We start from the raw sequence: 288,358 nt of genomic DNA, 5'->3' as shown, positions 1-288,358 counted from the left end.
GGCGGCTCCAGTTTTTCCGGGGTCCTGTGGCGGAGGAAGCCGTGTGGTTCGGGTCTTACCTTGGAGAGGCGTCTCCTATCTTCGAGCCTGCCCACACGACACTTTTGTGAATTGACTGTTGTCCATTTCGTGATTGGTTGTATTCGTTGTGCACGTTCACAACAGTAAAGCCTTGTTATTTGACTTTCTCCATTGTCCGTTCATTTGCGCCCCCTGTTGTGGGTCCGTGTACTGACACTTTCCCAACACCTTAGACAAGTTAGACGTTGGACATGTTTTGGTTCTAATGGTGGCCACCATGGGGTTAAGTCACTGAAACCTATTGGACATGATAATGCCACAAGGATTTTGTGAGGAATCTTGCTGCTGTAGATTATACGTTTTTAGGATTTTACCCAAGGTCAAGGCTAAGCTCGTACAGGTTTAGGTCAATATTGCCCTCGTTCTAGTTGTTTCCAAAATGAGTGGCAAAATGTGCACGCCAGCTTGAATGCTTGCAGTTATCTGGCCCACTTGTAGTCTCTTTTTGTTGACTTGCTGTTGTGTGGGCGTGTCCCCCGTTGACCTCAGCGGTAATGAAGTGCTCGTTGCTGATTAAATGTGGTTGTGGTTACATGGGTTGTCTTAACTTTTTCGCTCCTTGCCAGCTGCTTTTCACTGAATCCCACAGACCTATTAGCAAATTCCTCTGCTGGCTGAGCATCACTTCTGATCAGTATGTGCACACATGATCGCTCACATTCGGGCATTTTTCCAAGTACTTGAAGTAAAATATTAGTGTGTATACTGCTGCTTTGGCAGGATAATCCTGATTTAATTTTGCCTGGCTGACTAACATTATATCTTGATATCAGTGCAATCGAGGTTCCTCATGGCGCGGGGGGGAAGTAGTTGTCGTTTTAGGTACGGTGAAGGTAGGAGGCGACATTAATGTGAAACTGATCTGATTTCTCTCGAAGCCTTCACAGGGAGGAATCTGAGCAGGATGATTTGTTTTGCACACTCCACAGTGATGACACAAAGCAGATTAAAGTTACACGGGTAGTTAAATTTTTGGGTTGACTTGCTGAAAGACATCCAGGAAGGGGTGTAATTTTATCTGACTAACAAATAAAGAAATATAATGCTGGAAAACTGCGGGTAGTTCCTGAAATAGCTGAAATGTTTATGTGTGGTAATGTGCACCATGTGTTCTGAGATGTTCCATGTTGTCCATTTGCTGGTGTGATGCCCCATGTGAGCTGTGCTGCCGTGGCATTCAGCAGAAATGCATCTTCTGCACTCAAACATAAAACATGAAGCCATGAGTGCAGTCTGACTCTGTCCCATCTTATCCCGCTGTCAAACAGTGGATCAGAGGCTTTGAGCAGGTTACACGGAGTCTGAAAGACGACCCCCATGCACACAGCCCTGCAGCTGCAGCGTCAGAGGAAAATCTGAGCAACATCGTAAACACATGGTCCATCTGTGCTGCTGAGGTAGAGCAGAGAGCCGGCCTGGCACATGGATCTACTGAAAATACACTCCATCGTCATTTAAAAATATTCAAGGTCTGTGCATGATGAATCGCGCAAATGTTGCTAGAAAAAACAAGAAATATCTCTTTTGATGGGGTGTAATCATCTGTGTGGTGGCGTGTAGGAAAGAAGTATTTGATCTATAAAAAGTATTATATTAGTGTCATGGCACACAGGTGACATTCAGTACTTTGCAAAAAGTCAAGTGCTGGGATATACTGAAAGTCATTAATGCTGCAGTTACATTAGGAAGTGACAACACCCACCAGGAGGCTTCTTCTCAAAGACAAGTGAAGCAGTTTTTCACCAATGTGTCACTCTCCAGAAACCTCACAACAATTATGATTTCTTTCTTGCTGAAACACAGCAAATATAGTTGTTATCCTGGAGAGTTTTATTTTTTATTCATTTGCAAAAAAAAACCAAAACAAAACAAAAAAACACTTTTTTTCATGTTGTCATTATGGGGTGTTGTGAGTAGAATTTTGAGGGGAAAAAATAATTTCCTCCATTTTGGAATAAGGCTGTAACATAAGATGTGGAAAAAGTGAAGCACTGTGAATACTTTCTGGATACATGATACACTGAGTGACAACTATATGTATGTATGTGTGTGTATATGTCCCTCTCCTGTCCAAATGACTCCTCAGAATTGAGCTAAACGTGGCACACATGTACTTCGACATACAGGGAGTGATATAGGCTATTGAGTAGTAGTAGTAGCAGTAGTAGTACCAGTAGTTGTTGTAGTTAAGGGGAGACACACTTTTGTGCTGCAGAAGTGAACCAAACTTGGCACACATGTATTTTGTAATATGGGGAGTGAGATAAGCAATTGATGACTTTAGTAGTAGTAGAGGAGAGAGACTTATGTTGCACCATCATCATCAGCAAGTGTGCTACGAAGTTGGTGTCATACTTTTCTTTTCTGTTCTTTATCCTTTGAACTTTTTACCTCTTCATTTTTACAAGTAGCAGCAGCAGCAGTAGTAGTAGTAGTAGTAGTAGTAGTAGAAGTAGTAGTAGCAACAGCTGTCTCTTCTTGAGGCAACTTTAGTCATGCCCTAAGAGTTCTCTGGAATCCGAGATAGGTTGCAGGTGATAACTTTGTTGGTGAAGATGAAGTTTTCATTTCAGTCTCTGAATCTTTTCATTTCAGTGTCTGAATCAAACCCACCCGAGTAATCGGCTAGTTTGAAATATTGAGGTAACAAGAGCTCACAAACAGCAGTTCATAAATGTTCATCTAAGCTATTAGTATCAGGCTGGATGGTCAGGAATTGCAGGACACAAATGTAAGGCTCGTATAAACAGCTCTGGTTTTTAAAAGGCTTCACTGATGTGGTTAGCAGAGGTCCGTACACGAGTAGGCAGTCCAGAAAAAGCAACACCGGAACTGGAATTTACTGGTTTGACGTGACTGGTGTGGAAGGTAGGGTGGACGCAGAGTGACCTAGGAGATGGAGACAAACAGATACTGGGTTAACAATTTTGGATATCAGAAATGGACCAATACACCTGGGAGCCAATTTACGAGGCGGGCCCTTTAATTGGAGGTGCCTGGTGGAGAGGCAGACTTCTGGCTGGGCTTTTATGCTGGCGCAGAGGACCTCTTCCGGTCAGCAGCCACTTTGTAGGCTTGAGAGGTATGAATCAGGGTTCTTTTGGCCCGCTTCCAGGTTCGATGGCAACAGAGAATAAGCCGGAGTGCTGAGGTCACCGAGGAGTCAAGATCTGTAACGGGAAACAGAGAAGGTTGATGACCATAGACAACATGGAAGGGGCAATAACCAGTGGAAACAGATGGCAATTGATTGTGAGCCAATTCAATCCATGATAGTTGTGACGACCAGGTGGCAGGCAGGTGGCACGCCTAAAATGCGTAATCCCTTTTCTAACTCCTGATTTAATCACTCGGTATGCCCATTGGCCTGGGGATGGTAGCCCAATGTTAAACTAGCTGAGACCCCACATAGACGGCAGAATTCCCTCCAAAAATTTGAAACAAACTGGGGCCCTCGGTCTGACACAATATCCTGAGGGAACCTGTGTAGCCTAAACACTTGGTTAAGCATAACTTCTGCTGTTTCCTTGGCAGAGGGAAGTTTAGGAAGGGGAACAAAATGCACCATCTTAGATAGTCTGTCTACCACTGTCAGCACTACCGTATTACACTTCGAGGGTGGAAGACCGGTTACAAAATCCAAAGTAATATGTAAGTAATATTAACAACCCAGTAGGCGGGTGATTGGACGACTTATGCATAGCACACATTTGACAGGTGTTAATATATTCTGAGACATCGTTAATTAAGCCTTGCCACCAAAATTGCTGTTGAATTACGAACCCGGTTTTCTTTATACTCGGGTGACAAGCAAAATGACTATCGTGCCCCTGTATGATTACGTCCCCCCTGAGTGTGACCGGAAAAAACAGCTTGCCAGTGGGACAACCGGGAGGAACTGGGACCCCATCAGCCACTAACCGGACCTTAGATTCGATTTCCCAAATGAGAGCCAAGACAAGGCAGGATGCTGGCAGTATAGTTTCCAGGTCAGACGGAGTGTCGACTGGTTCCCCCTGAAGGGACAAAGCATCTGGTTTCCCATTCTATGTACCTGTTCAGCATGACAGTACGAAGTTGAACCGACTGAAAAAGATTGCCCACCTCGCTTGTCAGGCATTCAGACATTTGGCAGATTGCAAAATGATTAGTGTAAACCAGGAATGGCGCTTGTGCCATTCCTGGTTTACACTGATCATTAAGAAACCAGTGGCGCCACTCCTCCAAGGCCACTTTCACTGCCAACAGTTCGCGTTCTCTGATGCTGTAATTACGCTCTGCAGTGGTCAGCTTCTTGGACAGATAGGTGCATGGTTACGCTGCGAGAGGACTGCACCCACACCAGTATCGGAAGCTCAACCTCAACCACAAACTGTCGAGCAGGGTCAGGGAAGAGCAGCACAGGGGCTGTCGTAAAGATTTTTTTTTTAGAACCCTGAAGATGTCATTGCACTCCAGTGTCCAAACGGCCGGAGGGACGACATGATGCCATGTAGCGGAGCTGCAACAGAACTGAAATTATGTATGAATTTGCAATAAAAATTGGTAAAGCCCAGGAATCTTTGTATCTCCTTCCTCGTGGATGGAGCAGCCCAGTCACGCACAGCAGCCACCTTATCAGGATCCATCTGAATCTCACCCTCTGCACTAACAAACCCCAAAAATGAAACCGTAGTTTGATGAAATTCACACTTTTCAGCTTTTTTTTTTTTTTTTTGCAGGCTGAACCCCATGAAACAATTTTTCCCTTAGACCAATTAAAGTTCGGACTGTGTGCCCCAGAATGAGCGGATGTGGTATTTTGCCAAAAACGTGAAAACTACTTGATTCATGGTGGCACCCCTGGCTTGACAATTGGTTATCATGTGACCAGAATGTCCACAGTAAAAACAAAGTCCGTCTTTTCAATGTCTCTGCCTCTCGGCGGAAGAGAGACAAGTGCGGCCCAGTTACATGGGCTCCTCTCCTCTGCGCTGCGGTGTGGAGGATCCGTGCTGACATGACTGGAGGAGAACGTGTGGACGGGAGGTGCGGTGGAGCGTCGGTCAGGTAACTGGGCGGCTCGGCATGGATGTTCCTGAAGCCACCAGTTGGTCCGGATGGCGAGTGCGATGAGCTGATCAAGGTCTTTGGGAAGTTTAACGGCCACAAGCTGATCCTGAATATTTTCAGCAAGCCCCTGGAAAAAGATGTCATGGAGCACCACGGGATTCCTATCGCTCTTGCCTGCCAGAATGCGGAAGTCCACGGCGTAGTCAATGACTCGACGTCCGCCCTGCCTCAGCCTCATCAGGGTACAGGCTGCTTCTCGCCCCAAAGAGGTGTTTTGGAAAACCAATGGCAGAGCAGCTGTGAATGCCCGAAGAGAGGCACAGATGTCAGATTGGCGACCCCACTCAGCTGTTGCCCACGCCAAAGCACAACCAGTCAGGTGAGAGATTATGTAAACTATACAATGCTGCTGGAACCTCAATTTCCCTGAGGGAGTCTTGCCAAGGGATCAGTAAAGTTCTATCTAATCTAATCTACAAAATAAATGCAAAATCAAGTCATACTGTGTGACACAGTTTTTCCGGCCGATCCTTCTTTCTGGTGTCGAGGTAAAGGAAAATCTGGGAACTCCTTCAAGGAATGAAAGCAGTTTAGTGATGCACAAGGAAAACCACACAGGAGGCGGGAGGAGAGAGGCTGACTCATGAGGAAGGGAGAGAGCTGTCCCTGCCCCACACTGTTTATATCAGGAAATGACACAAAGAGGCTGCCAGAGACAGCAGAGGATGCAGTGAAGGAGTCAAGGACACTGCTGCAGAGGAAACATTCATACGCTGCACCATTTGAGCTTAGGTGAAGGATTTTTCGGTTTGTCTCTGGTCCCTGAGGCACAGCAGAAATCAGCTGATGTCTGCACAAACACAATAACAGCGCGTCTGGTGCGTTTTCAACCCGGCCCACAAAGGCATAATGGAGAGAGCAGAAAAGGACAAAGTCGCCAGGAAACTTTAAAAGCACTCAAGGTGCAGCAATGCTGCACTCACTGATGTCGCATTTCTACACGGCAGCCAAATCGCCAAGGGCTCCTGAAGAATAATAATCTGACCGCTCATTAAAATAAACTCCCAGCATGCATTTCACAAATCAAGTATTACAGGGCAAAGAGGTGTAAAAACAAATGATCACACTGCCAGTGTGTCAAAAAGAACACTCTAATCTAGAGCAAGCTTCTTTTTTAGAATTCTAAGTGAAGTGTGTCTTTATTTTATCAGCTAAATGGCAGAGATGGCTCACAGGTCCGTGCACTCACCTTGATGTCACCTCCCATTTGGGTCAGAAAGGGTTTGATATACCTGCAGAACTGGTCACTAACCGTGAACAACTAGTTCGTGTGTACCTCCAAGACTGTGCACCGACTATTTTACAGAATAAAACAGACTGCCAGAACTGCATCTGGTCCCACTCCAAACAGTGTCAAATAAACTCTATCAAAGTGTAAAATCAAGTTGTTTAACTCTAATATGTGTAATTTACACTATGACAGAGTTGATTTTGCACAATGGTATAGAAATGACTTTACACTGTAATAGAGTTGATTTAACACTGCGATAGAGCTGATTTAACACTACAGTAGAGTTGATTTAACACTACGATAGTTAATTTATCACAATGATCAAGGTGATTTAATGCTATGATAGAGCTGATTTAATAATACAATAGAGATGATTTAACACTACGATAAAATTAATTTATCACAATGTTTGAGGTGATTTAACACTACGATAGAGCTGATTTAACACTGACAGAGTTGATTTAACCCTACAAGAAAGTTAAATTGTCACAATGATTGAGGTGATTTAACACTACAGTATAGCTGATTTAGCACTATGATAGAGTTGATTTAACACTACGATAAAGTTAATTTATCACAATGTTCAAGGTGATTTAACACTACGATAGAGTTGATTTAACAATATGACAGAGCTGATTTAACCCTACAATAAAGTTAATTTGTCACAATGATCGAGGTGATTTAACACTACAATAGAGCTGATTTAGCACTATGATAGAGATGATTTAACACTACAATAAAGTTAATTTATCACAATGTTCAAGGCGATTTAACACTACAATAGAGTTGATTTAACACTACGATAAAGTTAATTTATCACAATGACCAAGGTGATTTAACACTACAATAGCTAATTTAACACTACAATAGAGCTGATTTAACACTATGTTAGAGCTGATTTAATATGATGATCGACTTGATTTAATGCTATGATAGTAGATCCTTGTCATTTGTTTGGTGCCTTGTATGTCACATGACATGGATTATTCATTCCATTTACTGTGCAAATTTGGTTCCATACATTTTGTACCATTGTACACTGTAAACCCCACCCACGCACACACTAGTGGGGGCGGTGTTTAGCTAAACATGGCAGAGTTTGTTTTGTTGATGGACGAGGGTTTGAACAAGCTAATTGACGGTGCTAATTCTTTTAACACACACACACACACACACACACACACACACACACACACACACACACACACACACACACACACACACACACACAAATCCACAGTGCTGTAACCTGTCTGGAGGCATGAAGAGCTATTAGGATGAAGAGGATAAATCAACAGCTGGACAAATTTCTGACTTGATTTTTCGCTGGTGTGAGGACGTAAACAAAGTCTTTTTTTTTTTTTTTTTTTTTTTTTTGGAAGTACATGAAGTCAGTGCACCACATCGCGGACTACATCATCAAAATTATTTAAAGTTCGTGTTGGACTGTTAAGCACCAGTGAGGTGAACCAAAATGATAAGTCCCTTTTCTGTTGTTTATCAATTAATACAGTTGTATGTAAAAGGTTGGGCACCCCTGATGATTTCCATGATTTTCCTTTATAAATCATTGGTTGTTTGGATCAGCAATTTCAGTTAAATATATCATATAGCAGACAAACACAGTGATATTTGAGAAGTGAAATGAAGTTTATAGGATTTACAGAAAGTGAGCAATAATTCTTTAAACAAAATTAGGCAGGTGCATAAATTTGGGCACCCCAACAGAAAAAATACATCAATATTTAGTAGATCCTCCGTTTGCTTCCTGTAGCTTCCAGTGAGAGTCTGGATTCTGGTTGAAGGTTTTTTGGACCATTCTTCTTTATAAAACATCTCAGGTTTGTTGGTTTCCGAGCATGGACAGCCAGCTTAAAATCAAACCACAGATGTTCAATAACATTCAGGTCTGTGGGCTGAGATGGCCATTCCAGAACGTTGTACTTGTTCCTCTGCATGAATGCCTTAGGAGATTCTGAACACTGTTTAGGGTCGTTGTCTTGTTGAAAGATCCAGCCCCGGCACAACTTCAACTTTGTCACTGATTCATGAACATTGTTCTCAAGAATCAGCTGATATTGACTGGAATCCATGTGACCCTCAGCTTTAACAAGATTCCCAGTACCTGCACTGGCCACACACTCCCACAGCATGATGGAACCACCTCCAAATTTTACTGTAGGTAGCAAGTGTTTTTCTTGGAATGCTGTGTTCTTTTTCAGCCATGCATACCGCCCCTTGTTATGTCCAAATAACTCAATTTTAGTTTCATCAGTCCACAGCACCTTATTCCAAAATGAAGCTGGCTTGTCCAAACGTGCTTTAGCATACCTCAAGCGACTCTGTTTGTGGCGTGTATGCAGAAAAGGCTTCCTCTGCATTACAGCATCATACAGCATCTCTTTGTGCAAGTGCGCTGTATCACTGAACGATGCATAGAGACACTATCTGCAGCAAGATCATGTTGTAGGTCTTTGGAGCAGGTCTGTGGGTTGACTATGACTGTTCCCACCATCCTCTGCTTCAGCTTATCTGAGATTTTTCTTGGCCTGCCACTTCGGGCCTTAACTAGTACTGTGCCTGTGGTCTTCCATTTCCTCAGTATGTTCCTCACAGTGGAAACTGACAGCTGAAATCTCTGAGATAGTGTTTTGTATCCTTCCCCTAAACCATGATGTTGAACAATCTTTGTTTTCAGGACATTTGAGAGTTGTTTGGAGGCTCCCATGTTGCCACTCATTAGAAGAGATGCAAAGAGGGGGAACATTTGCAGATGGCCACCTTAAATACCCCTTCTTATGATTGGATTCATCTGTGTAAGGAGATCAAGGGTCAGTGAGCTTATCAAACCAGTTTTGTGTTCCAATAATTAGTACTAAATGTATTCAAATCAATAAAATTACAAGGGTACCCAAATTTATGCACCTGCCTAATTTTGTTTAAATAATTATTGCATACTTTCTGTAAATAGTAGAAACTTTATTTCACTTCTCAAATATCTCTTTGTTCATCTGCTATATGATATATTTAACTGACATTTCTGATCCAGACAACCAGTGATTTATAAAGGAAAATCCTGAAAATTATCAGGGGTGCCCAAACTTTTGCATACAACTGTAATAAAGCACTCGACACCCAACAGAGAAGTCCTTATTGTTTCAGACTTTTTGCCAAAAGCCAAAATATTTTCTCATAGAGGGCAAGTGAAACCAAAGAGAGACACTGTTATTTCGTAAGTGGTTGATGTGCACCCAGACAAAGAAGATTGGTAGAATCAAGATGGTCAGTCAGCAGCAGGTTCTCACAGCAGAGTTAACAGTGCAGGTCATAGAATTCTCTGAGCACGTAGTCCAGCATGCTGCTGGATTGCAAACGGTGACAAACAAACCTGGATCTGTCTCCACGTCCATGCTGAAAAGGTGTCACTAAGTCCTCCTGTTAGAAGACTTAATCCCAAACACGGACAGATTTAGCTCATCCTTATTCACCTGAGTCCAGAGCTGACATCTTCAGGAGACTCATTTTGCCAGCTGAGTTAGGTCAAGAACAGCTTTCACACCTGCTGGGCCAAACCAAAGATCTGATGCCATTACAGGAGGTGGAGGACGTTAATGGCTCTTTTCTCACCACCAAAGAGCATCAGGAAGATTTGGAGCAGGTCACCATCAAGATAGTCAGACAGTAGCAGGAGGGCTTTGTTGTTGATGAGGAGATCTGAAGCGCCTTCAGAGCTCTGACCTGTTGCCCCTCCCTACATAAAACCCCCTGTGGTGCCCTGCGGCACCGTCACCCAGCAGACCATGCGCAATGACTCTTTAAGCTGTTCGTTCCCAAGCACAATTACCTTCACTCTTTAGTACAACATATGGTATTACAATAACGTGTGGAATGGTCAGTGTGTGTGTGTGTTTGTATGTGTGTGTGTGTTTCTGAGGCAGTAACACGACCTTTACCCTCCTAAAACACTGTGATCAAAGATGCTTTGAAGCGCTCATCTTATGGAGGATGGTAAAATAATCAAGGAGTCCTGCATGTTGTTATTTGGAAACCTAACTTAGTGTTACTGTGTAAGAACAATTTGACAAAAATAAAAACTAGAAGGAATTCAGAAAGTTATCCTGCATCTATCTGGATCAGGCTCTGAATCCACTCATCACCTAATTTTACTGAAATTTATTCATGTATTTTTTGAGATATCCTTCAGATGATTTAGGGTGTCAACCAATAAACGAGGGGAATTACCGAGTGTCAGTCCATGTGGGCATTTGCACATAAAACAGCACATCAGACCCTTAACACACTCCCAGCGGGTGGTGAGCCCACATGAAGATGACACTGTGTTGTTTTTTCAGGCTGAACCAAGTCCCACGGCCACCGAGTGCTTGGTTGCGAGCTCTCCACCCTGGGCTCCAGGAGGACATCCATTTCCCTAATCTGGGTGAGGTGACTCCATCCTTATGTTTGTCCATCATAAAAAGTCTATTAAATCGCCCTTTGTCTGTGTCCTCACATCGGACCAATTTGGCAAGTGTGACCCTACCGGGAGTTAATGCTCCAGGACAAGGGCGCAATTTAGAACTAGAAATTGGGGGGGCAAAGTCCGAGTCCCGCAGGGCCGAAGCCCATAGGCTGGGGGTCTGGGGGCCACTTTAGGCTCCCAGAAGCCAATGGTTTTCAGATAAGCTCAGATGCATTCTGAGCATCCAGAACAGTAATTTTAATGTTTTGAGAAGACCATAAAGTGGACACCATTTGACTTATGCAATTTGAAACTGTGGGTATAAGTACTTTATTCTGAGAATAGCCAGCATTGATTTTATTAACATCCTGGTGTAAATAAGGTATCACCACATGTGTAGAACTCAAAAAGAATGATAGGTTGAGTTTTCATTAAAAAACAACTGCAATGTGGTAAAATGTATTCATAAATATGAAAGAACAGGCTCTTAATAATTATTAACTATCGCATACTGTATTTTTTTCTCAAGATTTGTTTTTGCATAAGTTTGATAAAACAACAGATCATAAGTTTAGGATAAATTACTTATCATGAATTTAATTTTCAAAGTGGCACTAATGACAACACTCATACTGAACATAATTTCACTTGCATAGACTGATTTTGGAGATCAAGCAATAATTACAGATGGGCTTTCTGAGGTCCCAGATAGCTTTTCTGATTTCCTTTTCTTACTTTCAGAATTTAGTAAATTAGCATATGGTCCGTTGATACTTATGTGTAGACACTAGTCCCTAGAGGCAACTATTTTTGGTTTCAAATCTGGGCAAATGCAGTCCCAGAAAATTCAGAATGTGACAAACAAGAAACAGGTGTTGTAAACAAGTCAATGCTGCAAAAAATACAAACTTGCAGAAACAAAGATACTATTCTGACATGGTTTGCACATAAGACTGACATAGCATGTTTCAAGTACACACATATATGTCAGAAGGTGGGGGGGCATACCATATTCGGTCCCCCCTGGTTGAAAAGGTTGGGGGGGCATGTCCCCCCCATCCCCCACCAAATTGCACCCATGCTCCAGGATCACTTGATCACACAAACCCTCCACCATGATAAGGTGGTGTTCCAGGGATCTCCTGGGAAGAGTTACAGGACTTAGCCAAGGATAGGAAAGTGTGAGATGATGAGCTGCTTTGTCTGCTGTCACTGTGACCCAGACTCAAATAAGCAGCAGAAAATGAATGAATGAATGAACATTATACAAGCAGTGGAGCCTTGGTGGCAAGCAGTCCTATGATTTGGAAATAAAAGAGTAAAAAACATGTTCATTTCAGTCTACATGCACCTTTGAATCCACACATACGCTGAGAAGCACTGAATGAAGACGTGTCTGCTTTGTCTATAGTCATTAAATCCTTTCTGCAGGGTTGTGGTTCTGTTATTACAGTTTTTCAATGCAGTCACTATTAATCAGAACATAAGGGTTTATTTGTCTGATTTAGTGCATTTCTATCCTGACACAGACTCTCTCTCTCTCTCTCTCTCTCACAGACCCCATTCACTCTATGCCTTACTTGGCCATCTCCCTCAGTCTTTCTTTATTGAATAGATTTCTACAGAATTCTTTTGGCAGGGTTGTGTGCAGGTATCACCATGATACTCTTGTTTTACAAAATAACTGTAGCAAAACATTTATAAAGTAAGGGCTTGTATCTGTCTATTATCTATTTATTTTACCTGTCTATTTTAGTACATTTTTATGAAGAAAAAGTCTCCTTGCTTGACCATCTGCATCATGGTTAAATTCATACATCATTCTTTCCACAGGGTTCTGTGGAGGTATGACCAGGGTAATTGAGTTTTAGAACATGACAGCAAAGAAACAATATGAAAGTAACTGTTTATTTTGTCTGATTTAATACATTTATGTGTCTCTCTAGATAGTAACCACACCTGCTCCGAATCCACCATCAATCCAGCATACATAGGCAAAAGAAAGTTGCTTTTTCAATTGATCTGGTGCATCAAGTTCACCAAATTTTAGAAGGTTTATCTTTATATCAGTACCCTTTAATGTAGTGAGATATGAGATGATCACATTTATTGTTTTTCAGTTATGGCTTTAACAAACCTGTTTGTCTGTCTGTCTATCTATGATTCATTGTCATATGACCAAAGTAAGTTTCAAACTTGCAGCTATACTTCAGCTGTCAGAGTTGCAGCAGTCAAAAGAATCGATCAAAGATAAATCACACAGCAGGGGGTGGCAGCTGAAATGGAGACGTGTGGCTGTGAACTGCGACCTGGTGACCTTTACTCGCCGGATTGGACTCTGTCTGACTTCTACCTTCTTCTCTACCTGAGGATGTTTTTTTAAGCTGCAGAGGCGTCTATGCTCAAGATTTGACCTTTTTCCACAAACCGAGTCCAGATTTTCTTTTTCGTGATGAGAATAATTTTCCAAGAAGGTTTGTGGATCTAAAATCAAACCCTTCATCAACATTTAACTGATTTTCTTCTTAATAAGATCAATCATCACAGTTGATTCCATAGTTCAAATTTTTCATTATTTTTTCATGCATAAAAGGATAAATAGTAGAAGAAATAAGAATTTACAAAATGCATAATGTCGTTCATGCATCATCTATGAGGTTGTGTTGGCTTTGCATTCATGCAGGTTCTCCACGTGCGCTTCCTCTGAGAGCTACATGCACAGCTTGGTACTGTCAATTGTTCAGGAAGTTGAAGTGATTAATTTATGTGTCAGGTCTACGGCTGATTGGACAAGTCTTTGGGGAGAGCTGGATTGATTGGATGTTTCCTGTTTCTCTTTAGTGGTGTAGTGGTGCCCCCCCAACAGGAGCTCTACAGCAAATTAATACAAATCAGACTCCTCTCCTGTGGCCGAGCCTCATCACTCACCTTCCCCCCAGGTAGGAAGAAGAAAGGACAGAGGATGGAGCAGGTGCAGCCGGGTGTGGAGCAATCAGAAGAGAAATGATTGAAATATGAGTGAGTCCTTCACATACTGTGTGTGTGTGTGTGTGTGTGTGTGTGTGTGTGTGTGTGTGTGTGTGTGTGTGTGTGTGTGTGTGTAAGCCTCAGATAGAGCGGAAATCTATTATCATAAAACCTTGCAAAGAATACGGTGCTTTATTTTTGCTCTGCTGACACGTGTTCCTATAAATCTTTACTGTGTGTCTTGGTCAAACAGCTGGTAAGAGGTTTGAATTTTTGAAGTTGTCGCTTTGACCTAAACCCAGTCGTATAATGTGGACAGGCTGAGGGACGCACTAGGAAAATGTTTGCAGGCTAAACGTACAACCATAAACCTATTCTTTTTATGTGGAAGGTAATAATAATAATAATAATAATAATAACCACAAACACATTAAATATGTGAACATAAATTATTCAGAAAAGGAGAAGAAAGGGGTCAGTGATGGTGGCAGAGTGACCCCTTCTGGTCTGAAGTCCATGGTGAATATAAACTGCAACGTCACAGACAAAACAGGATCATCACTGGAGGAAAACACAGATCTTAAGCAAGGTTTTGCACAATTCTGTCTTTCTCTGTGCATAACATTTAGACTTTTCATTGTCTGCTCCACTAGTAGGCACATTGGAGAAATGAGGCTACATCTGACATGTTTTCTTGTATGGCAATCCTTCTCTGTTCCATTCCATCATGAAGCTGTGTAACTGGTGGTACCATAGACAGAAGTTACACTGTGTTTAATATTTTCTCAAATCACACCCACAGGAGCCTAGAATTCGTTTAAAGTTGTCATGGGTGTCTTGCAGGCTTCCCTCACTAGTCTCTTTCTTGCATGGTCATTCAGTTTCAATTCAATTTATTTCTTTCATATGACACCATATCACAACAAAGTTGCCTCAAGGCGCTTCACACAAGTAAAGTCTAACCTTACCAACCCCTAGAGCAAGCACACAGGCGACAGTGGTAAGGAAAAACTCCCTCTGATGATTTGAGGAAGAAACCTCAAGCAGACCAGACAAAGGGGTGACCCTCTGCTTGGGCCATGCTACCGACACACTTGACAATACAAACATACAGGAAATTTGTGAGCCGATGCTGGTGTCCAGGACGGGAGGTTGGCTGGGCAGGGAAAGGGGGTTTGGGTCCACAGACTCCATTTATTTCATGACCATTACCTCTCAGTTTTGACCATTCAGTTTTTGAGAACATCTTCCTCCAGACAGATTTACCACAGAGTACCACACTGTTTGTATTTCTTAATGATGGATGTAAATGAGGTCCAAGACACATTCAGTGACTTGGAAATCTCCATGTGTCCAACCCCTGATTTGTGTCAAGAACACTGGCTGCAAAAGTGATTATTCATGTTAACAATAATAAATGGATCCCCTATGTATAAAATTGCTGTAATTCCTAAATGGATAGTGTGATATTTTTGTTAATCTCCTCAAATGAAAAGTGAAAGTCTGGACTTGGAGCACATTTTGAATGTTTCATTTCAACTCCATTGTGGTGGTGTTTTGAAGCCAAATCTTAAAAACTGCAACACTCTCCAAATACTTATGGGCCTGACTGTTTTTGAACCTTGGACAATATAATAAATGAGCAGGTACTCTGAGGTCACTGAGATTTTCAAAATATCTGTATTGATCAAAGCCAACCCTTGAGTGGGTTTTGTCTTTCTTTTTCCAGCATCATCACTGTGATTTTAGTGAGCAGCGTTTTATTGATTGTCGTAACGTGATCAATAAATTCCCCCCATGCTGCCTCATCAACAGTCTCTCTTACAGTCTCGCTACATTAGAAATCCGGGGTGGGGTTCTTTATTGAAAGTGATGTCATACAGACTTTGTAATGCACAGGGGAAGATCCTGATACTTCAGACTGACAGATCCCTTTGATCCCCCTGGTATCCACTCTGGTATCTAAGTCTAAGACATATACCAAAAAATCACATGCTCATAATAATAAGAATAATAATAACTGTGGACGATGTGGTTCTGTTGGAGCAGATTTGTGGCCAAGTGTGAAACGACTGGGTCCAAACCTGAGACCATGGTCCTCTGTTGGAAAATGGTGGATTGTCCCCTTGGGGTCAGGGGAGAGTTATTGTCCCAAGTGGAGGACTTTAAGTAACTCGAGGTCTTGTTCACAAGTGGGTGTAAGTTGGAGCGTGAGCTGGATAGATGAATTGGAGCGGTGTCTGAAATTTTACAAACATTGTACCAGACCGTCATGGTGAAGAAGTTTACCAGTTGATTTATGCTCCCATCTTCACCTATGGTCATGGTTTTGGGTAATGACTGAAAGAACAAGATTACACATACAAGCAGCAGAAATGAGATTCCTCCATTGGGTATCTGGGCTTACACAACCTGGACAGGGTGAGAAGCTCAGCTATCCGGGAGGGACTCAGAGTAGAGCCACTGCTTCTTCTAATACAGTTTTTGCTACACACGTTTTGCAAAATTTGGTTCACTGTGTCAAAACTCTACATACAAGCAAGATAAGACACAACAATTGTTGCAAAACCCCTCACAGCTCTGTCAAAATGAAACCCTATAGTCAAAACCTAACAATCTCTTCTAAAAATGTAATTCTAGCAACAAAATGATACACACATCAATCAACAGCAACACACTGATGTGTATTACACAAAACACTAAAGTCAATATATTTTTATTTACTTTTTCTCAAACAAGAGCTGAAAGCTACAGTAGTTAACAACAAGCGTTATTTCTGTCATGTTTTGTCCCCAGTCTGGCCCGGTCATGTTTTGTCCCTGTTTGTTTTTATCTGGTCATTATATTTTAGTAATTTCTCTCGTCTCATCATAGTTTGGTTCTAATTATCTCACTCATGTGTGTAATACTTTTGTCAGTGGTTTTATTTTCTGTTTATCAGTTATTTCTTGTTTATCTTACTTTCGTCATGGTCTAGTTTCAGCCCTGCCATTATGTAATCATTAGTTTTAATTCCTGTTTGCTGTTCTTTTGTCTTATGTTGAAATATCTGTTTGTTGTTGCACACGAGTTCCATTCTGGTTTAGTCTTAGCCTTCATTTTCTGGTTTAGCTCTTTTCAATTCTTACATTTCTTTCATGGTTTAATTTTTCATTCCTTCATGTTGGGTTTTCTTTATTTTATTTCTTATGTATTAGGACTTGGGTTTTGTTCATTTTTTGTTTTGGGTATTTTATTTTGATCACTGTGGTTAGGGTCATCATCTTGTGAGGTCTTGTTCACTTTGCATTTGTCTAACTGCATGAGCTTCTCTCACCTTCACTCCAGTTCTGTCTGCTTTGTCTCACTGCACTCTCTTGACTCCTGCCTCACCTCTGTCTTGCCTGACCACACCCCTTCCAGAACATTCCCTGACACCTGTGCCTTATTTCCCTAATTACTGCACCTGTTATTTAAGCCCCTCACTTTCTCCACTTCCTTCCAGTTTGTTGTGATTTTTTTTTTTTTTTTTTTTTGTACATGTTCCACCCTTTGTTATTTGCTCTGTTTTGCCTTGCCATTTTTGACTGTGTTTTGTTTTGACCTCGCTCTTGCCTCAGCTCCTGTATTTTGTCTTCTGGTGTTTTGGAAATGTGCTCATTTGTTGACCACGCCTCTGCTTGACTTCTGCATGTACTGCTGCCTTTCTGACATCCTTCCTGTATACCGTACCCCAGCCTGAGTTTTTGAGATAAAGCCTTTTACTCCTACTGCTTATGTCTGCTTATGTGTTCAACCACATTCTGTGCCACGGCACCTCAGGCTTTTTTTGTTTGTTTTATGTTTTTGCAAAGAAATAGAAATTTATTACAAATACCTAAAGAAAGACCGAGTACTGTACAATTCAAATTCAAAACACTAATCAAAACAATGAAAACAAGTGTTTACAGTACTGTACTTTACATAAATGGTACAGGGACATCAGAATGATATTGTACTTGACAGTACTACCCACTGTGTGGCAGCTGAGGTTTGAGTGGACCCTTTGTCCACACTCAAAAAAATGAACTGTCAATGAGGAAAAAGTGATGTAACAATTTGCATAGATTTTCTTAAGTTATTTTACTGTAACTTCACTATGTAAAGTTATTTCAACTTATGTAACTAGAGAGGTCTTGTGGCATTATGAAATAACTAAATTGAAACAACAAAAGAAAAAAAAAATGCAAATTGTTCCGTCATTTTTTTTCTCATTGAGACAGCACCTTTTTTTTTAGAGTGCAGCTTCCCTCAGGCCGTGGTTGATCACATCATGGTCCACCAAAGTTGCTTGAATTTCATTTGAAACATTTCTCCTTCTTGCTCTTCTTTGTCTTTGTCCTTGTCCATGTATCTGTCTTTGTCTTCCTTGTCCTCTTCCTCTTTCTGTGGGTCTTATCGCCTCCATGATTGCAGATTTGACAAAATGTCTTCCGTGAGCTCTATTTTTAGTGCTGAAGGTCAGACTGATTGGTGGTGAGTTTTCAGTGTGAGTGTTTTCAGATGTGTGCATAAGTATTTCCAATGACCAGATGTGTTTTCCCAATGATAACAAGGTATTTTATCTTTGAGTTCAGTGTCAAATGAGGGAAACTGTGTGTAATGTTCTGCAACAACTGTGGTGAAGAATTTCAAGTAAAGTGCAAAGCAGAAAATGTGTTTAAGGTATTGTCGCATTGTGTTTTAGCTATTGTTACAAGAAGTTTGGGATTTGAAGTTTTATTTTAAGCATTCACTTTTTGGATGTAAGCAGCTGGCAAAAACTGTAATAAAAATAATAAAAATTCTTATAAAAGCAAAAAAGCAACAAACTAATTGAAAAATATTTTTATTTGCATGTTTTGACAAATGAAGAAATATTGTGTTTCTGTCAGGAATGTTACTACTACAAGTGTATTTGTGCTGCCAAACCTAACCACCAATTTTCCAGAGCTTATAAAGAACCCAGTCATCTACTCTGTAAAATGTGTTCGTTAATGCTTAGTGAATGCTGGATGGGTGATGGATTAGGAGCAGGTGTAGCTGTCAGTGGGAGAGATGGATTGTCTCTGCACAAAATCAGAGAAGTAATTATTTTCTGACTGTTTCACATCATTTTTGTTCTAAAACATAAATAACAGTCATACTTACACACACCCTTGCAGAAAGGATTATATATCAATTTAGCCACTAAATAAAAAGAAAGCAATGGAGGTGGTCAAGTGAGGAGTGAATGGGGTCTGTGTGAGAGAGAGACACATTTTCACACATTTACTAAATCAGAGCAGTACGCTATTATTTTCTGATTAGTTAACAGTAGTTCTGTTCCAAAAGTTGGAAGATTGTGACAATTCCACACAATCCAGTGGAAAGGATTTTGTATGAATGTTTATTGTCGAAGCCTTGGTCTGGTGGCCATCAAGGTGTAGTGTAAATGGATATATGAGCACTGATAACAGTCAGTGTTGGTTGTAGCTTTGTCCCTCCTGCTTCATATATGGAATAATTTAGATAAGTGAACACTTTATTGTTTTTGTGTTGTGCATTATTTTTTCCATAATGTCTCAAAAATGAGCCGGTAAATTATTTTTTGAGTAATGAACCTTACCTTTGGCCGATACAACTGAACCTTAATCTTTATTCAGCCTTCGAAACAGACTGATAAGCCAAACGACATATCAGCCAGTGGAAACGGACGTTTCACCCACAATTTAATAATCAAATCATCCACATTTCATCTAAAAAGGCTCACTGGACCTTCTTGAGCTAATTATACCAAAGAGTGAATGGACATAGAAATGAACCATGTAGGTCAACCACATGGACCCAGTGGAGACTAATTGGGCCCCATTAGAGCCCACATGGGCAGACATACTAGGTATGGTTCATGTCAACTTTTTTTTAATAGGTCCAAGGCCCCAAAGCTATCCGGACTCTCACAGGGACTTGACACCCAGTTATTCCTTTCAAGTGTTGGTACACGTGACTTTTCTTAAACTCTGGTAAAAATAACACATGAATGCAAGCATTGTACTAAGGACCAAGTGTACTGAAAAAAAAAGTCTGTTGAATTGATGTGATTGTAATATGTACGTTGGCTGCACATGATTGGAATGTGTCCAAACAACATAATTTCCTTATCTTTCTAAATGAGAAAGATAAAAAAAAATGTTATCTGAACACATTCTGATCATGTGCAGCCGATGTACATATTAAAGTCATATTTCTGTTTTTTCACTGTGGAAAATACTGATTTTCTTTATAACTATTGTTAATAAAATAGTCCCCACTGACAATAATTATTTACTCAGACAACTAGAAAGACATTAGTGCATCCCTGTGCCAAAGTTAAACAGTCCCTTGTGCACATCATTGTTGGCTTTTTTCCTTTTTATTGCTTCCTTTTGCACTGAGTGAGTCAGTCCTTTGTTCTTTAACTTCTCAAACCCTGACCCCGCATCTTTGATCCTGGTCTTTGATTGTGACATTTGATCCTAGTCTCTAAACTTTGATCCTGAATGCAAAAGTAGCAAAAGATTAAAAACCTGATAACAAGAGCAAAGGAATCAGAATCAGAGTTCAAAGATGAAAAGCAAATTCAAGATCAAAGGAACCTTATGTTTCTGTCACTAATGGCCTACCTATCTTGCTTCAATTATGTAATCAGGATAAGGGGATAAATTCTGGCATAATTAGATATGATTCTTACATAATTTTAATTAATGCTCAAAGACAGGATCACAGTAAAAGAAATCAGGTTCAAAGATGCAGGATAAGATCCGCACCTTGATCAAGAGCCCCACTAAAATTAAATGAATTCTTCTTAGATACAAGTCCTTCCTATCACCAGACTTTCCTAAAATCCTTTCATGTGGTGCTGATAATCATTGCATGGAGCAAAGGCAGGATCTTGCTTATAAGTGAGTCTGTTTGTATTTGTTTTTGTAGCTTGTTTTAAAATGATGTCTGAAAGTGGAGGCTTCCAGGGCTACAATGGACACTTTGTCCTGTTTTTCGTCTTGTGCGTCCTCTCCTGTTCTGTCATCAGCCACACCTGAGTGTGTCTTTATTATTTGTGTCTTTAGTGAAACACTTCATTGTGTGTCAGTCTGTGAGCTCACCAGCTGCCTCCAGGACATCAACATGGGAGCGCCGGCTTGGTTAAGACTACGCCAGATTCCAGTGACTTTTTTCAACTCAGTGCAATGAATCATTTAAAAGCGGCCTTGTGTTTGGATTTTAAGGCTGTCGGGAGTCAAAGCCGTCTGTCCTGACCACAACTGCCTTTATCTCAAACTGGATTAAATATGGCTTCAAATCTTCCCCTGTGGCTGTTCTCTGCTTGTAAAACCAGTACATCCACAGGGTGGAACAGCACACGGTCCCTTTTCCCAAGGCGTTGCTAATCACCTTTAAATCAGTCACATTCAGCAGTGACACAGACAACAGCATCGCCACTGTGAGGCCCCGAGGCACATCACCGCACTGAGCCAGACACGAGGTGGCTCCAACAAAACTGGAACACCATATGGTTCTCAGGATTTATTTATTTTTTACAATAATTCCTCTGATATGAAGAGAACAAGACAAGGAGGAGGAGACACTGTGGCCTGAAGTAGTAGAAAAATACAGAAAGCTCATTGTTCAGGTGCATTATTCTGTCTGAGTCACATTACACAATCCTGCCAAATCAAAATTTTATAAATCATAAGAATTTTACAAAGAATATTTAAGTCATGATGCCAAGCTGATGTTAACAGGCTATAGATCTGACTGCTTGGGGCAGCTGGTTAATGAACAAGGAGTCCTATAACTCCTACCTGAGGCAAAGCAGCACACAGTGCAGAGCATGTGTCATTGTTAGTGTCCACCTGATGTGACTGTCACGCACAGCACGCACGCGATTTAAGTCACAACTGCATACGTATGTACTTATTTATGTGGCCATGGGTGCGTAGGGATAAAAAAGAGAGAGAGGAGTTATCAGGCACAGGGTTTGGAGCATTTGCACCATAAACCAACAAAATCCTGGTCTAAAGTCGAGCACCGTGTTTTTCTGGTATTTATACAGTGCAATAGGCAGATACGGGTGGCAAGGTAGCGTAGTGGTTAGCACTGTTGCCTCACAGCAAAACAGTCCTGGGATCAGTTCCCGTCTGTGGCTTTTCTGTGTGGAGTTTACATGCTCTTCCCGTGTTCACATGGGTTTCCTCTGGGGGATCTGGTTTCCTCCCACTTACAAAGACATGCAGGTTCAGTGAATTGGTGACTATACTGACTATCTGTGTGAGTGAGAGTGTGAATGAGTTTGTCTGTCTGTATGTGGCACCGCAATAGACTGGCATCTTGTCCAGGGTGTATCCCGCCTTACGCCCTGTGACTGCTGGGATAGACTCCAGTAGCACCGACCCCAGATACACCTTACATAGTCAGGTTCACAACATGCACGTTCACACAACAAAACTCAATTGAAAACAGCAGTTAAAGGAAATAAAATAAATCACTCATGAATAAATAGAGAAAATGATCCCCTTATGCCCTGTACTTCATGTAGTGCTCAGATTATGTGCCCTGTAAATATGAAAGTAGAGTTGAACAAGTCCCACATGCAGTGGTGGGCACAGTTCCGCTAACCACTAATTAGCAAAGCAAATTTTTTGTTAGCTGATTAGCTTGTCAGCTAACTTTGAAAACCATCAGTGGACCATGGAAAACCAACACATACATTACAGGAACTTGTGTGTTGGTTTTTATAAACCGAACAACCACTGATGACAGGAAGCTCCATTTTCCCATAATGCCTTTTGGCATGTGTGTCTATAAATGCTAAAACCTCCAAAATTAGTGCATTACTTTAAAACTAAAACATACTGTATAGCTGATATTTTCACTTTGTAAAAACAACAAAGGTGACATTAATTTCTGCCTGGAATTAGTTTACAGTTTTAACCATAAGTCAAAACTGCCTTGCTGTGCATGACTCCTCTGACACGTCTACATGACCGTATGGCCATGAAAATAAATTATCTTTTTTCCTCTCCCTCTTTCTCTCTCTCTCTCCCCCTCCCTCCCTCCTTTCTTCCTTTCTGGTCACCAGGTCTTTTTTGCTGAGTTAAGACTGATCTTAGACAGAAGCACTGGCTCGTTGTTTGTGACTGCCTTTGATTTTACTCAGAAGTATCAGTAGTTGCCAGTAGGGCTGAAACGATTAGTCGAGTAATTCGAGTAATTCGAATAATTCGATTACAAAAAATGTTCAAGGCAAATTCTGTGCCTCGAAGCTTCGTTTAACATTGTAGTACATATGCCAGGCCTGTATGTGGCGCTGTAATGTCCCCAGAAAAACAAACAGAAGAAGAAGTAGAGCAAGCGCTAATCAAATTAGCACAAAAGCTACAGCTTTCCAATGCGACAAACAGAGTGAAATAAAGCCTTTTAGGGAAAAGACGGTCCACACTGATCATCTGAAATAGCTTACTGTGCATTTAAAGCAAAGTAATGTGTTTTTTCTTTTTAAAAAAAAAAAACAGTTTCGTCCGCTGGCCGCTCTACACGCGGCGGCCGGCTGCTGCCTCTCTCTGCCCGGTGTGAGCGGCTCAGCTCTGCCCTCACACAACTCCGTCCCGGCCACAGGCTCTGGAAGAAGTCCACTCTTTCTTTTGTGTGACTCGCAGTGTGTTTTGCTTTTTAATTTTCACTTTTTTGGGCAACACACAATGCTTCACAAACACGGGAACTCAAATAAAATAATAATATAAAAAACCAGTGACTGCGAGGCTGCATGTTCAACCTCCAGCTGAAAATGAAATGCATTGGCTGAATCGCAGAGAGAGAGTTAAAAAGAAATTCATGCAGGGACCCAGTCCACCACCTTAATAAATAAATAAAAATGGTTAAATTTTACAAGTTGGGGAAAACAAAAACAGAAAGCCACACATCACCATTTCAGCAAAATGTCAAGACTTTGGCTGCGCTCCTGACACCAGGAAAGATCCAAAACTTGTAAAGATGTGAAAAAATAAATAATTACCAGGAAAACAGAAAGGGACACACTAAATTTGACAATCTCCATGATGACGCAGTGACATTGTGCCATCGCTTAGGGAGAGCCCTGGACTGTTAATGTTTTACAACGCAAAAGTACTTTTTATCCGATTACTCGATTGATCGCCAGAATAATCGATAGAATACTCGATTACTAAAATGATAGCTGCAGCCCTAGTTGCCAGTGTACTGGAGTCAATAGTGAAAGTTATCGGTTTAGCTTTTAGCTGTAACTTCCGCAAATTTTTTTTTAGGGGTTTATCGGTTTAGCTTTATAAAAGTTAACTTTTCAGTTAGCGGATTAACGGTTATCGAAGCTAACTTTTTGGTTAGCTCTGCCCACCATTGCTCAAATGACAACAGCAACAGCAAGCGACAGAAGCAAATTGGTGACTTGCTGTTCATTTATAGTCAGAGTGGGTATTGGTAGCAGCAACCAACTAGGCGGGGCCAAAATAGACGAGAAGTCTATTTCACTGGTCAACACAATTTTTTTGCATGGAGTTTTTCAGTGGATTTTGGGTAATTTGGGGGCTTTGAATCTGAATCTGTTGTTAGTTTTTGCCAATCACATCACATTTTTGAGATATGAAAACATATTTCTCGTATCAAGCATTGAAGCAAAAACTGTAGTCTCACACATCTCTTCGGCGCCATGAATGATATTACAGTTCTTTTGCAAACCTGGTTTAAAAACTATGCTTTTGAAACTGCTTTTGTGGATGATTAGTGGCGTAAAACCCATGAGTGAATGAGCAACTTTTGCGTAATCCATCAATACAGAACATGCAGATTGCAAAAAAACATGATGTGATGGAGGAAATCTGAGCTCAGATTCTGATTCATTTTCTTTTTTTAGCCAGTGTTTTCCACAAATGCTGAGCAACGCAACATCCCAATCCAAGTGAACAGACAATGTGATGTCAGCTGGTTGTTTGCTCAAACAAAATGATCTAAGATGGCGGAATACTCTCCAAAGCAACTGTGTTTCTGTATAAATCTGTTTCTCCCATATCTTGTAAGCGTTAACAAGGAACAAAGACTAAATCTAACAATGCTGTTTTTGAAACCAGATAACACCTCTGAAGTGATTTACAATACATCAGGGGTGCCATTGACATGACCATTTTTTTAAATGTTTTCTTCCATCTTCATAACATAGTGAGGATTCGTCCCATCCTGTCTATCGGTGATGCAGAGACTCTGATCCTTGCATTTGTCTCTTCTAGACTGGATTATTGCAATATCCTGCTCTCTGTCTCACCACAGTCCAGCATTAGGGGTCTCCAATTGGTTCAAAATGCTGCCGCTAGTATTTTGTCAAGAAGCAAAAAGCCTGACCACATTACACCAACTTTGGCCTCTCTTCGTTGGCTTCCTGTCTCTGTGAGGTCTGATTTTAAGGTTCTGTTACTAACTCATAAAATTATTTATGGATTAGGACCGCCCTACCTAGCTGACCTAATTACACCCTACATACCGGTCCGGGCTCTGCATTTTCAGGGCGTAGGACTACTTTGTGTCCCTAAGGTTAAAAAAAAATTCGGCAGGCCACAGAGCCTTCTCTTGTCGTGCACCTCCCTTGTAGAATGATCTACCCGCAGAGATAAAATATTCAGATTTCATTGAGACAATTAAATCCAGACTAAAAATGCATCTGTTCTCCCTTCTGTATGGTTAGCATGCCAGTGTAGTATGGAGCTATGCTTCCTGTCATTTTAATTCTTATTATTGGCAACAGGACAGACCCTCAGCCTCACTACATCTAAATTCTTGGTTTGTTAGTGAAGCACAGGGCTAGCTGCGAATGGCCACTTTAGTAATCTCTCTGCTTCCCTGCTGGTGAACTAATGCCTCAGGTGCAGTTATTTCTGGCTGCCTGATTCTGCTCTTTTTCTCTCTGTATGAGGCACTGACAAGACCTTCTGACAGATCCTGGCCCTATGCCCCAGGGTGCCGGACTGATCTCAGAAGGTCCTGCTAGTTGTGCCAATGACTGGAAGTTGTACCTCTTTGGGACCAACCATTACTGAACATGGACACACATAGTTTACAGACCCAAGATGGACTGCTTTTTAATTTCAGTTGAGGGCTCTGTGTTTGTTGCTCTTCTGTTTTTGTTTTTTGTTTTTTCCTGTTACTGTTTCTTCTGTGTGTTAATAAATGCTAATAAGATTTGTAAAAACCTTGTAAATGTTAGAATGGATGAAGCATTGGGTCACCACACTGGTCTGGTCTGCTTGAGGTTTATTCCTCATTATCACCAGAGGAAGTTTTTCCTTACCATTGTCACCTGTGTGCTTGCTCGGGGGGGTTGGGGTTGGTAAGGTTAGACCTTACTTGTGTGAAGCACCTTGAGGCAGCATTGTGATTTGGTGCTATACAACTAAAATAAATTGAAATTGAACTGACTTTAAAATAGCCTTTATTATGGAGGTGCAATCTCTTGTGGCGGCAGTGCGTCACTTATTTTAGTTTTAGCAGCAAAATATGTGACAGACATTCTCAAGGCCCCCTTCACACATAACACACAAGACGCAGAAACCGGAAGAAAATCCACAAACCAAAAACGAGATGGGGAACCATGAAACATTCCACCTGCTGTTGGGAGGGACGCACAGTCGCACAGGCATGCACGAACACAATGCGAGCACGTGGAACGTCGGGCACACAGCAGCGGAGCAAAAATTAATAGAACACCACAATAATATAATGTTAGAATTATAATACTTCCTGTTATAAAGAGCAGATTTAGCCTCTAGCTAGACATCCCGTGAGGTGATTGCCTGCATGGCATTCGCCATCGTTGCAGTGCGCTGCTGCGCCTGTCAGCTGAAACAATATGTACTGTAATTTATTCCCACATGAGGATTGCATGCCGACATCCGCGCCTAACAGTACAGTTATGTGAGGTTGTATCCTACATGCCAGTACAGGTGTTCTGCAGATATGACTAACGTGCACAGACAGTGGCGGTCCTAGCGTGATTTACTCCCCGGGCGAAACCCCCTGCGTGCCCCCCTGCGTGCCCCCCTGCGCACACTAACATGGTCACCACCTCCGCCTCACCACCCATGAAAACACTAACTTCATCCAGAACACCCACAATTCCACAAATTAACTCACAACAGCTATTTTCAAGAACAAATTTCCAGTTTTAATGACTACTGCAGTAACAAACACAAAGAAATTGGCATAGTCTAATGTGTCATCATTCATGGACTTATCTGCAATGATCATCTCAAAAGTTTGCAGGAGGGCATCATAATTGTTTGCCACAGTGCTCACTATCCGTGATGTGAAATTCCATCGAGTAGGAGCATTTCTGGGCAACCTTGAGCAGCCTGCAGACTCAAGACAAGACATCCTCTTTGTGGATTTTGAGAAAAATGTGGCAAACCCAGAGAGTGATGCAAAAAATATTCTGCACTCAGATAAGCATTTAGTCCCCTGAGACAGAACCAGATTCAGTCTGTGTGCATAGCAATGCACAAACATTGCACTGGGGGCTGTTGCTTTAACTTTGGCCTGCAAACCATTGAGAGTTGAAGTCATGACAGCAGCCATGGCTTCTTCGTGAGGAAGACTATCAGATGGCTTCCCAAAATCCGGTCCACAACATTCAAATTGTCTGCCATTATGTGCAGCTTGCTACCTAGCTAGCTCGCTAGCTGGGACTGGCGCGAGGCTAGTGTGAAGTTTGTCCGCCTGTGAGTGCTTTGTGACGATGGAGGAGCTCAGCAGCATCCGCTGCTCGGTAGGGACAGAAACTGCGATAGAAGTCAGAAAGAGTGATAGAAGTCAGTCTCCAAACACAAGCAGCTACAAAAAAAAAACAGAAATAGAAGCTCGATTTGTCGCTAGTCGTTTTTAACAAAGAAAATGCCGCTAAGAGGATTAGGAAAGTCTCCGGTTCAACTCAGAACAGAATGAAAATTAAAAAATGCTCCCATGGATGTTTACACCAAAAGATCGGTGATTCGCTCATTTCGCTGTCAATCAAAAAGGGATTCGGCCTCAGACAGATCATCCAATCATCATGCAGAAGCTGAGCGTCCGGACCAGCTGAGGCCAGCCCACTGCCCCATAGACCCCCAGACACGCTGAGCGTCCGATGGGCGGGACAAAGCCCAGCATTTATCCAATGACTCGTCTCGTTTCGCTGCATGCTTTGTGTCGCTATTGAACTCTGTGGACAATCAGCGTCCACACTGTTTAAAGCACTGTGAAGCTGCGGGAATGAGTGAGGGGAAAGCCGCGTCGTTACCAGTGATAAGAAGCTGATTCTGAACAAAAATTGAGTGCGTTGTAACCACGACACCCCCCCCCCCCCCCGTTTTGTTTTTTGTTTTTTGGGACAGGGGTTTTGTTTGTTTTTTTTTCTCGCAAGGTCGTGCCCCCCCCCCCCCCCCCCCCCCGCGATGCTGCCCCGGGTGGCTGCCTGGTCGGCCCGCCTCTGTGCACAGATATCTGAATAGCTGCATGTCGCAGGGGGACACTCCCACCTCTGTCAGCGGACCTCAGCAGCTCACAAAACAAAAACTCACTCTCTGTACCTTCATTCTGTGATTTTTATTCTGTGTATATATTAGTATGTGTTTTTCCTGCATCTGTCTGATGTCTGTGTTTGTAATGTAGCAGTGTGCACTGAGTCGTCATTTCCAGCTGTCAGTGAGTCACTGGCTGACGATCAAATGAGAGGCACTTTGCCGTGCTGTGTGCACTGAGACGTGGCTGAACGGTCTCCATGTGATCATGTCTGTACATACATAGCAGCATTTCATGCAAGTGTGCCCCCCCCCCGCACGCCAAATGTGTTGCGGGGGTGTGCAACAGACACAAATACCACATGTGTTGCGGGGGAGGGGTGGCACGACAGACGCTCACAGGTGCAATACACATGCAGGCCACATGTGTTGAGGTGAGAGACGACATTCCAGCACGCCACGTGTTGCTTGGCGACACCACAATCATGGGGTACTTTGACAGTTGTCACAGACAGCTCCAATTTGGTTGGCTGCTCTCTGCTCTTGTACCAGGAGCATGAATAGCCCCGCCTTTTCTAAGTTTCCCGTGAGCGATGTTAGATGTTCGTGTGTGGCACTTGCAATTTGGCCGACACCTGCCGAGAGGGGGATCGAATGAGCACTCGCAGGGCACTCGCTGTCTTTCAGCCGCTGATGTGTGCGTGAATGGTTGTGGCGACAGGTGCACGAGGTGTTTGAGGTGGCTCCATTTTTTCACAAATGGCATGCAATTCCTCCTTCGTGCGCTCGTCGGCTTCAATCGTATTATGTGTGAAGGGGCCCTAATGATGGTTGAGTCGCAACATTATTAACCCGACCTGTCAATAATAAACATGCTTCACTCCTTAATGGTCAGTTACAAGGTGAAAATATAATGCAGTGTTTATTTTAAAAAAAATTCACAAACTGAATAAATGACACACATGGGTTCAAAAGGGGTGGGGTATATTTAATGGTTGAACTTGCCTGTGTAGGTCAATAAAAAAGTAAGATACGTATACCCTACCATCCCTGGTTCTCAAGACCAGGCACCTAAGTGGCTCGGCTCTGCTCCATTCTACTCTTCTGTTTTACTCTTTCTTTTTAGATATTTAAATATACCTTAGTATACTAACATAGTTACACCTTAGAATTGGAATATAATATGTAAAATATACCTTACTGAATTTTCATATAGTAAGTCCCTTCAGCTGCTCCCTTGTTCGCACTCAGGGTCGCCACAGCAAATCCAAGGTCATAGAGGGGCGCATCAGTCATGTGCAGACAGCCGCAGCACTGGGGACCTCTGGTTTCTGCTGAGGAGGAGAAAGTCTCCAGGATCTCCTTCCAGCAGTTGGGTGTGTGTTATCAGGGCAGAGGCAATTAGGCCAACTATAATCCGCCATCTGCTTTCCTCCACCACTGTCTCATCAGGCACGAACAAGGCTACCTCTCAAACCCAGAAGATCAGGCACCTACCGTAGCAAGAAAAACCCTGACAGAGCAAAGCTTAAACAAACTCCCTCAGCTACTTTTCCTGTTAATTGCACACTTTTTGTTCCACCCCTTTTTCATCATCTGCACCTGCTTCCTTTCAGGTTATCCCTCCCTCAACACTTTCTTCATTTCTACACTTTTTTTTCAGGATAAATTATCCATTAGCATCTACTTTTATACACACACGTGTATCTTGGGAATAATACAGAATCAGCACCCATATACTTCAGGAGTCCTCTCACCATTAAGATAAACTCCTATAAAATTCTGTGTTACATCTCTGAGTGGAATATTTTAGAGCTCGTGGAAGTGTTACATCCACAGAAAACAAACGGGAACCTGTGTGAGCTGTTGTCTTGAGCCTAACACAGCGGAAACACAAATCAGCAGCAGATAGGAGTGAAGAGAAGATGCAGGCATTTCCTGCAATTACTGTTTGTCCCAAACTCCTGATTGTCTTCCTGATATTTCCTAGTGGACACTTCACACAGACAGTCAGATGTGGAAAGATGATTCTATGTTCGAAGCTATGAAAGACAGCCGTAGATGTTTCAGGTGTGCTGCCACCATGCTGCCGGATGATGGCGCTATACAGAAATATAACATTTCTCTAAATGCCATTATCATAGGAAAGATAAGATTAACCTTTGTCATCGTTTTTGCTGTTTTTACCCTGTAACTCCACAACATGTAGTCAAGGATACTCTAACTATACCTTTTTGGAATCATTATGATCAGACAAATAATATGGTATGCCTTTCAAAATGATTGGAACATTTTTTAATTTTGACCCCTGTGTAATTCTTCATTGACCCCTGTTGGTCATTAGAGGTCAGCTCCAGGATACCTCCACATCTGAAAATGGACTTTACTTAATTTAGAATATGTGTACCAAATTTGGTGCTTTTTATGGCCCAGTCACATAGCAAAGACGATTCCTGAATGAAGGGGAAAAAAACCACAAAGTCACAATTCGTCGAGAAAACGTTGACGAATGAGCTGATGAATTGTCATCACCGAATAGCCTGCGAATCAAGAGCGCAAAAGGAACGAAGGAGGAACGAGACGAAACCGAAGCTAACGTTGACCTTGACACTGTAGATGAACGTTCACTATCATGTGAATGACAGCTAAAAAAAAAATAGCGATCACTCACCAGCTCTGTAGGTGGCAGGTAAATGGTGCAGGTGAGCCACAAACATATGAAACGTCTGTACATAGTTGATGAAATGTTCTTAACACTATTGTTACTGTATGTAAACAACCTGTTTATTTGATCCTATACCAACAAAACTGTTTAAGGACCTGTGGCCCACTCTTGGACCGACTGTGCTGGAAATGATAAATCTCTCATTAACTTCTGGATCTGTTCCTAAATGTTTCAAGTCTGCAGTGATGAAACCATTACTTAAGAAATCCAATCTCGACCCTAGTGTATTGAAGAATTATAGACTGATATCTAATCTATCATTTTATTCTAAAATCCTGGGAAAGGTGGTTTCGCGACAGCTCGTGGACTACCTCACTGAGAATAATCTTTTTGAGCCACTGCAGTCTGCTTTTAGAAAATATCACTCCACAGAGACAGCACTTACTAAAGTAGTGAATGACCTTTTGCGAGCAAAGGACTCAGATACCACCACAGTCTTGGTGCTGCTGGATCTTAGTGCTGAGTTTGATACTGTGGATCATCATATTTTACTCAATAGGCTGGAAAATCACTTTGGGATTACTGGAACTCCTCTTGCCTGGTTGACGTCATACCTGTCCAGTCGCTCTTACTGCGTATTGTGTAATGGCATCTCCTCTGATTGTAGGGACATGAAGTTTGGGGTTCCTCAGGGATCCGTTTTAGGCCCCCTGCTTTTTTCCCTTTATGTAGCACCTCTTGGGAATATACTGCGGCATTTTGGGATTTCCTTTCATTGCTATGCTGATGACACTCAATTGTACATGCCAATAACTGCTGGTAATCTCACTCACATAAAATCTTTGGAAGATTGCCTTGCATCAGTAAGAAGTTGGATGTCTAATAACTTCCTACTTTTAAATTCTGATAAGACTGAAGTTATGGTTCTTGGTCCAGCGAGGTATCAGCATAAATTTGATCAGCTAGCACTTAGCTTAGGTCCGTGTGTTGTACATCATATGGGCAAAGTGAGGAACCTTGGAGTAATTTTTGATCCTACGTTGTTCTTTGATCTCCACATTAGAGACATTAGGAGGACTGCTTTCTTCCATTTGGGAAATATAGCGAAGATTCGTCCCATCCTGTCTATGGCTGATGCTGAGACTTTGATTCATGCATTTGTCTCTTCTAGATTGGACTATTGTAATGGTCTATTTTCTGTCTTACCGCAGTCCAGGATTAGGGGTCTTCAGCTGGTTCAAAATGCTGCTGCCAGACTCTTGACACAAAGCAGAAAGTTTGACCACATTAAACCCGTTTTGGTGTCCCTGCACTGGCTTCCTGTTCCTGCAAGATCAGATTTTAAAGTACTGTTATTAGTTTATAAAATCGTTCATGGACTTGCACCTCCCTATCTGGCTGACCTGGTAAGCCCCTATGTACCAGCTCGGGCCCTGCGTTCTCAGGGTGCAGGACTTCTGTGTGTTCCCAGGGTGAATAAAAAGTCTGCCGGTCACAGAGCTTTTTCCTACCATACTCCAGCTCTGTGGAATGATCTCCCGGCACACATTCGACAGTCGGACACTGATTTTTAAGTCATTTGTTTTCTCTGTTTTATCATTAGTATTATGAAGTGTTTTTAGTCTTGTATTCTTTTATGGTTGTCTTTCTTTTATGGTCTTTTTTTTTATTGTGTTTTAAATTTTTAATTGTTTTTTGTGTGAAGCGCCTTGAGACGATTTTATCACGAATTGGCGCTATATAAATTAATAAATTTGAATTTAAATTTGAATCAGACAGTAACCTGTTTGGGAAGGTTTGAGGTAGAATGTGAAGTGACTGGGATGAGGATCAGTATCTCCAAATCTAAGACCATGGTCCTATGTCAGAAAAGGGTGGATTGTCCCCATTGGAACATTAATACGGTCTCTGTCTGAGGTCCTGTGGATGCTATACCAGACTATCATGGTGAAGAAAGAGCTGAGCCAGAAGGTAAGACTCTTGATTAACCATTTGATTTATGATTTGGGTAATGACAGAAAGATCAAGTTCATGGATACAATCAGTAGAAATGAGGTTCTTCCATCGGGTATCTGGGCTTACACTCAAGGTCAGGATGAGAAGCTCGAATATCCGGGAAGGACTTAGAGTAGAGCCGCTGCATAATTGCATCAAAAGGAACCAGTTGAGGTGGATCAGGCACCTGGTGCCAGGTCTTCCAGGAATATACAATTGAGAGGAGGCTCTGGACACATTGGAGAAATATATGTCCCATTTGTCTTGACAATCCCGTGGGATCCCCCAGGAAGATTTACAGGACTTGGCTGAGGAATAATATTAAAATCAACAAGCCCATACATGAATCAGTTTAAAAAAGAGATGTTTCATTGTTTGATGTGTCATTGTTTCATTCATGTTTCGGGTTTTTTTTTTTCCTGTCACACATATTTTAACTGTTTTTTTTTTTAAGTGAAAAAGTGGCGCCATAAATGTTCAGTACTGCCATAAAAATTTAACATAAGAGTGTATTCAGAGGAAAATAACAGGTAACACAGAGTGGAAATAATATAATAAATAACAAATAATATTTGACAGGATCAGAGCCACAACGTCGCTCATGACAGTCAAATGTTTATTTCTGCTGAACCTTAGGACATTTAAACATGGGCTTCTTTGGAGTTTGGCTCACTTTTGGAGTCAGCCTCAAGTGGCCATTCAAGAAACTAGAGCTTTTGGCACTGCCACATTGGCTTCATTTTTCAGCACTGGACGTTGCCACTTGGATACAAAGTATGTTTTCTAAACCCACTTATTCCAGTTCAGGGACAGAGGGGACTGGAGCCTACCCAGTTGGTCATCGGGTGTCGAAGGCTGTTGAAGAGCCGACACACATATTCACACCTATGCTCAATTTTTATTTCCAGCTCACCTAATCTGCATGTCTTTGGAAGTGGAGGAAGCTGGAGCACCCAGAGGGAACCCATGCTAAACAAAGCGAGAACATGCAAGCTCCACACAGAAAGAACCGGGTCGGAACTGAACCTGGGACCTTCTTGCTGTGAGGTAACAGTGCTAACCTCTACCCCACTGTGCCATCACAACTGTGATCACTGGGATTTAAAAGCTACCCATTTGCTTCCCATTGTGAGAGTGAGACATAAAATCAGCACTTTTACACAGTTTTTGGTTTTGCATGAATACCTCCTTGCACATTTTGACATTCTGCAGCCGTGCTGACTGTGCACGTGTGAGACCATCTGCTAAAATCTTTGCTCTGCCTGCTTCATTTCAGCTGTCACTTTTAAGTTTTCATGACCAGCAAATTCTGTCCTGTTGTCTGTTGTCTTTGTCAGTAAAGATTAAGGGGATTATGATAAAGATTTAGGGAAGTTTATTTATCCCAAAACAGGTCCTTAAATTCAAAGGCCTTCTCAAATCACATAGTAAAATCACTTAAAAAGTCAATGCATGGGTCCTATTCATTCACTATATACATTATCGCAGCTCATTTCGTCATCTTCTACAGAATCAGTGTTAAAGCCAAACAGTAAAGAAATATTTGACAAGAACAACATTCTTTATCATGGGACAAACATCCTTTGTTCTCTGCAACACTGGATGGTCTATATATCATCCAGCTGCTTTCTCCACACCTACAGGCCCTGAGGGAGCATACAACAATAATATGGAAGGGTTGCCACAGCCACCAGTGGTGCACTGACCTTCTGCAAAGTTAACAAGTCATGCATTGAACACATCCCGCCTCAGGACGAGTCCACCATCTCTAACCAGCTGTAAAGGATGTACCAAACATTCATGTCAGTCCTATGGACCGCACCCTATTTGTGATGCTGATTAGAGCCTGTTATTGAACCAGTGTGCATGTCTGAAACCCATTTAATCTTGATTCACCAGAATCAACACATCCCAGGTATTCATCCAGTGAATAGAAAACATGTTTTAAAACTTTGTGGAGGTTTGTTGTGTCTTGGTCTCTGTCTTCTGAATGTCAGTCACCACCAGCAGATGTGCAGGTTGAGGGGTCGGCACATTAGCAGCACAAACAAAGCAAAGAAGTAAGTCAGATAACATTTAGAAGGTAACATTCACGCGGACAACCATTATACCAGATTTCAATGAGTACATTATAAGAGAACAGAAAATGCAAAAGCAAAACTGTTTTGTCCTCACAGATGTGAGGATTTCATATAAAAGCCCGGTGACACATTTGTGGTAGAAAGAATCAGCTAAGAAATAATAGGGGTTTTTTTTTTATCTGAATTGATTACACACAAAGCCATTTGGCATTGGAGAAATATATGTCGGCTAATCAGTGAACCCTGGCTGAGGATGATGAAAGGCTTTCAGAAAAGGCCACCTCTTCACATTTTTAAGATTCGCTGCCTATTAACTTCTTATTTTTGTCCTGTCATCTCTGAATCATTAAATTCTAGAAGTACAACAGTCGCTGATATCCTCCTGGCTGCAGAAGTCTCCAGGACAGCACAAATCATTTTTAATAAATGCTACAATGAACTGAGTCACATTAAAGAGGAACTAGCTTAAAAATAATTCTTATTTTTTTCTGCTAAAACAGACTAAAATCATGCATTTCCCACCCTTCTTATGAGGTTTTTTTTTTTTGATAATTAATAAATTATTAAAATAAAAAATGAGAAAGAACACATCTGATTGGTCAGAAATTTTATGACGTATGTGTGTGGGGATCAACCTCCTGTGTGTGTATTTGGCACTGTGGGAGACGGCTGTCTCTACAGTTTTATCTCTTTTTTAGCTATTTTTTCTGGCCTTCTACCCTCCTGCTCTTCTCACAAAGACATTGTGTGCTTTATACATATCCCATCAATATTTTTTAACCTTCTAACGCTACCAGGAGTCAGCTTTTTCACTTATTCAAGAGAGGAACAGCTGGGTCTGAAAACAAAGGGACGAGTCGGGATACAACACCCCATCCTGGCAGAGCTGAGCAGGACATCCAGGGGCTGTGAGGCCAGGGCTAAGCTAAAAGCTAGGCTAGCAGACAACCGGAGGCACTACAAATCATCAATTCCCTCTGTGATCGTGGGAAATGTGACCTCGCTGAACTCAAATAAGATTGATGAGCTGTCCGCACTAAAAAACCAGCACTTATACCGTGAGGGCAGCTTGTTTATCTTTACAGCAACGTGGCTAACCCACCTCATACTAGACGCTAAGGTGGGACTGCTGTGAGAGCCGACAGAGACACTAAAGCATGCGGGAAAAGCAAAGGTGGGAGTCGTCATTTAGGCTAACAACCGCTGGTGTAACCCAGGACATATTACTGTAAAGACAGTCTTGTGTTGCCGGGACCTCAAGCTGCTAGCCGTTAGCCTGCGGCCATATTATCTACTGTGGAAGCTTAGCCACGTCAAGTGCAGTTATGTAAACCAAAACCAGCTGTTGCTGTGAGACCAAAGGCAGCTGAAAACAGAAGAAGTCTTTGCAGGAGGTGAGTTTCAAAAGTAAACCATTTATTTATGTTGGGAAAGTGTAAGTACACGGACCCACAACAGGGGGCGCAAATGAACGGACAATGGAATAGGTCAAATAACAACACTTTACTGTTGCGAACGTGCACAACAAACACAACAGATTACACAATAGATCAGAGGTCAAATTACAAGGTGTCGTGTGGGCAGGCTCGAAGATAGGAGACGCCTGTCCAAAGCAGAACCGGAACCACACGATTTCCTCCGCCACCAGACCCCGGGAATACTGGAGCCGCCAAGTCCCGAACTCCCAGGTGGCCACTGCCTCCGCGTGTCGGACCTGGTACTGCTGGCGAGGAACAAAAACACAATTAAACGTGGGTGTGTCTGCACCCAGCAATCTGCACGGCAGGGAAGCTACCTCCACCTCTCGTTGGAGAAAAAGTCTGTTATCACTCACAAAAATCACAAAAAGGGCTTTCTATCAAGCAGTCAGGCTGAGGATATTACCTTTCAGGTAGAACGATATCTCGGCAAAGAGGTGGAGATGACGTCTTGCTGATATACCGATGCAGATCAGATGAGTGGTGACAGCTGTCACAGGTGATGAGTGTCAGCTGTCACCCCGGCTGCTCCTGTGAGGCGGCAGCGCCCTCTGGTGCCTGGAGCCCGCACTCCAGGCAGGGTGCCCTCTGGTGGTGGTGGGCCAGCAGTACCTCCTCTTCAGCGGCCCACACAACAATTTATCAGTCTAGCTGAGGACATGATATAAATTCTAAATGGCGAACCAGTGCAGAGCTAAACACATTACACATACGCTCATGTCACACTTCTGGTTTTAATACAGCACCTCCAGCAATGATTTATTTTTAGCAAATTTGTTTAACATGATAATTATTAATAGAACATGCAAGCTTTGAAAATATTTGGAATGACACTATTATCCAAAAAAATAACAAGAGGTCCCTTTTAAAGCCAACTTTAAAGGGGGGGGTTAACAGGAGAATTCGGTGGCAATAGGCCAGTCAAAGGTGGACATACACACTTACATACCCACATCTAACTTTTATATACATACTGTAAGAGACTTCCTTGCTATTGATTATTGCTTTCCTCAGATCAGACCAGGACCACCTCTCAGATAGTGACTGGTGACTGCAGTTCATTGTCGTAACTGATTTAACTGGTCAAATGATCACGTTTGATGGCATGTGGCACTTTGGAGAAGGTTTCTCTTCAGGAATGTATCTGAGTGTGCACTCTATTGGGCAGATGGCAGACAATGTTTGTGGTCTTGTGTAGGTGAGCAGTTTGGTTTGAACGGGCACTAGCTGTAGACAGTGAACATAGGTGCATTTTACTGACAGTAGTTTGCATGGACAGAGATACTGTGAGGAAATCCTGAGGCCTATTGTCATGCTGTTCATCTTCCACTGTCACCTCACGTTGCAGCATAACGCAGGACCCCAGGTTGAGGGTGTAATGAAAGCCTTTATGAAAGATCAACTGCACATTTTAGAGTGAGCTTTTACTGGCTTCATTCAAAGACATGCCTGTGCAATAATCATGCTGTTTGATCAGCATTTTGATCTGCACCACCACAGCTGGATAGATTATCTTGGCGAAGGTGAAGTGCACATTAACACGCATTCTGTTACGTTAACTTGTGAAAAAGTGTAGGGAAAAACAAAAGTGGTGAGTCAAAGAATAAATGGTGGCTTGCACGGTTCCTCACATCATGAATTGTGGATGGATTTAGCTGGAACAGGCTGATAAGAGTCCTGCAGTCTGTTATTTGAAACTGACTCCATTCAGACTGTGTGGGTGAAATGTGTAAGTGGCACAATGACTGCAGTGTGCAAATTATAAGTGTGAAAGAAAACCAACAGTCCGCTGAGCATATTGAGCAAACAGCAGCCTGTAGTCTGTTGTAGTTTTAATGATCAAACAAAAAAACTGATAGTACCACTGTTACTGTGGTTGTGTAAGTGCAGTAAGTATTCTCATTTTATTTAAGCTGTGACAGCAGTGTGTGTGTGTGTGTGTGTGTGTGTGTGTGTGTGTGTGTGTGTGTGTGTGTGTGTGTGTGTGTGTGTGTGTGTGTGTGTGTGTGTGTGTGTGTGTGTGTGTGCCCTTGCAAACACTGTATGCAGCATTCAGCTGTAAATGTTTTTAATGCTGGTGATAGACACTATTCGTACCCGGGTGATTCTTAGACTACGGGCACTTATGTCCTTTGATCATATTGTATGAAAAACAGAAAAAAGGGGAAATTTCACACTTTTATAGTTATCTTTACAATGAAAGTGTGTTAAAAAATTTGTTCTAGTAGTCTATGATGACTTTTTCACCTTTTTTCAGCATCATTATATGTAAATATTGCCGTTTTGTGCTTGTCCCACACCCAGACTTTTGATCTTCAATGATAAAAATGAATGGTAAAGAAACATTTTTTCTAATGTTTTAAAATATCTCTGAATAAAATATCAGTAAAATAATCAAAACATAATTGGGGTATTCAATGTCATACAACTGTTGTGATTTTTTTAAACAAAATGTAGTTGTCCCACACTATTGCCGTAATTTCCACCACAACACTGTAATGTCCCTTTAAACAGTTTGTATGAAAGATTGTTTGGGTAGTTTCTATGGAGATAAACAGTGACATCAGAGCACATGTATATAGCGCCAAATCACAACAAACAGTTGCCCCAAGGTGCTTTATATTGTAAAGCAATGGTGTGGTGGAAATTACATTTACAAGGCCAATAGGGCCCGTAGTTAAAGAATCACCCACCCGCGGTCCATGAAGACAGTAACGGCTACAGCAGTGTGACCCCAATGACCTGGACCTCCACCCACATGATTGAGCTTTGGCTGACTTTGCCAGGCCATTCCTCAAACCCACTCAAGTGTGTGTCACATTTGCCCCAAATCGGTTTGCAAATCAAATTCCATGACCTTTGCCAAAATTAATACTTTAACGGCAGTTTCGAGGCCAAGCTTCATCTACACAAGTGTGGTATAATTCAGCAGAAGGATCTGGGAAGAGGCCCGCAAACACACAGGCAGACATTTTGACTGCCTACTTTGACTGCAATGACTGACCTACAAGAAATGTGACTTCTCTGGACAATTTCAGAATGAGCCTCCACATGTGTGCCAGGTTTGGTGGACATTGAATTGAGTTCATTTCAGTTTATTTGTATAGCACCAAATCCCAAAGTATGTCACCTCAGTTCATTTCACAAGAACAAGGTCCAATAATTTGACTTTGCCTAGGTGCAGTGATATGACATGCTATCACCTATTTATCATCATTCACTTGAGTCTCATGAATGTCACAAATTGCTCTATGAAAATTAATGATGATGACATACATACAATACAATGCAACTTACTACTGTCAGGTTCTGTAAACAAGAATGACTGGACACACACGCAGAACACAGATACCAGGGTTTGACCTTCAAAAGGCTTTAGTGAGTTAACAAGCAAAGGTCGGTACACAAAAGGTAGTCCAAAAATAGCTACAGCGTCAAGATCATTGGGCTAAAGGCAGGCAGGCAGGCAGGGTGGGTGGTCACAAAACACAGCAAGGCAATCAAACCAAGTTCTATGAAACAGACTGGAAGCAAAGCAGGTGAAGCACAGTGATCTGGCAGAGAAGAGAGAAAAGAGAGAGGTGTAAATACCAAGAGTGAGGAGCAGGTGATGGGAAACAGGTATGAGGGAAGAAACCAGTGTGTGGTGTTATGTGTCGGACGCAGCTCGGAGAACCGACCAGCGTTTGAAGGACCCAGTATGAAATAAGCAGAGCACGGTACAAAGGCTAACTGAATTTAATACATAACAGTGATACAAAAAATAACGAAAGTGCGGTCTGGCGTGGTGCGCTCCCAGCAGCGCTAACGGTCCGGAGCCAGAAACTGTTCGGACCCAAGGACCCCGCCGACACCTCCCAGGTGGCCGCAACAAACCGAGTCTGTGAAAGAAGGAACCATTATGTGAGTCCACACTCTACACACAGAGAGAACACTTAAAGGTGTACAAACAGCAAACACTTCCTGGCTTGATTACTAATCAGCTTCCCAACCTGCAGGCATGGAACATCCAGTTCACAAAACTCCACTGCAGTGGAAGCCGATACATGACTAACGTACAGCTCAATATAATAAAGGTGTGAGGGACACCACATTTACTGACTGTATAAATGTTAGTCACAAAATCTAACGTACCTCAGGAAGTGTGCTGACGAGCGTGAGACCTCACCCCCTCCTCTTTCACAGACCGTGCATCAAACCCTGGACGTTCTCTGCATCCACTGATGATGAGATGGCTCCCGAGACGACGATCTCACCCGTCTGGTCACAAGGTCGAGTCTCTGGCAAATACACACTGTATACTCCAGTCTTAAATGCCACCATGTTCCAATCCATATAGATGCACCTCAGCTGTGAGTCCTGACGAGCCGCAGGTGATCAGGGTGAGGTCCTGATAACCTCAGCAACACAGCCACTCAGTCCCAAATGCAAGCCACCTGGAAGGAAAAACAAAGACAGAAACAAAAAGGCAGCCAGGCCCCCCAGCCATACAACATGTGGGAGTGGAAAGCAAAGGGACCCGCCCACCAGCAAGAACCAAAGTGACATACAAGAAAAGCAGTGACATAAACCCTAAATCAGAAAAAAATAACACATACACATAACATAATCCAAACCCTGACAACTGCACCTTAACTAAAGTGACATGAAATATACAATGACATGGCTAAAATTATTTTCTGTTACCCATGCGTAGAATGGGTAACTCAGCTAGTACAACATAATTACCTCCGCCAACTTATGTTATTTGGACATTCTGATCATGTGCCACTGATGTACATATTTAAGTTGTGTTTCTTTTTCAGTGAAGAACACATGGTGTTTTTCCTGTAAAACCAATTCACATGAGTTCTTGATCACATTGTGTAAGCTCAGCTTTGATCATACTTGATCTGTGATCTGTGATCCTTTAGATCTTTGATGCTGTACACTTGGAACATGAACACTGATCTCTCATCCTGATGTTTGTCCATTGATCCTGATCAATTGTTTTTTTTTATAAAGGCCTTATGAAAAGATTTATGGTCATATGAAGTGTCTTGGCACAGACAGGTAGTGTGACCAGGAATCAAACCCAGGTCTATACACTGGTAGGCAGTACGCTTGGCATGTTGAAGTCATGCTGCTTGAGTTGAGAAATGTTGTGGAGTTTCAATTCTGGTTTCTAGATGGATACAAAAGGTATGATTCAGTGCTAGGATCATCCACACTGGGCAGGTCTGTGTATGTGTGTCACAGAAAGAATTTCCATTCCTAAGCATGGCAGCCATCTTGGAAAATGACTACAATTTTGAAAATTTGAGAATCCCGTGAACATTTTCAAACAAGTACAGGAGTACGAGTGCGTTTAGTCTACAGAACACTCTTGTCAGTCTCACATTGAGCATATTTCTGAATAGAATTCAGTCCAGAGCCATGGAAACTAAGAAAGAGTTAAGCCCAGTTTATACTACTCCGTATCCTCAAATGCGTAGCCATGCAAGCACCCTCTGTGTCGTTGTGAGCCCCCTCTAAGCCTCACGTGTACTTTCAAAAACTGTAACAACACATCGAGATGATGGAGACTGCAAGAGCTGAAATTGGTCCGCGAACTACAGCATTGTAGGGGGCCCACTGACGGTGTGGACGACTCCTGCCTGTGGTGCTGACTCCTGTGCGGTGTTGTTAAAAACGTTTTGTATTAGTATGACCTAAGCAGTGGGTCACCCCTTTGTGTCTGGTCTGCTTGAGGTTTCTTCCTCAATATCATCAGAGGGAGTTTTTCCTTACCACTGTCAGCTGTGTGCTTGCTCTAGGGGTTGGTAAGGTTAGACCTTACTTGTGTGAAGCACCTTGTTGCAGCTTTGCTGTGGTTTAGTGTTATATAAAATGAAATGAAATGAAAATTTCCAGAATGTCACTTTTCCAGTTTCAGAATCAATGACTTTCATGACCATAGACGTCACGGGATAGTAAACTGGTCTTCATGAAAAACATCGTCTCTCCTACTTTTCTGGCGGTGAATTGCATTGCAACACCCACCAACACATGTACTCCAACAGAGACCTTTGAAAGGTTCACAACAGCGTTGAAACAAATGAGTTACAGAGCAGCAGAAGCATAAAAAGGCCTTTAGAATCACAACAAAACCAATGTTTGCAGGAACTGAATGAGATCCAAGCTTTTTGTGCTGCAACAACACTCTGTACACAGTGTATTTTTAATAAAACTGCAGATTTCACTGTCATGAAGAAAAAAAATCCAGAGCGCACGTGGTCACGTTTAAGTTACTGTAGTTGTCAAACAGCATCCTGTGGGAATGTGCCTGCTGTGCTTCCGGCAAAACCTCAATTGGTAGCAGCTAATGTAGCATGGAGAGCTTGTGAGACGTTCCGTGCGCACTGTCATTCATTTTCATAACGGCACTGTGCAAATGGAGGAATCAGTCAGTCTGAGTGCTCAAACTGAAGCTGTCAGGTGATGCCACACTGGAAGGAATGCTGACAAAGACGGATGACACCTGGACCATCTTTAACAGCAGAATAATTAGAGAACGGAAGCCAAGCAAGACTCCAAGTTGGATGATTTCAGGTGCCATGCTGCACACAGTCCAGTCGGCATGATTTCTAGATGTTACAGGTTGTCACTCGTGCTGGGCACATCACATACCGAAAAAACACCTGAGGCAATTGCTGCACACCGTGCAGGATTACACCCTGTCAGTGGAGCACCGCAGCTTGGACGGAGCAGCGTCAGGTGTCTTTTCAAAAGATTTATAAATAGCTGCTCTCCAAGCTGCAGAACTGCCTCCCTCTCTGTGTTATTAAGCCCAATTGGAGCGGTAATTGCTTATAGGGAAGCAGTCAACCACATCGGTGATGGATGGATAGAGACGGCAAGACTATTTTTGGCAAAGCTGCAATAGCTGTGGATGGCACCTTTATAGCTGCAAAAACTCTTCTCACAGAAACCCAAATGTTATAGCCTCATAATGGAATTTAATGGATTCATATTAGGTGCTCTGGAATAAAATGTGAACTATTAGTGGGGTTTTCTCAGTAGATGCAAAAGGAATCTTAGATTCCTTAGAATTTAGACTTCCTGACCTTTGACACCATGGGTGCAGATGTTTGTGCATGACCCAAGGGTTACAGGGAAGTAAAACTGGGGAAGAAAAAACTGATAAAATTTAGTGTAGCTCTCCTAAAGACACTTCTGTGCTTTTAAAGGTTTATATAAAACAATGTGTAAGAAAGCTTGAGAGAACATTTTCCACTTTGTCAATACACCTTTATAGTGCAGCAGATAACAGAATATTTGCAGAGAAATCCTTCAAATCCGGTTACAAGCATCAAAGTTTGACTGTGTATACCTTTTGGTACATATTTTAGAAAAATAACGTTAGCCATTTTAATTTTCAATAGGGGGCCAAGTAGGGGTCAATTGAAGAACTGCGTAGGGGTAAAAAAAAAAAAAGTTCCAATCATATTGAAAGCTATAACACATTGTGTGTCTGATCACAAAGATTCCAACAATGTGTAGTTTGGATTATCTGTGACTGAATGTTCTGGAGTTATGGGGTAAAAACAGCAAGCATGGCGACAAAGGTCACTTTTAGTTTGTACAGGGGTCAAAAGTTAAACATGATGCAAATTATTGGTTGAGTTAGTAGGATTTTAAATAGGAATAGTTTGCACCATGTGTCATGCTTAGTTATCATGTTACGGGGTAACATGCCACATGTCATAGAATCCAGTGGACGTCGACATTGTTTGAGCTTTACTTTGGAGACCAAACATTCAACACAGTCAGAACTAGTCCTTTGTTAATCCTATTAGTTCAACCAATAATTGCACCATGTTTTACCAAAACTGGAGCAACTTTATCTTTTGACCCCTGTACAAACTGAAACTGACCTTTTTCACTATTCTTGCTGTTTTTACCCCATAACTCCAGAACATTCAGTTATAGATAGTCCAAACTATACCTTTGTGGAATCACAGTCATCAGATACATAATGTGGTATCACTTTCAGTATGAGTGGAACGTTTTTTAATTTTGACCCTGTGCAATTCTTCAATTGACCCCGACTTGGCCCCCTATTGAAAATTCAAATGGCTAAAGTTATTTTTCTACAATATGTACCAAAAGGTCTACGCAGTTAAATTTCGGTGCTTGTAACCGGATCTGAACGATTCTTACAGTTATCTGCTGTACTATTATTTTTAAAGCAGGCAAAAGGTGACAAAACTTTTCAGACATTCTTCACTTTTGAAGAAGTTATTAAGTCTTACAGTATACTGACCCTGATGTTCATTGGCAGTGACAGTCTATGACTCCCCCTGGATGAGATGCCAGTCTCACACAGGCTTACTGAGATGCGTTGGGCATGTACAGAGGAAGAATGTGGGCTATATAGGGAGAATGATGCTGAGGATGGAGCTGACAGGCAAGAGGAGAAGAGGGAGGCCAAAAAGGGAGGTTATGGATGTATCACAGGAAGACATGCAGGCGGCTGGTGTAACAGAGGAAGATACAGAGGACAGGGTGAGATGGACACAGATGACCTGCTCTTGGGAACCCTAACAGGAGAAGCCAAAAAAAAAAGAAGAAGAAAGATTTGTAAATATGCTTGCCCAGTATGTGTCCATTACAAGACAATTGGACCCATTGTAACTAATTCCCACATCAGAAACATCTTACAGTAGAAATAAAAAACTAATTAGATTCTTGCAGACTATTGAACTATAATAATGTGTATCAAGCTTGTACACGTTTCGTTCAAACAGACTCCCCACTTTGTTCTAAATAAAACCCAGTGGAGAACATTCAGCCCAAAGGACTGAAAAACAAAACCAAGCAAAATCAAATGAACAACCTACAAATAAATAGCTTCAACGTCTATAGCCTCCAAGAGCTCTGAGTTGGGCAAACAGAATCTACCAGGAGTTCACAAAGGGCTCCTCAAGTTCACATTGTACATGATGTGGGGACGGTAGCACTCACAATCCTCCAGAGGGGAAAACAAAGTGACCATGGCTCTGCTGAACAGGACGTGCAGGCCGTGCACTGCATTAATATACCAGCTGTATATGAATAATCCCCAGAGATCTCTATGCGGGCAGAGATGTTTGCTGCATGTTTTGCCCTTTTGCCATGACCTTAATTCATAATGAGGGATATTTTTCACAGTAAGTCAGAAGATATTAGGAAAACTCACAATTTGCATTTTATTTCCACTGCATTAGACAGAAAAATTTTTCTGTTAATGCATTTTCAAAAATCTAGCATGTTGGAACCAGAGAGGCTATGAAAAGGATTAACTTACAGCACCTGAAAATGCATGTGCAGTGACACCTAAGGGACATTTAACTGATCCAATTAATTATACATACATATATATATATTATACTTGTTTTATAACATTTGTGGTGGAATGATAATTTTGTACACTTTGTTTATTTAAGAAAAATCCAGAAAAGAAGTGCAATGAAGGGAGAAATTTTATTTAATTTTGTCTTTTAGCTTCTGAAGTCTTTACCTTTTAAAAAAATGAATTTAATTTGTTCTCGAATGAAAATTTTGTGCACTTTGTTTATATAAGAAAAAAAAATCCAGACAATGTATGGTGAAAATTGTTTTGTTACTGTTCTACTGTTTCTGAACAAAAACCTTGCTCTGAGTTGACTCAAAGTTCTTGTTCGACCAGGTGGCAACACATACTGTACATGGACAGCCACCTGTAAGTCTCTCACCTTTTACAGCACAAGATTTCTTGCATTACTACGAGAAGAAAATAGATGACATTAGATTAAACATATCCCAGCATGCCTTAACCCAGCAACTACACCCAGCTATTGTGGTAGGTGCCATTACTGACCTAGATTTACAGAATTTGATAGTATCTCACTAGGTGTGCTGACAAAACTCGTAACGTCTACAAAAAGCACAACCTGCTTATTTGATCTTATACCACCAAAAGTTTTTTAAGGATCTGTGGCTCACTCTTGGGCCGACTGTGCTGGAAATTATTAATCTCTCATTAGCCTCTGGATCTGTTCCTAAATGTGTCAAATCTGCAGTGATTAAACCATTACTTAAGAAATCTAATGTTGACCCTAGTGTATTGCAAAACTAGGCTGATATCAAATCTATCATATTGCTCTAAAATTTTGGAAAAGGTGGTTTCACAGCATTTTGTGGACTATCTTACTGAGAATAATCTCTTTGAGACACTGCAGTCTGCTTTTAGAAAATATCATTCCACAGAGACAGCTCTCACTAAAGTGTTGAATGATCTTCTGCTTGCAATGGACTTGGACACCACTATGGTTCTGGTGCTGTTAGATCTTAGTGCTGTGTTTGATACCGTGGATCATCATATTCTACTCGATAGGCCGGAAAATAATTGTGGGATTACTGGGAGTGCCCTTGCATGGTTGATGTCATACTTGACCAGTCGTTCTCACTGTTTTGTACAGTAACACTACCTCCAACCTTCGTTGCATGTCTTAGGCCCCCTGCTTTTCTCTCTTTATATAGCACCCCTTGAGCACATATTGTGGCATTTGGGGATTACCTTTCATTGCTATACTGATGATACTCAGTTATATATACTGATAACTGCTGGTAATCTCGTTCACATAAAATCCTTAGAACATTGCCTTGCATCAGTGAAAAGCTGGATGTCTAGTAATTTCCTACTTTTACATTCTGATAAGACTGAAATGGTGGTTCTTGGTCCGGTGAGACATTGCCATCAATTTGACCAGTTAACACTTACCCTAGGCTCATGTCTCATACATCACATTGACAAAGTGAGGAACCTTGGGGTAGTTTTTGATCCTACATTGTCCTTTGACCTCCACATTACCGATATTACAAGGACTGCTTTGTCCCACCTGCGAAATATAGCAAAGATTCGTCCCATCCTGTCTATGGCTGATGCTAAGACCCTGATTCATGCATTTGTCTCTTCTAGATTGGACTACTGCAGTGTTTTATTTTCTGGTTTACTGCAGTCCAGCATTAGGGGTCTCCAATTGCTTCAAAATGCTGCTGCCTGACTTTTGAAAGGAAGCAGGATGTTTCACCACATTATACCCATTCTGGCATCGCTTCACTGGCTTCCTGTCCCAGTGAGATCAGATTTTAACCCTCTGGGGTCCGAGGGCATTTTTTGGACAGTTCACTCGCCTGGCATAAATGTTTTATTATTGCTGTTAAAAGCTCACCCTGCATCCCACAGTCAAGTGGTATGTCTCTTTTTTTTCAGGACAACCTGTACTTTCAGAATATATATACTATAGTGGTATTTTATAAGTGTAATAAAGGTTTACAATCAGAAATAAGAAAGGAAAAAGATAAAGCAGAAAAATAATTTTTACACACATTTATTCAAAACACACAGCAAACTATAATAAACAACTATTTTGACACTTTATAAAGGTAGTGTGGGTCTTGTAAAAAAGAATGTTCAAAGTAAATGTTCTAACAATAAACACAAATGCACATTTTGAACAATATATACAGAATGGTCTATGCGTTTTGTTGGGCTTTATCTCAAAGCAATTTCTGTCTGCTATTACACAAAGGTCACATCACAAACTTCTACTTCTATGAAGGTGACTGTGTTTTTGGAGTGCCTGAACTGAAAACAAGCTTTCACACTTACAGAGGGCCCTCATCCCATTGATATGCGTACACGGTGGTTTACGCTGGAGGGAGAGAGCTTGCCACAGGCTTATTCAATAGCATTCACAGGCAAAGTAGTGAAGCATCCCCACTACTCACACACTCTTTTTCTGAGCATGTGAGATTGTATGAGGCCGTCTTTACTCTGATCACTTCCACTGATCACTAATGGCGCAGGGCGCATTGGAGCCAGCAGTCAGAGGGCTATTCAAAGGAGCCAACTCGTAAAGCCCCTTTCACACTGGCGTATTCGTAGAGCTGCTTATTGTAGCGTATCATCTACGCCGAGTTGAGCAGCTCCCCGCCCACTTTTAGCAGCTCTACGTTGAGTTTTGTCTCCCTACGCAGCAGTATGTTGAGGGCTACGCACGTAGGACGGAAGAAATTAAACGTGTTTAATTTTCTTCGGTGTAGAGCGCTGGACACAGTTTCAAGCAGATCTGCGCAGCACAGCGTTACTGCATGCAAGTCTGTGTAACACAGCGCTCCTGTACACAACCAAAAACAGAGTGCTGCATCCAGAATGATTCAGCTGGAGAACATGAGAACATGATCACACAGCTCACAGCGCCTGTTTTTGCTCAGAACAGGGAATCGAACCTCAACTCAGAAATCCAGAAACACAACAGAAACAGCAGGTCAGTCGCTCGCTCTCTCTCTCTCTGTGTGTGTGTGTGTGTGTGTGTGTGTGTGTGTGTGTGTGTGTGTGTGTGTGTGTGTGTGTGTGTGTGGGTGGGTGTGTGTGTGTCTGATCAAACAATAAGCGCTGTGACTTTAAAATAAAAGCCTCGTCACTGCATGTCGGTGCGATCATCAAACGATCTGATCGATCAGGTCTGATCAAATCAGTGGACCTGATCGGAGCAACCGGAGCTTTAAAAGTTTAACGAGTCACAGCGCTTCATTCACAGCAGCCTTTACCACAGCCAGACTCAGCACCTTCCAAGATGGCGCCACGTGAAGGCACCCTGGTATTCTGGTGCTCCCTGTTTTGTCTGTTTTTGTGCGTGAATCGTGTGTCATCGTGTCCCTACACCCGCGAGGAGCTTCTAAACATCAAATCATCAACACCCACGGACATTACGCCACTTTTTTAGTGCCTGCAGTGAAATGGTTCACTTTTTGGCCAAAAAAGTGAGACGACGGCGGAGAGGGAAACGAGCTGGAGCTCTCGTGCGCCTCAGACGGAGGGGCACGCGCACGCCCCTACCTGGGATATTTCTCTCCAACGTCTGCTCACTCCACAACAAGATGGATGAGCTGGCACTGCTGAAGAAGAAGAATAGAGATTTCTCCTCATCTTGTGTACTGTGCTTCACGGAGACGTGGTTAAATGCACAGACACCGGACTGCGCGCTCCAACTAGAGGGATTCCAACTCCTCCGCGCAGACAGAGACCGAGCACTCTCTGGTGGAAAAACTAGAGGGGGAGGACTCTGCTTCTACAACACCTGGTGCTCCGATGTGACTGTGATCTCCCAACACTGCTGTCCCTCTCTGGAATATCTCCTCATAAACTGCAGACCGTTCTACTCTCCACGTGAGTTTAACTCTTTCATACTTTGCTCTGTGTATATTCCACCGAGCGCGGACGTGCACGAGGCCGAGCGCGCACTCGCGGATCAGATTATGAGCATGGAGAGAGACTTTCCGGACTCTCTTGTTATAATTCTCGGTGATTTTAACAAAGGGAATCTCAGTCAGGAATTACCAAAATACAAACAGTTTGTTAAATGCCCGACCAGAGAAGGGAGCACATTAGATCATTGTTACACGACAGTGAGCGGCGCCTACCGCGCGGTGGCCCGTGCAGCTTTGGGACTCTCAGATCACGTGATGGTCCACTTGATCCCCACGTACAGACAGAGACTTAAACTCTCTAAACCTGTTGTGAGGACGTCTAAAGTGTGGAGCAATGAAGTTGTAGAGGAGCTATGCGCGTGCTTGGCCACCACGGATTGGGATATGTTTGAGGCTTCAACAGACAGTCTAGATGACTACACGGACACTGTGACGTCATATATTCATTTCTGTGAAGACAGCATCATCCCACAGCGTACCAGGGTGAGATATAACAATGACAAGCCCTGGTTCATACCTAAACTCCAGCAGCTCCGTCAGCAGAAAGAGGTGGCTTTCAGAGAAGGAGACAGAGACAGCTATAGAGGTGCAAAGTACAGATTTAGCAAGGAGGTGGCAAAGGCTAAATCCATGTACAGTTCACATCTGCAGCAAAGGTTCTCTGCCAACGACTTGGCCTCTGTGTGGAGGGGGTTGAAAGAGATCACCAACTACAAGCCCAAAGCACCTCGTTCTATTGACGACCTCAAGCTGGCCAGTGACCTGAACGTCTTCTATTCACGGTTTGAAGACAAGGACTCACACCTCCCCACCCCCCACACAACTGGATATTCAAACACTTTGGACCTCCCCCCTCTCACTGCTGCCCTCCCCACTCCCCCTGTTGCCCTCTTGGTCCAAGAGGAGGACGTGAGGAGACATTTCAAAAGGCTGAATCCATGTAAGGCTCAGGGCCCAGACTGTGTCTCTCCTGCCACCCTGAGACACTGCGCTGATGAGCTGGCCCCAGTCTTCACGGGGATCTTCAACACCTCCCTGGAGTCATGCCATGTTCCAGTCTGTTTCAAGTCCTCAATCATAGTTCCAGTCCCCAAGAAACCACGCATCACTGGACTTAATGACTACAGGCCTGTGGCTCTCACGTCTGTAGTCATGAAGACCTTCGAACGCCTGGTTTTATCCCACCTGAAGTCCATCACCGACCCCCTCCTGGACCCGCTGCAGTTTGCCTACAGAGCCAACAGGTCTGTAGATGACGCCATAAACCTGGCCCTGCACTCCATCCTGCAGCACCTGGACTCCCCAGGAACCTACGCTAGGATCCTGTTTGTGGACTTCAGCTCTGCATTCAACACCATCCTTCCAGCTTTGCTCCAGGACAAACTTTCTCTGCTCCACGTGCCCAACTCCACCTGCAGGTGGATCACAGACTTACTGACGGACCGGAGTCAGTGTGTGAGGCTGGGAAAAAATGTCTCGAACACTCGGGTTCTCAGTACAGGATCTCCACAGGGCTGTGTCCTTTCCCCTCTGCTCTTCTCCCTGTACACTAACTGCTGCACCTACAGCCACGACTCTGTAAAACTCATCAAGTTTGCGGATGACACCACCCTCATCGGACTCATTTCGGATGGGGATGAGTCTGCCTACAGGAGGGAGGTAGACCGGCTGGTGACCTGGTGCAGCAGCAACAACTTGGAGCTCAACGCCCAGAAAACAGTGGAGATGATCATGAACTTCAGGAAAGCCACAGCCCCCCCGCCCTCCCTCGCCCTCACCAACAGCCCCATCACCACTGTGGTCTGTCACCGCTTCCTCGGCACCACCATCACCCAGGACCTCAAGTGGGAGTCAACCATCAGCTCCCTCATCAAGAAGGCCCAGCAGAGGATGTACTTCCTGCGGCAGCTGAAGAAGGCCAAGCTGCCTGTCCAGCTGATGGTGCAGTTCTACACGGCCATCATCAAGTCCATCCTCTGCTCCTCCATCACGGTGTGGTACGCCGGGGCCACAGCCAGGGACAGACACAGACTGCAGCGCATTGTGGCCTCTGCTGAGAAGGTGATCGGCTGTAGCCTTCCATCTCTCCACGACCTACACGTCTCCAGGACTCTGGGCCGAGCAGGTCGGATCACAGCTGACCCTTCTCACCCTGCACACGGTCTGTTCAAACCACTCCCCTCGGGCAGGAGGCTACGGTCCATCCGGACCAGAACCTCCCACCATAAGAACAGTTTCTTCTCCTCTGTCGTTAGACTCATGAACACCTCATAACTCAGTCACCTTAAGCTTAACTCTGTCACTTTATCATTTTATCACGGGTCACTTTAGACAGTGTACTTTGGTTTTTAATTGCACTCCTCCCACTGCACTGTTTTTTCTGTTTCTCTGTTTTTCTGTTGCACACAGCCTTTCATATTTCACATTTCTTTTTTTTTCTTTTTTTTTTATCTTAGATTTTATCTTATTTTGACACATATGTTATATTTTATCTTAGCATTTTATCTCTTCTTAATGTTGCACCATTGTACCGAAGCAAATTCCTAGTCTGTGAATCCTGTTCACTGGCAATGGCAATAAACTTCTTCTGATTCTGATTCTGATCTGTACACAATGAAAATGATCCACCAAGACAAAAAAAAATAATAATAATAATAAAAAAAAATGTTAAATGACTCTGTTTCTGACCCACACCACACAGTGCAGTAGAGAACAGAGTGCACTTCCACAGAGGCAGAAAATAGCAGCTTCGGCTACATAACTGTAAAACCTCATGATACAGTCCACTGTTTTCCAAGTGCAGTGATGTGTTCTGCACAGCCGGCAGGAGTGAACTGGTTTTAAATAGCGGCAAGGTACACACGACTGTGTGCACACACTAAAAAGTGAACACACGCAGCTGCAAGCAGATCTACAAACACAGAAAAAGGCTGAGTACACACGCATTTCGGGCATATTTAAATGAAACACAACGCCACAATACGCAGCCCTACAAATACGCCAGTGTGAAAGGGGCTTAAGACATTGCTGCATTGCAATCTTTGGTTTACCACGTGAGGTAAATCTGCCCTACGATTGGATATTGGAAAACCATGTGACGGTGAACCAATTCCGATTGGACACTCATATTGCACATGTCATCACACAGTTTCTATGAGGAGTACAAACATGGTGGAAGGCTGGCAAAAAAAAAGCAAGTTTCTATCTTATATCATTAAAAAGTTATTTATAATTTAGTAAAAAAGTACTCAGCCGTCATATACGACAGCGTCGACCTCATAGGGTTAAGGTTCTGCTACTAACCTATAAAACTGTTCACGGACTGGCACCTCCCTACTTAACTGACCTAATTAAACTCTATGTACCGGCCCGGGCTCTGCGTTCTCAGGGTGCAGGACTATTTTGTGTCCATAGGGTGAATAAAAAGTCTGCAGGTCATTGAGCTTTCTCTTATCATGCCCCTGTTTTGTGGAATCATCTCCCTGCATCAATAAAACAGTCCAATTCTGTAGAGACTTTCAAGTCCAGACTTAAGACGCACTTATTTTCCCTTTCATATGGCTAACATAGTGGCATAGTATCTGACTATGCTTTTCACCCTTTTAAATTCATTTAATTGGTAAACAGAGCAGGCCACGGCCCCAACTTTATCTAAAGTCTGGGTCGTTTAATGCTTAGGGTGAGTGGCCGGCGATATTTTTCTTTTGCTGACAAATTATACTGTATTTGTTGTCTTTCTGATGCCTGATTCTGTTTTTTCTCTCTGTTTGAGGTGCGGCTCCATCCAGAGATGGGTGTGGTGTCTTCTTCTGCAACCCTCCTGTCCTGTGCAACTGCAAAATTCTCTGTATATTTGTTTTGTAAATTGTTTTGTCAGTTGTGTCGTTAGCATGGCTGAAGCAGAGGGTCACCCCTTTGAGTCTGGTCTGCTTGAGGTTTCTTCCTCAAATCATCGGAGGGAGTTTTTCCTTACCACTGACCCCTATGTGCTTGCTCTAGGGGTTGGTTACTTGTGTGAATCACCTTGAGGCAACTTTGTTGTAATTTGGCGCTATATAAAATGAAAAATGAAAACGAGTGACACGCCTGCATCCTATTGGTTTGTGGCCATGACTAACAGTGGCATGTCTTTATGATTATATATGTGAATGGATTCAATTAGCTGATTGTGGGAGATTGTGTCTTTTGGCAGAATTTACCCTGCACTGCATTTCTAAGAATACAACTCTGAAGATAAAAGACTAAATATGTGTTGGGTATTTAAGATATCGTTGCAACATAGTGCACTGTGTTGATTATTTAGTAGATTAGTTAGTGAGCTAAAGGAATTATGTGATTAATACCTTATCATTTCACAAATCATAAAAAGTTAACTTTTTAAACAACCAACAGCGCTAAAGCTTCCTGTTTTAATATACGGCAGTGTGAAATATAAAAACTGTGTTGCATCTTTCCATTAAGTAAATTAAGTTCTCTCACTTGAACCTGGAAAAATAATTGTCATACATCATCATTTATCGCCTTGGCTGCAGATGACATGTCTGGTATGATGGTTTTTCTGCGGTCAACATGTGAATAAACACTTCTGGAGTATGTGTGGCAATACTTATGAACATAATAACTTTGTGTCCCAACATGGCACTTTGAGAGGATTGGATGTGGGGTTGGCTTCATTCAATGATTGACAAGGGAGCGCATTTGGGGTGCTGTGGTATATGACCAAGATGGCTACCGCTAGTGTTCAACGATATTTTTAACCTGGTTTTGTGTCAATATTAAATGACCTGGATCGAGTATTTTCCCTTAACGAAAACAAGCAACTGCACTTAAAGCCTTCATTGACAAGAATGACATGTTTATTATCTTTTTGACAAAATTAACCAATAAAATTCAGTTTATAGAATTGAGACATTACCCCTTGTTGCTCAGTTCTCATGGCTGTGTTGACGGTGATAATGAAAAAAAGTGATTGCAGTAAAATAAAGGAAAGAGAATTAAATTCAAGTCTGTTTGTAAATGCACTCAGTTTATAGATGCATATTTCTTCAACTGAACAGGATTCACATGTCACATTTTTAATAAAACATTGCTCAAAGTCCATTTTTTTCATGACCTTTTGGATTCCAGTGCTCACCTTTGAGGACTGGCACAAAATAATAGATGAAGAAAAACTGCAAGAGCCAAATATGATCATGATATTTGAACAAGAACTCAGAGGCTCTATTTTTAGATATTCATGGGTTCATCTTTTCACTCAGGGCAAAAATAACTTTAATCAGTCCAGTGTTGAGTTTGAAATAGCCACACCGTGTAATGTATGCTAAAAACACTCACAGTTTGGTAGCACAGAGAGGGTCCTTATGGTGGTAAACGTATGCATGTTTTCTTCAATGAATGCAAAGAAACCTTTTTAAAATGACTGGTTATATAATTAGCTGCCCACTAAAGCATCTCTCCCATTCAACAGAGCTGGGTTCTGTCGAGTCTTAGCAAGTCAGGTTCATCATGTTTTGTTTAGTGGTGACAAGAAGCAGTTTAATCTAGATGGTTCCAGCCTGCCTCACACCATAACGTTTTATATAACGGCTGAATAGATCCTTATTTGATTGGTGCTTTGTAATGTCACGTAACATGGATTATTCGTCCCATTTGTGTTGCGTTGCATTTATCATGCGAATATGGTTCCATTTACCGTGCAAATTTGGTTCCATACGTTTTGTACCATTGCATGCTGTGGACCCCACCCACGCACACACTAGTAAGGGCGGCATTTAGCTAAACATGGCGAAGTTTGTTTTGCTGATGGACGACGATTGGACGAGTTAATTGACGGTGGTAATTCTTATAACACATACACACAAAAACAAATCCACTACACCATAATCCATCTGGCGGTATGAAGAGCTGTTAGGATGAAAAGCTGGACAAATTTTTGATGGGATTTTTCACTGGACTGAGGAGGTCTTTTTTTTTTTTTTTTTTTTTTGAAGCATCACGGACTGTCTGTTTTTCCAAGTTGACAAAACAATTTTGGACTCCTATTTAAAGTTCGTGTTGGACTGTAGATGTCAAAGCACCACACCAAAATGTAAGTGCCTTTTCTGTTGTTAATATGTGTGAACCCCCCCACAGTCTGTTGTCAGACTGTGGGGGGGTTCCCATGATGCACTGTTTCTTTCTCTTTTTGCTCCGTATGCATCACTCTGCATTTAATCATTAGTGATTGATCTCTGCTCCCCTCCACAGCATGTCTTTTTCCTGGTTCTTTCCCTCAGCCCCAACCAGTCTCAGCAGAAGACTGCCCCTCCCTGAGCCTGGTTCTGCTGGAGGTTTCTTCCTGTTAAAAGGGAGTTTTTCCTTCCCACTGTAGCCAAGTGCTTGCTCATAGGGGGTCGTTTTGACCGTTGGGGTTTTTCATAATTATTGTATGGCCTTGCCTTACAATATAGAGCGCCTTGGGGCAGCTGTTTGTTGTGATTTGGCGCTATATAAAAAAAAGTTGATTGATTGATTGATTGAATATAATATCAAATAACAAGGATTTCGCTGTTATATAAAACAAACAATGAATGCTTTTACATTCTTTCAATGGAACGAATATTTAATTTGGTGAAAGCTGGAACGTACCATTCAAATATTCATACCATTGAACTCATAAACATTCATTATTTGTATACTATAGCTGTTTACTCATGATGGCATTCACGTTAAATCAGTATTGCACTGATTAAAATAATTTGCCCCAGAGTAATAACATCAACCCAAAAACATCTACAAAGAAACCAGGTTGAAAAATTCCACTGTTCTCCTTTAAGTTGTGCTGCACTAAATTAACCAAATGAACATAGTTTCAGAAGCCACGGATTTATGTGTTTTATAGGGGACTATTTTGTGTTACGTTCAGGTTTTGGCTACATTGACTGAGTTTTACCAGTTCTTACTGTGGTTTAGTTCATTCTATAGCCAGAAATGTTGTATTCGAGATTCATTTTAAGAGTTTGTCTCATTCCAAATGCAAAGTCCCAAAAAAAGACGTTTCTGTAAATGTACTGAGGCATCTTCCACACATCAGACAAGTCTGTAAAGTCAGTTTAACAAGTCCTCTGCTGGAAAACTCACTCAGGATCAAACTTTTTCTATGTGTCACAACACCATCTGAAGATATCTGGTGAGTATTGATATTTGTTTTCTTTTGTTTCATGGAGCTGTGTACTTCCATTTCTTTTGGATTATTTATGATTGTCATGCCGATGTGGGTTCCTGTAATTCCAAACATTTGTTTCAGTATAATGTGATTAATAATACATCAAGGAACAAGTGTTCCAGTGAAACAGCAAATACATTTCAGAGCCACTTTGTGTTTCCAGTGAAGAAGCTCTGTGCTTTACAGCCAACATTTTTTCTCATTATCCATCCTTCCCTTCAGGGATTCTCAATCCCTCTCTGTTTTCTTCTGTCAGTCCACATTTCTTGTGCTCTTTCTTCATCTTGTTTCCAAGTTTAATCCCAAGTGGCACTAATGTCCGTTGGCAGCTCTTCATCATTTGTTTGTTGTGTTAGTGTGCAAAAGGGTTATAAAGTTTAAGAAGACCCATAGCTGTTCTTGACATATTTATAAAAAAGTTTTACATCTTGTGGCTAAGTTACTATAAATAATGTGCCGGTCTTCTGTGAAATATGCTGACACTGCTGTGAGCGTGCTTGCGTGATATTTTCAACAGTGCACCAAACAGGAGGAGCATAAATTACATTACAGTCTATAGGACTTATATCACTTGACAGAAACTGTACTCACTGAAAAGAGGATTGATCTGCACACATGAAAAACAAAACAGCAGCTTAAAAATCTTATGGTGAGTAAAAAAATAACTTGTTGAGTCGTAAATATGACTCATAAGATAAGATGAAAGAAGATAGACTTTATTGATTCCATGTTGGGGAAATTTGCTTGTTGCAGCAGCATAATCAAGAAAGATGTGAACAGGAGGAATACAAATAAACAAAGTATTTGCAAATATGACAAGATATTTCCGAGGCTCTTTTACTTAAGATTTAATGATAAGTAATTATATCTTAGTGAAATTTTACTTAAGTGATTTCGTCTTATATTAAGGACAATTAGATATTTTGTACTAGAGATTCATCATTTTTGCAGTGTTGGTCTTTTTAGTATAAATGTACTATCTAATGCTTTCTCTGGAAAATCCACTAACTTTAAATCAAGTAAATTTCAGTTGTTTTGTGTTAATAATAAGATCTGTCTTTCCTTTGCGGTGGAGTTCTTCTAGTTACACATCCACCATATTTCTCGTGTTACTCTTCACAGATCATTACTCAGTTTCTTGTACTGAGTTTGTCCTTCAGTTGTAATTACATTTTTCTACTATTTTGTAGTGTCAAAGTTTTTTTCTTTTATAGTCACATTGCATATTTCATCCTTGTTCTGTTTTGTATCTCATCTGATGTTCTCTTTAGATGTGACAACAAAAACAAAGACCCCTCAGAGGTTTATCTGGACATGTTGCTGGAGCTAAGAGAGCAGTGAGCATGTCTCAAACTGGAGCTGGACGCTGTTAAAAATCGTTTCAGAAATGAGATGGCAGCTATGAAGAAAGACAGACCTGCAAGACACATAGATGAAATACCAAATAATTTCAATTTCAATTTATTTTCATTTATATAGCGCCAAATCACAACAGAGTTGCCTCAAAGCGCTTCACACAGGTAAGGTCTAACCTTACCAACCCCCCAGAGCAACAGTGGTAAGGAAAAACTCACTCTGAGGAAGAAACCTCAAGCAGACCAGACTCAAAGGGGTGACCCTCTGCTTGGGCCATGCTACAAACATAAATTACAGAACAATTCACACAACAATTCACGGACGAATATACAAGAAATGCTATTGGCACACAGGACAGGAGGATCGCCAAAACAAATACAACTCCCATCTCTGGATGGAGCTGCACCTTAAACAGAGAGAAAAAACAGAATCAGGCATCAGAAAGACAAAAAATACTGTATAATTTGCCAGCATTAAACAACAAGAAAAGCAGAGAAATACTAAGGTGATCGCCAGCGACTAGCCCTAAACTTCACTAAAAGACCCCAGAATTTAGGTAAAGTTGAGGCCGCAGCCCGCTCCAATTACTAATAAATGAATTAAAAGAGTAAAAAGCGTAAAACAAAACTGTACCAGTATGCTAGCCATATGAAAGGGAAAATAAGTGCGTCTTAAGTCTGGACTTGAAAATCTCCACAGAATCTGACTGTTTTATTGACAAAGGGAGATCATTCCACAGAACAGGGGCACGATAAGAGAAAGCTCTGTGACCTGCAGACTTCTTATTCACCTTAGGGACACAAAGTAGTCCTGCACCCTGAGAACGTAAATCCCGGGCCGGTATGTAAGGTTTAATTAGGTCAGCTAGGTAGGGAGGTGCCAGTCCATGAATAATTTTATAGGTTAGTAGCAGAACCTTAAAATCTGAACTCATTGGGACAGGAAGCCAGTGAGGGGATGCCAAAATGGGTGTAATGTGGTCGAACTTACTGCTTCGTGTCAAAAGTCTGGCTGCAGCATTTTGAACCAATTGGAGACCCCTAATGCTAGACTGCGGTAAACCAGAAAATAGAACATTGCAGTAGTCCAATCTAGAAGAGATAAATGCATGGATCAGGGTCTCAGTATCAGCCATAGACAGGATGGGACAAATCTTCGCTATATTTCGCAGGTGGAAGAAAGCAGTCCTAGTAATATTTCTAATGTGGAGGCCAAAGGACAACGAAGGATCAAAAATTACCCCAAGGTTCCTCACTTTGTCAGTGTGATGTATGACACACGAGCCGAGGCTGAGCATTAACTGGTCAAATTGATGCTGATGTCTCACTGGACCAAGAACCATCATTTCAGTCTTATCAGAGTTTAAAAGTAGGAAGTTTCTAGACATTCAACTTCTCACTGCTGCAAGGCAATCTTCTAAGGATTTTATGTGAATGAGATTACCAGCAGTTATCAGCATGTATAACTGAGTATCATCTGCGTAGCAGTGAAAGGTAATCCCAAAATGCCGCAATATGTGCCCAAGGGGTGCTATATAAAAAGAGATAAGCAGGGGGCCTAAGACAAACCCCTGTGGAACCCCAAATTTCATGTCACTAAGGTTAGAGGTAGTGTTATTGTGCAAAACACAGTGAGAATGACTGGTCAAGTATGACGTCAGCCATGCAAGGGCACTCCCAGTAATCCCAAAATGATTTTCCAGCCTATCAAGTAGAATATGATGATCCACTATATCAAATGCAGCACTGAGATCTAACAGCAACAGAACCGTAGTGGTGTCCGAATCCCTTGTAAGCAGAAGATCATTCACCACTTTAGTGAGAGCCATCTCTGTGGAATGATATTTTATAAAAGCAGACTGCAGTGGCTCAAAGAGATTATTCTCAGTAAGATAGTCTATGAGCTGCCGTGACACCACTTTGACAACCACTGGGCCATCCTCAATTTCAACATCATCCAGTATAGTAATGGGTATTAAGTTTGGAAAGCATATCCCTCTATGATTTTTATGGACATGACTACGGAAGCAGGCCAGTCTCAACTTGTTGAAATTCCCTCCCTGGCAAATAAACTGCACTATCACCATAGTGGATTTTCTGCACTAAATTCCCCACTAAGCTAATGGATTCCACACCCACATTTGTCATAACCCTTGCAGGGTCTCTAATCACCTGCTCTGTGGCCTGCTGTAGATTCCTAATGTTACCCTCCCTGTAGAGCTCTATCTATGTTCGCAGACAAGATGACGGCGCCTTCCACAGTAGGGTGGAGGCCGTCCGGCATCAGCAAGCCATGGTGGCCCCAGAACGAAGGCCAGTTATCAATAAAGCTAAATCCTTGCTGTCTACAAAACTGCGCCAGCCACCAATTTAACGATGTCAGCCTGCTAAACGCCTCATCAGAACCCCGGGAGGGGAGGGGACCAGAGACTATTAATCGATGCCGACACATCTTTCTGGCAAGGTCACAAGTCCTCTCTATGTCCATTTTTGTGACCTCTGAGTGCTTCATCCTGATATCATTGGTGCCAACGTGAATAACTATGTGACTATATCTCATGTCATGTTCCTTTGTATGTCTTCCCTTCTGCAGCGTCAGCACCCTAAGATGAGATGCAATGTCAGGAGCTCTGGCCCCAGGAATACATTTAACGTCAGCCGGCGTCTGTAACCTGACTTTGTGGGTGATAGAATCCCCTATCACAAAAGTCCGGTGTTTAGGCCTGGAGACAGGAGTGGAAGTCACTTGTGGACTCAGAGAATTCACATCTGGCAAATCCAAGGGGGAGAACCAATTCACAGTTCGCACTGGCGAGTGTGATCGGGGTGCCACAACTGGGCACCAAGCCCTACAGGGCTTCCTCCGCCTAGCCACAGTCCAAAGGCCGTCCTCCACAGCCGGCTTTTCTAAGCTGATGCTAATGGGCTCGCTAGCCGGCCCAACACTAATCTCATCTGGAGTGCCCGTAACATCTAACTCCACTGAGCTAAGAAGCTGCTCTAACTTACGGACACGGCTCTCTAAGAGAGCCACCCTATCTTCCAACATCACGCAGGATTTGGGTGTAAAGTAGAATTAGTAGTGTACTTTGTGCACTAAGAAATTCAAGAATGTAGCCAAGCAAACACGAGCTAACCAATAATGGATAAGCTAACCACTCCTAAGGCTCACACAGACGCAAATAAATTTCTTAAAATTCACAGCAGTTACACTGAAAAACTAACAGAAGTATTAAATAGGTAAAAAAAGCAGCAGCTATAAAATACACTAAACAGTTAATTAACTAACAGGAGTGTAAAAAATGTAATGAAAAAATGATAATGGGGGTCCGAAATAGCTAACGCAAGCTAACCACTAGCGAAAATGCTAGCCGCTCCTAAGATTTTACACAGGAGTAAAATAATTACTTAAAATTCACAGCAGTTTGACTGAAAAACGAACATTCAAATAATGCTGGAAGCCCACAATAACAACTCAAGACAGGAAGGAGAATGTAGAAAGTAAAGCCTGATTTTGTTTTCAGTGGGAAGCCCAGAAGGTCACCTTTGAAAAGGAGAACACATCCAAGAAGGGAAATCCTGATATTATGTTTTTGGTGGAGTGTGTGTCGTTTTTATTTATTTATTTATTTATTTTGAAAAGTGTCTGACAAAGTAATTGACAGACCACTCTGAAATATTTGAAAAAAGTCAAGACGATTGCAATATTTAGAAAATACAATACGGTGCTAAAATACCCTCGGCCGTATGAGCATAGTCTTTTTTATCATGTGCAGTTGTTTAATTGGTATCCCAGTGCAAAGTATATATATATATATATATATACATTTATTGATTTTTACATTAATTACTGAGATCCTGTTGTCTTACTTACAATTTGTACATGTTTAATAAAGCCCCTAAAAATAAAACAACATTTATGAGCTTTTGACAAGAGCAGAAGTTACCCTTGAGTAAGCGGAAGTTAGCGTGCACACTGGCATCCGTGAAATGTCTTGTAAATCCTTCCAGAGGTGTTATCAGGATAAAAACAGCATTTTCTGTTTTAGAAGTGTTTATTTCTTGCTAACTTTTACATAATATAAGACAAAGAGGTTATACGAGGTCTGCGAGAAAAGAAATCGACAGTTTTATTTTTTTTAAAAACTATATGGATTTGAATCACGTGTGATTACATCAACCAAGCTTGAACCCTTGTGCGCATGCGTGAGTTTTTTCACGCCTGTCGGTGACGTCATTCGCCTGTGAGCACGCCTTGTGGAAGGAGTGGTCCAGCCCCCTCGTTGGAATTCCTTTGTCTGAGAAGTTGCTGAGAGACTGGCGCTGTGCTTGATCAAAATTTTTTCAAAAACTGTGAGGCACATCCGAGTGGACACCATTCGAGAAATTCAGCGGGTTTTTGGTGAAAATTTTAACGGCTGATGAGAGATTTTGGATTGTTTCTATCGCCTTAAGGACTTCCCACAGAGCGGGACGTCGCGCAGCGCTCCGAGGCGACGTCGTCATCCTGTTTCAAGCTGAAAACCTCCAAATTTAAGCCTCTGTTGACCCAGGATGTCGTGAGAGAACAGAGAACTTTCAGAAGAGGTCGGAATCAGCAGTTTCTCCGGACATTCCACTGTTAAAGGAGATTTTTTTAATGAAATACGTGCGGACGGATTGGCGCGCCGGCTCGCAGCCGACGCGGCGCGCCCGCCACAAGAAAAATACCTCCGTGTTGATAAACATTTGTAAAATCCAGGCGGCGTTTGGTGGCTTTCAGTTGAGTGAGTATCTGAGAAATTGTTTAACAGCAGGGCATGTTCCAACTTGTCCTTAAGGTTTCCAATGGAGGTGTTTTTCCTGTGGCGGGCGCATCGCGCCGGCTGCGAGCCGACGCGCCAATCCGTCCGCACGGCTTTCATTAAAAAAATCTCCTTTAACAGTGGAATGTACGGATAAACTGCTGATTCCGACCTCTTCTGAAAGTTCTCTGTTCTCTCACGACGTCCTGGGTCAACAGAGGCTTAAATTTGGAGGTTTTCAGCTTGAAACAGGATGACGACGTCGCCTCAGAGCGCTGCGCGACGTCCCGCTCCGTGGGAGGTCCTTAAGGCGATAGAAACAATCCAAAATCTCTCATCAGCCGTTAAAATTTTCACCGAAAACCAGCTGAATTTCTCGAATGGTGTCCACTCAGATGTGCCTCACAGTTTTTGAAAACATTTTGATCAAGCACAGCACCAGTCTCTCAGCAACTTCTCAGACAAAGGAATTCCGACGAGGGGGCTGGACCACTCCTTCCACAAGGCGTGCTCACAGGCGAATGACGTCACCGACAGGCGTGAAAAAACTCTTGCATGCCCACAAGGGTTCAAGCTTGGCTGATGTAATCACACGTGATTCAAATCCATATGGTTTTTAAAAAAAATAATAAGGTCGGATACTTTTCTCACAGACCTCGTATTTGCACACAAACAAAACAGTTTGCAGCTAGCCTGTGACATCACCATGCTAACATCTGCAAACTGTCTTGTAAATCACTTCAGAGGTGTTATTAGGTGTTATTTTCAGTTTTAGAAGTGTTTACAGCTTTTACAGAATATATGAGAGACATGTCATATAAACACATAAATGAAGCAGTTTTACAGAAATCTGAAACTGACATCACAGTGTCACTCTACTCTGATTGACTGTCAGCCCTGTCACCCCCCCCCCCCCCAAAAAAGGAACAGAATGAAACAGAATGTGACTTTTTAACTTTTTAAAATAGGCCAAGGTTAGCCATCATTGAACTTGCCCAAGGTCTGTGTCCCAAGAATGTTCCCTGTAAATTTGAAGACTCTGGCAGTAACAGAACTGGACTTACGCTGAGCACAGACAGCCCGGCGGATGGACGCAAAGTCTTTGCAATACCAGATGGCTATATTTGACGGCCTTGGGTAATATAAACATGGGCAATGTGGACCCACTTTTGCGTCTGAATATCTGAGTGATTATCTGTTCCTGTTTTGTGTTGTCACTGACCATGAAATTGTATCAAATGAATAAACGACGTGGCTTCATGGATAAAATCTGAGGCATACAATGTTCCTAAAAGCCAATAACATTATTCAGATTATGGAAGAATCATAAAATGACCATTATCACCGTGGGGTGGCACAAAGTAAGAGTCAGGCTTAGTGTTGTGATTGGGCAGTCAACACACTCAGCTTCCCATCAGTCCTTGAAGCAAGTCAGAACCTCAAGGACATACAAAACCAATGTCTCTAGAGACAGCAGCTCCCTTTCGACTCTGGCACAGCTCGTTTCCTTAACCACTGAGTCTCACCTTACAGAGCAGCACATGGCCCCAACTGAGTGCTGGCAGTTGCACCAGGCCCGATTCAAATCCGGCTGCGCTCAGTGCTTAGCACACAGAGCTCGCTGCCAGGGAGTGCGACTAAAGCTCTAAGCACCATGCCATGACAGAATGGCCGGTTTTGCTTTCCATCAGAGGGCTACCCATCCATGATAGACTGCAACTAAACTGCATCTCTCTAGCAGGAGCTAGAGCAAATAATGGTAAGCGAGCAAAGGTTTTATGAGCTAAATCTAACGGACCGTGAGCACCACAGCTAACAGCTGAGGAGACTGATCTGCGAACACAGGCCCAAATCCAAAGTCCCCACCAACCCCCAACCCCTAAACCCTCATAGACATATATGATATCACCTGGAAAGCGACTATCTGAAAGGGGCTGGAAGGGTTCAAAATAATATCAAAAGGAATGGAACATACTGTGCATCCAGAAAGTATTCACAGTGCTTAATTTTTTACATATTTTGTTATGTTACAGCCTTATTCAAAAATGGATTAAATGCATTTTTTTCTTGAAATTCTACACACAATACCCCATAATGACAATGTGAAAAAAGTTTTTTATTAAAATTATTATTATTATTATTATGCAAATTCATTAAAAATAAAGAAAAACCTAAGAAATCACATGTACATAAGTATTCACAGCCTTTGCCATGAAGCTCAAAATTGAGCCCAGGTACATCCTGTTTCTACTGATCATCCTTGAAGTCCACCTGGGGTACATTCAGTTGATTGGACATGATTTGGAAAGACACACACCTGTCTACATATAAGGTCAATGGTAAATGGTAAATCCCTAGACCTTGCCACCTGTCTAAACTGACTGATCGGGGAGAAGGGCCTTAGTAAGGGAGGTGACCAAGAACCCATTGGTAACTCTGTCAGAGCTCCAGCATTCCTCTGTGGAGAGAGGAGAACCTTCCAGAAGGACAACCATCTCAGCAGCCTTATACCAAAATGGATGAGATGTATTTTTTCTTTAAAATTCTACACACAATACCTCATAATAATGGTGTGAAAAAAGTTGTTTTTGTTGTTGCTGTTGTTGTTTTGTGTTTTAGATTTTTGAAACAAAAAAATTTTAAAAATAAACTAAGAAATCACATGTGCTTAAGTATTCACAGCCTTTGCCATGAAGCTCAAAATTAATAATAATAATAATAATACATTTTATTTGTATTGCACCTTACATTTCAAAGAAATCTCAAAGTGCTAAATTGAGCTCAGGTGTATCTTGTTTCCACTGATCATCCTTGAGATGATTCTCCAGCTTAATTGTAGTCCACCTGGGGTAAATTCAGTTGATTGGACATGATTTGGAAAGACACACACCTGTCTACATATAAGGTCCCACAGTTGACAGTGTATGTCAGAGCACAAACCAAGCATGAAGTCAAAGGAATTGTCTGTAGACCTCTGAGACAGTATTGTCTCGATGCACAAACATTTCTGTTGCTTTGAAGGTATCAATGAGCACAGAGACCTCCATCATCTGTAAATGGAAGAAGTTCTGATCCACAAGAACTCTTCCTAGAGCTGGCCGCCTGTCTAAACTGAGTGATCGGGGAGAAGGGTCTTAGTCAGGGAGGTGACCAAGAACCCAATGGTCACTCTGTCAGAGCTCAGCATTCCTCTGTGGAGAGAGGAGAACCTTCAGAAGGACAACCATCTCTGCAGCAATCCACCAATCGGGCCTGTATGCTAGAGTGGCCAGACGAAAGCCCCTCCTTAGTAAAGGACACATGGAAGCCCACAAGGAGTTTGCCAAAAGGCACCTGAAGGACTCTCAGATTACGAGAAACAAAATTCTCTGGTCTGATGAGACAAAGACTGAACTCCTTGGTGTGAATGTCAGGCATCATGTTTGGAGGAAACCAGGCACCATCCCTATAGTGAAGCATGTTGGTGGCAGTATCATGCTGTGGGGATGTTGTTCAGCAGCAGGAACTGGGAGACTCATCAGGATTGAGAGAAATCTGGATGAAAATCTGCTCCAGAGCGCAATTCACCTCAGACTTGGGTGACGGTTCATCTTTTAGCAGGACAATGACCCTAAGCACACAGCCAAGATATCAAAAGAGTGGCTTCAGGACAACTCTGTGATGTCCTTGAGTGGCCCAGACCTGAATCTGATTGAACATCTCTGGAGAGATCTGAAAGTGGCTGTGCACAGATGCTCCCCATCCAACCTGATGGAACTTGAGAGGTGCTACAAAGAGGAATGGACAAAACTGGCCAAAGATAGGTGCACTAAGCTTGTAGCATCATATTCTAGAAGAGTTGAGGCTGAAAATCTGAATTACTCGTATTCTGTTCAAATTTTGTACGCATCAGGAAGAATTCTCAGTCTTTTATCAAATCATGGTGAAATATCTTTGCTGAGCTTCTAAACGGGACCTAATTTCGTCCAGTATTACAAGAATTGTTGACAGTGTTGTCCATCAAATGTTAACAATAAAAGCATCCCTTGCTGTTCTGTGGACATCAGAGTCATGCGCATGACATCACTGTTGGGATCAATTCTCCTATAATTAATATACTATTCAAAAAACTGTCAATATGATATGGAAAAATGTACATAACTGATTTATGGACAAACTATGTGTAATATAGAATATGTTTGCATTCCTCTGATTTCATGTTTTTTTAAATTATATTTTTAATTGTTGTTTTGATTTATTTAGGCATCCCTGTGTGTTCTCAGTATGCCAAGTTTTCTTCAGTTTTGTGTGGTTTCCAGCGGCTCTGCGGCTGCCGCTGGACTCTGATAACCCAGTGTTTGTCATCACAACACTATGAATTCTGGGTAATTCTCATTCAAGTCTGCAGAAATAACCACTTATGGAAAGTGGAAAAAAGGACTCAACATGTCTGCCTGAGAGCCTTCCTGCACTTGCCGACTGGACAGTGGGACGGCACTAAAACCTCACTTAGCTAGAACACGCTTCAGAGTCTCTGACTCCATGAGGGTGGACATTGGGATTGAGCCACTCTCTTCAAAATCAGCACCACTTAACAGCTCTGTGAACATCTGTTGCCCTCGTCCCCTCTCAACCGCAAAACCTGAGCCAGCCTGTGTTGCTGAGTAAACTCAGTCATATGAAAAACACACGCACATTAGTATTTTACAAGTCAATACCTGAAAGACAGCTGTCACATGAATTGGCAGCCAGTGAAGAAACACTCACACTGGGGTAGTGGGAGCACTTTTTTAGGTTCCAGTCCAAATATGACCAACTGTATTTCTTGCCATTCTCTCTCTCTCTCTCACTCTCTCTCTCTCTCTCTCTCTCTCTGTGTGTGTGTGTGTATATATATATATATATATATATATATATATATATATATATACAGTCAAAAAAAGAAAACAGAAGATGCAGTCCGCATGGTGATCATTTCCCTGAGGAGCAAAACACAGAGGCAGTCCAAAAAAGCAGAAAGTAATTCAAAATGCAAGCGACAGCAACACCGGGCAAACAAATCCACTGGGAGCAGGCTGGAAAAACTAGAACACAGAGCCACTGTGAGTAAATGATCACAAGAAGGCTTAGCAAGGCTGAAGATGTTCTGGCACAGGAACAGGGAGGTGATTAACAAACTAATAAACAGGTGTGTGGGATGTTAGTCAGGTAAACAGGAATTAAACTGTAGTGTCTCAAAAACTTTACTTGTCAAGCAACCATCAGGATCAGAGCTTCCTGTTTTGAATAACTATCAGAGGTACCCAACCTTGCCCGAGTGAAGACTTTACCAAGTTGTAAACATTTTTCATAAAAGATTTATAAATTTAAGTACACTGCTGGAATCAGTGCATCATTGTGGTAGTTTTAGGCTATAAATTAATTACAGCACTCACACAGTGGTCTTGTTCATTCTTTTAAATGTACCATATAACTGTGTTAAATCTATCAAAATTGTGCTGTTAACTAATAGCAGTAAGATATTTATTGTATGTTATGATTGTTTTATTTTAGATTTTATAATTTCATGTTCTGTGTTGTATTTACATAAAATAATCAATGCTATGATTCCACAGCCTCCGTTACAGTAGGTGGCGGTATGCACCTCTAAAGCTGATTTGTAATCTGCCAGTCGAGCACTGTAGTCTCGTTTAAGGGTGGGCTCTTCATCCCCAAAACGTGAATCAGCTGTAAATCCTGAATTATCCACAAACCGTTAATTGCAATACGTGAATACTAAAAAAAAAAATCTCCCAAAACGTGAATCCGAATCTCACAAGACATGACTGCAAGTCTCGCAAAACATGAATATCATTCATGATGTGTGTGTGTGTGTGTGTGTGTGTGTGTGTGTGTGTGTGTGTGTGTGTGTGTGTGTGTGTGTGTGTGTGTGTGTGTGTGTGTGTGTGTGTGTGTGTGTGTGTTTTTACGGGTCAATTATTGCAGGAAATCTTGATCGCAAAACCTATCATCGCATTTTTTATATATTTATTTTTTGGAGGGGGTTACTACAGACTAAGGAGCAAGGTTGCATAGGGTTACTTTGAAAGAATACATGTGGATTACATGTATGTATGTACATACATTTGAATTACTTGTAATCTGATTACTTTTGGATTACATTTCAAAGTAAGGAGATGATCCCAGCAGCTCTCACTTCTGGTGTCAAGTGCCTGGTCCCACTGGGTGTGTCCGGGAACAGCATCAGGTGAGGAGTTTGACTGAGACGGTCCACCTGTCAAACTCAGAGAGCACAGAAACCTCTCCCTCTGGTAAACGGCTCAATAATCTTAAGAGAAACATTGCTGAAAAACAAAAGAAAAAAAAACAAAAAAACAACAATAGTTTCTACCCTCAGGAAAGTAGACAACAAGCTACAACCTTATTTTTATCCATATGAGCCGTCCTCTGAGCTGTAAAAACAATACTGCTCTGAACAGACAGCTGCGAAATGGAAGCTTAGGGACAGTCTACAAAGTGCAAAAATGAAAATAGATACCAGAAAAATATTCAGTAAATTCATGTGTGGTGTCACCAAAGTCACTGAGTGGTCTCTTACTGGTTATACTACAGCACTCAGTTTGGAAAAATGTGCAAAAATTGAATTTTAGTGAATTAGTGAATTTTATTGCTCATTTCTATGACTTATTTTGAAGATAAGAAAATCCCTAAAATTCAATTTTCGGTCATTGCAGCTGAAAACAAAACAGTCCACCATTTTTTCTATTAGAAGTGATGCTGTCTTTGTGCAGGTTCTCCACGGAAATGGTCAAATCCCACGATATCAAACGAGTTCAAACGACACTGCAGTTCCTTATTAACACAAAGAAAAAGTAGTTTTATTTTCTTTTAAGCCAAGCACAGCTCATTGTTTATGGATCAGGTTTATGGATCAGAGGTAAGAGAACACAAACACGGGCATATACAGTCTACAGGACACCCTTCATTTATTCCATTGAGTTATTTTAGTTTTTGTGCCAGTTTCTGGTGAATTATGCCAATCTGTGCTGTGTTAAGTGCAGTACACACAGTAGTTTTTGGCTGACCCAGAAGATAGATTAGTAACATCATGAAAGCAGTGTGGCATTACATTTAGCTGTAGCTCTGAAACTCTCTCAGCACACTTGTGCTGTTTCCTGATAGTGACGAGACTTTTTTTTTTTTTAAGTTTTGGTTTTTGTATTTTGTGTGTGTGTGTGTGGTGGGGGGAGGGAGGTTATTGTGTTGTTTCCCATTCCTGTTTCGTGGAAGTGCAGTAAACATCTTTGTTACCCATGTCACGCTGTGACAGGTTCATGGATGTCCAATTGTCACACTCTTGTGACCAAAGACAGCCTGGGTAAAATATCACACGTCTGAAATTCTACAGTTCATCCAGAATGTATTCACAGTGCTTCACTTCTTGCAAATTTATTCAAAATAAAAAAACTAAATCACATAAACATAAGTATTCACACCCTTTTCTCAATTCTTTGTTGATGCACCTTTGGCAGCAATTACAGCCTCAAATCTTCTTGAATATGATGCCACAAGCTTGGTGCACCTATCTTTGGCCAGTTTTGCCCATTCCTCTCAAGCTCCATCAGGTTGGATGGGGAGCGTCAGTGTACAGCCATTTTCAGATCTCTCCAGAGATTTTCAATCAAATTCAGGTCTTGCCTCTGGCTGGACCACTCAAGGACATTCACAGAGTTCTCCTGAAGACACTCCTTTGATATCTTGACTGTGTGCTTACGGCCACTGTCCTGCTCAAATCTTCTTGATTATGATGCCACAAGCTTGGTGCACCTATCTTTGGCCAGTTTTGCCCATTCCACTTTGAGGTGGGCTTCATAGATAATTGGCAAAGCTTCTGGGGAAAACCTGGTCTTGTTAGGAGAGACGGCATCCATCCCACTTTGGATGGAGCAGCTCTCATTTCTAGAAACCTGGCCAATTTTCTTAAATCCTCCAAACCGTGACTATCCAGGGTTGGGACCAGGAAGCAGAGTTGTAGTCTTACACACCTCTCTGCAGCTTCTCTCCCACTGCCATCCCCTCATTACCCCATCCCCGTAGAGACGGTGCCTGCTCCCAGACCACCAATAACCAGCAAAAATCTATTTAAGCATAAAATTCAAAAAGAAAAAATAATATAGCACCTTCAACTGCACCACAGACTAAAACAGTTAAATGTGGTCTATTAAACATTAGATCTCTCTCTTCTAAGTCCCTGTTAGTAAATGATATAATAATTGATCAACATATTGATTTATTCTGCCTTACAGAAACCTGGTTACAGCAGGATGAATATGTTAGTTTAAATGAGTCAACACCCCCGAGTCACACTAACTGCCAGAACGCTCGTAGCACGGGCCGAGGCGGAGGATTAGCAGCAATCTTCCATTCCAGCTTATTAATTAATCCAAAACCCAGACAGAGCTTTAATTCATTTGAAAGCTTGACTCTTAGTCTTTTCCATCCAAATTGGAAGTCCCAAAAACCAGTTTTATTTGTTATTATCTATCGTCCACCTGGTCGTTACTGTGAGTTTCTCTGTGAATTTTCAGACCTTCTGACTTAGTGCTTAGCTCAGATAAGATAATTATAGTGGGCGATTTTAACATCCACACAGATGAGTCCACCCACCACTTTAATCATATCTTAGATCTTGTTCTGACTTATGGTATGGAAATTGAAGACTTAACAGTATTTCCTGAAAACTCCCTTCTGTCTGATCATTTCTTAATAACATTTACATTTACTCTGATGGACTACCCAGCAGTGGGGAATAAGTTTCATTACAGTAGAAGTCTTTCAGAAAGCACTGTAACTAGGTTTAAGGATATGATTCCTTCTTTATGTTCTCCAATGCCATATACCAACACAGTGCAGAGTAGCTACCTAAACTCTGTGAGTGAGATAGAGTATCTCGTCAATAGTTTTACATCCTCACTGAAGACAACTTTGGATGCTGTAGCTCCTCTGAAAAAGAGAGCCTTAAATCAGAAGTGCCTGACTCCATGGTATAACTCACAAACTCGCAGCTTAAAGCAGATAACCCATAAGTTGGAGAGGAAATGGCGTCTCACTAATTTAGAAGATCTTCACTTAGCCTGGAAAAAGAGTCTGTTGCTCTATAAAAAAGCCCTCCATAAAGCTAGGACATCTTACTACTCATCACTAATTGAAGAAAATAAGAACAACCCCAGGTTTCTTTTCAGCACTGTAGCCAGGCTGACAAAGAGTCAGAGCTCTATTGAGCCGAGTATTCCTTTAACTTTAACTAGTAATGACTTCATGACTTTCTTTGCTAATAAAATTCTAACTATTAGAGAAAAAATTACTCATAACCATCCCAAAGACATATCGTTATCTTTGGCTGCTTTCAGTGATGCCGGTATTTGGTTAGACTCTTTCTCTCCGATTGTTCTGTCTGAGTTATTTTCATTAGTTACTTCATCCAAACCATCATCATGTCTATTAGACCCCATTCCTACCAGGCTGCTCAAGGAAGCCCTACCATTAATTAATGCTTCGATCTTAAATATGATCAATCTATCTTTATTAGTTGGCTATGTACCACAGGCTTTTAAGGTGGCAGTAATTAAACCATTACTTAAAAAGCCATCACTTGACCCAGCTATCTTAGCTAATTATAGGCCAATCTCCAACCTTCCTTTTCTCTCAGAAAATTCTTGAAAGGGTAGTTGTAAAACAGCTAACTGATCATCTGCAGAGGAATGGTCTATTTGAAGAGTTTCAGTCAGGTTTTAGAATCCATCATAGTACAGAAACAGCATTAGTGAAGGTTACAAATGATCTTCTTATGGCCTCAGACAGTGGACTCATCTCTGTGCTTGTTCTGTTAGACCTCAGTGCTGCTTTTGATACTATTGACCATAAAATTTTATTACAGAGATTAGAGCATGCCATAGGTATTAAAGGCACTGCGCTGCAGTGGTTTGAATCATATTTATCTAATAGATTACAATTTGTTCATGTAAATGGGGAATCTTCTTCACAGACTAAGGTTAATTATGGAGTTCCACAAGGTTCTGTGCTAGGACCAGTTTTATTCACTTTATACATGTTTCCCTTAGGCAGTATTATTAGACAGCATTGCTTAAATTTTCATTGTTACGCAGATGATACCCAGCTTTATCTATCCATGAAGCCAGAGGACACACACCAATTAGCTAAACTGCAGGATTGTCTTACAGACATAAAGACATGGATGACCTCTAATTTCCTGCTTTTAAACTCAGATAAAACTGAAGTTATGGTACTTGGCCCCACAAATCTTAGAAACATGGTGTCTAACCAGATCCTTACTCTGGATGGCATTACCCTGACCTCTAGTAATACTGTGAGAAATCTTGGAGTCATTTTTGATCAGGATATGTCATTCAATGCGCATATTAAACAAATATGTAGGACTGCTTTTTTGCATTTGTGCAATATCTCTAAAATTAGAAAGGTCTTGTCTCAGAGTGATGCTGAAAAACTAATTCATGCATTTATTTCCTCTAGGCTGGACTATTGTAATTCATTATTATCAGGTTGTCCTAAAAGTTCCCTGAAAAGCCTTCAGTTAATTCAAAATGCTGCAGCTAGAGCACTGACAGGGACTAGAAGGAGAGAGCATATCTCACCCATATTGGCCTCTCTTCATTGGCTTCCTGTTAATTCTAGAATAGAATTTAAAATTCTTCTTCTTACTTATAAGGTTTTGAATAATCAGGTCCCATCTTATCTTAGGGACCTCGTAGTACCATATCACCCCAATAGAGCGCTTCGCTCTCAGACTGCAGGCTTACTTGTAGTTCCTAGGGTTTGTAAGAGTAGAATGGGAGGCAGAGCCTTTAGCTTTCAGGCTCCTCTCCTGTGGAACCAGCTCCCAATTCAGATCAGGGAGACAGACACCCTCTCTACTTTTAAGATTAGGCTTAAAACTTTCCTTTTTGCTAAAGCTTATAGTTAGGGCTGGATCAGGTGACCCTGAATCATCCCTTAGTTATGCTGCTATAGACTTAGACTGCTGGGGGGTTTCCCATGATGCACTGAGTGTTTCTTTCTCTTTTTGCTCTGTATGCACCACTCTGCATTTAATCATTAGTGATTGATCTCTGCTCTCTTCCACAGCATGTCTTTTTCCTGGTTCTCTCCCTCAGCCCCAACCAGTCCCAGCAGAAGACTGCCCCTCCCTGAGCCTGGTTCTGCTGGAGGTTTCTTCCTGTTAAAAGGGAGTTTTTCCTTCCCACTGTCGCCAATGCTTGCTCACAGGGGGTCGTTTTGACCGTTGGGGTTTTTCCGTAATTATTGTATGGCCTTGCCTTACAATATAAAGCGCCTTGGGGCAACTGTTTGTTGTGATTTGGCGCTTAATAAATAAAAGTGATTTGATTTGATTTAATCCCACATCTGAGTCATGTGTGCCCACCTGCCTGCCATGCAGGCCTCCTCAGTTCCTGACACACAATTATTTGACAACTCTGTCACATTTCCAGCAAAAAAAAATCACCTAACAAATAATGGGTTGTTTGTATTACTTTTATCTCATAATGCAGTGCACGCTTGGAATTCCAATTTTATCTTATTAATTTATGTGTTAAGTTTGGTGAGGAGCGTCTTTAAGCAGTGATTCACGATGAATATAATTAACATGTTGGAAACCACATCTTCTTTTACGTAGCACGATGCTAAAGGCTAACATTAGCATGACGCCTGTGTATTTTATTATTGATATCTGTAATAATATGGCTTATTGTGTGGGTAATTGTCATGACGAATCATGTCTAAGTGAGATGCTGGCCTCCACACACAGAAAGCCACTATGCCGGACACATGTACACAGGCACAGAGCCACACATGGAAGGCGCTCTATACATAGGATGCTGTACAAATATTCATTTTTTTTAATCGTAAAAAATGGCCCTGCCTCACATCATCACCTGCCCTGCAGACAACAGTGATTCTGCTTTAATAAACTGGGATGATGGTTTCTCTTCCATCAGTATGTGAAAGCAGCAAAACAGTTGTAGTGTTGTTATAACACTAATACAACCCTTTCTTAATGCCTACATCATCAGTTATCTTGGTTTACATCCCAGCCGTCTCACAGAGTGTTATACCTGCAGTAGCATTTTTCTAGCAGAGAACAGATCATCAGTCTGACTGAGAATAAAAGAAGACAGCTGAGAGAAACCTCGTGCAGAACTGGAGCTCCTTGAAGCCTCATTAGAACAAAATAGCTCAAGTTCCATACACCCAACCTCCAATGGTGCAATCGCTCACCAGCGCTCTCATTACCCCCCACCAACCTCCCCATCCTTTCCCCACAGGCGGCCGCCTCCATCCATCAGATCTATCGATCTCCTCTCTCTCCACTGTGGTACCTGTCTGCTTCTCAGCCTAAGTGGGACGGATGGCAGAGCTGACATGATATTTTCGTTTTTCAATGACAGCCGCGTCCCCCGAGGACGCTACAAGGTGAACCTTCCTCGGAGGGAATGCTCCTCTGTATCTAAATGGAGTGAAAATAGAAAGTAATATAAAAATTACTGCATGTTTCAGTCCTGCACCACTGCTGCTGCTGCTTTTCTAAAAACGGCAAAAAAAAAAAAAAAAAAAAAAACCAGAGCTGAAACAAACAGCACTTTTATTTTAAAAACCACCACCAATTTTTTTTTTTTTTTTTAACAAAACATAACTTGTGACTCACTTTATCAAATTTATTGGCACGTTCCACAGAATTCTGCTGGGCTTTGATCTTATTCCTGCTTTTTAAGCAGCTGTCTTTTTCGAGCAGTCTGACATGAGCATTGATTATAATTCTAACTGAGATGTGCAGAATGTCACTTTATTTAGAGCAAATTCACCCCCAAAAATGTGTTTGGCGTGCAGCTTCAATGACAGTTAACAGCTTCAGTCAGAGGTGAAAGCATTCGTGAACTGACTCAGTCACTTTTGTCATGTGAGCACTTTAATGGAAATGAAAGTCAGAGGTGTGAGAGGTGTCAGTGCTCATAAAATAGTTTTTCTTTCATGCAGTATTTTCATCTGCTTGCTCTCAGTGCTTCACTGCACGCGCAGACTCAAGCTGATAGTAAAGAACAGCAATATGACTTTTGTGATTTCTTTTTCACTGTGGGTTTAAACACTCAGGTCAAGCAAATATAAGATCCGTAATTAATTATGCAACAAAAGGGCTCAATTTCTCAAAATTTAGGATTACAGAATGCACATGTACGGTTACCATTTTTAATAAGGACACTAATAACTTTATCTTGGATTGCATGTGATACTCTGTGAACAGTTTAAAACATTATTAATCTCGAATAGCACTTATTAAAGTCAACAACCCTATCCAGTGTTATTTTATAATTCTTTGAGCTATTCCACAATTTACTGGTTTCTAGGATTTCAGGCAAAAAAAGAAAACTCTCAAAAACTGCTGTAAACGTTTTTTTTTGTTTTTTTTTTTGCTATCATGAGACATACCAGTATGTCATGATTGTGGTCAGTTTTTCTCTTTAAATGTAATTTTAAGTGTGTAAAACGTGTAAATAAAATAAATAAGATAAAAAAGAGTGTAATTTTCAAAAAAATTATTTACCTCATCCTGTCTTAGACACTGTGTTTTTAGACACGTCGATCGTCTGAACAATGGACTCCAAATGACACAAAAGTTATATTGTGAGTAAATGACCGTATTTTATGCCAGAAATGAGGTCCAGGTTCTTAAAAGCGCCATTTCTCCTTTAATTTGGGTTGTCTTATATACTTGTATACGTATTTGTCCAGTGATTTTAAACGAGAAGGCAGCTGTTGATTCATGAGATATAATGCGAAGATGCTCAGGCTGAAAGAAATACAGGTAATTTATTCATCCTCTGTTCTGCAAACAACCTATGTAACCTCTTAATTTTGCTCTCTGAAGAACCTATTTTTAAATAACCTCTAAATTTTGCTGTCTGAGTGACACACAAGTGACACAACTTTAGATAAGTAAATCTAAAGTTATCTTCCTTAAACTCAAACTGAAAGCAAATCTCTACAACTTGATATAAATGAATTAAAACTATAAAATCCAGCTTCCTGATGAGGTGGTGTAGAGAGGAAAAAAAAGAAGACCCGATAGTGCAGCTAAAATTTACCAGAAAGTACATTTGAGATGAAAGCCTAGATTTGATGTTTTGGTGAAAGAAACTTTTGTATTTCTTCATAATTGATGTGAATAAAGTCCAAGACATATTCAGTGACTTGGAAATGTTCATGTTTCCATCCCCTGACTTGTCTAAAGAAAACTGGCAATAAAACTGATTATTATTTACAGGTATTGTCAAGTTTTATATATGTCTTATATATGTACATATATAACCTCCAAATTTAAGCCTCTGTTGACCCAGGACGTTGTGAGAGAACAGAGAACTTTCAGAAGAGGTCAGAATCAGCAGTTTATCCGGACATTCCACTGTTAAAGGAGATTTTTTTTAATGAAAGACGTGTGGACGGATTGGCGCGTTGGCTCGCAGCCGGCGCGCCAATCCGTCCACACATCTTTCTAATAGACCGCACGTCTTTTCTAACAGACCTCGTATATATACGAGGTCTGTTAGAAAAGTATCCGACCTTTTTATTTTTTTCAAAAACCATATGGATTTGAATCACGTGTGATTGCATCAGCCAAGCTTGAACCTTCGTGCGCATGCGTGAGTTTTTTCACGCCTGTTGGTTGCGTCATTCGCCTGTGAGCAGGCTTTGTGTGAGCAGTGGTCCACCCCTGTCGTCGGATTTTTATTGCGAATAAATGTCTGAACGATTTGGAGCTTTGCTGCATCAATTTTTTTCCAGAAATTGTGAGAGACCTCCAGGTGGTAACCATTCGGAAAATTCAAATGGCTTTCAGGGACGATTTTATGGGGATTACACAGATTAAGGAGTGCTCCAGCCGGTTTAAAGAGCGCCCACAGCTGCTGAGAGCGCGCCGCGCTCCGAGCGCCGATCAACAGGCTCAAACCCCGCTGAAACAACCAGATCATTTCCAATGTGAAGGCTTTGTTGATCCGGGACGTCATCTGACTTACACAAAAATGGCAGGAGACGTGGACATCAGTACTTTTTTGGCATATTCCACTGTTAAAGGAGTTTTTTTCATGGAAAGAAAAGCGGACAGATGCGCCACGGAGCCGTTCATGGCACGGCACAAAACCACCTCCGTGTTGGTCTCACAGGACGGCTTTGAGATGGCTTTCAGATGGCTGTCGGTGGGTTTTCAGTCGTGTGACTAACCAAGAAATTGTGGATGAGCCTGGACATGCCAGAACATGTCCTGTGAGGCTTCATCACGGCGTTGCTTTGCGCCATGCGGCTCCACCGCGATGCGCGGAATTCCTCCGCACGTCTGTCTCAATGTGCTGAAAAAGTGCTGATGTCCACATCTTCCGCAATTCCTGTGCTAGTCAGACGACGTCCCGGATAAAACACAGCGTCCAGTTTGGAAATTAATGGCACATTCCACTGTTACAGGAGTTTTTGTCATGGAAAGAGGAGCGGAGGAATTCCGCGCATCGCGGTGGAGCCGCATGGCGCAAAGCAACGCCGTGATGAAGCCTCACAGGACATGTGAGGCTTCATCAGAGTCATCAAGGGAGCCATCAGGAGAGGGACAGCTGCCCTGTCATTAGGAGGGTGCTAACTAGAGCACAATAGGTGCTAATTAGAGCTATTGTTTAGTCACTAGCCTATAGCAGTCTGCCTCTTGGTAGGAGGGGTCTGGTTAGGTTTAAAACTCCAGCTTTTGTAACTTCTTGATTATTCTTCTCTAAAAGAGTCAAGACAGAAGTCAGACCACCAGATCAAGAATTTTAGCTGAGGAAGCTTCTGCGATTTGAAGCGAAACATCCTCGCGTCAAGCAACCCAGTCCAGTCGAAGATTCAACCTTCTCTACTACAGTTAGAAGACGCCTGTGTGAAGCTAATTTATTTGCAAGAATCCCCAACAAAGTCCCTCTGTTAAATAAAAGACACGTGCAGAAGAGGTTACAGTTTGCCAAAGAACACATCAACTGGCCTAAAGAGAAATGGAGGAATATTTTGTGGACTGATGAGAGTAAAATTGTTCTTTTTGGGTCCAAGGGCTGCAGACAGTTTGTGAGACGACCCCCAAACTCTGAATTCAAGCCACAGTTCACAGTAAAGACAGTGAAGCATGGTGGTGCAAGCATCATGATATGGGCATGTTTCTCCTACTATGGTGTTGGGCCTATCGCATACCAGGTATCATGGATCAGTTTGGATATGTCAGAATACTTGAAGACGTCATGTTGCCTTATGCTGAAGAGGGCATGCCCTTGAAATGGGTGTTTCAACAAGACAATGACCCCAATCACACTAGTAACCGAGCAAAATCATGGTTCCAAACCAACAAAATTAATGTCTCACAGGTGTGAAGAAATCATGAAAAACTGTGGTTATACAACTGAATACTAGTTTAGTGATTCACAGGATTGCTAAAAAAGCAGTTTGAACATAATAGTTTTGAGTTTGTGGCATCAACAGCAGATGCTACTGTTATTGTGAACACCCCCTTTTCTACTTTTTTTACTAATGGCCCAATTTCATAGCCTTAAGAGTGTGCATATCATGAATGCTTGGTCTTGTTGGATTTGTGAGAATCTACTGAATCTACTGGTATCTTGTTTCCCATGTAACAATAAGAAATATACTCAAAACCTGGATTAATCTTTTTAGTCACATAGCACTATTATTCTGAACACTACTGTATATATATGTAAATGTATGTATGTGTGTGTATATATATATATATATATATATATATATATATATATATATATATATATATATATATATATATATATATATATATATATTGTTACAAGTATTATTATTGCTTATCCTTGCACATGCTGTTTGATGCACATTTTCCTCTACTCGCACCCATCTTGTGTGTTTTTCTTAAGAGCTGACGTAATGTGAATTTCTCCACTGTGAGATCAATAAAGTCTTATCTTATCTTTTAGAGATTTGCTTTCAGCTTGAGTTTGAGGAAGATAATTTTAGAAATTTTTATTCTTTATTTTTTTGTATTTCTTGTATTTGAAATGGCATAAACAAATTAAAATGTGTGAAATACCAAGTGTCCCAATATTTTTGGAGGGTGCAGTATATGATGAGTGCAAAATGAGTCTGGTATTATTCCTGTTTTAAGAATATTTAATTTTCACTGTTGCTGCACTTTGTGTGAAATCATAGTCATATCGTATATCATATTGATATGACAATATTGAGATACGATAATTTGGCCACATTGTACAGCCCTACTGTCAACTAGCTGAAAACTCTGAAGATTAATTTACATCTACATTAAAAAATGTTTAAAGTGGCAGGGGGTTAAGTGGGCTGTAATTAGGGGGGTCTGGGGGGTCTCCACCCCCCAGAAGCTGAAAGGCAAAAAAAGAAAAATGCTTAAAAAGCGTTATAGAAGCTGAAAGGTTTTAGCCATGCTCATGCTCCCAAGAACCATTTTACTGAAAAAAAGTCTGAAGAACCTAAATACATGGCTCGATGGTGAGGAGCTTCAAGGCATGTGAGAGGCAAATAAAGAAAAATGGTTAAAAAGGCGGGGAGTCTGGGGGGGGGCAGGGGCTCCCCCAGAAGCTGAAAGGTTTTAGCCATGCTCATGCTCCCAAGAACCATTTTCCTGAAAAAAAAGTCTGAAGAACCTAAATACATGGCTCGATGGTGAGGAGCTTCAAGGCATGTGAGAGGCAAATAAAGAAAAATGGTTAAGGCGGGGAGTCTGGGGGGGGGGGCAGGGGCTCCCCCAGAAGCTGAAAGGTTTTAGCCATGCTCATGCTCCCAAGAACCATTTTACTGACAAAAAGTCTGAAGGACCTAAATGACATGGTGAGATGCTGAAGAGCTTCACTCGTTCATGTCTGCGACATATACATATTAATCAAATAATATTTTATATCGCACTTTCAGGCGTACATGCAAAGTGCTACACAAAGTAAAATACATTATAATTCATATAGATTAAAAATGTAATAAAGCAGGAAATACATAGGGTGGCACAGTGGATTAATGGTTAGCACTGTTGCCTCACGGCCAGAGGTCTTGGGATCGCTTCCCACCTGCTCCTTTCTGTGTGGAGTTTGCATGTTCTCTCTGTGTTTTAGTTGGTTTCCTCCAGCTTATCTGGATTCCTCCCACTTCCAAAGAAATGCAGGTTTGGTGGATTGGTGACTCTAAATTGACTGTAGTGTCAATTTAGAGTCGCCAATCCATGCACATAGTGACAGTGTGTCTTTGTATATGTGTCGCTGTGACAGACTGGCGTCCTGTACAGGGTGTGTCCTGCCTCACACCCTGTGACTGCTGGAATAGGCTCCAGCCCCTGTGACCCTTGATTGTGGTTACAGAGAATGTATGAATGGAAACACAAATTTAAAACATGAAGTAAAAAACTTTGGAACCATTACTGGCACTCGAGAACAAAAAGTCTCTTATATTAAAAAAAATGAGTGGAACTCATTTGAACACTTTCATTTTATAAAGCATTTCAAAATGCTGAGCTGAGCTGGTTGATACAGCAGGCCAGTCCCCTGTGACTGGAAGACACGAGTAGGCACATATGACTGAACCAGCTCTGCCATATAAGACGACGTACCACCAAACGGTATCACGACCAGCACTTGAAAAGCTAGAGGAACTAGCACATCAGTAATAAAATCAAATGTTGTGTGGGCCGCCCGAAGAGGAGGTACTGCTGGCCAATGCCAGAGGGCACCCTGCCTGTTGTTGGGTTTCAGGCACCAGAGGGCGCAGTTGCCATCCAGGAGCCAGGACTGACAGCTGTCAGCAATCAACAGCATCATCCCCATAAAAGCCTGGAGGAGACACCACATCTCTGCCGAGATATCAGCTTACCACGCAGGTAACCTTTCTCAGCCATTTTTGTGCCGTTTGCACATTACTTGCTACTGAGTTTTGCAGTCGTAACCTTTGTATGCTCGCAGCTTGGAGCTGGGTTTGTGGAGGTTGGAGGGAGTTGGCGTTTCCCACTCCTCACTTTCCTGAACATTAAGTATACTATTGGTACTGCACGTTCTCAGCGTTCCTGTTTCTGGGAGTGGTGGTTTTTCCCTCAGGAAGGAACTGTGATTTTTTGCTGACTGCTTACTGGGTGTCCACACACCCACCATTAACCTGTCTTTGTTCCTGCCAGCAGTACCGGATCTGACAGCTGGAAGCAGAGGCCACCTGGGGACTCAGGACTTGGTGGCCTTGGCGTACTGCAGGTCTCCGTTGGCGGTGGAACCTTGTGGGTCCCGGCTCTTCTCTGGATAGGCGTCTCCTACCCTCGGGCCTGCCCTCACGTCACCTGCTGTATTTAGTGATTGACTAACTAAAAGCAGTATTTGAACTGTTGTGCACATTTGCTGCAATAAATTGTATTTATTGGCTTATCTATTGACCGTTCATTTACGCCCCCGGTTGTGGGTCCGTGCATTATACTTTCCCCAACATCAAATCTCTGAATTCCAGTCAAAATTCAAACAGCCATATTTTAAATCATCTATAGATATTATACACCACATTTTCCTGACTGGAAGTTGCTTTTTTATTTTATTTAATATTTTTTACTTGTCATGCTGATCCTGCAGCATATGTCAAAAACATACTACATTATCATTTACAGCCACAGTCTACATGTGTGAGAAGCTGATCATGTGTACTGATCTGAATAAAGTACTATCTGATCCACATCCACCACAGAAGGTGACAGAATGCACAATTAAGCTGGTTGCTAATCAAAATAAAATATGAAGAAGAAGATGATGATGATGAAGATGTGAATGAGGGTGACATATTGGTAGAGTTAATCAATCATGCTCTCAATCTGAAAAAACAGGAAATAGACTTCATACACACTTGATTAAACTAAGGGAATAATCTCCATACTACTTAGCACTGTACTTGTTATACACTTTTGGGGCAGCCAGGATAGCAATGAGGACAGCTAGGCTAAGGTGAGGCTAACTAATCTTTTAAAAACATGTAGTTATCATTTTTTATATATATATATACATTTAGCGAGGTAAACATGCACGTTTAGCTTTGCACAGACACTTTTGTCTGTTCAGTGATGACATGAAGCAGTTTATGCTCATGTTCTTTGTGCCTCATACAATAACATTAAAGAGCCTGTTAGCTTTTGGTTAGTCTACATTGAATTAAAACTAAATAATGTTCCAATTAATTTTTCTTGTTGTTGCATGAAGCGGTAGCACCATATTTCAAAACTAAATGTGGCTAACAGACTGATGTGACTTCTTCATGATGCATTTTTTGACAGATTTGATTAATACTTTGGTGCGACATATAGTCTGGAAAATGTGATACACCTGTGCTGCAACCCAGAAAGATATACATTACACTAAAAAGAATTTGTAAAGATTTCTGAGTTATCCTTCTCAGAAAACCCAATAAACCTAAAACATAATAACCTCTTTGTCCCAGATTAATCTTCAACTTTCAAATTTATCAATTTGTTCCTGCAGGAACAATAAACCGTTTCTATGCTAAATCTCACCACAGACATCTTGACATTCTATTTCTAAATAATTGTGTTACTTCAGATGAATTTGGGTTTAAAAATTTGTGAGAAACTGCCAGCATCAAAATTAGACATTTGAATTTAATGAGGAAAATAGATGTTGACGTGCCTCCACTATCAGAGTGCATTTCCTGCTATCCTTTTACAGCCATAAATGGTGGAAAATGTGTGTGTTTCTGCAGAGAATGCATGTCCCACTGGTGCCGTGTTTATAATTATGTGTGATTTCACTGCTGGGGTCAGACCACAGGAAAAAGAATACAGCAGGCTGTTTCCTGTCTGCTTGGTCTCATGTGTGTCTTCTTTTCTGGACTTGATAGTTTGCTTTAATAAACAGTGAATTTGGATGTGCACGCAAAGCTGGCAGACAGCATCACATAAAAGTCCTGGTGGCAGAAAAGAGGTCCATTTGCAGACCGTTGTTCTATACAGTCGTGAACATCAAGAGATCGGACTTCACCGACACTGTGACCAAAACTGACACATGGTTGCTGACACGTAACATAAAACGTGTCAGTTTGAGAATGCGCACAGATCTGAACATGTGAATGGACTGAATACAAAAAAGATGATTTTGGATTCACTGCTGGTGCTGGTGAGGCCGACGGAAGCAGTGCGAGAGGAAAAGTGCTGTCACCACCGATTCTGTCGTGGTTCAGAGAGTTTGAACACGTAGCTGTCTGACAGCATAACAATCTCCAGGGGATTAAATACAGCAAAACAAATCTAAATTTCTGTGACAGACAGGCTGCTGCAGGCATTCTCTTATTCAATAAAATGTGCTTCATAAAAGACACGAGCATTCTTCTTACAACAAGTCAAATAACATGGAACTACCTTGGTTTCTGGATGGTAACCACCCGGGCAGACCACCGGTCCATCCACATCTCCTGAAAATAGCCATCTACCTGTCCCATCCAGGTGAAAAGTGGGTATTCATTTGGCTTTTTCCAGTTTTAGAGCTCTTCAACACTGAGGCACCTGCGTGCCCCAAACAGCCGAAATGTTACGGGTGATGTTTCTTCACAATGCAACTGGTTCTCCTCATCTGAGTCTCCCTAAATAAGCATTCATTTGACACAAAGGCATTCTAGTGGTACCCAAAGATACTATGCAAGTCCCAACCATAGAGGAAAACAGGACGCACCAGGACCCTAAAGACTTGGACTTTCATTCTCCCACAAAAGAATCTTTATTGCCAAAAACATTTGTCTCATGATCTCACGATTCCATAAGCTCTTCTTTTTCTCTCAACAATTCTGATGGCCAAGTTCAGGAAGTCATTGAAAGCCTGGATCTTATTCTTGATCCAGGATAATCACAACTCAGACACTCTGATTCCTCACTCAGATTCTCAAGCGCTGCAATCAGGTTGGTGCTAATCTCTTAATCTGACACAAAATCTTTCACTTGCCTACACTTTCACAGTACTACAGTGCTGCGTGCCTGTGTGCTCAGGTTTAACGGGAATGGCAAGTGCTTCTCTGATTGGTTGAGATTCTTTTCAGACTACAACATGCAGATTACCTAATGCTATGTCCAACCCCTTTGTGTCCAATTTAGTGGTTAATTTATGCATCCTCTGTAGTGTATACAGAACAACACTCCCCAAAATCACATATACCACTTGTCCTGTGCCCACCACTGTAATAAACCCTGTGATAGTGCTTACTACTGTGGGTACAGTGTTCCAAATGTGCTACTCAAAAGATGAAAAAAACAAATTATTTACTAATTTTGCATTTGCAACCTTTTTTATGTTGTTTTGCACCTAACATTAAGGTTAAAGTTTGTTAACTAGCTATGACTGGCATTAGATACTTGCTTTCATTGGGAGCCCAGTGGTTCTTCACTGCACTCGAGACACAGCAGCTGAGAAGGCCACTTAACAGGCTGTTCCTGTATCCATTCCTGTAAACTGGAGAGTAGGTAGAGTTCCTGCAGTGGAAAGGGGTCCGCTGTTGCATTTGTCCATCTCATAATTCTCCACACGTTCTTCATTGGGGACACATGAGGACTGCAGGCAGATCAGTCCAATATCCATACCCACTTCTTCTGCAGCCCTGCCTTTGTAATGTGTGCAGAATGTGGTTTTGCATTGCCTAAAATAGGTACAACCAGGAAAAAAATATCATCTTGAATGCAGCACATATTGTTCTAAAATCAGTGTATTTTTCAGCATTAATGCCAACACAGAAGTGTACATCAACTTTACCAAGGTGTTAATAAAAAAAAAAAAATGATTATAGACGTGGTTAACTTGAAATACAGTAATAATAATAACAATGAAAATTGTCTTTGTTTATAGAAGGAGGCATCTCCCCATGCGTTACCTGCCTGCTGAAAAGCATTTTCCTTTTGTCTCTTTGGCCATTTTTGAGCAACGGTGCCACACGGAGCACAGCACAGTGCAAGCACACATTCAATTATGAGGTGAGGATGTCTGGCAGGAAGCCGTGCGTGAACCAGGCGCTGTCTTTACTCTGCCTGAAGCTGATAGATGTGCAGACTTGTGGCCTGGCAAGTGCTTTACAAATGGCAGTAATGTGAGAAAAGCCCATTAGACTACAGCACCCCAAGTGCTCAGCTGTATCTGCAACACCGTGCACGGGGCTGCAGACACGCCTCTGATATATCCCAGCAGGCCTTTGCTCCAAAAACAGGACAGAATGAGATGGGAACAAAGCAGCACGGCCCCACCTTCCTCGCCATGAAGACGTCTTCCAATTAGACCCACCACCGCCGCCGAGGTGAGACAACAATAGAAGGCAGCATATCCCCTCACTAGACCTCAGCAGATGACCTTTATTACCATACTGGTATCATGTCGGCACTGCCCTCACATGCCTGGCCGCGTGCCCACACATTTAATAAGAGTGAGCTCATCAGAGGGGCTGTAACTCAACACCACAAGAAAACAGCAGGATACAGTGTTCGTCTGAATGCTACATGCTTTAATTATGAAATAAATATGAAACACAGTCCAGCAAGTTCACACCACATGCTCAATTTAATCAGATTAATCAGAGACCGTAAAAATGAAACATGTTTGGGGCAAGTCAGGAAAAAAATAAATCCCCATAAGTGCCACAGTGACCATACAGAGAGCAGATCAAACATAAAAAAAGCAGTAGTTGCAGATTGTTTTTCTGTGCCTGGTGACATTTTATCCTTCAACAACTCAACAAGCATGTAACAAAGTTTAGACTACTGACAGGTTTATTTTCACATGCAGAACACCTCTTAGAAACGCAAACTAAATATTACATTTGCTAAACATACAAATAAACAAAGAAAAAAATTCAAGTTAGCTCCCATTCTCACAAGCAGCACCACCAATGAGTTATTTCATGGACAAAAATTGCAGTCCAATCGTGCTAAAACACAACAACATCTGCCTGTTATTTATGTGCAATATAGTTGCTGTGCAAAGGTTTCAGGCACATTTAATGAACTGAAAACTTTAAACATTACATCCGGTAAATGGCTAAATAAATACGATAAGCAAAAAAGTGACAAATATGTGACTGCTGTTTCAGATTTAATTATTTTTTCATTGTCTTCTGCAGGGTGCAGGTTCAGCACGGTGGCTTAGTGGTTAGCACTGTTGCTTCACAGCAAGAAGGTCATGGGATCAATTCCCACCTGTGTCCTTTCTGTGTGGAGTTGTTCTCCCTGTGTCTGCGTGGGTTCATTCCACATGCAGATTAGGTGGATTGGAAACTTTAAATTGTCCGTAGTTGTGTGTGCGGATGTGAATGTGTTCGTCTGTCTACATGTATTGCTGTGACAGACTGGATTCCTGTCCAGGGTGTACCCTGCCTCACACTCCAGCCCCCATTGACCGTCAACTGAAGTAAGCAGTTGAAGTTTGTCACAACTTCTGGTTGTTTGTAATCAGCTTTTTAAAATATTTTTTTTTAACTGAGTGATTATCTCATTTATTTAGCCATATATTTCATTACTTTTGTCTCCTCATTTCATGCGCAAATCTTCCTAAACGCCAGTGTGACAGGGCCCTTATGTTTTCAACATTTTTTAAAATCATTTAACCACATACAGCAACACATCCAGGTACATGTACTATCAAAATAAATATAAAAATGGTTAAATCATATTTAGATACATTTACAATTTATGATTATTTATTTAACTAATTTAAAGCCTGATTTATGCTTCTGCAGCTCTGTAATTCTGTGTCATACGTGACAGTTTTAAAGTTCTCCGTCTCTGTATTATGCTTAATTCTGGACTTATTTGACCCTCAACAAGCTTTTCTTTCTACAATCATCACCTCCAAATCAAAGCTGTAGAATTTCATCTTTTTCTGACTTTGTGCTGTAAAGTTGCAGACTTTTCTGATCCATTTTAATTAGTGTGCGCACTGAAAAACTATACAGATTTACAGTGACGTCAGTGGCTGGTCTCTCCAAAACCACTTCATTTTTTTGGTTTATATACATTTCTCATACATTACGTAAAAACTAGCATGAAATAAACACGCCATTTTTGGAGCCTAATAACACCTTGAACTTACTTCGCGGACGGTAGCATGGTGACGTCACAGGCTGGAAGCTAGCTGCAAAACTCTGTTTCGTTTGTGTGTAAATATATCCTCTTTGTCATATATTATGTAAAAGATAGCCAGAAATAAACACTTCTAAAACCGAAAATGCCGTTTTTGGAACCTAATAACACCTCTCAACTTATTTCGCGGACATTAGCATGGTGACGTCACAGGCGGGTAGCTAACTTCTGACGGAGTTAAATTTGTCTCTTTAATATCAGCAAATGCACAGAGGGTGAGCTACAAATATTCCTTGATTTGCATAACTTCCGCTTTTGTCAAAAGCTCATGTACACGCACACACAAAGCCTCCTGCAGATGCTATTAAAACGTAAATATTGTTTTTGATTGACTGATTAATAGCGGGTCTTCACTGAACATGTACAAATTGTATGTAAGACAACAGGATCTTAAAAATTAATTAAACAACTGCAAATATAAATAACACAAGGCTCATACAGCTGAGGGTATTTTAGCATTACATTATATTTCAAAAATATAGTGCTTGAAACCTCTGCACAGTAATATGTATTTAGACTGTCACCTTAATGGTCTGCAAAAACTCAAACATACAGCCAGCATTAATGCTGTTTGACTTTTTGTGTGTTTTGTTTCAGTTTTTGCTGACTGCCACTAGCTTCTGGTTTGTCATTTGGATTACAAAGCTGTCAAAATTTGATGTTATTAGTTATTCAAATTAAATTCCAGACAACTAAGCAATAGCAAGACATAGCATGAAAATATGATCCAAAACAGCTTCATAAAAATTAAGTAGAACTACATACACTGTCTTAGTTGTTTAAGGCACTATTACCCGCTTACACTCAGGCTACAACATCTGAGCAACTTTTGGAGTTTACATCAACCCTTAAAGGATCACAGCAGCTCAGCATAAATGAGAAATTTCTCCTTATCCTGATGAAGACATCACCGTCTGATTGTACGTGATGTTCTGTTATTAGAACGCACCACCACTGTCCAAACAACTCAACAGACTTAACTTGCCACTTGTTGAAAACAGCAAGCCTAACTTTCTTCTTCAGATCAATGCAATTAACTTTATTTCTACAGCTCCAAATCATAACATAAATTACCCAAAAGCAACATACAAAAGTAAGGTCAAGGTCTTCCCACACCACAAGCAAGCACTTTGAAGACAGTGCTAAGGATATACTCACTTTTATGAGGTAGTAATCCTCATGCAGATGGTCAAAAAACTATCAGACAAAAATAATAATTCTCAAAATGGTTAAACCATCAACCATATATAGTTGGTTGGTCTGGGATTGGTTGTTTTCAACAGATACATTGATCAGCCTCTGACCACTCAGTTGGTCTTCCCCATTAACAGTATTGGCACGGTGGACAGTGCTGTATTTTTTTTTTGGCATCTTTTAATTAGAGCAGGCCAGATTTAAGAATGTTTTTGAAAAATGTGCATATTGACTCCAGTGTTGTAAGTCTGGATTGGTTGTTTTGAACAAGAATTTGTCATGATTGGGCTGTGAGGTTGGTTGGGGGTTTTCTTACTGTATTATTTTGCTGTGTTTTTGTTCTTTCTTGGGTTTTGTCTACGGATTTCTCTGCTGGTGTTTGGTGTGTGGTATTGGGCGTTTCCTTCCTGCTTGTCACGCCCAATTCCAGATCCTTCCACCACACCTGTCTTGCATTTCCTCCTAATCACTCCCTCTTTATTAGTGCATCTTTTCCCTCACCTCCTTGCGAGATTGTTGTGCCTTGCTCCTCTCAAGCGTTTCCTTCCGAGTATCTAGACCTATTTTTGCCTATCCTTGTTTTGACCTGCCTGCCTGTTTTTTGGACACTGTTCTCGGCTGAATGCTTTGGATACTTTTGCTTGTAACGGCCAGCCTTTTTGTGCATCGAATCCAGCTCGAACAATCATTAAATGTTGTCAAACTCACGGCTGAATCCTGCTGTTGCGTCTAACCACTTTGCACCACAGATTCTGACAGAACTTGATTGGACATGTACCAATGCAGAGAACTGGCAATTTCAACCAAATCAAATCAAATCAATTTTATTTATATAGTGCCAAATCACAACAAACAGTTGCCCCAAGGCGCTTTATATTGTAAGGCAAAGCCATACAATAATTACGGAAAAACCCCAATGGTCAAAACGACCAACGACCAGTTAACCAATATATTGGTTAATTTCACCAATGCAGTTTTAGATTTGCAAGCTCAAACTATTTAACAGTTTTCAGCGAGCAATAAACTGGCAAATATGCACCTGTGGATCTTCTTTTATGGTAGTTAAAGGCAGATTGTACCTAAACACCTGAAAATTTTATGAATTTAGCATGAATGGTAAAAAAGTGATGAGTTATTATGACTTACTGAGTTTTGCATGTTTTTCTGTACCACTTGTTTCACAGTAAAATCAGTCACACTCCAGAAACACAGACACAGTAGAGAAATTCTACATAGCAAAAGCTCAAGCATGTCTGTCAAATTTCTGCTATTGCTGGGTTGATTGTCTTACCAATGATACCCAGCTCCATGTGTGAAAGGGACTTTATATCGAGATATTATCACTTACTTAGGCGTTGCTGGGCCAGTAGCATAGATTTCCAATTACGCTACCTGTCCATATACCTGCCCGCAGTAACGGGCCGGTAACCCAATACCTGCCCGTTGTGCATAAAGTGATGACGTCATATCATGTGCAACCCAAGAACTGTCTGCAGATGATAACATGAAAAGGCGAGAAGTGTGTGTTGGTCCCAATATGGATATTCCAGATGATTTTATCATGGATAGTACGACAATGAACAGCAGCCAAAGCAGCCACCTTGATGAGGATGCCCTGGCGAATTTGGAGAGCAGCGCCGTACCAGCCAACACGACAAAAGTTAAAGTGAGCCAACTTTTTATGTATGCGTTTGCTGGGTGTCGTGCATTTTGAAATGACATTAAATACTGTTAATGTGATTCCACGTGTTGTGTATCTCAATAAGTGATAATAATGCAAATAACATGCAGTTGTCATGCGGTATGCATTGTCTGATTTCCTCCGTCCATGCTCAGTCACCCAAAATGACCGATATTCGTCCTCGTCTAACTCGGGCGAATATCGGTCATTTTGGGACGTCGGCCCTCTGAAAATGCATGTTATTGTTTTATTAGTTAGGCAGCGCGGTGGCACTTCCACAGAGGAAGGTTCCCGGTCTAGAACAATGTGATGTGGAGTTCCAAATTTACATGCAACTCCATAGTGGATCTGCTGTGGTGACCCCAAATGGAGAAGCCGAAAGAACTACTACAAATAGGTGTTAGCTAGTTCACGCCCTGAGGATTTTAATGAACAGAACACAGATCCTCACTGGGAGTTGTGTCATAATAGTTGCGATGTAACTTGCTGAAGAAAATGTCGAGTTTAATGAAAGTGGGCAGTATAACATTGACACTCTGAACATACGTACAATAATTAGTTTACTTCACAATATCTCTTTACCATTATTTAGTTCACATATGAGTCATTTCCTAGCCAAGTGGTTAATGCGCATGGTTTCAGTTCAGAAGTTTCTGGGTTCAAATCCCACACTTGCCACATTTCTCCATGTAATGTGGAGTTGCGTCAGGAAGGGCATCCTGCGTAAAACTTGTGCCAATTCAACATGCAGATTTGCTTGGATTTGCTGTGGCGACCCCGAGTGAAAACACGAGAGCAGCCGAAGAGACTTACTTTTTACTTGCATGAGTCATTTCCTGCAGTTCTCTTGCATTCTCACACTATAGCACCACCCTGTGGTGACTGAATTAAACTAAAAATGAAAGACAACAGTGCACAAGAGAGGTTACTTTTTGCCTGTGTGACAAATGGTTGTGAAAGTAAAGTACTAAAAAGTCAATAGAATTGTAAATGTGCCGCTGCCACGACTGTCCAAGGGTTTCAGTGCCTCCAAGTCGTGCATTAATATCAAAATCATTCATTTAAATGACATCGTAATAATATCGATAATATATTACTCATACTTTTAAGACTGGAAATTTCAGCAGTACCACAGACACTGCAGCTGCAAAGCGGTTTGAGGGACACTGGGTCGCTTCTACTACAAAGCCGAGGTCAAGCTCTCAGAGAGCCGGTCTGTGTGTGTGTGAGTGGTCATAAAACACTGCATCCACTTCAGATGTCCCAGCTGTCGCTGAAATACTGGTCTTCATCCTCTTCCTCCTCTTCCTCTGTTCTACTGTTCATCAGGTCAGCATCTTGTAGTTGAATTTCCTCTTCATCCTGCTCTTCCTCTTTCAGCTGTGCCAACATGGCCTGTAAAGTAGCTTTTACCTCCCGAACCTCCTTTTCTAAAGACTGTGAAGCGAGAGTTAAGGTGGAATCTGATGTTACAAACACAGATGGACACAAACAGCGTCACAAACATTAACATGCAAATGAACCACGTGCCGGTGCACAAATGTGACACTTGTGGCTTGCAGTGGTTAATGGTAATATCAAAGGACAACCATAAACCGATGAAGTCATCAATCTCCAATTTGAGCACTAAACCCCATCGTGGGACAGATCATCAAGTCACACACGATTTAACCCCATTCCAATTCCGTATTCATAAGCTCATTTCATCTGTGAAACTGGGTGGCCGAGCGAGGACAGACCCAAACAGACTGCCCGCCTAAATTATTCATAAAGCATCAATAAAATGGGATGGAGGCTGTCATCAGAGAAGGGATTGTTTAACCTGCTTCGAAACTCATTAATCGTGTGAGTGTCCGTCTTAAGTGGCAAATCAAACGGATGGTTTTGATGGCAGATGGGGCCTGATGGCTCGTTTTACTGTCTGAATGGACACAGATTGTCTTCATTCATATTTAAGCAGCCTTTAAAGAGCTTTTCATGAATACTGCAGAAGATTCAAAAAGATTTCAACACAGTCCAAATGGGACGATGACAATCAGTATCATGATGAAGGTCCTCAAAAACTGAACATAGGGATGGACAAAAAAAAATAAAAAAAAAATCATTAATCTCTTTTTTCACCCTGATTCCAATCTGGATCTGCATCAATCATTACCTGTTGTTCAGAGCAAAGACTGAAGTGAAGCTCCCAGACAAAGCAGGCCTGACACTCAGATCCCAATTTTTTGAAACAGATTAAGGGATGAACCAACTCCAACAGCAGAGAGGAATGACATTTTGGATTAGAAACTGAGAGGGGTGAGGAGAAGGATGCACTCAGTGTCTACATCTGAAGAAAGAATGAAACAGTGAATCAGCCTGTTCTGACCCGACAGCACAGCAGGATAAATGAATCTCTGATCAGATGTGAAAAACACAATGTGAAGACAACAACAGAGAGCCAAAGGCGAGTCTGTAACATTGTCACTATACTTCAAAATAAGTACAACATCCAAGACAAAAATATGTCTTTCAGACTCACTCCACAGATCAGGCACCAGCATGAGACAAAAAGGAGATGTTGGGAAGGTGTCGTAACACGGACCCACAACAGGGGGCGCAAGTGAACGGACAATGGATAAGAAAAGGAGTAACAATTTAATGTTGCGAAAGTACACAATGGAATACAAACAGAAATAACAGGTGCCAATTGTATACAAGAGGACGGTGGGCAGGCTCGAAGATAGGAGACCTCTGATGAACGAGGAGCCGGGGCCCACACCGCTTCCACCACCAACGGCCTGAAGAACACCGGAGCCGCCAAGTCCTGAATCCCCAGGTGGTCTCTGTCCTCCGTTGTCGGCCCTGGTACTGCTGGCAAAGAAGAAACAGAAGGAGGTGAGTGTGAGTCCTCACACCCAGCAACCTTTACACTCAAAGTCTCTGGGAGGGAAAACCTCCACCTCCAGATACGTTTCTCTCGTGCAGCTCCTGTTGGTCCCTCTTCTGGATCACCACAGGAATGCGGCTGCAGACAGAACAAAGTTTAGACAATAGATAAGTCAGCAGAGAAATTACCTTTGTGGTAGATGATTTCTCGGCGAGGAGGTGGAGTTGTGATCCGCTTCTTGTAAGGAGGTTAATGAGAGACAGCTGGTGAGGTTGACAGGTGACAGCTGTCTCTTCCAATAGCTCTGGCGCCCTCTCATGCTTGAAGCCCGCACTCCAAGCAGGGCGCCGACTGGTGGTGGTGGGCCAGCAGTACCTCCTCTTCAGCGGCCCACACAACAGGACCCCCCCCCTCAACGGGCGCCTCCTGGCGCCCGACCAGGCTTGTCCGGGTGTCGGCGGTAGAAATCGACCAGAAGGGCCGGGTCCAGGATGAAGCTCCGTTTCACCCAGGAGCGTTCTTCGGGTCCATAACCCTCCCAGTCCACCAAGCACTGAAAACCCCGGCCCATCCGACGGACGTCCAGGAGCCGACGAACAGTCCATGCCGGCTCCCCGTCGATGATTCGGGCAGGTGGTGGCTCGGGTCCAGGGGTGCAGAGTGGTGAGGTGTGGCATGGTTTAAGCCTAGAGACATGAAAAATGGGATGGATCCGCAGTGAAGCCGGGAGTGTCAGCTTCACTGCGGCCGGACTGAGGATCTTGGCGATAGGGAACGGCCCAATGAAACGGTCCTTCAGTTTCTGAGATGTCACCTGAAGCGGGATGTCTTTGGTGGATAACCACACCTCCTGCCCAGGTTGGTATGCAGGGGCCGGGGAACGCCGGCGGTCTGCATGGGCCTTGGCCCTCGTCCGGGCCCGCAACAGGGCAGAACGGGCGGTTCGCCACACCCGGCGGCACCTCCGTAGGTGGGCCTGGACCGAGGGTACCCCGACCTCTCCCTCCGCAAGTGGGAATAATGGGGGCTGGTAGCCCAGACACGCCTCGAAAGGGGAGAGGCCGGTGGCGGAAGACACTTGGCTGTTGTGCGCGTACTCGATCCAGGCCAGATGGTTGCTCCAGGCCGCCGGATGCGCGGAGGTGACACAGCGAAGGGCCTGTTCTAGGTCCTGGTTCGCCCGCTCTGCCTGGCCGTTCGTCTGTGGGTGATACCCGGACGAGAGACGTACGGTGGCCCCCAGCTCCTTACAAAAACTCCTCCAGACCTGCGAGGAGAACTGGGGACCACGATCCGAGTCGATGTCCGATGGTATCCCATGCAGACGCACGACGTGGTGGACCAGGAGGTCTGCTGTCTCCTGGGCCGTCGGGAGCTTCGGGAGGGCCACGAAGTGGGCCGCCTTGGAGAACCGGTCCACTATCGTCAGTATGGCGGTGTTGCCCTGGGACGGCGGGAGGCCCGTGACGAAGTCCAGGCCAATGTGGGACCAGGGGCGATGAGGCACAGGCAGGGGTTGGAGGAGACCCCTGGTCTTGTGATGGTCCGCCTTGCCCCTGGCACAGGTGGTGCAGGCCTGGACGTAGTCCCGGACGTCGGCTTCCAGTGACGCCCACCAGAAGCGCTGCTGGACTACTGCCACGGTCCTACGCACTCCAGGATGACAGGAGAGCTTGGAGCCGTGACAGAAGTCCAAGACGGCAGCCCTAGCCTCGGGTGGGACGTAAAGCTTGTTCCTTGGACCGTCTCCCGGATCCGGGTTCCTTGCCTGGGCCTCCCGGACGGTCTCCTCTACGTCCCAGGTGAGGGTGGCCACGACAGTGGACTCGGGAAGGATGGTATCGATGGGGTCCGACAACTCAGCCTTGGCCTCCTCTTCGTGCACCCGGGACAGTGCATCGGATCGTTGATTCCTAGTCCCGGGGCGGTAGGTGATCCGGAAGTCGAAGCGAGCGAAGAACAGGGACCAGCGGGCTTGCCTGGGGTTCAGCCGCTTGGCGGTCCGGATGTACTCCAGGTTCCGGTGGTCTGTGAAAACCGTGAAAGGCTCCGTAGCTCCCTCCAACAGGTGTCTCCACTCCTCCAGAGCCTCCTTCACCGCGAGGAGTTCTCGATTGCCCACGTCATAATTCCGCTCTGCGGGGGTCAACCTGCGGGAATAGTAGGCACAAGGATGGAGAACCTTACCGGACTCCCCGCTCTGGGACAGGACGGCTCCTATTCCTGAGTCTGAGGCGTCCACCTCCACTACAAACTGGCGGGTAGGATCAGGCTGCACCAGAACTGGCGCAGACGAAAACCGGCGTTTCAACTCCTGAAAAGCGGCCTCGCACCGGTCCGACCAGGTGAAGGGGACTTTAGTGGAGGTCAGGGCGGTCAGGGGGCTAACAACCTGACTGTAGCCCTTAATGAACCTCCTGTAGAAGTTTGCAAAGCCGAGGAACTGTTGCAGCTTCCTACGGCTCTTTGGTTGGGGCCAATCCCTCACCGCCGCAACCTTGGCCGGATCCGGGGCGACGGAGTTGGAGGAGATGATAAACCCCAGGAAGGACAAAGAAGTGCGATGGAACTCACACTTCTCGCCCTTCACAAACAACCGGTTTTCCAACAACCGCTGAAGGACCTGACGTACATGCCGTACATGGGTCTCAGGGTCCGGGGAAAAGATGAGTATATCATCCAGATATACGAAGACAAACCGATGCAGGAAGTCCCGCAAGACGTCGTTAACCAATGCTTGGAACGTCGCGGTCGCGTTGGTGAGACCAAACGGCATGACCAGGTACTCAAAATGACCTAAAGGGGTGTTAAATGCCGTCTTCCATTCGTCTCCCTTCCGGATCCGAACTAGGTGATACGCATTCCTAAGATCAAGTTTGGTGAATATTCGGGCTCCATGCAGGGGTGTGAACACCGAATCCAAGAGGGGCAACGGGTATCGATTGCGAACCGTGATCTCGTTCAACCCCCTGTAATCAATGCATGGACAGAGTCCGCCGTCCTTCTTGCCCACAAAAAAGAAACCAGCACCCATCGGGGAGGTGGAGTTCCGGATCAACCCGGCAGCCAAGGAGTCCCGGATGTAGGTCTCCATTGATTCGCGTTCCGGGCGTGAGAGGTTGTACAGTCTACTGGACGGGTACTCAACGTCCGGGATCAAATCAATGGCACAATCGTATGGTCGGTGCGGTGGAAGAGTGAGTGCCAGATCTTTGCTGAAGACGTCAGCTAGATCATGGTACACCCCTGGCACCGCCGTCAGATTGGGGGGGCTCTTAACCTCCTCCTTAGCCGTGAACCCGGGAGGAACCGAGGATCCTAAACACTCCCGGTGGCAGGTTTCGCTCCACTGCACCACTGCCCCAGACGGCCAATCGATCCGGGGATTGTGCTTAGCCATCCAAGGAAAACCCAAAATCACTCGGGAGGTAGAAGGTGTCACGTAAAACACGATCTCCTCCCGGTGATTCCCAGACACAACCAGAGTCACGGGCTGGGTCCGGTGTGTAATCAACGGGAGTAGGGTGCCATCTAGTGCCCGTACCTTCAAAGGCGAAGGCAGAGCCACTAGAGGGAGCCCCACTTCCTTTGCCCATCTGCTATCCAACAGATTCCCTTCGGACCCCGTGTCCACCAGTGCTGGGGCGTGAAGGGTTAAATCCCCACTTAGGATTATCACTGGGATTCGTGCTGATTTGCGGGGTTTCCCCATGTACATGTTATGGCCCACCCTTAGCCCAGTTTCTAAGGGCGGGCGTTGGTGTTTGACCGTTTGGGGCAGTCTTTTAACAAATGCTCACATGAGCCACAGTAAAAACACTCCCCGCGGGCCAGCCTCCTTTGTCTGACATCAGATCGTACTTTGGCCCTGCTCGTGTCCATAGCTTCGTCAGCAGGGGGAGCTGTTGCCACACGGAGCCCACTGGCAACGGAGCGTGGGGACGACGTCACCCTTTCTGACCCGGAAGAGAGAGGGACGGCTTGTGCCCGGCCACGCCCTCCGGCCTGCTCCCGACGGTGTTCATTTATGCGGTTGTCTAATCGTATAACCAGATTAACAAGCCCGTCGAAATCCTGCGGTTCATCTTTAGCCAGTAAATGCTCCTTCAGTACTGGAGACAGTCCGCTTATGAAGGCAGCGCGGAGCGCAACGTCGTTCCAGCCAGACCTCGCAGCCGCGATGCGGAAGTCGACAGCGTACTCAGCTGCGCTCCGACGCCCCTGTCTCAGTGACAGCAGCACGGTCGAGGCAGTCTCGCCTCTGTTGGGATGATCAAACACTTGTTTGAATTCCCGTATAAACCCAGCGTATGATGACAGAAGCCATGAATCCTGTTCCCAGAGCGCTGTAGCCCAAGCGCGTGCCTCACCTCGAAGCAGATTAATTACATAAGCCACCCGGGTGGCGTCTGATGCGTACATAACTGGACGCTGTGCAAAAACGAGCGAACACTGCATTAGGAAGTCTGCGCACGTTTCTACACAGCCTCCGTACGGTTCGGGAGGACTTATGTAAGCTTCAGGGGACGGTGGGGGGGGTAGTTGAACGGCCAGTGGAACATCTCTATCAGGCACCGGGCCAGCAGGAGGAGACACTGCAGCGACGCTTGACTCGCGTGCTTCCACTCTGGCGGTGAGAGCCTCCATCCTCCGATTGAGGACTGCATTTTGCTCGGTTACCAGCTGTAACTGAGCAGTGAAAGCAGTAAGGATGTGCTGCAGATCACTTACCACGCCTCCTGCTGCCGCCTGCGCTCCTTGTTCTCCCATTGGCTGTTCAAGCTGTGGTTGACGCCCCTCGGGATCCATGACGAATGGCCGAGAAATCCTGTTTGGAAGGTGTCGTAACACGGACCCACAACAGGGGGCGCAAGTGAACGGACAATGGATAAGAAAAGGAGTAACAATTTAATGTTGCGAAAGTACACAACGGAATACAAACAGAAATAACAGGTGCCAATTGTATACAAAAGGACGGTGGGCAGGCTCGAAGATAGGAGACCTCTGATGAACGAGGAGCCGGGGCCCACACCGCTTCCACCACCAACGGCCTGAAGAACACCGGAGCCGCCAAGTCCTGAATCCCCAGGTGGTCTCTGTCCTCCGTTGTCGGCCCTGGTACTGCTGGCAAAGAAGAAACAGAAGGAGGTGAGTGTGAGTCCTCACACCCAGCAACCTTTACACTCAAAGTCTCTGGGAGGGAAAACCTCCACCTCCAGATACGTTTCTCTCGTGCAGCTCCTGTTGGTCCCTCTTCTGGATCACCACAGGAATGCGGCTGCACACAGAACAAAGTTTAGACAATCGATAAGTCAGCAGAGAAATTACCTTTGTGGTAGATGATTTCTCGGCGAGGAGGTGGAGTTGTGATCCGCTTCTTGTAAGGAGGTTAATGAGAGACAGCTGGTGAGGTTGACAGGTGACAGCTGTCTCTTCCAATAGCTCTGGCGCCCTCTCATGCTTGAAGCCCGCACTCCAAGCAGGGCGCCGACTGGTGGTGGTGGGCCAGCAGTACCTCCTCTTCAGCGGCCCACACAACAGGAGAAAGAACACAATGTGGTCCTTAAAGATGGACTACTTTTACATCAGTACTGGGGCACAGAATGTCCAATATGTCAACAACTTGTAGTCTTAAAAAAACAACATGACAATACAGAATGTGTTTTAGGAAGAAAACTGTACACCGTGGACAGGTGGTGGTTTATGAAGCAATTATTTTTTTTAAAAAGGTAAACGAAAAAGATTTCTATATTAAAATAGCCAAGTGGCCTGTGTGTGTGTGTATGCGTGCATGCATGTGTATGGCTTTGATCACTACTGCAGCAGATAAATGAAACAATCCTTCAAATGGTGATACAATTACCAAATTTTGCACAAATACAAAAAAAAAAAAAAAAAAAAAAAAATGCTCCAATCAAATTGAAAACTAAACCACATTATTTGTCTGATCACAAAGATTCCAAAAAGGTATAGTTTAGACTATCTATGACTGAATGTTATGGAGTTATGGGGTAAAAACAGCAAGAATGGTGACAAAGGTCAATTTCAGTTTGTACAGGGGTCAAAAGCTAAAGTTGCTCCAATTTTGGTGGAGCTACTATGCTTTATTTATGTATTTTTTTTATTATTATTTGTTATTTTTTATTATATATTTTATTTGGTCATTATTGGGTTCAGTCTGGGTAATTTCCACAATCCATTCACATGGATAATAGCAGAATAATAAGAGCTGAACAAATGTGTGCAAATGTGTCATTATTTCAGCTGCGAGTGGCCACTTCATTGAGATACCAACTGCAAAACTGTTGCTTATTTGTGTGTTTGGTTGCTAATCTGCATCTCCAACTTCTCTCCAACAGCCACAGCACAGTGAGATACTACCCTAAGCACCAGGACCCGAAAGACTTGGACCTTAGTTCTACTGCAAAGGAATCAGCATCATCAGGCATCTCTGCCCAGTGACCTCATGACTCCATGAAGTCCATCCAGGTGTCTCTCAATCTTGAAGACTGAGAAACATGAATATCAGTTCCAAGGAGGGATGGGTATCGATAAGATTTTATCTATATCAATACCATTATCGATTCCGCTTATCGAGCCGATTCCTTATCGATACCTCTTGTGAATTTTTTTGTGTAATAAAAGTAGGCTTTACAGGTTTTCTATCTGTTTTGTTCCTTTACTTCTGTTTTTAATTGTGTATTTGTGGTCTGGGTGCCTGCTCCCAAACCACCAATAACCAGCAAAAATCTATTTAAGCATAAAAATTCAAAAAGAAAAAATAATATAGCACCTTCAACTCCACCACAGACTAAAACAGTTAAATGTGGTCTATTAAACATTAGATCTATCTCTTCTAAAGTCCCTGTTAGTAAATGATATAATAATTGATCAACATATTGATTTATTGTGCCTTACAGAAACCTGGTTACAGCAGGATGAATATGTTAGTTTAAATGAGTCAACACCCCCGAGTCACACTAACTGCCAGAACGCTCGTAGCACGGGCCGAGGCGCAGGATTAGCAGCAATCTTCCATTCCAGCTTATTAATTAATCCAAAACCCAGACAGAGCTTTAATTCATTTGAAAGCTTGACTCTTAGTCTTGTCCATCCAAATTGGAAGTCCCAAAAAACAGTTTTATTTGTTATTATCTATCGTCCACCTGGTCGTTACTGTGAGTTTCTCTGTGAATTTTCGGACCTTTTGTCTGACTTAGTGCTTAGCTCAGATAAGATAATTATAGTGGGCAATTTTAACATCCACACAGATGCTGAGAATGATAGCCTCAACACTGCATTTAATCTATTGTTAGACTCGACTGGCTTTGCTCAAAATGTAAATGAGTCCACCCACCTCTTTAATCATACCTTAGATCTTGTTCTGACTTATGCTATGGAAATTGAAGACTTAACAGTATTCCCTGAAAATCCCCTTCTGTCTGATCATTTCTTAATAACATTTACATTTACTCTGATGGACTACCCAGCAGTAGGGAATAAGTTTCATTACAGTAGAAGTCTTTCAGAAAGCGCTGTAACTAGGTTTAAGGATATGATTCCTTCTTTATGTTCTCCAATGCCATATACCAACACAGTGCAGAGTAGCTACCTAAACTCTGTGAGTGAGATAGATTATCTCGTCAATAGTTTTATATCCTCTTTGAGGACAACTTTGGATGCTGTAGCTCCTCTGAAAAAGAGAACCTTAAATCAGAAGTGCCTGACTCCGTGGTATAACTCACAAACTCGCAGCTTAAAGCAGATAACCCGTAAGTTGGAGAGGAAATGGCATCTCACTAATTTAGAAGATCTTCACTTAGCCTGGAAAAAGAGTCTGTTGCTCTATAAAAAAAGCCCTCCGTAAAGCTAGGACATCTTACTACTCATCACTAATTGAAGAAAATAAGAACAACCCCAGGTTTCTTTTCAGCACTGTAGCCAGGCTGACAAAGAGTCAGAGCTCTATTGAGCCGAGTATTCCTTTAACTTTAACTAGTAATGACTTCATGACTTTCTTTGCTAATAAAATTTTAACTATAAGAGAAAAAATTACTCATAACCATCCCAAAGACATATCGTTCTCCTTGGCTGCTTTCAGTCATGCCGGTATTTGGTTAGACTCTTTCTCTCCGATTGTTCTGAGTTATTTTCATTAGTTACTTCCTCCAAACCATCAATATGTCTATTAGACCCCATTCCTACCAGGCTGCTCAAGGAAGCCCTACCATTAATTAATGCTTCGGTCTTAAATATGATCAATCTATCTTTATTAGTTGGCTATGTACCACAGGCTTTTAAGGTGGCAGTAATTAAACCACTACTTAAAAAGCCATCACTTGACCCAGCTATCTTAGCTAATTATAGGCCAATCTCCAACCTTCCTTTTCTCTCAAAAATTCTTGAAAGGGTAGTTGTAAAACAGCTAACTGATCATCTGCAGAGGAATGGTCTATTTGAAGAGTTTCAGTCAGGGTTTAGAATTCATCATAGTACAGAAACAGCATTAGTGAAGGTTACAAATGATCTTCTTATGGCCTCAGACAGTGGACTCATCTCTGTACTTGTTCTGTTAGACTTCAGTGCTGCTTTTGATACTGTTGACCATAAAATTTTATTACAGAGATTAGAGCATGCTATAGGTACTGCGCTGCAGTGGTTTGAATCATATTTATCTAATAGATTACAATTTGTTCATGTAAATGGGGAATCTTCTTCACAGACTAAGGTTAATTATGGAGTTCCACAAGGTTCTGTGCTAGGACCAATTTTATTCACTTTATACATGCTTCCCTTAGGCAGTATTATTAGACAGCATTGCTTACATTTTCATTGTTACGCAGATGATACCCAGCTTTATCTATCCATGAAGCCAGAGGACACACACCAATTAGCTAAACTGCAGACATAAAGACATGGCTGACCTCTAATTTCCTGCTTTTAAACTCAGATAAAACTGAAGTTATTGTACTTGGCCTCACAAATCTTAGAAACATGGTGTCTAACCAGATCCTTACTCTGGATGGCATTACCCTGACCTCTAGTAATACTGTGAGAAATTTTGGAGTCATTTTTGATCAGGATATGTCATTCAATGCACATATTAAACAAATATGTAGGACTGCTTTTTTGCATTTGCGCAATATCTCTAAAATTAGAAAGGTCTTGTCTCAGAGTGATGCTGAAAAACTAATTCATGCATTTATTTCCTCTAGGCTGGACTATTGTAATTCATTATTATCAGGTTGTCCTAAAAGTTCCCTGAAAAGCCTTCAGTTAATTCAAAATGCTGCAGCTAGAGTACTGACAGGGACTAGAAGGAGAGAACATATTTCACCCATATTGGCTTCTCTTCATTGGCTTCCTGTTAATTCTAGAATAGAATTTAAAATTCTTCTTCTTACTTATAAGGTTTTGAATAATCAGGTCCCATCTTATCTTAGGGACCTCATAGTACCATATCACCCCAATAGAGCGCTTCGCTCTCAGACTGTAGGCTTACTTGTAGTTCCTAGGGTTTGTAAGAGTAGAATGGGAGGCAGAGCCTTCAGCTTTCAGGCTCCTCTCCTCTGGAACCAGCTCCCAATTCGGATCAGGGAGACAGACACCCTCTCTACTTTTAAGATTAGGCTTAAAATTTTCCTTTTTTCTAAAGCTTATAGTTAGGGCTGGATCAGGTGACCCTGAACCTCCCTTAGTTATGCTGCTATAGACTTAGACTGCTGGGGGGTTCCCATGATGCACTGAGTGTTTCTTTCACTTTTTGCTCTGTATGCACCACTCTGCATTTAATCATTAGTGATTGATCTCTGCTCCCTTCCACAGCATGTCTTTTTCCTGGCTCTCTCCCTCAGCCCCAACCAGTCCCAGCAAAAGACTGCCCCTCCCTGAGCCTGGTTCTGTTGGAGGTTTCTTCCTGTTAAAAGGGAGTTTTTCCTTCCCACTGTCGCCAAGTGCTTGCTCACAGGGGGTCGTTTTGACCGTTGGGGTTTTTCCGTAATTATTGTATGGCTTTGTGTTGGGGAAGTGTCGTGACACGGACCCACAACAGGGGGCGTTAATGAAGGGACAATGGAATAGCCAAAAAGTAACAATTTAATGTTGTGAAGGTGCACAACGTAATACAGACAGATACAAATATGCGTTATATCAATCCAACAAAAGGTGACGTGTGGCAGGCTCGAAGATAGGAGATGTCCGGTGCAAGAAGAGCCGGATCCCACACAGCCCTCACCACCAACGGACCTGAAGAACACCGGAGCCGCCAAGCCCTGCGCCCCAGGTGGCCACTGTCTTCAGCAGTCAGACCCGGTACTGCTGGCAGAAAACAGAAACAGTTCTGGATGAGTGTGAGTTCACACACTCAGTAATCCCACAGTCTGTACACAGTTAGGAGGGAGAACCTCCACCTCCAATCACACACTCGTGCAGCTCCTGAGATAACCACTTATCTGGGTGGGGTGGGAGGCGAAGCCGTCGCAGTCCACACCAAACGCCAACTCAGCAGACAGGGTATCCGTCCCAGGAAAACGGCTGCAAAACGAGATCAGATTAATACTCGAATTAAGGTTCAGCAGAGAAGTAAGTACCTGTATGGTAGAAGATTTCTCGGCGAGGAGGTGGAGTTGCAGTCCGGTCTTTGTAGTGGTGGTGATGGGTGACAGCTGGTGTTGATAGGTGACAGCTGTCACTTCCAGCGGCTCCGACGCCCTCTCGTGCTTGGAGCCCGCACTCCAAGCAGGGCGCCATCTGGTGGTGGTGGGCCAGCAGTACCTCCTCTTCAGCGGCCCACACAACAGCTTTGCCTTACTATATAATGCGCCTTGGGGCAACTGTTTGTTGTGATTTGGCGCTATATAAATAAAATTGATTTGATTTCATTTGTATTTTAATTTTTTTATTTTTATTTATTTATTTTAATGTTTTATGTTGAACTGTTCTATGTGAGGCGCCTTGAGGTGGCTTTTGATGTGATTTGGCGCTTTATAAGCCGATTAAATTGAAATTGAATTGAAACTGAACAACATTTTGTTCAGTCTTAAAATAAATAAATATGAAATTGGTCACGGGATCCTTAAACTTTTCGTTGAGAAAGTGTAGTGACACGGACCCACAAGAGGGGGCATAAATGAACGGACAATGGATAAGCCAAAATACAACAATTTAATGTTGTGAATGTGCACAACAGAAAAACAGACAAATACAATTTAGAATAACAGTCAATAATACTAGGTGACGTGTGGGCAGGCTCGAGGATAGAAGACGTTAGGGATTAACTCACACAGAAGTAAAGACGTTACTACTGTAATATTTTGCAGGCTGAGCAGTTTACCTGACGGGTAGACGATATCTCGGCAGGGAGGTGGAGTTGCTGCCCGGCTTATATGGGATGTGGTGATGAAGTGGTGATGAGTGACAGCTGTCAGGTGGTAATGAGTGGCAGCTGTCATTCCCGGCTGCGCCCTCTCCTGCCTGAAGCCCGCCATTCAGGCAGGACGCCCCCTGGTGGTGGGCCAGCAGTACCTCCTCTTCAGCGGTCCACACAACACTTTGGACATAATAAACTACATGGTGGATCCTTGATCTCTGAACATAAATAGAAATGAACAAAATTTGTAGTTATTGTCAAAAGCATTTCCTTTCAGACATTATTGGCATGAATGTCTTTCCAACAGCGTTTGGAGTTGTGTCAATGGAACGTAGGACGATTTTTGTTTCTTGACTGCAACAAGACAAGAGTCCCAGTTAGTGACTTTAATCCACACAAAAGTGACTACAATATTTTAATGGCTTTGAGAGGGGTTAAGAAGCGGACTTCTTAACCCCTTCGCCGCTTCTGAAGAGCAGCGAATCAAAGAAACAAGCTAGTGGATCGAAGCATTGCTTGATTGGTTCACGCTGGTTCACGCTTCAAAGTGGTGTCGTGCTACAGAAACGGTTGATTACAGACCCACTGCAGGGTCTGTACATAGAGGAATCATCATTTTCCCAACAAACACCTTCAAAAACAATGGCTGCTCTGAAGGACCGGTAAGGGAATCATTAAGCAAAAAGGCTATTGATATCAGTGGATCGAATCACTTCTTAACGATACTCGAAAAGAACCGGTTCTCGATACCCAACCCTAGCCTCTAGACAAGAAAATGTCACTTGTCCCAAGACAAGTGATATTTTCACTTGAAGACTGAGAAACATGAGTATCAGTCCTAAGACAAGAAAATATCACTTGTCTTGGGACAAGTGACATTTGACAGTTTAACAGCATGCTAACACAATGATATATGAAAACTGTCATATAAATAAGGAGTGAGTGAGTGAGTGAATAATCGCGAAGGTGCGCTTGAGCAAGGTCCTTAATACCCAATTAGAATGCCTTGCATGTTAGCACTCTGAGTATGTGTGTTTGTAAGTTTGTGAATGGATGAAAAGGTGAATGTGAGTCATCATAGTTAAGCGCTATAGCAATACAGCACATTTACCATTAATTTACTGATTGCTTGGTTGACTGATCGATAGATACTGTGAGCAATAGCAGCTTGGGAAAGCATTAGAAGTAGAAAACAAAAGTTTTATTTGAAGCCTCACAAAATAGAACACCAACATGAATTATGAGGACCAGCACTGTGAGACATTGGTGGTTTTCCTCAAACTACCACTTCTTTTGAAGTATACTGAAGCTTTATGAAGTACAGTGCTGACAGAGGTACTCCCCAGCATGTATGTTTGTGTTTTTTCTTGATGTCTTTTGCAGTACGGTGGCACTTTAAAGATCCACATGAAAAAACAAAGCAAAAACTAAATACGTATATCTCTTCATGTTCTGGACAGATTGTGAAACTGTTTCTGGCAGCACTGGTGAAAGAAAAGAAATGAGGCATGACAGAAAATAAATAAATAAGATGCAGCAGGTTGTGTGGCAAATTTTCTTCAGCCTGGAGGTGAAATATTGCCTTTCGTATCTGTCTTAATAAGCCCACAGTGCAGAGGGGAACAGCAGAATGAGAAAAACACACTAATCTATTTCCAATCAGCTCTCTAATTAGCCTGGAAAATGATGTATTGTGACCTGTAATCAGCTCCAGCGGTTTCATTTGAGTCATTATTGTGGATATTGTAATTTCCTCCAAGTCAGATCCAGCAAGTGGAGGTGAGCAGACATGTGGATCAGGAGTACAGAGAGCAGCAGGCTGAACATTTGGATATGACAAGAGCAGACTCATTACACTGACATTCCACTATCTACCCCCCTCTGTCCACTTTAATCTCAGCCCGCAGTGACGGGCAGCCCATGTCAACAGATCTCTAATAACCCGGCTCCGACTTTCACCATTTCATTTTCCAGTTGGCAAGTCCAGCCAGTCCAAAAAGACTTACGTGGATTTCCTACTAAAACATGGCGTACGGAAAAACCCAGAAACTGGCGTAAGCACAAAAATATCCAGATGTATCAAAGTGTGCATACGCATGGATCCAAGCACATTCCATTTGTACAGCCCAATCAACGTGGAATTAAGCACACATGCACACACACCAAGCTCCTCCCTTTCCATGCCTCTATTTAAATATATAAATGTACTTAAATAGTTTGGTTGTATTATTTGCAGGTACCATAGGTGCGGAGTGTAGTGTGTTTGATGACTTCCGCCATTGTCTCTGTGTTGTTATATGTAAAAAAATTAAAGCATTTTTAGAGGCAGTGTACAAAAACAACAAAAGCTGTAGCTTGGTAGCCATTCCACAGCTCGTCGTGATGCAAAACGAAAATGAAATAAGTGTGTATGTATAAATGCTAAGGCCAGAGCAGCGCACATATTGAAGTAAAACAATATTAGGTGTGCGGTGGCTGATAGTGTGTGACATTCACAAAATTACACACGCATTTATTGACAAATACACAACACAGGGTGACAATCAGGGGCCTGTTAAGAAGCTCTCTACTTTCATCATCAAGAAAAAGAAAACACATTAATAATAATAACAAAAAACATATTTGAATGCGCAATATGCCTGCGCTGGTTTTCGTTCACCACAATTACATGAATAAACTACTAAACCACCAAGCAGCCATCTATGGTGCACCGTGCCAGCCTCCAGTCTGATGCGCATCTGCGCATCACAAATGATTTGAACATTGATTGAATGAAAATGTTTCCTATTAACAAAAACAAATTCATCATGTGATGGCATCTTTATAGCAACATGTGTGCAGTCAATAGCTCTCACTGAAAATTACGCAGTAATGTTGGAATGTGATGTAACTGGATGACTTTCGGATGATTGCGTTCCACACAGTTGGCATGGCTCAGCGCAAAGTTGACTGCCACACTCCTGACCAATCGGCCAGCTCCAGCTGGAATGACCCTGTTGCCAGGAAGCACAGAGTGGTCAGCACCTGTGTGGGCACAGACAACCCCTGGCTCCTCCCCGTATTGTGCTCTGGGCCGGCCGCATTCTGCGCACAACTGCAGTAACACTGGCCTTGGTAATCGAAATCGGCTTATGAGCCAATTATCATCATATACCAGTCAGGATTTTTGTATAATGCATTGCACATTTCCACGGTCATTTCAATTTTGATACATCTGAATGTTGCTGTGGAGACGGACGTATGCCACATTTTTATGCATATGCATGCTTTGTACATGAGGCTCCAGTTCTCTCAGACAGATGGACAGAGATGCATGCAAGAGATTATATGTAAATACTGTTTGGACAGATGTGAAAGGATATGGGTGAGGGTTTTGTCTCGGTTCAGGATGGCTGTCTGCAATTCATCTTCCAAGGTCATTAGTCTGTCACTGATTAACTCACAGTGCTCCGTCAGGTCTGCAGCCTCGCTGCACTCGTCCTGGCAGGAAAAAATAATATGATTAAAAAATTTTAAGGAAAAGACCAAGAGTACAATTATGTGTCAGGTTAGAAGAACTATGTAAACAATCCTGAAAAATACTTGGAATAAAGTAGAATCCATATGTATGTTCACTTACGTCAACCCCTAGGAGCCAGTATTTGAAATGGATGAATTTATCCTCCAGTGTAACAGTAAGATGGACCAAATGACATCACAATCATCTGTAGACTAGACACCTTCTAAAACATCTTATTTATCTCTAAGGAAGCTCTTGGAGGACTAAATGTGTCACTGTCAACTTTACTGTAAATAACTTAACTGCAGTTAAATACTTTATAAATCGTAATCTATAAATTTAAAGCCTCCTGACTGCAATAACCACTGATGTCTATAAACTTACACTGGGCAGAGCTATATGACAGCTTACATTCCGCATTTATTTATGCCATTTGGTATATAAAAAAATGTAAACCCACCATGGTTTTGAAATTGTCGACTACAAAATTATGTTTATTCTTCAAAAATCTTTAAAACAATTTAGTTAAAAGAATATTTTGTATTTTCTTTGTTATTTTTTGTCATAGTCAGATATGCAGTGATGATTGCTGGGTAATATGTAAATTGTTGCCAAATATTAAGTCCTTATTTGATCATGTGACATGACGAGTATCCTGTGGTGGAAGAAGTCTGCACTGAATGGGGGAAAATCACTCTCTCCCCCGCTCACCCCACCAAATGAATATGTCTTGCTGTCACTACTACTACAGCAAGTTAGGTTCACTGTGCAGACATGAATCACAAACTAGTGTCAATCTTTTCTGAGTAAATACTGGAAGGGGAATCATGATTTTGTGAAAAAACTAGCTAGCTAGGCTGTTGTTCACCACAATAGAAGCCACCGACACAGTTATTAGCAATAAACACACTGTTTATGCTCCCTTCACACATAACACGACGTTGGGTGAAAAACGCAGAAACCGGAAGAAAATATGCGAACGAAAAAAGAAATGGGGAACCGTGAAACATTCCACCTGCTGTCGGGAGGGACACATGGTCAGACAGGCGTGCATGATACTGCTGCAACGTTTTCATGCACGCTCGTGTTCGTGCACATGAACACAGTGCGAGCACATGGAATGTCACGCACATGGCAGCGGAGCAAAAAATTTCAAAAACACCACAATTTATAATACTTAATTGGTGACCGCGTTGCAAATGTGATATGTGTTTTAATTATTACAATATGGGGAAATTCCGCAGTGACGCGCCTCGCAGTGATTTTCAGCATGGCTCGATATTCACCAGAATTGTGATGCACTGGCGCAGCAGTCAGCTGAAGTGATATGTCTTTTAATTTATTCCCACGTGAGGACAGCAAGCTGACGTCCACGCTTCACGGCGAAGTTATACGACTTCATATTCTACAAGCCATTACAGGTGTTCTCCAGCTGTGACTTGCGAGTACAGCTATCTGTGTGTGTGTGTGTGTGTGTGTGTGTGTGTGTGTGTGTGTGTGTGTGTGTGTGTGTGTGTGTGTGTGTGTGTGTGTGTATGTGTGTGTGTGTGTGTGTGTGTGTTGAGGTGGGGGATGACACACTCCATAAGTCATTTGTGTGTGGTGGTGGTAGTGGGTGGGGGGTTCAGCACAGTTCGTGTGTGGCACCTGGAATTTGGCCAACATCTGCCAAGACGGCAGTCCAATGGGCACTCGCTGTCTTTCGGCCGCTGCTGTGTGCGAATGGCTGTGGCAACAGCTGTAGAGGCATTTGAGGCATCTCTGATTTTCATGAATAGCATGCAATTCCTCCTCCGTGCGCCATTTGGCTTCAATCGTGTTATGTGTGAAGGGGCCCTTACATTGCTGTAAATTTGGTATCCAAGTCATGTTCAAGATTAACTTTTAATTAAGAGTTGCAGTTAAGGAACTAATGTGGTTGGAGAAATTTGGTCGTTTTGTGAGACATTTCAAGTTTAGCAAATACATACATTTTCAAGTAATGTCATTCTGAAAGAGGAAAAATCTAATCGGCCACCATGCAAACTGTTATGTATGTTATACTCATTATTGTGTGTTATAGTAAAGTAGGATGAAGCAAATCAAGCAACTTGTATATTTCAGGGAAGCTGTCGAAAACTGAGGGTAAGTCCCCATAGAGGTGAATGAATGACACAGTCACTGGCGGTATTATTATGAGCCTTTCTAGGGTCTTAATCTGTGTTTCAATGTGTGTCAAGTTAGACAGTGATGTGACCTGTTGGTACCTGATGTAATATTCGGACTACATGTGATCACATATGTATAACTGTAATATAAGTCTTTAATGATTCAATGTGGTTTATATTATTATATATATTATTTCATATTTGGCAACACTAGATTTCAGACTAATTTTCATGTTTGACATATGAAGAAGAGAATCTCAGGTGCCATTGTGCGTTACACTGAACATTTATGAACAAATGCAAAATGTGGAAAAAGTGAAGACCGTGACTACTTTCCAGATGCACTGGACATTGATGAACAGTAATGTAGTAATAACAACTGTTTCATTTGCTATTCTCAGTCCCATATTGTACTTTATAATCCCCATATGCACTTTGCCAGTCTGCTGTATGTCAGAGCTCACAAGCTAAGCAGAGTGGGCCCTGTTTAGTACTTGGATGGGAGACCTCTTTGGAAGACCAGGGGCTGTGTGCATGTTTCTTTAGGTAAAACTGGAGTTGCATCAGGAAGGGCATCTGGGGTGAAACTTGTGCCAAATACCACTGCAGCTCTGAGCTGCCACCGTCAAATTACCAAAAATTTTCATTTGGAATCACACCGACCTGTATGTGGAATTTTGTCACGCTCCCAGGGCAGTTCACACCTGTCTCACTCATTCTCATTTTTGACTCCAATCAGTCACAATTTACAACCCCAATTCCAATGAAGTTGGGACGTTGTGTAAAATGTAGATAAAAACAGAATACAATGATTTGCAAATCCTCTTCAACCTATATTCAATTGAACAGACCACAAAGACAAGATATTTAATGTTCAAACTGATAAACTTTGTTATTTTTGTGCAAATATTTGCTCATTTTGAAATGGATGCCTGCAACATGTTTCAAAAAAGTTGGGACATGGCAACAAAAGACTGGGAAAGTTGATGAATGTTCAAAGAACACCTAATTGGAAACAGGTGAGTGTCATGATTGGGTATAAAACGAGCATCCCCAAAAGGCTCAGCTGTTCACAAGCAAAGATAGGGTGAGGATCACCACTTTGTGAACAACTGCATGAAAAAATAGTCCAACAGTTTAAGAACAATGTTTCTCAACGTTCAATTGCAAGGAATTTAGGGATTCCATCATCTACAGTCAATAATATAATCAGAAGATTCAGAGAATTTGGAGAACTTTCTAAACGTAAGCGGCAAGGCCGAAAACCAACACTGAATGCCCGTGACCTTCAATCCATCAGGCACTGCATTAAAAATCAACATCATTGTGTAAATGATCTTACCGCATGGGCTCTGGAACACTTCAGAAAACCATTGTCAGTTAACACAATTCCTCACTACATCTACAAGTGCAAGTTAAAACTCTACCATGCAAAGCAAAAGCCATACATCAACATCCAGAAACGCCTCCGCTGCCTTCTCTGGACCCGAGCTCATTTGAAATAGACAGACGCAACGTGAAAAAGTGTGCTGTGGTCTGACAAATCCACATTTCAAATTGTTTTTGGAAATCATGGACGTCGTGTCCTCTGGACAAAAGAGGAAAAAGACCATCCAGATTGTTGCAAGTGCAAAGTTCAAAAACCAGCATCTGTGATGGTATGGGGGTGTGTTAGTGCCCATGGCATGGGCAACTTACACATCTGTGATGGCACCATCAATGCTGAAAGGTACATCCAGGTTTTGGAGCAACACATGCTGCCATCCAAGCAATGTCTTTTTCAGTGACATCCCTGCTTATTTCAGCAAGACAATGCCAAGCCACATTCTGCACGTGTTACAACAGCCTGGCTTCGTACTAAAAGCTTGTGGGTACTAGACTGGCCTGCCTGCAGTCCAGACCTGTCGCCCATTGAAAATGTGTGGCGCATTATGAAGCGCAAAATACGACATTGGAGACCCCGGACTGTTGAACATCTGAAGTCACACATCAAGCAAGAATGGGAAAGAATTCCACCTACAAAGCTTCAACAATTAGCGTCCTCAGTTCCCAAACGCTTATTGAGTGTTGTTAGAAGGAAAGGTGATGTAACACAGAGCTAAATATACCACTGTCCCAGCTTTTTTGAAAAGTGTTGCAGGCATCCATTTCAAAATGAGCAAATATTTGCACAAAAACAATAAAGTTTATCAGTTTGAACATTAAATATCTTGTCTTTGTGGTGTATTCAATTGAATATAGGTTAAAGAGGATTTGCAAATTATTGTATTCTGTTTTTATTTACATTTTTCACAATGTCCCAACTTCACTGGAATTGGGTTGTAGTTTCATCTGTCGCCAACACCTCACAAAGTTGTCTCACATTTCATGCACTTTTCTGACTCATGGAAACTAAATTGAGAAGGATTCGAGACGGGTTCGAGATGCCTGCAACAACTCTGACAATTTTGAGAGAAAATCTGTTGTGCATATTTTTTGATAGTAGAAGTCTCACCTATGGTCATGAGCTTTGGGTAATGACTGAAAGAATAAGATCACGGATACAAGGGACAGAAATGAGATTCCTCCTTTGGGTATCTGGGCTTACACTCTTGGACAGGGTGAGAAGCTCAATTATCAGGGAGGGACTTGGAGTGAAGTCACTACTTCTCTGCATCGAAAGTTGCCAATTCAAGTGGTTGGGGCATTTGGTGAGGATAGTCCTTGGTCGCCTCCCTAAGGAGGCCTTCCAGGCACGTCCAACCGGGAGGAGGCACAGGACATGCTACAGAAATTATATTTCTCAGATGGCTCGGGAACACCTTGGGATCCCCCAGGAAGAGTTAAAGGACTTGGCCGAGGAAAGGGAAGCGTGGGACGAGCTGCTCTGCTGCCACTGCAACCCAGACCCAGATAAGTGGCTGAAAATGAATGAATGAATGTTCAAAATTCCAGGGACAAGAGAGCAAGGCCCTGCAATTCATGTGAGGAAAATGAGAACATTTTGAGACATTTTGAAAAATACCTCACGAAGGCCGTTCACAAATTGTTGCCAACAGTTGCAGCCCAGTGACATATGAGTCACTGACTGAGTCAATCAATCCTATTATACGCGTCACCTTCTAATCACAGGAAATATTACATTCAGAGGTTTGCAACAGTGATACAAATAAAGCCTGCAACATGTTTCAGTTTTTCTGTAAAACAGCATTTGCTGTAGAAAAAAAAATTGGTGGAACATCAGATGTGCTTAATAATGTCAGTACCAGTGTCAGTACTGATCCAGCGAGTTGGACCTGTGCATCTGTACTCATATCAGAGCATAACGTATGTGTAAAACATGCTGCAATTTGCAGGGCAAGCATAGATTTAACCCAGTGGTGTCCAAAGTATTCCAGAAAGGGCCAAGAGGCTGCAGGTTTTCTGACTCCAGCAGTGATTTCACTAATTAACATCACTTTGAGCAGATGGGATGAGTTCATCTGTGAAATCACCTGCTGGAGTCAGTGGCTGCGAAGAAAACCTGCATCCTCTTGGTCCTTTCTGGAATGTCTTTGGGCACCACTGGATTAATGTAACCCTGCAAAAGGGATCCAAACCTGGTAATAGCAAGGCATACCTAATGAAGTGGCTAGTGCGTGTACAAACACAGTAAGTACTCAAGAAACATTTTAATTAGTTTTTTACACCGAATCTGTTAAGCTGCATCAACCAGAAACAAGTCTCACTTTTATTATGCTTCACTATATTATGAAGCCAAGCATTTTGCTGCATAAAGATATAAGCTCATGATTAATTAAACACGTTCAGCTGTGCAGCTCAGCATCACCTGACATGCTTGGGTTGGGTGGGGGGGGTTGGTGTTTTTTAGGACGGTGAGTCTGGCAGGTTGGTAGAGGAGCTGACGGTGCAGTAGGGCAGCTGGCTGCAATTAGAACAGGGCCTTCTGCAGACACGGTGCCCTAGTTTCTTCACACTTATGAAGCATAGAGAACACAAACCCGTGCACAAGAACACACAGATGTACACATACAGTGGTCCTGTAAAAACAAAGCAAAAATCTAATCTAACTCGTAGCTTCAGGTAGAGAAAAAACAGTTCCCTGAGGCTCAGAGGTGTCAGAACACTCACCTGAATGTCACGGCGACTGTTCTGGTATAACACCTCTCACAACGTGATGCAACAATCCCACAGAAATGTGCAACAATGACATGCCTGAGGACTGGCAACAGGCACAAGTCATTCCTGAATGCAATTAGATAAGGAAGCAACACCAGAATAGCCCTTTAACGGACAATCAGTCACCACACCGCTGGACTGTGAGGCGTGAGACACTCATTCTCCTATAAAAAAAATACTGATGCTATAGATTTACTGTTTGTTTTTAGACTCTCAGATAAGAAACACTGTTTTTGCACCTGATTGAGCTAATGTTTGGCAGCCTCCAGTCAACATTTTAAAGTCAATAAATCCACAGGCTCCACAAGTCTGCACAATGAACCCTGTTGACAGCTCAAATGAAAAACTGTTTTAACTGTTTGAGGACCATTTTTCTGCTACTGCTGCCTTATAACAAACAAGAAAACAGCTTTATGACCTGCATTATGTAGCAATCCAAGAACATAAGTGAAAGTGTACTATTACAAGTAGACATCAGATTAACCCTCAAGCGACCAAGCTATTTTAGCGACTAATATGGTAGGATAGCTACAGCATCAAATATAGAAGAACCAGTGACTAGCAAATATGCCAGTACTTTAACACAAATCTCAATGAACCTATCAGTCGTTCTTTGTGACAATCTGAGCTATTTTCATCCTCACTCTGGGCATCAAGAATCAGTCTGAATGCTTGTGCAGCTCTAAATTTTGCTATTCTCGGTCTACTGGCGTTACTTCCCTGCAAAACAGTAAAATATAATGATTAGAGTTGGCAAATTATAATACCATCTGAAGCTATAATGTTTAAAATCTCATAGATCTTTCTGCGGGGTCATAAGTGACCCAGCACAAGTTTGGATTGTACTTGACACACAGATCAGCTGATCCTTGCAAAATTCTATGAACAAGTGCAGGACAAATAGACTGACAAATTCATTGTAGGAAACTTTTTTATGATTAAAATTAGAAAAATGGCACCCAAAAATATATGCCCAGGGTCATAAATGACCCCACTCTGTCACTTGAGGGATAAACAAGCAGGTTATGACTTTCAAGGTTAGTAGAAGGCAGCAATATCTCTGGATTATTTAGCATGCTGCTGATTAAAGTCTATGACTCCCCCTGGACGGGACTACAGTGCAACACAGGTTACTTGTCCAGCCAGTGCTCGTCCCAATTTACAGCTGGGTGGACTGAGACAATGTAGATGAAGTGTCTTATTCAAGGACACAGACAGGTAACATAACTGGCAATCAAACCCAGTTCTCCATATCGCCGAACTCCTTATCTCACTGAGCGACCAGCTCTGGCAGCAGGTACTGGACGTACTGACACTTTGTATCAAGTTGGTAAAAGAAATAAAATGTTGCACCAGTTTTACACTCAAATGATTTGGCAAGCACTGCAGTCAACAAGGTAGCTGATTTATTTTTAACTCTAAATTAAACGAGGCAATAGCTAACTAAACCGCTGGCTTGGTAAAAAGATACCAAGTCTAACCTTAGAAACACCATCAGTTTACAAAAGTGATACATTTAGCTAATGCATATAATCTACCAAAGCATGTGTTGACCCCCAAAATGTGAATCTGCTGCAAATCATGGATTATTTGCAAACCATTAATGAAAATGTACGCAAATCGTGAATATCCGCAAACTGTTAATAAATTTGCTGCAAACCTTGAGTAAAATATTCCTCAAAAAGTGAACGAAGGTCTCACAAAATGCAAGTCGCAAAAAGTGAATATCATTCATTATATATTTCTTTCAGTTTAAGTCGTTTATGGATCAATTACTTCAGGAAATCTTGATTGCAAACCCTATCTCCGCAAAAAGATTGTCACTATACCTGGTGAGGCGGGGAGGTGAGCCCAGAGTGGGCTCTCGCTTGTGGTGTCAAGCGCCTGGCCCCGCTGGGCGTGACCTGCTCCGGGGACGGTGACAGGTGGGGAGGTTGACTGGGGCGGAACACCTGTCAAACGGTAACGCAGATGCCCTAAGGCAAACCTAGAGAGGACAGAAACCTCCCATGGAGCAGAAGGGCAAAAGCTCACTTGATCTTGATTTTCAGTATGAATACAGATCGTGAAATCGGGGCCTCACGATCCTTCTGACTTTTTGGGTTTTTAAGCAGGAGGTGTCAGAAAAGTTACCACATGGATAACTGGCTTGTGGCGGCCAAGTGTTCATAGTCACTTTTTGATCCTTCGATGTTGGCTCTTCCTATCATCATGAAGCATAATTCACCAAATAATAGGGAACATGAAAGAGTCTCACGCGCATGCGAGTCGAGGAGTGGCATGAAGCCCCGTGGCAAAATGAAAATGAGAGGCACACAATAATCTATAAGCACCATTGGCTTCTCAGCCATGCACATACACCAAATCATTAAGAAATTCACATTTTGCGAGATGTGCATTCATGTTTCTGAGATATTTTTTCAGTATTCACATTTTGCAATTCACGGTTTGCGGATAATTCATGATTTGCAGCTGATTCACATTTGGGGGGTAAACAGCATGCACTAAATATATTATCAGGAGAATATTCACATTTAATTCTATAGTTTCTTTCAATCAACAATTCCACATTTCATTATACAGTAACATGTGCATTCTGTCCAAACAGCAACAACATCTCTTGGTCATTGGACTTCTTTTAGCTATAAAAACTGATAAAACTGTTTGTGGTATCATATAATGAGTGTTGGTTTGTGTTTAAATAAAGTATTCATAGTGATATTAACAACTTAATTTCCAAGCCAGTTACATGCTGAATAGGTAAGCTAGCATGACGAGACATAAAAACAGGGGTAGCTTGTCATTTACAACTATGAAAAGTAAGTGTATTTATACTACCCCCTTTTTTTCTCATGCCTGAGTAAAGCTACACTGATCTGTTGTTAGAATAACTTGTACTTTGCTAGAATAGTTTTATAAAATTATATGATGTGCATGATTGCTAATGTGATACCAGCCATAAAGCTGTATCAGTATTATGAAAGGATCGAAAGGACCTTGAGAAGATAAAAGAACAATTAGTCAAGATTAGATGAAACGACAGGAGTGTTAAATCACACAGGGTAATCAAACCCCATTGTAGCAGCAGCTAAGTGGAAATCATTTACTTGAAGTCATTACAGAAAGAACAAAGAGGTCAGATACACTGCAAGGCAGAGAGTTCAGATCCTACACAATGCCATCGTCACCCCATCAAGATAAAGACAGCGGCACCGTTTAGCATTCATCAAACATGTGACTCAGTAATGATTCATAATTTATTCTTCAGTTAGAAGTCGACCCAACTTTCAATATGCAAGCTGGAATTAAAACATTTATCCAGCCTGTGTGCACCATGAGCACAAGTAGGATTTTTGGAGGTTTAAAATTAAACTAAAGCCTCTATATCCTGTGAGACGATGTTGGTACACAACAACAGATGATGTGATGCAGGTAGGTCCATATATATATTTGGACACTAACCTAAGTTTCAACCATCTTCGTTGAGCTGGATTTTTTTGTCTTTGCCCTTCGACTACGTATCTTTTGAACCAACAGGCCAAACTACTGTATGAACAAACACGCTAATCACAGCCATTAAAGAGGGGAAATCCTTTGGACTTGTCATGGGTGTTTGGGGGCTTCCCTCGTTCGTCTCCTTCATGGACTGTTGCTGTTTTTGAGGACAACCTATTCTCACTGAACTCTAAAGATTACTTAACACTTGAAATCAACTGCAGACATTTTATCTGCTGATGTCTCAGTGAAATAAAGACGGGACAATCCACATCTGACCACGCAACATCCACTATTAATTTTTAGTGTCACTCAAAATGGGGAGAATAGACAAAAGTGCTGCCATCGCAACACTATTTGTTGCTTTCAACTTTACTGCACTAAAATTTCACAACTCTTGTCAGTGTCCAAATATTTATTTTACAATGAAAGGATTTCCTGTTTTATTAGCTCTTACTTACGCTTTACATTTTGTTTTTTGTTTGTTTGTGTTTTTTGTCATTGTTTCTATGAAGATCAGTTTTAAGGATTGTGGTAACTAATTTTCTGTCTGTTAATAGTGAAAACACATGAATTAAGACTACAAAATCAGTACTATGACATGTATCATCAAACACCCATTATTTTGTGCACAGGAGGCACCATTGACAAGAACAGGTGCCTTTGAAGTCTCAGATAATTAAATGTGAGTCAGTATTATAGTACTCTGCATAAGCATGGGTATCGCCAACCAATATAAAACTGGTGACAGCCAAAATATTGACAGCTGTCTTGACAAATGGTGCTTCTATCAGTACTTCGCCTACAGTATGTCATGTCAAGACTAGGAGCATGCACTGATGCACACCTCACCACATCCACCATACCATGGAACCACCCCAGGTCTTGGATGAGGGGCCACCCAGGCAGATATGTATGTATCCATCCCCACTTCTCGAAGTTAAACATTAATCTGGCTCAGCCAGGTAAACTATGGACATTGCCTTGGCCTTCTCCAGCCAATGGATCCTCAAAATGTTGGATCATGTCCAGAGCAACGCACAACATGGCCAAATGTTGTGGCAGATGCTCCCTCACCACGCAAGTAATAGTACTCATCTGAGTCTCCCTAAGTAACACAAAGTCATTCCAATGCTACACAAAGACCTGAGAAACAGATCTGGTACCAATAACATTTAGTCATTGCATTTGGTCACTGGTTAGTATCCAATACTCACAACCAGACAGTAAGCAGCAGGATCTTCATTCTTCTGCTAAGATGTCCACTGACCTCATGCCTTTTGCCAGGCATCTCTCGAGCTCAAAGGCCGAGGGCCCAGCAACATGAATGTCAGGGCCGAGACAAGTGAATGTCTCAACAGGTTCAACACTTTCACCACATACACATACACTTCTGATAGCAGAGTCTAGGACATCTTGCAAATTCATACATTATACAAAATTAGCCTTTTGCTTATGTAATCTTATTTATTTACCATGCATTTCAACATAACTTATTTTAGCAAACTAGTTTTCCTTTCTAATCAATCACAAATAATCACTGAACCTGCTTTGTCCTTAACAATACATTTGGCATTATCTGTAACTGTGTTGTCGTCCAGTACTGGGCATAATCCAGTAATTGATTTGGTCAAATCTAACCAGACAAGATGGAGACTCATTTTAAGAAAGGAAACAAAAACTCAGCTGCAGTATACAGTAAATCTATTACACTACAGAGTGTTTAATTGTCTGTCTTACCAAATGAACTTCTGTAGAGCTGATTCAGATTCTTAAACACTGATATGATTAATCAAAACAAAAACTCCTCCACCTCCATCCATCAAGGTAACACTGACCAATAATGAGCTGTCATTAAATTAATTTTAGCCAATCCCATTACCACCGCTTTTTTATTTTTTGCTTTCTGCTGTCCCCCAGTTGCTCAGGGTTACCACAGTCAGTCTGTGTCAAGATATGGCACAAGTTCTACATTGGATATCCTTTGTGATGCAACTCCATTATCCAATGAAAATGCAAATCCAATGAAAGGCTCATTAAAAGACTGCTAACGTGTCTTTCATTTAATTCAGGTGTGTTGGAGCAGGGAGACAACTAAGAGTGTCAGGAAGGTAGATCTCGAGGACCGAACTTGGGCACCCCTGGTTTAGTGGTTAAGGGCCCCTTCACACATAGTTTGACTAAGTACAAATCAGAGCGAATCACAGCGGAACAGATCGTATGAGCGAACCATGAAAACATCCAGCCAACGGGCAGGCATGCACGATGCCGCTGTGATGGTTTCATACACGCGGGAACACAGTGAGAGCAGCTGCAGCATGTGTAACCACATCGCGCAGCTGCTGTGAAAATAAAAAAAAATACATGCCACCCCCGGGATTCGAACCTGCACTTTCCAAAAGCTCTGACTGTCAGCCAGAAACTTTACCAATGAGCTACCATCGCTGTCCTGTAAAGAGTGCAGGAAAATGTCTGATATCAAGAAGGACATTGGCATATTTCAAAAAAAATAAAAAAATAAAACCACACACCATATAAAAACACCGCATTTTATTGAATCCCTCATGTCAAGCGGGCAATACAAATATGATCCGTCTGTTCCTCTGTAGATGACCCATGGTCACAGACCGACAGTCATAAAATGACATGAATGAGAAGCAGGGCACTCTTATCATGTCCACATCTGCCGGCGGCGTGTCCAGCCGGCCCAGCACAGGTGTCCTGCCCGACACGAGTGTCTTGTGGATGGTGGTCCGCAGGACTGACACCTCGTCATGTGGAACAGAGCTCACGTGGGTGACATGACATGCAGATCACCCACTGCGTGTTATGATTTGATGGTCCATTTCACCTGGGGTAGCCTGTCAATGTGCACGCCGTGCGCGCGCTCGCTGCAGCCCGTCGCAACAGCAATATATGTTTTTATGCATGTCTGTGTGAGGACAGTAAGCAAATACACGCGCGTCACAGTGGACAGTTGTTAGTTCATGTCCGTCCAAATATGGTATGTGTTCGCCAGTCGTGACATCCAGATCCACAGATCTTCACAGCCGCTGCTGTGGGCAGACACGCCCCCTTGTCAGTTCAGCGCACACACCAACGTCTTACTGTGTCTGTTTGCAAAGCCACACTCGTTGGGGGCACTTAGACAAATTTCACATCCAGCTCGACAGTGATCATCTGCTGACTGTTGTCATGTTAATAGTGTGAATGACCACACCTTTTCTAAGTGTCAAGCGAGCGGTGTTACAACCCCAATTCCAATGAAGTTGGGACGTTGTGTGAAATGTGAATAAAAACAGAATACAATGATTTGCAAATCCTCTTCAACCTATATTCAACTGCATACACCACAAAGACAAGGTATTTAATGTTCAAACTGATAGACTTTTTTTTGTTTTTGTGCAAACATTTGCTCATTTTGAAATGGATGCCTGCAACACATTTAAAAAAGCTGGGATGGGACAACAAAAGACTGGGAAAGTTGATGAATGCTCAAAGAACACCTGTTTGGAACATTCCACAGGTGAACATGTTAATTAGAAACAGGTGAGTGTCATGATTGGCTATTAAAGGAGCATCCCCAAAAGGCTCATCTGTTCACAAGCAAAGATGGGGTGAGGATCACCACAGTTTAAGAACAATGTTTCTCAACGTTCAGTTGCAAGGAATTTAGGGATTCCATCATCTACAGTCCATAATATAATCAGAAGATTCAGAGAATCTGGAGAACTTTCTACACGTAAGCGCAAGGCTGAAACCAACACTGAATGCCAGTGACCTTCGATCCCTCAGATGGCACTGCATTAAAAACCGACATCATTGTGTAAAGGATCTTACCGCGTGGGCTCAGGAACACTTCAGAAAACATTGTCAGTTAACACAGTTCGTCTCTACATCTACAAGTGCAAGTTAAAAATCTACCATGCAAAGCGAAAGCCATACATCAACAACATCCAGAAACGCCGTCGCCTTCTCTGGGCCCAAGCTCATTTGAAATGGACAGATGCAAAGTGGAAAAGTGTGCTGTGGTCTGATGAGTCCACATTTCAAATTGTTTTTGGAAATCATGGATGTCATGTCCTCCGGACAAAAGAGGGAAAAGACCATCCAGATTGTTGCAAGCACAAAGTTCAAAAGCCAACATCTGTGATAGTATGGGGGTGTGTTAGTGCCCATGGCATGGGCAACTTACACATCTGTGATGGCACCATCAATGCTGAAAGGTACATCCAGGTTTTGGAGCAACACATGCTGCCATCCAAGCAACGTCTTTTTCAGGGACGTCCCTGCTTATTTCAGCAAGACAATGCCAAGCCACATTCTGCACGTGTTACAACAGCGTGGCTTCGTAGTAAAAGAGTGCGAGTACTAGACTGGCCTGCCTGCAGTCCAGACCTGTTGCCCATTGAAAATGTGTGGCGCATTATGAAGTGCAAAATATGTCAACGGAGACCCCGGACTGTGGAACAACTGAAGTCATACATCAAGCAAGAATGGGAAAGAATTACACCTACAAAGCTTCAACAATTAGCGTCCTCAGTTACCAAATGCTTATTGAGTGTTGTGAGAAGGAAAGGTGATGTAACACAGAGGTAAATATACCATTGTCCCAGCTTTTTTGAAAAGTGTTGCAGGCATCCATTTCAAAATGAGCAAATATTTGCACAAAAACAATAAAGTTTATCAGTTTGAACATTAAATATCTTGTCTTTGTGGTGTATTCAATTGAATATAGGTTAAAGAGGATTTGCAAATTATTGTATTCTGTTTTTATTTACATTTTACACAACGTCCCAAGTTCATTGGAATTGGGGTTGTAGATGTTCATGTTTGTCAGCTGGAATTTGGCCGACACCTGCTGCGAGAGGGTTCGATGGGCTCTCACAGGGCACACTCTTACTTTCAGCCGCTGGTGTGCACAAATAGTTGTAGCAACAGGTGTACGAGGCATTGGAGGCAGCTTCACACATACTGCACTATGGGTGAAAGGGCCCTAAGTAGTGGGCTTGAGACCAGAGGATCCTCTGCAGCACCCTGATATTGGTGTGTGAATGGGTGAATGTAAACTGTAAACTGCTTTGAGCTTCAGGTGTAAATGGAAAAGCGCTGTATGAATGCAGTCCATTTACCTTTTTAATCAGGACCAACTCTGCTTAATTGCTGAGATTTGACAGGATCAGGTGCACATGGAATGGAGTGACTGGCAAGTTCATCACAACCACAATATGTTTAAAACACTTTATTTCCATGATAATATTGGCTATTTTCCTTGACAACGCTCCAGCAGCTGACACAGCATCTTCAATTCAAAGTGAACAGCTTGTATGGAACCTAAAAATCTGGTGAGCTAGCTTCTTGTCCTTCATAAGCCCTGAGGCCTACTGGTGCTGGTAATTAACCCCAGATTCTGTAGTGTGAAGTCGATTAGAGCTGAGAGAGGATACTTCCCCAGGCAAGGCTGGTACCCACTTACAGCTGGGTAGACTGAGACAATGCAGATGAAATGTCTTGTCCAATAACACAGACAAGTAGCATGACCGGGAACTGATCCCAGATCTGTATATTAATAGCTCAACTTCTCACCCACTGAGTCTCCAGGCCACAGTGTTATTCATGTGAGCTTGTATGAAGCCAAAGAAATTAGGTCAGCTAGTTACAATCATATTTAAATTAATAATATTTTTGTTGTGTCACTTGTTAATGACCATTGCGCTCCCCTCTTGCTACACTTGCAGGCAAGACCGGTGTCACAGACTGATCAGCCCCCCTGCCTTCACTGTACGTGTCATTTTGGAGCGTCAGCAGCGATTCACCGATTATCGCCTCTTTTCTGCTTAAAACTGCACTCCATTCATCTATCAGTGACAGATATCTGAAGCTTTTGTACAACAATCATTTTCACATAAATTCAGCATTACTTCATAATAAAAGATGGCGGAGAGATCACAGCGCAACACCAGCACGTCTGAGACTGAGTCTCTGAGTCTGAGCCTCTGAGTCTGAATCTCTACATCCAAACCAATCAAAGAGAAAAATATGATTATTTACCATGAAATGACAAAATAAAACCTCTTAAATCATTTGAAAGTCAGTTTTAAACAGAAACGGGGGGGCAAGGCTGATCTGTAGGGGGGCCGTTCAGTCTGTGACACTGGGACTACATAGGTTTGATTAAAAGATCCATTTCATCTTTCAGTTCTTAAAATTTTGTGTCATTATATTTGTGATAAAATGGTGGAGACTAATATCGATACAAGTATTGATAACTATCACTGTCGATATCAGCATTAAATAAATTCTAAGAACACTCATCTTTAATTGTGTCTAAAGATTTTAAACAGTTTTTGTGTAAACTCAGTCTGCAATGCCAGCTGAGGGTTTTCAGGTCGATTAGTATTGATTGTGACAAAGGTGATGTTAAGGTTGAGGTCAGCTGATGGATTCTTTCATTTCTTAGTACACCTGGAGTCAGTGTAGGTGACACTTTAATTCCACTGGTCAACGTTTGTTCAGGCAGCAGCTGTATCAGCATTAGGTCCAAACCTACCTCCTGGTGATTATCCTCCATGCAGAACAAGAACTCCTCCAGTTTCTGCAACAACAGGGAAACATTTGTTGAGGCCACACAGTCACAAACCTGCTCATGAATTATTGAAAATGCAATTACGCTGGCTGTGTACTGTACATGTGCAACATCATCATAATGAGGAGAGGTTGTAATTATGCATTGCCAAACCTGACAAGAAGGAAATAGATTAACTGGCTCATCTGTACTACATGTTCCTTTGCTGGTATTCACAATGTGTAATTCTTCATTCTTTGCTAAGGAAAAGGGTAATTATTGTGCCGGTATTGTTTGTGCCGACAAAGGCAGGCACACTGACATTAAATAGTAATCAACAAAGTTTTAATTAATACTTTTAATTAAAAACTGTGCAACATGTAATAACGTCAAGCTCTGAAGAGAACAGGTGCAGCTGGCCATCTGATTCTACATACAGCATCTAGAATGGGACTGTTTAATGAAGCAGTCACACAAAATCCACTGTGTTCAACAGCATCCAACTGCAGTAATACAAAGTGACTTTTTTGTTATACGTACGTAAATATTTTTCTGTCAATAATCCAATACAAATATAAACGCAACACTTTTGGTTTTGCTCCCATTTTGTATGAGATGAACTCAAAGATCTAAAACTTTTTCCACATACACAATATCACCATTTCCCTCAAATATTGTTCACAAACCAGTCTAAATCTGTGATAGTGAGCACTTCTCCTTTGCTGAGATAATCCATCCCACCTCACAGGTGTGCCATACCAAGATGCTGATTAGACACCATGATTAGTGCACAGGTGTGCCTTAGACTGTCCACAATAAAAGGCCACTCTGAAAGGTGCAGTTTTATCACACAGCACAATGCCACAGATGTCGCAAGATTTGAAGGAGTGTGCAATTGGCATGCTGACAGCAGGAATGTCAACCAGAGCTGTTGCTCGTGTATTGAATGTTCATTTCTCTACCATAAGCCGTCTCCAAAGGCGTTTCAGAGAATTTGGCAGTACATCCAACCAGCTTCACAACCGCAGACCACGTGTAACCACACCAGCCCAGGACCTCCACATCCAGCATGTTCACCTCTAAGATCGTCTGAGACAAGCCACTCGGACAGCTGCTGAAACAATCGGTTTGCATAACCAAAGAATTTCTGTACAAACTGTCAGAAACCGTCTCAGGGAAGCTCATCTGCATGCTCGTCGTCCTCATCGGGGTCTCGACCTGACTCCAGTTCGTCGTCATAACCGACTTGAGTGGGCAAATGCTCACATTCGCTGGCGTTTGGCACGTTGGAGAGGTGTTCTCTTCATGGATGAATCCCGGTTCACACTGTTCAGGGCAGATGGCAGACAGCATGTGTGGCGTCGTGTGGGTAAGTGGTTTTCTGATGTCAATGTTGTGGATCGAGTGGCCCATGGTGGCGGTGGGGTTATGGTATGGGCAGGCATCTGTTATGGACGAAGAACACAGGTGCATTTTATTGATGGCATTTTGAATGCACAGAGATACCGTGACGAGATCCTGAGGCCCATTGTTGTGCCATACATCCAAGAACATCACCTCATGTTGCAGCAGGATAATGCACGGCCCCATGTTGCAAGGATCTGTACACAATTCTTGGAAGCTGAAAATGTCCCAGTTCTTGCATGGCCGGCATACTCACCGGACATGTCACCCATTGAGCATGTTTGGGATGCTCTGGACCGGCGTATACGACAGCGTGTACCAGTTCCTGCCAATATCCAGCAACTTCGCACAGCCATTGAAGAGGAGTGGACCAACATTCCACAGGCCACAATTGACAACCTGATCAACTCTATGCGAACGAGATGTGTTGCACTGCATATAGGCAAATGGTGGTCACACCAGATACTGACTGGTATCCCCCCCCAATAAAACAAAACTGCACCTTTCAGAGTGGCCTTTTATTGTGGGCAGTCTAAGGCACACCTGTGCACTAATCATGGTGTCTAATCAGCATCTTGATATGGCACACCTGTGAGGGGGGATGGATTATCTCAGCAAAGGAGAAGTGCTCACTATCACAGATTTAGACTGGTTTGTGAACAATATTTGAGGGAAATGGTGATATTGTGTATGTGGAAAAAGTTTTAGATCTTTGAGTTCATCTCATACAAAATGGGAGCAAAACCAAAAGTGTTGCGTTTATATTTTTGTTGAGTGTAGTTACATCCAAATAGTCCAGATGAGAATTCTGACATTTCTGACATTCTATTTTGAGATATTAACCATGAAATCTCTGCTATAATAATAATAATAATAAATTTCATTTTTAATGCACCTTATATTAATAAAAATCTCAGTCCTACAGGAAATTAAATAATTAAATAAATGAAACCAAGGATAAACAAGAGATTAAAAAATCTGAAAATCTTAAGATAAAAACAGTCAGCAGAATAGAATAAAACCAAAATAAAATAATAAAATGGAATAAATATAAATAACTCAAGAGTATATAAAATTGATTTAACACAGTTTAACCCCTTTAACTGTTCTGCTGCTATCAATGATTCTTTATGTTGTGTTATCAGTGTTTGACAAATGGCACAAAAACCACTGACAACATAAATGAGTCAGTAAAATGACAGATTTGAGTTTCTTCATGTGTAATTTACAGATTACTATTCAAAAATGTCTCTTTCTTTCATGTGTTTCTTTCAACCGCATGATAAAGCGCAGCGTGACTTTTCAGGACTTTTTCTACACAAAATAGAGCTTTGACATTCAAAGAAGAGAGAAATGATGGCTGTCTCACCTTTAATTCTGAGGAAAATGTTAGAAGGAGTTGCCAGGAGGTGCCAGAGAAAGAAAGGGAAGGCAGAAGACAGATCCATGCAGGTTAAATAAGAATAATAATGAGCAGGAAAAGGAAAATATCAGAGTAAAGTTGAACTTTACAACAAGGTCACAGGTATGGGGGTAGTTAATAAATGTCATTAAAGTGGCAGGATTACAGTGGCTAGACAAAAGGAATCACCCTGTCGAGCATTTAAATTATATTATTGTTTGATGACATTAAAGAAAGAAATAGGTTCACTTAGTACAGAAGTATAAAAACAAACAAAAAGTATTTACCCCTTTAATCCAATATATAAAGCTGACCATGTGTGTGTGTGTGTGTGTGTGTGTGTGTGTGTGTGTGTGTGTGTGTGTGTGTGTGTGTGTGTGTGTGTGTGTGTGTGTGTGTTCTCTATGCACAGCCCCAGTAATTAAGCAATCTACATCAAACTTGTTATGGTGACTGGGGCCCACGAAGGGGGAGGTCACTGGGGCCTTTAGTTTGAAAGTGTACGTGCGCAAACACACACACACACACACACACACACACACACACACACACACACACACACACACATACACACACACACACACACACACACACGCACGAAGGGTCAGCCCTATATATTAGATCACGACCCGCTCACTGGAGCCCTTATTTTCGCAGTGCACGTGGTACTCAGGTCAAGTAGCAAGCATCACCCTTTACACTTTACTTACTACATAGTAGCGGCTGACTAGGGTGCACTTTAATTACAATGTGAACGGGTGCTTTATGGATCATTATTAACAAACCCTTGACAGCCTCTGTTCATTAAATCAGCTCTGTTCCATGATGGGAAATGAGGAAATGCAAAATGAAAGTATCCACTGCTGCTACAAAACAGCAGATGATTAGTCCCAAAAAAACCTGACAAGTGTGGTGATTTTTTTTTATTATTGCTGGCTGCGTTGGCTTTGGTCTTATCTGAGACGAGCCTTTCAGACTATGTGGGCGGAGGAAAGTGCGAGGAGAGGAAAGAATTGAGTTGGACTCAGCCCCAGGGCTGTGGACCTCAAATCACTGTGGGACAGGCAACACACACACACACACACACACACAGACACACACACACACACACACACACACACACACACACACACACACACACACACACACACACACACACACACACACACACACACACACACACATGCAGAAGCAGACTCTGAAATCTGCTCGATGCAGAATGAAACTGTTTGACAAAGTCAAAATGTTTCCAAATGGGCGCCTCCCTCACCCACACATTTTCCTCATTTAGAAGTGGCTTGGAGCTGAAGCACCACAGACTGCTGCTCGTCTCAGTGCAGTCAACGGTTTGATTCTTTGACAACAGCTGAATGTTTGGACTGAATATGTCAAATTGTATGAAAGACTGAATAGTCAAACTGTCTTTGTGAACACCCATCACACAAAAATGAAGAAGTTGCTCTCACTTGACCTTTCACTGGCACAAATGCAAATTGTGTCAGTGAATTGTGTGGCATCTCTGAGAGCTGGAAAGTCTATAAAGGACATCTTTCATTTTCTGGATACAAATCATTTCTAAGTGACAGTCTGCACACATCAATCTTCACTCATTACCACAGTAAGAGTTTGTGTAGGTATTTTTTTTATTTGTAGAATAATTCACCAATACGTTACCTTGGTGAACTCAGAATTCTGTAAGTTGGCATCAGGACACCAGCGCCCTCCTAAAGCAGTCAGCATGGCACAGTCTTCTTCTTCTTTGGTGCAGGGCTCCATCGGATGTGCAACTGCTGCAGTAGGGAGGTCTTCGACATTGGCGCCGTTGCAGCTGGGAGCTCGCAGCTGCAGGCCTCGCAAGAACAGGTAACACGCCTCCAAGTCGGCTTCCCAGATCCAGTCCAAACCTGGACAGCCACAGCTACAGACAAACAGATTAGTGTGTTAATCAAGTTGATAATCAAGATATCAACTCATGTATCATTACATAGTAAATGTACAAACCCTGCACCTTCTGCAGACTTTAATATGAAATTCCTAATTTGATATGGGTGTACATTCCTGAACTGTTCAGCAGGTGGCAGCACAGCGTGTGATGTTTTCTTTTTCAAGCAGCCTCTCGAATAATGTTTGGAAACGTGGGTGTTTCAAAGGTATTCCAAGTTTACAAAACAGTGTTTTAAGTTAGCGTCACAAATTTGTAGTACAGTTTTCCTTTTGCATTTCCCATTCAGTTGTATATGTTGTCCCATAGTTGCCCATGAGCTTGGTGTTATGTTTGTCCCCTGTGGTTGCTAGCTTAATGTGTTAGGGGATTGGACACACAACATACAGTGTGTCAGCAGGTGACAGACAGAGTACATGTCAGTATCACAGCTGTTGCTAATTTTCTTAGTAGGTGGCCAGGGGCTATGACATGGACAAAACAAAGCTGCTTTTTCAATTGATCCCGCACATCAAAATTCACCACAAACTAATCAGTTCATCAGCTGTTTGCATGATAACACTATCACACCTTTCAGCATATTTCTAGGCATCACTGGTTGGGTAAATTTGTGTGACAGTACAATTTTGTTTTTAAACTACTTGGGTGAAAAAAAAAATCATTTACACAGAAAAGAATGATGGACGTATAACGGGAAAGTGGGTCCAAACGTTTGACTGATACTGTACATAAACAGCTTATGTTATGAAGTGAAGGTTGCGTGATCGCTTCCCTCCTGGTCCTTACTATGTAGAGTTTCCATGTTCTCCCCGTGTCTGCGTGGGTTCCCTCTGGGTGATCTGGCTTCCTCCCACATCCAAAGACATGCAGGTTAGCTGAAGTGGTGACTGTAAATTGACTGTAGATTGTGCGTGCAGGTTTGAATGTCTTTTCTGTTTATATGTGGCGTCCTGTCTAGGGTGTACCCCTCCTCACGCCCTGTGACTTTTGGGATAGGCTCCAGCCCCTCTGTGACCCTTACCTGGGGTACAACCCCAATTCCAATGAAGTTGGGACATTGTGTAAAATGTAAATAAAAACAGAATATAATGATTTGCAAATCCTCTTCAACCTATATTCAACTGAATACACCACAAAGACAAGATATTTAATGTTCAAACTGATAGACTTTATATTTGCTTATTTTGAAATGGATGCCTGCAACACGTTTCAAAAAAGTTGGGACGGGGCAACAAAAGACTGGGAAAGTTGATGAATTGTAATTGGGGTTGTAAGTGGGTATAGCAAATTAATGAATCTGTCTATAAAACAAGATGCGCGCGCGTGTGTGTGTGTGTGTGTGTGGCTTGCGCATGGCACGATGATGTGCATCGTTTATTATGAAAATGTTTAGGATTAATTTTCAAAACCTTTATTTTAAAGTCATCATCATTATTGCTGGAACGTTCGCGCCAGCTTAAACAAAGATCGTCAACAAAGATGAGTCACTCGCTGTCTTAAACAGACGCCTGTCTCTAATGCATTCACAGGGGAGAGAGGGAAGAAATAAATTAAAGAAATAAATAATACATAAACACTCAGAGAGATATGCAAGCCAAAATCTTGTTTTGGTTCTGAAATGTTTCAGTCTAAAAAAATTCCCTGCAAGTGTCAAAATGTATATTAAAAACTACATAATATAAGCTGATAAAATGCTGAACGTGGACAAATGATGAAGAAAGTGAACATCTTACTGGCACGGTGACCTTTTCTTCAAAGAGCTGCAGCTGAAACAAACAACAGATCCTGAAAGTGTTCGTCTCTGCTGAGTACACAAGAACACTCATATTTATTTATCGACTCACTGAGTTAGTTTCCTTCAGCATGACCCTGTGACATCCCACAAACAAGCTCAGAGGACAAAACAGGGGGACAACAATTAAATTGCCTACAGTTGATTGAATTTATTCAGAAAATTTGGAATCCAGTCAGTGATCAGTGGAGTTCTCTGAGCAGAGCTCAGCTGTGAGACAAACCAAAGGCAGATAAACTGTGGACAAGGACTAAAAAGACGTGTCTGTTTTTTACTCATCAAGGACTCGACATCGTATGAGAGACAAACTAAAGCTGAAAGCATTAAGAGACAAACATCCTCCATCTCTGTGTTTGTGCTCATTTCAGTCTCAGGAGGAGCATCTGTGTCACAAACATTAATTCTCACATTCAGTGCAAACAGAATGAACACACACACACACACACACACACTGTATTGTATGGTCTGATCAGTGGCATTTCTGCCACCCCAGGCAAGATCTTCCACCAGCAGTCCCCCAGTGTGTGTTGTGTGGGCCGCCAGAAGAGGAGGTACTGCTGGCCCACCACCAGAGGGCGCCCTGCCTGAAGTGCGGGCTTCAGGCACGAGAGGGCGCTGCCGCCACGGACACAGCCGGGGGTGACAGCTGTCACTCATTATCTCTTGACAGCTGTCACCCATCTACTCTACATCATCTCACTCCATAAAGACCGGACGTCATCTCCACCTCGTTGCCGAGATATCGTCTACCTTAGGAGGTAACTTTCTCTGCCTGCATTGATTGATTCCAAGTGCTATTGTGTTGCAGCTGTCTAACCGGAGGACCGGCGTGGGTCGCGACTGTTTCGTCCTACTTCCCGTCAGATAAGTGGTTAAACAGATGAGTGTGTGTTAGAGGTGGAGGTGGAATTCCCACCGTTGTTGTTACTGGGTGTTCACACACCCACATCTGATTGTCTCTGCTCCTCGCCAGCAGTACCAGATCCGACATGCGGAGACAGTGGCCACCTGGGGTGTTCGGGATTTGGCGGCTCCAGTATTCTCCGGGTTCGGCGGCGGAGGAAATCGTGTGGTTCCGGTTCTTCTCAGGACAGACGTCTTCTATCCTCGAGCCTGCCCACACGTCACCTTTGCTAATTGACTGTTGTACTTATTCTGTAATCAGCTGTGTTTGGTTGTGCTTTTCACAACAGTAAAGTGTTCATATTTGACTCTTTCATTGTCCGTTCATTTACGCCCCCTGTTGTGGGTCCGTGTCACGACACTTTCACAACAGTGTGGCCCTGATGGGTTTCATCTTCTTCTTGGTTAACGTCACAAACAGACCAGCTGTCCAAACCTGGCCCCTCCCTTTGTCTCCCTTATCATCTCAGCCATAACAAATAAATGTCATGTCTTAATGCATGTTGACGACCCAGTGACAGATACATGACATTCATTTATTAATGGACTACTCCACAGAGGGCCGTTCCTTCCCATTTAATCTCAAACAGCAAACCGGGACGCCTTTTGAAGCATCATAGTAACTTCTTTATCCATCTGTGTCAATCCTGAACAAACCTGATATAGTTATGGCCATCATTGTTTGAAATCAGGGTCAAATTTTTGAACTGTTCAAAAAATTCATCCCAATTTGCAAAATTTATGTCATTACGCGGTGACCTCAGGGTGTTCACAGTCTTAAAGGAGACCTGCATTGAAAAAAATGCAGTCAGATTTTTTGAACAAAAAATGACTTATATTTACACGAGATCCTTCTGAATGTAGTAAAGTAAATCTGCAAGCCCAGATCTGTCATTCAACGGAGAACTCTTCATTTGAAAATGACAAATTTACAGCTAACATTTAGCCCTCCGCAAATTGTCCCTCTCATCATGGACGCTGCCGAGACGTCACGGACATGACCCTCTCCCAGCAAGCACTGCGCCAATTGTAATTTGTGGATTTACGTCAGTTTGCATCTGCACCTTTTTCTTGTCTTATACGGAAGGATCTACTTTTTTTAAAACTTCATATTGTCTTGCGTTTGGTGAGTACACATTTCTTTTAATTGTGCTTGAAAATTATTTTGGGGGACTTTTTCATACGCCCGTTTGACTGAGTGGTGTCGCATTGAAAATCTACTGTCTTTCGCCTCCGGTACCGTCGCAGGATATAGAGGCAGGACCCGCAAAGAATCCAAGTCATTAAAAAGTTATAAACCTCTCTCAGCGGCCACGGAGCTCTGCAGCTCCGATTACCGAGACGTGCGGCACTGCGGAAAGTCTGTCCTTGCAGCAACAGGTGTTACCGGCCGCTCTGCATCAAAACAGCGAGCGTATTCTCTGGACTTGTGCCAAGTTGGCTGCACCTCCATTCAGTAGAGAGGGACGTGGTGCCGGTTGCACAACAGACACGGGCGATGTGAGTGGCCCGCTTCTGCATTTACCGAGCACGACTCGGTAAGAGCAGCGGAGGCAGAAAGCGAGGTGTCGGTGAAGAACGGCGCCCGCTGTCGATGTCGTTGCTGATCTGAGCACACAGATCTGTATCTCACATTCATTGCAGCTTACTTTTGGATGTTGAAACCAGGACGTGTATAAGTAACATTACTAACAGATAAAATCAATTTCAATGCGGGATCGGACTGAAGGCGGGAGCGCGTCGTCTTGTCCCTGACGTCTTGGAAATGATACGGCTGTACAAACTGTTTTCAGAGAGGGCTAAATTTTAGCTGCAAATTTGTCATTTTTAAACGAAGATTTTGCCGCTGAATTACAAATTTGGGCTTACAGATTTACTTTACTGCATTCACAAGGGTCTTATAAATACATATCAGCTATTTCTTTCTGAAATCTGACCACATTTATTTCAATGCAGGTCTACTTTAACAGCTTCAGCCATTTTCGAACATCTTTAAACGAGATGTTTCTAGTGAGTACAGCTTGAAAGTTGTTTGATCGTGCTACATGAGGGTAATATTTTGAAGCCAAAGTAACATTTGTTGCAGTTTTGTTCAAAGTTGAAGAGCTCCATCGTGTCTGGTCGAGGGCGCAGCACCTTAACTTTCATTTTCGGGCGGGTTGCCAGGTCTGCAGCTTATAACAGTTTCATCCCGTTTTTTGCTCTTTTTTGCAATTATGGGAGATCGTGGTAGAACAGCACCCTGTGAAATCGGGGTCTTAGGGCCCTGTCCCACTGGTGTTTAGAAGGATTTGCATATGGATTGCACACAGAATTGGCTCATATTCGCCAAACATCCGCAATGTCCGTGTAACATGCCTGTATGAGTCGGCCGTCATCCGAACACGCCCGTGATCATCGCAGAGGCACGCATGTCCGCAGCCAGGATTTTTGAGCTGTTCAAAAATCTGAATGCGGATGACATCTGCCTTACATACTCCATATATACTCAATTCATACACAATACATACTCACTCTATGTGCTGTATATCTGTCGATATCCGCAACTGACGGGGATTTGCGGCTTGGCAGCGGACTGGGACAGTGTGTAAAACAGATATATTGCGTGCCCATCATGTCCACATCACAAACTAAAATATGTTGTAGCAAATGCATACAAATTGGCCACGAATAAAGCGTTGTTATTACATCTGCTTTGCAGCTGATTTGCGGACAATCTGTCAATGAATAACAAACACGTCACGTAAACCCAAAGTGTGACAGAAAGCGACATACCTGCCAGTCAGTGCGGGTCCAGCTGTGTAAATCCACAAAGACGTAGCTGCTGCAATCCAGGACTTTTATTTAACACCAACAAAAGGAAGAGTTGCTGTTTATCCACAACTCACTCAAAAAAAAGAAAGAAAAAAAAACACCGTTTCACACCCGGAGCGGCTTCTCCCCCCCCCCCCCCCCCGCTCCCCAAACTCATGAACAGTTAACCCTCGCATGACAACACGAACATTAACTCTGTGATCAACTTGTCCAAGTCCAGCAAATGCTCCAGAGGCTGTATTGTTGGTGTGACTAGTGATGCAGACAGCCTGAGTGCGCTTATTTTATGACCGCAATGCAGAGGCTGTGCACGCGCAACATATGCGCAATGCATTCACCATACACCCGTAATACTGCCTTGATAATCTCAATGTGTCGGATCCGTTTCCTCACTACATGCGTTATATAACCGTGATTGTTCATCATATATTCGCTATATATTATTAATATATCCGTAATTCATACTGGGACAGTTGTCATTTTTGGTCATTTTTGTTGCGGACGACAACGAACGCCCGCGATTTGTATACTCAATTCATGCGCAATTAATCCTCTCCCCAGTGTGACAGGGCCCTTAGACCCCCACAGGGAAACTTGTAATGTCACAGCAGCAGTGGTAGCAGAATTGCGCAACAGTAGGGCAGAGGAAAATGTGCAAATAAAAGGCAAAAACAAATATCTAGGCATTGCAAAACAAGACAATGAAAAAAAAATACAGAAAGACTATGTACACTGTAAGTGGAACAGAAATATCATATATGCGGTGGACTGGGTAAGTCCAATGTTCAACAAGCGTATTGCACAGTTTATTAATCTGAGATATACATCAGTGAATATGTATACTATCAGTATTTTACTTACTATACATGTAAATGCTAGTGATTTTTTTGCAGGTTAAATCTAGTTGAGTTTTTTGCCTACAGTAATTCTTTTCCTTTTAAATTATCATCATTTGCTCTATCCAGTCAATAATAACTCAGTTTGCCAGTGTTGCCCAAATTTATATTATTTATTTTGTGTGTGTGTATTTTTCCAAGGACCACAATGGAAATACGTTTTATTCTTTATTGTGTTATGCTTTGCAATATTATGCACACATATGTCTTCTCGTAATTTAATTGCATGAATAAATCAAAATATATTTAATCCTTAGGTTGAATTTCAGCCATTGCCTTTCTTTGAAGCCCAACTAACAAGCAGACGTTTTTTTCTGCATCTCTGCTTTTTCACAATCTGTTTTCACTTTGCATCCCTCATCAGAGGACATGCTAAACAACCATAATACAGCTACTTACAGACTCACTTGTGAGCGACTTCTAAAAGAAGACATTGTTTTCAATACATGTGAACAATGAAATGCATCATTAATGGCCATTTCGATGTCTTCCCTCGCTCAAGTTGTTACGCATTGTCTTGAAGAAAATGATAAAAAAAAAAAGGTTACCAGCTCTAATAACACAAAGAAATCACATTTCCCAAAATGCATTTCCCTTCATGTGTGTATTTCAGTGTCTTGAAAAGGAAAGTACGCATGTGCTGCATTTAACCTGTCAGTTTATTGCAAAGATTCATCGGACGTTTTCATATCTGCACCTCATTGACCCCCCCCCCCGGGCAAGCAACTAGGTTGTCAATGCCAAGGAACACCCCCAAACAATAATCCGCCTATAACGTACTTGTATCTGTGCACGTCCAGCGTACCTCCCTGCGTGCCGTGAAGTTAGATTTTATAAATCCACTGTTTTGCAGAATCCTGGTCCAAAATCAGATGCAAACTAAAATCAGACAGCACTGTTTATTCTCTCCCTCTGTTCCTTCTCCGGCAGTTGATGAGGGCCAATGAAAATTGAATGCCACTTGTTTTCCAGCCCATGTCCTGCCTGAAAAGGCTGCCAACCTCTGCACCCTGCCAATGCACGCCTCTGAGCCGTTTGCTAACCTTCATTTGGCACGCGGACAATAGAAAAATGGCTGTGCCCGGCCTCCTGCCTTTGCCAATTCTGTACTCAGCGCCGCTGCTTCTGAATTCTGCTGTGGCGGGGACACACTTACTGAAACGTGCCTTTGTTATTTGTCTCTTCTGAAGTGGGAAACACACGCACACAAACACGGATATTCGTTGGAACACGCATGTTAACTCACATGTGCTAAACCCATAAATCATTCTCTGTGGGGATTCAGCTTCTGTACAATAACAGATTTTTTTTCTAAACATCAAAGACTTATGTATCACAAATACTTTTCATGTACAAATGAATGTCATTACAAATAGTGTGCACTTGTTAGGAATTCAGAGAACGCAGCAGATCCTGAGCGTCCCTCTCACTCCAGGGGTTAATTGGTGGCAGCCGGTCACTCTGCCTCCTGACGGTGGCAGAGTGTAGGCGTGCTGTTCTGCCGATGACCCCGTAATAGGAGAGACTTTCTGCAACCCGTCAGCGCTGCCATGGGGCTGGTGACTGACAGGACTGCTCTTTCGCCTCCAGGCGCTGCGGCCCTACAAACAGGATTATTAATGTGACTGTGGAAATGGAGATCTGGTTCTGCTGGTACCAGCAGATTCAGCTCAAACTCTCCTGACTGGATAAATACTGTTCAGTCGTGCCTTCAAGCAGGAATATTACTAGTACTGCAAAGAAAAGCAGCCCAGCCATGGTTACTGAACCTAAATACTGTGTTTTAATGTGTTTAATTCTGAAAGTTTGCAAGGCATTGTGTTCATGTGTACCAACGGCAAAGAAAAATTAAAATGTGAATAAAAATTTGATATACTTTACACCTACAACTGCTGGAAGCAATTACAGAATCTCCGCATTTAGAGGACGTTCACTGGGCTTTTTCCCCACGTTGAAAACTGTACAGGGCTTAAAATGTATAGTCACCCACTGTTTTTCTATAGAGACCCAGTGTCGCCGAACAAATGGTCCCTTCTAAATATCAGTCCACCCTGCCTTCACTGTGCATGCGTCATTTCGGAGCATCAGCAGCGATTCACCAATTATCACCTTGTTTCTTGTTAAAACTGCACTCCAGTCATCATCTATCTCAGTGACAGATATCTGAAGCTTTTGTACAACAATCATTTCCACATAAATTCAGCATCATTTCAGAATAAAAGACGGGTGATCACAGCACCACAGCAGCGCATCTGAGACTGACTCTCTGAGTCTGACTCTCTATGCCCAAAGCGATCAAAAGGAATAATGTGATTATTAACCCCCAGATGACAAAGTAAAACCTCTTAAATCATTCTAGTTCAGTTTTAAGCAGAAACAAGGCAATAATCAATGAGTCGCTACTGACGTGCTGCTGTCCCGCTCTGATCGCTCTCCCGTCTTTTTTCTGTGGTGCTGTGATCACCCGTCTTTTATTCTGAAATAATGCTGAATTTATGTGGAAATGATTGTTGTACAAAAGCTTCGGATATCTGTCGCTGAGATAGATGACGACTGGAGTGCAGTTTGATGCAGAAACAAGGTGATAATCTGTGAATTGCTGATGACGCTCAGAAAGGATGCTGCTGATGCTCTGAAATGACGCATGCATAGTGAAGGCAGGACGAACTGATTTATAGGGGGTACTGTTCGGTTGGCGACACCAGAACAGCCAAGATGAAGCCCATATCTGGGTGTCACAATTTTTGGCAGGCCTTATTCTGTCTACATCAACATGTGCCCAGAAATGGATAAAGAGGTGGACTGTGGGTGGCTCAGTTGTGTGACAAAAGAAGCCTGAACATGGCCCTATCTTTGAGTCTGAAAGAGCTAAACTACAGGCTAATCTTGGTTCAGCTGTTAATTAAATCATATTTTTGGGGACTGGACAGTGATTCTCAAAGCTTTGCTTGGGTGTGGTTATTAAAATGAGCTGATTATTTTCTCAGCAATTGTGCATGAGCATAACCTAACAGATCAAGCCACCAATAGCTGCTGGCTATTGCGAGTTCCAAAGCGCTTACACCGTTAGAATACAACATTAAATAAGATGAGAATTTCACTCGGCGCAAATATTGTAGCAGGGACATCTTAGATGATCCATTAGGACATTTCGCCACACAACAAGCCATATTACTCCAGCTATTTAAAATAAAATGCTCAAAACAACAGACACATTCCTCCATTATGCATATATTTATGGCTTAAAACCTCTTAAACTAAGAAGTTAGAAAAAATCAGACCCATACAGTTTTGCCAGCTTTGCTGTGATCTATAAAATGAAATAAACTGAAATCAAACTGTGGCAGAAAAGTCAACTGTTGCGCTTTTTACCAGCTTTGTACCAGCTAGCAGCTCCAACATTTTGCACTTTAATGGAAGCTGCTGTATATTAATAATATATCAATAAGGTATAAATGGAACATTTCACCTCAGTTTTCCAGTCTTCCACTGTGTTTAGAAATAAATAAATAAATAAATAAAAACATGTCTTGTTTGTATAGTTTTGTCATTTATGCACTGGTTTTTTTTATTCTTGAAAATATTATCAAAGGTGTGCCAATCCAGTCAGAAGAATGGGTAAATTTACATGATTATAAGAGGCATTTCCTAATGAAACATCGACATAATGCACTATAATCTGAACAAAATGGGCTTTTGTTCTGGTGACACATTTACAGCATCTCTGACATCCTGTTCTAGTCTTCAGTGAGGAAGAGATAATTGGTTTTTTCAACACTGTGCATCTCCACAGAGACCAGACATCTCACAGTACTAATCTGTCTCTGCCCCCCATCCCCACCCCATCCTTTCACCACAGCAGTCTATCACCATTTATGGACATTACAGCTGCCTGGAAAAGTTTAGATGATGGGTGTGTGCATGCATCAACCTGCTTGTATGTGTTAATAGACAATGTATGATGTGCTAAAAGAAAGTACAGCGAGGACAGATGCTGCCATCTTGCTCAGCCAATGTCACAAAGAGGAGAGAAACACTAGGAGTTAGCATATTAACTAACCGTGTCGCATAGTCTAGTTAAAAAAACGCCCTTCTTTGCTGGAATGGAACACCATATTCTGTCAAAACTTTGGCTTTCCAGTGTTCAATATTTACATTGCTGTTTGCCCTTGTTGTGTGTTTTGGGTAGTTGTGAACTTTGACCGGGCCCAGCATGCACTGTGTGTACCCAGATGCTGAATTGGCTTATTCCAGGTTGTTTTCCAAAAATATTGCATTATAATCACAATAGGAATTACACCCATTTGTACACACAGTCATTCCATTTTCTGAACCCATTCGTAAACCACCCAACTAAATAGAAGGGTAATTGTTCAAAGCATCACTTTTACTGCGGGTTTTCTTTAGACACGTCAGGAGATGGATACATGAACATCTCCAAATCACTGAATATGTCCTGGAGATTGAGGATGTTGTCGAAGGACACAGACAAGTAGTGAGATGGACTACAAATTAGTAGCCCAGTTATTTTATCCACTGAGACACCTGCTCTATATTTACCTCAGTTATAAACCAATACAAACAGTATAGTACTGAATAATCTGGAGTAGGCAGTTCTCAAAAACTGAATGACTGTACAAGAAGGAGACAAGTGAGGGAAGCCACCAAAACACTTATTACAACTCTGAAGAAAATTTAAGTCATCTGTGGCTGTGACTGGAGAAACTGTACATAATGAAACTTTTGTCTGTGATATCAACAGATACATAGCTTCATGGTAGAGTGGTACAGAGACTGTGGTGTGATTCCAGTTGTGTGCTTCAGGCTATTGTTCCCCGTCCTTCCACAAGACACTTATTCTGCATTGTCCCAGTCCACTCAGCCTTGAGTGGGGAAATAACCAGAGATGAAATTGCATCCCACCCAGACTCTCATCTGCTTCACGCTACAGAATCCGGAGATACAGTAAGCACTGGCACCAGTAGTCCTCAGGGCCTATAGAGAACTCTTCTTGCAGTTGTTGTAAAGTTACACATTTGTACATGATTAGCTCAGCACTCCCAGCTGCTCACCCTGAAACAGACCAAGTGTCTTCCATCTGTACTAAAGTGCCAGGATTTATCAAACATCGAAAGCACTAATAAAATATTGTTAAAAATGAAAGAAAATACTTCAGTTTCAGGTTTGAGGGCTTCATCATGAGTGTTATTTTATTTATTTATTTTTTTTACTGCACACTATTTTCACTATAGTCAAAGTAAATGTGAGTTGATTTTGCTGCTTGTGTCAATGAGCTACACTGTCATCATTTTGGAAAGGACCGCTTCAACACTGATGGAGTTACACACAACAACTCACAATCACACAAAGAAAGCCTAAAAGCAGATATGTGTTATACTGACAGAAAAAGTCCAAAGCCTTGCTTCCCTACAGGGCGTTGAGCTTGCAGCTATGCTGCTCTTTGACCACACAGACGCCCCCCCCTGTGTGTTAGTCACCAACACAACATCCTACAGCATGCAGTGCAGTCCTGGCTCCCATCCAAAGGCATGACCCTGCTTTTTCGAGGATGCAACACAAAAAGCGATCCCCCTCTCTTAACACACCAGAGACAAGGGTCAAGCATGCACACAATGACTGTGGTAGTACAGGATTTTCCAGCTCAAAGAGAACAGAGGCAGCCTAACTCTCCAAACACTCAAAAACAAACCAAGCAAGAAAAATAGCATAGGTCATATAGGCTCACAAAATCATTACAAGCTGCATTCATTCAGCTGTAAAAGGCTTTAAATGATGATAAAACACTCCAGAAATAAGCCCCAATCACAGTGGTTTGGAGCTTTCTGCCTGTTGGAGAGATAAGCAAAGCAGCACTAATCTCTATAAAGACGCACAAACAGATGTCTGGTGTCAACAGCTGACTCGGTTCCACACCCTCGGCTGCAAAAGTCGGCCACGCAGCGGATCACAATGCTGTTGTGTAACCAAAACCACCGCAGACCTGCCAAAAGCCATTAAAACAGCTCAGAGACACAATAAATAAAGAACACAGGTGACAAAGTTTTATACAAATTGTTAGTAAGTGAAGGAGAAAGTAAAGTATAAGTGATCTGATGAAGAGCTATAAAAACATAAAATGGTGGGAAAGGTATCATCGGAGTGAAACTTTGAAGAGGAAGACGAGTGCAAGTCAAATGTGAGGTCGAGTGACACTGAGGACACGGTGTCGCAGTTAAAGAAAAACAAAGATGAGAGAGAACATCCAGCAGGCGAGCTGCTTCTGTTTATTATTCACTCAACCTGATTTCCAAGTGGGAGAGCCCGAGTTAACAAGTTACCAGTCAGTGCCGTGTGCATGTTTACTTTACATTGTGCTTGACTGTTAGAGGGGTCATGCACACACAGGAAATTTTGCTGAGTAAAATTTACTCTGCTGGGATAGCATTTGATCCCAGTCTAAATAGAGTGAATTACAGTAGTGTTCAGAATAATAGTAGTGCTATGTGACTAAAAAGATTAATCCAGGTTTTCAGTATATTTCTTATTGCTACATGGGAAACAAGGTACCAGTAGATTCAGTAGATTCTCACAAATCCAACAAGACCAAGCATTCATGATATGCACACTCTTACGGCTATGAAATTGGGCTATTAGTAAAAAAAAAAAAAAAGTAGAAAAGGGGGTGTTCACAATAATAGTAGTGTGGCATTCAGTCAGTGAGTTTGCCAATTTTGTGGAACAAACAGGTGTGAATCAGGTGTCCCCCATGTAAGGATGAAGCCAGCACCTGTTGAACATGCTTTTCACTTTGAAAGCCTGAGGAAAATGGGACGTTCAAGACATTGTTCAGAAGAACAGTGTAGTTTGATTAAAAAGTTGATTGGAGAGGGGAAAACTTATACGCAGGTGCAAAAAATTATAGGCTGTTCATCTACAATGATCTCCAATGCTTTAAAATGGACAAAAAAAAAAAACAGAGACGCGTGGAAGAAAACGGAAAACAACCATCAAAATGGATAGAAGAATAACCAGAATGGCAAAGGCTCACCCATTGATCAGCTCCAGGATGATCAAAGACAGTCTGGAAGTAGTCTGGAAGTGCTGTGACAGTTAGAAGACGCCTGTGTGAAGCTAATTTATTTGCAAGAATCCCCAACAAAGTCCCTCTGTTAAATAAAAAACATGTGCAGAAGAGGTTACAATTTGCCAAAGAACACATCAACTGGCCTAAAGAGAAATGGAGGAATATTTTGTGGACTGATGAGAGTAAAATTGTTCTTTTTGAGTCCAAGGGCCACAGACAGTTTGTGAGACGACCCCCAAACTCTGAATTCAAGCCACAGTTCACAGTGAAGACAGTGAAGCATGGTGGTACAAGCATCATGATATGGGCATGTTTCTCCTACTATGGTGTATATCGCATACCAGGTATCATGGATCAGTTTGGATATGTCAGAATACTTGAAGAGGTCATGTTAACTTATGCTGAAGAGGACATGCCCTTGAAATGGCTGTTTCAACAAGACAATGACCCCAAGCACACTAGTAAACAAGCAAAATCTTGGTTCCAAACCAACAAAATTAATGCCTCGCAGATGTGAAGAAATCATGAAAAACTGTGGTTATACAACTTAATACTAGTTTAGATTCACAGGATTGCTAAAAAAGCAGTTTGAACATAACAGTTTTGAGTTTGTAGCGTCCACAACAGATGCTACTATTATTGTGAACACCCCCTTTTCTACTTTTTTTACTAATAGCCCAATTTCATAGCCTTAAGAGTGTGCATATCATGAATGCTTGGTCTTGTTGGATTTGTGAGAATCTACTGAATCTACTGGTATCTTGTTTCCCATGTAACAATAAGAAATATACCCAAAACCTGGATTAATCTTTTTAGTCACATAGCACTATTATTCTGAACACTACTGTATCTCAGCGACAAATATCTGAAGCTTTTGTACAACAATCATGTCTGCATAAATTCATCATTATTCCATAATAACAGACGGAGGAAGCAATCAGAGCGCCACAGCTACACGAGCTGCTAGCTGATGCGTTCACTGCGTGTCGGTCATTTCAAAGCGTCACTGATTCAAGCCTTGTTTCTGCTTAAAACTGACTATAGAATGATTCAAGAGGTTTTACATTGTCATCTGATGGTTAATAATCACATTAATCCATATGATCGCTTTGGGTGAAGAGACTCTGTCAGATGGTAGCTGGGCTCCGGAATGACACATGCACAGTGGAGGCATGGCGGGCCGTTCAGTCTGTGAGACCTGTCGAGCTGATTTCACTCTATGATAGAGTGTAATTTACTCTACTGAGACTGGGATCAAATACTATCCCAGCAGAGTAAATTTTACTCAGCAAAATTTCTTGTGTACATTCATTCATTGGTACAGTTGTTGTGGCAGCACACCATCCAACTCATTCCACACTTCCCTATCCTTGGCTAAGTCCTCCAACGCTTCGTGTGGGATCCCGAGGCATTCCCAAACCAGATTGGGGAAATAATCCCTCCAGCGTGTCTTGAGTATTTCCCAGGACCTCTTCCCAGTTGGATGGGCAGGAAAACCTCCAGAGTAATGCAATCAGGGGGCATCCTGCCTAGGTGTCCAAACCACCTCAGTTGGCCTCTTTCAATGCAAAGAAGCAGCGGCTATACTCAGAGTCCCTCCTGGATGTTCAAGGTTCTCACCCTGTTCTGGAGTGTGAACCCAGCTACCCAATGGAGGAATCTCATTTCTGCGACTTGTATCCGCAAACATGTTCTTTCCTGCTGCACTTCATTACCATAGGTGAGGACAGGAGGTTATATCTGGTAAGTCGAGAGTCTGGCTCTGCTCCTTCTTCACCACAACAGTTCAGTACTAAAGACACCACCCCAATCCATCTATCGATCCCAAACCCCGAATCTCCCCTACTCGTGAACAAGACCCTAAGATACTTGAACTCCTCCACTTGGGGCAATAACTCTCCCCTGATCCAGCGTGGACAATCCACCCTTTTCTGACAGAGGACCAGGGTTAAAGTAAAGGGGTCATATTGTGCAAAATACTTTTTCATCTACAGCCCCAAATCAGAAACGTTTGGGATGATATGGAAAATGCAAATAAAAAAACTCTTATATTTACTTTGGCTTCTATTTCATTACAGACCATATGCAACCAAGATGTTTCATCTTTAGGGTGTTCAACTTCATTTGTTATGACAGACTTATGGACACACAGACGAACAGGGTGTTTGTGGCGGTATATTAATAAAGGGTGCCTTAATTACAGATCTCACACCTCCCACCCAATTATCAAGTTTGAGTGTGATTTTACAAGTCCCAATAATTTCACAACTGAGGGTGCTCTGTATTATTTGCAGATGTTCAAAGTGTATCCCAGTACTCCGATATTTATTAGTTGTTCTGCTTTCTTTTTCTTTTTTTCTCATTCAAATCTTGAATGCATTTTTATTTTGACTGTCACTGTAATTGTTTAAAACAAAGCTTCACGTGGTGGCACCCTCGTCCCTCACTGAAACTAAGGAAACACGACTTAAATATGTACATCGGTGACACAACAGCAGAATGTGTCCAAATATCATAATTTTCTTAGGATTCTCAGTGAGAAGCATTTATATTTGGACACAACCTGATCATATGCAAACCAATGCACATATTTAAATCCTGTCAATTTTCAGTGCACAGCAAAAAGGTATAAGGTTCATAACCCATCCATGCCCCAAATTCTATGTTGTTCTTAAAATTTGTTAGGAACAGCATCTGGAAAAAACTGCCAAATCAGCATGTGAATCACCTGTGAAGTAGGCATGTAAAGCATAATGCATACAAACTATATTATTATCATCATTAATCCTTGGTGAAATCCTGGCTTTTTTGACGCACACGTACCTGTTCAATCTGTCCTCCAATAGCTCGATGTATTTGGTTGTGTTTTCTTTTAGTCGGCTGTCTGTAAGGAGATAAAAGCACAAAGAAAAAGAACAGCCTGTTACACGCACTTCATTTACAACTCTTATTCATCGTGACGGGTATCCTAGCAACAAATCATAGCTTTAACACCATTAGCACTGGCTCGCTATTAGCTACATTGTAGGGTGCTATTAGCAAAGGTAGCAGTCATCACTGTGGGCGACGGCTTTGTTCTGAGACGCTCCAGCAGTAAGGAGGCCCAGCTGTCTCCGTCTTACTGGAAGACAAACACCCGACTGTGGGGAGAGCATTCCCACTGCTCAAGGAAGGGATAAAATTGGAATCAGCCTGAGGATAAAAGAGGGTTTTATCATGGCATTGATTCTCATATCCTGCCAGATTTTCTGGGGGTATAAATGTTGGATGGATAGTTGATGTTGCATTCTGCCCCCTTCTGCTCGCACCGCCTGAGGAGGCAGACACAGGCAGGCTGAGCATTACTCAGGATGGAGAGGAGGACCGTCTGAACGCCGTTAATGAGCTCATGTATGAAACACGAGAATGCGCCCCCTGCAGCAGCACATCTTTGAACACAATAGGAGGCACTTATATTAAATCACGCTGCATATATTCATGCAGTGTGGCTAAGTTTCAGCACAATTTTCCCCTTGAAATGCTCACATATAGAAATCTGCCCACCTCAATATTCACAGAACAACCAATTAGTGCTTTGCCACATTGGGACTCCTGCAAGAAAGAGCCGTACTAAGACATTTGTTCGTTAATGTTTACCAGATAGGTCATATTTTCAGTTTTTCATAGGTACAAACAAAATTTATCAACTGTCCAAACCTGTAGAGTCGTGTCATCACAATTTTAGTTTTACGGAACTGAATGAATATTTAATTACTTTGAAGTTAGTTTATTTTGAAAATCCTACATAAATTTCACATCGCAGTTACAATGGGATTATCCTGTTTATCTGTACAATTATAAATTTATAATTATACATTTATTTAATTAGGCTAATGATATGGTAGCATTCTGCAGGGACACTGGATTACTGCAGAAATGTTAATTTTTGGAGTTTTAACCTTGACCTTCTCCTGTGGCTGAAAGCGACGGCTTTCATGTGGTGAGACATTATTTAAATATATTTTCACATCAGATCATTACATCCTTATTTCGACAGAGTCCAACCCTCGAATGAAGCAGCATTAAAAGCACTTGTTAATTTTTCCACAGTCATTGGCTTTAGCAGGACACTAAAGTCCACCTTTTACGCTGCTAACAACTACAGACGTTCTTCTCATTTACTCTGTGGCTAATCCGTGTTCTGTCATATAAAAGCGACTTAGCTTTATTTGCCGTTTTTGGGCATCAGTTATGGGAATTTGCTCTTCTCGTGAAAGCGCGCTGATACACACAAAAGGAATTCAGCAGATTTCCACATACAATTTACACAATTATCTGGATTTATGAGCGTTTGCTGGCGTGATGCGCTCGTACGAGCCAGTTGTTCTCCAAAAGGTGCAAGAAATGCAAGAGAGGTTTACAAAAATATTCTTGAGTGATGTGTGTGAAGGTCTCACTGACACATGCAATCACGCAGATGTTTAAAATCTGATTTGTATTACTGTCTCATGGATGATTCAGTAGACAGTTCAAATCCAGGATGAGACAAGCTGTGAAGCTGCAACAGTGGAAAACCACAAAGTGAGACATGTGACACATGCACCTGCCCATATTCTGATTAGTGCAGAAAAAAACAAGAGCAATCAGAGATTTCTGACGTCCGGATCCAGATTACCTCCAAAATCCAGTGGAGTCTTCAATGCCCTAATATCTATCTGTGGTGAAGGTTTGGTGGGAATCCATTAAGTAGTTTTTATGTAATCCTTCAAAGCCTATATAAAGTGAAATCTTTAAGTAGAATATGGATCCAGATCCAGATCACCACCAAAATTTAATAGAGTCTTCCATGGCCTATATGTATCCGTGGTGAAAACATTGTCAAAGTCCGTGCAGTAGTTTTGATGTAATCCTGTTAACAGTAATCTTTCAAAGTCTATATAAAGTGAAACTTGATCTAGAATCGGAATCCAGATTCAGATCACCTCCAGAATTTCGTGGATTCTTCCTTGCTCTAATATCTTTCTGTGGTGAAAATTTCATCAAAATCCGTGTAGTAGTTTTGACGTAATCTTGCTAACAGACAGACAAATAAATAAATAAACGCAGACAATTTTATTACGTCCTTGGTGGACGTAAAAAGATCTGAATAATCTATTTATGAGCACTTTGTGAATATGAGGAAGAAAAAAAATAAAAATAATTTCCATTCCAAGTGGCCACATCTGCTCAATCACAGGAAGAAGGACACCACCGGAGGAGCCGTCACTTATCTGCAGAGGAGATCTGGTGGATGTGGACCAACCAGCTCACTTACCACCCTCTAATTGCTGTCTGAGATCCTATTCAACCTGACAGTATCTCTCTTGTCAATTTCCATCCATGCCAGCTCCATTAAGCAGCATGCAAGAAGATAGCCGCTGAATAATACATAGGGGCATTAAGGCCGACCGTGGACGGCAGCGGCTGCAGACAGATGCAAGATGGCAATGCGAAATAATACACAGAGGAACAGATACAGTCAGTATGAAAAGCATGTGTGAGACACAGACATCACTTTAATAACTGTTAATATTTCTTCCTGTGATGTACTGTTCGTTTATAAGCCGACGAGAGTCAGCGTGCTATTCTGTCACCATGCCAACCCGCTGCTAAAGCAGTAAGTCTGTTCAGGCGTGACAGATAAAAAAATACTCTTTCCTTTATAGTATGATGTCTATGGTGTGGCACTGGGACAACACATGAAGCAGGAAGGCACAGCAAGCCTCCTCCAGCGCTGAGTGGAACCACACAAGCACTTTCTGAAAGTCTGTGGGAGGCTGCTGTCACTGGCAAGCCGTACGAATAAAAACACCATTAAAAAGCACATAAAGAAGAGAGCCACTCCGTTAGTCTGTGGTATGCTCAGCAGTGGGCACAGAGCTGAACAACGTTACAAAGAAAAGGAAACGTCACAGAGCGCCGCTGAGTCAGAGTATAGAAATGCAAAACTTACTTTTCATGCAGAGATGGTCAGAATGGGCAAAATATTACAAAAGGGCTCACCTCAGCCTGATGAAGACATCATGTCTTCAGAATTAGATTTATTTTAATTTAATTAATTCAATTACAGTTTATGAAGGATTTCTGTGTAAAGCGACCTTGGGTGCCTCAATAGGCACCATGGAAATCTAACATAAAAAATATAACGCAATGCTAAAATCAGAGGTGGGAGTAAGTCATTGTCAAGTCATTTTCAAGTCCTCAATCAATCTCATCAATCTTCAAGTCTCAAGTCAGCTTTCAAACAATTGGTGGTCATTATGACTTGCGAGTGACTTGATGGTGACTTCGTCCCATCTCTGGCTAAAATACCCTCGGCCGTATGAGCATTGTCTTCGTTATAATTTGCAGGTGTTTCATTGGTATCCCAGTGCAAACTATATATACAGTAGTGTTCAGAATAATAGTAATGCTATGTGACTAAAAAGATTAATCCAGGTTTTGAGTATATTTCTTATTGTTACATGGAAAACAAGGTACCAGTAGATTCAGTAGATTCTCACAAATCCAACAAGACCAAGCATTCATGATATGCACACTCTTAAGGCTATGAAATTGGGCTATTAGTAAAAAAGTAGAAAAGGGGGTGTTCACCATAATAGTAGCTGCTGTTGACGCTACAAACTCAAAACTATTATGTTCAAACTGCTTTTTTAGCAATCCTGTGAATCACTAAACTAGTATTTAGTTGTATAAACACAGTTTTTCATGATTTCTTCACATCTGCGAGGCATTAATTTTGTTGGTTTGGATTGGTTTCCCATGTAACAATAAGAAATATACTCAAAACCTGGATTAATCTTTTTAGTCACATAGCACTACTATTATTCTGAACACTACTGTATACTCAACAAAAATATAAACGCAACACTTTTGGTTTTGTTCCCATTTTGTATGAGATGAACTCAAAGATCTAAAACTTTTTCCACATACACAATATCACCATTTCCCTCAAATATTGTTCACAAACCAGTCTAAATCTGTGATAGTGAGCACTTCTCCTTTGCTGAGATAATCCATCCCACCTCACAGGTGTGCCATATCAAGATGCTGATTAGACACCATGATTAGTGCACAGGTGTGCCTTAGACTGCCCACAATAAAAGGCCACTCTGAAAGGTGCAGTTTTATCACACAGCACAATGCCACAGATGTCGCAAGATTTGAGGGAGCGTGCAATTGGCATGCTGACAGCAGGAATGTCAACCAGAGCTGTTGCTCGTGTATTGAATGTTCATGTCTCTACCATAAGCCGTCTCCAAAGGCGTTTCAGAGAATTTGGCAGTACATCCAACCAGCCTCACAACCGCAGACCACGTGTAACCACACCAGCCCAGGACCTCCACATCCAGCATGTTCACCTCCAAGATCATCTGAGACCAGCCACTCGGGACAGCTGCTGAAACAATCGGTTTGCATAGCCAAAGAATTTCTGCACAAACTGTCAGAAACCGTCTCAGGGAAGCTCATCTGCATGCTCGTCGTCCTCATCGGGGTCTCGACCTGACTCCAGTTGGTCGTCGTAACCGACTTGAGTGGGCAAATGCTCACATTCGCTGGCGTTTGGCACGTTGGAGAGGTGTTCTCTTCACGGATGATGCGAAGGAGATGTGTTGCACTGCATGGGGCAAATGGTGGTCACACCAGATACTGACTGGTATCCCCCCCCAATAAAACAAAACTGCACCTTTCAGAGTGGCCTTTTATTGTGGGCAGTCTAAGGCACACCTGTGCACTAATCATGGTGTCTAATCAGCATCTTGGTATGGCACACCTGTGAGGTGGGATGGATTATCTCAGCAAAGGAGAACTGCTCACTATCACAGATTTCGACTGATTTGTGAACAATATTTGAGGGAAATGGTGATATTGTGTATGTGGAAAAAGTTTTAGATCTGTGAGTTCATCTCATACAAAATGGGAGCAAAACCAAAAGTGTTGCGTTTATATTTTTGTTGAGTATATATATACGAGGTCTGTTAGAAAAGTATCGGACCTTTTTATTTTTTTCAAAAACCATATGGATTTGAATCACGTGTGCTTGCATCAGCCAAGCTTGAACCTTCGTGCGCATGCGTGAGTTTTTTCACGCCTGTCGGTTGCGTCATTCGCCTGTGAGCAGGCTTTGAGTGAGCACTGGTCCACCCCTCTCGTCGTTAAGGAAATGGCGGAATGATTTAGAGCTTTGCTGCATCAGTTTTTTCCTGAAACTGTGAGAGACCTCCAGGTGGACACCATTCGGAAAATTAATATGGCTTTCAGGGACGATTTTATGGGGATTACACAGATTAAGGAGTGCTCCAGCCGGTTTAAAGACCGCCCACAGTGTCTGAGAGCGCGGCGCGCTCCGAGCGCCGATCGACAGGCTCAAACCCCGCTGAAACAACCAGATCATTTCCAACGCGAAGGCTTTGTTGATCCAGGATGTCGTCTGACTTTCACAAAAAAGGCAGAAGGCGTGGACATCAGCACTTTTTCGGCACATTCCACCGTTACAGGAGTTTTTTTCATGGAAAAAGAAGCGGATGGATGCGCCATGAGCTGGACATGCCCCAACATGTCCTGTGAGGCTTCATCACGGTGTTGCTTTGCGCCATGCGGCTCCGCCACGACTCGCAGGATTCCTCCGCACGTCTGTCTCAATGTGCCGAAAAAGTGCTGATGTCCACGTCTTCCGCAATTCCTGTGCTAGTCAGACAACATACCGGATCAAGACAGAGTCCAGTTTAGAAATGAACGGCACATTCCACTGTTACAGGAGTTTTTGTCATGGAAAGAGGAGCAGAGGAATCCCGCGCGTCGCAGCGGAGCCGCATGGCGCAAAGCAACGCCGTGATGAAGCCTCACAGGACATGTTGGGGCATGTCCAGCTCATGCTCAATTTCTCAGATATTCACATGACTGAAAAGCAACCGGAAGCCGTCTGAAAGCCACCTGAAAGCCGTCCTGTGAGACCAACACGGAGGTGGTTTTGTCCCGCGCCATGACCGGCACGGTGGCGCATTCATCCGCTTCTTTTTCCATGAAAAAACTCCTGTAACAGTGGAATGTGCCGAAAAAGTGCTGATGTCTACGCCTTCTGCCTTTTGTGAAAGTCAGACAACGTCCCGGATCAACAAAGCCTTCACGTTGGAAATGATCTGGTTGTTTCAGTGGGGTTTGAGCATGTCGATCGGCGCTCGGAGCGCGCCGCGCTCTCAGACGCTGTGGGCGGTCTTTAAACCGGCTGGAGCACTCCTTAATCTGTGTAATCCCCATAAAATCATCCCTGAAAGCCATATTAATTTTCCGAATGGTGTCCACCTGTAGGTCTCTCACAGTTTCAGGAAAAAATTGATGCAGCAAAGCTCCAAATCATGCTGCCATTTCCTTAACGATGAGAGGGGTGGACCAGTGCTCACTCAAAGCCTGCTCACAGGTGAATGACGCAACCGACAGGCGTGAAAAAACTCACGCATGCGCACTAAGATTCAAGCTTGGCTGATGCAATCACACGTGATTCAAATCCATATGATTTTTGAAAAAAATTAAAAGGTCCAATACTTTTCTAACAGACCTCGTATACACACACACACACACACACACACACACACACACACATATATATATATATATATATATATATATATATATATATATATATATATATATATATAGGTACGTACTGTTATTTACATAAATTATTAAAATTCTATTGTCTTATTTACAATTTGTACAAGTGTTTATGCTTTATTGTGTTATCAGTGTATCATTGATATATTCACCGCTGTATGTTTATATTGATGTTGCAGAATAAACTCAATCAATCAATGATAAACAACAATTTATTTACCTTTCAAGTGCATCTGCAGGAAGGCGTGTGAGTGCACATACATGTTTTTGAAAAGACCGGAGGTTATCTTTGATCACGTGTGATGTGTGTGCAGGCCGGTGTCCACAAGATGTCTTGTAAATCACTCCAGAGGTGTTATCAGGTTACAAAAACAGCATTTTTAGTTTTAGAAGTGTTTATTTCTGGCTAGCTTTTACATAATATATGAAAATTGTTAGGTTTACACAGAAACTAAGTGGATTTGAAGCAGATTCTCCCATGCTGAATTAGCAACGAGAGAGAGAGACCAGCCAGTGACATCACAGTGCCTCTCTACTCTGATTGGCTGTCAACCCCCCCCCCCCCCACACCCGCCAAAAAAAAAATAAACCCAAATTTTCTTGATTCATAGCATCACAACAGGAAAGAGAATATAACTTTATGACCACTTAAAATAGGTCAAGGTTAGTCATCTTTGAACTTGTCCAAGATTTGCGTCCCAAGAATATTTCCTGTGAATTTGAAGACCCTGGCATTAATAGGCCTGGACTCATGCTGAGCACAGACAGATGGACGGATGGACGCAAAGCCTTTGCAATACTTGACGGCCATATTTTGATGGCCTCAGGAAATAATTAGTGACAGGCTGGCATCCTATCTAGAGTACACTCTGCCTCACACCCTATGACTGCTGTAACCTTTGACTGGAGTTAGGGAGTATAGAAAATGTATGCATGGATGATAATGATAATAATAATAATAATGCTACAGGATTTAATGGGTCATATTGTGAACTACAAGGGGAACTCAAAGTACAACACCTACATCATCTGACATTGATTCGTGTGTTCTTTGTGTTTCACTGATACACAATATGTGGTTCTGTGTTGCCTTAACATTTGATCAGTTCTGTCTAAAATGAAACCACCTTATCTTTGACGACCACACAACCCTTCCACAGTGTTTAATCCATATTGGCTCCAAAGTGTTTGAGTTAAACAGCTGACTTTGGGTTTTACCTTTCAAGACAACACATGGTCAAAGATATTGTCATGTAAGATGTCATATTAGTTTCATAGTAACCATAAGTACATCTTTAGCCAATTCCTCAAAGTAGCATTCTTATGCTTTAATATGCCTTATGCTTAAGCATGGGACCCAAATTTTGACATTAGCCTGTTACCTTAACTTTTAAACAATCAAATGCAAATGACTCAACTCAGTTCAAAACTCCAAGTCATGTTGTTCACACCTGTAGAGAAACACAGAGGCACAGGACTGAAAACAATACCCCATGTGTGCACCTACTGTTGACAGCTGAATAGAGTTGTTAATGTTAAACATTCTCAAAGTTCCACAAATCTATGACTGTGAATATAGAAACTACTACGCTCATTTTCGACTTGTGTCATACTGAAGAACAAGAAAAACAATGATCTCCAATTCACCTCCATTTGAGCCAAATGTTTTTCATATGACAGTGACAATATGTGGACTACTGCCTGTTCCGTGAGACTGACACATCTACATGCTCTGTGGAAGAGAAAATGTGGGCCTCAGTGCAGTTCCAAGTGGACCATGCTGCAGTTAACTTGTGGTGAGAATGCAGTCCAAACCAACAAACCAAACACCAGAGCTGAATTCCACACATTGTACTCTTTGTACAAACATACATTATCACAAGTTGTTGAAATGGCCACATCTCTTCACAGTGTGTGAAAACACAAAAATATACACAGATATATAAAGTGTTGAGCAAAGTATTTACAGAGGTTCTTGGTCCAGTGACACATTGGCATCAATTTGACCAGCTAGTGCTTAGCTTAGGTTTGTGTGTATATGGACAAAGTGAGGAACCTTGGGGTAACTTTTGGTCCTACGTTGTCCTTTGACCTCCACTTCACTTTCACTTTCACTTTATTTATTCAGTGTCTCCAAAGGAGCAACGAGCTGTACAGCAATGGGAATACAAAAAAAACACAGAATAAAAGAAAGAAAAAAAAAGAAAGAAAGAAAAAAAACACACCCAAACATTCAGTACACAAGGGGGACACAGTACAGACCCGGATCGGTGGAAAAAGAACCGAGTTACCTAACACGATTTGCCATCAACCCTATGAATCTACTTCTCCGATCAGCATTCAGAACAGAGATAGCCACAGGTACAAAGGAATGCTTATATCTGTTACTCCTCACTGTAGGAAACCTAAGCCTCACTCCAGATGGCAAAAAACAAAATTCACCATGGAGAGGGTGGGCCAGATCAGATAAAATTCTCTGAGCCTTCCTCCTCACCTGTCTAGAAAACAAGTCAGACAGTGAGGTCTGTTGGGCCCCCAAAAGCTTGCTGCACAATTCTACAACATTGTGAAGTGGCTTCCTTGCTTTAATGCTGAGATTTCCATACCAGCACATCATTGAAAAATTAAAAACCGTTTCAATACAAGATTTATAAAATAGGGTCATTATTGTCCTGTCCACTTGAAAATATGACAACTTACGAAGACAAAACAGATGCTGCTGCCCCTTCTTATACAGCAGGTCTGCATTGTCATTAAAGTTCAACTTGCTATCGATCAGCGTTCCCAAGTATTTATAGTTGTCCACATACTCCACCTGTTGGCCTTTAATTGTAGTGGCTTTGGGTGAGGACATCCGTTTCCGAAAGTCAATAACCATATCTTTTGTCTTGTCAACATTCAGTTGCAAGAAGGAGTCGTCACACCACTGAACCATATCTGCCACGACAGGGCCATGTTCCCTTTCATCACCATGCAGGAGACTGATTATAACAGAATCATCTGCAAATTTTAATATATGGCGATTCTTATAGTGGCTGCAACAGTCATTTGTATACAAAATATACAAGAGAGGGGACAGCACACAACCCTGTGGTGAGCCTGTTGAGGAATATAAAACATCAGAAAGGCAACCATTTACCCTCACTCGCTGAGATCTCCCTGTTAAAAAGTTCAAAATCCAACCTGCCATAGTAAAATCCAATTTAAAATCCTTAACCAGCTTATTTATTAAAATATGTGGTTGGATAGTGTTAAAAGCAGAAGAAAAATCTAAAAAAAGAAGACGTACATGTGCCTTAGAACTTTCTAAATGCTTCAGGACCAAATTTAAGAGGGTGGCAGTAGCATCCTCCACACCTCGACCAGCCCTGTAAGCAAACTGAAGAGGATCGAGTAAATGCTCCACCTGTGAAAGAAGTTCATTCTTCATCAATTTTTCAAAAGACTTCATTACTAATGAAGTAAGAGCCACAGGTCTAAAATCATTGAAGACCTTAGGGGATTTGGTTTTGGCCACAGGGATTATTGTGCTTTGTTTCCAAACATTAGGAACCCTCTGTTCATTGACTGACCTTTGAAATATATCAAAAAAGACTGGGCCTAATTGTTCTGCACAAGAGGATAATAAACGGCCGCAGATATTGTCTGGCCCTGGACTTTTTTTGGCCTTGATTCTTCTGAAACAGGTAACCACAGCCTGTTCATTAAAAGGAGGAGAACCTGGGCATAACAAGTCATTTTTCCATTTACAAATTTCATGATTAAAATCCAGAGACTCAAATCTCAAATAAAAATTATTAAAATCTTGGGCCAATTTTTTTCCAGATTTAGTAAGATGTCATATTACATCAGGTGATTATTATTTTTCTTCCTATTTGATCCTAAAATCAAATTTAAACCATCCCAAACGGAACCCATTTGGTTTGGCTAAATTGTTTTTCTAGTTTGGTCTTATAACCCAATTTAGCCTTCCTGATCTCAGTTTTAATCTCCCTTTGAAGCTTTAGCACCTCTTCCCAATTTCCCTCACAAAAGGCTTTCATTTTCCTGTTAATTAAAATCCTTACAGATCTTGAAAACCAAGGTTTACTGTTCGGATATATTTTAACAGTCTTTTTAGGAATCAAAAGATCTTCACAAAAGGTTACATAGCTGCTGATAACATCAGTCAGCTCATCAATATCAGATGAGCTTTCTTTAAAAATATTCCAGTCAGTGCTTTCAAAGCAGCCTTGAAGGCCCATAAGAGCATCCTCTGTCCACAGCTTGGACTGCCTGGTCAAAGCTCTGCCCCTCCTCAAAACAGAGCGATACGTTGGGATGAGCTGCACACAGTTGTGGTCAGAACTTCCCAAAGGTGGGAGAGAATAAGACCTATATGCTCCTTTAACCGAACCATAACACATGTCAAGGATTTTATTTCGCCTAGTTGTGCATGTGACATACTGATAAAAGTTCCTCAGAACATGCTTCAGAGAGCATTGGTTAAAATCACCAAGAACAAAGATGGGTGCATCTGGACATCTAGACTGCAGTTTTTGAGTCACATTAAAAATAGTCTCAGACGCTCTGTCGACTTTTGCTTTGGGATGCACATACGAGGTCTCTTAGATAATAAACCGACCCTTTTATTTTTTTAACTATATGGATTTGAATGACATGCGATTACACCAATCATGCTTGAATCCTCGTGCGCATGCGTGAGTTTTTTCCCACGGAGCGGGACGTCCTGCAGCGCTTCCAGGCGCTGTCGTTGGCCTGTTTCGAGCTGAAAACATCCTAATTTATGGCTTAATTCACCCAGGACATCGTGAGAGAACAGAGAAGATTCAGAAGAGGCCGGCATGAGGAATTTATGCGGACATTCCACTGTTTAAGGACATTTTTTTAATGAAAGACGTACGCGCAAATTCGCCGAGTTGTTTCCGTGACGACTCGGCAAATCTGTGTGCGCCGCGACAGGAAAAACACCTCCGTGTTGAAAACCATTTGTAGAATTCAGGCGGCTTTTGATGGCTTTCAACAAGTGAGTAACTGAGAAATTGTTTAACAGCTTGGGCATGTTCCAACTTGCCCGTTAAGATTTCCAACGGAGGTGTTTTTCCTGCCGCGACCCCCCGCGGTCGGGTCCAGCCCGACATGCGACTCTGCCCGCACGTTCTTTCATTACAAAATGACCGTTAACAATGGAATGTCCGAATAAACTCCTCATGCCGACTTCTTCTGAAAGTTCTCTGTTCTCTGACGACTTACTGCGTCAACAGAGCCTGAAATGTGGAAGTTTTCAACTTGAAACGGCGAGACGCTGCCGCCTCGAAGCGCAGATCGCCGTCAGGCGCCGTGGGCCGTCCTTAAAGCGACACTACCAGACCAAAATCTCTCATCAACCGTTAAAGTTTTTACCGAAAACCAGCTGAATTTATTGAATGGTGTCCACTCAGTTGTGCCTTACAGTTTTGAAAAATTTTTTATCAAACAAAGCAACAGTCTCTGAGCCATTCCTAAACAATGAAAAAAATCGACGAGCGGGTGGACGACTCCTCACTCAAAGACTGCCCACAGGCAAATGACGTAACCGACAAGCGTGAAAAAACTCTCGCATGCCCACGAGGGTTCAAGCATGTCTGATGTAATCACACGTGATTCAAATCCATATGGTTTTTGAAAAAGTAATAAGGTCGGATACTTTTCTAATAGACCTCGTACACCACAATAACAAATATTTGTGGAAATTCCACATTAGAGATATTACAAGGACTGCTTTCTTCCATCTGTGAAATATAGTGAAGATTCGTCCCATCCTGTCTATGGCTGACGCTGAGATTCTGATACATGCATTTATCTCTTCTAGACTGGACTATTGCAATACTCTATTTTTGTGGTTTACCGCAGTCCAGCATTAGGGGTCTTTAATTGGTTCAAAATGCTGCTGCCAGACTTTTGACACGAAGCAGAAAGTTTGACGATATTACACCTATTCTGGCATCTCTTCGCTGGCTTCCTGGCTCTGTGAGATTGGATTTTAAGGTTCTGTTACTGGCCTATAAAACTGTTTATGGACTGGCACCTCCCTACCTGGCTGACCCGGCTCGGGCCTTGCGTTTGCATGGTGCAGGACTTCTTTGTGTTCCTAGGGTGAATAAAAAGTCTGCAGGTCACAGAGCGTTCTCTTATCGTGCCCCTGTTCTGTGGAATGATCTCCCTGTGAAAATAAGCCAGTCAGATTCTGTGGAGACTTTTAAGTCCAGACTTAAGACAAACCTGTTTTCCCAGTCTTGTTGTTAGTATATTATGTTTTTATGTGCTTTTTTATTCTTTTTACTCTTTTATGTTTTTACTCTTTTATTGTGCCTTTTGATCTTTCAATTCATTTTGTTCTGTTTTTGAATTGTGTTGTGTGAAGCGCCTTGAGGTGACCTTGATGTGAATTGGCGCTATACAAATTAATACATTTGATTTTGATTTGATTTGAGTAGAGTGTTCACTGGCCTGTAGTACAGCATGACATCAAAGCAACAAGAAAAAGTCACTAACCCAGTCAAGGCACACATAGTATGAGCACTTCAGTTTATCAGGGTCTTGATGTATAGTCTAAAACAGTAAGTAGTGAGGGGGCAGTGCACTAACATGGTTTTTATTTACAGCTTTTGATCAGCTTACAAATACATGACTGTTGGGAGTCCTATCTTCATCCCAGTGAAACGGAATTCACACTGAAATGATAGCATTATTGGTAGTTTTTACTCATCACGGTTGCGGTTTTCACGCCCAGCGCACCCGTCATCTAAACACCAACTGTGCTCATATGTGTGCTTATGGGTGTCTTTGTCTAAAAATGTGTGAAACTAGAATGCAGTTGTGCAAAACCATCAGGAAAAATGTGGACTGAAATCCAGAGGAGTATATTTGTGGTATTTAGAGGAAGCAGCACATGTGACGTGCATTAGATAAGGGGGTTCCCGTCATTAAGCCAGTCTCATACGTGCAACAAAAAGCCTATGTTTATTTGGCATAAACTCTACCTTCTCAATACCAAAGGCTGCCCCACCTCTTTCTCCTTGTGTAAACCTTTTACAAATTATGTAATGGATTTATACTGTAAAATGTACAGTATTTTTCTGGATTTGCATATTTTATTGCTATTTACTGAATTAAATCAGGCAAACACAGCTCCCGTTTTTTTTTTCACCATTAAAAACTTTCTTCTTCTTTTTTTTTACAGTGTAGAAATCTTCATCTTAAAGCAGATCGCGGGCGAAACTCTGGTTTATTTTATGTTCTGCGCATAACACACCAATGACAAATTAGGAAACTTAAAAAAAACACCTTGCACCCTAGTTTACACTCAGATTTTGCACTGAATGATTACCAATGTACAGGGCAGACACACCCCCAAATGGACATGTTCTTTGCATTTCAGACCATGCGCCATAGACGGTCAAATTAGGGCCCTAGGTATGAAGACCCAAAAACTTCACCAGCTCAGTGTACATGTATTTCTGGTTACACATCTGACTTGTGTTTAAGACACACCAGCATGCTAAAAAGGTTTGTAATATGACCATTTTAAAAAGCCTGTTGAATTTAACGACTACAGGGAAATTAGATTTGCTATTGCATTGTCATCTTATGAGCAGCTCTCCAATGCAAAGTGAATAATGCAGTAATCTCTTCATAACCTTGTAAAAATAAAATCACCCAACATCTGAGTAGCTTTGTGCTGTCATTAAAAAAAATTAGCAGAGGCTCCCCACTAATGCAGCGCATATGTTGTAGAATCCCCTGTAGGATAATAAGAAGAGAAATCTTTGTACGTAAATGAGCTGAAGGCACTTGCTGTGATTAATGTGTTTAAGACGGGCTCAGACTGTTTCTGTGCACCAAAACACTGCAGGTAACACAATCACACAGTCAGCAGATGTAGACACTCATATTGTATCTGGACGTCACAGCAGCAGCAGCACGGCTAATACTGGAGAGGCGAGACGAGCTGATGCATCAAGGTGCTGGGACCACAAAATATAGCAGTACACAGACGGCAGGTGCCTGAGTGAAACATATTGTGGGGCTAAGCATGAATGCACAACAAAAATTCAGTCATTTAACAAAAAAGTGCCTGTGTGTGCACAATATATGCTGCATAGTTTTCAGTTCGGACCAAAGAAAAGCTTCTGCTGAAATATTTCACACACTGACTCCCATTATAAATGAACTCAAATAGTCCAAAAAGAGGTTTGCAAGGCTGTGGATGGATGGATGGATGGATGGATGGATGGATGGAAGAAATTAAGAAAGAAAGAAAGAAAGAAAGAAAGAAAGAAAGAAAGAAAGAAAGAAAGAAAGAAAGAAAGAAAGAAAGAAAGAAAGAAAAAACACGAGATTGCTGCATTTGTTAACCCTTCTGGGATACAATTTTACACTGTTATGCTGTTTGGTCTGAGAAACACTCCTGTAAGACCCCCATCACACGTAGCTTGAATGGGACTGAATGGCACGTGAATGAAAAGTCAACCCACAGTCTGGAAGCATTGAGGTGCATTTGGAAAACGTCGGACAGCATTCTCTGGGCAGTCTAAACAATCGGGCCCATTCGCACGGCTGCTTCGAATGTTTTGCTCATGTTCAAAACAGTCTTGGCGCAGTGAAAGTGGAACAGCCATCGTATGGCAGTCGATGTGCAGTCTGACCGCTGTCTGACTGCATTCTAAACAATCGGACGGCATGAAAACAGCATTTATGACATTCTGAGTTGCATTTGGAGGGACATGCTTCCACCCTGGCAAATTTCCCAAATGTACCTGAACGCACTGTTCAAGCACATTCAGGAAATTCGAAGGCACCTCGTGCGCTGCTGGAATATAAACTCTACCAAACCGTCATCGGACCACAATTGTTCGACTTGTAAGTGCATTCTTGTTCTTACTGCATCCCGGCAGCTGTCCAGGTACTCTTACTGTGTACCACCTACATTTGTACTGTGCTCGGAGGCTCATGTGCACGGCATGTGCATGAATCAGTTGGGGCAGATTGGAGTACAGTCTGGGTATTTGGACAGCTGTCCACAATTCTTATTCCCTCCCACAATATATTTTTTTTTTTTACATTCTGCCTGATTCGGCTTGGTTTGTGCACATGCGTGCTATGTGTGATGGGGGTCGAATGTTCAAAAGACTAATCAATCAGGCAGATGGTAATTTTGAAGGATGAGCCAGCTACCTTCATGATGTGGTCATCTTTAGGGGTGACTGGGACAGTCAATCTGGCCTAAAACTAATTTGCCAGAATGACCGTAACCTGTCAGGGACATGTCTATAGTTGGACAGGAATGGGTACAACCAGTTTGTGCTAATGTTTTAGAAATACAGAAGTATCCAACACCAACCATTAAAAAGAGCTCATGTGTTTCTCGAGTTTACTCAGTTACTACCATAGTTTCTGTAAGAACTTTTAATCTGTTCTAGTTCCGTAGACCAATAACACTAAGTGCATGCGGTTTCATGTACATCTTCAAGGCACTGCTTTGTTCCAGTGCTGGCTGTTCAAGTTGCAAGTCGACGCCAGTCACGTGTGGCGGGGTGCAGTCTTGCTGCAGACAGATTCCGGTGGTGTAGAATGCTTTATCTGTGTTATTTTTCAAAAACCTTAAATCAGTTGAGCTATTCCATCTTAGCAAAGAAAGCCTCTGCACTGGTGTGTGCTCTGTACATATGTAGGCTCAAAACTGAGAAAAAAAAGTCTTCACTGAACATAATTGTCGTACATTCCCCAATGAACTAATCAGAGGTTAATCCAGTGCTCGCTTTGATCTTGTTGCTTTGTGATTCATCCCATCAGGGGCACAGGCAACACTGACTATGTTTACATGCCGTTAATATTCGGGTTAAGGTCAATATTCTGGTTTCTGAATCATTAGGAATAGCCCATTTACATGCATAAGCAGACAGAGTTACTCCTGTATACATGGTCATTGGTATCATTTGGAATATCCCCATCTAAACAGCGACGCACATCTTCCACCGGTGCTTGATTTGGTCTGGCATTCGTGCAAATCCTGCTTCGTGTAATCCTGCTTCGTGTAAAATCCCTCACTACACACTTTATACACTTTTCTCAAACATGCATTAACATTTTCTCGCTTTTCTCTCCTGTGTAAACACTCTCTTTTTTCTTCTGGGTGAGAACATTAACAGACACACGCAGAACACGTGTGCTCTCCCTTCGCTCACTGCCTCCGGGGGGTACGGATGCGGGACCTGCAAAGAATCCAAGTCATGGCTACGGAGCTCTGTGGCTGTGGTATACCGAGACCCTGCGGCGCTGTGGATTTTTCCGTAAATGCCGGAGCGCCTCCACATCAAAACAGTGAGCGTAGTCTCTGGACCTGTTGCCAGAGTTTGCGCAGTTCCACACGGCAGAGAGGGGGGGCGGTGTGAGTAGCCCGCTGCGGTGTTTACCGAGCCCGCAGACTCAGTAAGCGCATCGGAGGCAGAGCGATCGCGGTGATGCCAACCGCTGCCGCAACCGGCCTGCCTGATAAGGACGCAGAACACAATGCGCTGTTTACATCTGCTTCTGTAGTGTCCGGTGGGTTGCGCACGCTGCATACAAGTAGTTGCCGTACTCAAAAGACCAAGATTCCTTGCGGATAGGACATGCGCAGAACACAAAATAATGTTCCTTTCTATGGGGATATCCCGATGCACGTTTACATGACCTGATATTCGGGTTAGAAAAGGAGTAACCCAGGGGTCATATTCAGGTTTTTAAAAACCGGAATATGAGCATATTTGGGTTTTTGCGGGTGTTTACATGGCTGTGCGCAACCGGGCTATTGCTAATATTCCAGTTATGAAAGGGTTATTGGCTGCATGTAAACGTAGTCATTATGGCAGTTTTACATGCACCTATGTGATGGATTCTTGTTGGTCTGAATTTGCTTGTCCTGGCAGTTGGCAGAGAGCACCTGTCAGCATGAGGTTACGTAAGGTGAATTTCATGTTGGTGGTACTGCACATGTTGTAATTTTGGGTATTAGCTTTCTGTTGCTGGACACTTAGATTCCCATCGAATTGCCGGTTAGGATCTTGATTTTCTAAGGAGGGGTAGCATCACAGCCCAGCGGTTGTTTCTACCCTGACTATGTCCAGGTGCTGTGAGCAGAGAATGCCTGAGTGGAGGCCCACTGTTCCGCTCACCTGTAATGGATCAACCCTTGCCTTATCTAAACCAGGTCTCTCCAATGATGACCAATTGTTTTCTTTGAATATTGGTGAAATGCTTGATTTTGTGTTCTTCATTTTTGCCTTCAAGCTGTGACTATTTATTTAATCTTAAATGTTTTCAGGCACTTAGTTGAACTAATGTATCAGGTTTTAGAATGTACATGTTCTCTGATAACTGGACTGGGAGGAAAGAAGGACTTTTAAAATGTGAAATCGTCAAAGCATTCAAATCTAAAACACTCTGGAAGTGCTTTACCTGCTTACATTCCTGCTCTCTTAAGAATGGCATCTTATTATTTTCTCTGATTCATTTGGGATGACTGTTTTGATGAAAACATCTGACATCACAGAGGCCAAAGAAAGCACAACAGGTGCACAGCCAGTGTTGTCACAGTTACTTTGAAAAAGTAATCCAATTACTGATTGATTGCTCCTTGAAAAAGTAACTTACTTTGCTGATTACTCAATTTTAAGTTAGATTACTAGTTACTTTATTAGTTACTTTCAGCAGCTGCTGACAACAACCCCTGCAACCTCAACATGAAAATGATAACCCGTTTTGCCAATACTCACTTTGTAGGCACCCTTTCTTGACTTCAATGAACAAAGTACTTGTTTTACAAAAATAAAATAAAGACATCTTTCTTGACTTCATATTTAACTGTTGACAGCACTATAACAGTAAAACTGACAATTTCTAACCTACATTGTTTATAAATGTAACTATTTTTTTTTTTTTTACATTTTTCTAACATTTAAATTCTTTCTAAATGTTTTAGTTGTTGAAATTATTATCATTATTATCATCATAAGTAGTATTAGCAGTAGTAATAGTATGAAAAAAATGTCTTCAAAAGTGGACTTTTAATCTAGGACTGTTGTGGGGAGCCGTGCCCCCACCCCCTTCCCACATGGATTCACCCCTGTCTTGCTGTTTGAGCAGAAGAATGGATAATATTTACTTATGTAGAAAACACAACCAGATTGACAGGTAAGAAAGTTTGATAGTTTTTTTTACAGCATGTCCTCAGAAAGAGACTTTAAATGCATTTGGTTGAAAAAAAAGCATTAATATTTATAAAGCGTCGTGGATCAGCTGTTTTTAGCAAGAAGAAACACAGCGGCACAGTTTTAAAGAAAACAAAAAAGCGAAAAAAAAAAGTCTTTGCGAAACCATAGCTTGAGAGATAACTGTTTTCCAACGCGGAGCTGCTGCACAGTGCAGGAAAAGCTTGCAGCCCACTGAAAGTGGGCAAAGTGGGCAGGTCAACCGAACACCGTCCTCCCCGGTTTTAATGCTGCAATTGACCCATGATACAAAAATAATAGTAACGCGCAGTGACTTGGAGAAGTAACTTAAATCTAATTACTGATTTGGAAATATTAACGCATTACATTACTCATTACTGAAAAAAAGTGGTCAGATTAGAGTAATGCATTACTAAGTAATGCGTTACTCTAATCGGCATCACTGTCCACAGTAATGTCAAAGTCATATTGACTGTTTCTTTGGGGTAGTGTATCATGACTACACACCAGAAGGCCAAAATATTAACAAAGAGGATTAGCGGGAGGTCCTATGTCACCTTTGTGATGCTGTGGGGCACAAACAACCAGATCTGTGGGCGGCAAAAAGTTGCCAGCTCCATCTTGACAATACATCTGCCCATTCTGTTCAACTGATTCAGGCTTTCCTGGACAAACACAACACTCCTGTAATTTGTCAGGTTCCCTTCTTTCCTGGCATGGCTCCCTCTGGTTTTTGGGTGTTTCCTGACACTAAAAGGGACTCTATTTGAGTCATGAGAAGACATCATGCAGAACATGATGGCCCAGATGGACACCATTCCAAAAGATGCCTTTGAGAAATGCTTCCAGCAATGGCAGAACCGTGTGTGCAGTCCCAAGGAAACTACTGTTTGCCTTTGTTTCTACAGTAACTCTTCTGATGCTTCTGACAAATTTAGAGCAGAATGATGACATCTACTAAATCACAGCCAAATAAATAAATAATAATACTGCCAAAACTTCAGAGACAAATACAAAGAAACATTTTCGCAGGTCCACTTAACTACTGCTCTCTCAATCACTCAGACACTCTTTAGGAGAAGCTCTGTCATATGTTCCATCATTCTCAGCAGAACTCAGAGAGAGCGGTGAATAAATCATATGCAGTATGTCCTCTGCTGTCCGATCTGCACTCCATTTAGAGGAAACACCACCTGTTTAATAACACAAAATGACAGTATACTGATATGCATGTTAGCTTGAACCAAAGAGCTGTTGGGATGAGTCGAGTTTGGACTGGAGTGGTTCCAAAATCCTGCTGAGGACCAAAGAGAGGACGCTGAAGTGCGTGGGAGCTGTATGGTTGGAAGATTCACTGGAGACACATAAAGTGGAAACGTGTCGTCTTCATTAAGACAAAATGCTTTGAATACAAACGTCAGCATTATGAGAAGACTCCACAGGGTTGCTCAAATTATTCAGCTGTTCAATTATTGATTTGTAAATTTAGTATCACTTGAGGTCTCCCTTGAAGACAAAATTGCGTTCTCTGCTGGGAATCAAAACTCCTGTGATAATGGAACTGGTATTCATCAGCACGTCTGCCAGCGGCAATTAAGGAAATAATGGCTCCCAGGCAGCAGCAGTCCCCACATTACCGCCAGTGAACTCCACAAGCTGCATCTGTGCGCTTTATGAGAGGATTTTTAAAATATACATTAGCCGTCTAAAGTTGGACCCACTTTCCCTTTCAACTGAAGGAAAGACAGGTCCAAACTTTTGACTGCTAATGTATATCAAGAGAACTTTCAGAGCTCAGCTTACTGTAATGCCTTTTTTAAGTAATAGCAGATAGTTTTCTGACAGACGTGTCACAAACATGTGAGAAACTAAGTTGATTTTAAAGTAGATGTTAATTTCAAACCTATGCAAACACTGTGTTACAACTGTGGCATTTGTGGTTGATGCATTTCCATCTAGTGTATTTTGTCCCCTTATTACCAAACAGGATGACAGTGTAATGAGACCCTTACTTGGCCTCAAGCACATGTTGCAAAATTGTGGCTGCTATATTGTGTCCACCCGCTTGGCCATTTGAGAGAGGCGCATGCAGAGAATCATTAACTTGCCATGCCTCCCCGGATGGCGACATATTACCCACCTGATTCCCAGCATTCCGTTGTGCATATCAGCATTTTTCAGCATGTGTGTGTCTATGATGGCTGCTTTGTGCCACGTGAGACACACACACTGCATATGGAATGCAGAGGTGAACTTGAAAATGTCACTGGTAGATGGAAAATATCATAGGAGGAGGTGATGGTCTAGTGGTTAAGTGTTGGGCTTCTGACCAGAGGATCCTCGGTTCAAAACCCAGCCAGACAGGAAAAAATGCTAAGGGCCCTTGGGCAAGGTCCTTAATCTCTCAGAGTGTAATGAGCACCTTGCATGTCAGCACCCTGACAATGGTGTCTGTGTGAATGCGAGGCATAATTGTAAAGCACTTTGAGCTTCTGATACAGATGGAAAAGCACTATATAAATAGTAAGTCCCTTCGGCTGCTCCCTTATTTGCACTTGGGGTCGCCACAGCAAATCCAAGGTGGATCTGCATGTTGAATTGTCACAGGTTTTACGCCGGATGCCCTTCCTGACGCAACTCCACATTACATGGAGAAATGTGAACCCAGAACCTTCTGCACTGAAACCAAGCGCATTAATCACTTGGCCACCACCCCTGCTAAAAGCACTATATAAATGCAGTCCACTTATTATTGGTGCTTGTCAGGGGAGAGAATGCAACACCTGGCTGCTCTCTGAGTTACTACTGTATTTTGGCAACTATGTGGTGAATGCTCACAGGAAAGAATATAATACCTTTAGTAATTAAAATGTGTGTTTTTCTTACAACACTGCAACACTACGAGGTCTGTTAGAAAACTATCCGACCTTTTTATTTTTTGCAAAAACCATATGGATTTGAATCACGTGTGATTGCATCAACCAAGCTTGAACCTTCGTGCGCATGCGTGAGTTTTTTCACGCCTGTCGGTTGTGTCATTCGCCTGTGAGCAGGCTTTGTGTGAGCAGTGGTCCACCCCTCACGTCGGATTTTTATTGCGAATAAAATGTCTGAACGATTTGGAGCTTTGCTGCATCAATTTTTTCCAGAAAGTGTGAGAGACCTCCAGGTGGACACCATTCGGAAAATTTAGATGGCTTTCAGGGACGATTTTATGGGGATTACACAGATTAAGGAGTGCTCCAGCCGGTTTAAAGACCGCCCACAGCTGCTGAGAGCGCGCCGCGCTCCAAGCGCCGATCGACAGGCTCAAACCCCGCTGAAACAGCCAGATCATTTCCAACGTGAAGACTTTGTTGATCCGGGACGTCATCTGACTTACACAAAAATGGCAGAAGACGTGGACATCAAGACTTTTTTGGTACATTCCACTGTTACAGGAGTTTTTTTCATGGAAAGAGGAGCGGAGGAATGCGCCACCGTGCCACTCATGGCGTGGCACAAAACCACCTCCGTGTTGGTCTCACAGGACGGCTTTCAGATGGCTTTCGGTGGCTTTTCAGTCGTGTGACTATCCAAGAAATTGTGCATGAGCTGGACATGCCGGAACATGTCCTGTGAGGCTTCATCACGATGTTGCTTTGCGCCATGCGGCTCCGCCGTGACGCGCGGAATTCCTCCGCTCCTCTTTCCATGACAAAAACTCCTGTAACAGTGGAATGTGCCGTTCATTTCCAAACTGGACGCTGTTTTGATCCGGGACGTCGTCTGACTAGCACAGGAATTGCAGAACACGTGGACATCAGCTCAGTTCAGACATTTTATTCGCAATAAAAATCCGACGAGAGGGGTGGACCACTGCTCACACAAAGCCTGCTCACAGGCGAATGACGCAACCGACAGGCATGAAAAACTCACGCATGCGCACAAAGGCTCAAGCTTGGCTGATGCAATCACACGTGACTCAAATCCATATGGTTTTTGCAAAAAATAAAAAGGTCGGCTACTTTTCTAACAGACCTCGTATGAGCCTTATAAGAGTTCATTATGAAAGTTACAACAAAAGGGTGCCCCCTCATGGCAGTATCCATATTCAAGATGAGACAAAAAGTTTGCACTGATGGTCAAGACAACTGATCCAGAGTCCCAGTGTCCAATTCTTTCCCACCTACTGTGGGTGTTGGATTGACGAATGGAGAGAACAGCAGTGCAGATGGTGTCATCAAGATCCATTTATCTGTTTATAACTCATGTCACAATGCCAACCCTCCTGTACCTGTGTTTATGTGTTATGTCTGCAGTGAGTGCCGTGCAGCTAATTGGCCTCCACATGCAATCTAAAGCCCCCCCCCCCCCCCTTTACCTCCTCCTCTTAATAAACTGACCTTCCTGCTGGGAACATATTTGATGCAAGTCCCCACTGACAGCAGATCACTTCTCCTTCATTTGAGGGAAAAGTCACCGCCCATTGATGTCCACCCACCACAGAGCAACACCACAAGAAGATTTCTTCTTCAAAGCGCTCCTGAGCTCTCGTCTCAATTTAAATTGAGAAAGGTGTGTTCCAATAGTGCTAACAAACGTTTTCTTGTCTGAGTGAGAAGGTGGATGAACGGCAGTGTGAAAACATGCGTTACTTCTGAAAGCAGTGAATTCATTGAACTTAATGTTGTGCCAGTTTTCATTTAACAGGAAAAAAAAAAAACAGATGCGAAGTATCCTAAAAATATAACTTGGTCAGAAACTGAAGGGCAAGAATTACAATCACACAGAAAGGACCACAGTATTTAAGCAGTTTTTAATCTGCATTATTGTTCTCACCAAATGGAGATGCCCAAAGACAAGGGAAAGTTTATTGAAAAAAAAGTGTGGATTACTATCTAGCTAGACAACATATCGGATGCTACAGCGAGTAAAATACTGTAAGTATTGAACATGTCACCATTTTTCTCAGTAAATACATTTCTAAAGGTGCTATTGACATGAAATTTTCACCAGATGTTGGAAACAACCCAAATAATCCACACATACAATGACATCAAACCATAGATGACAATAAATTATGTGTAACAATAATGTGAGATGACAGGAAAAAAGTATTGAACACCTGGAGAAAGGGAGGTGCAAAAAGATATGGAAAGCCAAGACACAAGCTGAAATCTACCAGTAATTAAAAAGCAATCCTGCCCCTTGTCAGTGCAAGTCAATATCAGCTCGTTCAGTCCAAGATGTCACACAAGAAACATCTTATGATGGAAAATACAAAAGAGCTCTCTCTTTGCAACCATATTGTTGCAAATCATATTGATGGCATTGGTGATGGCATTGGTAATCTGAAAGTGGAAAGAACATTATTTCACCATAAACCGGCCACAACCAGGCACTCCTGACAAGAGTTCATGACAGAGAAGTGAAAAGAATTATCAGAAGAGTTGTCCAAGAGGCAAGGACTGTTTCAGAAAGACCTGGAATTGTTTAAAAGAAAACAGTAAGTAATGCACTCAACCACCAAGGCCTGCATGCATGCTCACCACGCAAGAGTCCATTACTGAAGAAAAAGTATGATCAAACCTGTTTAAAGTTTGCTCCACAACAATTCGACAAACCTGTGAAATACTGGGAGAATATAGTCTGGTAAGATGACACCAAAACTGAAGTCTTTGGATGCCCTAATTCTCACCATAAATGGCACTGTACATCACCCCAAAAACACCATACCAACAGTGAAGTTTGGAGGTGGGAATATCATGGTGTAGGGCTGTTTTTCAGCATCCGGTACTGGCAAACTTCATATAACTCAAGGGAGGATGAATCGGAACATGAATAGACATTCTTGATTAAAATCTACCAGGATGATGAAGATAAAATGAGGGTGGACATTTCAGCAAGACATTGATCCCAAACACACAGCCAAGTAAACTCTCAACTGGTTTCAGAGAATGAAAATAAAGCTGCTAGAATGGTACAGCCAATCATCTGACTTGAATCCAATAGAAAATCTATGAAAAGAACTAAAGATCAGAGTTCATAGAAGAGGTCCACAGAATCTTCAAGATTTGTAGACTGTTTGTGTGGAAGAACGGGAAAAATCACACCTGAGCAATGCATATGACTAGTTTCTCCATACATGAGGTGTCTTGAAGCTGTCATTACCAACAAAGACTTTTGTACAAACTATTAAATAAATTTCAGTAAGTGTGTTCATTGTGTTTTCCCTGTATCATTCCATTTTATTACATTTATAATAGCAACATTTTCCCTGACGGACTGCTCAGCAACTGAACTGCACACTGCCTTTCTAATTAATACAAGGCTGTAATTGTTTCTTTTATTTCTGTTTCCTCTCTATCAATTCTGTTAGTTTTCATGTGTAACAGCTATGAATTTTAGCTCATTATTTTACTCCTGTGAGAATCCTAGGAGTGGTTAGCTTTTCCTTGGCGTTTTGCTTGCAACAGCTTTTGCTACATGTTTAGGTTCTCTTGGTACACAACACTTTACATTAATCTTGCGCATTGTTGACAGTAAGAGTAGCCCTCTTAGGGAGCCATATTCGTAAGTTAGAGCAGCTTCTTAATTTAGTGGCGTTAGACATCCCAGGTACTCCAGATTAGTTTATTGTAAGGTCGGCTAGCGCATCTGTTAGCGCTTCCTTAGCTTTGCCAGCTAAAGACAATGGCTTTCGGACTGTTGTTAGGCGGAAGAACTCCCGTAAGGCTTGGTGCCTGGTTGTGGTACCCGGTTCATAATTGCCACTGTGAACCATTTTTCAGCCTTGGACATGCCTATTGATAGCTCTCCAAGCCCACGGGTGAGTTCTAGTCCCATATTCAGGCTCCAGGAAATGCTGTGCATTAGTGATAGCGGATTCTTTCATCCGCAAATTTAGATTACAGATGCCAGCTGATGTTAAATGTATTTCTGGGGCCAGAGCACCCAGCACTGCCTCTCACTTTAAGGTGTTGACATTGCACAAGGATAGTCAGACAAAGGACTACGACAATCTGCTAACCGCTAATTAGCTAAGATAGCTTTTTTTGTTAGCAGATTAGCTTTTCAGCTAACTTCTAAAACCATCAGCAGACCAATTAGCTTCTGCTAAATTTACTTCCGCTAATTTTTGTTCAGCTAGCTTCTAGTTCGCTAATGTTTTTTTTTGCTGGCATATAGTGAGTAAAGCAGAAAGGTCAAAAACATTTGTAAACCCCAAACTCATACATGTTCGTTCCTATGAGTTACATGTTTTGCATTAGTCAGGCAGCTCTGAGGAGCTGAGCTCAACTCTACCCCAGCAGAAGGAGCCTGGCTGCCAGGCTACTACTACAAAAAAGTAATTTACATTCAACATATAGTGCCCCAGACGTGTGGCAGAAGACATCAAAAGCAAAGCAGTTTTGACTTATGGTTTGAACCCATTAAATTTTGGAGGTGATCCGGATCCAGATTCTAGATCAAGTTTCACTTAATATAGTCTTTGAAGGATTATGTCAAAACTACTTTACGGATTCTCACCAAATTGTCACCATGGATACATATTAGACCATGGAAGACTCTAATAAATTTTGGAGGTGATCCAGATCCAAATCCAGATTCTGGCTCAAGATTTCACTTCACATACGCTTTGAAGGATTACGTCAAAACTACTAAACAGATTGTCACCAAAGTTTCACCACAGATAGATATCAGGCCATGGAAGACTCCACTGAATTTTGGAGGTGATCCGGATCTGGCTCCAGATTCTGGATTAAGATTCACTTTATATAGGCTTTTAAGGATTTCTTCAAAACTACTTCACAGATTCTCACCAAACTTGCACCACAGATAGATATTAGGGTATGGAAGACTCCATTGAATTATGGAGGTGATCCAGATCCAGACTGGTGGAAGTCAGAAAATCTCTGACTGCTCTTGTTATTATTATTATTATAGTGGTTGCCAAGCAGTTAAGTGTGCTGGTTTCCAGTGCAGAAAGTTCCCAATTGAAGGCCACCCCTGTCCATTCCCCATGTAATATGGAGTTGCGTCAGGAAGGGCATCCGGTGTAAAACATGTGCCAAATCAGCATGCAGATCCGCCTTGGATCTGCTGTGGTGAAGCAAGGGAGAAGCCAGGGGGACTTATTAATTTCTTTGAACTCCTGAACTTGGGGCAGTCATAATCTGGTGTTACTTGATGGATAGCGTCCTCCTGAGACATAAGCAGTTCCATGGACAATGATCTTCTGAAGATATTCTATTCTTACGTTCCTGGGACTTTGCTGGTGTATTTTTCAATTCCCTTCTCGACAAGCACAAGAGCACCAGTGACCATGGTTATTGTTGTCATTTTCATGCCCCATGGTCTTTCTATTTCTAATTCTAAACTAAAGAATCTAATACCAGGAACTTACACTCCAGAAGATACAGTAACTCAATAATAGGAGGAGGAGGATCTATAATAATATTACTGAGGAGGATCAGTATAGAAATGGGAAAATTGAAAATATGGTTTGACAGAAACAAATTATCATTAAACTTAAGTAAAACAAAATACATGTTATTTGGCTATTGTAATACAGACATACAGGTTCAGTTACAAGTCGAGGGGGTAGATATTGAAAGGGTACATGAAAATAAGTTTCTGGGGGTGATAATAGATGATAAGATAAACTGGAAGACTCATATAAAACATATACAAAGTAAACTGTCAAGAAGCATTTCAGTTCTAAACAAAGCGAAACATATTCTGGACCACAACTCACTCCGCATTCTTTACTGCTCACTGGTTTTACCATATTTACAGTACTGTGCAGAGGTATGGGGTAATACTTATAAAGGTACAACACAATCACTATCAGTAATGCAGAAAAGAGCTATAAGAATTATTCATAATACTGGCTATAGAGATCATACAAATCCACTATTTATACAATCCAAATTCTTAAAATTCACAGACTTGGTTCATTTTCAAACAGTACAAATTGTGTATAAAGCAATAAACAATTTACTTCCAGCAAATATTAAAAATATGTTTTTTAACAGATCAGGGGATTACAGTCTGAGGGGGAAATTTAATTTAAAGCATCAGTGGGCACGAACAACATTAAAAGGTTTCTGTATTTCTGTCTGTGGGGTGAGGATGTGGAACAGATTGGGAGTGGGGCTCAAGCAATGTCCAAGCATGAACCAGTTCAAACAGCGGTACAAAAATATGGTTTTTTCTGGGTATAGGGAGGAGGAAGGGTAATGAGGGTTAGGGTGTTTTTGTTTTTTGCTTCGGCTTGTAAATATATAGTATTTTGTATGTAAGTAGGTATGTGTAGGTGTATATTTATGTTTGTGTATATATATGTGTATATATGTATATGTGTATATATGTGTATGTATATGTGTATGTATGTTGATGTGTGTATGTATATATATATGTGTATGTGTATGTATATGTATATATATATATTGATATCGGTTTAGGTGTGTAGGAATCTATGTGTATATGTGGCAAAGGGTATTACTGGTTGTGGGGAAGAAGGGGTAGGGATAAATAAGCTGATGCTTCACCCTACCCCTTTTCGGACATGTTGGGTACACAGTAGGAACTTTTTTGTTGTTGTCTTTACTGATCTATCTTGTAATTGTTGTTGTATCAAATGTTCAAAATAAACAGTTTTCATTCATTCATTAGTCTCTCTAGCTTTGCATATACTAAATGCCCATTTCCAAACTTCTCCCCAGTCTCCACCTTCCCAGTAACGTTATTCTACATGAACCTGCAATAATAACGTTTGACTGAACTACATCCAGAAAAGTCAGTGAGAACATCCATAGACAGGGGAGAGAATTGTTTTTGTTGTTGTTGCTTTATGGTGCTTTTCTTTGGGACCTTGACCTTGATGGACTCACCATGCTGGGCCTCCCTTTGCTCCAGCTCCTGCCTGAGTTGCTGCCGCTGTTCCTTCATCCTGCTCAGCTCCTGGCTGCTCCCCAAGCTGAGGCTGCGCAGCCTCTTGGCCAGAGCCTCCAGACGGTCCCGCTCCAGGTATACCGCTTTTATCTCAGCCTTCAGCTCCTTGGCACTGCCAAAGTCGTTACCTGCACCGACGCACAACAGGAGCGCATTAGCGGACATTGCACTTACACCGCCTGTTAATGTGCAACCTGATCATTAACACCGTAATTAGCTGAGGCTATGCAATTCAAATAAACGACGTAACGTGTAGTGTGGGTGGAAGGATGCTGGGGGGTGGGGGGGTAGGACCTGAGATGGCTGCCAGTTTGGCTTCATGCAGTGCCAAGAGCTGCGTTTCAGTCTCGCTGACTTTCCTCCTCAAGCTGCTGCCCAGCCTCTGACTCATGACCACCTGGGGAGAAGAAGGCAGGGAGGAGGCGAGGGGGGGGCAGAAGAGAAGGAAGGTAGTAACTGACAAAACCTTTGCAGACACATGGGTCCCACAGGATGCACAGCTCATTTACAATTCATTCTCATTCTGACACTTATTTGTACAAGAAGCTACAAATTCATTTCCGGACTTTCTGCGCTCTGCCTGCTTTGAATACGCCGCAGAGCATCATCTGCCATGTGTCACCTTGTCTGTAACCTTTTGGAAAGAAACAGAGCGTCTCCTTTTATGTGGACACACAGGGAAATGTGAAGTCTTCATGAAAGAGGAGGAGAAAGGCCGTGAATGTCACGGGCCTGATGGGGATGCGGGCGGCTCTGCTCGCCATTATTCACCGAGCGGATGATGCTTCCCGTCTGCCTTCACTCTGCCCTTTAATCCTCCATCCTCTCCCATGTATTCACTGTTGAGTCACAGCCTGATACAATCCCCATGATACACCTTCTTTTCAGGGACCATGTATTATGTTTTCACTGCTAAAAAGGATGCCAAGCTGAATTTTCTGAAACACTTCCTTCTGAATGTGCTTTGAGAAGCTGTCAAACAGGCCGGTATCTCTGACGTCAAGCCTCTCTAGGGAATTTTCTTTCCACTTCAATAAATTTTTTTTGAGTTTGCGTGACTCCATTTTCCCACATTACATGAACTGCTCTGGAGCTTTTTTCCAAACTGTAGAAATTTCAGCGCTGCTAATTTCATTTCAAAACATCAGCCAATTTTGAAAATGTCAGTCATGAAAATGACTTACTTTAAGGCCAGCAATCATTTTGACACAGTAGGTGAGCCATTTGTGACATGTTGGATGTCTCATTTACGTAGGCACCAAAACTTGACAATAGACAATTTTGTAATTATGGAGAGAGTGCCTCTTCATGGAACGCCAACAGGTTCCTTTGAGATGCAGTTGCAGCATCAAACAACTGTTTGATGACAGGTTTCTAAAGAACACAGTGACAGAAAAAAGGTCTTTCCTGCTGTGCCTCCCTCTCCTGCCCTCCTCAAATCCTTCAACTGCCAACTTCTTACATATTTAAGTCTCTTCTGGCTTTTTTCAGCTATAGATCTGAGAGAAGCAAAACCAAACCTCTGACAATCCTCAGAGCCATAAGATATAACATCACTTACACATGGGGCTATACTGCACCAACAGCTCTGAAAGCCAGTCTCACTGTGACACAACACACATACAGAGTGAGACTTCACTGGCTACAGGCACAAAAAATTACTCTTTAACTTAGTAAATCAATGTAGAGCAGGTACATGAGTGCATAAGGCGCTAAACTGCCGATAGGTAGACCTGGACTTGAATCCTGCTCAGGTGACTTGTCAGTGTCCTTGGATATGACACTTAATCTGCAATGTCTCAGTCCACCCAGCTGTAAATGGTACCAGCCTTGGCTGGGGGAGTGACTGGCATCCCGTCCAGGGGGAGCCACAGGCTCTCATCTACTTGGTGCTATGGAGTCTGGAAATAAGGAACGAGCCTCGGGGCCTACACAGGACCTAAATCTTAGTATATCAACAGAAAAATAATCAGCAAGTATGCAGACATTCAATCATTTATGTTTATTATCCTACAACCCCAATTCCAATGATGTTGGGACATTGTTTAAAATGTAAATAAAAACAGAATACAGTGATTTGCAAATCCTTTTGAACTATATTTAATTGAATACACCACAAAGACATGATATTTAATGTTCAAACTGATAAACTTTATTGTTTTTGTGCAAATATTTGCTCATTTTGAAATGGATGCCTGCAACAGGTTTAAAAAAAGCTGGGACAGTGATATGTTTACCACTGTGTTACATCACCTTTCCTTCTCACAACACTCAATAAGTATTTGGGAACTGAGGACACTAATTGTTGAAGCTTTGTAGGTGGAATTCTTTCCCATTCCTGCTTGATGTATGACTTCAGTTGTTCAACAGTCCGGGGTCTCCGTTGTCGTATTTTGCACTTCATAATGCGCCACACATTTTCAGTGGGCGACAGGTCTGGACTGCAGGTAGGCCAGTCTGGTACCTGCACTCTTTTACTACGAAGCCACGCTGTTGTAACACGTGCCTTTGTAGCGGCTGCCCCCAGCCTCTGGAATAGTCTCCCCTTCAATATTAGGTTGTCCCTGACCCTAGAGACTTTTAAATCCTCTTTAAAAAACTACTTTTTTCTCTGGCATTTCCAAAAAGAGCAGTTGCATCTTTATTTTTATTTATTTTTTATTCCTTATTCTATTTTTTATTCTATTCTTATTCCTTTTATTGCCTGCTGCAATTTTATTGTTATTAACTTATTTATTTACTTATGATTGGGCGTAACTTGGTGTTCATTTTTCTTTTTTGTACAGCACTTTGGTGGACCGCTTTTGTTTTAAATGTGCTAGAATTGTAATTGTTGGCAGAAAATATAAGACTTGTTCTTCTCTCTGCTCCTTTTCATTCTGGTAATTGAGATGCTTTATTTCTGCTTTTCTGTTTTTGTTTTTGTTTTTTCTTTTAAATGAATGAAATAAATATTGAAGAAGAAGAAGAACAAGAAGAAGAAGAAATAAAGGTTGAGTTGAGTGTGTGTGTGTGTGTGTTCCACTACTAGGTACTTCGCCAATTTCCACTAAATGTGCTATGTACATATAGGTTGACCCCAGAATTGCCCTTCAGAGGCACCTTGATCTTTCAGATCAAGGTCCCTAGGTGTAAGTTCATGTGTGTTTCATGGCCTGCTTTTCCCAGGTGCTTTTGCCGTTTTCTTCCAAACCTGGTATGTAAATGAAGGCTGACCCCAGAACTGCCTTTAAAGAATTCCTTTTGGCAAAGTCGAGGTCAAGAAATTTCATTTTCAACCCAATTTGGACTAAATGTGGCACACACTTTAAAATAGCCTTGGCAAGGTCAGCTAGAGGTCAGTCATTTGGGTGAAGGTCCAGGTATTTGGGGTCCAATGTCAGATTGATTGGTACTTCAATTAATGTCAGCCAAAATGACTTCAATAGTAAGGACAGTGTCTAATCAAATAGAAATAAACACATGAATACTGACTGTGCCGCTCATATGCATATTTAACAGCTGACCTACAGAACACACTTTCTATTTTGATTCAACACTCATGAGACATTCACGCACGTTTAGACACAGTTTGCATGCTGAAGCTGTTATGGAATGAATGTGATCAAGGTAACGGTGCCTTACTTTAGCAGTAGCTTCCTTGATCGACAAATTCAATGCATGCTCCTGCTCCTGGAGTCTGTAAAAAAAGTTACATATGAAATGATCAGCAATTCTTTTCCATCACATTCCCACCTAACCTTCAGGACATGAAACCTACCACTTACTTTTAATTTTTTTATTATTATTATTATTTCTGCATGCAGAATTCCCAAATCTATCCAAATGCTTCTGTTTCAAATCCAGTTCCTTAAAATAAAGTGCATTTGGCTGAAAGATTTTTTTTCTTCTCAATGGACTTGTGAAAGCAGATGATAAAAGAAAGATCATAAACAGTAATACAAAGATGAAGATCAAAATTTTAGACATGAAGGTTAAAAACGTCACATCAGATCAGGTCTACAACCTTGCAGAGATCAGGGGTAAATATTCACTAATCAATGTAAACATGTAAACAAGAGACAGGTCAATGGTCTATTTATTACAGAAATTAATGAACTGGGAAAGGATCATGAAATACACTGGTCATCTTGAGACAAACCTATTCGTCTGATATCACAAACATCAGTCTTTTTCATGATATTGAAAAGACTGATGAATCAGAGAAACACGCTGCCTGTGAAGTTAGTAACAATAATAACTTTATTTACAAAGAGCTTTCAAAGTTGTGTACAAAGCAGAACACATAAAAACCCCAAAACAATACCCAATCTAGAAAGGTGTACTCATCCATCCATTTGCTATACCTGCTTATCCCAATTGGGGGCCACGGGGGGGAGCCCTATCCCTGCAGTCACAAGGCATGAGGCAGGGTACACCCTGGACAGGAGACCAGTCTGACACCACTGTCTGTCTTGCTAATCTGAAACCTGACCATGAGATGGCGTACAAAATCTGTCATGCCACCTCTGGAGTCCAGGGTAAAATGGGCCATTTTTGACTACTTTTGGTTAAACCTTCATAATTTACCTTGAAAAACTGTTTACTTTGCCATGTTTGGTGTCATTTTTTCAGCGCTACCTCACCTGTGTGACTTTACAATGTTTCATTCTGACATTCTGACAATGGACTCAAATTCACACAAAAACATAAAATCTAAATAGAAAAACTTTTTTTTTTACTGTGAAAACCACAAACATGTTTAACAAACCATTTTTATAACTTAGAATACAATTATAAATTGTTAATTTCAAAAACATGTACAACTGTAGTGAACACAACAAAGTTACATACAACTATTTACATAAAAATGCAGGAAATGCGTCAGGCTTTTTTTGTGTGTGCAACTATTTCCAAAACAATAAGATGCCACATAAAATATTTGTGCCACTCAAAAAACAATTCCTATCCAAAACAAGACATACTGGACACAGGCCTCACCCACAGGAGTGTCACTCCTCCTGTTGTTGTCCACCTGGAGGCAATGTCGGTACTTTTGTCTGACGTTGGTGGCATTTTGACCAAAATGTCCTCAGCAACTCCCCCACGTGGATTGGTGATCAACCCATGTGGGGTTGGTGATTTTTGATTGGCTTAAGTCATGCATTTTCCACCAATGATAAAGGGGAAGGCATGGTTTTTTCTCCGCTTCTGCTGCCCCAAGATGGAGCTCAACCAGGAAATGAGACTCATGTTTGCTGCGGCTTTCTGCAAATACACCAGTGGTGGGCACAGCTAACCAAAAAGTTAGCTTCAATAACAGCTAATCAGCTAACTGAAAAGTTATCTTTTATAAAGCTAAACTGATAAACCACCCAAAAATTTATTGGAAGCCACAGCTAACCGATAACTTTCAGTATCCCTTCAACTGACAAACTGTTCCACACAGTTAGTGCACATTATGAAAGGTTATCCCACCGTCTGGCTCCCTGCGATGCCAGGATTCATGCTGGCACTTAAGTCTTCAGCAAATCAGCCAAATAAGATGATACAGAAACCAACTTGGCACCTTGTAGGTCAACAACAGGACCTTGGACCTGTTCTCACTTGAACATGGTAAACAGTGAAGAGACTTTACCATTGGGATGATATGATCAAATTTTCAAGCTCCAGCCAACACATGACCAGCTGCATTCTGAAATATGTGAAGGCTTTTGGTGCTTTCAAAGAGCAAGCCCGAAAAAAACACTGACCAGTGTGACAGCACATCTATGGATCCAGCAAGCAACAATTCTGGCATTGCTTTAATCTAAGAGCAATATAAAAGTACACCTTGATGCGAGAGAAAAAAATATCATTTTAATTGAAAAGCCAAGTGCAACACTGAGCGCACTGACCCATGATGGGACAGGCAGCTGAATATCCAATCTGAAGACCCAATTTCAATCAGGAGCATGAATAAATCCATTCCAGCTGGGGCAAAGACAGGGTTGGAGTGTCAGGTATGAAATTATGCCACTGATGGTGGGTCGCGCCATCGAGAAGGCGATAAGAAGTACAATTTGCATGTATTTCTAACGAGTGGCAAGACAGAGTGGCTTTCCACTGTGCTCCCTCACGAGTTATTAACTTCAGCGGATACGATGCAAAGTGATCATTTGCATCTGAGGGAAAAGCATTAAAATTCAAAGCAGGTGGGAGAAGAGAGAGGCGATGTGAGGAATAACAAATAACCTTTTATAAAATATGTTCATCGTCATACCATATATTAGTGTGTGATGCAACATGTCTTTGTCCAATGTACCCTAATTTATTAAAATAATTTAGCTGAAATGTGATTGTGTGATTCTGACTCTGTGATACACGGTAATGCCGTGTACAACAAACAGAACAAATAATAATCTAAAAATAAAAATCAAAGCACCACCAGCTGACACAGAATGAATGAAACCAGCAGAAAAATATTAAATGGAATAAAAAGAGCTTTGAAGATTTGCAGTCATTCAACCATTTTGCTGCCTTATCCATACAACCAATGGCTCTCTACTACCCCCATGTGGACACCAATAGTACTGCATCATTCAGCAGTTCATTGTTTTCAAGTCCTTCATTCTGCACATACTTTTAGCAGATTTAATGAAAGTATCACATCCATTTTATTATTATTATTATATTATATAGGGGTTAAGGTGTTGGGCTTGATAGCAAAAGATCCTCGGTTCAAATCCCAGCCTGACTGGAAAATCACTAAGGACCCTTGCTCCTGGTGTGTAGTGAGCGACATGTATGGCAGCACCCTGACATTGGGGTAAATGTGAGGCATAATTGTAAAGTGCTATGAGCGTCTGATGCAGATGGAAAAGCGCTATATAAATGCAGTCCATTTACCATTATAGTATCTCTTACAGCTACTGAAGACTACTGAAGATACTACATTCAATCAACCTTATAAAACAGATTTTTCAGTGACTGTTTAGTCTTTGCTGTTTATTCCATCTGCTTTCTTGAATTTAAGTTAAAATGTTTGAGAACTTGAAAAATGAATTGGCTTTTTTTTACTCCATTTTATGCCAAAAATGAAGCAGAACCTGTATAATTGAAGAACAAACCATGAAATATCAAATTCAGGCCAGCAAGAAAATCTCACCACTCAATGGGATACATAACTCTAACAAGGGCGAAGGGGTCAGTTCAGGTCAAACCTGGGTGCATGCACTGGTGTCATGCACAGCTACATCCAACATGTCACAACAATGCCCTGGGTCCTGGTTGGTTACTACCGAGGCAGACAACTAGTCCAACCCCACCTCCAGAAAGTAGAAATCTATCTGCCACAGCCACGTCAAATGTCGGCATCACCTTGACCTTTTTCGAGCTGATGTGGTCTTCAGCACTGAAGAAGCTGCACTCTGGGTCATGCCAAGAGGGACCATAATGCTGTGCCTGACATTATGCTGTGTTTACACATAGGCAGTATGCATTACAAATGTCATATTTGCGTCATTCTTGGCACATTCCTGACATTCTTAACATGACGCATCTGAATAGGGTTCTTAATCGTGCATGTTGGTGCGTGATATTCGTGATTTTCTTGGAGCATGTTTGGCTGTCAAAAAAATCTTCCACGAATGTCACGCGCCACCCTCATTTCGCCACATTGTGGAGGTCGCAACTGAGGGAACTGATGTGCACACAATTAAACCCTGCTGCACCACATTCAGTTTCATTGCTGCAGTATGCTGAAGAAGGACAGTGACGCCAAATCGGCTAAAAGTTTCATGCCAATGCTTATCAGTGCGCTTCTGCAGGTGTTCCACCTGCCGCTGCTACAGTGCCTGATGTTTGGGAAAACAAGCGAGACAAGAGCCGCATGGTACGACACATCTGGCTCTCTCCATCTCCTCCTCCTTTCTGCGCCACTCCATGAAAATTCACTAAGGTGGCAGAGCCCAACTAGGCATGCAGTCACAAAGTTCTTCTGCTGTGGATTTTGAGAAGCAAACTGGAGCGATCTGAATTGTTCAGCAGCTGATGGATGAATATGGATGTGTATGTGTGGAGACAATTCGCCTCATTCACAGTGTGACAGAACGTAACGATGCGCTGTTACACGCAATAGCGTGGAAGAGCGCGCAACAGCACAGACCATTAATTCTTGACAATGCGTAATGGTTCCTGATAATTCGCCAGCAACACGTACCATTAATCGTAACCCGTGGTAACAAGTTGCAGCAGTTCCTGAGGACACCTGACACCTCTGCCTCAAATCATCACATTCGTGATCAACGGCCAAGAATGTATATGTGGCATTTGTGACTTGTCGTCGTTATGTGTAAACGCAGCATTACTTAAGAAGGGAAGGAGGATACCTCATCTGGGAATCAAAGTAACTACCATATTTTCCGGAGTATAAGTCGCACCTATCAAAAAAACGCCTCTTGAAGATGAGAAAACCATATATAAGTCGCACCTTTTCTGTGTTATCAGCTCTTTAATTTGGGATTTTTGTGCATTATTGTCATGTATTTTTTATTACTGGCATTTTTCTTTCATTATTGAAGTTTATTTTGTTTAGTGCTTTGCTTTTGGGGAAAGTTCTATGTAAGTAGTCACTGTAATTGCTATTATTAACAACAAGCATGTGAATTTTCAGTATATAAGTTGCACTGGAGTATTAGTCGCAGGGTCTCCCAAACAAGTAAAAAAAAAAAGTAAAAAAAAAAAAAGACGACACACTGAAAAAATACGGTACTCATGTGACACAAGGTCATTCTAGCAGTACCCAAGGATTCTCTGACTAGACCAAGTAACAAGGCATCCAATCTTCCACTATGATCATGAAAAGCCAGGCCTTTGTTCTCTTGCAAAGGCATATGCATCTTCAAACCCCTCCTGTCCAGGTACCTCCCGAGACATCAATATCACTGCTGAGATAAGTGAATCTCTCAACAGGTTTGACACTTTCACCACAAACACATACATGTTTGATGGCTGAGTCCTCTCAAGTCTAAGAATCTAATCACACCATGGAACTGCCTTGGGCACCACCCAGGCAGACAACCGCTCCATCCCCACCTCTCAAAAGTAATCACCCATCTGCCACAGCCAGGTGAAATGTGGCCATCCCCTTGACCTTCTCGAGCCTCTGGAGTCATCAATACTGACTCACTGAGCCTGGATCACTCCCAGAGAATTGCACCACATGGCCAAAATGCCATAGCTCACCATGTAAATGATACTTCTCATCTGAGTCTCCATAAGTAACAGGTCATTTGATACAAAGTCCAGGAAGTCACTGAAAGCTCAGATCTTCATTTTCATCCAAGACAATCACAGACCCAGATACTCTCACTCGGCTTCCCAAGCACTGCAATCAGGACATCCATTCATTCCTCAAGGATCACAAGATCATCCACAATATCAGCATCAGTGAGCCATTCCTCACAGACAAACAACAAAAATCAAGTTTATTGCCAAGTACGTTTTCACATACAAGGAATTTCCTATGGTACAATAAAGTTCAATAAAAACAGTACTATGATTTTAGGAGCAAAAGTAAAAATTATAACATAACCACATTGGGCAACAGTCCCTTTGGTCATATTAAACATGGGAAAGGTTGTGGTTGACCAAAATTGCAACCAGTTGATTTTCACTTCAGTTTAAGCCCGTAACTGCTAAAAATGTTACAATATAAAAATTCAATAAAATCTAAACCTTTGAATTTGTGTGTGTGTGTGTGTGTGTGTGTGTGTGTGTGTGTGTGTGTGTGTGTGTGTGTGTGTGTGTGTGTGTGTGTGTGTGCGCGCATGCATCAATTAGCTACACACTGAAGTTTCTACATTTACAATGAGTTCCTGATTCTTGGACGATAAAGTGAGATGAAAACCAGAAACATTTCTTAATTCTTTAATTAGATTATTAAAATTATTTTCCATTTGTGGTTTTATTTCTTAAAGTTTCTTATCCTTTCAGTATTTTCTGGACTGTGAATAAACTGTATGTTTGAACTGAATGTTTCATTTCATTTGTTCACTTATTAACAGCATGATTATTGCACAGGTGTGCCTTAGGCTGGCCACAATAAAAGGCAACCCTGAAATGTGCAGTTTTGCTTTGGGGGGGGGGGGGTCAGAAAACCAGTCAGTATCTGGTGTGACCACCATTTGCCTCACACAGGGCAACACATCTCCTTCACACAGAGTTAATCAGCAGCTAGACGCCATCAAATATGAGCATTTACCCACTCAGGTCGGTTACGATGACGAACTGCAGTCAGGTCGAGATGATGAGCATGCAGATGAGCTTCCCTGAGATGATTTCTGACAGTTTGTGCAGAATTTCTTTTGTTCTTCAAACCAACTGATGCAGCAGCTGTCCAGGTGGCTGGTCTCAGACGATCTTGGAGGTGAACATGCTGGATGTGGAGGTCCTGGGCTGGTGTGGTTACACGTGATCTGCGATTGTGAGGCCTGTTGGATGTACTGCCAAATTCTCTGAAACGCTTTGGTGGACATTCCTGCAGTCAGCATGCCAACTGTACGGTCCCTCACAACTTGAGACATCTGTAGCATTGTGCTGTGTGATAAAACTGAACATTTCAGAATGGCCTTTTATTGTGGCCAGCCTAAGGCACACCTGTGCAATAATCATGCTGTCTAATCAGCATCTTGATATGCCACAATTGTGAGGTGGGATGGATTATCTCTGCAAAGAAGTGCTCACTAACAGATTTAGACAGATTTGTGAACAATATTTGAGAGAAATAGGTCTTTTGTGAATATAGAAAATGTTTTAGATTTTTGAGTTCAGCTCATGAAAAATGTGAGCAAAAACAAAAGTGTTGCATTTATACTTTTGTTCAGTGTATGTTGCTTGTATGGTGTCATGCTCAGCCACAGGTGTTGCACGTGCACCACCTGTTAGCAATCTTTCTGATTGCACATCTTCTTGCACATGTACACTCACATCTTGTCGAATCGTTGTGTTCACCTTCTTGTTTCGTGAGAAAGAGAATTCTTTGGAAACATTATTCTGGATAAATACGTTTTCCAGACTGCTGACCTGAGCACGGAGGGTGGAGGACGGACCAAGATTTGGTTGCGGTTTTCTGACGTGACCAGGTCCTGCAGGGTTCGGCTGATGTCGCGGAGCTGAGCCACAGTGCAGCTCCTCAATGCAGAGCCCTCCACCTCTTCAGCCTCCACCTGCTGTTCCTCCTGCTGGATTTGCTGATCCAGATGTAGTCTTCGGTCCTTCAGCTCTATCAGCCTCTGCTGCAGCTCCTCCATCTCCACCTGCACAGATTCTGATTAGAATACCACATTCCTACCCTATACAAGTAAAAGTCAGTAACAAATTTTCACTTTTGTCTTGATCCTGGGTTAAAACCATAATTTCCCATTTCTTCACAACCAATCAAAAGAGAAAAGAGTGGTCTTGACCTCCAAACCTTGGTTTTGTGGTCAAGACAATGAAATTGCAAATTAACCAGTTTTCGTATTCACTGAGTGGTCACTACTAATTTCTGGAAAAGTTAAGTCCATTTGTCAGAGTTGTGGTCATCATATTTTCTTTTTGTGATCATGTCAAAAGGGTTCAAACATCATTTCAAACATAATACAATTTTGACAAAGCAACTATATTTATGAAAACTTTCCTCATTTGTACAGATCGAGCAAGAACTTTCAAGAACAGGAGAGTAATTTACAGAGGTTTGAAGAATCTCCTTTGTTCATGAATATTTCACTCTTTAATCAAAAAAAAAATTAAACAACCTAAACAACAGAGGGGAAAAGACAGCAATGAAGTTTGCTGTTCCAAGAATATGGCGTGAACCCACTGACCACTCAACCAACTGCTACTTCTGCATGGTGGATCCTTCCAAACACCCAAGTGGGAAGAATGCATCTGCTATTCCTTATCCTGACATTCCATCTTCCACTGCACCAGTGCCACATAGTGCTGAGCTTCCTGTACCTTCAGCTCCAGAAAGAAAACAACCATCAGAAGAAGAAAGCACTGAATCAGAGGATGGGGAGAACAGTGAAGTGGACTGTGACATTACATTTGTGAGAGGAATCCTTACTTCCCAAGTCAAGGAGATCTGAATGACCTCAGAGATCTTGGATTGACAAAGTCAAATGCCGAGCTTTTGATCTCAAGGCTGAAGGAGTGGGACTTGTTGGATGAAAAGTGTGCAAGTAACAAGTAAAAGAAAGCATCTGGCTTCTTTGCCAAGGAAGAGAGTTTGTGCTATTGTTGTGACATTCAGGACTGTTCAATGCAATTGGAATTGCATGTAATTCAAATGAGTGGAGACTCTTCATTGATAGCTCATCCAGAAGCCTTAAGGCTGTGCTACTGCACAATGGGAACAAGTATCCATCACTTCCTTTGGCTCATTCAGTGCATCTCAAGGAGGATTACAGTATCAAATATCTGCTGGAAGCTTTGAACTATGATGAGTATGGATGGGAGGTCATTGGGGACTTCAAAATGGTGGCATTTTTGATGGGACTCCAGGGAGGTTTCACCAAGTTTCCCTGTTTTCTCTGCCTTTGGGACAGTAGAGACAGGGCAGCACATTATCACCGAAAGCAATGGTCTGAATGGACTGAATTCTCAGTTGGAAGCCGTAACATTAAACATGAGCCATTGGTGAATCCTCATAAGGTTTTGTTCCCTCCTCTGCACATCAAACTGGGTCTCATGAAACAATTTGTCACAGCGCTTGACAAAGAGTCTGCAGTATTCAAGTAACTTCAAAACTTTTTCTCAAAGCTGTGAGAGGCAAAAGTGAAAGCTGGTGTTTTCATTGGACCGCAAGTCAAGAAAATCATAGGCTGAGTCTCAATTCTACCCCTTACCCCTTCCCCTCCGTTTTGCGCGGGCACGAGAGACAGAGGGGTGTCTCAATTCTCTTTTAGTAGCGAGGCGGAGGGGTAGGCGAAGGGCTACAAACCCCTCCATTTGGAGTGAATCTGGATGCACACTCCGTTTGGATGGGTAGGAGGAGCTTACCGCTCTCTCCGAAAAAACAAACATGGCGCCGAAAGAGCCGCACAAATGAAGCGGCTTTAATAGTAATCTAGAATAGAATTTAAAATTCTTCTTCTTACTTATAAGGTTTTGAATAATCAGGTCCCATCTTATCTTAGGGACCTCGTAGTACCATATCACCCCAATAGAACGCTTCGCTCTCAGACTGCAGGCTTACTTGTAGTTCCTAGGGTTTGTAAGAGTAGAATGGGAGGCAGAGCCTTCAGCTTTCAGGCTCCTCTCCTGTGGAACCAGCTCCCAATTCAGATCAGGGAGACAGACACCCTCTCTACTTTTAAGATTAGGCTTAAAACTTTCCTTTTTGTTAAAGCTTATAGTTAGGGCTGGATCAGGTGACCCTGAACCATCCCTTAGTTATGCTGCTATAGACGTAGACTGCTGGGGGTTCCCATGATGCACTGTTTCTTTCTCTTTTTGCTCTGTATGCACCACTCTGCATTTAATCATTAGTGATCGATCTCTGCTCCCCTCCACAGCATGTCTTTTTCCTGGTTCTCTCCCTCAGCCCCAACCAGTCCCAGCAGAAGACTGCCCCCTCCCTGAGCCTGGTTCTGCTGGAGGTTTCTTCCTGTTAAAAGGGAGTTTTTCCTTCCCACTGTAGCCAAGTGCTTGCTCACAGGGGGTCGTTTTGACCGTTGGGGTTTTACATCATTATTGTATGGCCTTGCCTTACAATATAAAGCGCCTTGGGGCAACTGTTTGTTGTGATTTGGCGCTATATAAAAAAAAATTGATTGAAATTGATTGATTACAAATTACGCTGTTTAGAAAGTTATAACTTGCCAAAAAACGTAACAGGCAGTTGTCTATGACAGTAATGTGTATGCTGCTGGATGCATGTTGCATATATTGTCGTTCTGAGGAATATCGTAACGTCGCTCATGCGCTGAGGCGTTATAATGTGCATACACATGAACGATACGATAACACACTTTCATATCTCACAATGGAGAAAATCATGATAAAGGATGAGCACATTAATTTGTATGTTCATAAATCTTTGGATAATATCAATCCCTGCTGTTGGATTTCAAGGTCTGTAACGTGTGTATATTTAGTAAACAAACAGGGAGCCCTGAACACACTCGTCTCCTAATAAGAAAATGAGGCAGAAAATGAGAAGTTTCATCAATGGAAATAAGTTGGAAAATATATACAGACGCACATCTATATGTGTAACATATAACCTGACGTCCTAATAGACTGATATTATTTGTCAAGGAAATTTCTAAAGGAAATAGAGCTGGATGCAAAAAATGGGAGAATGTGAAAAAGAAATATTAACCGAACGAGATGCAGCCACATAACATACATACAGGTGCTGGTCATATAATGAGAATATCATGAAAAAGTTGATTTATTTCAGTAATTCCATTCAAAAAGTGAAACTTGTATAATGTATACATTCATTGCACACAGACTGATATATTTCGTGTTTATTTATTTTAAATAAATAAATTGTTTTCCTGTTTTATTATTAGTATTTTATATGATTGTGTGTCTTTTTTATTATTTTACTTCTTTTACTTATTTATGTTTTAAAATTTTTTATTGTGTTTTAATCTTATTTCATTTTATTCTGCTTTAAATGATGTTTGTGAAGCGCCTTGAGGCAATTAGTCGTGATTTGGCGCTATATAAATTAATAAATTATTATCATAAATTATTTTAATTACTAATTCATTAATTATTAATCAATCAATGAATGATTAATCAAAGAATATTAATTATTATTGATTAATTACTAGTATAATTAACATTAATAAATTACTAATCAATTGATTATTAATACTATTAATTATTATTGTTATTATTATTATTATTATATTATAAATTACAAATTAATTAAATTAATTAACAGGACATGATTGCAATGCATCAAATGAATATGCGACTTCTATTTCTTTGCATTACGCAGAAAGGCAAGAAATAAAAGGAGCAAACAGGCTACTGCAACAGTTGCATTTCGGTTGCCATGTTAACAAACAGTGAAGACGGCAGTTTGACACCGGCAGTTTTTTTTTTCTCCTAAGGCGGAGGGGTGTCTCAATTCATAGGGCTAGAGGCATACCCCTTCACCTTACCCCTTGTTTTAAAGGGGTAGGGGTAGGGCCAAGGGGAAGGGGTACAAAAGAGAATTGAGATTGGGGGATACAGTGCCCTGAATTTCCAAAGAAACTGACAGCAAAGGAGCAAGAGGCATAGAAAAGTTTTGTTAATGTTGTCCATGGGTTTCTGGGCAACCACAAGGCTGACAATTATGTGGAACTGGTAGAGACTTTGGTGAGAAACTATGGCCAAATGGGCTGTAGGATGTCACTGAAGGTCCACATTCTTGAGGCTCACCTTGACAACTTCAAGGACAACATGGGGGGTATACTCAGAAGAACATGGGGAGCGCTTCCACCAAGACATAATGGACTTTGAACACAGATATCAGGGATCTTACAATGAAAACATGATGGGGGACTACATTTGGGGTCTGATAAGGGAAAGTGATTCATTGCACATTCGCAAATCAAGGAAAACTGTTCATTTTTAACTTTGTAAAACTGTTTTCAAATGTTTGAAAATAAACCTTGCTGCAGTTATGTTCCGTATTTTAGTTTTATTGTGAAAAAGTCAGAAAATTGTCAAAAATAGGTGTTTTGAGGGGATAAAATTGCTGTGCAGCCCAAAAAAACAAAGTTTGGCATGAAAATTGGGCTTTTTCTATTGTTTTGCAATAAATGTAGTTGGAAAAAGACACTTATTTGCCAGGAACAAAAATCATGTTACACAGTAATGTTCAATGTCGTCAGATTCAATTTTTTTAATATATTATAGGAATCAGTCTTTCACAGAATATTTTTCATCATCGTCGTCAAAGCAAACTCTAATCAGAGCGTGGCTCCCCTGACATTGTCTTGAAACTGTTTCCTGTCCTTTCCCATCCTACTTGCTTGCTCCATAGAGCCAAACACATCAATTATAGTCTTCTCCCACTTGCATTTTGGTCTTCCTCTTCTTCTCTTTCCAGGAATGTAAGCCTCTAACACTCTTCTCCATGCCATCCTGCTGCTTTATGTGGCCAAAATAAGACAATTTCTGCTTCCTCACATGCTGCAACAGCCAATCATTTGATACATCAAGCTCCTCTTTATACTGTCATTTGTGCAGTGTTGAGTCCATGGGACCCACAAGATCCTTCGGTAGCTCTTGTTTTCGAAGGCTGTGATGTGTTGTTCATCCAACTTGCGCAGTACCCACATCTCGCAGGCATAGGTGACCACTGGAAAGACACATGTTCTGATGATACGTAGCTTGGTTGCTTTATCCTGCCCATGCCAAAGCTTCTTCATCTCAGTGAAAGCTTGCCAACTCATGGCCAATCTACTTCTGATTTCTTTGCTGTTATCACCATCACCCTGGATCTTTGCACCGAGGTACATAAAATGGTCCACTTTTTCCAGAACAGATCCATTAATTGATATCTGCTGTGTGCTTTCATCATTCTGTTCACTCGACACTGCCATAACCTCTGTCTTTTTTGCATTCATCTTCAGGCCGTGTGATTCACTTTCTCTGTTCACTGATTCAACAAGTCTGCTCAAACCAGATCTTGACTTCGACATAAGCGCTGCATCATCTGCATATCGTAGCTCACCTAAGGCTTGCCCTCATACATGCAGAAGATCATAACCTTCTGAGCGTTCATCTTAATATTTTTATTATGTATTTTTCATGAATCCCTGAAGAAAATACAATAGTGATAATCAACGGCTGGGTATATGCAACAACATAAGCACGCATATGAGGGACGAGAGAAGCACAGAGCAGACGTGAAGTATTATACAAATAATGAATAGTTATGAGTTCAATGGTACGAATATTTCATGAGGTGAAAGATGGAATGTTCCATTTAACGAGTGATGATGATGATGATGCAGGGAATACACATTGTGATTCTCCCTAAGTAACATATGTTCGCCTCGTCGTTCTATTGAAAGAATGTAAAAACATTCATTATTTGTTTTATATAAGGCTAAAATAGATCCTTTTCATTTGATATTATATTAATTTATAAACAACAGAAAAGGGACTTACATTTTGGTGTGCGTCACAATCCAACACAAACTTTAAATAGGAATCCAAAATTGTTCTCAACTTGTAAAAACAGTTAGATAGTTCAAAAATAATTCTGACGATGTAGTCCGTGATACTTCTGTTGGGCAGTATATCTCATGGCAATGATCTCATCTATTTGATAACTTAACCCTCTGGGGTCCGAGGGCATATTTTGGACAGTTCACTCGCCTGGCATAAATGTTTTATTATTGCTGTTAACAGCTCTCCCTGCATCCCACAATCAAGTTTTATGTCTCTTTTTTTTCAGGACAACCTGTGCTTTCAGAATATATGGTGCTTTCAGAATATATATATATATATATATATATATATATGTTTTTGTTGTGTTTTATAAGTGTAATAAAGGTTTACAATCAAAAATAGGCAAGGAAAAAATAAAGCGAAAAATAATTTTCCACACATTTATTCAAAACACACAGCAAACTATAATAAACAACTGTTTTGACACTTTATAAAGGTAATTTGAGGTCTTGTGTGAAAGACTGTACAACAATAAGGTTCAAACAATAAACACAAATGCACATTTTGAACAATATATACAAAATGGTCTGTGCATTTTGTTGTCCCTTGATATGGTAAACAGTGCTTTACACACTGCGCACGTCATCACACAGCTTCTATGAGGAGTACAAAGATGGCCGATGGCTGGCTCGAAAGTCCACAGAGTTAACTTTTCAGCAAAAAAGAAAGTAAGTTTCTATCTCATATCATTCAAAAGTTATTTATAATTAGGTAAAGCTTGGTCTTAGCCATCGTATGTAACAGCGTCAGCCCCAGGGGGTGAATATCTCCTCTGGAACACCATGATTCATACTGTTTTTGCTTATCATGCTACACAGACAAAACACAGTTTTACACATACCGTTTTAGATAATACAATGCGAGCAGTCACTGCATATACATGTCAAATGCAACATTTTTCAACCAATCGCATAATGTCACTGTCATGCTTCACAGTGATCTAGGCTCCTTTAGTGCTTCTCTTTCTGCCCCAGCCTTGTTTTATTAATTGTTATTTTCATGATGCAGTTATTCTATGTTCTATTTTTGCTTTGCCACTTTCTTTCTTTGTTACTTTTATACTTCAGTCATGTTTCAGTTCCGTTCTGGTTTTGTTCAATCAGTCTGTGTTTTTATGGTTTATCATTTAGTTATCGTCTGCCCATTTTTGCTGTTTTTATTTCTGTTATATGTAGTACTTTGATGTCAGGTTTTGTTATCACTTAGTTTCTGTTTTACTTATAGTTTTGTCTGTCTGTTCCAGTTTAGTTTTGTCATAGTGTTTTATTTCCTATTATTCTGTTTATTACCTTCTGGTTTGCTTTTCCGTTTTGGTCTTAGTCTGCCCAGTTATTTATGTTCACTCTACACCTGACATTGTTTTTTCCCACACTTTGATTGTCTGCTTTGTGTTTCCATTTCACTCCTGCTCTCGCACCTGCTCACGTGTCTTTGTCTATTTCATCACTCCACTTTGCTCACTCCCTTCCTCACAGTCTGGCCCCTGTCATACTCTTTAGCCAGAAGCCACGCCCCCTTCTAGATTGTTCCTCACGTGCACCTCGTTTATACCACCTGTCCCTTGCTTCTCACTAATTAGTCCACATGTATTTAAACCCTACAGTCCTTCACTTCCCCACCAGATTGTTGTCTCAGTACACTTTCCAGTGCCCATCACAGTCCTGTTTTTGTCTAGCCGTGTATCGTACTTCTGCTCTGTGTTTCCTCGACCATGTCTCTTGCTTCATCCCAGATGTCGGTGTTTGCTCGTGCCTCTGACCCCTGCTCGTTCATGACTGCATCTCTGCCTAATCCTGTTTGTACTTCTGCTGCGCTGACTAACTACATGTGTACCAAAACCAAGCCTGGAATAAAGACCATGATTTCTCCAACACCTAAGCCTTGTCTGGGAATTTGCATTGCGGGTCCAGCCACTCCTGGCGACATGCTCCCGCCCGTCCTGACAGTCACTGATCCACACTGAGGGCAACAGCCCGCCCATCTGGGTGCGGAGCGGAGCTGAGGATAGGCGGAAGAGGCAGGGAGAGCGCTGTGTGATGTTTTAGCAACTTTGTGTTTAGTGAAGACATCTTTCAATACGTCTAAAATTGAAGTACGTTTCCTGTCAGTCTTTGTCTTCTGTGTTCACTCCCCACATTAAATTACACTATGTAACAAATTTTTATTTTTGTTTTGTTCCTGGGTACACAGTGTGTTTTCCTAACCTGTTATGCCTTAAATAAATAGAAAATAGCTGTTATTCCACAGAAACGTTGCTTCTGTGATCAGGACAATGATATTTTGAAATTTGTCTGTTTTCAAGAATATTCTCGATTCGCCTTCACTACTACTGAGTAGTCTTCTAGAATATTCTTTAACTGCTAGAACTGTCCAGAATTTTCTAGAAGTTTCCAGAATTATCTAGAAATTTCAAGAAACTTTTAGAACATTCTAGAACGTAAAAAAAAAATAAAAAAAATCAAAGTTTGTGCTGAATGTAGTCATTTTTCCATAGACTTTAGACATAAGCAGTTGAAATATAACACTTAGAAGCCAGGAACAAAAACTGTGTTACATAGTGTTATACGAGGTCTGTGAATAAAGTAACGGTCCTTTTTAATTTTTTCAAAAACTATATGGATTTCATTCATATGTTTTTACGTCAGACATGCTTGAACCCTCGTGCGCATGCGTGAGTTTTTCCACGCCTGTCGGTGACGTCATTCGCCTGTGAGCACGCCTTGGGAAGGAGTGGTCCCGCCCCCTCGTCGGATTTTCATTGTCTGGAAATGGCAGAATGAAAAGGACTTTTTTCCGTCAGAATTTTTTCAGAAGCTGTTAGAGACTGGCACCTGGAAACCATTCGAAAAATTTATCTGGCTTTCGGTGAAAATTTTACGGGCTTCACAGAGAATAAGGTCTGTTAGTACAGCTTTAAGGACCCCAAACTTGTCCTCTGACACGCCGAAACGGAGGTGTTCCTTTGTCTCGCTTCCAAAGCGAATCGGTCGTGACGCGCGAAGCTTCCGTGTGGCTTTCCATGACAAAATCTCTTGTTAAAAGTGAAATCTGCCGGAAAATGGCTGATGTCCAGCTATTGTGATAACCAGAAAAAGAGCACACGACGGTCTCGTATCCACAGAGCCATCCGTTTAGAAATGGTCTGGTGGCTTGTGCCACGTCGTCGCAGCTCGGAGCGTGGCGCACCGAGCGTCCTTAAAGGGGTCCTTAAAGCTGTACTAACAGAAAAATCTGTATTAAAATGTATTTAAGCCAGAAAGTTGCCAGAAATTTGAAATGACTTTAGTTTTGTGTCATGTCTGTGATCTGCTTTTTTCTACAAAATTAAACAACTGAATGAACATGCTCCGAGGCCGGTGATTCCATAATTATTGCCAGGGGTTGTATTCTCTTATCTGTTGCACTATATATGAGATGTAAGATGCTGCTCCTCAGTGTTTCTCAATTGCCCTCAAAAGTATTGGAACACTTATTTTAACACATTTTAATTTGTTTATTCCATTTCAAATACATTTTTTGTAAAATTATCTTCCTTAACTCAAACTGAAATCAAATCTCTACAACTTGATATAAATGAATTAAAAATTTCCTGATGAAGTGGTGTAGAGGAGGGTTTTCTTAAAAGAAGACCTGAAAGTTCAGCTACAATTTGACAGAAAGTACATTCAGATGAAAGCCTAGATTTGGTGTTTTGGTGAAAAATTTTATATTTCTTCATAACTGATGTAAATAAAGTCCAAGACATATTCAGTGACTTGGAAATGTTCATGTTTCCATCCCCTGACTTGTCTAAAGAAAACTGGCAATAAAACTGATTATTATTTACAGGTTTTATCAAGTTTTAGAGATTTGCTTTCAGTTTGAGTTTGAGGAAGATAATTTTAGAAATTTGAATTCTTTTTTTTTGTTTTTGTATTTCTTGTATTTAAAATAGCATAAACAAATTAAAATGTGTGAAATTCCAAGTGTTCCAATACTTTTGGAGGGCACAGTATCCTAACCTTATGATGAGTGCAAAATGAGTGTGATATTATTACTGTTTTGTTTAAGAATGTTTAATTTTCAGTGTTGCTGCACTTTGTGTCAAATCATAGCCATATCTTATATCATATTGATATGAAAATTAATTAAGGTATATCTTCTATTATACATTCCAAATCTAAGGTGGAACTCTACTAGTGTACACCAAAATATCTTAAAAAAAAAAAAAAGAGAGAGAGAGTAGAGCCACTTAGGTGGTGCCTGGTTTTGAGAACCAGGGATGGTAGGTTGAAAAGCTTTTTTATCCCATGGGAACTCTCCCTACCCACCTAAGCGGCTCAAGAATATGAACAGCATGTATACGAGGTCTGTCCATAAAGTATAGGTCCTTTTTATTTTTTTCAAAAACTATATGGATTTCATTCATATGTTTTTACGTCAGACATGCTTGAACCCTCGTGCGCATGCGTGAGTTTTTCCACGCCTGTCGGTGACGTCATTCGCCTGTGAGCACTCCTTGTGGGAGGAGTCGTCCAGCCCCTCGTCGGAATTCCTTTGTCTGAGAAGTTGCTGACAGACTGGCGCTTTGTTTGATCAAAATTTTTTCTAAACCTGTGAGACACATCGAAATGGACATGGTTCGAAAAATTAAGCTGGTTTTCAGTGAAAATTTTAACGGCTGATGAGAGATTTTGAGGTGACGCTGTCGCTTTAAGGACTTCCCACAGTGCGAGATGTCGCACAGCGCTCTCAGGCGGCGTCATCAGCCTGTTTCAAGCTGAAAACCTCCACATTTCAGGCTCTATTGATCCAGGGACGTCGTGAGAGAACAGAGAAGTTTCAGAAGAAGTCGGTTTTCAGCATTTTTATCCGGATATTCCACTGTAAAGGAGATTTTTTTAATGAAAGACGTGCGGACGGGTCCGCGCGTCGGCTTCGCAGCCGCCGCGACGCTCCGCCACAGGAAAAACACCTCTGTTGGAAGCCTTAAGGACAAGTTGGAACATGTCCAGCTGTTAAACAATTTCTCATATACTCACTCCACTGAAAGCCATCAAAAGCCGCCTGGATTTTACAAATGGTTATCAACACGGAGGTGTTTTTCCTGTGCCGCCGCACCGCGCCGGCTGCGTCCTGACGCGCAGACCCGTCCGCACGTCTTTCATTAAAAAAATCTCCTTTAACAGTGGAATATCCGGATAAAATGCTGAAACCGACTTCTTCTGAAACTTCTCTGTTCTCTCACGACGTCCTGGATCAATAGAGCCTGAAATGTGGAGGTTTTCAGCTTGAAACAGGCTGATGACGCCGCCTGAGAGCGCAGCGTGACGTCTCGCACCGTGGGAAGTCCTTAAAGCGACAGTGTCACCTCAAAATCTCTCATCAGCCGTTAAAATTTTCACTGAAAACCAGCTTAATTTTTCGAACCATGTCCACTTCGATGTGTCTCACAGGTTTAGAAAAAATTTTGATCAAACAAAGCGCCAGTCTCTCAGCAACTTCTCAGACAAAGGAATTCCGACGACGGGCTGGACGACTCCTCCCACAAGGAGTGCTCACAGGCGAATGACGTCACCGACAGGCGTGGAAAAACTCACGCATGCGCACGAGGGTTCATGCATGTCTGACGTAAAAACATATGAATGAAATCCATATAGTTTTTGAAAAAAATAAAAAGGACCTATACTTTATGGACAGCCCTCGTATAAGTGACATTTACATGACAATTTATATGACAATATTGAGATATGAAAATTTAGCCATACTGTACAGCCCTACTGTCAACTAAATGAAAACTTTGAATATTAATTTACATCTACATTAAAAAAATGCTTAAAGTGGCAGGGGGTTGACTTCCGGTTTGGGACATGTAGGAGCAAGATGTGAGAACGAGGGTCTCCTGAGATTTTGACTATAACCACCTGAAAACACCTATATACGCGACTTTACACCGAAGTAATAGCATCATAAGGTTATTACTCATCCAAACAGCTAGTTTTAGGTTACTAAACATGTCTAAGAAAGAGTCCGAGAAGAAGTCCAGCCGAATGCTGAGTAGCAAAGTGGCTAACATGGCAGCAGCTGCTAACGCCGAAGACTTCGGTATGATATTGGCTGCAGAAATGGAAAAACAACGTGAACATTTGAAAATGGACATGACATCTCTAATTAATATATCGCTGGCGCCTATCCAGGCATCCATAGCGAATTTTCAAGAGATGGTGGATAAACTAGAAAAGAGGGTCGCAGCGGTGGAGTCCACAGCAGGTGAGAACTTTGACACACTGTTCAAGGCTGAGCAAGATATCACTGAATTGAAAAAGCTAAATGCTACTTTGATGGATCGCATTGATGACCTGGAGAACCGGTCTAGGAGGGTTAATCTTCGCATCATTAACGTGCCTGAAGGTAGCGAAAAGAAAGCAGACAACATGGTCACGTTCGTCTCAACTCTCTTGAAGGATTATATGGAAGACACTTTTCCTTCACCACCCAAACTGGAACGAGCCCCCCGGGTTTCGCTACGGAGACCTAAAAAAGGCAAGCCGAGTCCAAGACCCATAATCGTCGCTTTCCACAGCTTTCAAGACCGCGAGCGAGCTCTGAACTGGGCAAGGCAGAACGAAATGATATATGAAAAACACACCCTGAGATTCTACCCCGACCTCAGCGTTCATCTCTCAAGGAAGCGCGCAGCTTTCAAGAACGTCAAAGCGGTCCTTTACAAGAAAGGAATTCAGTTCAACCTACTCTACCCTGCCCGTCTCCGCGTAACTATGGCAAGGAAACACTACTGTTCGAGACACCCGCGGAGGCTGAGACATTCTACTCTCAAAAGATTGAGGGAAACCCAGACACCCTGACTGAGGAGAACTTGGATAATTCAGCTGAGTTGGAAGAACAGGAGTAGCAACCCAGCATATCCAACAATGGGTAAAGTAAGCTAAGCGCATTTGAAGTCGGGGGGAGAAAAAAAAAAATAAAAAATAAAAAAAAAAAATATATATATATATATATATATATACTGTGAACTGTTAAGTCATGCTTCGGTGGACACTATTCTTGGTTCTTTATCTGCATGCTTAAGTTTTCATTCTTTCATTCAATTGTGAACAAATACTTCAGGTTATAGGTTGATTTCCTACCTTTTTTTTTTATTTCTCTAAGTCACTATTCAGGAGTTCTCTCGAGAGCGAGGTTATTGAACGAGAGTAAGTTTCTGGAAGTGTTAGAAGAGGGACGGATCCTGCGTGCTGCTATTTTAGCAGAGTTAGGAGGGGTTGCATTTTTTGGGGATGAGTGGGTAGACTGGACCCTTTATATTGGTATTTTGGCTGTTTGTAAGCTTTTTGTTTCTTACTGTGTACCATTGACTTCAAGGACATTAGGTATGACTGACGTTTTGTTTGTCAAGGGATACAGGTTAATATTACTTGCATCAGTGTGTATAATGTGTGGATATGGCTAGTAATAGTGCAAATTATGCTGGCTCAGCTGTGAGGTTTACATCCTGGAACGTTAAAGGCCTCAATGGTCCTGTAAAAAAAGGCAGAATATTTTCTCATATTAAAAATCTGAAAACAGATATTGCTTTTCTTCAGGAAACGCATTTAAGCAATTCAGACCAACTGCGCTTAAAGAAACACTGGGTGGGCCAAATATTCCATTTTAGTTTTAACAGTAAAGCAAGGGGTACAGCAATAATAACGCATAAAAAAATTCAGTTCATCGCTTCCAGCTTCATTTCTGACCCACAAGGCCGGTATGTTATAGTATCAGGGACACTTTATCAGACTCCTGTATTAATGGTAAATATTTATGCTCCCAATTGGGACGATGTGGGATTCGTGCAAAGAGTTGTTTCTCAGCTGCCAGACCTTAACGCTAACCTGTTGATTTTGAGGGGAGATTTTAATTGCGTAATGGATCCTAATGTAGACTGGTCTAACCCCAAAGCGCTGACCCTCTCTAAAATGGCTGGTAGGTTTTCAGAATTTTTCAACCATGCTGCATGTGTGGATCCATGGCGGCATCTCAATCCACAAAGTAAGACATTTTCTTTCTTTTCAAATGTGCATCATACCTATTCTAGGATCGATTATTTTTTGATTGACCGAAGACTTCTGAACTCAGTAGAGACAGTTGAATATTCACCCATTGTAGAATCAGACCATGCCCCTATAGTAATGAATCTCATTTTTTGCCAAAACTACAGTTGTCAGTCTCAATGGCATTTTAATACCACACTACTGTCGGATAACACATTCTGCACCTCAATCGAAATAGCCATAAATAGATTTCTGGAAACTAATAGAATTGATGATGTGTCCCCATCACTGTTATGGGAAACCCTTAAAGCTTACCTTAGAGAAGAAATAATAGCATATTCTTCTTATATTAATAAAGAAAGAAAGAAACAAAAATAACATTTGACTGAAGCCATATTTGAATTAGATAAGATAAACTCCACATCCCCAAGCGCTTTACTTCATAAGGAAAGAATATCATTACAAACACAGTATAACTTAATATCTACATCTGAAACCGAATGACTTATTATGAGATCGCGAGGGTTATATTATGAGCAGGGAGAAAAATCAGGACGTCTTTTGGCACATCAACTTAAGTCTAAGTCGGCTGCACAGATTATCTCAGAAATTTAAGATGAAATGGGAAGGACCACAACAGACCCCTTAAAAATTAATAATATTTTTAAAGATTTTTACTCTGATTTGTATAGCTCAGAATCTTTAAAGGACACAACATTGTTTCATAACTTTTTCAAAAATCTGGAAATCCCTACCCTATCTTCTAATCAAAGAGAATGCCTGGATGAACCAATCGTATTGAGGGAAGTCAGCTCTGCCATTTCGGCCATGCAAAACGGCAAGTCACCAGGGCCGGATGGCTTCCCGATCGATTTTTATAAAAGATTCTCTATACAACTAGCCCCGCTGCTGTTAGATATGTTTGACGATGCTCTGTCAGAGGGCAAATTACCTGACTCTCTTAATGAAGCAATCATAACTCTTTGTTAAAGCCAGGCAAGGATGCATCTAAGTGTGGGTCATACCGACCATATCTCTTTTAAACGCAATATTAAAATCCTCTCCAAATTATTAGCTACACGTTTTGGAAAAATCATTGCCACATATCATATCCCTGACCAAAACAGGTTTATTAAAAACAGACATTATTCTCAAACATAAGACGTCTCTTGAATGTGCATACAGCCCCCGCATCAAGCAGTGTTCCAGAAATTGTGGTGTCTTTAGATGCTTAAAAGCATTTGATTGCGTAGAAATGGACTTCCTCTTTTATGTCCTAAAGAAATTTGGCTTTGGTAAGACGTTCATTAAGTGGATCCAACTGCTTTACTCCTCCCCCCAAGCCTCAGTTATTACTAATCGCATCCGTTCCCAAAATTTTCCTCTGTCTAGGGGCACCAGACAGGGTTGCCCATTGAGCCCTTTACTATTCACACTTGTTACAGAACCACTAGCCCTGGCTCTCAAATCAATACCCTCAGTAAGAGGTATCAGAATATGGGGATGGGAATCAAAGTTGTTGTTGTATGCAGATGATTTATTGCTTTACATATCAGATCCACTGAATTCAATTAATACAAATATTTCAGTGTTGCACAATTTTGGCCAGATCTCGGGGTATAAACTTAACCTAACAAAAAGTGAATGCTTACCCATAAATGAACTAGCTCAGCAAATCCCAGACCATGCTCTACCATTTCATATTTCTAGGTCAGGATTTAAGTATTTAGGTGTCAACATAACGCCTTCATTAATAACCTCTTGATGAAAATTTAGCACCACTCATGTCTAAATTGAACTCAGATTTGCAAAGATGGGATGTTCTACATTTACCATAGCAGGCAGAGTAAACTGCATTAAAATGAATGTTTTGCCAAAATTTTTATTTTTATTTCAATGCATTCATATTTTCTTGACAAAGTCCTTTTTCAGTAAACTTGACAAACTCATATCTAGATTCATATGGAAAGGTCAAAACCGTAGAATTAAGAGGGAGTTCTTGCAACGATCAAGGGTGGAAGGAGGGTTGGCTCTGCCAAACTTTAGAGTTTACTATTGGGCAGCAAATTTCCACAAAATAGCATATTAGATTCAGTCCGCAGATACAGATGGTGTGAAATGGAGTACATGTCATGCATATCATCATCTCTTCCTGCTCTGGTTTCATCCAAACTTCCATTGAAGTTTTCCAGGTTTACTTCCAACCCTGTGGTAATATCTACATTAAAAATATGGGCTCAATTCAGAAAGCAGCACGGCTTGAGGGATACTCTTCTGACTTGTACTCCACTATGTACCAATCACAATTCCTACCAGCCCACCTCGACCACACATTTGTTACATGGCATAGGAAAGGAATTAAGAAGTTTAGTGATTTGTATATTAATGGAACATTTTCCTGTTTTGAGGATCTGTGTGCCAAATACGAGCTTCAGCAAAAGGACCTGTCTCGTTATTTTCAAGCTCGCCAATTTGCCAGAAACCACAGCTCACAATTTCCCATCCTTCCAAGTGAATCACTTTTGGACTTAATTTTGAAGACTCCTTTTTTCCTTAGGGGTTTCACTACACACTGTTACCCTATCATCATGAAAATGGACATTGTCAACCGAGACAAGATCAAAAACCACTGGGAGAATGAACTTGGAACTGAAATCTCAGAAGACACTTGGACTGACGCTTTAAAAAGAGTGAACAGTAGCACGCCTTGTGCAAGACTAAGCCTCATACAGTTTAAAGTTGTCCATCACTTGCACTGGAGTAGAGCAAGGATCGCTTCCATTTACCCAAATATTGACAGCAATTGTGTCAGATGTCATATTAATGTGGCAGATTTGACTCACATGTTTTGGTCTTGCCATCTGTTAACAGGCTATTGGTCTGATATATCTGATGTACTGTCAAAGGTCTCTGGAGTCACTTTACAGCCCTGTGCAATGATAGCATTATTTGGGGTACCAAACAAAGAAGCAAATTTAACTAAGAACCAACAGAACATTATAGCTTTTGTTTCTCTGCTGGTACGAAGGTGAATTTTACTTAACTGGAAGTCAAGTGCGCCACCTACTGTCACTCAGTGGTTGAAAGATGTAATGCTATTTTTTGCACTTGGAAAAGATCAAATTTGCTATAAGGTGTTCAGACAAATTCCAATCTGTTTGGGAACCCTTTCTATTACACTTAGCAGCCTCCAAGGGCTCCCACAGACATTGCATAAATTAAAAAGATACTATGGGTTTAGTCTTACAACTTGAGCACACACAAAGGCTCTCACTGCCACTCCATACCGCCCTGTCTGCTGGTGCGGAATTGCGCCAAATCTGGCAACAGGCCCAGAGGCTACGCTCGCTGTTTTGATCCGGATGTTGACCGCAGCCGCAGAGTTCCGTGGCCACCGAGAGAGGACTTGGATTCTTTGTGGGTCCCGCACGCGTACCCCCGGAGGTGTTTACACAGGAGAGAAAACTGAGAAAATGTGATGGATTTCTTTATCGCGGGTTATTTTTAGAACATAACTCCCGTGATAAACAAGGGATCACTGTACATCATTAAACAGGAATTGTGCTCTATCTGGATTTGGTGTGACTAGTGTTATTAGGCCTACAATACATGCCCAGTTTATTTCGGTGTGGGCGCACAGCGTTGTTCGCAAGCCCCCCCCCCCCGCCCTTCTTTTTTTTCTGCACCGGAGCCACCCATCCTCTGCGCTCTGGGACCTCCCACTTTACAAATTAAGCACTGGGAAAAAAACCCTTTCACTTCCAAGAAAGACAACAACAACAAAGATGAATTTGTGTACTTGCTCAGTCCAGCAAAAAATTGCGTCAGAAATTTGTCCAGGTTTTCATCCTAACAGCTCTTCATGCCTCAGACAGCTTATGGCGAAGTGGATTTGTTTTGTGTGTGTGTGCGTGTGTGTGTTTTAGAAGAATTAGCGCCGGCAACTTCAATTAGCTCATTCAAATCTTCATCTGATAGCAAAACAAACTTCGCCATGTTTAGGTAAACGCCACCCCCACTAGTGTGTGAGTGGGTGGGGTTCACAGCGTGCAATGGTACAAAGCGTATGGAACCATATTTGCATGCTAAATGCAACGCAACACAAATGGAATGAATAATCTATGTATATACATAGATTACATAGATACATGTATGTATATACATAGATGTATATACATACAAAGCACCTTTCAAATGACAAGGATCCACTCAGCCGTTATATAAAACTGAATTCAAATTAAACAGATTTGCATGAAAACAGTAAACATAGAAACTATTAAAGTGGTTGTGCAACTCAATTAAGAATGTTGTTTGTCATTTGGCTGTCCCTGTTTTTTGTACAGAGTTGTCACAGCAGTCCAGCACAGCTCTGCAATGGGATCTGGTACAAGTTATACACCAACTGCTCTTCATGACGGAACTCCAGTTTAGACTGAAGAAACACACACAGCCTCTGGTCTGGTCTTCCTAAGCGGGTGTTTCCCAGCCAAGCAGTAATCAGGTCCTACTTTGCTTAGCTTCTGAGATCTGATGGGATCAGGTGTGCATGGAGCAGATGGGCTGTTGCAACCCAATTAAGAATCAGCAAGGCTTATTCCAGCATGACATTTATGGTTCTGTCTTACACAAAGCTGCACAGTTTCCAACCAATGCAGCTGTCATTTTTACACGCCACACTGTTTAAACACCAACTGAACTTGTGTTCATCTGTGCTCAGGTGCAATGGTGGTGTGTTGCTATCATGAGGCAGCAGAAAGCAATTATAGACCTCCAAAAACATGGTTTAGATTCAAGAGGGGTTTTTGTTGTTTTTTTGTTTTTTTGCACAATACTTCAGATTCACCTTACATAGGCAAGTTCTCAAGGCGTGTACATTCTGCTTATACACACAGGAATGTGCATTAATGCTCATATTCCTCCCTTCACTCATTAAACTAAAATAACACTGAACTGAAAACAAAAATTAAAATGAATGAATGTGAAAACTAGCAAAAAAAAATTACAAGTCCTTAATGACTCTGGTTTGCAAAGCATTACTGATTTTTATCCTTCTGGTGGTTCACTGCCACTGAGCACTAAAGGTGCCCTGACACTTGCACAACTTTGATCCGCGCACTTACACACACTTCGTCCTGAATGATCCCACCCGCTTTGTTGCGTTGGATGCCGCACTTTGTGCCGCTGGACGCTGCGTATATAAAATATTTTGTAAAAGATTAATCATCTTCTCTCAGAGTTTGGCTGTTGAAAATGCCTCTAATCGCTTTCAGAATCATGGAGGAGCGTTTCATGTGCAGCTTTTTATTTCTCTCTTTCCTGCACTTCATGAGGTGGAGAACGCATTTGGAACCGACTAAAAGGTAATTATTTGTCATGTTTATATTGTAATAGCTTGGTAAAACAGTTGCACATTCAGTCCTTCTTATAAGTAGCTGTAAAATTATGTTTATGATAGATTTAACATCTCGTTATAATCGTTCAGAAATGAGCCACACTGTGGTGCGGTGCGCTGACCAGCAATCATTCGCACTCACGCATTGTTTTAATTGTTTGCGCAATGTTCATGTGAAGTTCACGTAATTAAGGTGTAATGGAGATTTTGAACATTTCAAAATTTTCTTTGCAGACTTCATGAAGCCGCACACAGTTACAAACATTTGTGACAAGGTTTACTCTCCCCGCACAGCAGAGTGCATGTCAAGTGCGTGGATCAAATTTGTGGCAAGTGTCAGGGGGCCTTCTGTCCATGAAAGGACCTACAGTGAAATCAGGAGGGCAGAGATGGAGAGGAGAGGTGCTTCTCTCTCTCTCTCTCTCTCTCTCTCTCTGTCTCTTTCTCTCTTGTGGTTTATCAAGCGATACTCAATGCGGACACTGGATGGCGCGCCAACGTCCCGCCTTCAATACTATCCACTGTTGCACTCACTTGCTCCGACCATGGTCTATGCCCAGGTGGGTGGTTCCCCGCCTCCTCTGTGTTGTATTGGGGGGTGCACTCAGACCATTGGCTCGCAGTCGTGTTACACTGAGGGGCCCCTCGGGACATTCGGCTCACATCGGTGTTGCATTCAAGCCCCACTTGGGACATTGTGGGGGCACTCAGGTCTTCCATGACTCTCTGTGACTTTCCATGATACACTGTGAGCCTTCCATGAGAAATCCATGACCCTGTCTACGCTGACACTTCCATGCGCTCTGACGTCTGAGCTTCCAGCAGCTCATCCCAAGATAACCTGCCACCTCTAATTCCCGTATTAAAACTCGTTGATCTTTTGGTGTTTCCAGACGCTTTCCTGCGCGGCTCCCACACTACATGTTCCTGGCTCCTATGCCACCTTCTGCATGACGTCACTTTGGAACTCGTTCTGCTCTCATCCTCAGAGTGCATGGCTCTGCCACATTCAGCTAAGTTCCTGCATGTCTGTGAGATCCCGTTCTCACGCTGCTCCTGTTTTTGACTGTGCATGACCAAGAACTGTTTCCAAGACCTGTATTCAAGAAATGTTTCCAAGAACTAGCACCAAGAACTGTTTTTCAAGAACTGTATGAGCTCTGATGCAGAACCACTAAGGAACTTCCAAGTCGTTTCTAAAGTCAGTCCAGCTTAATTGGAACTGTGTCACAAGACAAGCAGCAGCTGACCTCTGAGGACAATTCATGAACTGTGAACGTTCCTGCTTAAGCCTACAGTGAACTGCTGTGTTGAGGGCTTCCAGTGTTACGAGTGCAATCACTCACCTCTGTTCTCCATCCTCCTAGTTCCTCGTCCTTGGCTCTCTGCGTTCCACCTGTCTCCAGTTCCAGCCCCATATACTCCAGGACTCCAGCTCATTCTCAGACTCCCAAGTCTGGCCCTGTGTGCACTGCGGCTCCTGAACTTCCATCACTATATGTGGGGCCTGGTGTCGGCTCAGGCAGGGCTTTCCTCCAGCTCAGCACCTCAGTTATTTATTATTGTAAATAAAGCTCTTTTCATTCACAACCTGTTCTGGTTCTTGCTCCATAGCATTTGAGTCCATCACCTGTAACGGTCCGGTCCCGTCCGGACCTCTAACCACAATACATGTGGCCTTTAAAGGCAATGACAGATGACAGTCTGATGGGTAAAATTCACGTTACACTGAAAACACACCCATGATTAATTAAAAGACTAAATACATGCTTCAACTCCACTATGCTCATACTGTGCCTTCAGACCATGCACTATAGTTAGCAGGGCCCAAAATGTAAAACCAGACAGGTTTTTTGGCATGAAAGTAAAAGTAAAATCCAATGTTCAACACATTTGAGAGCTATTTTGATCAAATTAAATTAAATTTACTAATTTCCTCTTTTTGCTACCACTGATGTTAATCCACTAAACCTAAGGTTTAATGAATATTAAACTGTTCTTTGGAGAGGTGGTGCATGACATACCCTCTACAGGAGACTGTTAATGAAAAATTTAGGAATTGCTGCATAGATTACTTGAGTTTACCTCCACCAGCCGTTTCTCTTGAATCAGACGATCTCTGCGACATAACGGAGACACGTCAGAGAGCTCCTCTCCATCAGCTTCTGCTCCCTCCCTGGATGGAACCATTAAAAGAACTAAACACTCCAATAATCTTGGTGGAACACTGTAATGAAATTCATATCATGATCTAGCAATGTTTACAATGAATATACACTGGAGAGTTACGAATTATAATTATTATCATATTATAACATATAACTGGGAAAGCAATTATATTTCCAAAGGGCATCTATTTGGAAACTCAAGCTGTTTCCAGGTCCCAGTTATGCAAACTATAAAAATCATGTGCATCATTAAATTGATGTTGTTACCACACTACACTGATTTCACCTCTGAATAACTGCCAGAAGCTCAGTGTTTTGACTCGATCTGTAAGTGCTCACTGGTTCAAATAAATGAATAGATACATAAATGAATAAACATTTTGTTTAGCATAAGGGACATTTATAAAACAATTGTCTGATATACTTAAAGCTGTATGGCCTCAAGACTTTTTTAAGATTTAAGTCATAAAAGAAACTGGCACCACTATACATTTATTCTTCAGCATTTAAATAAGGGATTCATAATATGATATTGCCAATATGATCAAAATTGGTGCTGTCTGGAAACAATTTAGAATTTCTCCCCCTGAAGGGGAGAAATTTCAAGCAATCAGACAGCCAAGACCAAGACCTACATTTGATAGCATCATCAGATCATGTGGGGGCTTCCTCTAACTTGCGCAAGGTATACTGGGAAGCACACGGTGACAGCCAATCAGAGCAAAGAAAGGCTGCGTGACATCAACTGGCTGCTCGCGCAAACAAAATAAACCAAGATGGCAGAAAACACTCCAAAACAGCTTATTTCTGTATAAATCTAATATTTTTCTCATATTTTTTTGGAAAAGTTGGTGAGACATAAACACTTTTAAATGTAAAAATGCTGTTTTTTAAACCAGATATCACCTCTGAAGTGATTTACAAGAAATCTTACGGATGATAGTATGCAATCCCCACGAATACTCATCACGCAAGTGCATCAGGTCAAAGGTAATCTCAAAACCTCAGGCCTGTGCATGTCTTCCTGCAGACAGTAATTAGCAGCAAAAAAAGCTATGGAATTCCACCCAGTAAATATGTTTTCTTCATTAAAATGAGCTGTATTTTGCAACATGGTCCAAAAATACAACCTACATTATAATGGTTGGATTTCGACGCCAAATGTTGTCAGTTTTATGAAATGTGGTTAAAAGGCTGTACAGCTTTAAGGATTATGACCCTTATTTCTGCTGTATTTAGAGCCTGAGGGTTACTTGGTTTCAGGATACATACTGAATGGCCCCACCTGAACTTCCTTCCTGTACAACAGTTATTTTTGAGACCTGCGCCTCAGTGCTCAGTAACACTACTTATACAGCATTATAAGCAATGACAGAACATAATCATAATCACGACACAAAAATGATAGAAAACTATTTAATGACATTATTCCATTAAAACTCAATCACAAGGAGCTGAGAATTCTTGCCAGTATCATCAAGCTGCAGTACAGCAATATTTTAACAAATAAATGAACATAGCAGTTAACTTTGAAAATTAAAAAAAAATTCCCAAAAGGAGACACAACCAATCCCAGAAGAATTATTTTTGTCTACAACCTCCTCATTTAAGTAAAAAAGGGCTATGATGGTCCTGGCTTGCAATCCTCCCTCCTTGCCTGCGTTTAAATGCGCTGCATGATCTGGCCCCTGTGGTCGGCTTCACTTCCCTTTGGGAAATGCTTTTACATTCCTTTCCTATAAGTTCCACAGGTTGCCAAACAAAAATGAAAATGGTGTTTCCCTGGTAGAAGTGATAAAAAAATATCCAAAACGGTAGGGGTTATGATACTGGTTATAGCCACAATATGTTGTGTATTTTTAGAAAATTCTGCCCTACCAAAGTAACTTTTCAAAACAGACTGTTCATTTTTGTAACTGGCATTTGCTTCATTACATCTTAGCTTGCTAACCATTGGCTATGTTCTCAGTGTTTGGTTATAACACCGGCTGTCACAGTAAGCTATGTTTACATGCCATTAATATTCAGGTTAAGGTCAATATTCCGGTTCCTGAATCATTAGGAATAACCCGTTTACATGCTTAAGCAGACAGAGTTTCTCCTGTATACATGGTCACTGGTATCATTTAGAATATCCCCATCTAAACAGCGACCCACATCTTCCACCGGTGCTTGATTTAGTCTGGTGTTCATGCAAATCCTGCTTTGCGTAACTTTTCGGCCAACTTCTTGTAAATGTCGCTATCTCTGTACTTTCTACTGTCAATAAAAGACATTATATTCATGTCTTTCACGATACTAATGAAGTACAGTGGTCCCTCGTTTACTGCGGGAGTTACGTTCTAAAAATAACCCGCGATAGGCAAAATCTGCTAAGTAGTCAGTGTTAGTTTTTACAATTATTATAGATGTTTTAAGGCTGTAAAACACCTCACTACACACTTTATACACTTTTCTCAAACAGACATTAACATTTTCTCACTTTTATCTGCTGTGTAGACTCACTTTTTTCTTCTTGGCGAGAAGATTATAAACAGACACACGCAGAACACAATGCGCGTGCTCTCCCTTCGCTCACTACCTCCGCGGGTACGGATGCGGGACCCGCAAAGAATCCAAGTCATGGCCACGGAGCTCTGCGGCTTCAGTATACCGAGACCCTGCTGCGCTCTGGATTTTTCCGCAAATGCCGGAAAACAGTCTCTGGACCTGTTGCCAAAGTTGGCGCAGCTCCGCACAGCAGTGAGTGGCATGCTGCGGCGTTTACCGAGCCTGCAGACTCAGTAAGCGCATCGGAGGCAGTGAGAGCAATCACAGTGAAGCCGATTGGTGCCGCGACCGGCCCACCTGATAAGGACGCAGAACACAATGCGCTGTTTATCTCTGCTTCTGTGGTGTCCGGTGGGTTGCGCGTGCCGTATACAAGTAGTTGTCATACTCAAAAGACCAAGATTCCTTGCGGATAGGACAGAAAATAATGTTCCTTTCTATGGGGATATCCCGATGCGCGTTTATATGACCTGATATTCGGGTTAGAAAAGGAGTAACCCAGGGGTCATATTCGGGTTTTTAAAAACCAGAATATGAGCATATTCGGGTTTTTGCAGGTGTTTACATGGCCGTGCGCAACCGGTTTATTGCTAATATTCCAGTTATGAAAGGGTTATGAAAGGGCCTGCTGCAAGTAAACGTAGTCGGTAACTTTGAAAAGTTACTTTATTAGTTACTTTATACAGTTACTGCGGACAACTTGTCATCAGCTGCTGAATGTAACTAATAAAGTAACTCGTAATCTAACTTGGTTATTTTTAAGAGTGAGTATTCAGAAAAGTAACTAAATACTCAGAAAGTAACTATTAGTTACTTTGCTGATGATTCAATCATAGAGTAACCAAGTTAGATTGCTCGTCACCTTAGTTACATTACTTATTAGTTACAAGTTGCCAGCAGCTGCTAATAAAGTAAATTCTATAAAAATAAATCAACTCTATAAAGTAACTGTACAAAGTAACTAAAAAAGTAACTGATAAAGTAACTTTTCAAGTAACTGTGGCAACACTGCTTGGCAGGACATCTGATTTTGTAAAATTCTCTTCTACAAACAGTTTGCAGGCAGTTGAATGCCATTTTAAATACCACAAATACAATCACTTCATGTAATTGTAAATGTATTATTGGTTGTGGCCTCACTACATGATACCTAGCGCAGTCAGTGCTAGTTTATGGCAACAGCTGTCATGTCAGCTGTCTATGACATGTCATCTAATGTACAAAACTGGGCAGCGCATCTCATTTGAGGCAGCATGGTGGCTTAGTGGTTATCACTGTTGCCTCACAGCGAGAAGATCATGGGTTCGATTCCCACCTGTGGCCTTTCTGTGTGGAGTTTGCATGTTCTCCCTGTGTTTACGTGGGTTCTCTCCGGGTGCTCCGGCTTCCTCCCACATCCAAAAACACGCAGGTTAGGTGGATTGTAAACTTTAAGTCCGTAGGTGTGTGTGCGGGTGTGAAAGTGTTTGCTTGTCTATATGTGGCCCTGTGACAGACTGGCGTCCTGTCCAGGGTGTACCCCGCCTCGCACTTACATGTTTGCTGGGATAGTCTCCAGCACCTCGCGACCTTTAATTGGACTAAGCAGTTGAAGATGAGTGAGTGAGATGAGTCTCCTTTGAGGGCAGGCACTGAAGGGGTAAAATATGATGCATATGACGCAATTTTTCTCCATCCGGGAACAAAAACACAGCACTTTCTCTGAGGTTTTGGGCAAATTACACACAAACATGAAAATGCAAAGAAAAAGTGAAGATGCGGTAAAAAGTGGACATGTGTTGCGGTTTGTTTATGACCCGGAGCTCAAACGTGTCAAGGCGGTTGTGCAGGCGAGAGAATGGAACCTACTCTGGCTAGCTGTGTAGGCTAACACTTACCGACACGGCCTCTCTCATTTGCCTAGTCTTCCCTTCTCCACTGGGAACCAAAAAAAACTTGCAGTTTTTACGATGGTGATTGCTGCCGAAAACAAAACAATATACTAGTTTTCCGTTAGGACTGACGCTGTTCATGGGGAGCACTCCCACACTCTCTGCCGTGTTTGTGCCGGCTGTCCCCAGATGTGGTCATATCCTGTGACACCACACAGGGGTTCATACGAGACTGCGTTGCCCTATAGGAGACCATAGTCTCGTTTGAACCCTCCATGATATCGCGGGATTTGATCATTTATGGGGACCTCCATTTAATATACACACAGCATAACGTCAAACAGATTAATGGTGTACGGTTTTGTTTTTGGCTGCAATCACCGAAGCAGTCACGAAAAGTATTTTAATTTTTTTGGGTTCCCGGTGGAGAAGAAAAGGCGAGGAGGTAGGAGACGTCGTGTTGGTAAGTGTTCCGTTCTCTCGCTTTCAAACGTCCTCAACACGTTTGTGCTCCTGATCATAAACAATTACTCTGGAACAAAGAGGACAAACAGTGTTTTAAAGGAGAATAAACAGGATGTAAAGTATTTCTCACATCATCTCTGCTGTTAAATGTGACTTGTGTATACTTGACAGGGTTGTTGATTGTGTTGAGTAGCAGACCTGCGCTGACTGCAGTCTGCTCTCTGGAGGGCGCTGTGGACCACCTGTCTGAGTCTATCAAGGAACAAAGCCACACTGGGCTGAGTGGAAGGTAAACCCAGCTTCAGATCACTGCGCTCTTGGCACAGCTCCTCCAGCTTTTTCCCAAAACGCTCAGCTGAAAACACACACACACACACACACACACACACACACACACACACACACACACACACACACACACACACACACACACACACACACACACACACACACACACACAGAGCATTGGGTCAATCAGTCACCCAGGAAATCCAGGCTCAGACAATCCACATTACTCATTTGACCAAATGAAGCCCTATTATACACCATTATACACAGTTAGGTAGTTAGGCTTTCTATGTTGACACTGTACTAGTCTCTGCTTACTGGTCTACTTGATCCTCTGGTCATTGGTTATGACTATTAATGTGATTAACAAATGGGAAAACTTAAAACAGTCTATACAACTGCATTCCTCAGTGATGACAACACTTGAAAGGCAAATACAAAATGTGGACACGCTGACCCAAATTCAACGTCTACAAAGAGGCCAACACCAGATTGTGACTTTTATTTCTGTCGCAAGGTCATACAAATATGTCAGAGTTCAGTGCTCCTTGGAACGCTGAACTTCCTGAAGCCTCGTGATTTGTTTATTCCTTTTTAACACTTGTATATTTGTGCCATCTTCAATAGTTTAACAGTGTCTCATTACGTCTGACAAGGAGGTTACAGTCAGATTCAGATGTTTGGACAACACATTTTTTATTTTATTTTATTTTTTGCCTCTGTACACCACCACGGTGGAATCGCAATGAAACAATCCAGATTGTAGCCTTTCAGCTTTATTTCAAGGCATTTAAGAAAAATATTACATTAACTATTCAGGAATAACAACCATCTGTATGCACAGTACCTCTATTTCAGAGGCCATAGGTAATTGGACAAAATTAATTCAAGGATTATGGTTAATACAAATCACCACTTTTATAGCCATTTTGGGGGGGGGAGGGGGGTTGTTGTGGTTGTATACAAGTCAGGGATGGATACATGAGTATTTCCAAGTCAATGAATATGTCTTGGACGCCATGTGCACTGTTGTCCTTTTGGCTGCTCCCGTTTGTTCAGGGTCACCACAGCAGATACAGACAGATCCGCATTATTTCAATTTCAATTTCAATTTATTTTCATTTATATAGCGCCAAATCATAACAAGGTTGCCTCAAGGTACTTCACACAAGCAAGGTCTAACCTTACCGACCCCCAGAGCAACAGTGGTAAGGAAAAACTCAAGCAGACCAGACTCAAAAGGGTGACCCTCTGCTTGGGCTTGGGCACAAGTTTATTTGGCACAAGTTTAACGCCGGATGCCATTCCTGACACAACTCCAGTTTTACATGGAGAAGTACACACAGCCCCTGGTGTTCCGAAGAGGTCTCCCATCCAAGTACTAACCAGGAACCACACTGCTTAGCATCTGAGATATGCCGGGATCAGGATGCTGACATCATTTACATTAAGTATAAGAAATACAAACAATATGGTACTGTATGGTACAACCCCAATTCCAAAGAAGTTGGGACGTTGTGTAAAATGTAAATAAAAACAGAATACAATGATTTGCAAATCCTCTTTAACCTATATTCAATTGAATACACCACAAAGACAAGATATTTAATGTTCAAACTATAAAAACTGAATAAACTTTATTGTTTTTGTGCAGATTTGCTCATTTTGAAATGGATGCCTACAACACATTTCAAAAAAGCTGGGACAGTGGTATGTTTACCACTGTGTTACATCACCTTTCCTTCTAACAACACTCAATAAGTGTTTGAGAACTGAGGACACTAATTGTTGAAGCTTTGTAGGTGGAATTCTTACTTGATGTACGACTTCAGTTGTTCAACAGTCCGGGGTCTCCGTTGTCGTATTTTGTGCTTCATAATGCGCCACACATTTTCAATGGGTGACAGGCTTGGACTGCAGGCAGGCCAGTCTAGAAACCGCACTCTTTTACTACGAAGCCACGCTGTTGTAACACGTGCAGAATGTGGCTTGGCATTGTCTTGCTGAAATAAACAGGGATGTCCCTGAAAAAGACGTTGCTTGAATGGCAGCATGTGTTGCTCCAAAACCTGGATGTACCTTTCAGCATTGATGGTGCCATCACAGGTGTGTAAGTTGCCCAAGTCATGGGCACTAACACACCCCCATACCATCACAGATGCTGGCTTTTGAACTTTGCGCTGGTAAAAATCTGGATGGTCTTTTTCCTCTTTTGTCCAGAGGACACGACATCCATGATTTCCAAAAACAATGTGAAATGTGGACTCATCAGACCACAGCACACTTTTCCACTTTGTGTCTGTCCATTTCAAATGAGCTCGGGCCCAGAGAAGGCGGCGGTGTTTTTAGATGTTGTTGATGTATGGCTTTCGCTTTTTGCATGGTAGAGTTTTAACTTGCACTTATAGATGTAGCGACGAACTGTGTTAACTGACAATGGTTTTCTGAAGTGTTTCTCTGCCCACGCAGTAAGATCCTTACACAATGATGTCTGTTTTTAATGCAGTGCTGCCTGAGGGATCAAAGGTCACGGGCATTCAATGTTGGTTTTCGGCCTTGCCGCTTACGTATAGAAAGTTCTCCAGATTCTCTGAATCTTCTGATTATATTATGGACTGTAGATGGTGGAATCCCTAAATTTCTTGATAAATGAATGTTGTGAAACATTGTTCTTAAACTGTTGGACTATTTTATCATGTAGTTGTTCACAAAGTGGTGATCCTCGCTCCATCTTTGCTTTTGAATGGCTGAGACTTTTGGGGATGCTCCTTTTATACCCAATCATGAGTGTCCCCAGTTCCCAAACGCTTACTGAGTGTTGTTAGAAGGAAAGGTGATGTAACACAGTGGTAAACATACCACTGTCCCAGCTTTTTTGAAATGTGATGCAGGCATCAATTTCAAAATAAGCAAATATTTGCACGAAAACACTCAAGTTTATCAGTTTGAACATTAAATATCTTGTCTTTGTGGTGTATTCAATTCAATATAGGTTGAAGAGGATTTGCAAATCATTGTATTCTGTTTTTATTTACAAACGTCCCAACTTCATTGGAATTGGGGTTGTAAATCTGTCTGGAGTTGGCAGTTCTGAAAAACTGAATGACCATATAAGAAGAAGACTATTTAGGAAAGCCACTAAGACACCCATGACAACTCTAAAGGAGATATAAGCATCTCTGGATGTACCTGGAGAAACTCTGCATAGCTCCACTGTTTGTTGCATCAGTAATCACAGCTTTATGGTGCAGTGGAACAGAGAAAGACTTTAATACAATAAAATGAAATAAATCTAGGCTTGAGTATCCCATATTCCATCTTACAAAGTGTAGTTAATCCTGTGTTCTACTCCATGATGACGAGTATCCAACAGACAAACGTCACACTGTGTCCATTTTCTCAATCCTGGTATCACTGAAGCTTATAACTCCTTCAGGCTTCTCGTGAGTGTCTTGCTGGCTTCCCTCACTTGTCTCCTTGACTGGTTACTCAGTTTTTAAGAACGGCCTATTCTGGACAGATTTACCTTATAGTGCTACACTGTTGCATTGCTTAAAAACTGTCGTAAATAAAGTCCAAAAGATGTTCAGTGACTGGGAAATGTTCATGTATCCATCTCCTGACTCACCTCAAGAAAACTGGCTGTGAAAGTGATTTACTGTCAATTCATTAAGTGTGCCAATGTCTGTAATCTTTACTGGTTAATTTGCATTTATTTCTGAACATATTTTCAATTATGACCCTTAATAATTCTGACAGACTGCAAGAATCATGATAATGCTGTTTGCACAGGACATCTGTAACAGAGTTTATAGAGAGGGCATCAGCAAAAGTAAGATTTTCTTTTCATCACACTGAGAAATTTCAGCACCTTTCACTGAACAGCTGGAACTTTAGATGTGGAACATATGTCAGTATCATTGCACGTGTCCTACACGTGTTCAAACAAGCAAGGATGATGCACAACCAACTCTAGAAATACAACCAGACAACAAAACCCTCAGAGCTTTTCATAGTGTAAAAAAACAGGTGACAACCTGATATCTGAAATTGAAACATCATGTGTTCTCTTTCACAATGTGCAATACTCTCTATGAACTACATCACATTTTTAAAACTGGTCTGCAAGAGTAATATAATTTTATTGGACAAAACCATAAGACATTTTACAATTTCTCTATGTTGAATCCTAACTCCAATATCACAATGTAGTGTAACATTAATCTACAAATTATCCTCCAGTCAACTACAATGCTAGAGAAAGATGGGTGAGGTAAAGTTTGTTAAATTAACCAAATATTGCACATACTGTTGCATGTTATGCACTAAACCCCTGCACCTGAAACTACAATAAATTTTAAAAAATGAGTGTGTGTGCAGTATGAGATTAACAGTGAAAGTGTTCATCCTCCTTTTATGTTCCAATCCAGCAGCTACGTCACAGTAACACAAAATAAAGTAACCTCCTAAACTGAACACCTGTGCTTACCTGCATCATAGTCGTCATCCAAAATGGCTTTCTGCTGAAGCCGCTGCAGCTTCAGCATCATGGACTCAATCTGAAAGTTCAGAAGACAAAAAGGAGCACATTACCCAACGGTCCAAAGGGTATTTAAACAATTACCGCAGACATAAAAGGGGCAATGACCATCAATCAAAGTCATACCAGGTCACCAACTTAACAAGTCCTGAAGTTGAAAACATCGATTGGAAAGCATCTATAATATGACGCCACATTGAGTTTTTTTAGACTTCGGGAATAACGTTGTAATATGACAAGAAAAAGTTGTAATTTTATAAGAAAAAACTTGTAATTTAACGAGAATAAAGACGTAATTTTATGAGACAAAAACTCTGCATCTCAAAATCAGATCTGTGGAGAGCTTTAAGTTGTACTTCAGTATAGGTTTTACAAATAAGGAAATACTTCATCTTTTGGTCCATCTGCACCACATTATCATTAGTAATGATTAGTAATTAGTATTGGAAAGAATATGTTAGAAATTGTGTCTATTCATGTCTATTCGCCTGTAGTTCCAGTGATTAGTAGCTCCTAAAATTGCCTCTTTCGTGGTCAAGGAGATGATTGGAGCTGGCAGCCTGCAGGGTTATCACTTTTCATATAAATACAACTTTATTCTCATAATATTACAAGTTCTTTTCTCAGAAAATTACAACCTTATTCTCGTAATTTACAGCTTTATTTCTTGTATATTACAGTTTTTTCTCATAAAATTATGACTTTATTCTCATAATATTACAAAGTTTTTTCTCATAAAATTATGTCTTTATTCTTGTAATAGTTTAACTTATTTTTGTAATATTACAAGTTTTTCTCATAAATCATGACTTTATTCTCGTAATATTATGACTTCATTCTCAAAGTTGAAAAAACCTCATGTGGCCCTAAAACGCTGTCGTACTATAATGAAGAATAACTCCTTTATTTTAATTTTTTGACATTTTATAGCAAGTAATATATCTGATTTGGTGTGTGAAATACTCTATTAATGAGTTTAAAATACAGACATACAGCACATCTGGAAAGTATTCACAGTGCTTAACTTTTTCCACATTTTGATATGTTACAGCCTTATTCGAAGATGGAGTAAATTAATTTTTTCCCCCTCAACCTTCTACTCACAACACCCATAATGACAACATGAAATTGGAATTTTTTTCAAATTTATTACAGATAAAAAACTAAGAAGTCACATGTACATACGTATTCACATCCTGAAGCTTTGACTTGGCTGTGCACTTAGGGTCATTGTCCTGCTAAAAGATGTACCGTGGCCCCTGTCTGAGGTCAAGAGCTCTCTGCAGCAGGTTTTCATCCAGAATGTTCTCTGTACATTGCAGTATTCATCTTCCCTCAATCCTAACTAGTCTCCCAGCTCCTGCTGCTGATAAACATCCCCACAGCATGATGCTGCCACCACCATGCTTCCACTGTAGGGATGGTGCCTGGATTCCTCCAAACATGACGAGGGGCATTCACACCAAAGAGTTCAATCTTTGTCTCATCAGACCAGAGAATTGTGTTCTCATGGTCTGAGAGTCCTTCAGGTGCCTTTTGGTAAACTCCAGGCAGGCTGCCATGTGCCTTTTACTAAGGAGTGGCATCTGTCTGGCTACTCTACCATGCAGGCCTGATTGGTGGATTGCTTCGGAGATGTTGTCCTTCTGGAAGGTTCTGCTCTCTCTTATAGAGCAACCATCAGGGTTCTTGGTCAGCTCCCTGACTAACACCCTTCTCCCCAAATTGCTCAGTTTAGACGTGCGGCCAGCTTCAGGAAGAGTCCTGGTAGGTTTGATCTTCTTCAATTTACAGATGATGGGAGGTTACTGTGCTCATTGGAACCTTCAAAGCAGCAAAAATTTTTCTGTACCCTTCCCAGATTTGTGCCTAGAGACAATCCTGTCTCAGAGGTCTACAGACAATTCCTTTGACTTCATGCTTGGTTTGTGCTCTGACATGTACTGTCAATTGTGGGACCTTATATGTAGACAGGTGTGCACTACAAAAACTGATATCTAAGAAAGTTTAAAAAAAGACTTGTTTAAAGAAATTTTTATTTAATTTTTGTCTAAATAGAAAGATAATCTTGTCAAGCATTATTTACATAAGAAAAAATGTCTCATTTTTTGAAAATGTATCTCACTTGTTCTTAAGTTCTTCCAGCTCATATCAAGCTGTATTTAATGTTGTGTGGGCCGCTGAGAGGAGGTACTGCTGGCCCACCACCACCAGTCGGCGCCCTGCTTGGAGTGCGGGCTTCAAGCATGAGAGGGCGCCGGAGCCATTGGAAGTGACAGCTGTCACTTGTCAACCACACCACTGTCTCTCATCAAACCACCTCATAAGAACGGATTACAACTCCACCTCCTCGCCGAGAATCATTTACCACGAAGTAATCTTCTCTGCTGTATTTTCTGAGTGTTTTTTCAACTGTGATCTGTGTGCAGCCGTACACCTGTGAAGTCCTGTTGGAGATTGGATTGGCGGATAGTGAAGGACGACGGTCTTCGTCTCTCACTCCATCCAGAAGAGGGACAAACAGGAGCTGCACGAGTGATAACGTATCTGGGAGGTGGAGGTTTTCCCTCCCGGAGGAATTGTGTGTAAAGGTTGGCTGGGTGTGAGGACTCACACTCACCGTCATCTGTTTCTTGTCTGCCAGCAGTACCAGGGCCGACAACGGAGGACAGAGACCACCTGGGGACTCAGGACTTGCGGCTCCGGTGTTCTTCGGCCGTTGGTGGTTGGAAGCGGTGTGGGCCCCGGCTCTTCGATCACCAGAGGTCTCCTATCTTCGAGCCTGCCCACAGTCCTCTTGTGTACAATTGGCATCCATTATTTTTCTGTCTGTATTCCGTTGTGTGCCTTCACAACATTAAATTGTTACTCCTTTTCTTATCCATTGTCCGTTCATTTGCGCCCCCTGTTGTGGGTCCGTGTTACGACACCTTCACAACATTTAACCAGTAACAAGTAACGGCAATGGATTTAAATCATTCAAGCAAAGGAACAAGATTGTTTTCCTTATTTTAAGACAGGCTAATCTTAAAATAAGAATTCTGTCTAGTTTTAAGGTACATTTTGATTATTCAGTGGCCTAGACATTTTGCTAGTTTTGAGAATTCTAATCAAGTAAATTTTTCTTACACCATTGACAGATTTTTTGCAAGACAATTGGCTAAATTTCAGATTATTGTCTTATTTTGAGAGGGACAGTTTTTTGCAGTGTGTGGCTTTCCAAATCATGTCCAATCAACTGATTTTCCATTTAAGCTGTCGAAACATCTCAAGGATGATCAGTGGAAAAAGGATGCAGCTGAGCACAATTTGGAGCCTCACAGATTTTTATTTTTAGATTAAAAAAAAATACATTTACCAAAAAAAAAAAACCTTTTTCCACATTGTCATTATGAGGTATTGTGTGTAGAATCTTGAGGAAAAAAATGAATTTCATTGATTTTAGAATAAGACTGTAACATGAAAAATAAAAAAAGTGAAGTGTTGTGAATACATTGCAGATGCACAGTAAATGTTACTCAAACATATTACGTAGTCAATTTGTTACTAATCGTTCATCTAAATAAATGTTTAGGTAGCTACATGCTAACTAGCTTAGCTAGCACAGAGAACCAATGTAGTTAAAATGGGTCATGTTAGCTAGCACAACCACTACAAACATGATAAAACCACAGTTACATGTATGGAGTATATTTGTACTATGTGGTATTTTCTTACACCTGATTGGACTTGAGAATGGCAGAATGCTATAAACTAGGATGGCCTGACATGCCTAGCTAATATGATAGCTGCCACAATTTGAACGTTGTTTATTACTTTCACCATGGAGAATGCCAGTGCAAAATCTTGTTTACATGGAAGTACATGGAGTGACACTCTAACTCGAGATCCTGTGCAAATCTGTAAGTAATATTGTGTATTTAGTAGTACTACTGCGTAACCTTAAGTGTAATGTCTTTTCCACAGAGATAAACAATGTGTACAGATTTGTTATCCTTTTTTTTTCACTTCCTCTCTTTGTGATGTTACGTGGGTTATAGCAGGGCTGCTCAGAAACTAAACAGACGATCGCCATACTTGTTGAACATCTTTACCTTAGCTGGGAAAGATATTTATTTTGCAGCTCAAGGAATTTTCTATCATTGGTCAGACATTGGAAGCTAACGTATAATATTGAATTACTGCATCTTATCCTCTGTCATACCCACCTTAATGTGGGTGCGGTTGTTTTGGAGGCAGTCTTGCAGTACAACCGTCGTACTTCTTCACCAAGTTGTCCCACCCGTGGTCAGATGTAGGAGTCGGGCTCTCATAACCCGAGGTGACAGACGACGCTGTGTCTGAAGTCCACAGATAGTGATGAGGTGACCTCTGTGTCAAGAGATTGTGAGTCGCCTGTCAGTTGGGTCAGACTGCCTGTCACCCCACAGACATTCTCTGCCAAAACCTCCCACCCATTGATGGCTCCTCTCTTTCTGTCTGACTGCCTGAGGCAGAGGACCGCAGTAATGGGATGGGAGCTGATGACTTCGGGAGAAGCTGTTCAAAAGAAGAGGTCACCGGTGTTGCTTCAAGTGAGCTTGGTGCTTTTGTTGACTGAGTTAGTGGTTCTGGTTCAGGGTTGGTGCGGTGGCGGTGGCAGTGACGTCTATCAACTGACTGCAGTTAAGGGACTCTTGAATAAAACTAAAGCTGGAGTTGAAGGAGTCATTTGAGGGTGTAAGCCTGGATTGTACAGAGCAGGACCTGAGAGCTGGATTTGGTTTTGACCTAAATTTGTGCAGTGAACTCTGTTGGGAGCTGTTCAAAGGGCAACAGTGCTCAGTGAGAACAGAGCGAGTCACAGAGCTAACAACGCTACATGGGACTTGATCAGGCTGGTGCTGATTGAGTAAGGACACGCTGACAGGAGGTGACAGGATTGCGTTCTGCTCACTGATGTCAATCTGACGTCCTGATTTTCCATCATTAATACAGCTGCTCCTCCTGGCTCCTCATCTCCTTTGTATTACCAGCGTTCTGCACTCTGGACAGCTCCCCTTTCATGTACCCAGGTCTTCGATAGATCTTCTTATGACTGAAGCTGCCAACTGTCCCAGATACTCGACCACCTGTGAAGCAGAGATTAAGCATTAAACTTAATGAGGAAGGTAAAGAGTGAGCTAATAGCACTAATCACGGTCTACATCAGAGGTTACACTGATGTGCTAGCAAATGACAACTGTTTTCATTGTCAGCTAAAAAAGCACTCCCAGAGCATATACCACCCCATGATCCAACGGTACTTTGTTTACATCCTTGTTGGCATTACATTTTACATTTTTTAATTTTGATCTCTTCTGTAAAATTTTAGATACTGATTGCTTACTTATCTTGATCTATGTAACTAAGCACTGAGCACTGAGCATTGAACCTGACTTTTAGTAGTCATTATTGGACCTTTGATCCTGATCACAGAGCTTCTATCCTGACATTTGATCCCCATGACTCATCTTTCAGCCTGAGCTTTGGTGATTTTAAACTGAATACAAACTTGTTCCTGACCACTCATCTGTGATATTAATCTGGGATCCTGTTGTCTGAACTTTGATCCTGATCTTTGATCCTGATAACAGATGTTTCACATTTGAACATACCAAAATCTCACCAAGGAGGTTACAAGATGCGTTTGCTGCTGTCTGTCCATGTTTGTCTATCTGTTTGTCTACTCAGGATTAAAGGAACTGACTCCAAGGGATGGATCCTGAACATTCAACTAATTAGCAATTTTGCTTAAATGACCAAAGGAATCAGAAATTAAACAATGGTCAAATAAATTAAGACCCAAATTATTTAAAATCTTCCTTGACCCAAGCCTTACCTCACTGAAATTGTTTTACTTCCTTTTGAGATAACCTGCGAACAATAATTAAATGACTGTCAATCAGCAATCGAAACATAACCTCCTTGGAGGTGGTAATTATTCTTATGGTTATTCTTGGTTTTTTAGATGACAAACGTCAACCTACTGTCAAAAAAACTGTAAATTATTCTTGTTGTTGTAAGCAGGTAAGCTATCACTTGTAAGTTAAATTTAAGCAGACTACCACTGGTTTGAAGTATAATAAAGTACTCTTTATTCTTTATTTCTAGATTTTAAGCCATTCACACCATTCTGTCCTCAATACATTTAAAATGTTTAAACTGGCATTAGATTATCTCTAATTTATTCAAATTAATTCAACTTGATGAGGGCATTTAAACAAGTTTCCAACAAAAAGATAAAGGCCACATCACATCTAAATAGATATTAGCTTTTGTAGCCAGAAATATGTCACAGACACTGAGGTGATGCATCTTAAGAGGAGACAAAGCAAAATAACAAGTTTCCATGCCTGTTGTTTTAAGTGGAGAGGAAGTGCTCCTGACACATCATGCTGACAGGCTCACTGAGTGTGTCTCACAGATCAATCAAGAATCCAGGTAGGAATCTAAAGTGACATTTTCACAACAAACACTGCTGATAGCTGATGATTTCTATTGCTAAGGTAAAAAAGTAAGACCCTTCGGCTGCTCCCTTGTTTGCACTTGGTGTCACCACAGCAAATCCAAGGTGGATCTGCACAATGAATTGGCACAAGTTTTACACCGGATGCCCTTCCTAACACAACTCCACATTACATTCGGTGTTGAGAGTTTCCCATAATGCCCCTGGTGGCCGCCTGCACTTCCCAGAATGCACCACAGTGCCAGCAGAGTTCCGCTGTATCACAGTGCATGTAAACAATGACAAACAGAGGATGTGGGGATGGCATTAATTTAGCAAGTTCATGGGCGATTATAATGATTATACGCTCTCCCAAGTTGAGAGGGTTATCTAGAGGAGGTGTAGCACCTGTGATGACTTCTGCTGTGCCCCGACGTTGTCTTATTGTCCATACTTCACGAGATGTGTTCACACTGTGAGTGCTGAGCTCCTAACACCGGAACTCTGCTGAAACCGACCTCTCGCCTGAGTTACGGACCACCAGGCGGCGCGAGATTCGCAACTGCGAAACACCGAATGAAAAAGTGTGGCAGGGGTGGGGTTTGAACCGGGAACCTTCCGCACTGAAACCAAGCGCACTAACCACTTGATGATTTACTACATGCACATTCATAATTGTGGGATGTTTAACATGAAACCCAGATAATAGTTAACAATAAAAGGGAAACAACAACTGATCATCCCATTAATAATTACTACTGCTTTAAATATTTAAAATGTGTGCCATTTAATCGAGTCTCTGCAGTTTATAAACCTGGACTGTAAAATACCAAACTGTCCTGCCCGGGAGGACACAGAATGTGATATTGCTGAAGCCTCTTCTCTTCAGTCCCACCACTCTTCTTATAGCGTTACTAATGAGTGAAGTGTATGACGGGCAGCTGTGTGACATTTCCCATGGTTTTTCCTCCAGCTGCTGAGAAATACCACAGCATCATAGTCATCGGCCACAAAGCCACGCCTCTCACAGGCCGAACACATGTGCATCACTTCCTGGAGTTACTTTTGAATCGGTTGATATTTGAAAAGTGGGGTGTGTTAGATAGTAAGGGCAGGAGGGTGAGGAAGGACGGTCTGTGTGCCCACACCTGCTGCTGGTCTACACGATTAATGACAAATCGTCTACAAGGAGGATTCAGAGACGAAGGGGGCCTGAAATGCCACGAATCAATGGCCCCTTTGTGTACAGCTCCTCTGTCGCGTTCACTCCTTGCTCTCAACTTCCCTCTCACACACTTTTGTACTGAAAAACAGTGGATGCATTCACTGCTACTGTCACTGCTAATCCACATGAAAGCTGAAATGCTCAACCAGAAGGTTTTAAATGAAAGACACATTTCAACATTAAAGGACAAGTTCACTTTTTTTACAGCCTTAGTTAAATTACAACATATCAAACAATCTTCAGAGTGCTGTACTGATGTTTGACAATTATGCCATATGACAAAAATCCCCTTTTCGACAGTGTGCAGAACAGGAAGTACAGCACATGAATATCAATGATACCAGAGTAAAGCTGGAAATTATCTGAAACTTTTTCTAGGCCTTTAAATTGCATAGTGTAGTTATTCTTGGATTTTGTTATTATTTACATCCTTGATGTCCAACCTGAGTTTACAGCCTCCTTTTAAGAGGGCACCAAAGATAAGGGATATCTCTTCTGAGGTTTTCAAAATTGTAAGTGCACATGTTTAGTCATAATAAAACAACTGACAACAATCAAAATTAGAGTCCGACCAACATATCAGCTGGCCGATAATATCAGATGATATAAGCATTTCAGCAACATGCAACATATCGGACGTGCTACTCTTCTCTGCATAATTCTACTTCTTTGCGGAGATGTTCACGTAAATCCCAGCCCTGTGGTCCCACATCGACCACAGATGAACACAGCCACGCCAGCACCAGACAACTGCACTGTGCACGCTTCCACTTTGCTACAAGGTAACATCTCAGCAAACTGTGTGCCAAAAGCGACAAACACAAGCGCATGTGACAAGTATAAATTAGATTCACTACAGGCTGTTGTTGCATCTAAACAATGCAACACAAAACTCTTTCAAACTGTAAACCATGCGTCTGTTTTATGGAATACAAGGACCAAACCGAAAGGAATATTTGGTGGACACATAAACATACGTAGCGTGATTGGAGCAAATGGAACATTTACTTACGGACTCAAATCTGGATTACCTCTGTTTTACGGAAACTTGGTTGACACCCACGACTCCTTTATCCGCGTTCACAATTGCTGGATATAAAGTTTATAGACGGGACAGAGGGAAGGGGAAAGGGGGGGGGTTCTAATCTACGTGAAAGACAGCATCGACAGTCATGCAATAGATATTCCAGTACATACCTTGGAATGTGTGGTGTCACAATAACTCTATCACCTCAGATGTCTTTTATCATTCTTGCTGTTTATCATCCTCCAAATGCAAAAGATGACTTTTATACTGGTTTAACTGAAATACTTAAGAAATATGAAAGGAAAGAAATTTTACTAATGGGGGATTTTAATGTCAATTGGTTGGATAAAGTAAAGAGAAAAAAGCTTAAAGACATTGCAAATTCAGTACAAATGTCACAATTGATAAATAAGACCACCAGATTAACTAAGAACTCTCAAACTTTGATTGACCTAACATTTACTAACAAACCAGACAGAATAACGAAAATATCAATTTAATAACTGGGCTGTCTGATCATAATCTAACCCTTGTTGCAAGAAAAAATGTAATGGAATGTAAAATTGGAATGTAAAAACATTTACATTCCAAAGAAAAATCAAACTCCTCTGGAGAAAGAAATAAAAGAAATAGACTGGTGCTGTAAAACTGATAATGAATGTTGTGATCGCTCATGCAGTAATATAATTTTAGCTATAAAGGAGACAGTTGCTAAATATACTGAACTGAAGCAGAGGAAACCAAAGAAAAAGCAACTGCCATGGTTTAATAGCTCTCTCTGGGATCTAATGAAACAGAGGGATATGGCTCTTAAACGTTTTCTCAAAACAAAATGAATCACTGATCATTACATTTTCAAAAGTTTGCGAAATAAAGTTACTATGCACCTTAGAAAGGCAAAGGGAAATTTCTTCTTAAATCTGATTAAAGAGGCAAAAGGGAACAGTAACCAACTTTGGAGGAGTATGGACAAATTATTGGGAAGAAAAAACAAAATGTGATAAATTACAACTCAAAAAAAATGGAGTAATTAACAATGATAATGCTGAATTGGCAATATACTTTAATGATTATTTTCTTGATTCTGTTCTGAAATTGGCAGACAATTTTTCTAATTATTATTGTTCCTTGAAACTTGAAAATGATTGTAATGACTCTTTTAAATTGTATAATATTGTGGGAAAATGTTTTTAAAGTTATTTCACAACTAAACAAGAATAAAACTAAGGACGGCTTTGGTATTGACACTGCTTTCTTAAAGGAACACAAAGAAACTCTAACCCCAGTTTTAACAAAAGTGATAAATCAGTCAATATGTGACAACACCTTCCCCACGGTTTTAAAAACAGCTGTGGTTAAGCCTGTCTACAAGTCTGGGGACAAGCTCCAAGTCTCCAACTATAGGCCTATCAGTATCCTTCCAACCATCTCCAAAGTCTTTGAAAAGGTTGTAGCAATGCAGTTGAGGCTTTACATCCTCTTCAGTTTGGTTTTAGAAAACACTACTCAACCGAGACTGCATGCTGTTATTTTTTAGAAGAAATAAAATCCAGTTTGGATATGGGAGGAGTGGTAGGAGCAGTCTTAATTAATGATCTTCCATCTGTCTGCAATGTTAAAACAATTATGTATGCTGATGACACTGTAATGTATACCCATGGAAAAACCGTGGAGGAGGTAGCTCAAAAACTAACAACAGAGATGAAGTTGAAGTTTCTCATTGGTTAAAAAATTCCTGCCTTACTTTAAATATTGAAAAAATGGTATCTATGTTTTTTACAAACCTAAATAAACTTCAGAAATGTCCTGAAGTTTTAATCGGTGGTCAGAAAATTCATGATGTTGATCAATATAGATATCTAGGTATAACACTTGATTCAAATTTGAATTTTAAGAAACATGTTAAAAAGATAACAAACACTTTAAAATTTAATTTGTCAAATTATAGATACATTCGAAACTCTCTTACCATCAAAGCTTCTAATGTATATCTTAATGCAATGATTATACCACACTTTTGCTACTGTATGACAAGTTGGTCAAAGGCGTGCAAAACTGCCCTTAGGCCTCTTCAATCACTTTATAAAAGCTCTCTCAAGATTCATGATAAGAAAAAACGTTTATTTCATCATTGTCACATACTCTCAAAGTATAATATTCTGAGCTTTGAAAATTTAATCATGTACTCAAATTTATGTTTGTTATTTAAAATCATTCATGGCACTGCTGCTCCGCCATTAAAAACTTTCATATCCTTGAACTCGAAAATAACATCTCGAGCCACTCGGTCGATGAGTCGAGGTGAGTGCAGGATTCCCAGATGTAGAACAACTTTTGGGAACCCAGCGTTCTCGTGTGGCCATGCGCCAGTGGAATATGTTACCAATTGAACTTATTTCTTGTACAAACTTTTATACTTTTTCACGACTGGTTAAAAATTGGTTGCTCCGGGTCAGACATGTAACCATAGTGTGATCTAAGGTGGACATCAGCACTTTTTCAGCACATTCCACTGTGACAGAAGATTTTGCCATGAAAAGAGTTGCAGCGAAATTCATGCCGATGGCTTCGGCACGAAGCTGATGGCGCAGCAAAAGTGACACCGTGTTGAAGCCTCACAGGACATGTTGTGACATGCCCACTCTTCCACAATTTCTCGGATAGTCACACAACTGAAAAGCCACCGAAAGCCGTCTGAATCTTCCGAATGGTGGAATGATCTGGTCATTTCAGCATGTTGATGGCTGCCCGGAGCACAGCTCGCTCTCCACCGTTGTGCGGCCGTCTTTAAACCGGTTGTACTGCTCCTTAATCTGTGTGATGCCCATAGGATCGTCACTGAAAGCCGTCTGAATAATCCGAATGGTTTCCACCTGGCTGTCGCCCAGTTTCTGGCAAAATTTGATGCAGTCGCGCTGCTCTAGTCGTTCCGCCATTTTCCTTGCAAAGAAAAAACACGAGAGACTCCACCCATCCTCACACAAAGGCTGCTTACAAGCAAATGACGCAATCGACAGGCATGAAAAAACTCACGCATGCGCACGAAGGTTCAAGGTTGGCTCATGCAAGCACACGATTCAAATCCATCAGGCTTTTGAAAAAAAAATAAAAAGGTCGGATACTTTTCTAACAGACCTCGTATCCCAATCAAAATCTAGATGATTTCTTATCACTTGTATATTTTAACATTAGACACTAACTGGTATAAAAGTGACCACAAACTTGCAGGAAGTATCCTTGATAAGGTTCCTTAAAAAAAAAAAAGTAAAAAGGGAGGCATGAGAAGGCTGATGCATACCCTGCATGCTCTACACACCATGATAAGTAAATATGCATATATCTGTAATGGTGCTGGTGACGATGTATGACTTCTTCATATGACTTCATGCTGAAGTCATTCCTACCAATCAATCACAAATACTTTCCTAATCCATTGGTAAGGTTAGACCTTACTTGTGTGAAGTGACTTGAGGCAGCTCTGTTGTGATTTGGCGCTATAAATGAAATAAGAATAAATCCATATATGCTTTAGATTAGTGGTTCTCAACTTCAAGTACCTCCTAACCAATACGTTTTCCATCTCTCCCTGCTCTACCACAAGCTGAAGCTTAACGTGTTCAGGTAAGCAGCCAGTCCATTGGTAACAGCCACCTGAATGAACAAATCAGCTTGTGGAAGAGCAGGGAGAGATGGAAAATGTGTTGGTTAAGGTGCCTTGACACTTCCACGAATTTGATCCGTGCACTTGCACGCAATCTGCTGTACAGGAGAGCAAACTTGTTGTAAACTGTTGCAAACTTTTGTAAACCGTTGTAAACTGTGCAAGGCTTTGTGCAATAGCACAAAGAAAATTTTTAAATGTTCAAAATCTCAGTCACGCATTAATTATGTGAACTTCACGTGAACACTGCGCAAACAATTAAACTGCGTGAGAAACACTGCGTGAGTGCAAGTGATTGCACCAGCACAGCGCATAACAGCACAGCTCATCTGATCAATTATAATGAGATGTTAAATCTATAATAAACATACTTTTACAGATGCTCATAAGAAGTGAACATGCAACTGTTTTACCAAGCCATTACAATATAAACAATACAAATCATTACCTTTTAGACGGTTCCAAATGCATTCTCCACCTCATCAAGCACAGGAGAGAGAGAGAGAGAGAGAGAGAGAGAGAGAGAGAGAGAGAGAGAGAGAGAGAGGAGAGGAGAGAGAAAACAGCAGCTGGAACAGTTCTCTGTGATTCCAGAAGCGATTAGAGGTGTTTCATCAGCCAAACTCTCACAGAAAATGATTAATCCGCTACAAAATAATTATTTTATATACGCAGCATTCAGCACACAAAGCGTGACATCCAGGTGGGAACACAGCGGGTGGCATTCTCACGACGAAGTGCGTGACAGTGCTGAGCCAAAATGTGTGTAAGTGTCAAGGCACCTTTAGGTTGGACTTGAGGACCGGGTTGAGAACCACTGATAGGCTTATTAGTTATTGGGGCATACAACAAAGGTGTTTTTCAGACCATATTTTCCTAGACCTTTGACCAAAATACTCCAAAATCTCACCTCTACATACCTATCCAACTAATATTCCCACCAACTTTGAAGGAAATCCATCAAGCTGTTTTTGAGTTATCTTGGCCTTATGAGATCGCGAGGGTTATATTATGAGCAGGGAGAAAAATCAGGACGTCTTTGGCACATCAACTTAAGTCTAAGTCGGCTGCACAGATTATCTCAGAAATTTAAGATGAAATGGGAAGGACCACAACAGACCCCTTAAAAATTAATAATATTTTTAAAGATTTTTACTCTGATTTGTATAGCTCAGAATCTTTAAAGGACACAACATTGTTTCATAACTTTTTCAAAAATCTGGAAATCCCTACCCTATCTTCTAATCAAAGAGAATGCCTGGATGAACCAATCGTATTGAGGGAAGTCAGCTCTGCCATTTCGGCCATGCAAAACGGCAAGTCACCAGGGCCGGATGGCTTCCCGATCGATTTTTATAAAAGATTCTCTATACAACTAGCCCCGCTGCTGTTAGATATGTTTGACGATGCTCTGTCAGAGGGCAAATTACCTGACTCTCTTAATGAAGCAATCATAACTCTTTTGTTAAAGCCAGGCAAGGATGCATCTAAGTGTGGGTCATACCGACCAATATCTCTTTTAAACGCAGATATTAAAATCCTCTCCAAATTATTAGCTACACGTTTGGAAAAATCATTGCCACATATCATATCACCTGACCAAACAGGTTTTATTAAAAACAGACATTTATTCTCAAACATAAGACGTCTCTTGAATGTGCTATACAGCCCCTCATCAAGCAGTGTTCCAGAAATTGTGGTGTCTTTAGATGCTTTAAAAGCATTTGATTGCGTAGAAATGGACTTCCTCTTTTATGTCCTAAAGAAATTTGGCTTTGGTAAGACGTTCATTAAGTGGATCCAACTGCTTTACTCCTCCCCCCAAGCCTCAGTTATTACTAATCGCATCCGTTCCCAAAATTTTCCTCTGTCTAGGGGCACCAGACAGGGTTGCCCATTGAGCCCTTTACTATTCACACTTGTTACAGAACCACTAGCCCTGGCTCTCAAATCAATACCCTCATAAGAGGTATCAATATGGGGATGGGAATCAAAGTTGTTGTTGTATGCAGATGATTTATTGCTTTACATATCAGATCCTGAATTCAATTAATACAATATTTCAGTGTTGCACAATTTTGGCCAGATCTCGGGTATAAACTTAACCTAACAAAAAGTGAATGCTTACCCATAAATGAACTAGCTCAGCAAATCCCAGACCATGCTCTACCATTTCATATTTCTAGGTCAGGATTTAAGTATTTAGGTGTCAACATAACGCCTTCATTTAATAACCTCTTTGATGAAAATTTAGCACCACTCATGTCTAAATTGAACTCAGATTTGCAAAGATGGGATGTTCTACATTTAACCATAGCAGGCAGAGTAAACTGCATTAAAATGAATGTTTTGCCAAAATTTTTATTTTTATTTCAATGCATTCATATTTTCTTGACAAAGTCCTTTTTCAGTAAACTTGACAAACTCATATCTAGATTCATATGGAAAGGTCAAAACCGTAGAATTAAGAGGGAGTTCTTGCAACGATCAAGGGTGGAAGGAGGGTTGGCTCTGCCAAACTTTAGAGTTTACTATTGGGCAGCAAATTTCCACAAAATAGCATATTAGATTCAGTCCGCAGATACAGATTGGTGTGAAATGGAGTACATGTCATGCATATCATCATCTCTTCCTGCTCTGGTTTCATCCAAACTTCCATTGAAGTTTTCCAGGTTTACTTCCAACCCTGTGGTAATATCTACATTAAAAATATGGGCTCAATTCAGAAAGCAGCACGGCTTGAGGGATACTCTTCTGACTTGTACTCCACTATGTACCAATCACAATTTCCTACCAGCCCACCTCGACCACACATTTGTTACATGGCATAGGAAAGGAATTAAGAGTTTAGTGATTGTATATTAATGGAACATTTTCCTGTTTTGAGGATCTGTGTGCCAAATACGAGCTTCAGCAAAAGGACCTGTCTCGTTATTTTCAAGCTCGCCAATTTGCCAGAAACCACAGCTCACAATTTCCCATCCTTCCAAGTGAATCACTTTTGGACTTAATTTTGAAGACTCCTTTTTTCCTTAGGGGTTTCACTACACACTGTTACCCTATCATCATGAAAATGGACATTGTCAACCGAGACAAGATCAAAAACCACTGGGAGAATGAACTTGGAACTGAAATCTCAGAAGACACTTGGACTGACGCTTTAAAAAGAGTGAACAGTAGCACGCCTTGTGCAAGACTAAGCCTCATACAGTTTAAAGTTGTCCATCACTTGCACTGGAGTAGAGCAAGGATCGCTTCCATTTACCCAAATATTGACAGCAATTGTGTCAGATGTCATATTAATGTGGCAGATTTGACTCACATGTTTTGGTCTTGCCATCTGTTAACAGGCTATTGGTCTGATATATCTGATGTACTGTCAAAGGTCTCTGGAGTCACTTTACAGCCCTGTGCAATGATAGCATTATTTGGGGTACCAAACAAAGAAGCAAATTTAACTAAGAACCAACAGAACATTATAGCTTTTGTTTCTCTGCTGGTACGAAGGTGAATTTTACTTAACTGGAAGTCAAGTGCGCCACCTACTGTCACTCAGTGGTTGAAAGATGTAATGCTATTTTTGCACTTGGAAAAGATCAAATTTGCTATAAGGTGTTCAGACAAATTCCAATCTGTTTGGGAACCCTTTCTATTACACTTTAGCAGCCTCCAAGGGCTCCCACAGACATTGCAATAAATTAAAAAGATACTATGGGTTTAGTCTTACAACTTGAGCACACACAAAGGCTCTCACTGCCACTCATACCGCCCTGTCTGCTGTGCGGAATTGCGCCAAATCTGGCAACAGGCCCAGAGGCTACGCTCGCTGTTTTGATCCGGATGTTGACCGCAGCCGCAGAGTTCCGTGGCCACCGAGAGAGGACTTGGATTCTTTGTGGGTCCCGCACGCGTACCCCCGGAGGTGTTTACACAGGAGAGAAAACTGAGAAAATGTGATGGATTTTTTATCGCGGGTTATTTTTAGAACATAACTCCCGTGATAAACAAGGGATCACTGTACATCATTAAACAGGAATGTGTGCTCTATCTGGATTTGGTGTGACTAGTGTTATTAGGCCTACAATACATGCCCAGTTTATTTTCGGTGTGGCGCACAGCGTTGTTCGCAAGCCCCCCCCCCCGCCCTTCTTTTTTTTCTGCACCGGAGCCACCCATCCTCTGCGCTCTGGGACCTCCCACTTTACAAATTAAGCACTGGGAAAAAACCCTTTCACTTCCAAGAAAGACAACAACAACAAAAGATGAATTTGTGTACTTGCTCAGTCCAGCAAAAAATTGCGTCAGAAATTTGTCCAGGTTTTCATCCTAACAGCTCTTCATGCCTCCAGACAGCTTATGGCGAAGTGGATTTGTTTTGTGTGTGTGTGCGTGTGTGTTTTAGAAGAATTAGCGCCGGCAACTTCAATTAGCTCATTCAAATCTTCATCTGATAGCAAAACAAACTTCGCCATGTTTAGGTAAACGCCACCCCCACTAGTGTGTGAGTGGGTGGGGTTCACAGCGTGCAATGGTACAAAGCGTATGGAACCATATTTGCATGCTAAATGCAACGCAACACAAATGGAATGATAATCTATGTATATACATAGATTACATAGATACATGTATGTATATACATAGATGTATATACATACAAAGCACCTTTCAAATGACAAGGATCCACTCAGCCGTTATATAAAACTGAATTCAAATTAAACAGATTTGCATGAAAACAGTAAACATAGAAACTATTAAAGTGGTTGTGCAACTCAATTAAGAATGTTGTTTGTCATTTGGCTGTCCCTGTTTTTTGTACAGAGTTGTCACAGCAGTCCAGCACAGCTCTGCAATGGGATCTGGTACAAGTTATACACCAACTGCTCTTCATGACGGAACTCCAGTTTTGACTGAAGAAACACACACAGCCTCTGGTCTGGTCTTCCTAAGCGGGTGTTTCCCAGCCAAGCAGTAATCAGGTCCTACTTTGCTTAGCTTCTGAGATCTGATGGGATCAGGTGTGCATGGAGCAGATGGGCTGTTGCAACCCAATTAAGAATCAGCAAGGCTTATTCCAGCATGACATTTATGGTTCTGTCTTACACAAAGCTGCACAGTTTCCAACCAATGCAGCTGTCATTTTTACACGCCACACTGTTTAAACACCAACTGAACTTGTGTTCATCTGTGCTCAGGTGCAATGGTGGTGTGTTGCTATCATGAGGCAGCAGAAAGCAATTATAGACCTCCAAAACATGGTTTAGATTCAAGAGGGGTTTTTGTTGTTTTTTTGTTTTTTTGCACAATACTTCAGATTCACCTTACATAGGCAAGTTCTCAAGGCGTGTACATTCTGCTTATACACACAGGAATGTGCATTAATGCTCATATTCCTCCCTTCACTCATTAAACTAAAATAACACTGAACTGAAAACAAAAATTAAAATGAATGAATGTGAAAACTAGCAAAAAAAATTACAAGTCCTTAATGACTCTGGTTTGCAAAGCATTACTGATTTTTATCCTTCTGGTGGTTCACTGCCACTGAGCACTAAAGGTGCCCTGACACTTGCACAACTTTGATCCGCGCACTTACACACACTTCGTCCTGATGATCCCACCCGCTTTGTTGCGTTGGATGCCGCACTTTGTGCCGCTGGACGCTGCGTATATAAAATAATTTTGTAAAAGATTAATCATCTTCTCTCAGAGTTTGGCTGTTGAAAATGCCTCTAATCGCTTTCAGAATCATGGAGGAGCGTTTCATGTGCAGCTTTTTATTTCTCTCTTTCCTGCACTTCATGAGGTGGAGAACGCATTTGGAACCGACTAAAAGGTAATTATTTGTCATGTTTATATTGTAATAGCTTGGTAAAACAGTTGCACATTCAGTCCTTCTTATAAGTAGCTGTAAAATTATGTTTATGATAGATTTAACATCTCGTTATAATCGTTCAGATGAGCCACACTGTGGTGCGGTGCGCTGACGCAATCATTCGCACTCACGCATTGTTTTTAATTGTTTGCGCAATGTTCATGTGAAGTTCACGTAATTAAGGTGTAATGGAGATTTTGAACATTTCAAAATTTTCTTTGCAGACTTCATGAAGCCGCACACAGTTTACAACAGTTTGTGACAAGTTTACTCTCCCGCACAGCAGAGTGCATGCAAGTGCGTGGATCAAATTTGTGCAAGTGTCAGGGGGCCTTCTGTCCATGAAAGGACCTACAGTGAAATCAGGAGGGCAGAGATGGAGGAGGAGGAGGTGCTCTCTCTCTCTCTCTGCTCTTCCTCTCTGTCTCTTTCTCTCTGTGGTTGATCAAGCGATACTCAATGCGGACACTGGATGGCGCGCCAACGTCCCGCCTTTCAATACTATCCACTGTTGCACTCAATGTGCTCCGACCATGGTCTATGCCCAGGTGGGTGGTTCCCGCCTCCTCTGTGTTGTATTGGGGGGTGCACTCAGACCATTTGGCTCGCAGTCGTGTTACACTGAGGGGCCCCTCGGGACATTCGGCTCACATCGGTGTTGCATTCAGCCCCCACTTGGGACATTGTGGGGGCACTCAGGTCTTCCATGACTCTCTGTGACTTTCCATGATACACTGTGAGCCTTCCATGAGAAATCCATGACCCTGTCTACGCTGACACTTCCATGCGCTCTGACGTCTGAGCTTCCAGCAGCTCATCCCAAGATAACCTGCCACCTCTAATTCCCGTATTAAAACTCGTTGATCTTTTGGTGTTTCCAGACGCTTTCCTGCGCGGCTCCCACACTACATGTTCCTGGCTCCTATGCCACCTTCTGCATGACGTCACTTTGGAACTCGTTCTGCTCTCATCCTCAGAGTGCATGGCTCTGCCACATTCAGCTAAGTTCCTGCATGTCTGTGAGATCCCGTTCTCACGCTGCTCCTGTTTTTGACTGTGCATGACCAAGAACTGTTTCCAAGACCTGTATTCAAGAATGTTTCCAAGAACTAGCACCAAGAACTGTTTTTCAAGAACTGTATGAGCTCTGATGCAGAACCACTAAGAACTTTCCAAGTCGTTTCTAAAGTCAAGTCCAGCTTAATTGGAACTGTGTCACAAGACAAGCAGCAGCTGACCTCTGAGGACAATTCATGAACTGTGAACGTTCCTGCTTAAGCCTACAGTGAACTGCTGTGTTGAGGGCTTCCAGTGTTACGAGTGCAATCACTCACCTCTGTTCTCCATCCTCCTAGTTCCTCGTCCTTGGCTCTCTGCGTTCCACCTGTCTCCAGTTCCAGCCCCATATACTCCAGGACTCCAGCTCATTCTCAGACTCCCAAGTCTGGCCCTGTGTGCACTGCGGCTCCTGAACTTCCATCACTATATGTGGGGCCTGGTGTCGGCTCAGCAGGCTTCCTCCAGCTCAGCACCTCAGTTATTTATTATTGTAAATAAAGCTCTTTTCATTCACAACCTGTTCTGGTTCTTGCTCCATAGCATTTGAGTCCATCACCTTAACGTTCCGGTCCCGTCCTGACCTCTAACCACAATACATGTGGCCTTTAAAGGCAATGACAGATGACAGTCTGATGGGTAAAATTCACGTTACACTGAAAACACACCCATGATTAATTAAAAGACTAAATACATGCTTCAACTCCACTATGCTCATACTGTGCCTTCAGACCATGCACTATAGTTAGCAGGGCCCAAAATGTAAAACCAGACAGGTTTTTTGGCATGAAAGTAAAAGTAAAATCCAATGTTCAACACATTTGAGAGCTATTTTGATCAAATTAAATTAAATTTACTAATTTCCTCTTTTTGCTACCACTGATGTTAATCCACTAAACCTAAGGTTTAATGAATATTAAACTGTTCTTTGGAGAGGTGGTGCATGACATACCCTCTACAGGAGACTGTTAATGAAAAATTAGGAATTGCTGCATAGATTACTTGAGTTTACCTCCACCAGCCGTTTCTCTTGAAATCAGACGATCTCTGCGACATAACGGAGACACGTCAGAGAGCTCCTCTCCATCAGCTTCTGCTCCCTCCCTGGATTGAACCATTAAAAGAACTAACACTCCATAATCTTGGTGGAACACTGTAATGAAATTCATATCATGATCTAGCAATGTTTACAATGAAATACACTGGAGAGTTACGAATTATAATTATTATCATATTATAACATAAACTGGGAAAGCAATTATATTTCCAAAGGGCATCTATTGGAAACTCAAGCTGTTTCCAGTCCCAGTTATGCAAACTATAAAAATCATGTGCATCATTAAATTGATGTTGTTACCACACTACACTGATTCACCTCTGAATAACTGCCAGAAGCTCAGTGTTTTGACTCGATCTGTAAGTGCTCACTGGTTTCAAATAAATGAATAGATACATAAATGAATAAACATTTTGTTTAGCATAAGGGACATTTATAAAACAATTGTCTGATATACTTAAAGCTGTATGGCCTCAAGACTTTTTAAGATTTAAGTCATAAAAAGAAACTGGCACCACTATACATTTATTCTTCAGCATTTAAATAAGGGATTCATAATATGATATTGCCAATATGATCAAAATTGGTGCTGTCTGGAAACAATTTAGAATTTCTCCCCCTGAAGGGGAGAAATTTCAAGCAATCAGACAGCCAAGACCAAGACCTACATTTGATAGCATCATCAGATCATGTTGGGGGCTTCCTCTAACTTGCGCAAGGTATACTGGGAAGCACACGGTGACAGCCAATCAGAGCAAAGAAAAGGCTGCGTGACATCAGCTGGCTGCTCGCGCAAACAAAATAAACCAAGATGGCAGAAAACACTCCAAAAACAGCTTATTTCTGTATAAATCTAATATTTTTCTCATATTTTTTGGAAAAGTTGGTGAGACATAAACACTTTTAAATGTAAAAATGCTGTTTTTTAAACCAGATTCATCCTCTGAAGTGATTTACAAGAAATCTTACGGATGATAGTATGCAATCCCCACGAATACTCATCACGCAAGTGCATCAGGTCAAAGGTAATCTCAAAACCATCAGGCCTGTGCATGTCTCCTGCAGACAGTATTAGCAGCAAAAAAAGCTATGGAATTCCACCCAGTAAATATGTTTTTCTTCATTAAAATGAGCTGTAATTTTGCAACATGTCCAAAATAACCACATTATAATGGTTGGATTTCGACGCCAAATGTTGTCAGTTTTATGAAATGTGTTAAAAGGCTGTACAGCTTTAAGAGTATGACCTTATTTCTGCTGTATTTGAGCCTGAGGTTACTTTGGTTCAGGATACATACTGAATGGCCCCACCTGACTTCCTTCCTGTACAACAGTTATTTTTGAGACCTGCGCCTCACTGCTCAGTACACTAACGTATACAGCATTATAAGCAATGACAGAACATAATCATAATCACGACACAAAAATGATAGAAAACTATTTAATGACATTATTCCATTAAACTCAATCACAAGGAGCTGAGAATTCTTGCCAGTATCATCAAGCTGCAGTACAGCAATATTTTAACAAAATAAATGAACATAGCATTAACTTTGAAAATTAAAAAAAATTCCCAAAAGGAGACACAACCAATCCCAGAAGAATTATTTTTGTCTACACCTCCTCATTTAAGTAAAAAGGGCTATGATGGTCCTGGCTTGCAATCCTCCCTCCTTGCCTGCGTTTAAATGCGCTGCATGATCTGCCCCTGTGGTCGGCTTCACTTCCCTTTGGGAAATGCTTTTACATTCCTTTCCTATAAGTTCCACAGGTTGCCAAACAAAAATGAAAATGGTGTTTCCCTGGTAGAAGTGATAAAAAAATATCCAAACGGTAGGGGTTATGACTACTGGTTATAGCCACAATATGTTGTGTATTTTTAGAAATCTGCCCTACCAAAGTAACTTTTCAAAACAGGACTGTTCATTTTTGTAACTGCATTTGCTTCATTACATCTTAGCTTGCTAACCATTGGCTATGTTCTCAGTGTTTGGTTATAACACCGGCTGTCACAGTAAGGCTAGGTTTACATGCCATTAATATTCAGGTTAAGGTCAATATTCCGGTTCCTGAATCATTAGGAATAACCCGTTTACATGCTTAAGCAGACAGAGTTTTCTCCTGTATACATGGTCACTGGTATCATTTAGAATATCCCCATCTAACAGCGACCCACATCTTCCACCGGTGCTTGATTTAGTCTGGTGTTCATGCAAATCCTGCTTGCGTAACTTTCGGCCAACTTCTTGTAAATGTCGCTATCTCTGTACTTTTCTACTGTCAATAAAAGACATTATATTCATGTCTTTCACGATACTAATGAAGTACAGTGGTCCCTCGTTTACTGCGGGAGTTACGTTCTAAAAATAACCCGCGATAGGCAAAATCTGCTAAGTAGTCAGTGTTAGTTTTTACAATTATTATAGATGTTTTAAGGCTGTAAAACACCTCACTACACACTTTATACACTTTTCTCAAACAGACCATTAACATTTTCTCACTTTTATCTGCTGTGTAGACTCACTTTTTCTTCTTGGCGAGAAGATTATAAACAGACACACGCAGAACACAATGCGCGTGCTCTCCCTTCGCTCACTACCTCCGCGGGTACGGATGCGGGACCCGCAAAGAATCCAAGTCATGGCCACGGAGCTCTGCGGCTTCAGTATACCGAGACCCTGCTGCGCTCTGGATTTTTCCGCAAAATGCCGGAAAACAGTCTCTGGACCTGTTGCCAAGTTGGCGCAAGCTCCGCACAGCAGTGAGTGGCATGCTGCGGCGTTTACCGAGCCTGCAGACTCAGTAAGCGCATCGGAGGCAGTGAGAGCAATCACAGTGAAGCCGATTGGTGCCGCGACCGGCCCACCTGATAAGGACGCAGAACACAATGCGCTGTTTATCTCTGCTTCTGTGGTGTCCGGTGGGTTGCGCGTGCCGTATACAAGTAGTTGTCATACTCAAAAGACCAAGATTCCTTGCGGATAGGACAGAAAATAATGTTCCTTTCTATGGGGATATCCCGATGCGCGTTTATATGACCTGATATTCGGGTTAGAAAAGGAGTAACCCAGGGGTCATATTCGGGTTTTTAAAAACCAGAATATGAGCATATTCGGGTTTTTGCAGGTGTTTACATGGCCGTGCGCAACCGGTTTATTGCTAATATTCCAGTTATGAAAGGGTTATGAAAGGGCCTGCTGCAAGTAAACGTAGTCGGTAACTTTGAAAAGTTACTTTATAGTTACTTTATACAGTTACTGCGGACAACTTGTCATCAGCTGCTGAATGTAACTAATAAAGTAACTCGTAATCTAACTTGGTTATTTTTAAGAGTGAGTATTCAGAAAAGTAACTAAATACTCAGAAAGTAACTATTAGTTACTTTGCTGATGATTCAATCATAGAGTAACCAAGTTAGATTGCTCGTCACCTTAGTTACATTACTTATTAGTTACAAGTTGCCAGCAGCTGCTAATAAAGTAAATTCTATAAAAATAAATCAACTCTATAAAGTAACTGTACAAAGTAACTAAAAAAGTAACTGATAAAGTAACTTTTCAAGTAACTGTGGCAACACTGCTTGGCAGGACATCTGATTTGTAAAATTCTCTTCTACAAACAGTTTGCAGGCAGTTGAATGCCATTTTAAATACCACAAATACAATCACTTCATGTAATTGTAAATGTATTATTGGTTGTGGCCTCACTACATGATACCTAGCGCAGTCAGTGCTAGTTTATGGCAACAGCTGTCATGTCAGCTGTCTATGACATGTCATCTAATGTACAAAACTGGGCAGCGCATCTCATTTGAGGCAGCATGGTGGCTTAGTTGGTTATCACTGTTGCCTCACAGCGACGAAGATCATGGGTTCGATTCCCACCTGTGGCCTTTCTGTGTGGAGTTTGCATGTTCTCCCTGTGTTTACGTGGGTTCTCTCCGGGTGCTCCGGCTTCCTCCCACATCCAAAAACACGCAGGTTAGGTGGATTGTAAACTTTAAGTCCGTAGGTGTGTGTGCGGGTGTGAAAGTGTTTGCTTGTCTATATGTGGCCCTGTGACAGACTGGCGTCCTGTCCAGGGGTACCCCGCCTCGCACTTACATGGTTTGCTGGGATAGTCTCCAGCACCTCGCGACCTTTAATTGGACTAAGCAGTTGAAGATGAGTGAGTGAGATGAGTCTCCTTTGAGGGCAGGCACTGAAGGGGTAAAATATGATGCATATGACGCAATTTTTCTCCATCCGGGAACAAAAACACAGCACTTTCTCTGAGGTTTTGGGCAAATTACACACAAACATGAAAATGCAAAGAAAAGTGAAGATGCGGTAAAAAGTGGACATGTGTTGCGGTTTGTTTATGACCCGGAGCTCAAACGTGTCAAGGCGGTTGTGCAGGCGAGAGAATGGAACCTACTCTGGCTAGCTGTGTAGGCTAACACTTACCGACACGGCCTCTCTCATTTGCCTAGTCTTTCCACTTCTCCACTGGGAACCAAAAAAACTTGCAGTTTTTTACGATGGTGATTGCTGCCGAAAACAAAAACAATATACTAGTTTTCCGTTAGGACTGACGCTGTTCATGGGAGCACTCCCACACTCTCTGCCGTGTTTGTGCCGGCTGTCCCCAGATGTGGTCATATCCTGTGACACCACACAGGGGTTCATACGAGACTGCGTTGCCCTATAGGAGACCATAGTCTCGTTTGAACCCTCCATGATATCGCGGGATTTGATCATTTATGGGGACCTCCATTTAATATACACACAGCATAACGTCAAACAGATTAATGGTGTACGGTTTTGTTTTTGGCTGCAATCACCGAAGCAGTCACGAAAAGTATTTTAATTTTTTTTGGGTTCCCGGTGGAGAAGAAAAGGCGAGGAGGTAGGAGACGTCGTGTTGGTAAGTGTTCCGTTCTCTCGCTTTCAAAACGTCCTCAACACGTTTGTGCTCCTGATCATAAACAATTACTCTGGAACAAAGAGGACAAACAGTGTTTTAAAGGAGAATAAACAGGATGTAAAGTATTTCTCACATCATCTCTGCTGTTAAATGTGACTTGTGTATACTTGACAGGGTTGTTGATTGTGTTGAGTAGCAGACCTGCGCTGACTGCAGTCTGCTCTCTGGAGGGCGCTGTGGACCACCTGTCTGAGTCTATCAAGGAACAAAGCCACACTGGGCTGAGTGGAAGGTAAACCCAGCTTCAGATCACTGCGCTCTTGGCACAGCTCCTCCAGCTTTTTCCCAAAACGCTCAGCTGAAAACACACACACACACACACACACACACACACACACACACACACACACACACACACACACACACACACACACACACACACACACACACACACACACAACACAGAGCATTGGGTCAATCAGTCACCCAGGAAATCCAGGCTCAGACAATCCACATTACTCATTGACCAAATGAAGCCCTATTATACACCATTATACACAGTTAGGTAGTTAGGCTTTCTATGTTGACACTGTACTAGTCTCTGCTTACTGGTCTACTTGATCCTCTGGTCATTGGTTATGACTATAATGTGATATAACAAATGGGAAAACTTAAAACAGTCTATACAACTGCATTCCTCAGTGATGACAACACTTGAAAGGCAAATACAAAATGTGGACACGCTGACCCAAATTCAACGTCTACAAAGAGGCCAACACCAGATTGTGACTTTTATTTCTGTCGCAAGGTCATACAAATATGTCAGAGTTCAGTGCTCCTTGGAACGCTGAACTTCCTGAAGCCTCGTGATTTGTTTATTCCTTTTAACACTTGTATATTTGTGCCATCTTCAATAGTTTAACAGTGTCTCATTACGTCTGACAAGGAGGTTACAGTCAGATTCAGATGTTTTGGACAACACATTTTTTATTTTATTTTATTTTTTGCCTCTGTACACCACCACGGTGGAATCGCAATGAAACAATCCAGATTGTAGCCTTTCAGCTTTATTTCAAGGCATTTAAGAAAAATATTACATTAACTATTCAGGAATAACAACCATCTGTATGCACAGTACCTCTATTTCAGAGGCCATAGGTAATTGGACAAAATTAATTCAAGGATTATGGTTAATACAAATCACCACTTTTATAGCCATTTTGGGGGGGGAGGGGGGTTGTTGTGGTTGTATACAAGTCAGGGATGGATACATGAGTATTTCCAAGTCAATGAATATGTCTTGGACGCCATGTGCACTGTTGTCCTTTTGGCTGCTCCCGTTTGTTCAGGGTCACCACAGCAGATACAGACAGATCCGCATTATTTCAATTTCAATTTCAATTTATTTTCATTTATATAGCGCCAAATCATAACAAGGTTGCCTCAAGGTACTTCACACAAGCAAGGTCTAACCTTACCGACCCCCCAGAGCAACAGTGGTAAGGAAAAACTCAAGCAGACCAGACTCAAAAGGGTGACCCTCTGCTTGGGCTTGGGCACAAGTTTATTTTGGCACAAGTTTAACGCCGGATGCCATTCCTGACACAACTCCAGTTTTACATGGAGAAGTACACCACAGCCCCTGGTGTTCCGAAGAGGTCTCCATCCAAGTACTAACCAGGAACCACACTGCTTAGCATCTGAGATATGCCGGGATCAGGATGCTGACATCATTTACATTAAGTATAAGAAATACAAACAATATGGTACTGTATGGTACAACCCCAATTCCAAAGAAGTTGGGACGTTGTGTAAAATGTAAATAAAAACAGAATACAATGATTTGCAAATCCTCTTTAACCTATATTCAATTGAATACACCACAAAGACAAGATATTTAATGTTCAAACTATAAAAACTGAATAAACTTTATTGTTTTTGTGCAGATTTGCTCATTTTGAAATGGATGCCTACAACACATTTCAAAAAAGCTGGGACAGTGGTATGTTTACCACTGTGTTACATCACCTTTCCTTCTAACAACACTCAATAAGTGTTTGAGAACTGAGGACACTAATTGTTGAAGCTTTGTAGGTGGATTCTTACTTGATGTACGACTTCAGTTGTTCAACAGTCCGGGGTCTCGTTGTCGTATTTTGTGCTTCATAATGCGCCACACATTTTCAATGGGTGACAGGCTTGGACTGCAGGCAGGCCAGTCTAGAAACCGCACTCTTTTACTACGAAGCCACGCTGTTGTAACACGTGCAGAATGTGGCTTGGCATTGTCTTGCTGAAATAAACAGGGATGTCCCTGAAAAAGACGTTGCTTGAATGGCAGCCATGTGTTGCTCCAAAACCTGGATGTACCTTTCAGCATTGATGGTGCCATCACAGGTGTGTAAGTTGCCCAAGTCATGGGCACTAACACACCCCCATACCATCACAGATGCTGGCTTTTGAACTTTGCGCTGGTAAAAATCTGGATGGTCTTTTCCTCTTTTGTCCAGAGGACACGACATCCATGATTTCCAAAAACAATGTGAATGTGGACTCATCAGACCACAGCACACTTTTCCACTTTGCGTCTGTCCATTTCAAATGAGCTCGGGCCCAGAGAAGGCGGCGGTGTTTTTAGATGTTGTTGATGTATGGCTTTCGCTTTTTGCATGGTAGAGTTTTAACTTGCACTTATAGATGTAGCGACGAACTGTGTTAACTGACAATGGTTTTCTGAAGTGTTTCTCTGCCCACGCAGTAAGATCCTTTACACAATGATGTCTGTTTTTAATGCAGTGCTGCCTGAGGGATCAAAGGTCACGGGCATTCAATGTTGGTTTTCGGCCTTGCCGCTTACGTATAGAAAGTTCTCCAGATTCTCTGAATCTTCTGATTATATTATGGACTGTAGATGGTGGAATCCCTAAATTTCTTGATAAATGAATGTTGTGAAACATTGTTCTTAAACTGTTGGACTATTTTATCATGTAGTTGTTCACAAAGTGGTGATCCTCGCTCCATCTTTGCTTTTGAATGGCTGAGACTTTTGGGGATGCTCCTTTTATACCCAATCATGAGTGTCCCCAGTTCCCAAACGCTTACTGAGTGTTGTTAGAAGGAAAGGTGATGTAACACAGTGGTAAACATACCACTGTCCCAGCTTTTTTGAAATGTGATGCAGGCATCAATTTCAAAATAAGCAATATTTGCACGAAAACACTCAAGTTTATCAGTTTGAACATTAAATATCTTGTCTTTGTGGTGTATTCAATTCAATATAGGTTGAAGAGGATTTGCAAATCATTGTATTCTGTTTTTATTTACAAACGTCCCAACTTCATTGGAATTGGGGTTGTAAATCTGTCTGGAGTTGGCAGTTCTGAAAAACTGAATGACCATATAAGAAGAAGACTATTTAGGAAAGCCACTAAGACACCCATGACAACTCTAAAGGAGATATAAGCATCTCTGGATGTACCTGGAGAAACTCTGCATAGCTCCACTGTTTGTTGCATCAGTAATCACAGCTTTATGGTGCAGTGGAACAGAGAAAGACTTTAATACAATAAAATGAAATAAATCTAGGCTTGAGTATCCCATATTCCATCTTACAAAGTGTAGTTAATCCTGTGTTCTACTCCATGATGACGAGTAATCCAACAGACAAACGTCACACTGTGTCCATTTTCTCAAATCCTGGTATCACTGAAGCTTATAACTCCTTCAGGCTTCTCGTGAGTGTCTTGCTGGCTTCCCTCACTTGTCTCCTTGACTGGTTACTCAGTTTTTAAGAACGGCCTATTCTGGACAGATTTACCTTATAGTGCTACACTGTTGCATTGCTTAAAAACTGTTGTAAATAAAGTCCAAAAGATGTTCAGTGACTGGGAAATGTTCATGTATCCATCTCCTGACTCACCTCAAGAAAACTGGCTGTGAAAGTGATTTACTGTCAATTCATTAAGTGTGCCAATGTCTGTAATCTTTACTGGTTAATTTGCATTTATTTCTGAACATATTTTCAATTATGACCCTTAATAATTCTGACAGACTGCAAGAATCATGATAATGCTGTTTGCACAGGACATCTGTAACAGAGTTTATAGAGAGGGCATCAGCAAAAGTAAGATTTTCTTTTCATCACACTGAGAAATTTCAGCACCTTTCACTGAACAGCTGGAACTTTAGATGTGGAACATATGTCAGTATCATTGCACGTGTCCTACACGTGTTCAAACAAGCAAGGATGATGCACAACCAACTCTAGAAATACAACCAGACAACAAAACCCTCAGAGCTTTTCATAGTGTAAAAAAACAGGTGACAACCTGATATCTGAAATTGAAACATCATGTGTTCTCTTTCACAATGTGCAATACTCTCTATGAACTACATCACATTTTTAAAACTGGTCTGCAAGAGTAATATAATTTTATTGGACAAAACCATAAGACATTTTACAATTTCTCTATGTTGAATCCTAACTCCAATATTCACAATGTAGTGTAACATTAATCTACAAATTATCCTCCAGTCAACTACAATGCTAGAGAAAGATGGGTGAGGTAAAGTTTGTTAAATTAACCAAATATTGCACATACTGTTGCATGTTATGCACTAAACCCCTGCACCTGAAACTACAATAAAATTTTAAAAAAATGAGTGTGTGTGCAGTATGAGATTAACAGTGAAAGTGTTCATCCTCCTTTTATGTTCCAATCCAGCAGCTACGTCACAGTAACACAAAATAAAGTAACCTCCTAAACTGAACACCTGTGCTTACCTGCATCATAGTCGTCATCCAAAATGGCTTTCTGCTGAAGCCGCTGCAGCTTCAGCATCATGGACTCAATCTGAAAGTTCAGAAGACAAAAAGGAGCACATTACCCAACGGTCCAAAGGGTATTTAAACAATTACCGCAGACATAAAAGGGGCAATGACCATCAATCAAAGTCATACCAGGTCACCAACTTAACAAGTCCTGAAGTTGAAACATCGATTGGAAAGCATCTATAATATGACGCCACATTGAGTTTTTTTTAGACTTCGGGAATAACGTTGTAATATGACAAGAAAAAGTTGTAATTTTATAAGAAAAAACTTGTAATTTAACGAGAATAAAGACGTAATTTTATGAGACAAAAACTCTGCATCTCAAAATCAGATCTGTGGAGAGCTTTAAGTTGTACTTCAGTATAGGTTTTACAAATAAGGAAATACTTCATCTTTTGGTCCATCTGCACCACATTATCATTAGTAATGATTAGTAATTAGTATTGGAAAGAATATGTTAGAAATTGTGTCTATTCATGTCTATTCGCCTGTAGTTCCAGTGATTAGTAGCTCCTAAAATTGCCCCTTTCGTGGTCAAGGAGATGATTGGAGCTGGCAGCCTGCAGGGTTATCACTTTTCATATAAATACAACTTTATTCTCATAATATTACAAGTTCTTTCTCAGAAAATTACAACCTTATTCTCGTAATTTACAGCTTTATTCTTGTAATATTACAAGTTTTTTCTCATAAAATTATGACTTTATTCTCATAATATTACAAGTTTTTTTCTCATAAAATTATGTCTTTATTCTTGTAATATTTTAACTTATTTTTGTAATATTACAAGTTTTTCTCATAAAATCATGACTTTATTCTCGTAATATTATGACTTCATTCTCAAAGTTGAAAAAACCTCAATGTGGCCCTAAAACGCTGTCGTACTATAATGAAGAATAACTCCTTTATTTAATTTTTTGACATTTTTATAGCAAGTAATATATCTGATTTGTGTGTGAAATACTCTATTAATGAGTTTAAAATACAGACATACAGCACATCTGGAAAGTATTCACAGTGCTTAACTTTTTCCACATTTTGATATGTTACAGCCTTATTCGAAGATGGAGTAAATTAATTTTTCCCCCTCAACCTTCTACTCACAACACCCCATAATGACAACATGAAATTGGAATTTTTTTCAAATTTATTACAGATAAAAAACTAAGAAGTCACATGTACATACGTATTCACATCCTGAAGCTTTGACTTGGCTGTGCACTTAGGGTCATTGTCCTGCTAAAAGATGTACCGTGGCCCCTGTCTGAGGTCAAGAGCTCTCTGCAGCAGGTTTTCATCCAGAATGTCTCTGTACATTGCAGTATTCATCTTTCCCTCAATCCTAACTAGTCTCCCAGCTCCTGCTGCTGATAAACATCCCCACAGCATGATGCTGCCACCACCATGCTTCACTGTAGGGATGGTGCCTGGATTCCTCCAAACATGACGAGGGGCATTCACACCAAAGAGTTCAATCTTTGTCTCATCAGACCAGAGAATTTTGTTTCTCATGGTCTGAGAGTCCTTCAGGTGCCTTTTGGTAAACTCCAGGCAGGCTGCCATGTGCCTTTTACTAAGGAGTGGCATCTGTCTGGCTACTCTACCATGCAGGCCTGATTGGTGGATTGCTTCGGAGATGTTGTCCTTCTGGAAGGTTCTGCTCTCTCTTATAGAGCAACCATCAGGTTCTTGGTCAGCTCCCTGACTAACACCCTTCTCCCCAAATTGCTCAGTTTAGACGTGCGGCCAGCTTCAGGAAGAGTCCTGGTAGGTTTGATCTTCTTCAATTTACAGATGATGGAGGTTACTGTGCTCATTGGAACCTTCAAAGCAGCAGAAATTTTTCTGTACCCTTCCCCAGATTTGTGCCTAGAGACAATCCTGTCTCAGAGGTCTACAGACAATTCCTTTGACTTCATGCTTGGTTTGTGCTCTGACATGTACTGTCAATTGTGGGACCTTATATGTAGACAGGTGTGCACTACAAAAACTGATATCTAAGAAGTTTAAAAAAAGACTTGTTTAAAGAAATTTTTATTTAATTTTTGTCTAAATAGAAAGATAATCTTGTCAAGCATTATTTACATAAGAAAAAATGTCTCATTTTTTGAAAATGTATCTCACTTGTTCTTAAGTTCTTCCAGCTCATATCAAGCTGTATTTAATGTTGTGTGGGCCGCTGAAGAGGAGGTACTGCTGGCCCACCACCACCAGTCGGCGCCCTGCTTGGAGTGCGGGCTTCAAGCATGAGAGGGCGCCGGAGCCATTGGAAGTGACAGCTGTCACTTGTCAACCACACCAGCTGTCTCTCATCAACCACCTCATAAGAAGCGGATTACAACTCCACCTCCTCGCCGAGAAATCATTTACCACTAGAGGTAATCTTCTCTGCTGTATTTTCTGAGTGTTTTTTCAACTTGTGATCTGTGTGCAGCCGTACACCTGTGAAGTCTGTTGGAGATTGGATTGGCGGATAGTGAGAGGACGACGGTCTTCGTCTCTCACTCCATCCAGAAGAGGGACAAACAGGAGCTGCACGAGTGATAACGTATCTGGAGGTGGAGGTTTTCCCTCCCGGAGGAATTGTGTGTAAAGGTTGCTGGGTGTGAGGACTCACACTCACCGTCATCTGTTTCTTGTCTGCCAGCAGTACCAGGGCCGACAACGGAGGACAGAGACCACCTGGGGACTCAGGACTTGGCGGCTCCGGTGTTCTTCAGGCCGTTGGTGGTGGAAGCGGTGTGGGCCCCGGCTCTTCGATCACCAGAGGTCTCCTATCTTCGAGCCTGCCCACAGTCCTCTTGTGTACAATTGGCATCCATTATTTTTCTGTCTGTATTCCGTTGTGTGCCTTCACAACATTAAATTGTTACTCCTTTTCTTATCCATTGTCCGTTCATTTGCGCCCCCTGTTGTGGGTCCGTGTTACGACACCTTCACAACATTTAACCAGTAACAAGTAAAGGCAATGGATTTAAAATCATTCAAGCAAAGGAACAAGATTGTTTTCCTTATTTTAAGACAGGCTAATCTTAAAATAAGAATTCTGTCTAGTTTTAAGGTACATTTTGATTATTCAGTGCCTAGACATTTTGCTAGTTTTGAGAATTCTAATCAAGTAAATTTTTCTTACACCATTGACAGATTTTTTGCAAGACAATTTGGCTAAATTTCAGATTATTTGTCTTATTTTGAGAGGGACAGTTTTTGCAGTGTGTGGCTTTCCAAATCATGTCCAATCAACTGAATTTTCCATTTAAGCTGTCGAAACATCTCAAGGATGATCAGTGGAAAAAGGATGCAGCTGAGCACAATTTGGAGCCTCACAGATTTTTATTTTTTAGATTAAAAAAAAATACATTTACCAAAAAAAAAACCTTTTTCCACATTGTCATTATGAGGTATTGTGTGTAGAATCTTGAGGAAAAAAATGAATTTCATTGATTTTAGAATAAGACTGTAACATGAAAAATAAAAAAAGTGAAGTGTTGTGAATACATTGCAGATGCACAGTAAATGTTACTCAAACATATTACGTAGTCAATTTGTTACTAATCGTTCATCTAAATAAATGTTTAGGTAGCTACATGCTAACTAGCTTAGCTAGCACAGAGAACCAATGTAGTTAAAATGGGTCATGTTAGCTAGCACAACCACTACAAACATGATAAAACCACAGTTACATGTATGGAGTATATTTGTACTATGTGGTATTTTCTTACACCTGATTGGACTTGAGAATGGCAGAATGCTATAAACTAGGATGGCCTGACATGCCTAGCTAATATGATAGCTGCCACAATTTTGAACGTTGTTTATTACTTTCACCAGGAGAATGCCAGTGCAAAATCTTGTTTTACATGGAAGTACATGGAGTGACACTCTAACTCGAGATCCTGTGCAAATCTGTAAGTAATATTGTGTATTTAGTAGTACTACTGCGTAACCTTAAGTGTAATGTCTTTTCCACAGAGATAAACAATGTGTACAGATTTGTTATCCTTTTTTTTTCACTTCCTCTCTTTGTGATGTTACGTGGGTTATTAGCAGGGCTGCTCAGAAACTAAACAGACGATCGCCATACTTGTTGAACATCTTTACCTTAGCTGGGAAAGATATTTATTTTGCAGCTCAAGGAATTTTTCTATCATTGGTCAGACATTGGAAGCTAACGTATAATATTGAATTACTGCATCTTATCCTCTGTCATACCCACCTTAATGTGGGTGCGGTTGTTTTGGAGGCAGTCTTGCAGTACACCGTCGTACTTCTTCACCAAGTTGTCCCACCCGTGGTCAGATGTAGGAGTCGTGCTCTCATAACCCGAGGTGACAGACGACGCTGTGTCTGAGTCCACAGATAGTGATGAGGTGACCTCTGTGTCAAGAGATTGTGAGTCGCTGTCAGTTGGGTCAGACTGCCTGTCACCCCACAGACATTCTCGCCAAAACCTCCCACCCATTGATGGCTCCTCTCTTTCTGTCTGACTGCCTGAGGCAGAGGACGGCAGTAATGGGATGGGAGCTGATGACTTCGGGAGAAGCTGTTCAAAAGAAGAGGTCACCGGTGTTGCTTCAAGTGAGCTTGGTGCTTTTGTTGACTGAGTTAGTGGTTCTGGTTCAGGGTTGGTGGCGGTGGCGGTGGCAGTGACGTCTATCAACTGACTGCAGTTAAGGGACTCTTGAATAAAACTAAAGCTGGAGTTGAAGGAGTCATTTGAGGGTGTAAGCCTGGATTGTACAGAGCAGGACCTGAGAGCTGGATTTGGTTTTGACCTAAATTTGTGCAGTGAACTCTGTTGGGAGCTGTTCAAAGGGCAACAGTGCTCAGTGAGAACAGAGCGAGTCACAGAGCTAACAACGCTACATGTGACTTGATCAGGCTGGTGCTGATTGAGTAAGGACACGCTGACAGGAGGTGACAGGATTGCGTTCTGCTCACTGATGTCAATCTGACGTCCTGATTTTCCATCAGTAATACAGCTGCTCCTCCTGTGCTCCTCATCCTCCTTTGTATTACCAGCGTTCTGCACTCTGGACAGCTCCCCTTTCATGTACCCAGGTCTTCGATAGATCTTCTTATGACTGAAGCTGCCAACTGTCCCAGATACTCGACCACCTGTGAAGCAGAGATTAAGCATTAAACTTAATGAGGAAGGTAAAGAGTGAGCTAATAGCACTAATCACGGTCTACATCAGAGGTTACACTGATGTGCTAGCAAATGACAACTGTTTTCATTGTCAGCTAAAAAAGCACTCCCAGAGCATATACCACCCCATGATCCAACGGTACTTTGTTTACATCCTTGTTGGCATTTACATTTTACATTTTTTTAATTTTGATCTCTTCTGTAAAATTTTTAGATACTGATTGCTTACTTATCTTGATCTATGTAACTAAGCACTGAGCACTGAGCATTGAACCTGACTTTTAGTAGTCATTATTGACCTTTGATCCTGATCACAGAGCTTCTATCCTGACATTTGATCCCCATGACTCATCTTTCAGCCTGAGCTTTGGTGATTTTAAACTGAATACAAACTTGTTCCTGACCACTCATCTGTGATATTAATCTGGGATCCTGTTGTCTGAACTTTGATCCTGATCTTTGATCCTGATAACAGATGTTTCACATTTGAACATACCAAAATCTCACCAAGGAGGTTACAAGATGCGTTTGCTGCTGTCTGTCCATGTTTGTCTATCTGTTTGTCTACTCAGGATTAAAGGAACTGACTCCAAGGGATGGATCCTGAACATTCAACTAATTAGCAATTTTGCTTAAATGACCAAAGGAATCAGAAATTAAATGGTCAAATAAATTAAGACCCAAATTATTTAAAATCTTCCTTGACCCAAGCCTTACCTCACTGAAATTGTTTTACTTCCTTTTGAGATAACCTGCGAACAATAATTAAATGACTGTCAATCAGCAATCGAAACATAACCTCCTTGGAGGTGGTAATTATTCTTATGGTTATTCTTGGTTTATTTAGATGACAAACGTCAACCTACTGTCAAAAAAACTGTAAATTATTCTTGTTGTTGTAAGCAGGTAAGCTATCACTTGTAAGTTAAATTTAAGCAGACTACCACTGGTTTGAAGTATAATAAAGTACTCTTTATTCTTTATTTCTAGATTTTAAGCCATTCACACCATTCTGTCCTCAATACATTTAAAATGTTTAAACTGGCATTAGATTATCTCTAATTTATTCAAATTAATTCAACTTGATGAGGGCATTTAAACAAGTTTCCAACAAAAAGATAAAGGCCACATCACATCTAAATAGATATTAGCTTTTGTAGCCAGAAATATGTCACAGACACTGAGGTGATGCATCTTAAGAGGAGACAAAGCAAGAAATAACAAGTTTCCATGCCTGTTGTTTTAAGTGGAGAGGAAGTGCTCCTGACACATCATGCTGACAGGCTCACTGAGTGTGTCTCACAGATCAATCAAGAATCCAGGTAGGAATCTAAAGTGACATTTTTCACAACAAACACTGCTGATAGCTGATGATTTTCTATTGCTAAGGTAAAAAAGTAAGACCCTTCGGCTGCTCCCTTGTTTGCACTTGGTGTCACCACAGCAAATCCAAGGTGGATCTGCACAATGAATTGGCACAAGTTTTACACCGGATGCCCTTCCTAACACAACTCCACATTACATTCGGTGTTGAGAGTTTCCCATAATGCCCCTGGTGGCCGCCTGCACTTCCCAGAATGCACCACAGTGCCAGCAGAGTTCCGCTGTATCACAGTGCATGTAAACAATGACAAACAGAGGATGTGGGGATGGCATTAATTTAGCAAGTTCATGGGCGATTATAATGATTATACGCTCTCCCAAGTTGAGAGGGTTATCTAGAGGAGGTGTAGCACCTGTGATGACTTCTGCTGTGCCCCGACGTTGTCTTATTGTCCATACTTCACGAGATGTGTTCACACTGTGAGTGCTGAGCTCCTAACACCGGAACTCTGCTGAAACCGACCTCTCGCCTGAGTTACGGACCACCAGGCGGCGCGAGATTCGCAACTGCGAAACACCGAATGAAAAAGTGTGGCAGGGGTGGGGTTTGAACCGGGAACCTTCCGCACTGAAACCAAGCGCACTAACCACTTGATGATTTACTACATGCACATTCATATAATTGTGGGATGTTTAACATGAAACCCAGATAATAGTTAACAATAAAAGGGAAACAACAACTGATCATCCCATTAATAATTACTACTGCTTTAAATTTATTTAAAATGTGTGCCATTTAATCGAGTCTCTGCAGTTTATAAACCTGGACTGTAAAATACCAAACTGTCCTGCCCGGGAGGACACAGAATGTGATATTGCTGAAGCCTCTTCTCTTCAGTCCCACCACTCTTCTTATAGCGTTACTAATGAGTGAAGTGTATGACGGGCAGCTGTGTGACATTTCCCATGGTTTTTCCTCCAGCTGCTGAGAAATACCACAGCATCATAGTCATCGGCCACAAAGCCACGCCTCTCACAGGCCGAACACATGTGCATCACTTCCTGGAGTTACTTTTGAATCGGTTGATATTTGAAAAGTGGGGTGTGTTAGATAGTAAGGGCAGGAGGGTGAGGAAGGACGGTCTGTGTGCCCACACCTGCTGCTGGTCTACACGATTAATGACAAATCGTCTACAAGGAGGATTCAGAGACGAAGGGGGCCTGAAATGCCACGAATCAATGGCCCCTTTGTGTACAGCTGCTCCTCTGTCGCGTTCACTCCTTGCTCTCAACTTCCCTCTCACACACACTTTTGTACTGAAAAACAGTGGATGCATTCACTGCTACTGTCACTGCTAATCCACATGAAAGCTGAAATGCTCAACCAGAAGGTTTTAAATGAAAGACACATTTCAACATTAAAGGACAAGTTCACTTTTTTTACAGCCTTAGTTAAATTACAACATATCAAACAATCTTCAGAGTGCTGTACTGATGTTTGACAATTATGCCATATGACAAAAATCCCCTTTTCGACAGTGTGCAGAACAGGAAGTACAGCACATGAATATCAATGATACCAGAGTAAAGCTGGAAATTATCTGAAACTCTTTTTCTAGGCCTTTAAATTGCATAGTGTAGTTATTCTTGGATTTTGTTATTATTTACATCCTTGATGTCCAACCTGAGTTTACAGCCTCCTTTTAAGAGGGCACCAAAGATAAGGGATATCTCTTCTGAGGTTTTCAAAATTGTAAGTGCACATGTTTAGTCATAATAAAACACTTACTGAACAATCAAAATTAGAGTCCGACCAACATATCAGCTGGCCGATAATATCAGATGATATAAGCATTTCAGCAACATGCAACATATCGGACGTGCTACTCTTCTCTGCATAATTCTACTTCTTTGCGGAGATGTTCACGTAAATCCCAGCCCTGTGGTCCCACATCGACCACAGATGAACACAGCCACGCCAGCACCAGACAACTGCACTGTGCACGCTTCCACTTTGCTACAAGGTAACATCTCAGCAAACTGTGTGCCAAAAGCGACAAACACAAGCGCATGTGACAAGTATAAATTAGATTCACTACAGGCTGTTGTTGCATCTAAACAATGCAACACAAAACTCTTTCAAACTGTAAACCATGCGTCTGTTTTATGGAATACAAGGACCAAACCGAAAGGAATATTTGGTGGACACATAAACATACGTAGCGTGATTGGAGCAAATGGAACATTTACTTACGGACTCAAATCTGGATTACCTCTGTTTTACGGAAACTTGGTTGACACCCACGACTCCTTTATCCGCGTTCACAATTGCTGGATATAAAGTTTATAGACGGGACAGAGGGAAGGGGAAAGGGGGCGGGGTTCTAATCTACGTGAAAGACAGCATCGACAGTCATGCAATAGATATTCCAGTACATACCTTGGAATGTGTTGGTGTCACAATAACTCTATCACCTCAGATGTCTTTTATCATTCTTGCTGTTTATCATCCTCCAAATGCAAAAGATGACTTTTATACTGGTTTAACTGAAATACTTAAGAAATATGAAAGGAAAGAAATTTTACTAATGGGGGATTTTAATGTCAATTGGTTGGATAAAGTAAAGAGAAAAAAGCTTAAAGACATTGCAAATTCAGTACAAATGTCACAATTGATAAATAAGACCACCAGATTAACTAAGAACTCTCAAACTTTGATTGACCTAACATTTACTAACAAACCAGACAGAATAACGAAAATATACAATTTAATAACTGGGCTGTCTGATCATAATCTAACCCTTGTTGCAAGAAAAAATGTAATGGAATGTAAAATTGGAATGTAAAAACATTTACATTCCAAAGAAAAATCAAACTCCTCTGGAGAAAGAAATAAAAGAAATAGACTGGTGCTGTAAAACTGATAATGAATGTTGTGATCGCTCATGCAGTAATATAATTTTAGCTATAAAGGAGACAGTTGCTAAATATACTGAACTGAAGCAGAGGAAACCAAAGAAAAAGCAACTGCCATGGTTTAATAGCTCTCTCTGGGATCTAATGAAACAGAGGGATATGGCTCTTAAACGTTTTCTCAAAACAAAATGAATCACTGATCATTACATTTTCAAAAGTTTGCGAAATAAAGTTACTATGCACCTTAGAAAGGCAAAGGGAAATTTCTTCTTAAATCTGATTAAAGAGGCAAAAGGGAACAGTAACCAACTTTGGAGGAGTATGGACAAATTATTGGGAAGAGAAAAAACAAAATGTGATAAATTACAACTCAAAAAAAATGGAGTAATTAACAATGATAATGCTGAATTGGCAATATACTTTAATGATTATTTTCTTGATTCTGTTCTGAAATTGGCAGACAATTTTTCTAATTATTATTGTTCCTTGAAACTTGAAAATGATTGTAATGACTCTTTTAAATTGTATAATATTGTGGAAGAAAATGTTTTTAAAGTTATTTCACAACTAAACAAGAATAAAACTAAGGACGGCTTTGGTATTGACACTGCTTTCTTAAAGGAACACAAAGAAACTCTAACCCCAGTTTTAACAAAAGTGATAAATCAGTCAATATGTGACAACACCTTCCCCACGGTTTTAAAAACAGCTGTGGTTAAGCCTGTCTACAAGTCTGGGGACAAGCTCCAAGTCTCCAACTATAGGCCTATCAGTATCCTTCCAACCATCTCCAAAGTCTTTGAAAAGGTTGTAGCAATGCAGTTGAGGCTTTACATCCTCTTCAGTTTGGTTTTAGAAAACACTACTCAACCGAGACTGCATGCTGTTATTTTTTAGAAGAAATAAAATCCAGTTTGGATATGGGAGGAGTGGTAGGAGCAGTCTTAATTAATGATCTTCCATCTGTCTGCAATGTTAAAACAATTATGTATGCTGATGACACTGTAATGTATACCCATGGAAAAACCGTGGAGGAGGTAGCTCAAAAACTAACAACAGAGATGAAGTTGAAGTTTCTCATTGGTTAAAAATTCCTGCCTTACTTTAAATATTGAAAAAATGGTATCTATGTTTTTTACAAACCTAAATAAACTTCAGAAATGTCCTGAAGTTTTAATCGGTGGTCAGAAAATTCATGATGTTGATCAATATAGATATCTAGGTATAACACTTGATTCAAATTTGAATTTTAAGAAACATGTTAAAAAGATAACAAACACTTTAAAATTTAATTTGTCAAATTATAGATACATTCGAAACTCTCTTACCATCAAAGCTTCTAATGTATATCTTAATGCAATGATTATACCACACTTTTGCTACTGTATGACAAGTTGGTCAAAGGCGTGCAAAACTGCCCTTAGGCCTCTTCAATCACTTTATAAAAGCTCTCTCAAGATTCATGATAAGAAAAAACGTTTATTTCATCATTGTCACATACTCTCAAAGTATAATATTCTGAGCTTTGAAAATTTAATCATGTACTCAAATTTATGTTTGTTATTTAAAATCATTCATGGCACTGCTGCTCCGCCATTAAAAACTTTCATATCCTTGAACTCGAAAATAACATCTCGAGCCACTCGGTCGATGAGTCGAGGTGAGTGCAGGATTCCCAGATGTAGAACAACTTTTGGGAACCCAGCGTTCTCGTGTGGCCATGCGCCAGTGGAATATGTTACCAATTGAACTTATTTCTTGTACAAACTTTTATACTTTTTCACGACTGGTTAAAAATTGGTTGCTCTCGGGTCAGACATGTAACCATAGTGTGATCTAAGGTGGACATCAGCACTTTTTCAGCACATTCCACTGTGACAGAAGATTTTGCCATGAAAAGAGTTGCAGCGAAATTCATGCCGATGGCTTCGGCACGAAGCTGATGGCGCAGCAAAAGTGACACCGTGTTGAAGCCTCACAGGACATGTTGTGACATGCCCAACTCTTCCACAATTTCTCGGATAGTCACACAACTGAAAAGCCACCGAAAGCCGTCTGAATCTTCCGAATGGTGGAATGATCTGGTCATTTCAGCATGTTGATGGCTGCCCGGAGCACAGCTCGCTCTCCACCGTTGTGCGGCCGTCTTTAAACCGGTTGTACTGCTCCTTAATCTGTGTGATGCCCATAGGATCGTCACTGAAAGCCGTCTGAATAATCCGAATGGTTTCCACCTGGCTGTCGCCCAGTTTCTGGCAAAATTTGATGCAGTCGCGCTGCTCTAGTCGTTCCGCCATTTTCCTTGCAAAGAAAAAACAACGAGAGACTCCACCCATCCTCACACAAAGGCTGCTTACAAGCAAATGACGCAATCGACAGGCATGAAAAAACTCACGCATGCGCACGAAGGTTCAAGGTTGGCTCATGCAAGCACACGATTCAAATCCATCAGGCTTTTGAAAAAAAAATAAAAAGGTCGGATACTTTTCTAACAGACCTCGTATCCCAATCAAAATCTAGATGATTTCTTATCACTTGTATATTTTTAACATTAGACACTAACTGGTATAAAAGTGACCACAAACTTGCAGGAAGTATCCTTGATAAGGTTCCTTAAAAAGAAAAAAGTAAAAAGGGAGGCATGAGAAGGCTGATGCATACCCTGCATGCTCTACACACCATGATAAGTAAATATGCATATATCTGTAATGGTGCTGGTGACGATGTATGACTTCTTCATATGACTTCATGCTGAAGTCATTCCTACCAATCAATCACAAATACTTTCCTAATCCATTGGTAAGGTTAGACCTTACTTGTGTGAAGTGACTTGAGGCAGCTCTGTTGTGATTTGGCGCTATATAAATGAAATAAGAATAAATCCATATATGCTTTAGATTAGTGGTTCTCAACTTCAAGTACCTCCTAACCAATACGTTTTCCATCTCTCCCTGCTCTACCACAAGCTGAAGCTTAACGTGTTCAGGTAAGCAGCCAGTCCATTGGTAACAGCCACCTGAATGAACAAATCAGCTTGTGGAAGAGCAGGGAGAGATGGAAAATGTGTTGGTTAAGGTGCCTTGACACTTCCACGAATTTGATCCGTGCACTTGCACGCAATCTGCTGTACAGGAGAGCAAACTTGTTGTAAACTGTTGCAAACTTTTGTAAACCGTTGTAAACTGTGCAAGGCTTTGTGCAATAGCACAAAGAAAATTTTTAAATGTTCAAAATCTCAGTCACGCATTAATTATGTGAACTTCACGTGAACACTGCGCAAACAATTAAACTGCGTGAGAAACACTGCGTGAGTGCAAGTGATTGCACCAGCACAGCGCATAACAGCACAGCTCATCTGATCAATTATAATGAGATGTTAAATCTATAATAAACATACTTTTACAGATGCTCATAAGAAGTGAACATGCAACTGTTTTACCAAGCCATTACAATATAAACAATACAAATCATTACCTTTTAGACGGTTCCAAATGCATTCTCCACCTCATCAAGCACAGGAGAGAGAGAGAGAGAGAGAGAGAGAGAGAGAGAGAGAGAGAGAGAGAGAGAGAGAGAGAGAGAGAGAGAGAGAGAGAGAAAACAGCAGCTGGAACAGTTCTCTGTGATTCCAGAAGCGATTAGAGGTGTTTTCATCAGCCAAACTCTCACAGAAAATGATTAATCCGCTACAAAATAATTATTTTATATACGCAGCATTCAGCACACAAAGCGTGACATCCAGGTGGGAACACAGCGGGTGGCATTCTCACGACGAAGTGCGTGACAGTGCTGAGCCAAAATGTGTGTAAGTGTCAAGGCACCTTTAGGTTGGACTTGAGGACCGGGTTGAGAACCACTGATAGGCTTCTTAGTTATTGGGGCATACAACAAAGGTGTTTTTCAGACCATATTTTCCTAGACCTTTGACCAAAATACTCCAAAATCTCACCTCTACATACCTATCCAACTAATATTCCCACCAACTTTGAAGGAAATCCATCAAGCTGTTTTTGAGTTATCTTGGCCACACACACACACACACACACACACACACACACACACACACACACACACACACACACACACACACACACACACACACACACACACACACACACACACACACACACACATGCCAGTGGAAACAATACCCTGCTATCACCAGTTCACTAACACGTAGGGTAACAAGGCTCTTTTGACTTCATGAAATGTACTATAAGGCTGCAGAATTAATCAAACATTTTTCTTTTCTACTTAGTGCGGATCTCTGTAGCAAATGATAGAAAGACTGAAATGTGAAGCATGAGAACACCATGAAGCAGACACAGCTCACTGCTCAGCCGTCCTCTATGACCTCCAGCGATGACTGTCCTCATCTATCCCATGTGACTATAGATGAGCAAAGTGAACTTAAGGGAGATTTGGGATGCAGTGAGAGTGACATTGGCGTCCTGCTGTCCCCAGAGTGAGTGTGTGTGGTGTCTTCACAGAGCGGAGGACATCTTCAATGAGATCCTGCTGTCCTCAGAGGCCACCGCATTAACTCTCAAGTTACAGGCCGTCCCATTAGCGTATTGTGCAACACATGTCAATGCACCAATTTATGAAATCCAACACTGGCCACAAGTACCAAACACAACCATACACCGTCTACCATCTGGTGCGATGACGAGAGGTCACGCCAGCAAGTCAGAAAATCCCCGGGAGGTGAAAGGAGGAGCACTTGTTGATGAGAGGCGTTACTGTATCCTCACAATGCTTCAATTACACACAGAAAACTTCCAAGTAAAGAGGAAGGAAATTCCTCAAGGCCTTTTGTGCATGTGTGTTTCAATCTTTGTGGGGACCAGTTTGAGATTTGTGCCCCTCAAATAGAGGCATTCTGCAAAGTGAGCATGTTTCAGTCAATCAGGTCTACACAGGGTGTTAAAGGAGACACAGAGTTTGTGAGTACATTTCATCCAAATACTATGTCCTCTAAACATATGGTGTACTTTGTGATCATTAGGCATGTTTTCATATTTTGTAGTGGTGATGATGTAAAATATTGCAATAAAAACTAGATCACATGCAATGAGTGAAGACAAAGACAGATTTCCACCAAACTGTAGAATAAAGTTAGTATATTCTACTGGGAGTACTCAAATCACACAACCCTCAATAAGAAAAAGTTGGGACAGTACGGAAACTGTACAAAATAAAATGTATTCATTATTATTATTATTATTATTGTTGTTAGGGGTTGGGGCAATTTAGGTAATAAGGTAAAAAATAAATAAATAAAAATGTTGCTTCAAACAGGTGATTGTAATCATTTAGGTATGAACATAATATTCTTTGAGACTTCGAGAAGCAATAATGTTCAGAGGATTTGTCAACAAATACCTGCAAATTTATTTAAACACAATGTTCCTCAAAGAATGTTAGGGAGGGTTTCGCATATTTCTCCATGTACAGATAAAAATATCATTAAAAATTCAAGGAATCTGAAGGAATTTCAGTACATAAATAGTACAGGAGCAGGGACCCCCCAAAATGGATTCGTTCAACAGGCACTACATCTAAGGTCTGACTTGACAGAATGGTAGAATGGACCTTCAGGAACAACGCCAGGTAGTATGTACAAGCAAATTGTGGTATCAGTAATTTTCTACAGGCCATTTTATAAAAGAGGGGTCAGTGGCGCTTGTTTTTCCAACTGTGATTGTGAGTTTAGAAAACTAGCCATATCTCTATCAATAATGGACTGATTCTTGTAATTTTGGTATCAATGTGTTCATTATTAAATTTACTAACTGTTAGAACCTTCTGATTTTATGTAGAGGTGACTGTGACCAGAATATTGCAGCTTATTACAGACAGCGGCATAATATTGAAGATGCTCTGGAAAAATAGTAATAAATTTAATAAGACTTCATATAGAAAAGAAACTAAGTGTTTTAGCCACATGAGCCTAGTATTAACTGAACAGGATTTTGTTGACATCTTCCTCATCCAGGTGGTCCAGGTCTGCTTGCAGGCGGTCAAAGACATCATCTTCACGTAACTCTAGGGCAGACTTGAAAGTCTTTAGGGAGGCCTCATGTGGTTTTCTCAGAGGTTCCCTAGTAGATCTCTGGCAGATAACGCACTGCTCAAAGTTTGTAAGCTTCCTTCACTTTACAGGTAAGAGAATGGAACTGGGTAGCTCATCATCACCTTCACCAGACATCGTGTCTGCAAAATGTGAAATAGATAATAAAAGTTATAATCATGAAAGTGGCTTAACCCTAATGCATAAAGGCATTCAAATCTATTGTACATTTATTATACCAATACTGAACACCTGATCACGATTTGCCTCATTTGAATGATATTAAATTTCTAAAATGACAGTGTTTATTTTACTGGGTACTGTAATTATTAAAATGGAGCATCAGGGAAGACTCTTACCAATGTTTTCCTGGAGAAAAGAGGATTTTCTGCCTTGGTCCTGCTGCTCAAAATCATAGGGATATATGGTGGTTTTGAGTGTGGTTATTGGATTCACCTGCTGGCTCAATGCTGTAGGCTAATCAATAACACATGCTTATAAATAGTTACAAGCACTGAATGCATGGAAATCACCAGACAAGTCTTTATCTGGTATTATCTGCAGTACTCTGCCATTTGCCCAGCATACTGCAAAAATCACCAAAAGGGTGTTATGTGTGAAATGCTCACTATTTTATCAACTACCCACATAGGAAGCTGTATCTGGTCTCATTTTTTTCCTTAAAACATTGCACTTTTGGGTGATACTGGGCGTATTTAGTTAGCACAGTCATTTTCTTTTCTACAGCCATTTTTAGATTGTAGCTATTTTTACATAGCGTCTTTCAAGTAATGGCGCTGTCTGCAATAAGCTGCAATATTCTGGTCACAGTCACCTCTACAGAAAATCAGCAGGTTCTATCAGTTAGTAAATGTAATGATGAACACATTGATACCAAAATTATAAGAACTGGTCAATTATTGACAGAGATATGACTAGTTTTCTAAACTCGTGATCACAGTTGGAAAAATAGGCGCCACTGACCCCTCTTTTATACAATGGCCTGTAGAAAATTACTGATACCACAATTTGCTTGTACATACTACCTGGCGTTGTTGCTGAAGGTCCATTCTACCATTCTGTCAAGTCAGACCTTAGATGTAGTGCCTGTTGAACGAACTCGAAAAATAAGGCCTTTATAGAAATTAGCTCTTGTTCTAAAAGGGCAAGGGTTGCACCCCTAAGATGCACATCTCTGATCTCCGATCTCTCAGACTACACTGCATTAAGAACAATCATTCATCAATAGCTGATATAACCACATGGGCAAGGGATTACTTTGGGAAACCTTTGTCAAGCTCTACAATACAGAGTTGCATGCACAAATGGCACCTGAAACTTTACTGGGCAATAAAGGAGCCTTACATTATCCTTGTCCACAAGCAGCATTGACGTCCCTGGGCTTGGAGTTATCTAGGTTAAACCATTACACAATGGAAGCATGTGTGGTCAGACAAATCAGTAGTCCACATCTTCTTTTGGTAGAAGTGGACATTGTGTGCTCCAGACAAAAGATGAAAATGACCATCCAGACTGTTAGCAGCAGCAGTTCCAAAAGCCAAGGTCTGTCATTGTATGGGGCTATGTCAGTGTCCTGTGTCAGTGTCCTTGACAAAGGTAATTTACACTTCTGTGATGGCAGCATTAATGGAGAAAAAATACACTGAGATTTTAGAACAACCAGCCCTGACGGCATTTCCAGACAGGTGCTGAAAGAATGTGCAGATCAGCTTGGTGGAATTTTCATAAAAATATTCAACCAGTCCCTGACACAGCCTGCTGTCCCTTCCTGCCTGAAGACCTCCACCATAGCCCCCCTACCCAATAAATCCCCCATAACCAGACTCAATGACTGTTATGACCACCGGCCTGTTGCACTCACACCGGTGGTGATGAAGTGTTTTGAAAAAATATACTACCCCATGGTCTCATGAGGAAACTGCTGAACCTCGGTCTACCTCATTCCACATGTCTTTGGATTAATGACTTTCTGTCAGATCGCTCACAGAGAGTCAGGATTCGCCCTCACATATTCACAGCTCTCACACTCAGCACCGGTTCCCCTCAAGGTTGCATACTGAGCCTGTTGGTCTTTACCCTGTACACCGCTGACTGCATCTCTATCCACACCAGCAACACCTTCATTAAATATGTGGATGACACCACAGTGGTAGGCTGTATCACTGGAGGAGATTAGTCCGCCTACTGGGATGAGGTGGAACAGCTGACTGTATGGTGGACAGAAAATAACCTGCTCCCGAACACATCGAAAACCAAGGAGCTAATCATAGACTTCAGGAGAAACAAAACAGACATTCAACCCATTATCATTGGGAGGACCTGTGTGGAAAGGGTCAGGGACGTCTGTGTCCTGGGAGTCCACATAGATGAGAAACTGACCTGGGACAGGAACACCACACAGTTGGTAAAGAAGGCACAGCAAAGACTCTACTTTCTGAGAATCCTCAGGAAGAATACCAAAAAACAGAGATTGCTCGTGTCTTTTTACGGCTCTACCATGGACAGCATGCTCACATACTGCCTCTGTACGTGGTTTGCCAGCTGCATGGGGACAAACAGGAAAGAACTCCAAAGAGTTACCAAAATGGAAAAAAGTTCATTGGGAGCCCTCTATCCACACTTACTGTCTCAGGAGAGCCAACACCACCCTAAAGGACTCATCCCACCTTGGCCACTCTCTGTTTGAGCTACTACCATCAGGCAGAGGGTACAGGACCATTAAAACAAGTACAAATAGATTGAAAAACTGCTGCTGTTGTTGGAGTTATGAATGGCACTGGAACCAAATAGCCATGTCACATGCTACACTTGAAATGAGTGCAATACGAGGTCTATTAGAAAAGTATCGGACCTTTTTATTTTTTGCAAAAACCTGATGGATTTGAATCACGTGTGCTTGCATGAGCAAACCTTTAACCTTCGTGCGCATGCGTGAACTTTTTCACGCCTGTTAATTGCATCATTTTCTGGTAAGCAGCCTTTGTGTGAGGATGGGTGTTGTGCGCTCAGCGGATTTTCATTTCAAGGAAAAAGATGGAATGATTGAAGCAGCGCCGCATCAAATTTTGCCAGAAATTGGGCGACAGCCAGGTGGAAACCATTCGGATTATTCAGACGGCTTTCGGTGACTTTTCAGTCGTGTGACTATCCGAGAAATTGTGGAAGAGGTGGGCATGTCACAGCATGTCCTGTGAGACTTCAACACGGAGGCGCTTTTGCTCCGCCGTCAGCAGCAGCATGAATTTCACCACCACTCTTTTCATGGCCAAATCTTCTGTCACAGTGGAATGTACCGAAAAAGTGCTGATGTCCACCTCTTCTGCAATTTGTCGGACAGTCACACGACGGTCCCGCATCACCACAGCGTTCACTTTGGAAATGATCTGATCATTTCAGCATGTTGATGGCCGACCGGAGCGTGGCTTGCTCTCCACAGTTGTGCGGACGTCTTTAAACCGGATGTACCGCTCCTTAATCCGTGTGATGCCCATAGGATCGTCACTGAATCATATTTATCTAATAGATTACAATTTGTTCATGTAAATGGGGAGTCTTCTTCAAGGACTAAGGTTAATTATGGAGTTCCACAAGGTTCTGTGCTAGGACCGATTTTATTCACTTTATACATGCTTCCCTTAGGCAGTATTATTAGAAAGCATTGCTTAAATTTTCATTGTTACGCAGATGATACCCAGCTTTATCTATCCATGAAGCCAGAGGACACACACCAATTAGTTAAACTGCAGGAATGTCTTTCAGACATAAAGACATGGATGACCTCTAATTTCCTGCTTTTAAATTCAGATAAAACTGAAGTTATTGTACTTGGCCTCACAAATCTTAGAAACATGGTGTCTAACCAGATCCTTACTCTGGATGGCATTACCCTGACCTCTAGTAATACTGTGAGAAATCTTGGAGTCATTTTTGATCAGGATATGTCCTTCAATGCGCATATTAAGCAAATACGTAGGACTGCTTTTTTCCATTTGCGCAATATCTCTAAAATTAGAAAGGTCTTGTCTCAGAGTGATGCTGAAAAGCTAATTCATGCATTTATTTCTTCTAAGCTGGACTATTGTAATTCAATATTATCAGGTTGTCCTAAACGTTCCCTGAAAAGCCTTCAGTTAATTCAAAATGCTGCAGCTAGAGTACTGACAGGGACTAGAAGGAGAGAGCATATTTCACCCATATTGGCTTCTCTTCATTGGCTCCCTGTTAATTCCAGAATAGAATTTAAAATTCTTCTTCTTACTTATAAGGTTTTCAATAATCAGGTCCCATCTTATCTTAGGGACCTCATAGTACCATATCACCCCAATAGAGCGTTTCGCTCTCAGACTGCAGGCTTACTTGTAGTTCCTAGGGTTTGTAAGAGTAGAATGGGAGGCAGAGCCTTCAGCTTTCAGGCTCCTCTCCTGTGGAACCAGCTTCCAATTCGGATTAGAGAGACAGACACCCTCTCTACTTTTAAGATTAAGCTTAAAACTTTCCTTTTTGAAAAGGCTTACAGTTAGGGCTGGATCAGGTGACCCTGAACCATCCCTTAGTTGTATAGACTTAGACTGCTGGGGGGTTTCCCATGATGCACCCAGTGTTTCTTTTTATTCACCTCTTTTTGCTCTGTATGCACCACTCTGCTTTTAATCATTAGTGATTGATCTCTGCTCCTTTCCACAGCATGTCTTTATCCTGATTCTCTCCCCTCAGCCCCAACCAGTCCCAGCAGAAGACTGCCTCTCCCTGAGCCTAATTAATTTTAATTTCTTGTATTATGCTTTAGTCTGGCCTTTTCTGTGAAGTTTACTTTTGTCTCTGCTTTTGTTTTCAGTTTATCACTTAGTCTTCTGTTTAGTCATTTTAGGCATTATCTGTTATTCTGTCGTCTGTGGGTTTGTTTGCCATTTTGTTCTTAGTTTTATACTCTAGCCATGGTCAGTTCCATTCTAGTTTTATCTTAGTCTTTTATATTCTGGCTGGTCTGTCCACTTTAACATGTACTAGTTTTTGGGGTCATTTCTTTCCGTTTGCATGTCATGATGTTTAGTTGTTTTTTCTGTGTTCTTTCATCTCTGTCTCATTGCACTTGTCTCTGCATTTTGTTATTTCTGTTTTTTCTTCATCAGAATTACCTTTTGGTTTTTGCTGTTCAGTATTTTTGCACTAAGTCACGCCCACCTGAAATTTTCTGTTTCTTCTGTTTGCCACGCCCTCTTCCTGGTTCTTCCAACACACCTGTTCTCACGTTCCTCATTTCCACTTTGGTTATTTAAACTCTCTGTCTTCACTCAAGCCCCGCCAGTTCGTTGATTTTCACAGTCCTCGTACCAGCCTTTTCATAGCTCTGCCTTGTTTTGCCGTGTACTGACCCAGCTCTGTTTTGTGACCTCGTCTTGCTGCTGCCCACGTACTTTGTCTGCTTGTGTTAAAGACCTGAGCCTGCCTTTTTGATGACGCCCTGGCCTGCCGACTATCTGTACCTCTGCATCCATGACTGCCTAACTGTGTACCGAATCCAAGCTCATTTTTTGACCGATAAAGCCTTTCAATTTCAATTCCATTGTCTGTGCGTTTTTGCATTTGGGTCCCACAACCTTTGGTGCCACATCACCCCGAGTTCCTGACAGTTACAATGACAATAAAGATCTGTATATGTGCTGACTTCAAGATGACATCTTTTCCAGGGATGCCCAAGCACTTGTCAATAAGACAGTGCAAAACCACATTCTACAAACATTAAAAAGGCATGGCTGTGGCAGAAAAGGATACAGAAACTGGACTGGCTTGCCTGAGTCATGACCTGTCCACAACAGAGAATATGTGGAAAATTTTGAAAAAAAAAGCATCACACATTAAGACATGTTTACAGAAAAAAAATGGGACAAAATAACACCTGACATGCTTCATCGCTTGGTATCTGTGATGCCAAAAATCTCAATTGTTGTCAGAAGTAATGACAACCAGGAGTGGTTGGCACTACTAATTTGGGCCTCTACTGGTGGTTGGCTCTCACTGCGGTATTGTATCACTTCCTGTTCCGGAGCACAGCGGTGTTTTGCTGTATCTGTTAGCTGTTTAATCTGCGCAGTTAGATTGATCTAGTTAACTAGATAACGATTTGTTTCACAGTGTAATCTTCACGTGCCTTAACTAAAGCACTCCCTCTGCTGAATCGCCTCTAAATTATTTACACATTATTCACTTTGTGTGTTTTTAGGAATCCGCTAGCTTAGCGCAGCTACTAGCTCTTAGCCGGTTTAGCATGGCAGCTTCTCCTGTCTCTCCTGCACTTTTCTGCTCTGTGTGTGAAATGTTTAGTTATTCCTCGGCCTCCTTTAGCAGTAATGGTACTTGTAATAAGTGTAGCTTATTCGTAGCTTTGGAGGCCAGGCTGGGCGAATTGGAGACTCGGCTCCACACCGTGGAAAATTCTACAGCTAGCCAGGCCCCTGTAGTCGGTGCGGACCAAGGTAGCTTAGCTGCCTTTAGTTTCCCTCTGGCAGATCCCGAGCAGCCGGGAAAGCAGGCCGACTGGGTGACTGTGAGGAGGAAGCGTAGTTCTAAACAGAAGCCCCGTGTACACCGCCAACCCGTTCACATTTCTAACCGTTTTTCCCCACTCGACGACACACCCACCGAGGATCAAATTCTGGTTATTGGCGACTCTGTTTTCAGAAATGTGAAGTTAGCGACACCAGCAACCATAGTCAATTGTCTTCCGCGGGCCAGAGCAGGCGACACTGAAGGAAATTTGAAACTGCTGGCTAAGGCTAAGCGTAAATTTGGTAAGACTGTAATTCACGTCGGCAGTAATGACACCCGGTTACGCCAATCGGAGGTCACTAAAATTAACATTGAATCAGTGTGCAACTTTGCAAAAACAATGTCGGCCTCTGTAGTTTTCTCTGGGCCCCTCCCCAATCGGACCGGGAGTGACATGTTTAGCCGCATGTTCTCCTTGAATTGCTGGCTGTCTGAGTGGTGTCCAAAACATGAGGTGGGCTTCATAGATAATTGGCAAAGCTTCTGGGGAAAACCTGGTCTTGTTAAGAGAGACGGCATCCATCCCACTTTGGATGGAGCAGCTCTCATTTCTAGAAATCTGGCCAATTTTCTTAAATCCTCCAAACCGTGACTATCCAGGGTTGGGACCAGGAATCAGAGTTGCAGTCTTACACACCTCTCTGCAGCTTCTCTCCCCCTGCCATCCCCTCATTACCCCATCCCCGTAGAGACGGTGCCTGCTCCCAGACCACCAATAACCAGCAAAAATCCATTTAAGCATAAAAATTCAAAAAGAAAAAATAATATAGCACCTTCAACTGCACCACAGACTAAAACAGTTAAATGTGGTCTATTAAACATTAGATCTCTCTTCTAAGTCCCTGTTAGTAAATGATATAATAATTGATCAACATATTGATTTATTCTGCCTTACAGAAACCTGGTTACAGCAGGATGAATATGTTAGTTTAAATGAGTCAACACCCCCGAGTCACACTAACTGCCAGAATGCTCGTAGCACGGGCCGAGGCGGAGGATTAGCAGCAATCTTCCATTCCAGCTTATTAATTAATCAAAAAACCCAGACAGAGCTTTAATTCATTTGAAAGCTTGACTCTTAGTCTTGTCCATCCAAATTGGAAGTCCCAAAAACCAGTTTTATTTGTTATTATCTATTGTCCACCTGGTCGTTACTGTGAGTTTCTCTGTGAATTTTCAGACCTTTTGTCTGACTTAGTGCTTAGCTCAGATAAGATAATTATAGTGGACGATTTTAACATCCACACAGATGCTGAGAATGACAGCCTCAACACTGCATTTAATCTATTATTAGACTCAATTGGCTTTGCTCAAAATGTAAATGAGTCCACCCACCACTTTAATCATATCTTAGATCTTGTTCTGACTTATGGTATGGAAATTGAAGACTTAACAGTATTCCCTGAAAACTCCCTTCTGTCTGATCATTTCTTAATAACATTTACATTTACTCTGATGGACTACCCAGCAGTGGGGAATAAGTTTCATTACACTAGAAGTCTTTCAGGTTTAAGGAAATGATTCCTTCTTTATGTTCTCTAATGCCATATACCAACACAGTGCAGAGTAGCCACCTAAACTCTGTAAGTGAGATAGAGTATCTCGTCAATAGTTTTACATCCTCACTGAAGACAACTTTGGATGCTGTAGCTCCTCTGAAAAAGAGAGCTTTAAATCAGAAGTGCCTGACTCCGTGGTATAACTCACAAACTTGCAGCTTAAAGCAGATAACCCGTAAGTTGGAGAGGAAATGGCATCTCACTAATTTAGAAGATCTTCACTTAGCCTGGAAAAAGAGTCTGTTGCTCAATAAAAAAGCCCTCCGTAAAGCTAGGACATCTTACTACCCATCACTAATTGAAGAAAATAAGAACAACCCCAGGTTTCTTTTCAGCACTGTAGCCAGGCTGACAAAGAGTCAGAGCTCTATTGAGCCGAGTATTCCTTTAACTTTAACTATTAATGACTTCATGACTTTCTTTGCTAATACAATTTTAACTATTAGAGAAAAAATTACTCATAACCATCCCAAAGACGTATCGTTATCTTTGGCTGCTTTCAGTGATGTCTGTATTTGGTTAGACTCTTTCTCTCCGATTGTTCTGTCTGAGTTATTTTCATTAGTTACTTCATCCAAACCATCAACATGTCTATTAGACCCCATTCCTACCAGGCTGCTCAAGGAAGCCCTACCATTATTTAATGCTTCAATCTTAAATATGATCAATCTATCTTTATTAGTTGGCTATGTACCACAGGCTTTTAAGGTGGCAGTAATTAAACCATTACTTAAAAAGCCATCACTTGACCCAGCTATCTTAGCTAATTATAGGCCAATCTCCAATCTTCCTTTTCTCTCTTTGAGCGCCTTGGGGCAACTGTTTGTTGTGATTTGGCGCTATATAAGAAAAAAGTTGATTGATTGATTGATTCTCTCAAAAATTCTTGAAAGGGTAGTTTTAAAACAGCTAACTGATCATCTGCAGAGGAATGGTCTATTTGAAGAGTTTCAGTCAGATTTTAGAATTCATCATAATACAGAAACAGCATTAGTGAAGGTTACAAATGATCTTCTTATGGCCTCAGACAGTGGACTCATCTCTGTGCTTGTTCTGTTAGACCTCAGTGCTGCTTTTGATACTGTTGACCATAAACTTTTATTACAGAGATTAGAGCATGCCATAGGTATTAAAGGCACTGCGCTGCGGTGGTTTGATTGTGGATTACAATTTGTTCATGTAAATGGGGAATCTTCTTCACAGACTAAGGTTAATTATGGAGTTCCACATGGTTCTGTGCTAGGACCAATTTTATTCACTTTATACATGCTTCCCTTAGGCAGTATTGTTAGACAGCATTGCTTAAATTTTCATTGTTACCCAGATGATACCCAGCTTTATCTATCCATGAAGCCAGAGGACACACACCAATTAGCTAAACTGCAGGATTGTCTTACAGACATAAAGACATGGATGACCTCCTAATTTCCTGCTTTTAAACTCAGATAAAACTGAAGTTATTGTACTTGGCCCCACAAATCTTAGAAACATGGTGTCTAACCAGATCCTTACTCTGGATGGCATTACCCTGACCTCTAGTAATACTGTGAGAAATCTTGGAGTCATTTTTGATCAGGATATGTCATTCAATGCGCATATTAAACAAATATGTAGGACTGCTTTTTTGCATTTACGCAATATCTCTAAAATTAGAAAGGTCTTGTCTCAGAGTGATGCTGAAAAACTAATTCATGCATTTATTTCCTCTAGGCTGGACTATTGTAATTCATTATTATCAGGTTGTCCTAAAAGTTCCCTGAAAAGCCTTCAGTTAATTCAAAATGCTGCAGCTAGAGTGCTAACGGGGGACTAGAAGGAAAGAGCATATCTCCACCCATATTGGCCTCTCTTCATTGGCTTCCTGTTAATTCTAGAATAGAATTTAAAATTCTTCTTCTTACTTATAAGGTTTTGAATAATCAGGTCCCATCTTTTCTTAGGGAACTCATAGTACCATATCACCCCAATAGAGCACTTCGCACTCAGACTGCAGGCTTACTTGTAGTTCCTAGGGTTTGTAAGAGTAGAATGGGAGGCAGAGCCTTCAGCTTTCAGGCTCCTCTCCTGTGGAACCAGCTCCCAATTCAGATCAGGGAGACAGACACCCTCTCTACTTTTAAGATTAGGCTTAAAACTTTCCTTTTTGCTAAAGCTTATAGTTAGGGCTGGATCAGGTGACCCTGAACCATCCCTTAGTTATGCTGCTATAGACTTAGACTGCTGGGGGGTTCCCATGATGCACTGAGTGTTTCTTTCTCTTTTTGTTCTGTATGCACCACTCTGCATTTAATCATTAGTGATTGATCTCTGCTCCCCTCCACAGCATGTCTTTTTCCTGGTTCTCTCCCTCAGCCCCAACCAGTCCTAGCAGAAGACTGCCCCTCCCTGAGCCTGGTTCTGCTGGAGGTTTCTTCCTGTTAAAAGGGAGTTTTTCCTTCCCACTGTCGCCAAGTGCTTGCTCACAGGGGGTCGTTTTGACCGTTGGGGTTTTTACGTAATTATTGTATGGCCTTGCCTTACAATATAAAGTGCCTTGGGGCAACTGTTTGTTGTGATTTGGCGCTATATAAATAAAACTGATTGATTGATTGATTGATTGATTGATTGATTGATTGATTGATTGATTGATTAGAGGGTACTAGGGTGCCATCCCTTCAAAATTTAGATAAAATATACCACAACATAATTATTAAATATGTAATCATATATGCTCAGGTTCAGATTGTTAAAGTGCCTGTCAGTGTACATACGCATTTAAATGTGTTCCAACACATCATTTCAGTGTTTTCATTTCATTTTGGTTAGTGAGAATAAAACCCACTTCCTGGTTGGGTCGAAGGTCATGAAACTCTGGAAGGTTGGAAACTTTTCATAGTCATGTCCCCTGACGCTGAGTTTTAATTTGAGCACATATGGCATCATTTTTCAAGTTTGTTTTATTTAATTTTATTGAGCTTTGCATCACCGGTTATACAGGTTCATAATGAAGTGGTATGGAGAAGGTTTATATATATATATATATATATATATATATACATAATCATACAGTGTTGCACCATGTGCGATAAACTCCCAAACTATAATATGTAGCCCTAAAAACTATATATATTCTGAATCCTCATGACATGGGGAACAAACTGGTACTTTTTTTAAAAAGTTGAATTGAAAATTACCCCCAAAATAGCCGGCTGTGGGTATGACCAGGCAGATTCAAATTTCCAGCCCTGTATATGTGTTGGCCATCTCTGTTTATTTAATCCCTTTCTACAGCACACTCAGCACAGCACAGCACAGCCACAGCACACTCAGCAAAACAACAACATGCTTAGGCTGAGGCTGTGGGTATGGGTATGACCAGGCAGATTCAAATTTCCAGCCCTGTATATGTGTTGGCCATCTCTGTTTATTTAATCCTTTCTTTCAGCTACTTTATGTTCTCAACTGTTAAGCATTTGACTGTCCTGTACAACCCAGTTAGCCTTCCTGTCTGAATACATTCATTTTATGTTTGTAAAACTGCAATGTAAAAACAGTGAAATACACCACTACCTCAGTTTTGATTCACTGATATTTACATTTACTGTTACCTACTTTTTGTGTGTAATTTTATTATAAATTTGATTGCAAAACAAAGTCTGCATGAAGGACTTCAAATGTGTTTGTCTTTTAACCAAGTATTTCCACTTAGTTTGGGGAGTCCACTTCTTATAGTTCTGCCTGTCAAACTTTAGCCCATTAACTATTATATTTATAAGAGATCAGCATTACAAAAACAAATGTTGGGCAAATGTTTTGATTAAAATGATTGGCATTTGGCTTATGCCTAAAACAGGTTAACCGGGGCAGCGGCGGGTACCCCAGCTAGTATATATATATATATATATATATATATATAAAACTACAATTTGCCAGAAGGCACACTGGAGAGTCAAGTATAGATTTGATCTGTTTTGTTCAAAGAAAATTTTTCTCTGGGCAACTCCACTATGAAGGCATGAGAGGTGATGCAACATGCAAAATGTCCACGATGCACAATTTCTTCAATCACAGCCACAGAAATCTATAACTTCTTCAGGGTTGTCTGGGTGTCTTGGTGGCTTTCCTCTGTAATCTCCTTCCACAAAGATTTACCATAGAGTACCATACTGTCTGTATTTCTTCATAATTCATGTAAATAAAGTCCAAGACATAATCAATGCCGGTGCTATACTAAAGGGGGCACTTACTTATTCATACCATCATTTTGGCATTTAGAATTTTAATTTCTTTTAATTCATGATGTAGAGATTACTTTTCACTGTGAGTTTAAAGGACATAATTTTAGAAATTTTAACATACAAAGCCTGAATTTTTTGTTTGTTTGTTTGTTTGTTTTTTGATGTCCTAAAAAATTTTTAACATGTAAAAGCTCAAGGGGGCAAAGACTTTTTCACACCACTGTAAGTATTCACAGTCTTTGCCATGAAGCTCAAAATTTAGCTCAGGTGCACCCTGTTTCCACTGATCATCCTTGAGATGTTTCCACAGCTTAAGCAGATTTCACCTGGGGTACATTCAGTTGATTGGACATGATTTGGAAAGCACACACCTGTCTACATATAAGGTCCCACAGTTGTGCAGGTCAGAACACAAACTAAGCATGAGGTCAAAGGAATTGTCTGTAGACCTCCAAGACAGGATTGTCTCGAGGCACAAATCTGGGGAAGGGTACGGAAATATTTCTGCTGCTTTGAAGATCCCAAGGAGCACAGTGACCTCCATCATCTGTAAATGGAAGAAGTTCAGATCCACAGGACTTTTTCTAGTGCTGGGTGCCTGTCTAAACTGAGAAATTAAGAAGGGAGGTGACCAAGAGCCCAATGGTCACTCTGTCAGAGCTTCTGTATTCGTCCTTGGAGAGAGGAGAACCTTCCAGAAGGACAACCATCTCTGCAGCAATCCACCAATCAGGCCTGTATGGTAGAGTGGCCAGACGGAAGCCACTCCTTAGTAAAAGACCCATGGCAGCCCACCTGGAGTTTGCCAAAAGACACCTGAAGGACTCTCAGACCATGAGAAACAAAATTCTCTGGTCTGATCAAACAAAGATTGAACTCTTTGGTGTGAATGTCAGGCATCATGTTTGGAGGAAACCAGGCACCATCTCTACAGTGAAGCATGGTGGTGGCAGCATCATGCTGTGGGGATGTTTTTCAGCAGCAGGAACTGGGAGACTAGTCAGGATGGAGGAAAAGATGAATACAGCAATGAACAGAGACATCCTGGATGAAAACCTGCTCCAGAGCACTCTTGACCTCAGACTGGGGTGACGGTTCATCTTTCAGCAGGTCAATGACCCTAAGCACACAGCCAAAATATCAAAGGAGTAGCTTCAGGACAACTCTGTGAATGTCCTTGAGTGGCCCAGCCAGAACCCAGACCTGAATCCAACTGAACTTCTGCAGAGAGATCTGAAAATGGATGTGCACTGCCGGTGCACATCCATGCTACCTACAAAAAAATTTGGAGGTGGTTCCATCATGTTGTGGGGCTGTGTGGCCAGTGCAGGTACTGGGAATCTTGTTAAAGTTGAGGGTCACATGGATTCCAGTCAATATCAGCAGATTCTTGAGAACAATGTTCATGAATCAGGGACAAAGTTGAATTTGTGCCGGGGCTGGATCTTCCAACAAGACAACGACCCTAAGCACTGCTCAAAATCTATTAAGGCATTCATGCTGAGGAACAAGTACAAAGTTCTGGAATGGTCATCTCAGTCCCCAGACCTGAATATTATTGAAAATCTGTGGTTTGATTTTAAGTGGGCTGTCCATGCTCGGAAACCAACAAACCTGAGATGTTTTATAAAGAAGAATGGTCCAAAATACCTTCAACCAGAATGCAGACTCTCATTGGAAGCTATAGGAAGCGTTTAGAGGCTGTTATTTCTGCAAAAGGAGGATCTACTAAATATTCGTGTATTTTTTTCTGTTGGGGTGCCCAAATTTATGCACCTGCCTAATTTTGTTTAAAGAATTATTGCACACTTTCTGTAAATCCTATTTCACTTCTCAAATATCACTGTGTTTGTCTGTTATATGATATATTTAACTGAAATTGCTGATCCAAACAACCAATGATTTACAAAGGAAAATCATGGAAATCATCACGGGTGCCCAAACTTTTACATACCACTGTAAATGTTTTTACTTACCAACTTTTTTTTTAATGTGTTGCAGGCCTTAAATGCAGTATTGGGTGCATATTACCAAATTAAATGAAGTTAACCACACGACACATGAAATATCCTGGGTTCATACTGTCCACAATGAAACAGAAGTCAGTAAATGTAAAAATCACTACATGGATTTTCTTTGTATTTTCCATACCATCCTGAATATTTGTGATTTGGGGTTATAGATAAACAACAGTGCATGTGTGCGTGCGTGCATGTGCACTCACGTACTTACGTCATGACTGAAGCACTTCAGAGGTCAGTCATGCTTCCTGTCAGGCTTCATGCTAAAATAGTTTGCTGGGAATTCCTGCAGAAACAGGACATAAGTGACACTTCCTCTAGGGACTAAATGCCTCAACACAACACCGGCAGCTTTCTCATGGTGACTTTTTCCATATTTCAATTTAACACACAATCCTGCAGCAAGATTTGATGTGAGAAAATGCAACGTGTCAGTGAGAGTTAGCAGATTATTTACCTTTGAAGACTGAAGAGGCCCTGACGTTTAACACTGAATGTCATTAGTCGAGCCGAGCGCTTTAGCCAACAAGAAGAGGAATGCAGGAGATCTCATAAAAACACAAACATTTTAGGAAAAAGCTCAGCAACCCTCAGACACAAACACATACCAGCAGATCTGCCTGTCAGCAGCCTCCTGAGAAGCAGCGCTGCTCAGCAGATGTTCAACCTCAACCCCCGTGATGGACCACAGTAACACAATAAAGGAAGTGAAAGCCAGTGATCAGTGCTCAGACAACTATTTTTCCCTTTTCACCAAAACACACAAATAAATAAATAAATAAAAATGGTGCCAATGAAATGAATAGACCTGTGAATGAATGAAGCTGATAATCATCAGGAAAAGTAATGATGTGACATTCCTAAAATGAATCTTTGCTCTCTAAAAGGGTGAGATTTTTTACAAGAAAACATTGGTATATTCTTCCTGTGTGGTCACATGAGGGTTATAAATGACTGCAGTTAACCGGGGGGTTGGTAATAGTGGGAGACAGACAGACCACACAAACTCCAGTCGCGGCCGCTTCTTCTGTGTGTATACCCAGTGAGCACAAGATGTAATTTCAACATTGATTTTTGGTTGAAAACTGGGTGATATCCATCTGAATGTCTTTACCGCCACTTTTTAACCAGCGAAAATGCATCTACGTTATCAACATGCCACAAAACGCAAATTTCTTTCAATAAATGGGTGATTTGTTCAGTTGAAGCTTTAAGCAGAGGTGATGGGGATTGTTGGCGTGAAATTTCTCCAAAGTCATTTTTCATTCATTTTTTGCTCTTTGCGTTTTGAAGATATCACCACTGACAGACCAACGGACAGACATGGGCATTCAGGGGTCGAATTAGTACGTGCATGTGTTAGTTTGTGCACGTATTATTCGAGCAGTGCACGTAATTTTATAGTGACTAGCACTGGTGCAAGTAACTTTATCCAAGTTTTATCAACTATAAGCACCAGTATAATGAACAAATAAAGGAATAAATAAGGAAAAAAACAATTTCCAGTATGTTGTCTTCGTCTTCCCTGCGTTTTATGACTCTCACACACGGAGCGAGTTGCTGCGCTCTATTTGTTGTAGAAAGCTGACAAACGTTGCCAGCGGCGCCGTCCCTGGATTCACAACATCCTCATGAGACGTTCCCAATTCAGAGAGTTTCATTATTTGCTGCTGGAGCTGCAGCAAATAACTTGAGCTGCAGGAGGTCCAGTTTGAGGACCTCCTGTCCCGTTCACGCGCGCACATGTAAACAAAGAAAAGAAAAAAAAACTGGCTGCTGTTGCAGTTCCTCTCTTTCTCCCCTCAAACTCTGTCATAATTGTGTTATAAACCAGTCACCATTTGTTTTATTATACATCTGTGTAGTTAATAAATAAAATAATCTTCACGGACGATTCGCTCGCGCGCACACGTGAAAAAAAAACTGTCTGCTGCTGCTGCTGCTGCTCTCCCTTCAAACTCTCCCCAGAGAAGAAGAGTCTGACACATCAGAGGAGGAGTTTTAAGGTTGATATAAGACTAACTTTTGGTTGTGCAAGTAACTTTTTTTGGTGAAAGTAATTTTTTTATTAGCACCAGTGCAAGTAGGTTAAAAAATGTATTTCAACCCCTGGCATTACACCTTCTACTTCGCATTCAAGCTAAACAAAAGCGCCCATGTCAATACCATGGGTGATCTACAATGAATGCACCAATTTTCCAAACTCTAAGGCTGTCACCTTTCATTTTAATAATGACCAACACAATCTATCAAAAGCAACACAAATAAGCATAAAGTTGAAAATAAGCACCTGATAAGGTTTCAGGTAATCTAGCAATGACACAAGCGCAGTTTTATTTTGTACTGTCAGAGGAGTGCTACAAACAGGCCCACATCAGTACCTGAAATGTGACTGAGCACACGTTTGGTATGCTGAGTTTCTTTCTCACATAGAGGTGAGACTCCGTACAAGAAGAAAACAAGCTTGGCAATAGCACAGATTTGACACCCAGACTTAATTTATGTACTCACTCTGTTCGTAGACATTGTACAAACATTGTACAATCATTATATACTGACAGAGCCTCTGAAATCGTGATTGTGTTTTTGTCAGTTCCTTTCTGCTTTGCTCTGCCTCATGAATAAAATGAGAAAGTAAATACAAAGCCTGCAGGATGTGTATTCAATTCACATCAAAGCGCTATTCATGAGTAGGTTACCCACCCCATGAGCAAGTCTACTGACAACAGAGTTGATGTCACAGGATGAAATCTCAGGTAGAACATGCTTAGTCGGAACATGCTTAGTCGGAACATGCTTATGCTTAATAGAACATGCTTGTGCTGTATAAAGTACAGCACAAGACAGCATGTGACAACTCAAGACAACAAAGAGACCTCAACCTCTCCCCAAGATGCTCCACCATCCAGCAAAGGAAGCTCCCCGTATCCAAAATTTGAATATAGACTGGTGTTGCAAGGTGAGAGAGTTCCGCCGTCCACTCTCTGATAGCAAAGAGCTAACATGCTCATTATGCAACGGGCAGAGTGCAAATATGCAAAACATACATATAACAAACATAAGTGCTGGGTGGGGTTCATTGATGCTGAGACAAAAATTAAGACTTCAGCATGACTGACCAGGGTGGTTCCATGGTGTGGTGGATGTGGCAATCAAGTGGGAAGCTTTGATGGCCTCAGATGAAGCCCTACAGGAAGAGGAACATGAGTACTCTAAGAGCACAATATCCCCCACTGGCAAATACTGCTTTGGTACAAGTGCTTGCTACATTCTAATAACATTTCAAGGTATGTGACAGAGGGCCATAACTCTGGTAAAAATAGACCCAACTCGAATGATATGATAACACGTGTATTACCAACCTATAACAAGGAATTGTACCAAGCCTCCCAAAATTCCTACTAAAAATGCAAGAGTTGATTTCAGAATGCAGGCACCCACTCATGAAACTGACGGGGTCTAGATTTGTTAATCCAAGGCCATAACTCTGGTAGAAGGGGCCCAACATGAACGATATAATAATATGCGTATTAACAGCCTACAACAACAATTTGTATGAAGTTTCAAGAAATTGGTCCTAAAATGTGAAAGGACTTATTTCAGAATGGTTGTACCCTTTTTGGGATGGATGGACGGACGAATGGAAGGAAGGACGGAAATCGCCACGACATAAAAATAATACAGTTAATACCGAATAATACAGGATAAAAATGAATAGCCGCTTGAGGCTGGTTCCAAAAAGGAGCACACTCCTTTATGTATTAATGGGTCATACAGTCAGAATCAGCATGGCCACTGCTGCCAACGTGGCGATGCCAAGATATGAGCTTCATATCGGCTGTTGCGGGTCTCTATAGCAAACTTGACATCATGCAGACTTTGTCCAGTTTATATATATAATCTGTGGTGACAACACAATTCACTGGTGTATGCTCTTACACCTGAACTGAATTTTGACAGCTTATTGTGTTGTTTGTTTTAAAAATGCAATGAGACAGACAGATAGAGAGACAGGGGTGTGTACAAACATCAGGTTATGTCAAAGCTGCATGAATCTCTGAAGACAACATAATATCAAAATTCAGTTTTGTTTTCTATGACGTTATACCTTTAGAATGTCAAACACTATTCTGTATGTTACTCAGTTGGGAGTTCACAGAAATACAGATGAATTTTTACATCACTCAGTCATACATACAATCACCAGAGTAGAATTACAGATGGGCAGTTGGATGATTCCATTGTCCATCGTTGATGACTGACTGACATCACAATATAAATCCACCATCATAACACCATCCCACTCCCCACCCTCGACCTGTCACACACACCCATCCCATTATCCCTGCTATAATATGTATATTTGTTTATTTGTTTGTGCTGAGAATTTCCACAGAAATCAAACTGAGTACTGATGAATATCAGCCAGAGAGCGCACAAAGGACGGATGGTGATGAGTCGTTATTTGTTTGTGAAGCACCTCAGAGATGCTCCAGCAGTGTATGTTGCTGCTCATCTAAGAGAGGCCTAGTGCACAGAAAAAAATTAGTCCAAGATTATTACGATATGTTCCCGTGTATGAACATATGCAGACATGCGTTGGTCATGGACGTTCCTGCAGAGTGTCCTGGGGAAAGACACTATACTGATGGGCTCAGAGCTATCGACACACAGCAGCATCCAGTTTTAATGCTGCACACAGAAATAAATTAATCGAACAAATCAATGAGTTCCCCTCCATGGAGGACAAGTGCCAGGTTACTGCATTCCATGCAATTCATGTTCCAGCAGACTGTCCAGTGCAGAGACAGCGTGATGTCGGGCTGAGAGCTGCCTGCTGATTATGATGATGTTATGATGTTCATAGGGTGTGAGGCAGGCAGGGTATACCCCGAGCAGAACGCCAGTCTGTTGCAGGGGCACATGTAGACAAACAAACACATTCACACCCACACGCACACCTGCAGACAATTTAAAATTTCCATTTCACCTGGCGGGAACCCACGCAAACACAGGGAGAACATGCAAACGCCACACAGAAAGGCCACAGGTGGGACTCCATCCCGTGACCTTTTTGTCTCACAGTGGCTCAGTGGCTCACCACTGAGCTGCCCTTGATTGAATTAAGTGAAGCCAAATTAATTTAACAGGTATTATTATATGGCTGCCACGCTACGTGCTCTCTGATTGGCTGATTACCAGTTGGCTATTTTCCCATATCCAGACCGGTTACCATGACAATCGGTCTGCAATGCATATTTTCATTACAAACCAGGGAGCTAAAAACACGATTAGAAAAATGAAGCTTCTGATGCAGATGGAAAAACCCTAAATAAAGGCAGTCCGTTTACCAATTAATTTGGACAAACTGAATAAAATTTTAGTTTTACAAACTGAAGCAATGCAATTAGGGTTAATTTCTTTAGGATGGATGGATGGATGGATGGATGGATGGATGGATGGATGGATGGATGGATGGATGGATAGATAGATAGATAGATAGATAGATAGATAGATAGATAGATAGATAGATAGATAGATAGATAGATAGATAGATAGATAGATAGATAGATAGATAGATAGATAGATAGATAGATAGATAGATAGATAGATAGATAGATAGATAGATAGATAGATAGATAGATAGATAGATAGATAGATAGATAGATAGATAGATAGATAGATAGATAGATGTGTGCATGATGATGATCAATGGAGAATTTGTTTATATATATATTTATTTGATTTTACCTTCCAGCACTTCACAGTGGTGAAGCAGAGAGTTATGGTGACAGTCCATCGCCATCAGTCCAGCAAACATCTTTGCATTAAATCCAAAGTCAGATGAAGTCTCCAGCCGGTAGATCTGATCGACCGTGTTCCAGAAGTGGATCCACGCGCTGCCGCTGATCTCATTTCCGTTGTGGAAAAGTGAGATCAGACTGTTATTTCGAAGAAGTCCGCGAACGTGTTTTAGGCAAACACTATTTTGTCTATAATAAACATTCTGACATCGATTCTTCTACAGTGGATTTTCCTCTTCAAAAAAAAAAAAAATGAGATTACGCAAACAGGAGCTGCTCCTGTCACGACGCTCTGCGTGGGGCAGAAAAATCTCAAATCGATCAGTAAAATCAGATCCGACCTGTCGGTGTTTAATCCGGTGGTGATCTGGATCGAGCGGCTCCTACGTCTTCAGGAATCTGACTCCAGACGCTTCAGACCGCCTTCAAACCGCAGTCACAGGACGCGGCTCCTTCACACACAGTATTAAAAAAAATCACTGTGTGTTTTAAAAACAGATTAAAGTCTGCAGTCAAAATGTCCAAGAGACAATGAGGTGACACGGCCTACAAAAAATAAATAAATAAACTTTTTACACTCCTAAAAACTGGCTGCTCCCGTTACTTCTTGCCACGCCCTCTCACCCTGTGTGGGCGTGTCTCACTACACCACTTACAAGCGGAATAGAGGAATAAATGTGCAAAAGGCATGGTTTTTAGGCCTACTTTTGAAAAACAATCCCTTTTCTCACAAACTGCTGAAAATGAATGCATAGGTATCAATAGTAAGTAAACCCCTTCAGCTTTCCCCTTGTTTTCATCGTAAACACACATGCTGTGTATAAAAAAGGTCAGAGCCGACTGTGTTTCCTCAGGAGGTTCACATCTTTCAATGTCTGCAGAAATAGGTTATAGATGTTTTATCACTCGGTGGTCTTCAGCGTCGTCTTCTACGCTGTGGTATGGTGGGGCAGCAGGCTGAAGGCAGCTAACATGAACGGACTCAACAAGCTCATCAGGACAGCTGGCTCTGTCCTGAGGGTAGAGCTGGAGTCTGTGGTGGAGGTGTCAGAGAGGAGGATGCTGAGGAAGCTGCTCAGCATCCTGGACAACACCTCCCACCCCCTGCATGCCACACTGACGTCCTGTCAGAGCACCTTCTGTTGTAGACTGAGACCACCTTGATACACCACAGAATGCCCCAGGAGGTCTTTCCTACCTGTGGCAATCAGACTGTATAATCCCCCCCCCCCCCACCCCCACAGGATGAATACATAATGAACAGACTTATTCAGAGTTAGTCAGTTATTCAGAGTTATGTGTAATATTGTCAAACATCTTGTGCAAATGTCATTTCACATAAATTTGTTGTACTTATTGTAAAAAAAACAAAAATGTTCACTGTTTACTGTTTCTGTACTCTGGCAAAAATAATTTACTTTGAGACAAATAAAGTTGATCTTACCTTATCTTATCTTTTCACTCAGGGTCACCACAGCAGATGTGCAAGTTGATTTGGCACAAGTTTCACGCCAGATGTCTTGCCTGACACAACTACACATTACATGGTGAATGAGCAGGCACTGCCTTGAACCAGGAACCTTCCACACTGGAAATAAGCGTAGTTCATAGGCGGTTCTTTAACTAGGCAAACCTAGGCATTTGCCTAGGGCCTCAACCAAATCTGCCCTCCAGAGGGGCCCCCAAATCTGACCATCCCAGCCACAGTAAATACACAAAAAGCTAATCTTAATTTGTTACTGATGTAAAGTAACAAAACATATTTATATTAAAAAAAACACGAAATATCAAATCAAAATCAAATCAATTTTATTTATATAGTGCCAAATCACAACAAACAGTTGCCCCAAGGCACTTTATATTGTAAGGCAAAGCCATACAGTAATTACGGAAAAACCCCAACGGTCAAAACGACCCCCTGTGAGCAAGCACTTGGCGACAGTGGGAAGGAAAAACTCCCTTTTAACAGGAAGAAACCTCCAGCAGAACCAGGCTCAGGGAGGGGCAGTCTTCTGCTGGGACTGGTTGGGGCTGAGGGAGAGAACCAGGAAAAAGACATGCTGTGGAGGGGAGCAGAGATCAATCACTAATGATTAAATGCAGAGTGGTGCATACAGAGCAAAAAGAGAAAGAAACACTCAGTGCATCATATATATATATATATATATATATATATATATATATATATATATATATATATATATATATATATATATATGAAGTCTATTAGATAAGAAACCAACACTTTTATTTTTTTTTAACTATATGGATTTGAATGACGTGCGATTACACCAATCATGCTTGAACCCTCGTGCGCATGCGTGAGTTTTTTCACGCGTGTCGGTGACGTCATTTCCCTGTGGGCAGGCCTTGAGTGAGATGTGGTTCAGCCCTCTTGGCTGAATTCCTTTGTTTCACATGCTGCTCGAGACGGCGCGCGTTGCTTTATCAAAATTTTTTCTGGACCTGTGAGGAATATCCGAGTGGACACTATTCGAGAAATTTAGCTGGTTTTCGGTGAAAAGTTTAAGGGCTGATGAGAGATTATGGGGTGTTTCTGTTGCTGTAAGGACTTCCCACGAAGTGGGACGTCGCGCAGCGCTTCCAGGCGTCGTCCTCGGCCTGTTTCGACCTGAAAACATCCTAATTTAAGGCTTAATTCACCCAGGACGTCGTGAGAGAACAGAGAAGATTCAGAAGAGGCCAGCATGAGGACTTTATGCGGACATTCCACTGTTTAAGGACATTTTGTAATGAAAGACGTGCGCGCAAATTCGCCGAGTCGCCAAAGCAGCAGTCTCTGAGCCATTCCTAAACAATGCTGCTGCCAGAATTTTGACACAAAGTAGAAGATTTGACCACATTACTCCCATTCTGGCATCCCTTCATTGGCTACCGGTTTCTGCCAGATTGGATTTTAAAGTTTTATTGTTGGTTTATAAAATTGTTCATGGACTGGCGCCTTCCTACTTGGCGGACTTGGTTAAGCCCTACGTACCTGCGAGGCCTTTGCGTTCGCAGGGCGCAGGGCTTCTGTGTGTTCCGAGGATGAACAAAAAGTCTGTGGGGTATAGAGCCTTCTCCTACCGTGGTCCGGCTCTTTGGAATGATCTACCTGCTGTTATTCGGCAGTCTGACACGGTGGAGATTTTTAAATCAAGACTGAAGACCCACTTTTTTAGACTGTCTTCTCATTAATTTTTTAATCTGTTTGTGTTTGCTTTGTAATTTATTTTTATTCTACTGTGTTTTATCTTTTAACTGTGCTTTTCTTGCTTTTAATTTTGAATTTAGATTAATTTGTGTTGTTGTGAATTATGTGAAGTGCCTTGGTGCGACTTTGTCGTGATTTGGCGCTATATAAATTAATAAATTGAAATTGAAATTGTTATGTGCAGACGCAGGTTGAGGAGCGGACCAACGTCTGACCGAACCCAGCGCTAAATAACCAGAAAGCGGTTCCACAAACAAAACGATTTTATTTCCCCCTCTAGTGCAATAATTAGTGTACAACATAAATATTTAGTTTGTCTGGTGGAGTGAAGGACGGCGCGCTCTCCAGCGCCCAAAAGGATCGAAGCCTCGGCACTTCTGGACTCAGATTCACCGCCAAACACCCCCCAGGTGGACACGACAAACTGACTCTGTGAAGGATGGAAAAGGTGAGGTAAGTCAACAGAGCTACAGCAAATATCCCTCAGAGGCACACACTATCAGCAACACATTCAGGTCTGAATTTAAGCTTTATGTAAATGAGCAGCTTCTCACAACAGGTGGAGTCATCAGTCCGTACGCCACGGCAGTGAGAAGCAAACTGCACAATTCTCATCAATGTTCAAATACACTGCATAACAAAATACCAAATTACTATTAACGATCATTCAGACAATAATCACCTCTGATGTGTGCTGACAGCATGTGTCCCTCACCCGTCCTCCTTCACAGGCACGATGTGTCAAACCCTGGCGCGGTCCTCAGCGTCTCACAAACGAATGTCAAAAGGTCGAGTTCCCGGCAATTCTGCTTGAACCACTCATGGCTTAAATGCAGAACGCCATCTCATTATCTGCTTCAGCTGAAAGTCTTTAAGTTTACACGTGAGCATCATCCACAGGTGCAGCTAATAATGCTGATGAGGGTGAAGGACTCTTCTGCCAGCACCTTCTCCACAGACAAAAACCAGTTTGCATACCACCTGGAGAGCAAAGAAAAGAAAACAACACAAAAACATCCAGCCAAACCCCCCAACACACAACAGTACCCCCCCCCCCATCAACGGGAAGCCTCCCGGTGACCGAACAGACCAGGCCCGAGAACAACACCTCCCTCCGGGGTCCATGACAGAAAGCAGACGGCAGGACAGGGCACCGTGGCTGGAAGGCCAGCTGGCATCAACAAAACCCCAAACAAGTCCCATATACAACCCAACATAGAAGAAAAACACAAAACCCACCCAAACCCTCCCCAGGGGACCGTCCCATCCAACCCCGGGAAGAAAAGAAAAACTCCCAAATGCAATAACCCAACACAGCCCCAACAACACAATACAAACATAAATTCACAAAGAAAAATAACAAACAACCCCCCCCCCCCCCCAGAGCGATATGCAGAGACCCCCCCCCCCCCCCCCCCAGAAGACCTTTACCGCCAGTTCCAGGAGAGAACAACCAAAAC

General features: G+C 41.6%; 1 protein-coding gene and 1 long non-coding RNA gene across 2 annotated transcripts; one reads left to right on the top strand and one right to left on the bottom strand.

The window, feature by feature from the left end:
• Nucleotides 1-73,711: 73,711 nt before the first annotated feature.
• On the bottom strand, nucleotides 73,712-283,956 carry disc1 (DISC1 scaffold protein). Its single transcript, XM_034184501.1, has 15 exons — nucleotides 283,632-283,956; nucleotides 252,272-253,173; nucleotides 248,005-248,074; nucleotides 243,423-243,579; nucleotides 208,156-208,246; nucleotides 186,502-186,734; nucleotides 179,083-179,137; nucleotides 175,753-175,855; nucleotides 175,398-175,586; nucleotides 146,462-146,522; nucleotides 129,882-130,125; nucleotides 125,387-125,431; nucleotides 108,900-109,017; nucleotides 92,121-92,739; nucleotides 73,712-73,725 (listed from the first exon to the last, which is right to left on the bottom strand). The coding sequence occupies exons 1-14, from the start codon at nucleotides 283,699-283,701 to the stop codon at nucleotides 92,555-92,557; spliced, it is 2,523 nt and encodes an 840-aa protein (XP_034040392.1). The 5' UTR covers nucleotides 283,702-283,956; the 3' UTR covers nucleotides 73,712-73,725; nucleotides 92,121-92,554.
• LOC117523085 lies at nucleotides 172,128-187,031 on the top strand. Its single transcript, XR_004564412.1, has 4 exons — nucleotides 172,128-172,139; nucleotides 173,973-173,977; nucleotides 178,245-178,251; nucleotides 186,790-187,031. It is a non-coding gene; the product is annotated as an uncharacterized LOC117523085 (long non-coding RNA).
• Nucleotides 283,957-288,358: the final 4,402 nt, after the last annotated feature.

The sequence above is a fragment of the Thalassophryne amazonica genome, chromosome 13, assembly GCF_902500255.1.
Source record: "Thalassophryne amazonica chromosome 13, fThaAma1.1, whole genome shotgun sequence".
NCBI classification, from domain to species: domain Eukaryota; kingdom Metazoa; phylum Chordata; class Actinopteri; order Batrachoidiformes; family Batrachoididae; genus Thalassophryne; species Thalassophryne amazonica.
This window is presented reverse-complemented; position numbering and strand designations above follow the sequence as displayed.

Coding starts and splice junctions, on each gene's coding strand:
- disc1 (XM_034184501.1), bottom strand. CDS start 283,701: ATGTTTGCTGGACTGATGGCGATGGACTGTCACCATAACTCTCTGCTT. Junction 253,174..283,631: donor CCACTGTGAAGTGCTGGAAG/GTAAAATCAAAT, acceptor TCTGCTTCACAG/GTGGTCGAGTATCTGGGACA. Junction 186,735..208,155: donor AAGAGAAACGGCTGGTGGAG/GTAAACTCAAGT, acceptor GAATCTGTGCAG/GTGGAGATGGAGGAGCTGCA.